We start from the raw sequence: 288,358 nt of genomic DNA, 5'->3' as shown, positions 1-288,358 counted from the left end.
ATTTTTCTGCCCTGTTTATTGTATCTTGTCGGTAAACTCGGTTAATGAAATATGGCATATTGCTGATAATGCAAAATCGTGTAAACTGCTTTTTTTTCAGTGTTTGAAGCTAGTCTATAGGTGCAAAATACTTCAGCAACTTTCATAAAAACACCTTTTACTGTTTTCTGTGTTTGTGCTTTCTTTCTCGGCTTCACAATATTGCGTGTATCATCTGCATACAGGACTAACTGTGCCTCCTGATGCAAATAAAATAGAAAATCATTAAAATAAAGAAAGAACAGTAGTGCTCACACAATGGAGCCCATGCAGACGATGTGGCTCCCTCTTGTATTACATGAACAGGCCAAGGTAACTTTCCGTATTCTGTTTCTTATACAAGAAATAAACCAGACATTTGCTGAACTAAGTATACCATTAAAACTTAACTTATTCAATGGAATGTAATGACTGACATCATAAATGCCTTTCATAAGTCATAGAAGTTCCCAACAGGTGATGTTTTATTATTTAAAGATTTTATTACATACTCAGTAAATATATAAGCTGCTGTCTTAATGGATGGATACAATGAAACAAATGAAAAGAAAATGTCTATTTCTCCTTTCGCACGTGTCTCAATCGTACACTTTGGCAATCAAATTACGAGTTCTTACACCGTTTTACCTAATATCAAAGGATATGTAGCGATGTTTACGTGTGTGTTTGGGTTTGTAAGTCTGTGAATCGTGTGTGTATGTGTATACACTTGTGCTACTAATAATACACAGTAAGATCACATGAGGCTACATACAACATATTCAATACAACTTCTTATCACAGACGACTGTTATTATTTTTGATATTAATAAGGGTTTCCGTATTTAGGTGCCCAATAGGTAAATCACTTTGGGATGTCGGTAAGGACGTAAAATAAATTAGGAACGGATCGGCGTGAAGCATATTAATTGTTTGCCTTTAGAAATACCTCAGGGATGTAATGGAATGGAATGAATAATAGTTTATACTTGAAGAAACTTCTTTGCATTGGTATACTTGTTACTGATTCAAAGCTGAGCTGGACTCGCATTCGGGAGGACGACGGTTCAATCCCGTCTCCGGCCATCCTGATCTAGGTTTTCCGTGATTTCCCTAAATCACTTCAGGCAAATGCCGGGACGGTCCCTTTGAAAGGGCACGGCCGATTTCCTTCTCCATCCTTCCCTCACCCGAGCTTGCGCTCCGTCTCTAATGACCTCGTTGTCGACGGGACGTTAAACACTAATCTCCTCCTCCTCCTCAAAGCTGAGCATCTTTGCATTGGTATATTTGTTACTGATTCAAAGCTGACGACTTTCTTAACTGTGAAAATATCATCTCATGAACAAAAAATAGCAGTGAAGCCGCAAGCCACAAGAACCCGCCTTGATATCTATACGGCTATTTGCAAAATGAATGAAATTAACTTGAGTCTGTTTCTTCAAGACATTAATTTTAACTCATCCAATTCTTGCTTTACGGCACATAATATCCGGATAATTTGAAAAAGTCTTTGCCGTCTAGCAGTCGGCGGCCTATAATAGTAATTGCAAAGCTCAGTACCACATGTTATTAATCTCTGAAAAAAAAACGCACAATTATATTTTAGTATATGTAGGGAAGCTACCGCTACAGAAATAAGTGGTTTTGTTATCAGCACCAACAAACATCTACCAGGAATACTCTAAAAAGTACATACATCTGCCTCCTCATCTTTCCCATAAAAACAGTTGAACCTGACTAAAATGTTTATTAAAATCTGTTCCTATTGTTTTCATTGTTCTCAGTCTCTTTACTACAAAACACAGATTTTCATGAACTATCGACCCTGCTTTTTATACACATTACAGTGAGATAATTAATATTTTTGTGTACTGTATCGCACACAGAATAACACTTCGTTTAAACATCTTATGACAACCATAAATAAATGTTTCTCGTTCCAAGAGAACACATTGACCTTCTTGAGCTGCAAATAACAATATAATGAGAGCATATACAACGACTTCGTAAGAAACGTGTATTTGCACTTGTATTTTAAGAACCTCAGGATGTGAATTTTTTTAAACATCGCTAACAACTCAAATAGCTTATTTGGTAACTAAATTGGTATTTATTGTGCGAATGCTCCGATGGGAACTGTCTGAAGACTCCTACATTTTTTTATATTCTTTGTCATTGTCGGTATTTCCGCACTGCCTGTTGTCCGAACGGGGCAGTTCACAAGTGTCTTACCGGGGAATATTGAACTTTGAGAGACTGCAGGGCACTCTCACTTCTGATACGATCTACGGCGAATTGACTTCATACATTTTGATGAAATGGTGGGCAGCAGTTCATGCTCTTGTTTGCGAGCTCTACGGAAAGAAATAAGGTAAGCTTTACCTGCGTTCAAAGGAACAGGGCGCCGACTGCCGTAAAAGAACAGCGTCGGTGGGCCGACAAACGCGTTTTTTCTGGAGAACGGTGAAGAGACATTTCCAGACGGCTGCATACCGCGGTCGTATTGTGCCAAAAACACATTATTTTAGTCTGGTTCGACTCTTCCTATGGGAAAGACGTGGATGGAGGCGTCTATATCATGTAGTGCACTTCTGGTAGATATTTGTTGTTATAGATATTCAAACCACTTATTTCAGTAGCGGTAACTTCCCTACATATGTGAAAATATAGTTGTGCGATTTTTTCACAGATTAATAATATACAGTACAGCACTTTGTCATTACTGTGGTAGGCCGCCATTTGCTAGAAGGTAGATTCTTTTTTAAATTACCCTAATATTAGGTGGCTAAAGCAAAAAGGACGTGGGCTGCTTCCCGGGTTCGATTCCCGGCGGGGTCAGGGATTTTCTCTGCCTCGTGATGACTGGGTGTTGTGTGCTGTCCTTAGGTTAGTTAGGTTTAAGTAGTTCTAAGTTCTTGGGGACTGATGACCATTGATGTTAAGTCCCATAGTGCTCAGAGCCATTTGAACCATTTTGAACGTGGGCTGCAAGTAACGTCTTGAATATACAGAATAAAGTCAATGTCATTCATTTTGGAAAGGGTTCTCCAGATATGAAGACTGAGTGCTGTGGTTGCCACTTCACTGTTATCTTTCGTTCAAGTGACGAGATTATCACAGTTAAGAAAATGCTCAGCTTTGAATCAGTTACAAGTGTAGCATACAAAAAGTGTTTATCCACGCAAACCTAATGAAGTATAAATTATTATTCATGTGAATAGATATTCCATAACATCTGAGATATTGCTGAAAGGAAACAATTAAGGTGCTTCAAGCCGATCTGTTCCTAATTTATTTTACCCCTATAGAGACATTCCAAAGTCATTTATTTATCGGACCCTTAAACACAGAAAATCTTAACAATATAAAAAATAATAATGGTCACCTGTGATAAGAAGTTGTAGTGAATATGCTGTATGTAGCCTCATTTGATCTTACTACGTATTGTTAGCAGCACAAGTATACATACTTACAAACATGATACACAGACCAACACACCCAAATACATACGAAGAAATCGCCACATTTGGTAAAATTAACATTGATGTCATTACGCTTGTATTTATAAGAAAGGTGAAGTGGTAACAGTAGCTTCTTATCTCTCACTTTAGTGCTTATTTGCAAGGCCAGAAGCCCAAGGGATGTTGATGGTGCAGTTTTATCAACAAGAGACCATCTTCCACTCATGAAAGTCATCATCATCATCGTAATAATCCTCTTTATCTCCTTCTTTATCATCATCGTCACCTTACTCATTGTAATCTTCCTCTTCTTCTTCTTCCTCGTAATCCTCCTTCTGCTCCCCCTCCTCCTACTCATCTTGTTCTTCTTCTTCTCTGCCTCCTCCAATATCTTCACCTTCTGCTTTGGTGAACACAGTATTTTCTATGAGTTCAGTTGGTTCGTCTACTTCGTCTTGATTTGTCTTCTAGATTCTTCGTCTCTGTTATAACATATGTAATTTGTTCCTTCGTCGAACTGTTTTCAGTACCACTGCATCTTGATGAAATCATTGTCTCTGGAATTCATTGTCTAATTCCCGGATGTCTTTGTAAAAATAATTCTGTCTACTTTACGCCAGGTTTCTCATTTTTGAATGTAATATTCAGCTTCATCTGCGCAACTAGATGTCAATTGACTGACTTCTACTAATAGGGAATGAATTATTTTGACACTCCAAGATCTGCTTACTTAACCACGCTTCAAATTTATACCGGGGGGTTCCATCTGTCTTAGAATTGGATAATTTCCACATTTTTTATACGTCAGAGTCATTCTAGGAACTTTACACTGTTTAGTTGCACTTGTTATAAGCGTTCCATCTTGTACAACATCCAAAATTTGATGCTTTTCGTACCTGAGAATTTTCTTTCCCTCTTCTTGCCCTATGTCACTTTTAGTAAGAAATCTGAAACAAAACAACGTACTAAGGAGGCAAGTAAATGAAAAAACTTGATAGATAGTGTCAGCTGCTGGATCTTAGCACTATAAGTTAACACGTGGGTCATTTTTGGCTCACGAAGGTTTTCTGAGACCCTAGTCGCCTTCATAACTGTCGCAGAACCAAAAGCTCCAATGACTTTTCATCACTATCACCAAACTTCCATCCTACTAGCCCACCAAGAAGTATGAAAAATTTACCTGTTATGCGAAGAACATCATGTATGCACACGTGGTCTACGGGTAGCGTCTTTGATTCATGATCAAAGCGTCATCGGTCCCGGGTTCGATCCCAGCCACTGCTTTAATTTTTGAAAAATAATCAGCATTGACGGACGAAGACTTCCGGCATAAGAAGTCAGCCTCATTCTGCCAACGGCCTTGTCAAAGAGGGCGGAGGAGCGGATAGAGGTTCAGGGCACTCGTCCTAGGGATGGGAAATTGCCCCTAAAGGCGGAAGAATCAGCAATGATCAACGACATGAGGATGCAGAAGGCAATGGAAACCACTGCATTAAAGACACGTAACGTGTATCCACAGGACATGTGTCCTGTATTTGAAGAAGTGTCATGATGATCTCTCCATGGGCAAAAGGTTTCGGAATAGTCCCGCATTCGGATCTCCGGGAGAGGACTGCCAAGGGGGAGGTTAGCATTAGAAAAAGATTGAATAATCAACGAAAGGATAACGTTCTACGAGTCGGGGCGTGGAATGTCAGAAGCTTGAACGTGGTAGGGAAACTAGAAAATCTGAAAAGGGAAATGCAAAGGCTCAATCTAGATATAGTAGGGGTCAGTGAAGTGAAGTGGAAGGAAGACAAGGATTTCTGGTCAGATGAGTATAGGGTAATATCAACAGCAGGAGAAAATGGTGCAACAGGTGTAGGATTTGTTATGAATAGGAAGGTAGGGCAGAGGGTGTGTTACTGTGAACAGTTCAGTGACCGGGTTGTTCGAATCAGAATCGACAGCAGACCAACACCGACAACGGTAGTTCAGGTATACATGCCGAAGTCGCAAGCTGAAGATGAACAGATAGAGAAAGTGTATGAGGATATAGAAAGGGTAATGCAGAATGTAAAGGGGGACCAAAATCTAATAGTCATGGGCGACTGGAATGCAGTTGTAGGGGAAGGAGTAGAAGAAAAGGTTACAGGAGAATATGGGCTTGGGACAAGGAATGAAAGAGGAGAAAGACTAATTGAGTTCTGTAACAAGTTTCAGCTAGTAATAGCGAATACCCTGCTCAAGAATCACAAGAGGAGGAGGTATACTTGGAAAACGCCGGGAGATACGGGAAGATTTCAATTAGATTACATCATGGTCAGACAGAGATTCCGAAATCAGATACTGGATTGTAAGGCGTACCCAGGAGCAGATATAGACTCAGATCACAATATAGTAGTGATGAAGAGTAGTCAGGAAGAATCAATACGCAAAGAAGTGGGATACGGAAGTACTAAGGAATGACGAGATAAGTTTGAAGTTCTCTAACGCTATAGATACAGCAATAAGGAATAGCGCAGTAGGCAGTACAGTTGAAGAGGAATGGACATCTCTAAAAAGGGCCATCACTGAAGTTGGGAACGAAAACATAGGTACAAAGAAGGTAGCTGCGAAGAAACCATGGGTAACAGAAGAAATACTTCAGTTGATTGATGAAAGGAGGAAGTACAAACATGTTCCGGGATAATCAGGAATACAGAAATACAAGTCGCTGCAGAATGAAATAAATAGGAAGTGCAGGGAAGCTAAGACGAAATGGCTGCAGGAAAAATGTGAAGACATCGAAAAAGATATGATTGTCGGAAGGACAGACTCAGCATACAGGAAAGTCAAAACAACCTTTGGTGACATTAAAAGCAACGGTGGTAACATTAAGAGTGTAACGGGAATTTCACTGTTAAATGCAGAGGAGAGAGCAGATAGGTGGAAAGAATACATTGAAAGCCTCTATGAGGGTGAAGATTTGTCTGATGTGATAGAAGAAGAAACAGGAGTCGATTTAGAAGAGATAGGGGATCCAGTATTAGAATCGGAATTTAAAAGAGCTTTGGAGAACTTACGGTCAAATAAGGCAGATGGGATAGATAACATTCCATCAGAATTTCTAAAATCATTTGGGGAAGTGGCAACAAAACGACTATTCACGTTGGTGTGTATAATGTATGAGTCTGGCGATATACCATCTGACTTTCGGAAAAGCATCATCCACATAATTCCGAAGACGGCAAGAGATGACAAGTGCGAGAATTATCGCACAATCAGCTTAACAGCTCATGCATCAAAGCTGCATACAAGAATAATATACAGAAGAAAGGAAAAGAAAATTGAGAATGCGCTAGGTGACGATCAGTTTGGCTTTAGGAAAAGTAAAGGCACGAGAGAGGCAATTCTGACGTTACGGCTAATAATGGAAGCAAGGCTAAAGAAAAATCAAGACACTTTCACAGGATTTGTCGACCTGGAAAAAGCGTTTGACAATATAATATTGTGCAACCTGTTCGAGATTCTGAAAAAAGTATGGGTAAGCTGTAGGGAGAGACGGGTCATATACAATATGTACAACAACCAAGAGGGAATAATAAGAATGGACGATCAAGAACGAAGTGATCGTATTAAGAAGGGTGTAAGACATGGCTGTAGCCTTTCGCCCCTACTCTTCAATCTGTAAATCGAGGAAGCAATGATGGAAATTAAAGAATGGTTCAGGAGTGGAATTAAAATACAAGGTGAAAGGATATCAATGATACGATTCGATGATGACATTGCTATCCTGAGTGAAAGTGAAGAAGTATTAAATGATCTGCTGAACGGAATGCACAGTCTAATGAGTACACAGTATGGTTTGAGAGTAAATCGGAGAAAGACGAAGGTAATGAGAAGTAGTAGAAATGAGAACAGCAAGAAACTTAACATCAGGATTGATGGTCACGAAGTCAATGAAGTTAAGGAATTCTGCTAGCTAGGCAGTAAAATAACCAATGACGGACGGAGCAAGGAGGACATCAAAAGCAGACTCGCTATGGCAAAAAAGGCATTTCTGGCCAAGAGAAGTCTACTAATATCAAATACTAGCCTTAATTTGAGGAAGAAATTTCTGAGGATGTACGTCTGGAGTACAGCATTGTATGGTAGTGAAACATGGACTGTAGGAAAACCGGAACAGAAGAGAATCGAAGCATTTGAGATATGGTGCTATAGACAAATGTTGAAAATTAGGTGGACTGATAAGGCAAGGAATGAGGAGGTTCTATGCAGAATCGGAAAGGAATATGTGGAAAACACTGATAAGGAGACGGGGCAGGACGATAGGTCATCTGCTAAGACATGAGGACATGACTTCCATGGTACTAGAGGGAGCTGTAGAGGGCAAAAACTGTAGAGGAAGACAGAGATTGGAATACGTCAAGCAAATAATTGAAGACGTAGGTTGCAAGTGCTACTCTGAGATGAAGAGGTTAGCACAGGAAAGGAATTCGTGGCGGGCCGCATCAAACCAGTCAGTAGACTGATGACCAAAAAAAAAAAAAAATGCATTTTAACAAAATTGGTATCAGTAACACCAGTTTTCAGACACTAAATACTTCTGGGCGAGCCTCATCCTTAATCACGCGATATTACGATGAAGATTCTGCAGGTCGAGCTATTCTTCACATCTTCATGGCTTACTGTTTTCTACAGACTGGTGACATGAAGACCTACGAAGTGACACTGGGAAGCCACAGACTAACATATTGTACAGTGGGGAAGCCTCCCGTCCCCCACACTGCAGCCGGGGAACTGCTAACAGTTCTTTTATATCACAGCAGAAGTCAGGTGCTTCGCCCTTAAAGAAGTTTCCTGTCAGAAGGTTTTTGTCTGTGGTCAAACCTAGCGGGATGAGGCACTTCTGACTGGAGCGACGTGGGCATGCAGTTTCTTTTCGCGAATTCCCGTCATTGAAGGTAAGACAACGTGTGCGTACTGAGGCCGAGGTTCTCTGCTATCTGGTCTTCTGCTGTCATTCCCTATCTCTCACCAGTTACAAAGAATTTTGAGATACGTTTCAATCTGCCGCTGACACGGGCAATGATCCTGGTGTTATGGACGACTCACAAGACGGCGACGGCTTGGCGGTCGGTGCAGTTGACGGAACAGCGAGAGGTGGACATGGTAGCGTTACATTGCTTGCCAGATGTGGTGCAGCAGCTCGTCGTGGATGAGGAAGAGAAAGTGCCACGTGGCATCCACTTCCTGGCGAGGAAGTGGAGAGTTCCACTGGCACCAAGTGGATACGGATTGAGCCTGTACACAGCTCCCGTGAGATACACAGGCCGACGGGACACGCTAAACGATATGTTGTAGACGACTCGCCGCTCACTGCGTGGCGGCTATACGTCAGTGATACGATCCTGAAACTGATAAAAAAGTACACTGAAGAAAAGACTCACACCATAGTTGATAATATTGAGTGGTCCCTAAGCCTGGAAGAACAAGGTGCTTTCATTGGATTACTCTGCCATTGTGTAGCATATGGTGCTCAGTGTATTTCATCAACGGCTTCTGGAGGACCACCTGTCTTTCAGAGCTCCGTGCCAAGGAACAGATTTTTAGATATGGGCAGTCACTTTAGATTTTATTCTATATTATTCCGAAGTCAACGTAGGGTAACTGATAAAGTTTGCCTTGCTTCAGAAATATGGAATCCGACAATCGCATTGCTTGCCACAAGCCAGGAGAGAACATGACTGTCGACGAGCAACTGTATCCTTGCAAGTACAGGTGCCCATTCATACATTAAATGCTGAGTGAACGTAGTACGTATGGGACAAAATACCGGCTTTTGTACGATGCTGACAAGTGCTACATCATGAATGGATGCCCTTACTAGGGCAAACAAGAATCTCGTGATCGAAGCAAGGGTCTTGGTCACCATGTCATTATGGTGACACATCCATTCCTCAACTGTGGTAGTAAAATCACGACTGACAACTCCTTCACCTCCGTGAAACTTGTGTACGAGCTGAAAAAAAAGGAACAAGTCAGGTGACAATCTTCTCACAGTATACCAAAGAAAAAAGAAAATCAAGGTCTTATTCTAACATGCATCGTGGATGTCAGGTGAATGAGAATACTGAGAAGAAACTTCCAGAAAGTATGAAATTTTATAATGAAACTAAGGATCGAGGATGTCAGGTGAATGTGAACGCGGAGAAGAAACTTCCAGAAAGTGTGAAATTTAATAATGAAACTAATGGTGGCGTCAATATAAATGACCATTTCGCTAGTCCCTACCGTGTCCGAGCTGGCAGGTGGTCTGTGCATGTCTTTTACAATGTTCTTGACCTTGCCATGACCATTGCTCACTCAGTTTATAAGTTACTCTGGGAAGATTTTTTTCCTCAGAATAGAGACTATTTCCTCAGAGTACCAGTTGAGCTTGCTGCACTTGCAAACTACGAAACAGCCAATCTCCTCTTGCACGTATTCGATAGCAGCACTGGCGAGTAGGGAAATAGGAGGGGTTGTCAAATTCCTACAAAGAACAAAAGACGAATAAAACATTAAACTTATGCTTCAAGTGCATCAAGTATGTGTGCAAAAGCTGCCAAGCAAAACTCTTGTCGAATTTCTGAATTGTTAAATGCATCCCAATATAGATAATTCTGTCAATTCTTTGTTCCTGTATGTTTTCAAATATTTATAATTATAGACTAATGTTGTTACTTATTACATTTTAGTTCCCTGATCACAATAAGCAATAAAATATGCAGAGCATTCCAGCCAAATGCAGTGTTTTATAGTCTTTCGCAAATACTGGGTACTTACCTAATTTGTCTAATAATAATAGTGTTAATATTCATATAAACAGTATGTTTTAGCTCCGTTTAAACGTTTTTATAAAGAAATATGTTGTAACATGCTTTTAATTCCTCGTTTTAACGATGATTGGTGAAAGACTGTGGAATTTCTTTTGTAAAATTAAAAGTAAACCAATGTTTATTAGTGAAAATGTATGTCTGACAATGTACTACTCATGTTAGAGACCAAATTATCTTTTACATACACTTTTGAGTCATCTTGAACGTACTGTCAACTTGGACACACTCAAAATACCACCCAAATACGAATAAAGCTGTGGTTTCCTACTGTGGGTAAAAAATGACCCATATGGTACTACTATGTTACAGTGAAGTCGGGTTCTTCTAGTTTTAAATAGTATTAGATTGCCAGAAGCTACAACGTGTATGTGCAGTCCATATTAGTTATTGGATGTTATGTAGTATTCTCTAACAGCTACGGGAGGACTGTGCTGCACTGTGCATGGACAGATGTGAGCTAGTCTAATCGTAATGCCGACTAAGCAAGCCGAGACTTGGTCCAACGAACAGAACTATAATTCATGAAGTTGAGACTTACGAAGTCAAGACTTTTTCCACAGTGTAGTGGGTGTCAGCTGCTGGGAGTCTTCAGCTACTGGAGGGTGTCAGCTACTAGAGCTTAACAGAGTACTGTATCACCTACGGTAAGATCCCTGAAATCTCGAGTAGCATTAGAGAGAGAGAAAGAGATGGATAGAAAGAGAGAGGGAGGGGGGGGAGAGGGAGGGGGGAGGAGGAAACACCTCATTATTGAAGATTTTAAACATGGCTGAAACAGCAACTGTTGAAAATCTTCACAGGCGAAGTACTGTTGCTATGCCGTGTTCGCATCGACCTTAGCTTCATAATTATGTTGTATAAATGGAGATGATCTCTTAACCACTGAGGACGCCTTTGGAACGATTGTTTTATGCATCTCCACTGCAGGATGTGATTTTAGAGTATTTTTTCTTCTGATGAAGGTATACTTATATATACCGAAACAGTAGTCAAGGATTTAAATAAATCTTTATCCCGCAACTGTTCGGCTGTCCCTCATTTATCAGTAATTTCTTTCACAGTAAGTTTCCTCTCTCTCTGTCTGTGAGCTTCGCTGTCTGTCATTTTATAACGCTTACATTAATGAGGCAACAACAATATGTTTTGCAGAGGGAATGAAAGGGAATACTGTTTCCCTGAATAGCTGACACTACCTCCAGTTGTAGACACCACCCCTAATAGCTTACACTTAGTTGCAGACATTATTTATGATATGCACTAAACCTGTTTGCTGTAAGTAGTGTAAAACTGTGTTCCACAGAAAGTCGTTAGTTAATTACCTTATTAAAACTTCAAATCTTTATGAGGGTATTAGAAGTCACCTGATACTTCAGGTTACCCTACAAACAACAAACGAAATATCCTGCTGGTGGCTAAAAACAGTTATAATTTATGAAAGATGAAATAAATGCTGAATCTGTTACCGAATTTATCGGTCTTTGGGCAAACATATGTGCACTCGAGACCAAGTCTTCATGCATATTGCTTAGATCGAAGTGAATGAAACGGTCTTAAGATAATGCATTAACCATCAATGATTACAGGCAATGCAAGCTGAATTCGAACTTAAAACAACTGTGCATTATATAATTTAATCAAAGCATCATTTACTTTCTACTGTTAAACAGCACAAATTAAGTTCATCTGTGCAGGGTGATAGAAGTTTTAAGGTTCTGGATGAGGTAAATACGTTGTCCTGTGGTCCCTACTGCATTCTCCGCATTTGACCTCATGTGGCTGAGTGGAGATCCCATTCCAGACGCAGGTAGTTAAGAAAAATCTGAGAAAGTATCAGGAATCGAGCCCAGTCCTTCCACACCGAAGACAGTGACAATTTTTTGGAACTGATTTTGTCGATATTACTGAGTATGTGTATAAATTTAATATCTTTCTCTCCATCTATCTGTCTGTAATGCTTACTTTAATGAGGCCATATCTTTATTATACAGGGTGTCTCAAAAAGAATGACCCCACTTTAAATAGAATTATTTATTAAGAAGAAGGACTTAATACCAACAAATTGCATACTAAATTACTCAGAAAAGACAGAAGTTTATAAAAATCCATCATAAATGTTCAATATGTCCTGAACTAGCTGCACTGACGACGTCTAGCCCAATAGCCGAATTCATCCCAAACTGAGCGTAAGGTGTCTTCTGTCACTGAAGCTACAGCAGCTTATATTCTGGTTTTTAGTTCATCAATGTCACGAGGTAAGAGAAAAACGTAAACACATTGTTTAAAATATCCCCACAGGAAAAAATCACATGGTGTTAAGTCAGGGGACCTAGGAGGCCAAGAGTATAAAGCCTGGTTCGCAGTCTTGTACGCCCTATCCAACATTAAGGTACACTGGCATTGAGGAAACTGCGCACGTTGTTGTGCCAGTGCGGTGGTGCTCCATCTAGCTGATAGATGAAACTGTCAGAGTCAAGTTGTGGGAGTAACCAGTTCTGTAGCATTGCAAGATATGATCGTTCTGTTACGGTTTCTTCCTCAAGAAAGTAGGGTCCGTAAACTTTGCTTTGCGAAACAGCACAAAAAAATTCACTTTTGGTGAATCACGTTCGTGTTCAACTGTTTCATATATGCACATCATGATGGTGAACCTTACCACTAACATGGAAAGTTGCCTCATTGCTGAATATTAACCGTGACATAAAAGTATCATCTTGCATGTCCTCTAGAATAGCATTGCTAAAGTCCACTCGCTTCACTTTGTCAGTATCTCGAAGAGCATGTACCAGTTGTAATCGGTATGGTTTGAGGACTAAACGACGCCGTAACACACGCCACACCGCCATGCGCGGAAACGCAAGCTTTTGGCTAACAGGACGCGTAGACTTGCGGGGGCTCCGCTTAAATGCTCGTCGGATTTGTTCCAATGTTTTTTCAGGAACGCTTGGCCGGCCAGGACTTTTGCCTTTACAGAGGCACCCTGTTTCTTCAAACTGTTTATACCACCATATGAAACGTCCACTGAACTGCGATCACTGATTGAGTACGACTAAATTCAATATCACAATACGCCTTCTGTTGCGCGGACGCCATACTGCGAGAGACTGGCTGCACGCTCCATGTCAGCGCTCGTAGCGACATGTAGCGATTTTTTTTTTCTGAAACACTGGACCATGCCGATTACATGTGTACCCAGGGACATCTGTCTCTCATTATTACAAGTTAAAATCGGGTCGTTCTTTTTGGGACACCCTGTGTTTTACAAAAGATATGAAAGGCTGTAATGCTTACTTTAATGAAGCAATATCCTTACAATATATTGCAGAGGCGATGAGAAGTACAGTTTTCCACAAGTTTCCAGAGAGCAACAGCAGAAGATGACATTTCTTACTGCAAGGCGAAGTTAATAACCCTAGCATAGTTTACTATAATTTTTGACCGAATTTGATAATGGATGAGTTTTTCATAAATTTAGACGTTCTAATAATATTGTTTACTTTGGTAATTCTCATCTACAAGTGCACTTTAGTTGTAAAAGAAGTTAGATCAGCAGTAGTACCCATATGAAATTTTGTAATGTTACAGAATCATGTATTATGTATATAGATGAATTTAATGCTTTAGGAAACGAAAAGGCTCCAGAGAGGCAGTGGTGCGGTTTACAATGGAAACAAGACTTAAGAAAAATCAAGACACGTTAATAGGGTTTGTTGACTTAGAAAAGGCGTCCAAGAGTGTCAATTGATGCAAGATGTTCAAAATACTGACAAAAATGTAGGTAACTTTCAGGAGAAGATGGGTAATCTAGAATGAGAACAAGAACAAAGAGGGAACAGTAAGACTGAAAGACTAAGAATGAAAATCTCGGTTTAAAAGGGATGTAAGACAAGGATGCAATCTTTCGCACGCGCTGTTCAATCTGTACATCGAAGAGGCAGTGGCGGGTATAAAAGAAAGGTTCAAGAGTGGAACTAAAATTCAAGGTAAAAGGATATCAGTGATAAGGTACGCTGATGACATGGCTATCCTGAGTGAAAGTGAAGAATAATTATGTGATATACTGAATGGAATGAACAAGCTAATGAGTACAGAATGTGAACTGAGAAAAAAATCGAAGAGGCAGTAGAATTGAAAACAGCGAGAAACTTAACTCTGGTCACGGAGTAGATGAAGTTACGGAATTCTACTACCTAGGCAGCAAAATAACCCAAAACTGATTAAGCAAGGAAGACATAAAAATCTGACTAGCATTGGAAAAGCGGGCATTCCTGATCAAGAGATGTCTAATACTATATAACATAGGCCTTTGTTTGAGGAAGAGACTTCTGAGAATGAACATTTGGCGCACAGAATTGTATGATAGTGTGACATTGACTGTGAGAAAACCGGAACAGAACAGAAGCATTTGAGATGAGGTGCTTTAAAGAATGTTGAAAATCAGGTAAGGAATAAGGAGGGTCTTCGCAAAATCGGCAAGGACAGGAATTTACCAGCCGGCCGCGGTGGTTTCGCGGTTCTAGGCGCGCAGTCCGGAACCGCGCGACTGCTACGGTCGCAGGTTCGAATCCTGCCTCGGGCATGGATGTGTGTGATGTCCTTAGGTTAGTTAGGTTTAAGTAGTTCTAAGTTCTAGGGGACTGATGACCTCAGATGTTAAGTCCCATAGTGCTCAGAGCCATTTGAACCATTTGAACCAGGAATTTACCTCAAAAGCACTGACAAGATGAGGGGACAGGATGATAGGACATCTTTCATGGCACCAGCGGGTGCTGTAGAGGGTGAAAATTATAGAGGGAGTCAAATATTGGAATATATCCAGCAAATAATTGAGGACGTAGTTTGAAAGTGCTACATTGAGATAAGAGTTTGGTACAGGAGGGTGATTCGTGGCGAACCGCATCAAACCATTTAGAAGACTGAAAAATTGAAGGCATCCACAGCAGCTGCTGGTCATGATGACTGAAAACAGCAGACCGCTGGTAAAACTTGGTTTTGATTGACCACAATTTCGGTTTCGTGGCATTATTTCAGTGGTACCAGTAAGTGATATGGATGTATTTTAATATGTTTGGCAAATAACTTCAATGTGGAAAACATAACGAGCAAAGTGTATTAAAACAGTCCAACGTCGGTTGTTAACAAGTGTCCCATATCCTACAACTTTTATCAGTATTTCCAATATGTAAGCCATGTGTATTTTTTAAAGGTTATTTATTAACTAAATTACAAAGTGGCACACTCAAGGACTTATATATTTTGAAGAAGAGTAGAGTTTTATTTTGGTGCCTAGTTAGAATTTTCTTTTGTGATCAGATCTGTACCTATAGTTCTGCATTATAATTGCACTAGTCTACATTTTAAACCTTTTTGTCAGATGATTTGATGAAAGTTGTTGTTCTGGAATCAGCGTTTTACACTGATTTAACCTCTGAGCCAAACATCATTTCACACAGGGTGAATTTTTAAACAAAATATATTTAAAAAATAAAATACGTTTAAAAATACAATTCATTACTTTAGTAATTTATTTCATTTCTGACGTGTATAGAAACAAGAAGTCAACAGTGTTGACGTCCTTGATTATCCTTCTATATGATGACTGTCCCTCTTCAACATCCATTGTGGTTGAACTTTGCTGTTGGTGGGGAGGCTTGCGTTCCTCAGAGATACACTTTAAATGTAACCACAACTGAAGGATACCTGTTGAGAGGCCAGACAAACGTTTGGTCCTTGAAAAGGGTCAGCAACATTTTCGGTAGTTGCAGGGGCAACAGTTTGGATACTTGACTGATCTGCCCATGTAACATGTACCAAAACGTCATTGCTGGGCTGGCACTTTGAACAGCTGCAGCGGTAATTTTTCTCTAGGGCACGCAGCACCACTGTATGGTTGAATGACGACGGTAGTGTCTTGTATAAAATATTCCGGAGGTAAAATTGTCCACCATTTGGCTCTCCTGGTGGGGACTGCACAGGAGAAAGCCTTTATCAGAAGAACAAAACTGGCGTTCTGCGGATGGGAACGTGGAATGTCAGATCCCTTAATCGGGCAGCTAGGTTAGGAAATTTAGAAAGGGAAATGCATAGATTAACGTAAAATGTAGTTAGAATTAATGAAGTTTGGTAGCAGGGGGAACAGGACTTCTGGTAAGGTGAATACAGGGTTATAAATCAAAATCAAACAGAGGTAATGCAGGAGCATATCTACTAATGAATAAAAAAATATAGGAACGCGGATAAGCTACTATAAACAGCATAGTGAACATGTTGCTGTAGCCAACATGAAGACGAAGGCCATAATCACCATAGTAGTACAAATTTATATGCGTAGCAGCTTCGCAGATGAGGAAGAAATTGAGAAAACGTACGATGAGATAAAAGAAGTTATTCAGATAGTTAAGGGAGAAAGTTTAATAGGCATGGGGAACTGGAATTCGATAGCAGGAAATGGAAGAGAAGGAAAAGTAGCTGGTGAATACGGATAAGGGAAAGGAATGGAAGAGGTAGCCGCCTGGTAGAATTTTGCACAGAGCACAATTAAATCATAGCTAACAATTACTTTAAGAATCATAAAAGAGGGTTGTATACGTGGATGAGAGCTGGATACAAGGGAAGGTTTCTGATTGATTATGTAATGGTAAGACAGCGATTTAGGAACCAGGTTTTAAGTGTAAGATATTTCCAGGGGCAGATGTGGACTACGTCCACAATTTATTTGTTATGAACAGCAAATTAAAACTGAAGAAACTGCAAAAAGACAGGAATTTAAGGAGATTGGACCTAGATAAACTGAAATAACCAGAGGGTGTACAGAATTTCAGAGGAAGAATTAGGGAACGATTGACAAGAACAGGTGAAAGGAGTATAGTAGAAGAAGAACGGGTAGCTTCGAGAGATGAAATAGTGAAGCAGCAGCGGACTTGGTAGGTGCAAATAGGAGGGCTCCTAGAAATCCTTTGGTAACAGGAGAGATATTCAGTTTAATCGAAGAAAGGAGAAAATATAAAATGCAATAAATGAAGCAGATGAAAGGAAAATGAAACGTCTAAAAAATGAGATCGACACGAAGTCCAAAATAGATAAGCAGGAATGGCTGGAGGACAGGTGTAAGGATGTGAAAACGTATATCACAAGGGGTAAGACAGATGCTGCCTACAGGAAAATCAAAGAGACCTTTGGAGAAAAGAGAACCACCTGTACGAATATCAAGAGCACAGACTGAAAACCAGTCCTTAGCGAAGAAAGGAAAGCAATAAGGTGGAAGGAGTATGTAGAGTGTCTATAGAAGATGTAATTGACTGCAACGTTATGGAAATGGAAGACGACGTAGAGGAAGATGACATGGGAGACATGATAGTGCGTGAAGAATTTGACCGAGCACTGAAAGACCTAAGTCGAAACTAGGTCCTAGGATTAGACAATCTCTCTCGGGCACGGGTGTGTGCGTTTGTCTTTAGGATAATTTTGGTTAAGTAGTGTGTGCGCTTAGGGACTGATGACCTTAGCAGTTAAGTCCCATATGATTGCACACACATTTGAACATTTGACTAGACAACATTCCATTAGAACTACTGATAGCCTTGGGAGAGCCAGCCCTGGAAAAACTTGACCATCTGGTGAGCAAGATGAGAAGTGAAGCTTTTGAAATGTAGAGCTACAGAGAAATGCTGAAGAGTAGGTGGGTAGATCGCGCAACTAATGAGGAGGTAGTGAATAGAATTGTGGAGAAGAGGAATTTGTGGTACAACATGACTAGAAGAAGGGATCGGCTGGTAGGACGCATTCTTAAACATCAAAGAATCACCAGTTTACTGTTGCAGGGATATTGGGAGGATAGAAATGGTAGAGGGAGACCAAAAGATGAATACAGTAAGCAGATTTAGAAAGCTGTAGGTTGTAGTTGTTAGTCGGAGATGAAGAGTGTTGCACAGGATAAAGTAGAATGGAGAGCTGCATCAAATCAGTCTTTGGAATGAAGGCCACAACAACAGCAACGTTCGACACGTGAGTGTCGACGGTGGAGTTTTACACTCATGTTGCAACTCATCAAATGGAAATTTTTCAACATTTTTCGAACAACGGCCTTGTAATTAAGATCATTGTTATCCCCTGAAAGGTTCGCAGTTACTGATCGAAAGGCGGCCCATATGTATTTTAGTTTCTTCTTCATTGTATTACCTAAATCTTCATCCTTCATCAATTTCCTTATTTTAGAATCAACTAAAATTCTAGTTTTCAAGTTGTCTTGCGTGATTAAGGGGAATTTCTTGGAAATATACTTGAAACAGGGCTCACTTTGTAGTAGAGTTTTTACAAATTGCTTCATCAAGGCCAATTTTATGTTTAGTGGTGAAAGCAACATTTTTTTGGTTCTACAAACAGTTCATGGGGGATGTTTTTAATTCCAGGCACCAAGTTTCTCGGCTCTGGACAAACATCTACCCTCCAATGTCTTTGCCTTACCCTACTGCCCCATTCATATAGATGGCAAGGTATTATTGTGAATCCATCTTGTTGGCCGAATAGTATTCCGAGAACATTGAAGGCACTGCAGATAAGCCATTTTTGTTCCTCAGAATGTATACTTGTTAAGAATATCTGCATGTTCTTGTACGTCTTTTTTGTTTCAACTAAATGGGCCACAAGAATAGACCCATAAATGTTCCTATTATGCAGTTACACGCCTTTCAGGTTCCTCTTGATGTCTAGACGAAGCTTCCACTGGAAAAGATCATAGTCAATGCCACAGAAATGCTTTAAATCGTTGTTATTGCAGCAGACCAAGGATTCGTTCCACAAGAATAAAGGAACTAGCACGTTCTCTCAGTCTATACCATGAGTAATGTGTTTCTGTTTCCAGAAGATTCTTACTTTTTAACCAGGAGCAATGTAATTCAGCAGGTTCCATAGACGAATTCAAATCTCGCAATATCGCCAAGTTCTCTCGAGAGAACAGTTGTCGAATAAGTTCGCATTCAGATGGTAGATATCACTATCGTCTTCGGTATTTGCAGCAGCTATATTTTCGTTATCATGTTCTGTCACCTTCTACAAAACAACTGGAGGAAAAGGAACAATCAAATCATCTCCATGTGCAACTGGTGTAATGGCGCTCGGATACACAATTTGTTTCTTTTTTTTCGAATTGCAGCCCTGAATATTAACTAAACTGATGTAACTGTCACTAGGGTGATTTTTAATCTCACGCCACACGACTGGAATCGCAAATAGAATGCATGTTTTCTTTCCTTTTGTCTGAGTCTGTAACGCCGGAAATGCATATCCTCCTATTTCCATCTATTGTACTATTATTTTTTTCCTTGTTTTGTTACCTCAAGATATGACATTTCTGTCTCTTTATATATTGTAATTGCTTTACTGTTTGTATATATATTTATGCATTTATGTCGATGTATAATTGGTTTGTTTCGTAAATATTATTTGTATTTTTACGCTGGGTCTTGCCTAGGGAAAACTGCTATCGAACGATTACATCGATAGGTCGTGTGAAGACTCAAAGTGTGTAGGATCTTTGGTAGTGTTAACTCTGCCGCGTGAAGCGCGGGCAGAACAGTCGGAGTCTGGCTGGAGTAGCGAGTGGAGCAGGTGGTGTGACGCTCCCGCGAGTTGCCGCGCTTTCGGGGTTTGGCAGCATGTAATTGCGCTCGACTCGCGATGATAGTTTCTGACATGGTGTCGCGGACGGGAAGCATTAGCTGGCGCACATCAAGAGCCCGTTTCGCCTGGTGACCGTGTCGAGAAGAAGGCGCGCCAACATCCAGCTTCTGCGACAGCGACGGCCGACAATGAGTGACTGTCGCCACCTCCTCGATCGACGGCTTCAAACCTTCAATCAACAAACAAGGAAGACTAAAAGCACGTAAAGTTTCAGAACTGTATGGCAGACCTCAGCTTTTCAAATTGTTCCATTTGCCTCGCAAAATTACAGGAACTTAGTATGAACCTTTGTTGCTCATTGTCCCAATTGCATTACCAAGCAAGGTCCCTTCCTTTTCCGGAATGATCCCGAGTATCGTTGAAATTCAGACGCCAGCATTAAAGTAACATCATTTCACTGCTTTAATCTCAAAGGTATTCATAGCTGGCTTCAATATTCAGATTACACAAGCACAAATTAAGAGTGCGAGTTTTGTTATCGTATTTTAGCTTACCTGTGACTGCAGCTCAGCTTGGTACGTACTAAATTTTACTATTGTTAATTGTTCAGAATCATTTAATTCAAGTTCAAAGTTAATTCTCTTATTTCTAAATTGCGTAGATTCAAGTAGCTTTTGAAATGATTGTTGAGGTAGTCCAAGACTAACCTTATTTTACTGAATGTCGGTGTGCTTCAGAAAGAAAGCTCACTATTAACTTCAGTCACTAAATTAACTTTCGATTTTCCAGTTTTATTAATCCTTTTGCTAAATTAAGTCAGAGTGTAGCGAAATTTATTACTTCTGACAAACTTTCAGTTTTCACACTACGCGTGTCAACCTTCAGTTGCCACGCTTCTAGTGCTAATTATATGTGTAATTACCTTTCTTTTTCAGTTACTATAGTAATTGTCCTTAGGACTGGCGACCGTGATTTCCCCAAATCTCAAATACCTAATTACCGCTAGTTAATTGTTAATGTAACGGCTGCACATTTATTTTCTTTATTAACTTTACCCCTTTTCAAAATTAATTTCCACCAGTTTCATTAGCACATTTCCTTTCATTTAGATGTAACCCTTTCCTCCCTCTTTACCGACGGGTTAACTTCGGTGACGATTGCTTTTCCAAAACTCCCATTAGGTACACGCGGTTTCATTTTTCACTGTCATTAAGGTCGGTAAGTGAGGGGGAGGTTACACGTGGCGACCTGGTGACAGGACAATCTTCAGATTTGAGGTTGTTCTGGACACGAATTTTCTTTGGTGCAAATGTCGTAACAAAGTACTGGTTACGTACAGGCCGTTACGTCAGCGAGAATAAGTAGTGGGAGTAATCCTAATTACATTTGAGATTTGTCATTTATATTGAAAATTATTAAAATGAGTGAAGGCAACAATTACCAAAATTTGGTAGACTTGGATACGGAACAATGGGTCGAACAGTGGGAAACGCGCACGGCGGTTCCCATTGTTCAGGGGCAGGCGGCTAGCATGAAAGACGCGACCGCCGAAACGCAGCAAAGAGCAGAAATGGAATCCCAAACTTTAGAAAATGTTTCGGAATCGGAAGCGAAAATCAAATCTGTACCCCTTGATGATGAATACGGGGGAACATGTATAGAGGAACCGGCTACGGAAGTAAAACCGGTAATCTCCGGGAATTTAGCTGATTTATTGAATGTTTTGATTAATGAAATCAAGAGTCAATCGGCAGAAATTATAGCTCTGTCTGCCAAGCAAGAAGCTCAGTCTGAAAAGATTGAACGAAAGCTAGACAATCAGAACAAAGCTATTAATGTTGTTAACAACAATGTTGGAGTTGTTAATACAAAAGTTGATAAAATCAAAGAAGATATTGTTGTAATTAATACCGAAATCGGTAATCTTAAACAGGAAATGATAGGCGTTCAGGCGGAAATTGCGAGCATAAATACTCGTTTTGATTCCGAAATTAGCAGAATCGAGAAAAGTGTAGGAGAAGCAGTTGCTCCGATCATCGAGAATAAGGTGACGGAACAAATTCAATTAGTGAAAAAAGAGGATCAACAGAAGGTGGAAACTTTAAAGGCTTTAGTGTCCGAAGTAGACACTAAAGTGAGGGAGCAGGCTAATACCTGCGAAGAGAAAAAGAGGGAAGTGGAAACGCTTGCGACAACCACTTGCCAAGTAATTACGAGAGTGTCGGAATTAGAAAAGAAACTTGACGAAAAACAGAGCTATGTGCCAATCTGTGCACATAGTTCGGAATTGTTGACGAAAGAGGAGCGGTTCGACCCCTTGAAAAAAGGCGGTATACACGCGACGGATTTCATTAAAAATTGTGAAAGAGTTTTACCCAGATCATGGACTAATGAGAGAAAAATTAATGCGGTTATTGATGTGCTGGCTGGTGATGCCAAGCGTTGGGGCTTAAACCTCGACATTACGAACCTGACTTTTGACGAGTTTAAAAATTTGTTTCTGGCTGAATACTGGTCAGAGCAAAAACAGCAAAGTGTCTGGCGCGAATTTGTCGTATCGAGGCCTTTCGATGCGAATTCGCGCGGTTCGATGAGGGAGTTTTGTGAGGGCTGGATCCGCAAGTTGGAATATTTGCGTGATCGCCGCACGGAATCCGAAATAGTCTGGGATCTCTACAAGAAGCTTCCAGATGATACAAAACGCTACGTAGGAAGCAATTACAGGACAATAAATGATTTCCTGGAAAGAGTGGAGGACGAGGACAATTGGCGCAATAATCGCGACGGTGGTAGAGGCCGTGGTAACAACAACGGGTACCACAGCAAGCACACCAACGATAACCATGGGAATAATGCATACCGCAGCAATGACAATAATGGTTCGGACCGTAATAACAATCGGTACAATGCAAATAATAACCGGAATGACGGAAACCAGTATCATACTAGCGTGATACGGGCTGCGCAGAATAGTAATAACGCCAGAGGGTGTGACCAGCCGCCTCAGCAGTATCCGGGGAGCGTATCTGCTGGGACGAGACAGGGAAACCATTAGCCGCGCCGGTGAGGGGCCGACCGGGCGTGGAGAAATTTTGGCGGCCCAATAACAGTAGAAAACCGAGGTGTCGTCGTTATGGAAATTCCGTATGGAATAATCAACGGCGGGAGAGTGTGCCAGTATTAGGAGAAAGGAGTGCGCCCACAAGTAGTAGATCAGCTGTAGACACGGCAGTAGAAAATACATTCACTGTCAGTGAGGACAGTTTAAGCAGTGTTCCGGAAATCGATTATAAAGTGGCAGCTGTAACACCCACAGTGGAACTGGAGATTGAGTTTAAGAATGATTCGCAATTGTTGAGAGAAGATCAGATGTCGGATAAAACGTCCGTCATCGAGCGAGGGGATGCAGAGAGGGATGAGGTCTGGTTAAGGCAGTTCGGTCGCTTATACGACGAACTAAGAGATTATAGGGGCCTGTACGGGAGGAGTGTTTATAGGGAGCGCGGGCAGGATTTGCCGCGTCTCGTCCCACAGGAAGATAGTATTTGTGAAGTGATGGAAAGTTCTGGCCCTAACCGGCAGACTTTACCAGAAATAGTTGATGTTAAGGGGGAGCACGAGCAAGATTCGTCGTGTTTCGTCCCGCAGGAGTTAGATGTTGAAGTAGTAACGGAAAGTTCTGGCCCTAACCGGCAGACTTTACCGAAAGTTATAGTGGTAGAAGTAGCCGACCCATCCGACGCAAACCTCCAGTTTAAACATTGCGAGAGTATTAAGGAGAAAGATTACGAAAATTTTAGTGATAGCCGGACACGATTGGTAGAAAAGCACATAGATTACAGCGTGTATGAGGTTAGAGCTGACGTTATACGGTCAGACGGTAGCGGTGTGGGTTGCGCAGATCCAGAGGAAGTAATTTCAGATGCTACTGGGCACATTCTTCCAGGTAGATTGGCAGATGAGATCAATCTGACCAAAGAGGTATCAACGAAGGTGACAATTAGTGAATTGATAGCAAAGCAACACTCACTAGTTGACGAGTTACAGGAAAAGGTTTCGGTATTGGAGGCGAAGCTACAGACTAAGCCTCAGGACAAACGTGTTAAAATTAAAACTGTATGTAAACAGAGGCTGAAAAAGCCGCCAGATAAATCGGATTTAGGATCAAAGCCGGATGGTTTTTTCTGGAATGACCTGGATATAGACGAGGATTTACTGTGGGAAAATAAAGAAACAGTCGAGGACAAGTGTAGACAGATAGTAGTGTCTGTTAATACGCACGACCTACAACTAAACGTGTTGATTGACACCGGTGCAGAATTGAGTGCTGTATCTGGGAAAATATTTGAGTTACTGAAGGACAGACCTGGCATCGTAGTTATGCCAGTAACAGGAGTGAAAATTATCGGTGCTACTGGGAAGGCCAGTAAACCGGTCACAAAACAGATTTTTGTCAACTTCGAGATATGTGGGGCACGATTTGAACAAGAGTTTGTCGTCGTGCCAGACTTAACTGCGGAACTAATTATCGGGTTAGATTGGCTATTAAAGTACCGTGCAGTGATTAATTGCGAAAGCAAAACTTTGACATGTACGTCCCAAGATAAAACAATAGTAGTTGGTTTTGACGAGGCAGGAGACGGTGTGCATAGGCAATACCAGCCTATACACATTGTTAACTGGCCGGATGACATTGACGTAGGAATGAGTTTGAACTGCCATAACATGAGGAATTTCGGCATTGACAAAAGTGTAGAAAGTGAATTGGAAGAGATAATCAAATTCCCTCCACGGATTAACATTAGTATTGGTGTGAAAAAAAGATCGTTTGCGAGAAGTAATGAAGCTAAAAGCCGATGCTCGCATACGTCGTCATGACGCTAAAGCGCGTTTTGCTAAGTTTGCAATCGGAGACTTAGTACTTGTAAAAGCTCATGAGAAATCGAGCGAGATAGACCATGAAAACTCTAAATTTAAGTTTGTCTATAATGGACCATATAAAGTCATTGGTATGCCTCACACAAATGCTTACGGAATATTGTAGACTTGAAATTGTACCAACCTAGGATCGATTAATACCACACAATGGGTAATTTATACAGTATGTAAATATAGAGTGTAAGATTTAAGGTTTGCTAGATTGCCATGCTTTTGACTGACCAAGGTCATTAAAGAAGTTGTAATTAATAAGTAATTAATTTTGATTAATCAATTTAATTTTAATCAATTTAATCATGATCTAATCAACTGAAAAATCCAAGCTGCTAGTTTAAGTTTTCAGCTGAGTCACAGTAGATTAAGCAATGTAAATATGATTTTGTAACTAGCTGTAAGATTTCATGAATATGTGTTTTACTAGTCATTGCCGATGTACTTAGACGCTGTTTTAAGTTTCAGGCTTGTACATGTGTGATGATGGACAGTGTTGAGTTATCCACTGTGATAGTGTTTATGGACTCCTTGAGATTACTCGGGAGTGAGTTTTTCCGAAAGAATTCAGTGGAACGGACGTTCTGGAAACGCCGTCACAAGGGCGAGTGAGATCAAGCGTGCCGCACACGCGGGCGCAACAATACTGGCGAGGCGAGCCGCTGTCGGCTCTTGTGCCGCTGTTGGCTCTTGGGCCGCTGTCGGCATTCTTTGTACTTGCGAGTACGGAAGGCGGAATTGTTTTTCTTCCTGGACAGCTGAAAGAATTCTACTGTCAATATTTATGTTTTTCTCGATCTGATGTGTATTATTTTCTTGTTTAGCGTTAAGTAGATTCTCGTGACGAGAATATTAATTATGAAAAGATTATATAAAATGTGTAGTCTATTTAATTATTTATTTGCGTATTTTGATCTACCTGGTTTTAAGACCATGCAATCTAATTAATTTTGCAAATAGTATTCCATTCCTCATAGTGTTACGAATTTTAATGATTTTGGAATAGCTAAACCATTTTCTATATTTTCTACGAATTTTAATATGTTGTCAACCTGTTTTATTTTGATCAAGATGACAGAGTGGAATAAGATTAGGAGTGTCTCCACTCAATTATTATGGTCTAAAAAATTGATTTATGGTTAATTAGACGAATGCTAAATTTTGTTGATGTTTTGAGCATATGCATTTCCGCTGTTTCTTTTTTGGGACATTTTCTGAGTCTGTTTACGTTACACGAACATCCTCAGACAATGTGGGGCACGTGTAACGCCGGAAATGCATATCCTCCTATTTCCATCTATTGTACTATTATTTTTTTCCTTGTTTTGTTACCTCAAGATATGACATTTCTGTCTCTTTATATATTGTAATTGCTTTACTGTTTGTATATATATTTATGCATTTATGTCGATGTATAATTGGTTTGTTTCGTAAATATTATTTGTATTTTTACGCTGGGTCTTGCCTAGGGAAAACTGCTATCGAACGATTACATCGATAGGTCGTGTGAAGACTCAAAGTGTGTAGGATCTTTGGTAGTGTTAACTCTGCCGCGTGAAGCGCGGGCAGAACAGTCGGAGTCTGGCTGGAGTAGCGAGTGGAGCAGGTGGTGTGACGCTCCCGCGAGTTGCCGCGCTTTCGGGGTTTGGCAGCATGTAATTGCGCTCGACTCGCGATGATAGTTTCTGACATGGTGTCGCGGACGGGAAGCATTAGCTGGCGCACATCAAGAGCCCGTTTCGCCTGGTGACCGTGTCGAGAAGAAGGCGCGCCAACATCCAGCTTCTGCGACAGCGACGGCCGACAATGAGTGACTGTCGCCACCTCCTCGATCGACGGCTTCAAACCTTCAATCAACAAACAAGGAAGACTAAAAGCACGTAAAGTTTCAGAACTGTATGGCAGACCTCAGCTTTTCAAATTGTTCCATTTGCCTCGCAAAATTACAGCAACTTAGCATGAACCTTTGTTGCTCATTGTCCCAATTGCATTACCAAGCAAGGTCCCTTCCTTTTCCGGAATGATCCCGAGTATCGTTGAAATTCAGACGCCAGCATTAAAGTAACATCATTTCACTGCTTTAATCTCAAAGGTATTCATAGCTGGCTTCAATATTCAGATTACACAAGCACAAATTAAGAGTGCGAGTTTTGTTATCGTATTTTAGCTTACCTGTGACTGCAGCTCAGCTTGGTACGTACTAAATTTTACTATTGTTAATTGTTCAGAATCATTTAATTCAAGTTCAAAGTTAATTCTCTTATTTCTAAATTGCGTAGATTCAAGTAGCTTTTGAAATGATTGTTGAGGTAGTCCAAGACTAACCTTATTTTACTGAATGTCGGTGTGCTTCAGAAAGAAAGCTCACTATTAACTTCAGTCACTAAATTAACTTTCGATTTTCCAGTTTTATTAATCCTTTTGCTAAATTAAGTCAGAGTGTAGCGAAATTTATTACTTCTGACAAACTTTCAGTTTTCACACTACGCGTGTCAACCTTCAGTTGCCACGCTTCTAGTGCTAATTATATGTGTAATTACCTTTCTTTTTCAGTTACTATAGTAATTGTCCTTAGGACTGGCGACCGTGATTTCCCCAAATCTCAAATACCTAATTACCGCTAGTTAATTGTTAATGTAACGGCTGCACATTTATTTTCTTTATTAACTTTACCCCTTTTCAAAATTAATTTCCACCAGTTTCATTAGCACATTTCCTTTCATTTAGATGTAACCCTTTCCTCCCTCTTTACCGACGGGTTAACTTCGGTGACGATTGCTTTTCCAAAACTCCCATTAGGTACACGCGGTTTCATTTTTCACTGTCATTAAGGTCGGTAAGTGAGGGGGAGGTTACAAGTCCCTCTCAGCATAAAAGCGGCGAACTGTCTTTTCTGCCCATACCTTGTCCTGGTCACTAAATTTCGCTTTAAAATAAGCGTGATAACCTTTTTCACAAAGACTGTTAAATCATTTTCTGCTTAGATACTGTATAATTTCCACAAAAGTAACAGAAAACATTTAAGTTGTTCCCACACTTGCTTGTTAACATTGTAGTAACTAAAACTGATTTATTAATCTGTTTTAAATATACAGAATAGTCACACACTGGTTATGTAACCCTGTGAGATAAACAACACTTTCAAACTCACACAATAACCATTGCGTTCAACAGGTGTCACAGCCTGAAGATATACAGGGCCGACGTATTGATAAATTTCCCTCCAACAATACGCACATCCTGCTGGCACAACACTATACCCTTCAAGTCATGTTGCAACAAAACTGCACGTGATAGGAAAAAAGTGAAAACAGCTTAGGAATCAGTAAAAAAATTGAGGTAGTTTCACACATTAGTTTTCAGTCATCTGAAAGCATGCAGGCTAGTGTAATCAACCTTAATGTGGTTTGTACTCGATAATAATGACACAACTTTATTTTGGTGACCACGATATTATTTTTTATATATCACATTACATCTCTGTCTTGTTGGACCATTATCATTGGGCAATGTTACGCCTATGTCTTCTCCCAGTACCAACTTTAGTAGTGTTTTGATATATGTAAACAAAGATGAAGTTCTCTTTCTGTGTTTTAGAAGTGCGGTATATTCTTGAAGTTACACATCGAAACAAAAAAAATCCTTTAAGAACACTTTCTTCTGTGCATCCTAAAATCGTTTTCTGCCGGTTTGTTTGGCTTTTGGATATGTTGTCTGATAATGCCTTTTTACCTCCTGTTTTTTGTTAGATTTTGATGTTATTCAGTAGTAAAATAAAGCAAATATAGCATGTATTCACTTTAGAGAACCTTGACACTATTTTAGGAGTCCCCAGCAGAACATCCGTAGACGCAAAGTGAAGGATAGCATTATTTTGTGGCGGCGCACACAAAGGACAGATTTTTTATTCTTTGATTATATATAATAGTTCTTTGTTATTGATTCAATGTCAATATGAGCTTTTCGTTGCAAATTTAAAAATATAATATTATAGCCTAACTACTTCGTGAGTATTTCTGAAGATTATAATAAGTAGTACGTGGCTAAAGTGGTGACCCCGTATAAAGAATTTCGTTGTAGACAAACAAATGCAGCCCAGTTCAATTTCGTCTACCAGGAGATCGGCGAGTCCGCGCGGTACGCAGTGTGTCACGGATCGGCGCGACGTTTTGCTAAAGAACACTGAGGAATTGCGACGCGACATTGAAGAACAAGAAAACGCTGTGTTGAATTTTTCTGCGCCATCAAGTAACGGCCCTTCGACAGAGAACAGTAGCAGGATGAAATTACGCCCGCCGAAGTTCATACCTGATAAACCTGAACTGTGGCTTGCAGTACTTAATCTGACTTTCCAGCATCATGGCATTGTAAACAAAGAGACAAAATTCATGATCGCCGATAGTGCGCTTGACAATAAAACAGCAACGATCAGCGCAGATATAATACTTCAGCCGCCCGCCACGCAAAAGTATACGCGTTTTAAGCAGTTACTCATTGAGCGACTACGTCGGCCGGTGGAACAACGTATCCAGCAAGTATTGCGCGGTGAAATCAGAGGAGATGAGTCACCTTCGGAATTTTGACGGCACCTGCGAAGTTTAGTCAACGACACCGAGTTGCCAGATAAGACACTGCAACATGTATGGCGTGTGCAGTTGGCAGAGGCAGTTAGAACGGCTGTTGCGCTCTCAGACGCACAAGATATCTCGTCGTTGATCTCAATAGGCGACGTCTACACCTCGTTAGACGCAGCGCATACGTCGACGGTGATTTTGGGACACAACAGTACAGACTCACAGGAAACGGCTGCGATACAACGACGCCAACAGCCGGACGTTTCTCAACAACTGGTTGACCTACGAAAACAAGTTGACGGATTGAAGCAGCAGATATCGACGTTGCTCGGAGGCAAGACAGGCACAAACAAGAAGAGCAAGGAAGATGACATCGTGTCTAAGGAGCGTATCTGCTGGTACCATCGACGTTTCGGAAGCGAGGCGACATGCTGCACATCACCCTGCAATCACCCAAATGACGACAGCGGCCGGCGTTAGGCACCACCCGTCGCTAGTTCGAGCACCAGCGCCTACTGTTACGAGGTGAGATCGACGAGGGGCAGCTACGGGTGAGTAACCTTACTTCTTTACCTTCACTGTTCCATCGGCTGATTGTTACAGACGTTAAGTCCGGCCGTGCTTATCTAGTCGACTCAGGTTCGGACGTTAGTGCATTGCCTGTTAGAAACTGTGATGTGAAGCTCCCTCCATCTCAGTCGAAACACAGCAGCAAACCAGACGTCGATAGCGACTTATGGAAAACGTGAGATAGAGGCAGACCTCGGGTTCCATGAAAGTTTACCATGGTCTTTCGTAATTGCCGATGTGTCAGACGCAATATTGGGTGCAGGTTTCTTGTTTCATTATGCACTTGAGGTATCTATTAGCTCAGTGAGCATTCGATGGGGGACACAGTGCATTAGAGGCACCCTAGGACGAAGCCCTATGTCCACGTCTGATTGCGGACAAGTAGCAAACTGCGAATCCATGTATGGTGGGCAGACAATAAAGCACAATACGGTAAATCCCATCAGGACTACACCCGGTTAACCAATGTCTCAACGCCCATGCCGGTTAGCTCCGGATCGTTTTGCTGCAGCGAAGGCAGCGTTCGAAGAATTATTACTCTCAGGAATCGTCCGTAGATCCGACAGTCCGTGGTCATCACCACTTCACCTCGTAAAGAAGAAAGATGGGACTTGGAGACCACGCGGATATTACAGGGCACTAAATAACTCGTACCATCCCCGATCGTTATCCGATACAACATATCAGGGATTTTACGCACGCACTTGCAGGCGCGACCATTTTTAGTGTCATTGATAGCAAAAAAGCGTATCACCAGATATCGGTCGCACCTATTGATATACCGAAGACGGCTGTCACGACACCATTCGGTTTATTCGAATACCTCCGTACGCCGCTCGGGTTAAAACACGCGGCATAAACTTGGCAGCGTTTCATTGACGAAGTCCTCAAAGGTTTACCATGTTGCTTCGCGTACCTCGACGACGTCCTGGTTTTTTCGTTGTCCGAGGAATTGCACGAACTACATCTAAGGACTGTTTACCAACATATTGAGGCACATGGCATTTCGGTCAATGAATCAAAGTGCTTACTTCGACGACATCAGGTGCCATTCTTGGACTCCTCAGTGACAGCAGTCGATATCAGCCCACTGCAAGACAACTCGACCTTATCTAAGAGATGACTCGCTACATAGACTATCGCCAACTACGCCGGTTTCTTGGAGCAGTTAACTTCTACAGACAACATCTGCCTAATGCGGCGGCCATTCATGTACCTTTGACTTCAGCACTAGTCGGCAAGGATGCAGTAGGCAAACGACCTTTACAGTGGATATCAGAGATGCAGATGGCATTCGACAAGATCAAAACCTGTCTACGTCAGGCAATAATGTTGGAACATCCGGGTCCTCAAGTTCGACTGGCAATTGTTGTGGATGCGAGCCAGCAGGCAATAGGTGCAGCTCTACACCAGAAGGTGGGAAACAATTGGCAGCCCCTAGGTTTCTTCTCCCGAAAGATTACATCATCACAAGTAAAATGGAGTGCCTATATAGGGAGCTACTGGCAATTTATGAAGCCATCAGACATTTCCCACCGCAAGTAGAAGGCAAGACATTCAGTGTTTTCACAGACCACAAGCCAGTTACCTTCGCCTTCAGTAAGAACAAGGATGGTTGCTCACCACGACAATTTAGACAACTCGAGTTTATCGCCCAGTTTACGACAGACCTGCAGCACATAAAAGGAGCTGAGAAAGTCGAGGCAGATTTCCTGTCTAGGATGGAAACAATCTCTCATACTATTGACTACAGGGAAATAGCTGCAGCACAGGAAACAGACCAGCAACTTACAAAATTCTCTAGTGATAGTAAGTCCGGGTTACGCTTGCAACAAATACAACCTACGGGTGAACACTTCCGGGATTGGTGTGACGTATCGCAAGGAAAACCGAGACCGTTCGTACCTGAGAGATTGCGACGACAATTATTTGATAGCATCCATGGACTGGCTCATCCGGGAATAAACGCCAGCGTCAAACTATTGACAGACAGATTCGTGTGGTCCGGTATAAATAGAGACTGCCGTAATTGGGCAAAAACGTGCCTGAACTGTCAGAGGGCCAATGTGGGACCACACGTGCTCAAAGTGGTAGGAAACTTCCCACTTACCACACAACGTTTCACACATGTGCACCTGGACATCGTGGAACCACTTTTGCCGTCGGAAGGATACCGTTATCTCCTCACTGCGATGTACCGCTTCACCAGATGGGCAGAGGCGATTACGTTATCGGATATTTAAGCAGAAACGGTGGCACGCGTACTTCTTTCATCTTGGATCACACGTTTCGGCTGTCCTTTACATGTCACCACAAACCAGGGGGTCAGTTTGAATCGACGTTGTTCTCAGAATTGGCCAACCTCTGCGGGTTCCAACATCATCGCACCACAGCGTACACCCAGCAAGCAATGGGATGGTGGAACGCTGGCATAGACCATTAAAAGCTGTATTATGTGCCATGCACAATCGTGGTCGTCAGCGTTACCACTAGTTTTGTTGGGCCTACGCACAGCATTGAAAACGGATTTAGGGGCATCCACCGCAGAATTGGTTTATGGTGAACCCTTACGACTGCCTGCAGAATTCTTCACCGATAAAGAAGGGGCACGACGGACCGAATTGCCGTTTACATTGCAAATGGTACGCGAGCATATGGACAGAGTTCGCCCATCTCCAGTCTCGAGCCATGGAGCGATAAATACGTTCGTGCACAAAGATCTACGCTCATGTACACATGTGATGATACGGACGGACGCTGTCAAGTTACCGCTGCAGCCTTCATATTCTGGACCTTACAGAGTGCTCTCACAGGATGAACATACCATGCAGATAGATCTAAATGGAAAGAGTTAAGTGGTATCATTGGAACGGCACAGACATGCACATGTGTTACCGACTGAAGAGGACACAGAGGTCAGGCACCAAGCGTCACACCGAGCGAGGTGGCGCAGTGGTTAGCACACTGGACTCGCATTCGCGAGGACGACGGTTCAATCCCGTCTCCGGCCATCCTGATTTAGGTTTTCCGTGATTTCCCTAAATCGCTACAGGTAAATGCCGGGATGGTTCCTTTGAAAGGGCACGGCCGAATTCCTTCCCCATCCTTCCCTCACCAGAGCTTGCGCTCCGTCTCTAATGACCTCGTTCAACACTAATCTCCTCCTCCACCAAGCGTCAGCTTCCACACCACTGCCGGCCGGTGCGGCCGTGCGGTTCTAAGCGCTTCAGTTTGGAATCGTGTGACCGCTACGGTCGCAGGTTCGAATCCTGCCTCGGGCATGGATGTGTGTGATGTCCTTAGATTAGTTAGGTTTAAGTAGTTCTAAGTTCTAGGGGACTGATGACCTCAGAAGTTAAGTCCCATAGTGCTCAGAGCCACTTGAACCGTTTGAACCACACCACTGAACCAGGATGACACCGCCTCACCACCACGAGAGGAAGCGGTACCTTCACTGCCAGCAACAGAAGCTGAAGAAATTCAACCAATACCTTCAGTACACACAAGAGCTGGGAGTCGGGTGAAATATAAATACCGCTACATTCCCAGAGCTCCGCTCTATCGGAGGGGGGCTGTGTGGGAGTCGCCAGCAGAACATCCGTAGACACACAGTGAAGGATAGCATTACTCTGTGGTGGCGCGCACAACGTACAGATTTGTTATTCTTTGATTATATGTAATACTTCTTTCTTATTGATTCAATGTTAATATGAGCTTTTCGTTGCAATAAAAAATAAAATATTATAGCCCAACTACTTCGTGAGTCTTTCTGTAGATTGTAATAAGTAGTACGTGGGTAAACTATATTTCCAATTGGTAACTATTGAAGCCTTCCTCGAAAGTTCATTTACTACTACCACACATAGTTCAAATGTAAATAAAAATCAATATCAGGCATCTGATAATATGATTACGTTTTTCGCGTACAGTGTGATGTTTTATCTCCCTGAACTAGTGCTTGCCAAACTGAAGTGCAACGTTCTACCAAACAACGATTACATATCCTCAGCCTGAAACGCACTGTTTATCTGTTTGTGATGAGGGGATACCACCGTGACACTTGACGAACATCACAGAACAACTTAGACTAAAAATATTTAATTTGTAGATACATTGTGCTTATTCCTAGAGTAGTCCTACAAAATGGAATTAATTACATTCTTTCAGTGGCCGACTGCCTATTTCTTTGTGTTTTTACCTGCTTAGGACAATATTTTGCTATAATGTGGTTTCTGCAATTATAACCTGGTGAAGTTAATTTTACTGTATCACTCCTTTAGTCCTAATTTGAGATGTCATCGATGTGTTTAGCGTGCTTTTTGTAACTACTTAGTCACGTTACTAGCACTGGGGCACTTACTTTCTGTCTCATTATAATGTTTTAGGCACCAATTTCACAGGTGTGTGTGTGTGTGTGTGTGTGTGTGTGTGTGTGTGTGTGTGTGTGTGTGTGTGTGAGTGTGTGTGTTTGTGTGTGTGCGTGTGTTAGTGTGTGTGCCTGTGCGCATGTGTGTGTACGTGCGTGTGAGTGCTGACTTATTTTACATGAGGAAACGCCACAAGTTAAAGTCTTTATCCAATTTTATGGATAAATACTTTCGAAGATGTTGCAAAAATTGCGAAAACAGTTTACAGCCGGCCGCTGTGGCCGAGCGGTTCTAGGCGCTTCAGTCTGGAACCGCGCGACGCTGCGGTCGTAGGTTCCAATTCTGCCTCGGGCATGGATGTGTGTGATGTCCTTAGGTTTGTTAGGCTTCAGTAGTTGTAAGATCTAGGGCACTGATGATCTCAGATGTTAAGTCCCATAGTGCTCAGAGCCATTTGAACAATTTTCAGCAGAGCAGATGCTTGCTCTGGGGCTGCTTAGCGATTTAATTTTAATGCCCTCTAAAATACAGCTCTTTGAGTGACTGTGTCGTTTTGATACTTCACTAATTTGGGAAGGAAGGTGGATGATGCGGATTGTCATGCGATGATGAACACCTCTGGACCTGCCTCTAGGGTTGCGACGTTATGGTTTCTGCATGTTTACAACTCTCGCCAGCCATTTCACTTGAAGTCAGTAATATCGCAAGATTCAGTACCCCTTGAAACGGCTAAGTGAGCTGAAATCAGCATAAATAATGGGTGATTCACGAAGACATGCAAATACTTTAATATGTGATTCTATAAGCAAAACTATAGAAGAAAGTTCATGTAAACATTGGTCCGCAAATGTTTGGTTACGGAGCTACGGCTAATAAAATATTTTTTACTGAAATTTAGCAACTTCGCTAACATGAAGCCATCGAAAAGCTGTACGAGATTAACGTAAAACAAGATCTCCATTTATTTTGTCTTTCTCGGTCTGGTGAATCTAATAAAACATGTCCCAGACGTGTATCTGCAGTAGTTTTCCAGAACATCCAGAGATGCAAGGATTATTATATAAGTAAATTTGTTTACTTTCCATTAAGAATGTAGAAACCACCCAGATCGCCCGATTTAACACCAATGGATTTTTGTGTATGGGGGTGGATGAAAGACATAGTCTATGAGGGCAACGTCAGTACAGGTGAGACATTACTTGCTCACATTATGAATGCAATAGATGAAATTAAGAACAGCCATATGAAACTGAAGTGAGCTAAAAAGTCTGTTCATACATTGCAGCTAAATGCATTGAACTCAGTGGAGACATTTATAACATTTATTGTGAATGTATCTTGAAATTCTATGTACACTGTACAGCTTCCTTAACGCTGAGCTTTGTTTTTTTTTCGCTTAAACATGAGTTCACGTGTGCTATGGAATTAATTAAAGCATATTATCTGACACATTCATAGAGTTCAGTTAACGTTATTACCATCATTTTTTCCAAATTAAATTCTCTAGAACCTCTGTTGATAACTTTGTGCAATTGTCAGGAATTTAAAAACAAATTGGGCCAACTAGTTAATAAATTAAAACTTTCACAAAAGTATTTCTTTGCTTCTCTGGACGTTCTGCAAAACTGCTGCAGATATGCGTCTGGGACATGTTTCATTAGACTCACCAGAACAACAACAACAAAATAAACGGAAACTGTGCTCTACTCTAACATCGTACAGTTTTGTGATGGCTTCATAATTGCGAAGTTGCTACATGTCAGTCAAAATCTTTTATTAGCCGCAACTAGATAATTAAACATTTGCGAACCTATTTTTATATGCAGTTTTTTCTATACTTTAATTGCTGAATAACATATTAAAAAGTTTGCATTTTCTCGTGTATAACCCTGTATATTTATAAATAATCTACATTGTGTCTTGCAGCTAATCAAATTTTAATAATCACTACACGATGAGAACGGAATTAAGCAGGCCCAGGAAATCTTATTGGTTATCTGGAGATGCTGTAGTGTTGACACATAAAGCGAACAGCTTTCGTTGGACCGAGATCAATCGTGCTGTTGCTTAATTGGGTGTCCAGTCAGCACGGCGTCGTGCAGAAAGCACCGCGTGCCACGCCATCCGTTTCCTTTAAACACTTTTTGCTTCATTTCCGCGGACGTTTGATTTGCGAGTTCCCCACCGTTTCGTTCCTTTTACCGAGGCCTCGTAGCCGGACATCGGAGCTACTGTTCCTGTCGCAGGCCGCTGTCTGTGATGTCCGTGGTCTTACAGACGATTCAGTGCCCCTGCTGCCGCTGCTGTTGTTGTTCCCCCTTGTCTTCTTTTTATCTTCCTTTGACTGTTGGGTCACTGCCAGTGTATTGTCAGGACCGAACACAGGGAGCAACGGCGAAAGGGCAGGGAGCGAAAGCAGAACGGAGGAAAAGAATAGGCTAAGTGTGACGACCGACACAAGAACTTTAAAACTATGTAACAAAACTTCGTCTTGTTGTTCATTCACTGAATAAAGAGCAACAGTTGCGGACTTAATGTGTCTCTTATCAAATACTTCTGAGTCACAAAATTTGCGAAAATCAGATCAAGTTACTAATTTATCGTAGAAGTATTTCACTATTAGAGGAAACAATATCCTGTTTCAACAATTCCATGGTCGTGCAGCAGAAAGACTCAAGTCTGCCGGCAGTGGATTCTCTACTGGCCACGTTGAAGAACGAGCAATGATCTGCACGTCACAACAGTTTGGTATGGAATCTTGTGTTGTTATATTACACAGCGATATGGGCATATCGATAGGCGAAACGAATGCTAATATTGTGTACTCCTTGAAGTCATGGTATTTCATTTGTATGTTGGTGACTACAGTCTTTTGCACTGATTTCCATATTCGGGGGATTAAAACCGTAATGGGTGTGAACTGAAGCCTGTGTCCTGTGTGCGTGTATTTTGTCATTATTGTGCAGCGTAACATGCTCCGAGTGATGAACTGAAACACTGACTTTCATACCTTGTGCTACATGATGGAATCATTACCCAGTAATTGTGAACAGTGTCTATCTTAAAAATAGTTCTATTCACATACTCAATTATTTTGTGGATCATTTTCATTTTATTGTGATCAAGTTCTAAGCGAAATACAAATTTTTTGGTGGGAGAGATCCTATTTTGTATGCTCCTCAGTTTTCCCGTTATCTTCTTGATATCTCATTATCTAGTTCATGTTGAAATTCTTGTTTTATTGCTTTAAAGAAAAGTAGTTACCACGTCACCTTATTTTCATTTAACTGCTTTCTTCATAACATTTTTGAATGTAAGAAGAGTACTGTTTTATAAAAAAGAGTAAAATTATGTAAATCTGCAACAAAAAAGGACAAATCAAAACCTAAATTACCAAAAAAAGGGGGTTCATTAAGAATCAAATTTGTAAAATTTAGCAGACTTAGATATTAAATCAGCAGGGAAGTAACTACGAAAGAAAAACGTTTGTGACCACCATTGTTTTGTGTGTAGAGATGATTCATCCATACTGAAAAATATGCCTTCAGTCACTTGACTGGTTTTGATACGAGACATCTCTGTTTCAGAGCTTACAGTATACATTTTTAGGTCAAAAGTTGGCTGTGTGTATGGTGTAATGAGTACTCCACATGCCAAGCTGAGAGTCCTTGGTAGAACCGTAAGTAAAAGTAATTCATTCACGAAAGAAGTGGCTCAGAAAACCCGATTTAGTCCAGTTCTTGAGTATTTGTTGTCATCGTGAGCCATTACTACGTTGGATTAATGAAGGAGATGGGGAAAATTAAAAGAAGAGCGGCACGTTCCGTCAGTGGTCCGTTTAATAGGTGGCGGTAGTTACGGAGATGTTCAACAAAACTCCAGCAGCGGACGATACAAGAGATACGTTGTGCATCACGTGGAGGTTGCTGTTTAAATTCACAGAGAGTACGTTAGAAGAAGAGCCGGGACCATATTACTTCCCCCCATATGCGTGTTGCGAATTGAGCACAAAGAGAAAGCCAGTGGAACCTGATGTCATAGATGCAGCCATTCCTGCCGCGCACATTTCGCTAATGGAATAGGAGAGTATACGCTCCAATACAATAATGTAGGCTGTCGACAATAGACGTACAGATACGGTTACGAGTAGCGAGCAGAAAGTTCACGGTTTCCATTTCGAAGAAAAGAATCCTTCGCATGTGGCAAAACCTCGTCTAGTGAATAGGATAATACAGGACAACACAAAGTGGGCTATTACACTTTGTTTTAAAAGCCCCAAACGCAATACACAAAACGTTCAGAGAATGTGCTCCAATACTACGAGTGCTGTTTTCAATCTCTCTGCTTATTCTGCCTTCGCAAAAACTCCATAATTTCCCCCTTAGGAAACCTGCAGATGTTTCAAAACAGGCTGTAGTGAACGGTTCTGAAAGATTTAATGCTTATATATATATGAAGATGGTATATGTTCTTTCAGACATGTCCGAAAGAACTGTTACCATCTTCATATACAGTATATATAGTTAAGGTTCACCGGCCATTTGACCATCTTCTGTGCAGATGCACAAACAGTGCCCGAACTCTTACGGGAATCGGCAGTAAAGCCGCGAGTAACGAGCATAATGGGCAGGGGCAGTATGAATATAGTGCGGGACAATAAGCTATGAATGGGGCTCTCACGGGAGGCGAGCCAGGGATACGTCACTGCAGTTGCAGTATCCTTTGTGTCCTCGATGGATCAGAGGGATAGAGCGTCTGCCACGTAAGCAGGAGATCTCGAGTTCGAGTCCCGGTCGGGGTACACATTTTCAACTGTCCCCACTGACGTATATCAACGCCTGTATGCAGCTAAGGGTATTCATTTCATTGAGGTTTAATGCTTTCCTATGGATTATTGCAGTGCAATGATAGGTCTTCACATTCGAACAAATGAAAAAATTGCAATGTAACATGAATACCAAATTATCGAGATTTGTCGCAGCAAAGATAAGTGGATGGCGTTTGTGTACAGATGGTTCGCATATGACTGGGGGCATACGGGATGGGGACAGAAAAACGGAAACGTCAAAAACACAGCACTTTACTATGTCTATAACGGTGTAGGAAACACGTTGACATTCGAAACAACTTCCAGTTGGATGAGTACAAGCCCTGTACGATTGTCAGGGGAATCCTGTACCATCTTTCCTGCACATCAGTGGTATGTTCAGATAACGATGCTGAAAATCTCAGTATTAATGAGATCTGGTGAGTGTGGTAACCAGGGAAGGTGTGACAATTCACCCTCGTACTCATAAAACGAGTAACGTACGACGTATGCTGTGTGAGAAGCGGCACCGTTATCCTATGGGATGGACCTAATCACAAAATCTTTGCAGTAATGCTGTTTGAAGAGCAAGCGTGGGTCCCTGGAATACCACGATATGGCTTCCCAAATCATCACTGAACCCCCACCATGTTTCACTCCTGGGATCTAAACTCTGCTAGAAGATTGAGACAGTGACAACCAAGATTCGTCCAAACCAAATTACTTTCTTCCATTGCTCAGTATTCCAAGTCATATCGCCACGGGACAACGTTTTCCTCTTACGGGCGTTTGCAACACTGATGAGGGGTTTTGGAATTGCAACTCGCACTGCAACCCCTTGCCTGTAGAGCACCGTTCGTGTTGTTTTATTGGTTACAGGGTTCGCAAGTACGACATTCAGTTCTGCAGTGACCTTAGCTGTCGTCGTCGCTGTACGTTTTGTCGCAATCTCTTCAGTAACCGTCTTACACGAGCGCTCAACGCACATTTTCGCCCGTTTTGTGACTTATCGGATGATGTTTTCCGCTTTCCCTGTGTACGGCGCCTCTAGAAACACCAAACACTTCGGCTTGCTTGGTTACGCGAGCACCGACCATACGAGCACCGACAATTTGTCCACTTTAGAATTCACTCAGACTCGACATAACGCACTAACAACTCCACAGAATACTGTTATGACCCAGCTGACACTTGCAACGCTTTGACGGCACTGCACAGTGTCGTTCGTGGTCAAATACAACAGGGCAACATGCAGGCTTGGTTAGAATCTGCAATTAAGTTCACGTGAGCGTTTCTCTTGGTGTTTCCATATTTTTGTCCAACCACTGTAGGTGACACATGTCGTTGTGGTCTTCAGTCCAGAGATTGGTTTGATGCAGCTCTCCATGCTACTCTACCCTGCGCAAGGTTCTTCAACTCCCAGTACTTACTGCAACATACATCCTTCTGAATCTGCTTAGTGTATTCATCTCTCGGTCTCCCTCTACGATTTTTACCCTCCACGCTGCCCTCCAATACAAAATTGGTGATCCCTTGATGCCTCAGAATATGCCCTACCAACAGATCCCTTCTTCTAGTCAAGATGGGCCAGAAGTTTCTCTTCACTCCAGTTATACCTCCTAATCTACCCATCTAATCTTCAGCATTCTTCTGTAGCACCACATTTCGAAAGCTTCTATTGTCTTCTTGACTAAACTATTGACCGTCCACGTTTCACTTCCATACATGGCTACACTCCATACAAATACTTTCAGGAACGACTTCCTGACTCTTAAATCTATTCTCGATGTTAACAAATTTCTCTTCTTCAGAAACACTTTCCTTGCCACTGTCAGTCTACATTCTATATCATCTCTACTTCGACCATCATCAGTTATTTTGCTCCACAAATAGCGAAACTGATTTACTACCTTAAGTGACTCATTTCCTAATCTGATTCCCGCAGCATCACCCCATTTTATTCGACTACAGTCCATTATCGTCTTTTTGCTTTTGTTGATGATTATCTTATATCCTCCTTTTAAGACACTGTCGATTCCGTTCAGCTGCTCTTCCAGGTCCTTTGCTGTCTCTGACAGAACTACAATGTCCTCGGTGAACCTCAAAGTTTTTATTTCTTCTCCATGGATTTTAATTCCTACTCCGAATTTTTCTTTTGTTTCCTTTACTGCTTGCTCAACATACAGATTGAATAACATCGGGGATAGACTGCAACCCTGTATCACTCTCTTCCCAACCACTGCTTCCCTTTCATGCCCCTCAACTCTTATAACTGCCATCTGGTTTCTATACAAACTGTAAATAGCCTTTCGCTCCCTGTATTTTACCCCTGCCACCGGCAAAATTTGGAAGGGAGTATTCCAGTCAACATTGTCAAAAGCTTTCTCTAAGTCTACAAATGCGAGAAACGTCGGTTTGCCTTTCCTTAATCTGTTTTCTAAGATAAGTCGTAGGGTCAGTATTGCCTCAGGTGTTCCAACATTTCTACGGAATCCAAACTGATCTTCCCCGAGGTTGGCTTCTACAAATTTTTCCATTCGTCTGTAAGGAATTCGTGTTAATATTTTGTAGCCGTGGCTTATTAAACTGGTAGTTCGGTAATTTTCACATCTGTCAACACCTGCTTTATTTGGAACTGGAATTATTATATCCTTCTTGAAGTCTGAGGGTATTTCGCTAGTTTCATACATCTTGCTCACCAGATGGTAGAGTTTTGTTAGGCCTGGCTCTCCCAAGGCTGTCAGTAGTTCTAATAGGTTGTCGTTTACTCCCGGTGCCTTGCTTCGACTTAGGTCTTTCAGTGATCTGTCAAACATTTCACGCAGTATCATATCTCCTATTTCATCTCCATCTACATTCTCTTCCATTTCTATAATACTGTCCTCGAGAGCATTGCCCTTGTATAGACCCTCTATATACTCCTTCCGCCTTTCTGCTTTCCCTTCTATGCTTCGAACTGGGTTTCCATCTGAGCTCTTGATATTAATGCAAGTGGTCCTCTTTTCTCCAACGGTCTCTTTAATTTTCCGGTTGGCACTATCTATCTTACCTCTAGTGATATACGCCTCTACATCCTTACATTTGTCCTCTAGCCATCCCTGCTTAGCCATTTTGCACTTCCCGTCAATCTCATTTTTGAGACGTTTGTATTCCTTTTTGCCCGCTTCATTTACTGCATTTTTATATTTTCTCCTTTCATCAATTACATTCAATATCTCTTCTGTTGCCCAAGGATTTCTATTCGCCCTCGTCTTTTTACCTACTTGATCTTCTTGTGGGGCGGCGGGTGGAATGAATGTAGTTACATAATGTTTGGTTTGTAACGTAGAAAAGATGCATTTCCCGGCCGTTTAACCGTATGTGGGGCGGCGGGTGGAATTAATTTTTATATAAATGTTCCTATTATTTATGCTGTCTTTTGCCGTTCTCAACACTGGCTCTTTAACTACAATTTTGGCAACCAGAAAGTGATTAGCAAAACGTGAAGCCTGTAATTAGAATTCCTAGTTCCCACTTCATCTGAGAAATACACTTATAGCTACAGCTTATAGCTCTGAGGGATTAGGAGATTGTCTGGGATTCATAATCAAAAACGATCTTGAAAAAACGTTCGCTATATTCTGAAAGTCACAGATAAAATAAAAAAAAATAGAATCCACACAATCCAAATACCAGAGCAGTTCAGAGTCTAATGCGCTGATGCAACTATAACTGTTCAAATTACAGGTTTAAGTGAATCCTCGCCATAATTTGATGATAATGTTCATCAAACGCCACGCTAAATAATGGTAGAATGTTTGTCCCGCAACGGCACGTGAAAATACGACATACGAAAACTGAAGATAGATCATTAAAGTCATCCCAGAATTAACACTTCACTTGAAAATGATTTCATGGTTACGCGTAACCCGAGTAACTTAATACGGCATCCGAGGCTGTTTATAGCAATGATACCGACGCGACGCGACTCCCGACACAGGTGGTGTGATATTCAGCGTCTGGAGAGAACTGCAGCCTATCTTCCTCGCGCAGCGCTCTTATATATAAAGCCGCGGTGTGGACAGCTAATGGAACGCCTGATCAAATCGGCTCTCCCGACTAGCCGCTGGGATAGTAATGCACCACTTTCAGTTATTGAATAAATCTTCGCTTCCTCTACTGATGGCCGATGAAGCTCTCAATTTAAATGTGCATTCAGCACACCGGTAAGTAATCATAATAAAAGTCTGACGTAGCTAAGTCAAATATTTTGGGCGAGAGAATTAATTTAATTACACTACACACAGTAGACGAGCTCTGAACCTGCCCTTTGGAGATACGTTATCGCTATAGTTTTATAGTTGTTTAATTGAAACTTCTCACATGTTTATGATTTTAGCGGATCTCTATTCTACTTAAATTTAAACATCCTAGCCTTATTTATTAGCCTACTTAATCTATCTTGCTTCCTTAATTTTTAAGACAAAAACCAGAAAATCATTAATTTCAACAAAAATTTTAATTTGTGGGATCCAGAATACTGTTTGTATTACATTATTATGAAAAAGGAATCTAAATAAAAATTTTTAAGTCTCTAGCTCTTTTCTGTTGCGTCCATGATTTTTACAGAAAAACATCCAAATTTCGAAAATGGTTAAAGTTATTGAACTGACATTTAACACATATTGATTTAGTATTACTCCTGACATGCTAGAAACGTTTCAGGTTATTTACTTGATTTTTAAAGTATTGCGCAACATTTATGACGTCAGAGCTAGTTACAGCAGACTGGCTGGCACACAATGGAAAGACGGATGTGAATTTATTACGGCGTGAGTAGGCTGATTCCCTACACACCCTCTACTTAAATTTTTTTTAATGTTAATGAACGAAAAAAAATTTTATTACAAAAAGGGAAGCAAGGGTACAGCTAAACTCCCTAGGAAAATAAAAATTTAAATGTAAACATATAAAAATATTAAAATAAAATTGATTACCTACTTCAATTATTTAAACTGCTAGCTTGTTCACAGCCTCTTAAGCAATATTATCCCTCAAAATTTAAGCAAAATCAATGAAACACTTTGGCATACATATTGCCTTAGACAAACAAACACATAAAATATGTAAAATTATGAAAATCTTAAATCAATTAAATACATTTTTACATACACAATTTCAAAGAAAATAACACAGTTATTCATGATATATAAACAGATGATTATGTCTAAGCAGTCTTTTGTAAACCTGAAGGACAATTTCACAATCATGACAGAAAATTTTTACACACGTGGTTGTAGCCGCTTTGGCTGGCGTTCTACACTTCCATTCACAAGGGTAGAAGAGGGGAAGTTGCTATGGTGTGCGTGCTTCACGTACACTCTAAATTACATGGGGAAAGGGGAGGGGTTACTGTGAGTTGTTTCCAAGTCACTCCACGCTTTCACGCAGCTACCAGGCTGCCATTATCTGGCTTGTCCTGTAGCACAAACACAAGAAGTGCCTCAGACTCTGGTCACTTAATATCTAAGGGTGGGTCACAATGAAATGGGGATATATACATTTTATCTTTCAATATGTTGCTGGAACAAAGTTAACAGAACTTTTTCAATTTTACTCTCACGGTTACTTAACTGTCATAAAATCGGTAAACAAATGGCTCAAAATGCCATTAGTCACGTACTAGAGAAAATTTATGCTGAAGGCATGCAATCATAAATCCTATTCAATTTCAATTTATTATTTCTGGACCGGAACACTGAACCAATGCTCGGTACATTCCTGACCAATCTGTATTTTATTTACTTAACTGACTCATCTTTGATTACCTTATTCTTAGAGATAGTATGAGTATATTTGATTAGTAGTTGTCTTCTCAGCGTCTTTGTACATGTGAGTAACTTGTGGTAACATTACAGTTCTGAGTGTTCAAAACACACTACACTTAGTTGATTACTAAATCCACTTATTGGTCCTCTGCTGTTGTGTCAGGTCCACATCTGCAATAATATACTTACTTCATCGAAGTGTATTTATGCCGAGCTATACATAATGTTTCACGTCTGTCATTATGTTACTCAATTATGTTGCTAGTGTATGTACTTATTTAACACTCACTCTATTAACATTTAACACATAGGATAGCACATTTATTTCATATCTATAGTGTATTGCAGCTGATCAGTTTGCTCACGTGGTAATCCTTTTCCACACGATTGGACGCTGAAACCACAGGTAGTCTCTCTCTACCTACCACTAAAGTGCATCAAGTAATTATGGACGAGCATAATGCTAAATTCCTTAAACCTATAGGACACCATGAGCTGCTCCGTCTCATCTAACATAAGGGTACCTATGGTCGCATTCACGCCTCCAACTTATAACCGCAATACGTGTAGGTGTGTCCTGTCACACACTACACCAAATATCGGCCGGCTCCAACCTTATAAACATTTCAAAGATGTGTCCTTCACGTCTCAACAACAAACACTGTTCAATTCTGTTACCGTGCCATTCCTTGCTACACAAAGTGAGCTTATTCTTACAATTTAGATGCATTTTTTTTCTTAACACTAAGCAATCTCTTAGCTCTACAGCATACAATACGTTTCACTGCCACTACAGCTCCTGCTTATAAACGAACTTGTATATCTTTTTTAAATATTATTGTTGGACCATTTCCAATAAAACAACACTTTATACTTACAATATTACCAGTGTTCTGTACATACTTGTTACTCAAATACATTTGTATCATAATTACATCATACTTCTCTATTGTTTATGTCACATTAGGTATTTTCTTCACTAATCGGTGGATAGAATGGTTATAGAACTCATCGCTTGATAGCCATGGCAGAAAGTTTTTTTGTATTGCAAAGAAGAAGCCGAAACTTAGGTGTAAGTAGGTAAAGATAAAGAATGAGTGAGACCTGAAATGGAAAGAACATCTCACACAGCTGGGACTGCACAGCTGCCACACTGTAGAGGTTACAGAAAAACCTCCTTCCTACAGCATTCATTAGTTTATTATTGGCTTGATAACCATAACGGAAAATTTAATGTGTTGGAAAGAAGAGGTCGAAATTTTAGGTGGATAGAAAAGATGAAGTGTGAGTGAGACCTGAAAAGGAAAGAAGATCTCACACAGCTGGGACTGCACAGCTGCCACACTGTGTAGAGGTTACAGAACAACCTCTTCCGTACAGAATTCATTCACTACCTATGAACTTCTTTAAGTCGATCACGTTCCTGGGACCTAATATCTTTTTACTCTTAGGGTACTCTAGCCTATATGCATTGTCATGTGCCTTGCCTATGATCCTGAAAAGTCCTTGGTATTTACTAAGATTAACATCTTCGTCCCAATATCTCCTATTTTTCAGAACTCGTATAGGCAGCTCCCAAGTTTCATCATTAGTTACTAGATGTTTATCAATAAAAGGCACTGTAATTACTCCGGTTATCGGCAAGACCATTTTTAACTGGCTTCTTTCAAAGTCAACAACACTCTGATATTTCGACAAGAAATCTATGCCAATTAAAACCTCAATACTGAGATTATTTACAATTAAGTGTGGATGATCAATTAAATCACCATTAATGTTAAAGGGCAGCAAAGCTTCTTGCTTTACCGTTTTTGACACCTTGCCAGTAGCAACAATTATTCTTAGGTCTGATACCCTCATTACTGTAAGCTTGTCTTTACCAGGTAACGCATCAAAGAAGGACTGAGATATTGCACTCACTTCACTTCCACTGTCTAAGAGACAACGTACATTGATACCCAACATATTCACTATTATTATAGGGTGGCTTATTCTAGGTTGTACAGGTGGTTCCTCAAACTCATCCAATAGTTCCTTTTGTATTAGTCTCCAACTAAAGTGATCGACATCTGTCTTCATTACATTTAGGTCAAAGTGTGTAGGGTTTTCCTGAATTACATTTTCAGCTGCCTTTTCCAGTCGGTCCATTAATTTCAAATCGAAACACAGCACGGCTTCATTACATTTAGTTTCCTGAACATGACCCAAATTACTGTAGTCTGAGCGATTCTGCGCCTCCAGACCGGGCATAACACTAGTTACAGCTAAACCACTTTCATTATTATTGTCGGGTTCCTTCTCAAGTGACAACTGGTCACAGCTACTGGGTTCATCGACCCCCAACAGGCTACCCTCTACATTCTCACTTACCTCCTGTCCTAAATCTATTAGTACAGTATCAACATCCTGCACAGGCACTTTAGATAAGAGCACATCATCCTCATCGTAAATATAAGCATGAATTTCTTCTGCTTCTTCACCTGACAATTCAGTATTTTGTAGCTCTTCCCTACCGTTACACTGCTGCGCCTTCTCTTTCTCTTCCCGCTTAGAAAGCGTCTCCAACACGGTATCTATCAAATACTGTGAGTGATCTAATATTTCTGCTGTATCCTTAGATGCTACTGACCCTTCATCCACATGTTCAGTTTGAGTATTTTGATCTGTCTTACCAATTACCATAACTACCGGCTTAGGAAAAGTAACCGCCTGGTAAGCGCCAGTGTCCTCATAGACGGAAACTAGTTTTCCTGCCTCGGCCTACTACTGTTTCCTTTATTTTCATTATAGTTAACTGGCACAGCATTGCTTTCTGCACTGTTGTTTACCTGCATAATTTTGTTTGGAACAAAATTATTATCATTTGGATGCCATTGTTGGTTCTGATAATTATTTCTCCAATTCCTACCTCTCTTAGGATGGCGAACACCTACTGTTCTGATGTTTACATTGCCATTCTGCTCGTTCTTAAAATTACTACTAGTGTTATTAGCATTTCTGTTATTACGTGCTTGCTCCTCATTGGCAGCAACACGGTCTACACGTTCCAAATACTCAATGAAACGATCAAGATTGTCTCTAGGGGCAGATATAATTCTAGTCTGCCAATACCATGGCAGTTTGGCTTCAAGACCTATCATTTCAGGTTTTAGCTTTTCTCCCAAATGTGACAAACGTGAGATCCATGACCTAGCAAACTCTTTTATACATTCCTTGCCTGCATTGAAGCGTTTTCCACTCCAAAATTCTCTCAACACTTCATTATGCTTATTGCTAGACCAATACTCATTAATGAAAGCTGTTTTAAATTCCATTAATGTTTTACACTTCAACATAACATCAGCCGACCAACACATGGCGTCACCTGCTAAATCGCTTCTAATAAATGAGATTTTCTCTCGTTCAGACCAAGTTGGTGGAATCACATCTTCAAAATCGTTCCAGAAATCTAGCGGGTGGATATTTTTATCTGAATCAAACCGCAAGAACTGCCGACACCCGATAAAAGCGGCGTTTGCAGCTACAACTTGTTGCATACTACCATTACCAGAAGTTACTGAAGCTACTTTACTCTCAATGTTAGCAATGTTAGTACTAATATTTTCTACTCTCATTTCAACATTATCTACTCTTTGCACAATATGAGTAGTATCAGTTTTGATTGCATCTACTTCTGCTTGACATATGTTTACTTTTATATTAACGTCTTTAAACCCATCTGAGCACAGTTCAGATTCCGCCTCGATCTTTTCTGTTAACTTGTGCTCCAGCTTCGCATCTTCCATTTGGAAGTCTTTGCGAACATCATCAACTTCGCATTTTACTGTTTTATACATTTCAGAAAATTGTTGAGCAACCTTTTTCTTAATATCCTCATGATTGTAATCAGTTTTATAATTCAAACTGTCCAGATTCTCTTTCAACTCATTGCAACCAGCCTTGAAGGTATTGTCCATTTCCTCCAATCGTTAATTAAAATTAGTTTGGCTGGCCACAACCCTGTTATTTACCTCAATTATATCAGATTTTAATTCAGCATTACTGGTAGCTATTGCTTGTAATATAACATTTAAATCAATAGCCCCAGTACCTTTGGGTTGCTCACTAGCTGGTTTCTTATCACACTGAGGTGACGAAAAACTAGCTCCAACACCAGAATCATCAAAACTAAACGAAACTTCTGTTTGATCAGTCATATCTAACTTCTCCTGTTTAAACTCTACCACCTCTGATGGCTGTTTCGTTTTTAACTCATCAGATAAACTATCATCCAATAAATTAACAATTTCTGATTTCTGCTTTACTACAGGGGTCTCTATTATTGAATCATTGCCCCTTCCCACACTACTGTCAGGAGACAATACTTCATGTTTCACTTTAACATTACTATTTTCATGCATATTTACACTTGAACCGTTGTCTGGATTTACAGTTCCCTCAACAGACATAGGTTCTGATTTAAGTTTAACCTCAGTTTCTTCTGGCGGTTCCATTTCTGACAGGCTTTTAGTGCAGGTTAGTAAAATTTTTAAAGGCTTTTCACTTAACTTAGTTCCTTCTGCACGACGTATGGCGTTGCTGGCACGGCGTACCAGGATTACTAATGCGACGCAGCGCATTGAACTGCAGACGGCACTCCGACGGCTGTTGTGTGTTTGCGTGGCACGCAACTGCAGGCGCGGCTCCGGTTGCTTCGGCGGACGACTGCGGTGAGGCGAAACTGGCTTCTTGCGATGCCGGCAGCGCTGCTAGACCAAGTGCCAGCTCCATCAATCCAGATGCATTGTTAATCCAATTACGTCGTCCACATGCACACGTAACAGTATCACTGTTCAGTCACTCAGTTGCGTGTCGCATTTCACTCCCGAACTCGAATTTTTAAAAATCACTTTCACTTTCATTCAGTTTCCTGTCCCAGCCGATGCACCAATTGTGGGGCGGCTGGTGGATATTATATGCTGTTAATATATATAGAATGTTATGTAGAAGAGATGCATTTCTCGGACGATGCAACAATTGTGGGGCGGCTGGTGGATTTTATATGCTGTAAATATATGTAGAATGTTATGTAGAAGAGATACATTTCCGGGCCGATTAACTATATGTGGCGTGGCAGGTGGAATTAATTGCTATATAAATGTTCCTATTATTTATGCTGTCTTTTGCTGTTCTCAATACTGGCTCTCTAACTACAATCTTGGCAACCAGAAAGTAATTAGCAAAACGTGAAGCCTGTAATTAGATTTCCTAGTTCCCACTTCATCTGAGAAATGCACTTATAGCTACAGCTTATAGCTCTGAGGAATTAGGAGATTGTCTGGGATTCATAACCAAAAACGATCGTGAAAAAACGTTCGCTATAGTCTGAAAGTCACAGATAAAAAAAAAAATAGAATCCACACAATCCAAATACCAGAGCAGTTCAGAGTCTAATGCGCTGATGCAACTATAACTGTTCAAATTAAAGGTTTAAGTGAATCCTCGCCATAATTTGATGATAATGTTCATCAAACGCCACGCTAAATAATGGTAGAACGTATGTCTTGCGACGGCACGTGAAAATACGACATACGAAAACTGAGGATAGAGCATTAAAGTCATCCCAGAATTAACACTTTACTTGAAAATGATTTCATGGTTACGCGTAACCCGAGTAACTTAATATGGCATCCAAGGCTGTTTATAGCAATGATACCGACGCGACGCGACTCCCGACACAGGTGGTGTGATATTCAGCGTCTGGAGAGAACTGCGGCCTTTCTTCCTCGTGCAGCGTTCTTATATATAAAGCTGCGGTGCGGACGGCTAAGGGAACGCCTGATCAAATCGGCTCTCCCGACTATCCGCTGGGCTAGTAATGCACCACTTTAAGTTATTGAATAAATCATCGCTTCCTTTGCTGATGGCTGATGAAGCTCTCAATTTAAATGTGCATTCAGCACACAGGTAATCATAATAAAAGTCTGACGTGGCTAAGTCAAATATTTTGGGCGAGAGAATTAATTTAATTACACTACACGCAGTAGACGAGCTCTGAACTTGCCCTTTGGAGATACGTTATCGCTATAGTTTTATAGTTGTTTAATTGAAACTTCTCACATGTTTATGATTTTAGCGGATCTCCATTCTACTTAAATTTAAACATCCTAGTCTTATTTATTAGCCTACTTAATCTATCTTGCTTCCTTAATTTTTAAGACAAAAACCAGAAAATCATTAATTTCAACAAAAATTTAATTTTTTTGGGATCCAGAATACTGTTTCTATTAAATTATTATGAAAAAGGAATCTAAATAAAATTTTTTAAGTCTCTAGCTCTTTTCTGTTGCGCCAATGATTTTTACAGAAAAACATCCAAATTTCGAAAATGGTTAAAGTTATTGAACTGACATTCAACACATGTTGATTTAGTATTACTCCTGACATGCTAGAAACGTTTCAGGTTATTTACTTTATTTGTAAAGTATTGCGCAACATTTATGACGTCAGAGCTAGTTACAGCAGACTGGCTGGCACACAATGGAAAGACGGATGTGAATTTATTACGGCGTGAGTAAGCTGCTTCCCTACACTCTGCTACCTTCATTATTTCATCTCTCAAAGCTACTCATTCTTCAGGTGATACATACTACGATGAAAAGATACAGGAAAAGTGGACGATTCACACGTTCTACAGACGCCCTTGTGTCAACTTCAGAACTTGAAGCCATGCAAGTTGGAATGAAATACACTGGTCAGAGCTGATACAGAACAATGTAATCAATAACACCAGCAATTATTTGTTGCATACTTATTACTGACCTAATTATTTTGTTTCTTTTATCATTATTACTGTTACTTTGCATGTGTGATGGAGTCGTTTCTTTATTTTTCTCCTCTGTTGTATATTCTGCGAAACTTCATACGCATCAAAGGTTTCATATGGCTCTGAGCACTATGGGACTTAACATCTGCGGTCATCAGTCCCCTAGAACTTAGAACTACTTAAGCCTAACTAACCTAAGGACATCACACATATCCATGCCCGAGGCAGGATTCGAACCTGCGACCGTAGCAGTCGCGCGGTTCCGGACTGAGCGCTTAGAACCGCGAGACCACCACGGCCGGCTTATACGTATCCTATAGGTTTACTACTTTCTGAGAAACGAAGAGAAAGCAAACTGCCAAGTCAAAACAGCCCTTTTGCGTGTCATAACGCATTGTCCCACATAACCAAAAAAATGTTCAAATGTGTGTGAAATCTTATGGGACTTAACTGCTAAGGTCGTCAGTCCCTAAGCTTACACACTACTTAACCTAAATTAGCCCAAGGACAAACACACACACCCGTGTCCGAGGGAGGACTCGAAACTCTGCCGGGACCAGTCCCCACAAACACTCTCACGCGTAATACAGTCCTCGGATCTCACGCCATACAAACTTCCCCACGGAAGCAACGTGTGTTAGCTACTCAGACCTATGCTGTTCATGGGCTTCATACTTCTGGTGTTACTTTTCGTTACCATTTACGCCAATTATAATGGACGACAGTACATACTCCGAAATAAATCGGAGTTTTGGTTGATAATCTATTGATATACAAAGTTTGGTACCGGTAAGAGTGTCTGACATTTGGAGGTGACTGTAAATGTTCTGTCAATAAAACCCAATCTTTGGTTCACTCTCCCCATAACATTTTATATGTTTTCTTTTCAGTTTAAGCTCTGTGTATTGGTAATCCCTAGGTATTTGGTTGAATTAATGGCCGTTATATTTGACTGATTTGTCCTGTAACCGAAGTTTACAGATTCCTTTCAGCACTCATGTGGACGAGCTCACACTTTTCATGATTTACGCTCAATTCTCAATTTTCGTGCTATACAAATATCTTATACAAGTCGCTTTGCATTTTGTTATGATCTCCTGATGACTCTACTAAACGATAAGCGACAGCATCATCTGAAGACAACCTAAGACGGCCGTTCAGATTGTCTCCTAAATCGTTTATATAGATAAGGAACAGCGGAGGACCTATAACCCTTCCTTGGGGAACTGCAGAAATCGCTTCTGTTTTACTCGATGACTGCCCAGCAGTTACTTCGAATTAAGTCGTCTCTGACAGGAAATCACGAATTCAGTCTCATAACGGAGACGATATTCCATAAGTACGCAATTTGATTACAGACCGCCTGTGAGGTAAGGTGTCAAAAGCATTCTAGAAACCCGAGGAATACGGAATCAATTTGAAATCCTTTGTCAATAGCACTCAACATTTCGTGTGTGTAAAGAGCTAGTTGTGTTTCACAAGAACGATGTTTTCTAAATCTGTGTTGACTGTCTACAGACCGTTCTCCTAGAGGTAATTTATAATGTTAGAACACAATACATGTTCCAAAACCCTCCTACATATCGACGTTAATGATACGGCCCTGTAATTTAGTGGATTATTTCTGCCTTTCATGAATATTGATGAGACCTGTGCAATTTTCCGGTCTTTGGAGACGGATCTTTCGTCGAGCGAGCGATTGTAAATCTTCCTTAAATATGCGGCTATTGCCTCAGCATACTCTGAAAGGAACCTAACTGGTATACAGTCCGGACCGGAAGACTTACTCTTATTAAGTGATTTAAGATAATTCGCTACACAGAGGATATCTACTTGTGACTTACTCATGTTGGCAGCTGTTAATTCGAGAGCGAGGACTCTGAAAGGAACCTAATTGGTATCTAATCCGGACCGGAAGACTTGCTTTTATTAAGTGATTTAAGATGATTCGCTACTCGTAGGATATCTACTTCTCAGTTACTCATGTTGGCAGCTGTTAATTCGAGAGCGAAGTCATGTGGCGGGCGGATGCTGTGTTGGCGGTCGCTGTTCGTGCGCGATACGCTTGCCGTAGCGAAGCAAAAGTTTTCGCGTGTGTTGTGTGTACACAGCGCAGCAGAGTTGTAGTGCCACGAAAGCTCATGCTGTGCGTGTGCGCGGCGAATTTGTCGTGGTAAGACCTAGAAGTGGTTCCTTTGTGGCGTAACTGCTGCCGGTCTACTGACAGCGCGGTCGGGCTATTTTCGTTGTTAGCCGTCTGATCTGCCACCAAAGCGTCCCGGTCAGAAACTACCGCAAGGCATTTTCCCTGCTCCCCAGAGAATAGGGAAATATATACCCCAAGGCCCGTGGTACTACCCAGCTACCCGCACGTAGACTGTGATAGGGCTAGCGCTGTTCAGCGAAAACTGACGGTGCCAAAGAATGAACAACCAGCGCCCCTTTTCAGTGTCGGTTTGACATCGACAACCGCTTCTCCATACACACGTTGGGTAAACCCAAAGCCCCCGTCCGCTGCGGAGTCTAGAAGACCACGTGAGATATAAATGACTAGAAAACAGAAGCTGCTGCTGGGAGGAGAAACTAAGACCCGCCGAAACAGACTTATCCAGACGCAAAATCTGGAAAATTACCCGGCAGCGGAAAGCTGCCACTAGAGAAAGCAGGCCATTCCACGGCGAGAACGGTCTTGCGTACGACGAGCAAGAAAAGGTGGAAATAATGGCAAAATCGTTGGAGTCACAATTCCGGACTCACGTCAGGGTAATCACAAGGCCACCTGCTCCGACCGAATCCCTACCCCACTCCTAAGGCACCTTCCGCCTTCCGCCATATTCTACCTAGCAAGGGTTTATGACGCCTTCCTGAATTTCACATACTTCTCCTCAGCGTGGAAAACCTAATAAAAATCTGCACCTTCCCGAAAGCTACAGGCCCATCTCTCTCCTAACTGGTCTCAGTAAAATCATAAATTTGATAATCCTTTCACCCCTCCGTCAACTCCTGACCGAAAACAATGCCATTATGCCTGAACAGTTTGGGTTCCGCCCTGAGCATTCCACAATCCAACAGTCCGCTCGCTTGGAAGAACATATTTGTCTATCCAGGGCAAGGAGAGACCCAATAGGAGCAATGTTCTTCTACATAGAAAAAGCATTTGACCGCGTCTGGCATGATGGACTAATCCATAAGTTAGACCAGGCAGGATGCCCACTTCACATAATCGGGATCACTGGGTCATTCCTCACAGGCCATCTGTTCTTCGTAAGGAAAGGCGACTAGTCCAGCCTGACATGGCAGATTGCGGAAGGGGTCCCGCAAGGTTCGGGATTAGGTCCCGTCCTCCATACCATATACATGAATGACATTCCGATGCAGGTGGGCAGAGAGATTGCTCTCTATGCGGATGACACCACCATATACACAAGCAGTTGCAGCCTCCTCCACATAAATCGTCACCTACAGCATCACCTAAGAAAACACAATGGTGTAACCCGTGCAAATAAAAGCCAACCTCACCAACAGCCAGGCAATCTATTTCACTCCTAAAGTCAAGCTTCCCGATCGTCAACTCATCATTGACGGCTGAGAACTTACATGGAGAAATTCAGTAACATACCTTGTCTTTGAAAATAGATCGACACCTGACGTGGAACAGAAATTTCACCACAGCAGCAAACAAAGGCTGCGCACTCTTCTGTAGGTTATATCCCCTGCTGAAAGGTGACGGATTAACCATTCAGTGCAACCGTCTCCTCTGGCGCCAGCCCATACCTTCGGTAGTCTCGTATGGCTCGCAGGTATGGTGTAGGGCGTCAAACGCATCACTAACCCGACTGCAACGTCTCTAGACCAAAGTTTTCCGTGTCATCTCAGGTGCTGGCAGATACGTCCGCAACACAAACATAAGAGACGTTTTAGGCCAACCCGCCATTTACACACTTATTCAGGACTGATCAACAAAATTTTACGGAACATCACAAACTTCACCCCATATCCTCATTCAAAATGTAGGTCACGGAACACCAGAAGCTTCACACAAACGCCCAAAGTTAACCCTTACATGCCACTTCAGGGGCCAATAACGCTCACAAAAAACACCAGACACAAGCTTACGCGCTAAAAACATGCACACAATCCCAATCCCTCATTTTCAAGAAACTCCCTAGCGTATTCTCAAGTCAGAGGTGCACAGCCCTGTGGTATGTCAGACGCAACAAAGATAACAATAGCCTCGTCGCATCTCTTCTTGTTTCGAATTCGAGTATTTATTTCGTCTTCATTACATATTTTACCTACGACCAGACTCTCTTTGAACTTTCTGCAGGTTTCGAGACGAAGTTTCATTGTGGAAACTATCGTAAGTATCTCGCACTGAAGTCCGCGCTAAATTTCGCTCTTCTGTTTTCTCGAAACTTGTGTGGGGTTTCGTTCGTTTAAATCTGGCATGTTTTTTTCGTTGTTTCTTCAACAGTGTTCTGAACACTTATGTTAACTTATTTGATGTAAACCCATCAACTGCTGTCGATAGTATTTCTTCCGAATTCAAGCCGGATCTGGTCTACACTGTTAATTCGGAAGGAGTGGAGATTGTCTTCAGGGAACGTGTGAAGCAAACTTTTATCTACTTTTTTGAATAGTTATATATTTTTCGTTTATTTTTGATGGCTTTGGGAATTACGGTATTCAGTCTCGCTAAGGCAACCCTGTGTTCACTCATCCTTTTATCCGTTTTGATGCTCGTTATTACATCCGGATTTTTTACTGAGAAGTAAAGTGCTTTTTCACAACCGTTTACTGTTCTATTGGGCTCATGAACTAACTGCTCGAAATAATTTTCATAGAACGCGTTTAGCATAATTTCGAACGATTTTTTATGCGTACTTCCAGATTTCAACATGTATTTTCGCCAACATATTGAGGGTAAACTGAAGTCACTACAACTATAATTCTATGAGTCGAGTACTTGTTTGAAATCAGATTCAAGTTTTCTTTGAATCTTTCAGCAGTTGAATCATTGGAATTGGGGCATCAGTAAAATGATCCAGTTATTATTTTTTTCTGGTTGCCAAGATTGACCTCTGCCTATACTAACTCATAGGAAATATCTACTTCACATTCGCTACGAGGTAAACTACTTCTAACAGCAACAAACACTACATTGCGAACTGTATTTAATCTATCGTTTCTTAACACAGTTAGGCCCTTTTCAAAAATTTCGGCTGAACTTACCTCCGGCTTTAGCAAGGTTTCACTGCCTATAAAGATTTGAGAATCAGTGCTTTCTATTAGCAGTTGGAGCTCCGGTACTTTCCTCACACAGCTGCTACAGTTTACATCTGTTATCAGAATGAGATTTTCACTCTGCAGCGGAGTGTGCGCTGATATGAAACTTCCTGGCAGATTCCTGTGTGCCGGACCGAGTCTCGAACTTGGGACCTTTGCCTTTCGAGGGCAAGTGCTGTACCATTTACTACTGGTGGAAGTAAAGATGTGAGGACGGAGCGTGAGTCGTGCTTGGGTAGCTCAGATGGTAGAGCACTTGCCCGCGAAAGACAAAGGTCCCTAGTTCGAGTCTCGGTCCGGCACACAGATTTAATCTGCCGGGAAGTTTCATCCAGCTGTTATACTGATAGCTCCTATATCTACGTTCTTCCTTTGTCCTACCTGCATCCTTTCTATGTTTCCCCGAAGCGCTCTGATTTAAAAAACTACCCAGTTCACGCCACACAGAACGTGATAACGGTGTAGCTGCTTCCAGCGTGTATTAGATTCCTGGCCTATTTAGCAAAACCTGAAACTCCACCACTCTATGAGTCAAGTGTAGCCTCTGACTCAGACCCCGCGCTCGGCTCTGTACTAGAGGTCCACAGTCGATGCCGGCCGGTGTGGCCGTGCGGTTCTAGGCGCTTCAGTCTGGAACCGCGTGACCGCTACGGTCGCAGGTTCGCATCCTGCCTCGGGCATGGGTGTGTGCGATGTCCTTAGGTTAGTTAGGTTTAAGTAGTTCTAAGTTCTAGGGGACTGATGACCACAGATGTTAAGTCCCATAGTGCTCAGAACCATTTGAATCACAGTCGATCCTGTCGACTATGCTGCAAATGGTGAGTTCTGCTTTCACGTCGCAAACAAGACTGGCAGTCCTTACCACTTGAGACAGCCGCCAGAAACCTGAGAGACTCTCTTCCGGTTCTAAAAGATACACGTCATTGATACCGACATGAGCCACCACCTGCAAACGGCTGCACTCTGCGCTCTTCATGACATCCGGAAGGACCCGTTCCACGTCTGAAATGACTTCATCTGGTATGTAGACGGCGTATGCAATAGATTTATTCCCCTCCTTGGCAGCCATGTCCCTAAGGCGCCAACATTGAATCTCCCAGCTACCAATAATCCCACCCTCAGTGACTGTCCGGATCTTGCTGACAGAGAGGTTTTCTCTGAAACCTGACAAGCCACTGCATCTGGCTGCGGGACATTGTCCGCCACAGACAGTACCTGGAACCTGTTTCTCAGACTAACTGGGAAGGCCTTATATCCGGCCCTGGGTGGTCTTCATGGCCTACGGTGCCCTCACGCTTCCTCCCACTCGAGCACGGGTGACGGATCAACCCAGCAGAAACTGGTCTTTAGTTCCCCCATTTTCTCTCCTTTGGAGTGGATCCTTTTGTTTGAAACAATACGACACTTATAATCTGAAAAGAAAATGAACTGTTACGAAAGGAACCACTTCAGTTCGCGACAGTTGACTATAGTATTTATTCCGTCTGGGCAACCAAAACGATAACGTTCGACAATCCTGTACACAGCGTCATATGGTGCGAGGTGGGATAAAGTAATGCACCCAGGAACATTGTCGAACATGTTCGTTTTTTGTAGTCCACATGTTACGCTACAAGGATGCTTAATGTTGCTTATGTGTACTAACTTGTAAATCTTTAAATTCGACACAGCTCCTCTCTTACATCAACATTTTTAAATTACTGATCTTTTCATATTCATTGCATGTAACTCATTTGATAACCTGTTGTGATTGCTCATGCAGAGCTTTGAAAACTTTCTGAGCTAAATTGCACCTGATTCGTCCTTCGTAGTTATGTGATAGCGCAACTGCTGGATTGGCGATCAAGTCCATTGGCTGATATATCATCCACGTGACCCTCAAAGACGGAAAAGTCTCACTGTCAGCCTCATTATTTGCTTGTACACACGTTGAGCTATTGTGCCATCACGTTTGCACTTCTCTGCAGAGTCGCATGAATCAGGACTACAGCTACAATTTACAATGATTATCGCTGTCTGTTGTATAGGGTGGGCAAACCAAAATGTTTCACGACCTTACTGTATGCAACTGAACCTACATCATCCACACCCGCGCAGATGATGAAAGTTTGATAACCTAATTTAAGGTTAAAGAAACACAATGGTGTGCGAAACATAAAGAAGAAAGTAATTTTCGCATGATATGGCAGTGATACGTGACATAGCTCGATGAAACTTGCACCAAGCGCGGAGAGGATTGCTGCAGTATTTTACAGAGTACAAAGGAAATAAATGTGCAGCCGGCCTTATGGCCGAGCGGTTCTAGGCGCTTCAGTCCGGAACGGCGCTGCTACTACGGTCGCATGTTCGAATCCTGCCTCGGCCATGGATGTGTGTGATGTCCTTAGGTTAGTTAGGTTTAAGTATTTCTAAGTTCTAGGGGACTAATGTCCTCAGATGTTAAATCCCATAGCGCTGAGAGCCATTTGAACCATTTTCGAAATAAATGTTTAATAATTACACTGAAGCAACGTTTTACAGTGGTCCCCTGGGCTTGCTGATGTATAGGATTTTGTTATGTAAAGGGTGGGTGATAATCATGGGATGCAATGCATGCTCTACATCGCATCCCCTTGCTGTCCACATGGTTCGTAAGACGTTCTTGTGTTGGGCTTTCCAGTCCTCCACCAACGCGGTTGACAACTGCTGGACGGTCGTTGGAGCATGGGGATGTACTGCAATGCGTCTCCCCAACGCATACCAAACATGCTCGATGGGATTTAAGTCGAGTGGAACGGGTAGGCTAGGCCAGTCACCGAACATCCTCTCGTCCCAAGAGCTTCTTCATCTGCTTTTTTCCATGCGGCTTCTCATTGTTACCCATAATAACGAAATGAGGGCCAAATGCACCCCTGAATTGGGAACGAGTAAAGCGCCACAATAACGTTGACCGATGGGTGTGCCGAGTTCAGAGATCTTGGAGTTACTACACCCATGCAATACACCATAGTATATGGACCACCAAAACGAAGATGTTCGACAGTTTCCTGGGTGCATTACGTGAACTTCTCACTATATTAGAGCACGTCCAGCATCCCACACGTGCACAATGGGACTTACGTCGGGAGAACAGGCAGGTCAGCAAGTCGCCGAATGTCCTCCTGCTCCAAGAGTACCTTCTTCCTTCACCTGCGCCGTTCGATGCAGCTCCCACCCCCCCCCCCCCTCCCACATCGTCACCTATGATAATGAAATCAGGGCCAAATGCACCTCTCAATACTCAATAGACACACATGGGGAACGAGTACAGTGTCACTATAGCGTTGCCTCGTGAGTGTGCCGAGTTTAAAGATTTCTATGTTGGTGCACTCATGCAACATCATGTATCCGTTCACAGTAACATCTGGATCACCAAAACGAACATGTTCGACATTGGGTGAATTACGTGTTTCCTACCTCACACCAGGATTTTCTACCACTACCGTTTTGATAGTCCACGTCGAAAGAGGTGAGGATGGATAATTTTACTTGGACTTACTGACCTCCAAACTTTCGGACACGGTCCTCTCATCGGTCAACGTAATGTTAACATTGTACTCCTTCCTGATGTGCAGTTATTCAGGGGTGAGTTCGGCCCTAACTTCATTTTTACGGATGACAAAGCGCGACCCCATCGAACAGCACGGTTGGAGGAGCTCTTCGAACGAGACACTGAATGGACTGGCCTGCCCTTTCCGCAACTTACATCCCATCGAGGAAGTATAGGATGCGATGAAGAGACGTGTTGCAGTACATCGTCATGCACTAACGACCATCCAGCAGCTGTGATTTCAACACACCCTATTTTGAACCACGTCTAGCCTTTTGTAGTGTCTACGGCAGTGGTTCCTAATCTTTCTTAGATCATTACCCCTGAGCGCAATTACACGTTCTCTAGTACCCACGGCGTCCACCCCTTCCCTAGCCAGCGTCTCTTGCTAACCCCCCCCCCCCCCCCCCACACACATTATCACCAACTTTAGCACCTAACTAAGCTGTAGAATGAAAGACCTTTCTTGGAACACTTTTATTTTTAAAATGATGAAAAATGAATGATATTTAAAATGTGTGTGTGTGTGTGTGTGTGTGTGTGTGTGTGTGTGTGTGTGTGTGCGTGTGAAGTGCTACTCACAACTCCTTCTCAGGTAAGAAAGCTGATAATCCACTTTGAGGGTAGACACTTGTTACAAAACAAGCTTTACCTGCATTACTCCTCGCCATTGCGGCACACACTCGCCCTGCACACTGCAATCCCATTGATAAATCAAGCAGATTAAAATGTTTGCACTATACTTACTGTTCGTAAATCACTCTACAGCTCAACTCCATACTTCTGCCCTGGCAGATAGTGCAAGACTTCAGGGTGTTAATGCTTTGTGTCGGAACACAGCCATTAATAGTAATTTGAAAGGTTTAGAGAGCAGAGGCAGATTACATTACAATTAATGAAAGTGTAAACACGACATATAATCCTTGTGTAATATGTAATACTAATCACTTTAGTGAATAAGAGTACAGTAATCATAAGAGTGTAGTGGAAAGAGCAAAATGACAAGGTTCTGATCGTGTAAATGTGAGTACATTGTACCTGCAGGTACACGAGGAAAGTTTTTCCTTAATTTCTGGAATGTAAGTAATAATGATATTCAAATTCTTATATATCTGTATGTGTAAATATGAATCCTATGAAGTGATCATTAGAGAGGAGTAGGCGGGAAACACAAACATCTATAAGGCTGAAGTAGACGTTCAGACTTTTAAGAAAGCTTGTCTAGCATTCGTCAATATAAACAATGGACTCTGCCTCGTGTGAAAGAAAAAAAGAAAACACGGACATTCGCAATGATAGATTTATATGCGACAAGACATTAATAACTAAACGTTTTATCTAAGATGGACAAACGAGGAAGACGTAACAGTCGCCCAAATAAATGTAACGAGGGGGACCAGGAATTTGAATTGGCACATATAAATAGTTTTCCAATGCACTCAAGTCACTACTACAGAAAAAAATTCCAACTTGATGTATTTGTGTACAGATCCAAACATTAGCAAGATGTACAGTCTTCATCAACGTGAGTGCAAAGACAGCAGCAAGGAACCTCTTAGCCTTGGCATGTACTGTAAAATATTTTACCAGTTTTTCAATACAGACTTTGCAAATCTATGTAGTGACACCTTAAGATGCAAATTACACCTGAGAAAAACGGACAGAAAAAGGAATAACTAGACGCAAAAGTGAATTTCCGTGTTTAACAGGCTAGTACTACCTACGAAAATATGAAAACGTACTCACAATATTCAAAAACTAGTAATTCTGTTATGGTCATTGCTTTCATCAATGGATGCATTGTTTTGCGACATCAGACTACGATAGTGGCCATTGGCTCGATCTACGTGAACCATAACCAATTTTCTCTTTTACAGAACTTTTTGCATTAAATGGTAATTTGTGGTTGTGGGTAGTTGATAACGTTTAAAAAAACCTTCACATATTGTTATTCTTCTTTATTAATTATTATTTTCCATGTTACGTTTCAATATTAAGGATACGACAGATCAGAAATATTAACTGGTCCATACTGTATGGATATCACTTAACAAAATGAGGATAAAATAATTTCGTATATTTTTTAGCTTATTTACAAAACACCGTTGTCTCCATGTCTTAATACTGTCGGTTAGCCCGTTTTTCCGAGCATTTCCTCAATTCTAATCAGGACTCTTCACTGAAGGCAACTCTGCTCAAGTCAATGAGATTGCAAGTCGAAGACATTTCTGGAGACGCCCCCGACAGTGGTGGGTACTAAGCTGAATGTCGTCCGCTGTACGACCCGACAACCATGAGTGTTCGCCTGGAGCGCTATTTCATTTCATAGTTGTTGTCTACCGTGATACCCCTACAGTACAGCGTTACGTCGATGATATCTTAGTCCGTGTTTCAGTGCCCTTCATGGCAAGCCAACCTGTGCTTACATTACAGCAATATAAGGCACGCCTACAAACGGCGAGAGCTTCTGTTGGCTGTCTTCGTGCTTCCAAAACTGTACATTTGTCAGCAAGGTCGGCGGATCTCTCCTCAACTGAGAACGTTTGGGGGTTATGGCTAGGGCCCTCCAATCAGCTCGGGATTCCAACGATCTAATGCGCCAGAATTTGGACAGAATTTGGCAGGAAACCTCTGAAGAATACATCCAACAACTCTTCCAGTGAATTCCAAGTCGAATAACTGTTTGCGTAAGGGACAGAGGTGAAGCAACGCTACCGCGCGGAGTGGCCGTGCGGTTTGTGGGTCCATGTCACGGATTGCGTGGCCCCTCCTGCCGGAGGTTCGAGTCCTCCCTCGGGCATGGGTGTGTGTGTTGTTCTTAGAATAAGTTTGTTTAAGTAATGTGTAATTCTAGGGACCGATGATCTTAGCAGTTTGAGCCTCGCGGTCTTAGGCGCTGCAGTCATGGATTGTGCGGCTGATCCAGGCGGATGTTCGAGTCCTCCCTGTGTGTTTGTCCTTAGGATACTTTAGGTTAAGTAGTGTGTAAGCTTAGAGACTGATGACCTTAGCAGTTAAGTACCATAAGATATCACACACATTTGAACATTTTCTTAGCAGTTTGGTCCCTTAGGAACTCACACATATTTTTTGAAGCAACGCTTTAGTGACTTGTTTATTTCGTGAAACTCCTTCTCTTGAATGTATCTTCCAATTATTCTGAATTGGTAATCATTTGTTTATCTGTAAATGTACATCACATCTATCGATTTCCGTCTCGTTCGGATAATTCTTTCATGGAAATTTGTTGTAATTGTCTTAGAGCTTATTTTGTGGATGTGTCTGCTTCCAGTGATCGTTGTATAATCGTGTAAACTAGCAGTAATGAGTCTTTCTGCCTAATTATGCACTGTTCTTTATATTTGTTTATGCTGAGAGTTAAGTGCTAATTCCTACGCCAAGCATAGGTCCTCTGCAGGACTTCGTTCATTTCACTACAATAATCCAGGATTTAGACTTCTCTGTGTATACCAGCATCATCCGCATAAGCTTCATGGAATTTCCGACGTTATCAGCTAAGTCATTTACACGCAGTGTGAAACCTAATGGTCCTATTACACTCGATTTTGGTACGGCAGAAGTTCCCATTGCCTCTGAAGAGGTCTCTCTGTTACGACACGCGATGTTCTTTTAACAATGAACACATAAATCTAGTCGTATTTTATCCGTTAGAAGACAGTACAGAGCTGCTTGGAATGCCTTCCCGTAGTCAAGAAGCATACCATTAACCTGAGCGCCGGTATCTACTAAATTCTGTGGCTCGTGGATCAAAAGATCTAGCAGGATTTTTGGTCCTCTGATACTTCATGACATCAGCGACACTGGCCAATTGATTTTCGCGTACTCTTGGAAACGAAAATCATCTACAGGTTTTTCCAATCATGAAAACACTCCTGTCCTCTAGCGACCTACGATACACTGCTTCTGGAAGAGGAGAAACTTCTATCGGTTGCTCTACGTAGAATCGAAATTGTATCCCACTCCTCAGCGTAATGATTTATGATAAGGAATTTGATTGGGTTTACCATAAACGAGCGTAAGTATCTCGAATTGCGTTATTGGCATCTACGGCTGCCTGATTTAACGTTATGTGATTTCTTTGCTGGAGTTTCTGAAAAACTCCATCTACGTGTCTCCCCTAACTGCAACTTTGGATTTATTACAGTAGCGCGTAGCAGCAGCAGCCAATGCTGTGACTCTACGCACAGCAGCAAATGTATGCGACGGGGCTGACAGTCATTCTGGTGGACTCGTGCGTCCGATACAAGGCAAACTGAACATTTGTGAGAAGTAATCGAAGTCGTTGTAAATTTAATTGTAAAACCTACCACAAGGTTTCACGTGTATGAATGTAAAATATACACTGATTCTTCTACCCCTACCGATATCGCTATTTGCAACCCATAGTGTTGACTCTCGCCCTCACTGACCACGTGCGTGATTTTCGTATTCTCTCACTCGCTACGCGCAGACTATTAGTCCCACAGAAAAAATGGACAGCATTTTCTTTGTAATGGCTCTGAGCACTATGGGACTCAACTGCTGTGGTCATAAGTCCCCTAGAACTTAGAACTACTTAAACCTAACTAACCTAAGGACAGCACACAACACCCAGCCATCACGAGGCAGAGAAAATCCCTGACCCCGCCGGGAATCGAACCCGGGAACCCGGGCGTGGGAAGCGAGAACGCTACCGCACGACCACGAGATGCGGGCACTTTCTTTGTAGAAAATTTAATGAAGTTAATGTTTTTTACTGGGATATGTTTTTGCTGTAGGCCATGGTTTTCGATTTATTCAAGAAATATCTACTAAAGTGACTTTCAAACGCTCATACACCCCCACACTCATTCCTGACCACTCAGTATTTTTATTACGCGGTTTGGGGTACTCTCTACTACCACTGTACAAAAACCTTCCGACAACACGAACTATTCCTGATACTCGATCTTTTTTGGTCGATAGTGATTGGGCTGTTATACCACCAGCATAGTCGTCTTAATTATTAACTTTATTAATTTAAAAGTATCCGTGAGGGCAATGAAAAAGCAACTTTTATAAACGTTACACTAATACTAATTGCGTTCGCATTTCGATCTAAATTTAACTCTTATATGCTCAGTAGTTTCGTAGTCAGAAGGCCTGAGGAACACTACGGTATAATTCTTTGTTTTATCCTGTTAAAATTCACAGAATTATTATGTAAAATTTACACAAGCGATAACTTTATAATTTTTGAGAGCTTGACTGAGTCAGTCAGTGAAGGCCAAAAATGGTCGAATGTGGGAAATAGTCCGTGGAGTGACAAATTTTTGTACGATAGTAGGAGGGAGCTTGTGAAAAACATACCAGAAATTCTGAACAGAGTGGGCTGCATGTGAGAGTGGGGGTGCACTTGGAGGACACTTTTGCATGTATTTCCCGAATAAGTCGAAAACTGCGGCCTAAGGCAGAAACATATTCCGATAAAAAATTGAACTGCATTAAATGCTCTACAAAAACGTTCATGTTTATTTTTTTTCTGGAGGAGTTATAACTGAGGTGACAAAAGCCACAGGAAACTGCAAGCCATCGCTAGATTGTTTCATAAATATATGTCTGGGTGAAGCTACTCATGTACTACCACAATAAAGTAAAATCAGTTATTAGTAGAGGGTATATGAATGAGAAAGTGATATATTTAATTTTACAAAATCATGAGAAGTTTTATTAAACCTTTAGTAACTACAATTAGCTGATAAATCTCGCACAAAAACGGCAGACATAAATCAGATAAGGAATGGTGTTTGACAGGGAAAGCATACATTGGGACGGAAGCTATACAAACTCTCCCCTGAATTAATCGCTTTTACAATGCAATTTGACTTTGTTTACATGACTTCTGCTGCGGTGTCTGTTTGGGGAGTTAGGGGGTCTGATTTCCACTACTTGATTCTGTGATCATTTCGAGGACTTTACCTACCAATCCCGTCATAATTCCTTCGTTGGACTGAGTTGGAGATCGGCTGCAAGAACGAGTTACAATTTTGCGTTTCCGTGTTGTTGCTATTTCTGTTTTCTTGAAAATTACAACCATAAATCTCGCGTTTGCTTCTATCATTCCACTCCGGCTCATTATTGAATCTATGGGCTTGATAATGATTTATTGACACTTCTTTCTATTTGTGATTTGCCTGTCATTTTTCCACCAGATGCACCTTGCGAATTTCGTTCATTTTATCTCTTTCGGTTGCTCGAGTTCTGTGCTTCCTTGAAAAAGTCTAACTCTCGTAGAGCGCTTTTGATGGTTCCTTGGTTGGTTGATTTGGGGAAAGGGACAAAACAGAGAGGTCATCGGTCCCGTCGGATTTGGGAAGGATGGGAAAAGAACTCGGTCGTGCCCTCTCAAAGGAACCATCCCAGTATTCGCCTGAAGCAGTTTAGGGAAATCACAGAAAACCTAAATCAGGATGGCTAGACGCGGGTTTGAACCGTCGTCCTCCCGAACGCGAGTCCAGTGTGCTAACTATTACGCCACTTCCCTTGGCGAGCGCTTTTGAATTACTGTATTGTGTCATTACATTTGCCAGTAAGTAGTTCCTGATACCTCAATGGCAGGTTCATGTATCAGTGTTGTATTATCTGCTGATCACTACACAGTTGGTCCAGGTAACAGTTCCTGTTGACAAACGTCTCGAAAACTTTCTGAGACTGCGGCACGCAGATGCTTCGCAATCCTTCTCTAACATAATCTCCTGTTTAAACCTTTCTTGGGTGTTCTGTGACCAGTAGGACTTTAGGGAAGCCTTTCTGAATCCCCGTAGCTGCGGCAATTGGCTCCAACGCTTCGCATGTGCTCTGCTATTGAAACTTCCAGGTATCCACAGCGAAACTACTGTTAGTGTACTAGTGACCATGACTCGGATAGTACCCTATTATATATAGAAATTCATGACTTGGGATGTACTGAAATGTGGTTCTCTTTGTAAACCTGAAAATTTTGAGTAGAGAGAAAATGTGCTAAGTTGAAGTACAAGGGTTGTCCAGAAAGTAAGTTCCTATCGGTCGCTAAATGGAAACCATAGTGAAAATCAGAAACATTTTATTAGCTACACTTTCCAGGTACTTCTCTACATAGTCGCCGCTCCAACTTAGACATTTGTCGGAGTGTAATACCAAATTTCCAACACTATCGTCATAGGAGGTAGCCACCCATGCTTTCTGATAATTCTCTATGCTGGTCTATAGCGCGTAGCCTGCGCCCAGGTGTTGTCTTGGCATCCAGCATTTCATATGAACAGAGATGATACTCAGGACGAGTCAATTAGGGCTGTGTTGTGGGTGATCGAACACTTCCCCTCTAAAAGTCTGCAGGAGCGTCTTCTCTGCCCCTGATGAGTGCAGCTGAGAATTGCCATCAAGAAGGACGTGCGTGGCAATTGTGTTAGGCGGGCTGCATTCATTAAGGCGAAGCCTCTCAGCGGGCTCTCCTACATGGCGGGAGATATAATTGTTCTAGGCACCTTTACTCGCTGACAGTGCACTCACAACTGAACAGAGTGTCTTGATGCGATCTACGGTCTTACTAGAGTCAGTACTCAACATATCTGTGCAATGCTTCATTGGGTTTTCACTGTGGTGTCCATTTCGCGACCGATCGGAGCTTACTTTCTGGACAACCCTCGTACTCATAATTTTGCGCCTCAGGACTTTCTCTAACTTGTGGGGTGAGTGCACCCAACATTTCATGGCCGACCCTGAATACTGTTGCAACCTTGTTTCTTGTCATCAGAGTCATGTGGGAATGTTTCCGTACTACTGGGTCGCGCGCAATTGTGGTCCAGCTCGGTACTTCTTGCGCTACGCGCCACGAACTGCGCACGTACCGCCGAGTGCAGCACCCCGTTAAGCTGGCGCTTCAGCCGTTTATAGGCCTGCGCCGAGGATGTGGCTACGGGCTGAGTTGCAAGAAGCTCACTAAAGGTTACGCATGCTGTTACAAGAACGTTCTGCTCACAATATCCTCGTGTAGATAAAGTCATTAACAACAATAGCAAATGTAGTGCCAGGGAAAACTGAGATTAAGTTCTAAAATATAAATCTGATTAACGATGTTGTTAAAGTGAGAGAGTGGCGTGCCACTTCTGAGGACCTACTAATATCGTGTCTGATCTCCTTTTGCCCAGCGTAGTGCAGTGACACGATGTAACATGGACTCAACAAGTTGTTGGAAGTCCCCAGCAGATATATTGAACCATGCTGCCTCTTAAGCCGTCTATAATTGGGAAAGTTCAGCCAATGCCAAAGTTTGTTCACGAACTGACCTCTCGATCAGGTCCCGTAAATGTTAAGTGGGATTCGTGTCGGTCGATCTGGGTGGCTAAAACATTCACCCCCGTTGTCCAGAATGTTCTACACACTAGTAGCTAACAGTTGTGGCCCGATGATATGGCGCTTTCTTATCCATAAAAATTCTTTCGTTGTTTCTGAACATCAAGGCCATGACTGGCAGGAAATGTTCTCCAAGTAAGCCAGCATAACCAATTCCATTCCATGATCGATTCAGTAGGACAGAAGAGCCCTGTCCTTTCCACACAGCCCTCTCCTTGATTAAGCCACCACCAGCATACACAGTCCCATGTTGACAAGTTTTGCCCATTCTCTGTATTTCTATCTTTTCATAGATGGCTGCAGGACTCAGTTGTTCGATACTGGTTGTCAAATCAAACACCTTTCGGCCGACTGTGTAGCAGTGAAGTGATCGCTTAAGCAAGCAGAAATCTATAGATAGCAGTATTTGAATGCTGGCTCCTGTCTTGACCAGAACCGTTGTGAAATCTTCCTACGCCTCGGTCAGGGCCTGAAGATGGCGTAGTAAATCACCAAAACTGGTAGCCAAATAAAATGAGTTTGAAAACTAGACGGATTAAATGAGTATAGAAACTACACGGCTGAAAGGTGGCGAAAGGTGGTTGATACAGACGCGAAATTTAACCGACAGGAAGAAGATGCTGTGATATGCAAATGATTAGCTTTTCAGAGCATTCACACAAGGTTGACGCCGGTGGCGACACCTACCGTGTGCAAACATGAGGAAAGTTTCCAACCGATTTCTCATACACAAACAGTAGTTGATCGGCGTTGCCTGGTAAAATGTTGTTGTGATGCCTCATGTAAGGAGGAGAAATGCGTACCATCTCGTTTCCGACTGTGATGAAGGTCGGATTGTAGCCTATCGCGATTGAGGTTTGTCGTATCGCGACATTGCTGCTCGCTTTGGTCGAGATCCATTGACTGTTAGCAGAATATAGAATCGTTGGGTTCAGGAGGGCAATACGTAACGAACCTGGGTGCACAAATGACAAAACGCCATCTTTTGGGATGAATCCAGGTTCTGTTTACAGCATCATGATGGTCGCATCCGTGTTTGGCGACATCGCGGCGAACGCACACTGAAAGTGTGTATTCGTCATCGTCGTACTGGCGTATCACCCGGCGTGATGATATGGGGTGCCATTGGTTACACGTCTGGGTCAGTTCTTGTTCGCATTGACGGCACTCTGAACAGTGGACGTTTCATTTCAGATGTGTTACGACCCCTGGCTCTACGCTTCACTCGATCCCTAAGAAACCCAACATTTCAGCAGAATAATGCACGATCGCATGTTGCAGGTCCTGTACGGGCCTTTCTGGATACATTAAATGTACGACTGCTGCACTGACCAGACATTCTCCAGATTTCTAACCAATTGAAACGTCTGGTCAATGGTGGATGAGCAGTTGGCTCGTCACAATATGCCAGTCGCTGCTCTTGATGAAATGTGGTATCGTGTTGAAACTGCATGGGCAGCTGTACCTGTACACGCCATCCAAGCTCTGTTTGAGTCAATGCCCAGGTGTATCAAGGCCGTTATTACGGTCAGAAGTGGTTGTTCTGAGTACTGATTTGTCAGTATCTATGCACCCAAATAGTATGAAAATGTAATTACACGTCTGTTCTGGTGTAATATATTTGTCCAATGAATACCCGTTTATCATCTTGCTTGGTGTAGCATTTTTAATGGCCATGTATATATATATATATATATATATATCCGGCACACAGTTTTAATCTCGCGGGAATTTTCATATCACCGCACACTCAGCTGCAGAGTGACAATCTTATTCTGGAAACATCCCCTAAGCCAGGTCTCAGCAATATCCTTTCTTCCAGCAGTGCTAGTTCTGCAAGGTACGCACAAGAGCTTCTGTGAAAATTTGAAGGTAAGATACGAGGTACTGGCAGAATTGAAGCTGTGGGGACGGGTCGTGAGTCGTGCTTGGGTAGCCCAGATGGTAGAGCACTTACCCGCGGAAGGCAACGGTCCCGAGTCAATCTGCCAGGACGTTTCAGGTCCTGGAAGGTTTCTTGGGGACTGGCAGCCCATTCTTCACGGGGTGCTGAGCTGAGGAGAGGTATCGATGTCGGTCGGTGAGGCTCCTTACGATGCCGGCGTTCCAAAACATCCCAAAGGTGTTCTGCTCGATTCAGTTTAGGACTCTGTGCAGGCCAGTCCATTACATGGATCTTATTGTCGCGTAACCACTCCGCCAGAGGCTGTGCATTATGAACAGGTGCTCGATGGTGTTGAAAGATGCAATCGTCATTCCCGAATTGTTCTTCAACATTGGGAAACAAGAAGGTGCTTAAAACATCATTATAGGCCTGTGCTGTGATAGTGCCACGCAAAGCAGCAAGGGGTGCAAGCCCCCTCCATGAAAAACATTACCACACCGCCTCCGAATTTTACTGTTGACACTAAACACGCTGGCAGAAGACGTTCACCGGGCATTCGCCACACTCACACCCTGCCATCAGATCGCCACATTGTGTACCGTGATTCATCACTCCATACAACGTTTTTACCCTCTTCAACAGTCCAATATTTACGCTCCTTACACCAAGCGAGGCGTGGTATGGGATTAACCGGCGTGGTGTGTGGCTTATAAGCAGCTGCTCGACCATGAAATCGAAGTTTTCACATCTCCCACCTAACTGTCATAGTACCTGGAATGGATCCTGATGCAGTTTGTAATTCCAGTTCAATGGGGTGGATAGATCTGCCTATTACATATTACGGCCCTCTTCCATAGTCGGCAGTCTCAGTCAACAGATGAGATCGGCCTGTACGCTTTTGTGCTGTACGTGTCCCTTCAAGTCTCCACTTCACTATCACTTCGGAAATAGTGGACCTACGGATGTTTAGGAGTGGGGAAATTTCGCGTGTGGACGTATGACCCAAGTGACACCCAATCACCTGGCAATGTTCGAAATCCGTGAGTTCCGCGGAGCGCCTCATTCTGCTCTCTCATGATGTGTAATGACTACCGGAGTCGTTGATATGGAGTATCTGGCTGTAGGTGGCAGCACACTGCACCTGATATGAAAAACGTACTTTTTTGTGGTGTCCACATACTTTTGATAACATAGTGTATGACGGTATGACATCTATGATGCCTGCTTTATTGACACATCTTATATCGTTTGCATGATGTTCAGTACGTATATAACTAGAGTTTACACATAATTACGAAATTGTTTGTGTATTGACTATCACATCTATAATAGCAATATTACGCTAAACCGATAATGTGAATATTTGTACTAATTAGACGATCCTGATGTGATAAATAATCATGAATGAAAAGACATAGAGGCTAGTGCAATATCTTACAATATTTATTATTTTACAAATTCTTTCTCGGCTTTTACACCATCTATCTCTACAAAGATAAAAACGTGTGGCTGTGAAATGTTTGTGGGATCAAATATTTCAAAATAGTGCCACTACAGTGTATCTTGTCCCTTTTTTGTCTTTTATTTGAGTTACTATAGTTTCACTTTATATAATTACTGCTGTTTTATTTACCTGTTTAGTCCCTCTTGTTGTAGTGTACATATTTGTAGTATTGGACATTGCGAGAAAAGGTAATATTGTTCAGTCATCCACTTTCAACATCTCATAAAAATTTTACTGTATATAGTGCATTTATTTTTCCTTAGGAGTCACTTGTTGTAATCTGTCATCTAGATCCCTATTTAAGAGTTACATATTCTATCTAACCTAAATATCTTACATCGCATTTTTACCACAATCATCTTAGAATCCAATTGAGATACTCTGTAGTTGCACTATTTTAAAATCTTTGAACCGACAAAAGTTTCACAACGCCAAGTATGTACTTTTGTACCTAACGATGGCGTAACAGCAAAAAACCGATTTGTAAAGAATAAACGTTATTAAATACTACACAAGTGTTGGATGTTTCTTCATTCAAAATATATAAAAAATTCTACCAACTCGATAAATTAATGTACGAGGTGTAATCTAATGATAAAGAGAATTTTAATTTTTTTTAAGAATCTTTGCAGATGAGGGACTAAACAGGTAAATAAAACAACAGTAATTACATAAAGTGAAAATATACTAACTGAATTAAAAGACAAAAAATTCCACTGCGCCAACTGTGCCGTGATTTCGACTTCATTCACATGTTTCTTCACCTGTTACAACCTTCTTTAGAAGTTCGGTTGCATCATTGTCGACTTCTTTCAGTAATTCCCCCCTCCCCCCTCCCCCTCAATATAATTCACATATGATAGTGCTTTTCCCATTCTTGGAAGCACTTCTGGAACTCACTTTTAGCTACGGTGTTCATCTTCTGCAGTGATTTTGTTTTTATCTTATCAATGATGGCAAAACGTTGTTCTTTCATGATTCTCCCCAGCCTCGGGAACTTAGAGGAGTTGTAGGGAATCAAGTCCGGCGAATGCGGTGGCTGAGGCCACACAACGATTTGTTTCTTGCCAAAAAGTCACGAACAAGCATTGAGGTGTGAGTGGGGGCATTATTGGGATGCAGTTTCCACCAGTGCGTTTGCCACAATTCTGACTGTTTTCTTAGATATTTTTTCATGTAAAAGCCGTATAACTTCCATGTATTATTCGTTACTGACCGTAAAATCATAAGGGAGGATTTCATGATGCACTATCCCATTTTAATCGAAAAAAAGAGTGAGAAGAACCTTCGCATGTGACGAAACTCCTTGAATTTTTTCAGTCATGGCTCTTAAGGCAGTTTCCTCTAGGACAATTGGACCTTGGTTTTGACTTCATATCCATGTTTCGTCACCTGTTACAACTGTCTTTAGAAGCTCGGGGGCTTCGTTGTCGACTTAATTCAGCAATTCCTGAGCGATGACCACGCGACGTAGTACTTGATAGAAACTCCACAGTTTCAGAACAAAGTTTGCTGCCGCACTTCTGTGCCCAAAATTTCAGAAAGAATTGCTTGATATGAGCCAGAGGATATGGCGACATCATCATCAAACTCTCTGATGATGATCCTGTGATTTTCCAGAACCATTTCTTTACTTCTTACACAATGTCGTCAGCAATCGATTTACCATGGCGTCCAGGCGGTCATCATCTGCTACGTCATTTCTGCCCTCTTTCAAATAGTTATACAGCTTGTTACTGTTGTCCTACTCACAGTTTCTCCAAAACCCACATTAAGCATTTAGACTGTTGTGCTGCAGTTTATTCCTTTTTTTTTTCAAGCAAAATTTAATGCGAACTGTTTGATCCACAATTTTCGAAAGTCAAAATTCTTCTGGCACTGGAAAACAGGTATAACTCTTTCGACTGTCAACAATAAACTAAATATTTCAAACAGCTGAAAAAGAAAAAAAACATTAGTATGAACAAAACAGTATGAAAAAGAATAAAAAAATGATATAGAAAAGCGGACGTATAAGGACGGGGAAAAATAAAAGAAACCGTTACTAATTGATCGCACCTCGTATGAACATGTGCAAGATCGCATGCTCAGATTTGACGACATTGACGTGTCCATAAATGTGTAAAATGATCCGTGGAAGAATTAAACGATTCGCCACAAGCTTCTTTAGTGAAGAAGTGAGTGTCACAGAACCACTGGACAAACAACAGGCGAAGGATTGAACCATATTCAAGAAATTTCTAGAGACTACAACACTAAGCGAGTCATTAAATATACCACGTCCTATAACCGGCTTTTAGATGCAACTGAAGGAATTCGTGCTATGACAGACAGTACCAACAACCTTTTCTTTCCTGCCTATCAACCACTGATTCAATAGGTAGTGCAGGAAGTGATACTGGCACACTATACAACCTCCGCCACACACAGTATGATGTTATCTTTGTCCGCAGCTCGTGGTCGTGCGGTAGCGTTCTCGTTTCCCGCGCCCGGGTGCCCGGGTTCGATTCCCGGCGGGGTCAGGGATTTTCTCTGCCTCGTGATGACTGGGTGTTGTGTGCTGTCCTTAGGTTAGTTAGGTTTAAGCAGTTCTAAGTTCTAGGGGACTGATGACCATAGATGTTAAGTCCCATAGTGCTCAGAGCCATTTAGTATGATGTTCTGCAGAGCACTGATGTTGATGTCTATGAAGTGCATTTACTTTTCATGTGTCATGAAAAATACGAACAAAAATTATAAGAACCCAAAGAAAGTGGTAATGGATGCGTACATACAGAAAAACATTTATTTTTTTCCTTCTTCTCTTAGCCATTCATCCAGCTTCCTCTTCTCAAACAGTAGTTCAAAACAGTCACGTGTGGCACCTTCTTAGTGACAGATATATGGAGCAGGTACTTGGACCAGTCCACCTGCATACAGGGTCGTCTGAGCCATTCAATCCCAGTCACCCAAGCGCGACTATTGCAAACGCTTTCTGGTAAACTGGAGCCCAATAACCGAGCGTCGTCCCATTGTGTGGCGAAACTCCCCATAAGCCATAGACATTTCAGTGTATTCTGGGACACTAAACACACGTCAACGATACTGGTGTACAACGCTTGAAGTCAGATCTTTTATCTTATTCATTTACAAGAGTATTCGATGAACTTTCACAATTTCTTTGAACTGCTGGATGTACGATTAAGACTTGATAAATATAAGCTAAAATCTCACCAAATCACACTGCATATCGTGGTGCTGAACACAAATTCAGATACAACTTGTCGGCTTACTAGTCTGAAACACTCTCAGTCGTTTCTTAACTCTATAGGGAACGTTCGCGGCTTTGAAGTGTCCTAAAATCGTGGTAGTGTAGTATGATCTCCCTACGCGAATGAATAAAAAGAGGAGTTACCCATTGTGATATAATTCGAGTTAAATGACGGCTTCCCTATGAAAAAATGTTGACTCGCTCTAGTGCTACGTTGCCACTGGTGATTGGGTTACCGTTAAAAATTATTTAAATTTTACGATGTCACTACGAGTTGGTTCACTCTCGAAAACGCCGCAGTTCTGGTAAAACTACACACATATGCGATAGTTATCTCGAAGTCTTACTTCCATTTTCGTCTGAAACCCATCTATTCCGTTTGAAGAGCAGCTCTAGCATGTACCAGAACAGTGTTAATATTTCTGGTTTGTCTAGTTCACATAATTTACAATCATTTTGTCATATAATTCGATTGTCAGACTTGTCTGGCAAATGGAATATTACCATGTTGAAATTTTTTAGTAGTTTCAAATTTATTGCCTCAGTACAAATATATAGAACTGTTCACTACTGCCTTATTACTTTTAACATTCCTATGTAACAAAACTACAGTCCATACAAAAAATGGTCGTACAGCCTACAGCACATTTCACAGTGCGTATATTACAGTAAAGCATATCTCATTTCATCCATATACGTTCATGATCTTTTCCCACAACGTGTAAAATAACTTATTTTCTTGCTATAAATTGTTAAAACTAATTGGCTACTTGTATAAAATTTCCGAAATTGGTTACTATTATTGTGATCAGTTATGTTTGATTAGCCGCGCGGTCCAGGGCGCTGCAGTCATGGACTGTGCGGCTGGTCCCGGCGGAGGTTCGAGTCCTCCCTCGGGCATGGGTGTGTGTGTTTGTCCTTAGGATAATTTAGGTTAAGTAGTGTGTAAGCTTAGGGACTGATGACCTTAGCAGTTAAGTCCCATAAGATTTCACACACATTTGACATTTGATCTTTGACTTATTATTTACCTCTCCTCCACGGACTATCAGTCACTTACAGAAACGTGTGATAGACCATTTTTCTTGATAGTTTATCGTTCTTAGTAATAACGAGCTGCTATTTACTTAGATTGTTCTTACAGGTTTAAAAGTTAGAAGTTTCTGAGAGGAACTGGATGGTGGAAATGAAAGAGTTCTTTAACACTGTATCCGTAAAAATTTTTGTAGCGTTTGTGTAATTTTTTTTTGTTTGTTAATGTATTCTCGAAGGCTTTTGCGGTTTGTGTGCTTCAATAAAATCTTCTCGGTTTACAAGCCGTGTCATTTCGAATAAAACAATCGATCTTTCGATAGCTTTCTCCACCATTGTGATCAGGAGCTGAAATCACTGACTGGCGGTGCTGCCATACAGCTGTAATGGCAGCGTCTGAGACCTTCGAGAGAGAGCCGGAGTGGAGCATGCATGGAAGACTAGTTTATCTGTCGATGTATACCGTAAATATGCATGATTAAAATAGCATTATGTCTTCCCTCTTTGTTTCCATCGAAGGTGCTTTGAGAAGGGGGTGGAAAAATCATATCATATCAGTGATGTGTATAATATTGTAAATAATAATTACTGTGAAAATGGTATGTTAAACAATTTCTATTTCTTAATGTTCCAAACCAGTAAATGGTTTACGTTGTGCAGTGGAAGAGTACCAGTGACACCAAATTCGTATTCAGAAGAAAAAAATAGAATTTAGAGATTCTAATGCTTATAAATCTGCTGCGGACCAAACGTTTGAAACGGTCTACTGATGCAGTAGCTCACTGTATGACCCGCTCATTCAGAAAGTGAAAAATTCCTCTGTGTTACAGTATTGCGTTGTATGGCCAGCTGTGAGGAACTACTGAGGTATGTGATGTTAAGATTCATAAGTGAACGTTGATTCTGAGCGGGTATATTATTCTGGGAAAGGAGAAATTTTTTTTTAAAAAAAAAGGCTTCAGTAATAATTGTAATCAATACAAAACAGATAGCATAAAGAGGTATATTATGAAATATGCAGTAATGAGAAGACAATAAGAGAGTATTGGTTGAAAATATCGTGATCAACGTAAGGATGTGGTATCATTCAGACAATGAATACACTCTCTCTTGGCTGGCACGCAAGCCATGAGCTACAGACAGAACGAACTAAGGCGGTGGCGGAAACGGATGCCGTGTTCACAACTTCATGAAGAGGACCGAAGAAGACTTTAAGGACAAGTAACGCAGTGCAAATGTTTAAGGGCAACGCTTCGGACTGTAAGGTACTGCAGTACAAATCAGCTGTGGTGCATTTGTATCGACAATGCGCGACAGTACGATCTCAGTGATATGTAATTGTACCTGGACGCATGCATAACTGACACTATGTGATTTTACTACAAAGAAGTTACTGATATGGTACGCCAAGTGAAAAAAACTGGACGTAGCAAGAGGAATTGAGTCTCACAGTCGAACTATTTAACTGACGCTGTAAGCTTCCAGTATTCCAAATTTGCCAGCTAAAAACTCTATACCGCATCAAGACTAATTTACTGAAATCCACCAAACTCACGTTGAGAGCAGTGGTAACCCTCAAAGTCTTATCAGTGATGTAAAAGGTTGTTTGGCCATTACTTACATGTTGGTGGTTGAAAAGTAAATAGAAGATTTGATTGCACAGACAAGACTATTTCCTATCATTATGTTATAATTAACTATGGGAATGTTCCCTGTCACTGCCAAAGTAAGACAATATTGCAAATAAAATTTCCATGATGAATCGCCTCGTGTGGAGCGGCATTGTTGATTTTCCTGCCTCCAGAGAGTCTTCTTGTGTGGAGTCTCATGCTGTGGCTGTGAAAGGGCAGACAGTTTGGAAACGTGATTGACGTCAGCGTCACTGTGGACCAAGCTGGTGGCACGGACGGTCGGCGGAGTGGCCAGCTGCTGCTCTTACACGAGCGAGCAAGTTCTGGGCAGAACTGATTAGATTAGATTAGATTAATACTAGTTCCATGGATCATGAATACGATATTTCGTAATGATGTGGAACGAGTCGAATTTTCCAATACATCACATAATTAGGTTCATTTAACAACATACTTAAGTTAATATAACTACTTTTTTGTGTTTTTTTATTTTTATTTTTTTATTTTTTTTATTTTTTTAAATATTTTTTTTCTTAATTTATGTCTAAAAATTCCTCTATGGAGTAGAAGGAGTTGTCATTCAGAAACTCTTTTAATTTCTTCTTAAATACTTGTTGGTTATGTGTCAGACTTTTGATACTATTTGGTAAGTGACCAAAGACTTTAGTGCCAGTATAATTCACCCCTTTCTGTGCCAAAGTTAGATTTAATCTTGAATAGTGAAGATCGTCCTTTCTCCTAGTATTGTAGTTATGCACACTGCTATTACTTTTGAATTGGGTTTGGTTGTTAATAACAAATTTCATAAGAGAGTATATATACTGAGAAGCTACTGTGAATATCCCTAGATCCTTAAATAAATGTCTGCAGGATGATCTTGGGTGGACTCCAGCTATTATTCTGATTACACGCTTCTGTGCAATAAATACTTTATTCCTCAGTGATGAATTACCCCAAAATATGATGCCATATGAAAGCAATGAGTGAAAATATGCGTAGTAAGCTAATTTACTGAGATGTTTATCACCAAAATCTGCAATGACCCTTATTGCATAAGTAGCTGAACTCAAACGTTTCAGCAGATCATCAATGTGTTTCTTCCAATTTAATCTCTCATCAATGGACATACCTAAAAATTTGGAATATTCTACCTTAGCTATATGCTTCTGATTAAGGTCTATATTTATTAATGGCGTCATACCATTCACTGTACAGAACTGTATGTACTGTGTCTTATCAAAATTCAGTGAGAGTCCGTTTACAAGGAACCACTTAGTAATTTCATGACAGACAGTATTGACAATTTCATCAGTTAATTCTTGTTTCTCAGGTGTGATTACTATACTTGTATCATCAGCAAAGAGAACTAACTTGCCTCTTCATGAATATAGAATGGCAAGTCATTAATATATAATAAGAACAACAGAGGAACCAAGACTGACCCTTGTGGAACCCCATTCTTGATAGTTCCCCAGTTTGAGGAATGTGCTGATCTTTGCATGTTACGAGAACTACTTATTTCAACTTTCTGCACTCTTCCAGTTAGGTACGAGTTAAACCATTTGTGCACTGTGCCACTCATGCCACAACACTTGAGCTTGTCTAGCAGAATTTCATGATTTACACAATCAAAAGCCTTTGAGAGATCACAAAAAATCCCAATGGGAGGTGTTCGGTTATTCAGATCATTCAAAATTTGACTGGTGAAAGCATATATGGCATTTTCTGTTGAAAAACCTTTCTGGAAACCAAACTGACATTTTGTTAGTATTTCATTTTTACTGATATGTGAAGCTACTCTTGAATACATTACTTTCTCAAAAATTTTGGATAAAGCTGTTAGAAGGGAGATTGGACGGTAATTGTTGACATCAGATCTATCCCCCTTTTTATGCAAAGGTATAACAATAGCATATTTCAGTCTATCAGGGAAAATGCCCTGTTCCAGAGAGCTATTACACAGGTGGCTGAGAATCTTACTTATCTGTTGAGAACAAGCTTTTCGTATTTTGCTGGAAATGCCATCAATTCCATGTGAGTTTTTGCTTTTAAGCAAGTATATTATTTTCCTAATTTCAGAGGGAGAAGTGGGTGAGATTTCAATTGTATCAAATTGCATAGGTATGGCCTCTTCCATTAACAGCCTAGCATCTTCTAATGAACACCTGGATCCTACTATATCCACAACATTTAGAAAATGATTATTAAAAATATTTTCAACTTCTGACTTTTTGTTCATAAAGTTTTCATTCAATTTGAAGGTAATACTGTCTTCCTCTGCTCTTGGTTGACCTGTTTCTCTTTTAATAATATTCCAAATTGTTTTAATTTTATTATCAGAGTTGCTGATTTCAGACATGATACACATACTCCTGGATTTTTTAATGACTTTTCTTAATATAACACAGTAGTTTTTATAATTTTTGATAGTTTCTGGGTCACTACTCTTTCTTGCTGTCAGATACATTTCCCTTTTCCGGTTACAAGATATTTTTATACCCTTAGTAAGCCATGGTTTGTTACAAGGTTTCTTACGAGTATATTTAACTATTTTCTTGGGGAAGCAGTTTTCAAATGCATTTACAAAAATGTCATGAAATAAATTATGTTTTAAATTGGCATCAGGTTCATGGTACACCTCATCCCAGTCTAACTGCTGTAGGCTTTCCCTGAAATTTGCAATTGTTAAATCGTTGACTGAACGTACTACTTTGGAGGACTGTTTAGTATTACTGAATGGAGCTATGTCATATATTGTAACCAGCTGTGCACCATGATCAGAAAGACCATTCTCAACCGGCTGAGCATTTATCTGGTTAAACTTATCTTGGTCTATAAAGAAGTTATCTATCAGTGAGCTGCTATCCTTTACCACCCGAGTAGGAAAATCAATAACGGGTGTCAAATTGAAAGAACCAAGTAATACTTCAAGGTCATTTTTCCTATTACCCTCTTTCAGAGAATCTACATTGAAGTCCCCACAAATAATAATTTGCATCCCCCTGTCTGACAGATAGCACAACAAGGAGTCCAAATTTTTCAGAAATAGATGAAAATTTCCTGATGGGGACCTATATACAGTTAAAATTATAAATGTGCCTTTATTTAATTTAAGCTCACAGGCACATGCTTCTATATGTTTCTCTACACAAAACTTTTTTGTTTCTATACTTTTTGCACAATGATAACTTTTGACATATATGGCAACTCCTCCTTTCTCCATATTTTCTCTCATTACATGTGCAGAGAGCTTATAACCACTTACATTTACCTTATCCATATCAGTAACAATGTGATGCTCAGACAGGCATAGTATATCTATTTCATTCTCAGCTTCTAAATCTTCTAAACAAACCAGAAGCTCATCTACTTTATTCTTTAAACTCCCAATATTTTGATGAAATATACTTACATTATTTTTAATTATACTTTTATGAGAACCTTTCCTGATTCTAACATTTGCAGTACTCTCCTGTCTGAGTTTCTCATTGTGCTTAGGCCTAGTTCCTATACCAGTGGTCACATGGTGTTCAGAGAGGCAGATTATGTCAACTGGGTTGGGTGACTTTAATTCATCAATGGAATTACCTAGGACTGAGATACAACTTGGTGGAGATAAAATTTCTGGTGATTGGTGAAAATTTATAATTGATAGCTGTGATTGGTGATCCAATGCGCTAGAATTGTGCTGTTTAATTTCTTTCCTAAACTGAAGATTTGTTTCAATCCTGACCTCTCGTAGAACTTGACATCTTTCTGTCTTACCTATCCTAAAAAAGGTGCTGCTCCAACACCTGTAACCACTGGTATTTTACCATTCATGGCAGTGCCTCCCCCCCTTAAATTTCCTGCTATTACCCCAGCCAGTTTCCCCTTCCCTTTCCTGTTGAGATGTAGGCCGTGCCTGGTATAGTCCCACCTACTGAGATAATCAACAGGAACCACACCAATATGAGCCCCCGCACCCGATCCAAGCAGCCGTTCCAACTCCAAATTAACTCTCCCAACAGAAGAGTTCAAATGAGGCCGGTCATGGCGTCTCAGGACAGATACAAATTCAACATTGGTGTGTCTCGATGCTGACGCAATCTTTACCAGGTCACACTCTATACTGTACCCAGGATCTCTGTCGATGCTGTTCCCTGGCCCTCCCACAATAACCACGGTGTCTTCCCTGGTAAATCCTTTACAGAGTGAACCTAAATCCTGAGAGCGAGGACCTCGAGAAACTGGTGTGCTATGGTACCGTCAGCCGGACGCCACTACAGTCTAGGCGCGTTGTGGCCACTGTGCACTCAAAAGCATGATGGAGCAGATAGAGTCTTCTTCCTAGTCGGACGGACACCAAACCCAGTGGTGGTGCTGGAGGGGGCTTCTGCAAGTCAAGACGAGCATTATGTGAGCGCTTTTGGCAGTTGAAGATTTCACGCTCATAGTTTTATACGATGTAATGTATGGTACACCAGCATTGCATTGAGTGTTTGTTAGCCAAAAATTCTGCACAGAAGTGTATGGTTTCGTGGGAAAGCTCATGGTTTGTTACTCATGTGGCGTGCATGCTATGATAAAGAGTAGATCCTGGCTATGAGCGTGTTTAATTATGTCAATACTGAAGCGTTTGGCTTAAACTACGCTGTGTGCAAGACTGCTCAGAATTCTTCTCGTTCTGTGTGAAAAATCGAATGTTGGGGCCATTGTATATGGTGTAACTGGTATAAGTGGAGATATTTTTATACGTGGTACATTAATATGTACAAACGTCAGTGTGTAGGTTGTTTTCTCTCTGTGTCGAATAGTCTTCCCACAAACACATCACAAACATTACAACCTGATGTTATCTCCAAGGTCGTAATTGCAACTCTGAGAAAACTATACCTGTCAGTGTAGACTAACCGTTTTGCATCCACGCATTCCACACATCCATATTTCTCTTCTTGCTATGTGTGCTTGGAAGTACTAATTCACCTAAAACAATGCTACTCTTATTACCTATAATTATTAGTCAACAAATGACATGAATACTAATGCAATGTTGCTCAGTACACCGTTCTGTCACGAACAAAATATCTGCACAGCGACATGAACATGAAAGGGAAGCAGTGGTTGTGAAGGGAATGAGACAGGGTTGTAGCCTATTCCCAATGTTATTCAATCTGTGTATTGAGCAACCTGTAAGGGGAAGAAAAGAAAAATTTGGAGTAGCAACTAAAATCACTGGACAAGAAATAATTACATTGAGGTTCGCTGAAGACATTGTGTAAGTAGGCTGTTTATGTTTTCTTATTGGCAACGTTATGTAGCGCTCTGTATGAAAATCACTGGCTGTGCTGTGTGCAGTCTGTGGCTAGTTTGCCTTGTTGTCTGCCATTCTAGTTTGGGCAGCTGGATGTGAACAGCGCGTAGCGTTGCGCAGTTGGAGGTGAGCCGCCAGCAGTGGTGGATGTGGGGAGAGAAATTACGGAGTTTTGAAACTTGTAAGACTGGATGTCATGAACCGCTATATATATTATGACTTTTGATGACTATTAAGGTAAATACATTGTTTGTTCTCTATTAAAATCTTTCATTTGATAACTATGCCTATCAGTAGTTAATGCCTTCCGTAGTTTGAATCTTTTATTTAGCTGGCAGTAGTGGCGCTCGCTGTATTGCAGTAGTTCGAGTAACGAAGATTTTTGTGAGGTAAGTGATTTGTGAAACGTATAGGTTAATGTTAGTCAGGGCCATTCTTTTGTAGGGATTTTAGGAAGTCAGATTGCGTTGCGCTAAATATATTGTGTGTCAGTTTAAGGACAGTCATGTATAATTGTTCTAAGGGGATGTTTCAATTGTAATTCTGTCAGAGACAGCAAAGGACCTGGAAGAGCTGTTGAAAGGAATGGACAGCGTCTTGAAAGAAAGAAGATGTACATCGACAAAATTGAAATGAGGATAATGGAATGTGGTCGAATTAAATCAGATGATGCTGAGGGAATTAGATTAGGAAATGAGACACTTAAAGTAGTAAATGAGTTTCGTTATTTAGGGAGAAAAATATCTGATGATGGTCGGAGTAGAGATGATGTAAAATGTAAACTGGCAATGGCAAAGAAAGCGTTTCTGAAAAAGAGAAATTTGTTAATATCGTGTGTAGATTTAAGTGTCAGGAAGTCTTTTCTGAAAGTATTCGTATGGTGTGTAGCCCTGTATCGAAGTGAAACATGAACGATAAATAGTTTAGATACGAAGAGAACCTTTCGAAATGTGGTGCTACAGATGAATGCTGAAGACTAGATGGGCGGATCATTTAACTAATGAGGAAGTACTAAACAGAATTGGGGAAAAGAGAAATATGTGGCACAACTTGACTAGAAGAATGGATCGGTTGGAAGGACATTTTCTGAGGCATCAAGGGTCACAAATTTGGTATTAGAGGGCAGCGTGGAGGGTAAGTGTCGTAGAGGGAGACCAAGAGATGAATACACTAAGCAGATTCAGAAGGATGTAGGTTGCAGTAGGTACTATGATATGAAAAGCTTGCATAGAATAGAACAGCATGGAGAGCTGCATAAAACCAGCCTCTGAATTGAAGACCACAACAACAACAACAACAACAACAGCAACAACCCGTTACACCCCACACAAGACTTTAGTAAGATATGTCCCTAAGAAGGTTGGTAAATAGGCGCTTGCAGCTTGTTAAGGTAGCTATCTGGTGAGGGTAGTATTAGTAGATGAATGCATAGTTGTTTGTGCTTCGAACTGAGCCCCTTTGACCAGTGAACATGTACGATAGATACCACTCAGTTACTATTATATACATCAATGAAAAAGAGGATGAGGGCTTTTCGACGTTTCTTTGCGTACCAATGCCGAAATATCGTCGGAACTCTTATGGGAATTATGATTTGCGAAAAGAAACTGTTATGGATGACGGATGCTGCATTGCACGGAGCAAAAAGTTGGAGATTTGAATCAGTCAGGGACTGTTACCGGATGACTGAAGATTGAGGGGTCCGAGTCCTGGTCCGACACAAATATTCAACTTTCGACATTGCATTACCGCAATACCCTGCGCACTTTGCCGCTACGATTCCCCACCCACTCCTTCCTTTCCGTCTATTTCCCCTTCCTACATTTCATATTTAAATCAATTCAACGTCGAGTAGAAAAAGCGTAATGCAAGAACTGATGAATATTACTGGAATTGGAAGTAGAGATATCTACCAAAGTCCAGCGTCTGAGTAGGCAATAGTCCGCCATGCCTCCATAAGGCCAATTCACCGTCATCGCTTGATGGGTGTCTCTTTGCTGTATCTACCTGCCTCAGTCTCCTCTTCCTCTCTCGCTGTCAGACCATCTGACTCTCTCTCTCTCCCTCTCTCTCCCTCTCTCGGAATCTTCCCTCCCCCCCCCCTCCCCAACCCCCGCCCCAGCCCCCCCCTCACATATCACACAGACTGTTCGAATTTTCTGTAGCACCGACAATGAAGGAAATAAAAGAAAGGTTCAGGAGTGGAATTAAAATTCAAGGTGAAGGGGTCTCAATGATACGATTCGATGATAACGTTGCTATACTGAATGAAAATGAGAAAGAATTACATCACCTGCTGAATGGAATGGACAGTCTAATGAGCACAGAATATGTATTGAGAGTAAATCGAAGAAAGACGAAAGTAATGAGAAGTAGCAGAGATGAGAACAGTGAGAAATTTTACGTCCGGATTAATGGTTACGAAGTAGATGCAGTTAAGGAATACTGCTACCTTGGGAGCAAAATAACCAATGACGGACGGAGCAAGGAGGATATCAAAAGCATACTAGCAAAGGCAAAAAGGGCACTCCTGGTCAACAGAAGTGTACCAGTATCAAGCATAGACCTTTATCCAAGGAAGAAATTTCTGGGAATATACGTTCGGAGCACAGAATTGTATGGTAGTGAAACATAGACTGTGGAAAAACCGGTACAGAGCAGAACAGAAGCATTCGAGACGTGGTGCTACAGATGAATGTTGAAAATTAGATGGACTGACAGGATGAGGAATGAAGAGGTTCTGTGCAGAGTCGGAGAGGAAAGGAATATGTGGAAAACACTGACAAGGTGATAGGACAGGGTGATAGGACGTCTATTAGGGCATCAGGGACTGGCTAGAGGGAGCTGTAGAGGGCAAAAACTGTAGAGGAAGACAGAGATTGGAATACATCCAGCAGATAATTGAGGACGTAGGTTGCAAGTGCTACTCTCAGATGAAGTGGGGGGCGCAAGAGAGAAATTAGAAACATGGGCTATGGGAGAACCGGAACAGAAGAGAATCCAAGCATTAGAGATGTGGAGCTACAGACGAATGTTGAAAATTTTGTGGACTGGTAAGGTAAGTAATTAGAAGGCTGTCTACAATGAGAAGGAGCAGGATAATAGGACATCTGTTAAGACATTGGGGACTGACTTCCCTTGTACTAGAGGGAGCTGTAGAGGGCAAAAACTGTAGAGGAACTGTAGAGGAAGACAGAAAATACATCCAACAGATAATTGAGGGCACAGGTTGCAAGTGCTCCTCTGAGGTGAAGAGGTTGGCACGGGAGGGAGATTATTGGGGGGCCGTATCAAACCACTCAGAAGACTGATGACTCAAAAAAAAAATTGCCTTGTGATTGGCAGGTCGAATTCACAATTGTACCCACTGCCTGACCACTGTTTCATGACCATGCCTCCCTGTCTTCAGGCAAGGTGAAAATTTCCAATCCTACAGTGGACGGCGGGTGCGACTCAGAAATTCCCGTCTTATTCCCACGTGATTCAACTTGTGGTAGTTTCCACCTTCTGTTTCAATCTCCCCAGCGAGTCGTTCAGGTGATTTTCTGCATTTCTGAGTTATCATGGAAGCTGCCACACTAAAACAAACCCACTAGTTTATTACGTAAACGCCACTGATTCATTCGAATGTCTGGGCTCCTGACTTATGTACCAGCATTGTTGCGAGGCTAAAACGTGAGACAAGAAATCACTGTATTTATCCTGTGGGTAAGTATGATTACCCTGAGCATCGTTGGTGACCCAAGCATCCCCAGGGCCGGTTAAACAATATTTTTTCCACACAAGCGCCTCAACATTTGGCGCCTCTCTCACCTCCCCCCCCCCCCCCCCTTTGTCCTGTACCCTCTCATACGCGTCAGTTTTCGCTACTAACTGTGATAGGTCCTATTTACAAATATTGCTGTTAGTATCCCGTGGCGCCCCTCTCAACTTGAAGCACCAAGCGACGGCTTTTGTCTCCCGCGCCTTAAACCGGCCCGTAGCATTTATCCTGTGAGCATTGACTGGTGGTTAAGTATTACATTACTCAGTTAAGAGATTCCACTATCATTAAGAAAAAGTTGACAGCTTCGTCTCGTTTCAAAATGGAACCATTGTATCAAGACCTCATTACAGCTGGTGAAGACGTTTGAAAACATAAAGAAACCATCATATGCCCCTACATTCATATCCTTTGGGCCACCACTGTTGCTCTCCTTTACAGAAATCACGTCTGTGTTAACCTGAGCGCCAGCCCTCAAAAGTTGAAAACTGCAACCCCACGTATGTCCTTAGTGTCAGATTCATACTCACGGAGAGGCTCGTTCATGACAGAATCAGCTCAACCATCAACAAACACGAGCCCACCGTGTAAACTGCGATGAGACCAGCTAGAGAATGTGAAGAACAAGTGGTCTCAAAAACCACTCACATCGCAAACGTCTTTGAGAAGCAGAACATAATCAGGAGAGTTTTCGTACAACTAACTGCAGCTTGTGATACCGTTTGACTTGAAAGCTCCTGCTGAAATTCATCACTGTCACTCCACATGAGAACATAATCGCTCCGATTGCCAACATTCTGAAAAATAGAGACCACCAGGAGTTCTCAGACACCTCTAAAAGTAGACTACACAAAATACATGATATTATCCCACAAGCATCCTACTCCTGTTTTATTTGCATGCGTACAAATCTCTCAGAAACAAAGTCTAGAAAATTTATATACACAAATATTATTGCTATGATTGCACATTATCAAATCATTACGATAGCTGAAGTGAGGCTAAACTGGATCTGAAAGTGATGAACGAATACTTCAGACACAGCTCTCACTGACTGTATTTTTCAAAGAGTCTTATGTATTGCAAAGTTTTAAACATGACTGATTGGTTCAGTGACCGTTTATAAATTAAAGTTGTTACCTGTGGCTTTACAGATTTGAGAATCCCATAGTGGCTCGACTTCACGCATTCTTTTCAAAAAAAATTTGTGACTGAAGCCCTTCTGGCCTGTTATTTATTTTATACGTGACATGTAAGTACTGTCTCTGTCTTGTATTGTTAGTGCTTACACTTTTACATAAAAAATTTTCTTTACCGAATAATTTGTAATTATGTTATACGCCACTTTAAACATTTAAATTCTGATGAAGGCACTCTTAGAAGTGTCAAAACCTTGTTAATAAGACTAAAAATTGTCACTGAGGACTCACTTGTTCCAACTTTGCTTTTGTGTTAGTTTCTACTTACGTAATAAACAAGTAAACTAACAACCTAACATCACATTTAGCGATCAACTCTCCAATACTGCAACATTCCTAACACCAAGGTGTTTGACGTGCAATATCCATCTTCCGTATGTGGCAGCTAAGACAAAAACTTCCGGGTGGAAAGCGAGTTCATAATATACTATTTTCCTTTGTTAAAATGTGGTTTGATTTGTTGTTACTGTGAATCATTATAGCATAAAAAACAGTTTCTGTCAATATTCTCACAAAATACTTGTCATTTTTATGCAATTAAGAGTTTAAAAGGCATTAAATTTCGAAAGGTCGTCTCTGTTTACGTATATTAGATGAGTGTTAGTTGAAATTACTAGTGACTTCATGTACTCAATTCCGCAAATGGTTTACTTTTTAACTATCAAACGCCTTTAAGTAACAATGCAAAGGAATTTTGTGAAGCGTTACAGAGGAAACCCTCCAAAATTTCATGTATTTACGGCTCACGCCCGCATCATTCGGCAACGAAGTCAGCCTGCGTCTTACTGGAGTGTGGAATAAAGGAACGAAGGCATGCGGGTTGTAATATTGAAGTTGGTATGGCAGCCAACTGCAGTCTCGAAGATCGTAGGTTCGTAGGCTGCGTGATACCAAATTTTTTTTTCTCTCTTCGTGTTTGTACCAAATTCTGAGACTTCTTTAAACATCAAAGTTACGCATTTCTCTAAAATATTCGTTCTTATTTTCATTTAAGAGCGCGCTTTCTCAGCAACAGATATCTTCGATTTCGTGACTTCCATATGTTTAAGAAATGAAAGATGAAATGCCTGTGCGTGAAACAACTGATAGTGACATTTATATTCTTTCTTGTCATAAATAATTCACCATTTTTTCAGAATACGTAGCTATTTCGGAGAGTGTGTTCAGTCAGGAATCTAAGAGCACCACTTAAATTACTACGAATGAAACTAGCAGCAAGCGTCTTTATACTCTAGCTTGTCAAAAGTATTTATCTGCAATCGAATCCTTAACAACAATAAACAGAGATTAAAGGTTTCCTCCACCATATTTTCAGACTATGGCACCAAAAATGAAACATTTTGATTCAAATGCATGTTATAAACTACGATGAACTTCTGTAGCTTCTCTCGCCACACGCTCTCGAAAAGGGAAGTAGGCTACTTCATCATCTGAATCTCTAGCAGCGAGTTACAGCCACATTTTACGCAACTTCTTATTCTTTGACACTTAAACAATTTTTCGGGTTAATGGAGATGTGTTCCGTCTATGCAAATAATTGATGGCAGTTTGTTTATTGCCATACGAATTTTATTTGTGAAGCATACTCCGAAACGTAAAATCCAAAACAAGACGTCGATGTGAATGAAATTAAAATGACATAATATGACATTTATGACAGTTTCCAGAACACAGTCAATATTCTATCGCTATCATGGATTTATGGAAGCACGTGGTCAGCGAAATTTGAACAGTATTATATATTCTAACCACACTTTTCGGTACTGTGAAGAATAGCGTGCTTGTGTCGGCTGCTAGGCAGTTCGGGTTCATGACGCCGTGGCGCTGCAGTGCGCATGTGCGATTCTGAGGGAGATTGCTTTTGATTGATTGGCGCGATAACTGACAACAGCGTTTCGGTTCTTTAAGACCGTTCGACATCGCTTCCGCAATGTTTACAGAATAATTTTGGGGCTGTCCTTCGCGTACCTTACCGATTGGCAAAATGGCGGAAAGACAAAGAATATGGCTCCTGGCTACCGGTTCGTAGTAACGTTCCACCATAACTTCTGAACATGTGAGCTAGGAAAAAAAAGAATGAATACGACCTCTTCATTCAGAATTTTCATTATCTGATGTCAAGTGGCTGAAGTCTATAATAATATTCTGATGCACAGCAGTCTGAAAAACAGTCATTTAAACGCGCTAGGAACGTGGAACAATTCGTAGCAGGAGCAAACTTCCTTGATGCATCATCACCTAACAAAAACTCCCTGTCAGCAGGCGTTAATCCACTCCAGCGACAGTGGCGCATGCTGAATCTGATATGACTTCCGCACTTGTTGACTATGGCTACACCTATTGGGAAGTAAGTCCTGTCCTCAGTGTGACAGTAACAAAGAGCAGGAACCTGTACATCATATAACATCTGGATGTTCCCTCAAAGTATTCAAAGGATAATCGAAGACTTTCTGAAAAACATCATCTACACAGTTCCGAATACTGCTAGAGTTGACATGTGCGAGAGGTAAGGTCAGGGCAGCAGAGAGACAGCTCTGACGTAGCGGTTGATAATGAAACAAGTCTGAAGAAAAATGAAGACATGTTCACAGGATTTGCCGACCTGGAAAAAGCGTTCGAAAAAGTAATTTAGTGCCAGATTTTCGAAATCCTGAGAGAAATAGAGGTAAGATGTAGGGAAAGACGGATAATATTCAGTATGTACAAGAAACAGGAAGGAACAATAAGAGTGAACAAGAACGAAGTATGCATCGAAAAGGACATAAGAAAGGGGTGTAGTCTTTCCCCCCTCCGGTTCAGTCTATAAATCGAAGAATCAATGACGGAATTAAAAATGTTCAAGCGCGGGACTAAAATTCAAGGTGAAAGGATACAAACGACAATATTCGCTGATGACTGTGCTATCTATCTTCAGTGAAAGTAAGAACGAAGTATAGTGTCTGGTGGACGTAATGAACAGTCTAAAGTCTACAGAGTATGGATCGAGAGTAGATCGAGGAAAGACGAAACTAATGTGGCGTAGTGGAGATGAGAACAACGGGAAACTTAACGTCAAAACTAGTGATCAACAAAGTAGATGAAGTTAAGGAATTCTGATACCTAGGCAGCAAAATAACCAATGATGGACGGAGCAAGAAGGATATCAAAAGCAGAGTATGAATGACAAAAAGGGCATTCCTGGCCAAGAGAAGTCTACTTGTATCAAAAATGGGCCTTAATTTCTGGGAGACATTTCTGAAAGTGCCCGTTTGCACCACAGCATTGTATGCTAGTGAAACATGAACTGTGGGACAACCGGAAGAGAACCGAAGCATTTGAGATGTGGTGTTACAGCCGAATGCTGAAAATTTGGTGGACTGGTAAGGTAAGAAATGAGGAGGTTCTGAGCAGAATCGGGGAGGAAAGGCTCAAATGACTCAATTGGCTCTCAGCACTATGAGGTCATCAGTCCCCTAGAACTTAGAACTACTTAAACCTAACTAACCTAACGACATCACACACATCCATGCCCGAGGCAGGATTCGAACCTGCGATCGTACCGGTCGTGCGGTTCCAGACTGTAACGCCTAGAACCGCTCGGCCACACTGGCCGTCCGGGGAGGAAAGGAAAACATGCGAAACACTGACAAGGAGAAGGGCACGATGGTAGGACATCTGTTTAGACATAATGGAAAAACTTCCATAGTACAGAGAGAGCTGTAGAGGGCAAAAACTTGTAAGTAGGCTGTTTAGGTCTTTTTATTGGTAACGCCACGTAGCGCTCTGTTTGAAAATCACTGGCTGTGCTGTGTGCGGTCTGTGGGTGGTTTGCATTGTTGTTTGCTATTGTAGTGTTGGGCAGCTGGATGCTAACAGCGCGTAGCGTTGCGCAGTTGGAGGTGAGCCGCCAGCAGTGGTGGATGTGGGGAGAGAGATGGTGGAATTTTGAGAGCGGACGATCTGGACGTGTGTCCATCAGAAAGAGTAAATTTGTAATATTGGATGTCATGGACTGATATATATACATATATTATATGACTTTTGAACACTATTAAGGTAAATAAATTGTTTGTTCTCTATCAGAATCTTTCATTTGCTAACTATGCCAATCAGTAGTTAGTGCCTTCAGTAGTTTGAATCTTTTATTTAGCTGCCAGTAGTGGCGCTCGCTGTATTGCAGTAGTTCGAGTAACGAAGATTTTTGTGAGGTAAGTGGTTTGTGAAACGTATAGGTTAATGTTAGTCAGGGCCATTCTCTTGTAGGGATTATTGAAAGTCAGACAGAATTGCGCTAAAAATATTGTGTGTCAGTTTAGTGTTGATCAGAATAGGTAAAGAGCGAAATGCGAAATCTCTGAGTACGTTCAGTTCTGCTCAGCTGTTTGAAAATCAAATAATGTAATAGGTTTATCAGCACAGTCATTCATTAATTTTTCTATGGGGACGTTTCAAACTGTAGGGGGAAACAGACTGTAATGCAACCACAAAATAAGTGAACACAAAGGCTGCAAGAGCTACTCTGAGATGAAGAGGACAGAAATTCACGGCGGGCTGCATCAGACCAGTCGGAAGGCTGATGACTTAAAGAAAAACCAATTTCAAAATATGTCTGCAGATGCTTCTGAATGGATTTCAAACCTGAATGTAGGTCTATGAACTCATTATGAACTAAACATTGTGTACAGCTTTCTAGAAGTGAATGAAAATTGATCCCCACCGGAGCCTTTGCTGCGTTACGTATATCACTGGGAGTCTTCGTAATATCGTCGAGTCCACGTTAATGCAAAATCTTCATGCTATGAGCTGTGGTTTAGTATGTCGCTCTCACTTAGCTTGAGTACTGAGCGCACAACGTACAGGGAGTAATTTATAAATAGCTATGAATGTGCTATTTATCCAGTTTTTCCGTTTCTATATCACTGAGACGAAAGTTTACTGTTCCGTGTTTTAAAAAGGCCGCCACCCGAGCCACCCTTCTGTGCGTTAAATTAAATCTCTCCGCAGCCAGTGGCCGGGATTTTTTAAGGACTATGCATTATCCTCTGTGAAGGACACGGAATTAACAAGTGCGCTCGCGCGGCGTTGGTGTGCTGAGATTATGCGGGGCAGCGCACACACAGTGACACGAGTTAAGGGCGAGGGAGCAGGGCGCGCGCTCGGCCCGGGGCAGGAATTTCCACTTTGCATAATTCAGGTTTGTGTTTGAAACAGAGCGATCCTCAGAAATGCTGAAGTACGCTCGTAATATGTGCGTGTAACGGGAGCGGAACCCGCACACCCGACCCATGCACCACTTTAAGGGGGATTTCTGTTCCCTTAATAACTCCGGACCAGAGTGGAACTGAAGAGTGGGAACGCGAGTGACGGCGGTAACGTGGCGCAAAGAGAGGTAAAAAAAGGAAGGAAGGGGGAAGGAGCTCTGTGACACGGTGCGGAGGTGTTGGAACTCCGATAGCTCACTCAGCCGACTACTCAAGGGACAAGAACAATCGGAGACTCACGGGTAGTTATTTCCGGAAATTCCAGGTTTTATGGAGTAGCACTGGTCCGTGTTTATCCCTGTCAGTGTGTTCATTTTTAATGTACCAATAAATTGATCGACTGAATATGAACCGACATTAAAATGCCGTAGAAGAACTCCTGACAACACAGAGACTTTGTACTGTTCTTGACATTGTTGTATACCCATATGTTATTGAAAATAATAGTTCAGAAGTTCGTGTAACTCTTTGGTGCACGAATGGCTGGATATGCATGAATGCATGAGAGTGCTGTGTAAGACACCAAAGCCGGCCGAAGTGGCCGTGCGGTTAAAGGCGCTGCAGTCTGGAACCGCAAGACCGCTACGGCGCAGGTTCGAATCCTGCCTCGGGCATGGATGTTTGTGATGTCTTTAGGTTAGTTAGGTTTAACTAGTTCTAAGTTCTAGGGGACTAATGACCTCAGCAGTTGAGTCCCATAGTGCTCAGAGCCATTTGAACCATAAGACACCAAACTTAAAACAAGTAATAAATGTTGGTTTTGAAAGGGTCAGTCATACAGAATGAATATGAAAGTACTTATTATGATATTGCGACTTTTATTTTAGTGTAATATGAAATACAATATTATAAATTATGTTATAATTTTTCGGAGTTCAGTAACTTATTTTCAGTTTTACTAATCCACAGCTGAATACTTTGTCATTAAATGTAATACTCTTCGCAAGAAATTTCACTGTGCCCATTACATTTTTCTTGCATGTCACAATAATTGACCGCTTTTTGTTTTGTACATGTGGGCACATGAAGCGCCTTCGAGTTGCCACAATATTTGTGCCTTGCCATCTAATTCCAAAATGTGCCGTGCGTTGTGTAATTTTGTTTAGGTGAGTGGCTTGTTGGTTCTGCTCTCCGTAGGAGAAAAATTTTGTTTTTAACAGATCTGGCTTCTATGTAGTTGGGATATTACTGTGAAAATAAGCACAAGATATTTAGGCTACTGCATCAAGTACATTTGTCGGTAAATCAAAATACCATCTTTTTGACGGTCGCTTCTAAGTGTGTATAACTGCCTTCTCCTCAACACAGACAGCTCCTGATGTACATTCACTGAAGAAAAATGTTGTTTTTACGTCTTTCATCTATAGTACTGCTGTTTTGCAGAGACTGAACGACATCATTCATTTGTTCTTTTTTGGCCACACAACTTACGTGTGTCAAATTGTCTTTCAGACGAAAATGATGACTATAAAAGTTCTCAAGTTATGAATGCAATTATTTCGATTGTATTTTCCTTTTTGTTTAATTCCACTACCTCTCAGCCGACAAGATGGAGGTTTCATAATGCTGTGTACTTGAATTCTGCTAATTGGTGGCAATTCTATCTTAACCGATAAGGAAATCCGAGAAATTTTGTAGTCTGTACCATCTGATTCCTCACTGCTTGTTTCACCTGGACTCCTAGAAGACTTGAGTTCATCATCCTGATGACCATCAGTGTGTGAACCTCTACTGTCTTCTTGATCAACGAGGGCTTCATCTTCAAGCCAATCAGGAATAATTGACTTAAAATTTTGATCACTTGTGCTGACTCGAAATGTTCTAGCTTCACCAGTAGTATGCAATATAATTATGTTCTAAGTAAGGAGTAATAGTATATAAAAAACTTATCGTTTATGATACAAAACTTATTTTCACCTGGAAGTGTTGTGGCATTGAGAAAATCACCCACCTTCAATTGAATACTGGGATGTAACTTGTACAGTACTCCTGATAGCATGAAGAGTACAATACGGCCAGACCGAAACTGTTGTCAGTAATCTAGTTAATTTAACACAATGTTCTGGTAAAATATAAATAAATAATGAAAAGACAACTTTTCACTATGGATTCTAAAAGACCTCTGGCATGCGTTGTACGAGCTGGACAACAAAAGTCACAAAATAAAATAACAATTTGACTAGCACAAACTATGTTACTTCTGAAGTAACCCAACTGTAATTTCAAGGATTACACAGGAATGATCAAAAGCAAATAAATTTTACACATTTTCTTGAGAGAATGAAAGTCTTCCAGGTTTAAGCGACACGTGTTATGCATACATGAGTTAAGAAAATTCTTATTTTACTGTGCACATAAGTTAAAATTAGAGTAACTGCTAGTTTTCAGTCATTCATTCTTCACACAAAACTTTACATTGGTTTTCATTTCGTACTGTTTTGTTACTTTACTGACTGGAATTTTGACGCAAATGTTATAAATATCGATATTTTAATATGAAACAATAGCTTTCAACACTGGGAATTATTTTTGAAAGCAGAATATTTGTTTTGTTACTTTTATTCTTACTCGCTGGAGTTGGTACACAAGTATGTGACGCGTGTTTAGCAAATATATTTATTACATTGCGCACACAATATGTTTGTTATATTCTCACACGCTTATAGCGTGCCCATTTAGTAGTTTTTCTTGTTGATACTGAATCTCACAACATTCCTGACGTTCAGCGCTTAAGATGCATTTGATCATTCTCAGAGGATCTGCTGTTCTTGGGAAATTCTCCCTGATGGAATGTGTCCTGCTACTACTTGCTTTCCAATTTCCTCTAAGGATATTCAGCTCTTCAATATTTGATGTCTCTGTTATTCCAATTTGAAGTACTCTACAAAACAACTTCATTTTAAGTTTTACCTAATTTATTCTGCTTGTTACGTATCATATAACTCCTGCGGTACTGTTGATGCACTCAAAGCGATAAGTGGCCCGGTGCTGTTGGTAGGTGTAATTGCCATTCCGTATTCCCACTTTTACAAAAAACGACTGTACACTATTTTGTATGGGCTGTGGGCTGTCGTCACTCTCATCCAAACTCTTGCTTTCAGATGCATTACTTCCGTGAACCTGGAAAGAGTTTCTTCATATGTTCAGGAATTTACTAATTTTACCAACTAAATGTCGGTCAATGGTCTGATTTCCATGGTGTAACAATTCAAACTGAACAGAAACAATAAAGATTCATTAACTGAGAAATGCTACACAATTTTATAGAAGAAGGCAGAAACAATCACATTGTTGGAGTTGCAGAGGCTTTATTGATTGTTCAGAGTATAAAAACTGTTATGTATTGCAGAAAGCTAAACGTGGTTGACATTAAAGTAACAAAATTAGTGTAATGTTATTTTGACCACGCTCGGTAAATGCATTTCTATACACGTATCGCTTAGAAATTTTCGGAAAATGCTACCAAGTATCATAAAATTATCTTGGTATCTTAATAATGAGAAACGAATACTGTAAACAGTTCGGATCACACAGATCTAAACAGAACACCGCGGTTTAAGAAACCGCCAAGAGCTTGGAATCCGACAGTTTAAATTTATCCTAACTGCTTTTCATCTTTCAGAGATGTGATTTGAAAAGGATGGAGGAATAGTGTTCATTGTTCCGTCATTGGAGACAAATATCCCGTACGGAGCAGGTGATGATTGAGGAAGGAAATTGGCTGAGCCATTTAAAATGAAACATCTCAGCATATATCTGAATCAGTTGAGGGAAACCGCACAAAATGTAAATTAGGGTAGCTGTACATAGATTTGAACCACTCTTCTCCTGAATAATATCCGACAGTCGTAAGCACTTAGGCACCATACTCGGTAGAGTTTATTGCACATGAAGGGTTATTACCATTAGCTGACTTCACTGGATTAACTCATCTGCCGTAAGCTGTGCGTAAGTCATGAGACTGCGGGCTGGCTCTTTGCTATTGTCTACACATTCGTCGGTTTTTAAGCTCTGTGACCGGAGATAAGATTCTGAAAACAGTACAACATAATCTTCTAAAACACTCGCCGAGGTCACTTTTGAAGATTACAAGATTTCCGAACACTTTTAAGGGCAACAGATTTCTAATGGACAGACGTGAGTTGGGATAAACCACAATGAACCTGCCCACAAGGAAAGATAATTAAACAGTGAAATCTTCAAGGTACGCAAAAACGAATTTCTTAAGCTCTAGAAAATAATTTGATAACACTACCTGGCTCCTAACTCCTAACGTTTACTGGAAATAATCATACACACACACACACACACACACACATGCAAACACTTTCATAATGCGGCGCTACTGCGAAAAATGTTCTTGCGTAAAATCCGGCTCAGTTCTCGCGGCCTACCGGCCTCGTCCGCCCAGTGGAGCCTGCTGTTTCACTTCAGCCCAAGTAATGTAGACTTATGTCTGGTTACCACGGTGCTACAGTTTTATACTTAACATGGCCAAACTTTGGCATGCAGTAGTTTCGTGTCTGCAACTTCTTGTACAAAGTAAGTCCAAATGATACAAATATGGTACACTCTTATTATTCCCTCTTGGCTGTTGTACATATTGTATATGACCCGTCTCTCCCTATAGCTTACCCCTACTTTTTTCTGAATCTCGAACAGCTTGCACCATTTTATATTGTCGAACGCTTTTTCCAGGTCGGCAAATCCTATGAAAGTGTCTTGATTTGTCTTTAGCCTTGCTTCCATTATTAGCCGTAACGTCAGAATTGCCTCTCGCGTCTCTTTACTTTTCCTAAAGCCAAACTGATCGTCACCTAGCGCATTCTCAAATTTCTTTTCCATTCTTCTGTATATTATTCTTGTAAGCAGCTTCGATGCATGAGCGGTTAAGCTGATTGTGCGATAATTCTCGCACTTGTCAGCTCTTGCCGTCTTCGGAATTGTGTGGATGATGCTTTTCCGAAAGTCAGATGGTATATCGCCAGACTCATACACTCCTGGAAATTGAAATAAGAACACCGTGAATTCATTGTCCCAGGAAGGGGAAACTTTATTGACACATTCCTGGGGTCAGATACATCACATGATCACGCTGACAGAACCACAGGCACATAGACACAGGCAACAGAGCATGCACAATGTCGGCACTAGTACAGTGTACATCCACATTTCGCAGCAATGCAGGCTGCTATTATCCCATGGAGACGATCGTAGAGATGCTGGATGTAGTCCTGTGGAACGGCTTGCCATGCCATTTCCACCTGGCGCCTCAGTTGGACCAGCGTTCGTGCTGGACGTGCAGACCGCGTGAGACGACGCTTCATCCAGTCCCAAACATGCTCAATGGGGGACAGATCCGGAGATCTTGCTGGCCAGGGTAGTTGACTTACACCTTCTAGAGCACGTTGGGTGGCACGGGATACATGCGGACGTGCATTGTCCTGTTGGAACAGCAAGTTCCCTTGCCGGTCTAGGAATGGTAGAACGATGGGTTCGATGACGGTTTGGATGTACCGTGCACTATTCAGTGTCCCCTCGACGATCACCAGTGGTGTATGGCCAGTGTAGGAGATCGCTCCCCACACCATGATGCCGGGTGTTGGCCCTGTGTGCCTAGGTCGTATGCAGTCCTGATTGTGGCGCTCACCTGCACGGCGCCAAACACGCATATGACCATCATTGGCACCAAGGCAGAAGCTACTCTCATCGCTGAAGACGACACGTCTCCATTCGTCCCTCCATTCACGCCTGTCGCGACACCACTGGAGGCGGGCTGCACGATGTTGGGGCGTGAGCGGAAGACGGCCTAACGGTGTGCGGGACCGTAGCCCAGCTTCATGGAGACGGTTGCGAATGGTCCTCGCCGATACCCCAGGAGCAACAGTGTCCCTAATTTGCTGGGAAGTGGCGGTGCGGTCCCCTACGGCACTGCGTAGGATACTACGGTCTTGGCGTGCATCCGTGCGTCACTGCGGTCCGGTCCCAGGTCGACGGGCACGTGCACCTTCCGCCGACCACTGGCGACAACATCGATGTACTGTGGAGACCTCACGCCCCACGTGTTGAGCAATTCGGCGGTACGTCCACCCGGCCTCCCGCATGCCCACTATACGCCCTCGCTCAAAGTCCGTCAACTGCACATACGGTTCACGTCCACGCTGTCGCGGCATGCTACCAGTGTTAAAGACTGCGATGGAGCTCCGTATGCCACGGCAGACTGGCTGACACTGACGGCGGCGGTGCACAAATGCTGCGCTGCTAGCGCCATTCGACGGCCAACACCGCGGTTCCTGGTGTGTCCGCTGTGCCGTGCGTGTTATCATTGCTTGTACAGCCCTCTCGCTGTGTCCGGAGCAAGTATGGTGGGTCTGAAACACCGGTGTCAAAGTGTTCTTTTTTCCATTTCCAGGAGTGTATATTCTACACACCAACGTGAACAGTCGTTTTTTTGCCGCTTCCCCCAATGATTTTAGAAATTCTGATGGAATGTTATCTATCCCTTCTGCCTTATTTGACCGTAAGTCCTCCAAAGCTCTTTTAAATTCCGATTCTAATACTGGATCCGTTATCTCTTCTAAATCGACTCCTGTTTCTTCTTCTTCTATCACATCAGACAAATCTTCACCCTCATAGAGGCTTTCAATGTATTCTTTCCACCTATCTGCTCTCTCCTCTGCATTTAACAGTGGAATTCCCGTTGCACTCTTAATGTTACCACCGGTGCTTTTAATGTCACCAAAGGTTGTTTTGACTTCCCTGTATGCAGAGTCTGTCCTTCCGACAATCATATCTTTTTCGATGTCTTCACATTTTTTCTGCAGCCATTTCGTCTTAGCTTCCCTGCACTTACTATTTATTTCATTCCTCAGCGACATGAATTTCTGTATTCCTGATTTTCCCGAAACATGTTTGTACTTGCTCCTTACATCAATCAGCTGAAGTATTTCTTCTGTTACAAATGGTTTCTTCGCAGCTACCTTCTTTGTACCTATGTTTTCCTTCCCAACTTATGTGATGGCCCTTTTTAGAGATGTCCATTCCTCTTCAACTGTACTGCCTACTGCGCTATTCCTTACTGCTGTATCTATAGCGTTAGAGAACTTCAAACGTATCTCGTCATTCCTTAGTACTTCCGCATCCCACTTCTTTGCGTATTGCTTCTTCCTGACTAATGTCTTGAACTTCAGCCTACTCTTCATCGCTGCTATATTGTGATCTGAGTCTATATCTGCTCCTGGGAACGCCTTACAGTCCAGTATCTGATTTCGGTATCTCTGTCTGACCATGATGTAATCTAATTGAAATATTCCCGTATCTCCCGGCCTTTTCCAAGTATACCTCCTCCTCTTGTGATTCTCGAACAGGGTATCCGCTATTACTAGCAGAAACTTGTTACAGAACTCAATTAGTCTTTCTCCTCTTTCATTCCTTGTCCCAAGCCCATATTCACCTGTAACCGTTTCTTCTACACCTTCCCCTACAATTACATTCCAGTCGCCCATGACTATTAGATTTTCGTCCCCCTTTACATACTGCATTACCCTTTCAATATCCTCATACACTTTCTCTATCTGTTCTTCTTCAGTTTGCGACGTCGGCATGTATACCTGAACTATCGTTGTCGGTGTTTGTCTGCTGTCGATTCTGATTAGAACAACCCGGTCACTGAACTGTTCACAGTAACACACCCTCTGCCCTACCTTCCTATTCATAACGAATCCTACACCTGTTATACCATTTTCTGCTGCTGTTGATATTACCCGATACTCATCTGACCAGAAATCCTTGTCTTCCTTCCACTTCACTTCACTGACCCCTACTGTATCTAGATTGAGCCTTTGCATTTCCCTTTTCAGATTTTCTAGTTTCCCTACCACGTTCAAGCTTCTGACATTCCACGCCCCGACTCGTAGAACGTTATCCTTTCGTTGATTATTCAATCTTTTTCTCATGGCATCATATCAATTGAATATAGGGCTTGCCAGCAAAGTTGTGGTGTTATTTCAACCACTACTTAAATGTATAAAAAGCTAACCATAAATTTGGTACGAAATGTCAGTGTTGAATATGCATCTCCAGTTTTAAGGTACCTAACGTAATTGAAAAACGGTATGTTAAGTTAATATACTTTTATCTGCCTGGAAAAAGTGGTAACTACCACGTATCTCATGTACTATAATAACACAATGAAGTATGGTGATCACCAAAATATCTAATTGGTATATACATTCTCCTAATACAGAAAACCTCATTAGAGTACTCTTAATATCAGCCATGTGTCGGTCAGTGTCTTATACTATTGCAGCAAAAAGTGTAGGTGCAACATCATTTAGCATCTGTTTCACTGTTATCATTATTACTAAAATACTATTGTCATTACTGGTGGTAAAATTGTAATATATTGATTATATTTTCATTAACATGCTGAAAGATTCTGAAAATCAAAGATCAGATGTCAATCGCAAAGTGGCTCTATTATCTGTTGAGTGAATTCCTCGTACAGAGATACAAACATAGCCAGTTCTGAACCAAAAGATGTTCATCTTAAATGTACTTTGGTTCTTGTTCCACCGCTACGGAATGTACCTGTAAAATTAATGTTGAACCACATAAAGTATCATTACTGGGACGAAAACCTTCCTTTACTCTTCACTGTTTACCTGAAATAATAATACATGAAAACATCCACATACATAAACAGTACTGAAATAACGCCAGCTTCAACTCCTCACTGACTTTCTGAAATGTTTATACTTCAAAACATCTCTTCATTTAGATGTTGTTGTTGTTGTCTTCAGTCCTGGAACTGGTTTGATGCAGCTCTCCATGCTACTCTATCCTGTGCAAGCTTCTTCATCTCCCAGTACCTACTGCATCCTACATCCTTCTGAATCTGCTTAGTGTATTCATCTCTTGGTCTCCCTCTACGATTTTTACCTTCCACACTGCCCTCCAATACTAAACTGCTGATCCCTTGATGCCTCAGAACATGTCCTGCCAACCGATCCCTTCTTCTAGTCAAGTTGTGCCACAAACTTCTCCCCAATTCTATTCAATACCTCCTCATTAGTTATGTGATCTACCCATCTAATCTTCAGCATTCTTCTGTAGCACCACATTTCGAAAGCGTCTATTCTCCTCTTGTCAAAACTATTTATCGTCCACGTTTCACTTCCATACATGGTTACACTCCATACAAATACTTTCAGAAACGACTTCCTAGCACTTAAACCTATACTCGATGTTAACAAAATTTCTCTTCTTCAGAAACGCTTTCCTTGCCATTGACAGTCTACATTTTATAACCTCGACCAACATCAGTTATTTTGCTCCCCAAATAGCAAAACTGATTTACTACCTTAAGTGACTCATTTCCTAATCTGATTCCCGCAGCATCACCCCATTTTATTCGACTACAGTCCATTTCGTCTTTTTGCTTTTGTTGATGTTCATCTTATATCCTCCTTTTAAGACACTGTCGATTTCGTTCAGCTGCTCTTCCAGGTGCTTTGCTGTCTCTGACAGAACTACAATGTCCTCGGCGAACCTCAAAGTTTTTATTTCTTCTCCATGGATTTTAATTCCTACTCCAAATTTTTCTTTTGTTTCCTTTACTGCTTGCTCAATGTACAGATTGAACAACATTGGGGAGAGGCTACAACCCTGTCTCACTCCCTTCCCAACCGCTGCTTCCCTTTCATGTCCCTCGTCTCTTATAACTGCCATATGGTTTCTGTACAAATTGTAAATATCTTTTCGCTCCCTGTATATTTCCCCTGTCACGTTCAGAATTCGAAAGAGAATATTCCAGTCAACATTGTCAAAAGCCTTCTCTAAGTCTACAATGCTAGGAAAGTAGGTTTGCCTTTCCTTAATCTAGCTTCTAAGATAAGTCGTAGGGTCAGTATTGCCTCACGTGTTCCAATATTTCTACGGAATCCGAACTGATCTTCCCCGATCGGCTTCTAATAGTTTTTCCATTCGTCTGTAAAGAATTCGTATTAGTATTTTGCAGCTGTGACTAATTAAACTGATAGTTCGGTAATTTTCACATCTGTCAACACCTGCTTTCTTTGGGATTGGAATTTTTATATTGTTCTTGAAATCTGAGGGTATTTCGCTTGTCTCATACATCTTTCTCACCAGATGGTAGAGTTTTGTCAGTACTGGCTCTCCCAAGGCTGTCAGTAGTTCTAATGGAATGTTGTCTACTCCCGGAGCTTTGTTGCGGCTCACGTCTTTCAGTGCTCTGTCAAACTCTTTACGGATTATCATATCTCCCATTTCATCTTCACCTACATCCTCTTCCACTTCCATAATATTGTCCTCAAGAACATCGCCCTTGTATAGACCCTCTATATACTCCTTCCACCTTTCTGCTTTACCTTCTTTGCTTAGAACTGGGTTCCCATCTGAGCTCTTGATATTCATACAAGTGGTTCTCTTTTCTCCAAAGGTCTCTTTAATTTTCCTGTAGGCAGTATCTATCTTACCCCTAGTGAGATAAGCCTCTACATTCCTACATTTGTCCTCTAGCCATGCCTGTTTAGCCATTTTGCACTTCCTGTCGATCTAATTTTTGAGGCGTTTGTATTCCTTTTTGTCTGCTTGATTTACTGCATTTTTATAGTTTCTCCTTTCATCAATTAAATTCAATATATCTTCTGTTACCCAAGGATTTCTACTAGTCCTCATCTTTTTACCTACTTGATCCTCAGCTGCCTGCACCACTTCATTCCTCAAAGCTACCCATTCTTCTTCTATTGTATTTCTTTCCCCCATTCTTGTCAATTGTTCCCTCATGCTCTCCTTGAAACTCTGTACAACCTCTGGTTTAGTCAGTTTATCCAGGTCCCATCTCCTTAAATACCCACCTTTTGCAGTTTCTTCAGTTTTAATCTACAGTCATAACCAATAGATTGTGGTCAGAGTCCACATCTGCCCCTGGAAATGTCTTACAATTTGAAACCTGGTTCCGAAATCTCTGTCTTACCATTATATAATCTATCTGAAACCTGTCAGTATCTCCAGGCTTCTTTCATGTATACAGTCTTCTTGTATGATTACTGAACCAAGTGTCAGCTACGATTAGGTTGTGCACTGTGCAAAATTCTACCAGGCAGCCTCCTCTTTCGTTCCTTACCCCCAATCCATATTCACCTACTACGTTTCCTTTTCTCCCTTTTCCTACTGAGGAATTCCAGTCACCCATGACTATTAAATTTTCATCTCCCTTCACTATCTGAATAATTTCTTTTATTTCATCATACATTTCTTCAATTTCTTCGTCATCTGCAGAGCTAGTTGATACACATCATAATTCAGTACATACTATTCCCTCATTACTACTCAGCATGAATACCATTTATGTCACTGCATTATATCAACATCTTATTTTATTACACAAACGTAGTTACATCATAAGTACATCATTTCTTACCTTTTCACCTCAGTATTTTTAAAATAAATGTGATACTACACCATTTCTCAGTCATTCTTTACACTTTGTCCTATTTTCTACTATATACATATTCACTTGAAGCTGAGACGCAATGTCTCTGTATTTCTAGTAGTCAATGGCTAGGATTGTTAGCTTCATATAACTATTTATAAGCATCTCAAAATGGCACCAATACAGCAGAGTTCTGTAACATCATTCACAAATTACCAAAGTTCATAGCAAATTAAATTTATTGCCAGTTACAAAAAAAGTTTCTGTAGTGGAAATTCAACCAGTCTCAAAACTTACTTCATTGTACCTACAATATGATTGTAGGAGACAGTTATTTGCACTTAGTACCTGTATAGGACGTTAGATGAAGTGAACAATGAACAATGAACAATGAAATAAGAGAAGAAATAGTAACATTCATCATGAGGAGGTACCAGTTGCCAGTTGATATACCCAAAAAATAGAGATGGATCATCTACCAGCTTTACTCATTAAATATCTTGACATTAGATACATGATGAATACCTCATGATTTATGTGTCCTCAATGTTACCAATTTCACAGAATTTTCCGGAACAATGCACTGTGTATGAAATGGTCCATTTTATAGAAGAAAGAACTTATGACTGAGCGATTTTTTCTTGTGAGAAAGGTAGTGACACTTCAGCAAAACCTTTTTGCCTACATAGAACTGTTTGATATTTATGCTTTGTTGCAACTTCTTCCTATTTTCAACATTTCTCTTAATGTTTGCTGAGACTAAATTAATCACTTCATGATGATATAAACTTTCTGTTTGTGCAATGATTCAATTCCTCTGAGTCAGGTGGCTGCTTATTCTTTAACACCAGAAGAGGGGACAGAGATGTAGAATCATTTGTTAACTCTTCAATACATTCTGTAACAAATGAAGATAACTGTCACAAGTGTTGTGATTGTGGTTGACAATACAATCTGCAGCATTTCCAAAGGTCTTTCATTAGGTGATCACAAGAGTTTGACGATGCATGATACAAGGAGATGAAGAGAATTTTTCTATAGGATAATGTACACAACTGAAACTTGGGTTGGTACTGAGGTCCGTTATCAGATACCACTTTGTGAATGTAATTAACTAGAAGTATTTCACAAATGCTGCAGGTATATATTTTGCCATTGCTCTACATAGTGGGGTAAGTAACACAAATTTCGAAGTAAGTTCTACTGCCATAGAAACAAAAGAGTAACCATTGTTTGTTCCAGGAAGGGTTTCAAATAAATCGACAGCTGATAGTTGTCTTAATTTAATATGGATTGTGGGAAACACCTGGAGCAGAGTTGCATGGTAGGAAGTTTGGTCTTTTGATATAGTTTGCACTTTGAAAGCACTTACAAACTCTTTTCTCCATATTTGGAAAATAGTATGTCTCACATAACTTGTAAGAATACAATGAGCCCAACTAAGGTATGTGTACCACGTATGTTTACTTGCTACATCATCAGGAATACATACAACTCACAATTCAATATCAGGACTCCTAAATTTGAAAAAAAAAAAAAATTGTTCCACATCAGCTACATTATCTCTGTCATTCCATTTATCCACGATTTCACTCCATAGAGTATCTATCCTTATCTTATTCCTTAGTGAGGACAGAAAGTGATAGTAAAATGTAATTCTCAAATGCCACATTCTGAAAGTGTAGGATACTAAAGTTATTTTCCCGACAGACTTCTCCAGTTGCTTTGACGAGACCGACAGGTGAATGAGGCAAAGTATCAGCTTTTGTGTTTTATGTTCCCAGAATGTAATCAATGGTAAAATGGAACTCCTACAGAGTTACAGCCCAACACTTAAGACGATCGTTATTTAACTCAGCAGTCATCAGAAACTGCAGGGCATGGTGATCAGTGTATATCGTTGTATGCTTGCCATACGAGAAGTAGCATAATTTATCAAAAGCAGAAACTTCAGCCAGGGCCTCCATTTCAGTTACAGAGTAATTATGTTCTAATTTAGATAAAATGCGACTGGCAAATGCAATAGCCCTTTTAGTAATGAACCATTTTCCTCAAATTCCTGAAGAAAATGCACACCAAGTCCAAATCTGGAGCTGTCAGTAGATGTATAAAAGTCACATGACAGATCTGAATGATATAGTATACGTGCAGTAACAAGTGCATCCTTCAGTCTTTGAAATTCATCCTAAGCTACCTTGTCCCTAGGGTACATTATATTCTTACAAGTCAATTCGTACAACCTCGAAACGTGCGCCAGTGACTGAGGACGAATTGTTTCAAGAAGAATACTGGTACTGATTTGTCTTAAATATAACATGAAGCTTATTGACCTATCTCTCTTTTCAGTTACATGATATGGACTGTTGTAAGAACTCACAATGGCTTCAGTGACATCTGAGCTAAAATAGACAGGATCCCATGCTTCACCCTTCCCTTGTAGACAAATAGATTAGTACAAGGTGGAACAAAAAACTTCATATGTTGCTTTACTTTAAATTCATACAGAAAGTTTTGTATGGTACTAAGTTTGTTGACAAAGACTTCAAAGTGTGACTCTAAAATATTGGATCAAACTGCCTATCTCCTTCAGAAGCACCCTCCACACTATTTTCTCGCATATAATTCCAGAGATATGAAAAGTTTCCTGAAAAGTAACTGATTGCAGATCAATAGCTTCAGTGGAAGGTTGTGATTTTGATGAAGATAAAAACTTCAAATAGTTTATGTCTTCTTCCTCCTTTGAAACATCAGTCCTCGAACTGCAAACAGACTAGCTTGCCAGAGACTTCAGATTTCGCCTTAAAGTCATTAACAATTACAACAGCCTTGTATCCAGTTAGGAAATCAACAGATACCATTATTTGTGTAGTACTAAGGGGCGCAATTAAGACGTTGGCAGGGAGCTAATGATCTTGGCAAATGAAATCCAAACGTATTTGGTTTCTGATCTCTACAGTTTTACTAGTAATAACTTCCTTAATTTTGATTTGTAGCAATGGAAATGTGGGAAAAACAGTTAACTCCTGACATTTACTGCAAGCTGTCTCATTGATAAATGAAGTAGGACCACCCAAGTCTACTAATACTGACAAAGGATCCTGTCCAACATTAACTGACACTACAGGATGGATTAAGATTTTCTGATTGTCTCATTATCTTGCAGCAAGATGTATCTAATGAGCAAACTAGACAAAATGTATTCATCGCTCCTCAGAATGCGTGTCACAAAATGTTTCTCTAAGAAAGTGTCATCAAAATCCACTACAGTATCATCAGTTATGTTCCCTACTGCTTGTGGATGCATGCCTGTTTCATTTTTATCCTCATCATCTGACCAATGCATGTTGTTGTTGTTGTGGCCTTCAGTCCTGAGAATGGTTTGACGCAGCTCTCCATGCTACTCTATCCTGTGCAAGCTTCTTCAGCTCCCAGTACCTACTGCAACCTACATCCTTCTGAATCTGTTTAGTGTATTCATCTCTTGGTCTCCCTCTACGACTTTTACTCTCCACGCTGCCCTCCAATACTAAATTGATGATCCCTCGATGTCTCAGAACATGTCCTACCAACCGATCCCTTCATCTAGTCAAGTTGTGCCACAGGCTCCTCTTCTCCCCAATTCTATTCAATACCTTCTCATTAGTTATGTGATCTACCCATCTAATCTTCAGCATTCTTCTGTAGCACCACATTTCTAAAGCTTCTATTCTCTTCTTGTCTAAACTATTTATCGTCCACGTTTCACTTCCATACATGGCTACACTCCATACAAATACTTTCAGAAACGACTTCCTGACATTTAAATCTATACTCGATGTTAACAAATTTTTCTTCTTCAGAAACGCTTTCCTTGCCATTGCGATCAATGCATTACCCAATCAAAAACACTTTGAAACTTGCTGGCAGATTAAAACTATGTGCACACACTTTTAATCTACCAGTAGGTTTCATATCAGCGCACACTCCGCTGCAGAGTGAAATTCTCAATCTAAAAACACTAATTATTTTCAAGTTTTGTACTTGGACTTCATCAGTCCCTATATTCGCATGATTATGCTGTGTTTTATCTGACATCTCTCTCTTTGTGATTACTGATAGTTTCACGCAGTACAAAATTTATTGTATGAATAGAAAGACTCCCTGTGTCGACAGACGAGTTGTTGGCCCGTACGCTGTCTGTCGTCTCTGTGACGGCCCATCACGCTTGGCATTGCCACGTAGATTAGGTTATCTGACCTCAGTTACTTCAGCGCATAGTTCCACACTAAGGTTTCTGTGTTCACGCCTCTCCTGATTATTCCGTTCATCATAATTTTACGATCACGTGAACCATCTCGTCCTTTATTGTGGTGATAGTCAGGTTTCCTGGAACCAGTGTCCTCCGTTTTGGGGTCTGAATTAACGTGTAGTCTTTCACGTCAGTTAATGTTATTCCTTTCATTATACTGGTGTCTACTGGAAGCACAATTATTGTCGTAACCTCTCTGTTTCTGTCCCAGAAATTTCCACGATTTTTCAGACTTGTCTCTTGAATGCCAATTTTATGAATAATTGTAATTACAGAAATTAGAAAACTGATTATTCTGTTCACTGCTCTTGATGCAATTTAAAGAATTTCCTTCATATAATCTGTTATGTTGAGACTGTAATTTCTGTCAGCTACTGTCTCTGTATATCTAGTTCGGTACCTCACGGTCAACTTCAGAATCTTGGAGTAAATTTTGAAAGGCCTCAACGTTTTTCTTGTAACCTCCGTTTAAAATAGTGTGTCACAAACGTGTCGACAGTTTAGCCAAATTATTATCAATACAGAGGAACTATGTACACTGGATACGAAGCGATTCTTGCGTGTCATGTGCTGAAAATAAACTGGTAGGCTGGAAGATTCTGAGTGTTTAAAATCCTTTAGCGTAATGACACTGTTTTTCACTCTGTCTGGCGTTGCTTCAGACCACTATGCCGACAAAAACGCGAGATATAGTTCCGCTTCAGTTTGGAATTCTGGTGCGATTGCTCTCATTCTTAGAGCTGCTTCAAATTCTAAACAGCCACACATAGGCCTGTATCTGTGCTTAAAATGTGTGAATTCCTAAGGGGCCAAACTGCTGAGGTCATCAGTCCCTAGGCTTACACACTACGTAAACTAACTTCAACTAACATATGCTGAGAACATCACACACACCCATGCCCGAGGGAGGACTCAAACCTCAGGTGGGAGCAGCCGCGCAATCCGTGACATGGCACCCGAAGTCGCACGGCCACTCCGCGCGACTATTCGTATTTATGACCAATTAGCGATGAAGGTCGGAAACAATACTGAAATCGTTGTAGCCACTCTCTGGAGTGAATGTCGCTTGGAGAATTTTGAACAGTGAGGTAATATTTGTAATGAAATGAATCATTCTGGCAGGAGGACAAATTATTTTTCACTCTGCGAGAAGAATGTGCACTAGCATGTCTCCGTAATGCACTACGTTGGCGTATCAGTTCACCTGCGTGGCACAAATCAAAAAGTTCGCCAGGAGTACTGAAACGCAGAGTATGACTTTGGGTATTATCAAGTTCGTGACTGATTTTCCGTTCATTGTGCGACAATCTATCGCCCAGCTTCCTCACATCAGACTTGTACTGTTTAAAACGATGGAGAGAAAGATATTCTTCCGAATTTGCAAAGGGAACAGGTGGGGTAACATCAGTTTTCGTGTGCTTTGCCAGTCATTTGGGTCACGGCTACAGAAGGTTATTCTGCCAGTTTGGTAAACGTATGTAAGTGTTCTAGGGTCGTTTCTTTACCCTTAAATGACGCATATTGCTCTTGAAGACCTTGTACCTGAGTTTCAAACTAACTATCCCTCTTTTATAACTGTGATATATTAGCCGTTTTGACGTATACGACTCCTGAATTTAGATTATTTATTACAGGGTTTAACTTCTCAAATATATCTCGTTGAACCAGTTTAGCTTGCTCACTTAAATCAGCCTAAATTTAGTCATCAAATTTTTTTATTATTCTGTTCTAGATCGCTCATAAAATCCCCTAACTTTTGTCCAGTCTTCTGTCATGTTCTTCAGATTTTCTACCCTGTTCTTTATTGTGATCTGATATATCTGCAGAATACTTTGCAACAAATAATTGGTCACATCTTTAGCATGACTAAAGGAAAGGGTAGAGACAGCTCATTTTGATCAACGTTTGCGGAAGAAAAACCTGAATCTTTAACTACGGAACCGGACTGTTTGACAAATTACGTACTACAGATTCATTTTCCATAGCACAATCCCCAACTGCACGTTCTTGTACCATGTTTGAAAGTGAAAAATTATCCTGATCATTCCTTTCAGGCATTGTCCTGTTTGTTTTGGTTAAATTAGTGTTATGGAAGGATCCCTAATGACTTGTCCCTTCTGTGTCCACAGAACCATCATAAGTTGCGTTAGCTACAGCTCTAATATTTGACTTTTGTGTGGTAGCTCTTGAGATTGTAATGCAACTATAGTGAAGCAGCAAATAAACAAAAAAATTTCTCACACACGGATCTACAGTACATAGATAACTACTAAAATACCTTCCTATATACGTCAATGAAAACAGAAATATGATGCAGTTATCACCGACAAAGTTCACTGAATAAACGCAAACCCAAGGTACTGATAAGATCACTGTGCAATCAAATATCTACACATCAGTAGAAGACACAAAGTAGCACATACCATAAAAATCATTGGATAATATAACACATTGACATTCAATATACAAGAATACCCTTAACTGGGAGTATATCATTAGCAAAAGCAAAGATCAAAAGCAAATTCACTTATTCTAAGAGCAATATAGCACTACAAATACACAAAATGAAAGAATCTCATTTGCACTCCACTCTGCAATATTTAAGAGGTTCACAACTGAAAATAAAATACTTGTCACAAAATTGCCGTTCAAATTTGCAGAGAATACATAATACTTCTATTGCTGCACAAGCGAACTTCAACTGTACTCCGGAAAATTTGTCTATATCGTTCCCTCGCAATAGATGTGGAAATAAATTATGTTGCAGTACTGGCAAGCAGTATCTAATTACCTTATTTTTACATCACAAATTCCGAAATTAATTACTAGATCAAAGTATGTATATGTGGCTACAGATTAAAGCTTCATGTGATTGGGGAGATTTGCAGACTACCATGGAATTATGCATCCTGGCATGGTCGCTTATCAGAACAGTATTCGTAATTACACAGAAAATGAACATAGAAATTAATCCATCGGACTTTCTGGCAAAACAGCTTGAAAATTCAGAAGGTAGAACTATACTAAAATCTTCAACTAGTATCAGTTCAGAGACATAGGGCATTATTTTCACAAATATACCCCGATAATCACCGTGCCTTACATTGGAAATGAACTTTGATGGTAATTAAATTTAATGGCCTACCTATTTGTATGGAATACTAGTCTGCTCTGCAACTTGTTGCTATTAGGAATAATAATGTGACAGCCAAATATACAATTTCATTTGATGTACATGTGAACTGTAATGGCATAAGGTATCTTGTCGACTTGCGTAAAATGCTTTTCTGTACACAACTCATGAGTTGCAATGCGAGTATGCAAACAGGGCCATGAAAGTAAAAATGAAAATAGGGAACTAATCTTAATTACTGATAAATGAGAACAAACACTCTAATTTTAACTATGATTCAATAAGTCATTACCGTAATACACCTTCTTATAAAGCTTTCACGTGCAGGTAAATTAGCTAATATATTTCTTAATAATTCTCATGCGAACAGTTGCCTACCTTAAGACTTGTTTTAGTGATAAGATATGGCCATGTGGTTCACTATAAAATATCAATAGCTGGCTTCAAACATTTGCAATGCTTTAACATTAATATGTTCCTCAGAACGCATTACAAAATTCTTTCTAAATAATGCTGCCTGCACTACATTTTGGGCTAGCTTCCATCCTTTTTAAACCAAGAACATAGCCAGACACTCCAACACACTCTGCTACTGCTACTCTCTGATCTACTCCGACCAGCATGTCAGCTCTCAAACACAGTCTTACAAAGGATACGATTGTATCGATATCACAGAGGTAGAGTACATTTATCATACTCACAACGTCATTAACATTTACGGCAAAAAATTCCTGAAAATCATCATGGCAAATAGGACAGCTGTCTTTCAAAATGCGGTACATACTTATGTAATGTTGGTCAATACACTGACCTCAGTTACTAAGAAAAGTATCTAAACTTACATCCCTAACACCATATATAACTACTTAGATAAACTATTTCTCTGGTCGCAAATAAGTCGTTGTCTGTAAATATATGTAGCACGTCTGTTACTGTATTAAACTATGATGATTAAATTAGATTTACTTTCATTCCATTTGATCCCTAGTGAGGAGGTCCTCCAGGATGTAGAACCAGTCAGAAATGCAATAATACATGACAAATATTTACAACTGAAACGAATAAGCTAATATACTTTCCACACGTCCCTAGTGGAATGATCGTCATTTTTTAAATGAACGCTATATGAAATAATCATTTTACAAACACCAATGCAGTGAATTTAAAATAAAAAAGTTTTATTTATTTATTAGGTAATAAACATGTAATAGAGCTACTATAATACTTATTTACAAGGAACACTTTACTGCACTGAAATGGTGCGGAAGTTAGATTGTACTTACACACGCACGCACGCACGCACGCACACACACACACACACACACACACACACACACACACACACACACACACACACACGCGCACACGTATTTACAATGAACACTTTACTGCTCTGAAATTGTGCAGAAGTTATATTGTTCTTATATATATACACACACAAATCAGTCTTTCTACTGAGAAATTCATCAATGAAGTAGAAGGAGTTGGCCACCAATAAATCCTTGAGGATTTTTTTAAACTGAATTTCATTGGTTGTTAAGCTTTAAAAGGCTGCCGGCAAGTTATTGAAAATGTATGTTCCTGAATAATGCACACATTTTTGTTCAAGAGTAAGTGACTTTAAGTACTTGTGAAGATTATTCTTATTTCTTGAATGTTTGAAATTGTTGTATTTATTGACAACAATTGTGCAATCTGTACAATATGTTAACTGGAATGATGCTACCAGTGTGATTTGCCTCATCATCGTCTCAGCCTTTTCCCACGTCATGTGGGGTCAGCGTTGCTTTGCTGGATTGTTCTCTTCCATAAATGTCTATTCAGTGCTTCTTCTCTGAGACATTCTTTCTCCTGTAGATCCCCTACTACCTCGTCCCTCCATCTCAGTTTCAGTCCTACTCTTCTCCTTGGTCCTTCAATTTTTCGGTCTTCAGTTCCTCTCCCCACGTAGTAATCCCCTCTTCTCTGCACACGTCCATACCATCTTAGCCTACTTTCTTGGATGTCCATCCCTATGGGCCCCACTTTCACTGTTCCCTGATGTACTCATTCCTTAGTCTATCCTTTCGTGTCACCCCACTCATCCACCTTAACATTCTCCTTTCTGCCACTTCCATCTTTCTCTCTTGGGCTTTTGTAATTTTCCAAGTTTCTGCGCTATACAGCATCGCAGTCCTCACCACAGACTTGTAAAGCTTTCCTTTCATTCTGTAGCTAACCTTCTTATCACACAGTACTCCGCTCAGTTTCCTCCAGGTCATCCATCCACAATTTATCTTGTACTGTCTTTCGGCCTCCAGTCCTCCATCTCTTTGCATGTAAGAAAAAAATGGTTCGAATGGCTCTGAGCACTATGGGACTTAACTTCTGAGGTCATCAGTCCCCTAGAACTTAGAAATACTTAAACCTAACTAACCTAAGGACAACACACACATCCATGCCCGAGGCAGGATTCGAACCTGCGTCCGTAGCGGTCTCGCAGTTCCAGACTGCAGCGCCTAGAACCGCTCGGCCACTACGGCCGGCTCTTTGCATGTAAGAGCCGAGGTATTTTAATTTCTTGACCAGCTTCAGTTGTTCTCCATGCAGGTTAGTATATAGATCTTTGGCATCCTTTGTACACATATACCTGTTTTCACCCGGCTAATTTTCATTCCCATTTCCTCTAGAGCTTTCCTTCACTGTTCAAGCTTGTCATGAAGTGCCTCCTGGGTGGGTTCATATATTACATCATAGGCAGGCATCATGCTCCAAGGAGCCTCTTTTCTTCACATCTCTGACTAGTACATCCATGAAAAGATCAAAGAGATATGGGCTGAAAGCAGATCCCTGATGTAGCCCTATTCTCACTGGAAATGCCTTTGTTGCACCTGCACTGCTCCTGAAATCTGTCATTGCACCTTCATACATGTCTTCTGCCACCATGATATATTTTCATGGCAGGCATTTATTTCTTAGAAATCTCCATACATTTTGCCTCGGCACTGTGTCATACGATTTCTCAGGATCGATAAAGGCCATATGCAGTTCGACTTGTACTTTTCTGTGTCTCGGCGTCAGTTGCCTTAGTACAAATATTGCGTTGGTTGTTCCTCTTCCTGGCATAAACCCAAACTGTCCTTCACATACTACAGTTTCTAGACGCAACCTCTTCTCAATTATCCTTCCCCACATCTCCATTGTGTCGGACATGAGTTTTATTCCTCTATAATTGCCACAGTTTTGGATATCCCCTTTCCCCTTATATACGGGAACCAGTATACTGCTCCTCCAAGCATGTGGCATCCTGTCTTCTTTCCAGTTCTTCATACGCCTCTTCCATTGCCTCATCCTTTGCTTTTGCCACTGCTCTTTTTGCCACCTGTTTTGTAGTATTGTAGGCTTCCCTATCCTCCTGTCTTCTTGTTAAGTCCCATTATTTTCTCTTCCTCTTTCTTTACTTTTATCGCTTTCTGAACCTCCTTATTCCACTACCATGCCTCTTTATCTTGTCCCTTTCCTGTTGTCACAGCCAACATATGTTTTCCAGCTTTTGTAGTTACATTGCTATTATAATTCCACCACTCCTGTACATCACTTCTCTTAACACCGTTTTCGTGAATTTTTCTCGCAGCACCTCTCATTTCGGTTTCCACCACTTTATTCTTTTTCTTCTCGCTTGACACGTTTACGTCTTTTCATAATCGGCCACTACGAGTTTGTGTTGCGCAACCATACTTTCGCTATACATAACCTTGGTATTCGTTATTTCCTTTATGTGTTTCCTTCTGGATAACAAGTAGTCTTACATCACTTTTATGGTCTCCACTCTTCTACGATTGAAGTAGGTATTGGCAATCATTAGGTCAAAAGATACAGGGTATTCTGCAATCTTGTGCCCTGCTGCACGTCTTTCTCCATAGCTCCATGCACCATGAATTCCGTCTTCTCCACACCTCCTCTCACCAACATGTCGACCTAAATCTCCCCCACTAATCAGCCTATCTTTCTCTGGTATTTCCATTTTAACTCCATCTAGGATTTTTCGAAATTAGTCCTGGTCTTCCTCCAAACACCCTGTCTGGGGTGCATACACACTTAGAACCGTGATGACGTGTCCTCCGATAGTAAGTTTTACGCTCATGATTCTGTCACTGATTCTGTCCACTCCACAGTCCTCCTCTTTTAGATCTTTATCCGAAAAAACCCTACTCCATTTCTGGACTCTTTGTCTGCACTGCTATAGAACAACTTGTATCATTCTACCAATAGTTTGGCTTTGTCACCCTTCCACCTTCTTTCTTTGCACCATGTCTAGAAGCTTTCGACTATTTCCCTTCAATGTCTCAATGTTTAAATTTCCGACTCTGATTTTGCACTTCATTTCCTCTTTCGCACCCTCTTGTTTTGTAAGATTCTTAACAAAACGTCTCCCCCAGAGATCCGAGTGGGATACTATTATTCCGGATCATTTACTTCGAGAAGTATCCATCATCGTTTTGGTTTTGGCATGGTTTCTTCTGGTCGGACGCCCTTCCTGTCGCCAATCCTCCTCCTTTATCCGGGCTTGGGACCGGCAACAACAGTTAATGAGCTACTCAATCCACTCGCTACCTGTTGCAGGGGGAGTTCAGTGTGATCTGCCCATTAACCACATAAACGTGCATAAATGTACGACGGTTTTCCTGAGTAAATTCAGAGGTGCATTACTGAATTTTCTGATAAACTTTCATACAAAATTACCGTTCGAAACGAAACGGTAACATGGAGTGTTTGCTGTACGATTTCTGTTGTGGGGTATGTGACACTTTCAGCCCTATTCTGTTTTCGTTAAAGGCGCGTGGACCTGATACCTTGCAAATGTATGCATTTACAAAACTGTTCACAAATTACAACACTGTCCGCTGCAAACAACGTATGAAATGACTTCCTGTTTAGCACTTCACAGTATGATACTTGGGTTTTCTCAGTCAGTGTTAATGAGGTGACAGAAATACGTATTGCGAGAGAAATCTGTGTCTGAGTGAAAACAACATATATTCTTTTGAGAATCTTCAGTGTATTCCACATTTGCCGAATTTTAGTTGGTGTCTACACACAGAGTTCGTTGCGAGGTAAATATTTAATGAGGTGGCCATCAACCAAAAATTTACTTTTTTGCCCACCTGAGATCTGCTGCTGAGGGCATTCGTAATCATTTTTCAGTATTACTCATATATAAGGTATTCATGTGAAGCTTAAATAATTTTTCTCTACAAATACTATACTATTGGCAATAATGTTACTGAACAGGATGACATTTTACGAAATTGACATGGAGGTACGTGGTTTGACAGCTACATTGCGACTGACTGCCTCGTTTTAATACCCAGTAAAATAAGAGTCTCTGACTGGCTTGAGAAGGGCAGGGGGGAGGCGGCAATGCTTGAAAGATCAACGTGACGATGTAATGCATTCAAAGAATTAATTACCTCATGAAGTCAAGGTTAAAGGTAACACACCTTTATTCTTGACGTGTAAGCAACATTAAGGTCAACTTGTATCGCGTTATCACGTTGCCATCTTATTGAAGTGTTTTATTTTTGTGGCGGTCCACGACCTCAGGGTGTTTTGAGAATGAACACATGGTCCAAGTAGGCTGTATTCCTTTCACTGTCATTCTAATTGGCCAGTTTGAACCGTTGGTCATTTTCCGGCACCTGCAATACGTTCAAAAGTGGTGACAGTTGCTTATACATCTATTGTCTACAAGCTCTTACATATAAATACATTCCATAACCGAAGTTACTTATGTATTTTAAGCTTGAATGCACATTCTAATATATTGCTGTTTAATGTGGCCAGGTATACAACGGATATCTATGCGTATGTGGCATAGCCATGTACATTATTGTATTGTTTTTGTGACGTATACGTACAGAAATGCGATGTATATCTGTACATACGCACCAGCGATGTACCAGAATGTGAAATGAAGCTGGAAGCTTAAAACAGGTAAGTAACTTAGGTTATACAGTATGTGTATATGCGAGAGCTTGTAGACAATTGATGTATAAACCAACGTCACCATTTCTGAACGCATTACAGGTGCTTGAAAATGATACAAGTTTGAAATTGGCCAACTGAACGGATAATAAATAGAATAACCTACTTGGATTATGTGTTCATTCTCACTGTTATAGTGTCTTGTTGTATTACATTACATTTGATTTCTTACCCTGATTTATTTTTGTACTTATATTGCACAGAAAACATCTGTTAAACAAATGAAAATATCAGCGCGATCTGTAGTATTATGAGCATTGCATAAATATTCAACTGCAAAGATCGCTAAAATCGTTTATTCTTGTAGATGAACAGATTCGGCAATTCTCTGTTCCCATCTTCGGATCTATTTTTACATCATTACATAATATTTTCGTTCAGTACAGTAAGTAGTGGTACACAACGCACGTCCATATCAGTATCGTGAGCAGTACTAGAAGCTATAGAAGAAGAATTCATCTAGATGAGTAAATGATCTTAGCGATTTTCGCAGTTGAAAATTTTCGCAATGTTCACGGTGAAGAAACTCTCCTGGGTGCAGTATTGCTGACAGCATATTCTGACTTTATAATGTATCATATGGGGATTTCAAAGTGTGGACTTACTGAGACGTAACTGAAAAATGGAAAGGTAACATTATTTCTTCGAGGTGGCAAAGCTTTCTGCTTACCCTTCATATAACGTAACATCGCCACGAATCTTACGTTACATGATACTGTCAACAGAACTCTAATTTTGTCACTGTGTCGACTATACTGTGCTCAAACTCGTTTTATGAATAAGTGTATCAAAACCAATACAGGTAGACTTGTGGCTGGGAGTGTTTTAAGCAGCTTCGGAACTGGATTATATTCGCTGCTAGAACGAGGCTGTCAGAGAGATAGGGAAGTTTCCAGTATCTTTATAATCAGTCAGGAGCTACGTCTGGAGTTTTCACCAAAACGCAGAGACCTCATGGCAGGACTCCGGGCGTGTACCGCGTTTCCGCTCCTCTGCGTTCGTACGGGAAGGCAAGCCAATAAGCCGACTTCCGACTGCGTCGCCATGAATATCGAATATCGGTGCTGCCTCAAACAAGGACGCCTGATAATGAATCGCACGCCCGTACGTGTTTTGCCTCTCCCACTTGTTTTCGGCTGCCTTTTCCTTCTGGTCGCTCCGCCTGCGTCCAGTCATTATTAAGCCCCGCGGCGTTCGGCACAGTGACGGTGACCGCTCGAACAGTCAGTTGCGGGTAGGCAGAGAGAGAGAGAGAGAGAGAGAGAGAGAGACATGAAGAGAACGACAGAATAACGGCAGGATGGGAGTGGGAAACAGGGAGGGATGACTAAAGCGACCCTGCGTTGCCATCGCTGACGTCGTTTATGCGCTTGTGAATTTATGTCCAACCATTCGTGTCTGTAAGCCGCGACCTTATTTCTGTTTACGTTGTGCAGGAATGCTTCATGTGTATTTGCTTCTTTTCCTGCCATACTTTGGACAAGTTTCATACTACGAGGGTCCACTCGTGTGTGTGTGTGTGTGTGTGTGTGTGTGTGTGTGTGTGTGTGTTTGTGTGTGTGTGCCTGTGAGTACTGGTTTCTTCGTCAATCAAGTGAAACAATGTGGCTTGGTGAGCTGATCTTTTCTAAATATTATCTAAGCCTTGTGAAGAAGCGGTCTGTTTCTGGCCTTTCCCCTCACTTTTTGTACTATTTACATATTGAGTGTGCGTGCGAGACTCTCTTGTTTCATTACTCTCGGTGTCAATTTTTACTTGTCAACATGTCACCGTCATTGAGCTCCGATTACATGAGTGGTTAGAGGTAGCTAGTAGAAACGTTGAGTACCCACATCTCTGTACGTAACATTACGCTTAATTCTTGTAGCAGTTATATGCCGTTAAATGCATCTGGTCTTGACCAGGGGAACAAATTCTCTCTCCGGTGAAAAGAAGAGGAGATTTCACAAGCTTTTGATGACCTTCTGGTCACTCAGAAGGCAACTCCTACGCTAGCCAACCGCACACGCGTCAGGCGGGCCTTTCAAGGATTATCCCCGTGGCTCATCCTCTGCAGACAGCGCCGGTATGGAAGACTGCTGCCCTCTATAACAGAACAGGACACCAATCGAGAGAGGTGTGTGAATTCCACTTGTCACTACCCTTAGAAGGGAGTCCTCAGCTGTCCACTTGCCATTACCCTGCTGTGTGTGATTTCTGGACGTATTTCTTCACGTAAAATAGATAGTAGCTCGTGCGTCTACGTACAGATTTCTAAAGTTTGTTCTTCCCGTATGAAGTCCAACAAAGGTTACAGAATTTCCAGATTTAGGAGTCTGTAAGTAGGAACAGGGTGACACTCGTTTGCCATATCCTGGTACTCCAATCTCATTGGCGGATACACCTGCAACTTTTCGGTGGGAGCTACAGAACAGACTTCGAGATCCCTGATTGGAGGAGCACGTAGGCTCTTTCTGGGATTGGTTAGAAAAGCCGGTACGGAGTACCTTTTAGACATCTGAATCAAAGGTATCTAAATTTGGAGGGGCATTCGTAATCGTATTGGTAAGGGTTTTCTGATTCGAACTTCTACTTGTTGATGCTACTCTGGACTCGGAGCTGTTACGTGTTTATCTTGACTTTGGCCTTCTGAGAAGCCTTAGAAATTTCCCTTTGACCTTTCGCAGATCCACGATTCGTAGGCAATTAACAACGGCACTACCCAGCAACAGTTAGCAGCGGACTCTTTTCGGCGTACCTCGACTTGTCGGTAACCACATCAGTGGCGATCAAGGTAAGATCGCTTTTTCAATGCACACTCACGACTTCAGAAATGGCGATACATTGAGGGAAGAGGATTTCATTTTTGACTTCCATTTCTTAATCTCCATACTTGATATACACGTTTCACACAACTGTATGCAAGTTTTCCTACAATTTGATTCTTGCCTCGAAAGGGATTCTTTTCGTAACCACTCTTGTTTCGTTTCGTAATCGATTTAACTCAATGGAGTTCACACGTCTCATGGCGATTCTTTCTGACTGTTGCTTTATTCATTAATCTGGCTCCGGTTTATGTTGCTATTCACATCTTTTTTGTGTAATCACATAATTTTGTGACCACTCTTGAAAACATAACTTGTGCCTCTATCTAATTGGGCACAATCTCAGTCGTATTAGTCGAGTATCATGCTTGTGACGATCCTAGAAACCATTTTCTTGTCATTTCTATATTTTAATCACATTCTGAAACTGTTTTATAACCTCGACGTTCGTGTGTCCTGAGTGATTTTTACGCAGTGTTTGAATAAATATTACTTCACCTAATCATACTCTATCATTCAGCAGCCATTGAAGTAAACTATTATACTGATATACCCATGTCCTCCAGCCACAACCAATAGCAGAGGACCCTGATGAGTTCAGGAACTTATCCAAAAACGTTTTCTCTTGTGCGCGGCAGTTAATTTTTTCAAATAACCCATTAGCTTCATGGGGATACGCTAACATTTTATACGATCTGAGTTAATCGATTCAGCACCAGTCTAATCTACAGACCTACGGAGCCCCTGATGACGAAGAGGTCATGTTCAAAGCACATCTGGCTTCTGCACCCTTTTCATCTATCACAATTCAGAACTTTCCCAACAGCAAAATATGCACCCAAAAATTTACTATCTCTACGACTCGTTTCAGAGATATTTAATCCATGTCTCCACATGGCAAATGCGAACACCATAGACCAAATTTTGGAGGCCGTGATATTTTCTGAGAACAGCTATTCTGGTTTTTGGTACGTAATTCAGAGTAATAATGTAATAATGAGTTACGGTTTTCCTCATCGCAATCACCTTTGCTTCTGGTACGGTGTATGCACGGGTATGTAGTTTCATCAAAATATACAGCATAAAGTACAGAATAATACAGCAACGCCCAGAAGAAGTACTATGTCGTGGTTGTCGTCACCGTGTGAACAACTAAGCAAAATGCCGTCCTGGCGCTCTGCTATCGCATTCAGTGAACCCATACACGGGGTGCACATTCGTCAACTTTTTATCAGCAAACCTGTTCATATTGATGTGTATCTCTGTTAATGTGCACAAACATTGACAGAAATTTTAACTACAGACCGAATCTAGCAGCACTGAATACACGCTTGAGGGCGAAGAACTGCAAGAAGTTGATTTCCAAACAAGAAATAGATCTCAGGCTATCGACATTTTCATTTGTTCAACAGATGTTTTCTGTGCACATAAGCTTCTACAACCTTAGTCATCGTTTGCATATTATCTACCACAGCTGATTTATTTACATTCCAAATGTAATTAATTTTTCTTCCATTTACTCCTTCTAGGGACAATATCCGTATACGATATTATAAAAATGGTTGTATGTGTATGTGTGTATGCGTGTATGTATGTTCCACATCTTCTCCTAAACCAGTCGACCGATTTCAACCAAACTCGTTACATATACACCTTACTGTCTGACAACAATACCCCAACTACGTATCAAAGTGGTGTGGGTGAGAAAGAAGCGTAGTACATGACACGTGATTTCCCAAACTTTATTTACCCAGTATTTAAGAATAAGAGCACGTAGCGACTCGCAACAAACATTACACATTGTTTCAAACCTGTAAGAAGCTTTTACTCGCTAACAGCCCTTGCGAAGTGACGAAAGAAAGAAAAAGTTTATCCCTTACTAATTTTCCGCTGTTTATACGTTAAAAGTACAACAAGAGGCCTGACGTTATAATTTATTACTTCTCTACAACTTGCTGTATTTGCCACATATTTTGAAGACTGCAAAGCACGGAATAAAACAGTAAAATTTTATTACTATACGAGAACAAGATCAGGAGATATGACGTCAGAAGACAAAGAGATGCACGAAAAACTGCCGCATCACGTATGAAATTAACATTTATTACTTCGTTGCTACTAAATCTATGCAAAACGCATTTCGCAGGCAGGATCCACATATGTCCCTGAATGTACGTACAAAGTGCTATCGTTGTATGAGGCATATTTCAGGAGATACATCATAAACATTAACACTTGAGCAGTCGTATGAAAGACATAGTCACCCAATCATTTTCTTTATGTGGTCACCGGTGCGGATTATCCTCAGAAGAAAATTTTTATAGATTCGAGGTCCACTTTAATTCTCACTGATTGAGCAATGTGTGAACGTGGCTATTGTTAGGAGGCATAAAAATCACGTTGTGTACTACGGTAACCAAATTGTCATCCGAGAGGCCAATGGTGTCACCATTTCAGTTTCAGTTTCAACAGTGAAGTTACTTATTTTTCAGAATTTAATTCAACGAAACTGAAGATGAACCACTGAAGAGAATAACTTTCCTTATAAATATTGCTTGGGAACTTTTAAAGGCCCAAATGGAAACGATATGTCAAGCACTACAGGTACCTAAGATGATCTGGAGGTGTGGAGTTCCAGCGCGTGGAATGGAGGTGTTTAAGACCGGAAGACGAAAGGAAGGGAAAAAGAGGAAGGTGTTTCGAGTGTGGTAGAGAAAGGGCCAAATCAGCCAGGAAGTGGTGTGTTAGGCGTGATAAGGGAATCCGCCCTGATCATTTGTTGGAAGTTTGTGTCAATTGCTTGGACATTGCGGACTGAGATGATATGTGCGGCGTCAAAAAGTAATTTAGGAAATATTGATTTAACTGTTGTATTAGTGAGGCTCATGTACACGTATTGCAGTGTTTACTTAAAAAAACTACGCTAATTATTCATTGTTGCTGCATTAAAGTTTACTTTCGCTTGTTTCCATTAAAATATACTGGCGGAAAGAAATTAGTAGGGGAAGGTGGGGGAATTACACGCATATGGGTAACCCCATGCAGGCTGATTTACGCAGTTTGAATAGCTCAAGCTGTTCCCAGAAGGTGCTACACCCTTCCGGCAGGAGTAACAACTACTACGCGGCTTACGCCAGCCATTTTGCAGTGGCATTGTTGGAGCCGTGAAGTATTGTTTGTTTTCGGAGTACCTCATGTAATTTTAGTCAGCTGTATTTTGCAAGGTAAGTGCTACTATAAGTTGCTTTAATGTAATTCTTGCGTATCAACTACTAACCCTAGATGAAACCTTAAATTTAATTGCAGATTTGTCTCGCTATTTCAATTAGGTACCGAGTTATGCTTAGGTTAGCCATCGAACTTACAGTGGGGTAATGCCACACAGCGGTTGAAGTGCGTGGTATTCCCCCTTGGAGGTTATATTTTCAATACTAATGAGGTTTTTTTAATTTCAGATGGGTAGATATTATCAAAGAAAAACCCAGAAAGCAAAATGGACGCAAGAGGAAGTTTGTAAGGCTCTTGATGCCAGCAAATCTGGAAGAAAAATAAGAGAAGTACCAAGAGCTTTCGGGATTCATGAAGCTACTCTGCGAACGAGATTGAACGTTAAAAATACCGAAGGTCCAAAACTTTCAAGAAACCCAACATTTTCGAGAGAGCAGGAAAATGAGATTAGGGATCATGTTATTACAATGGCCAAGCTGTTCTGTGGCATTTCATGCATCCAGCTGCGAAAGATTGCATTTCAGTATGCAGAGGCTAACAACATTGCAAACGATTTTGATAAGTCATCTAGGTTAGATGGAAAGGGTTGGCTAGCTCTATTTTTAAAAAGAAACCCAAGTATTAGCATGAGAAAACCTGAAGCAACTAGCATTAACTGAATACAGGCATTTAATGAAGAAGAGGTTAATGCATATTTTAAAAACTTAGAACATGTCTTTGAAAAATATAAATTTAAAGAGGGGCGAGTGTTCAACGTCGATGAAACAGACATAAATACTGTACAAAGGCCTGAGAGAATTTTGGCTCCTATTGGTGTTAAACAAATAGATTGGTCCTCGTCTTGGGAATGGGGGAAAAACGTGACTGTGATATGATGATTCAATGCTGCTGGTGCCGCCATCCCCCCTATGTTTATCTTCCCCAGGGGGAGGATGTCAAATCTCTTAAGTAAAGGTGGACCAGTTGGAGAAATATATGGTTTTTCCGTCAAAGGCTGGTCCAATGAATCATTATTTTTCGAATGGATCCCACATTTTCAGAACAATGTAAAATCAACTATTGATGACCCTGTACTGCTGATTTTAGATAATCACAGCAGTGGCATTTCACTTGATATTTTTTAATCTGGTAAAAAACATTCTATTGCCATGGTAACCATACATCCACACACTTCTCACAAGCTTCAACCACTAGATGTTACATTCTTTTCTTCTTTGAAATCAGCCTTCAATCGTGAACGTGACATGTATATGAAGTCACAAGTGTATCAAAAAATTACACCGTATGAGTTAGCAGAACTTTTTAATAAGGCATATATTAAGGTCGCTACCATGGACAAAGGGCAGTCAGGGTTTAAAGCATGTGGGATTTGCCCTTTCAATGCAAACAAATTTCAGCATGACGACTTACAACAATGTGAGATCTTCAGAGATGTTGCCCTTGAAGATGAAGAGGTTCCGAATGCTACAAATTGAAATGAAGTTGTTGCATCTACAAACGAGCCCCATATCCCCAAGATGATTCAAGAACAGATTCCTGGATCTTCAGCAGAAGATGTTCCACTTCTAGTAGGCCTAGAAGAGGTCACAACAACATCAACTAAAAGTACATGTGTCACGCATGTTAATGTATTTGACATATCTCATATTCCAAAACAAAAACATGTTCTTCCTAACACGAAACAAGCCAAGGGAAAGCCTAAGGGAAAGTCAGCGAATCCATACAGCAACTCCAGAGAAGAATAACTTGAAGTGTATAAATATGGAATAAGTTTGAGATCTGCTTCGATAGGACTCAATACCTAGTGTACATAAAGACTCTATTATGTTTCACAAGAACGATATTTTCTGAATCCGTGCTGACTATTTGTCCATAACTCGTCTTGTCAGGGGTCATTCATAATGTTCGAATACGATTTATATTCCAGAATCCTACGGCAAATCAACGGCAGTGACATAATTCAAAGGGTTACACCTATTTCGTTTCTTAAGTATTGCTGTGGCCTATGCAACTTTCCAGTCTTTAGGTACGGATCTTTCATCGAAGGTGCATTTGTATATGATTACTAAATATGGAGCTATTGTATCAGCATACGCTGAAAGGAACTTAAATGGTAGACCGAAGTCCTCGCACTTATTGCGTGGTTTAAGTTGCTCGCTACTCCGAGGATATTTGCTTCTGAGCAAGTCGTGTGGGAAGCCGCTCATGATTCGAATTCAGTTTCTATCAACGATTTGCTGTCCTGCCAGAGGAAGTACTGTTCGAACAACGGATGGAGGAGTGGTTCTTCCATTCTTGCGCGATGCATGATCAAGTACCGGCGAATTTTTTCCGAAATGTCGGAGAACATCTTTCGCAGACATATAATTGGCAATGGATTGGGCGCAGAGATTTGGTATTTTAGTTTGTTCGTCCTCTCAATCTTCAAAAAAATGTTCAAATGTGTGTGAAGCCTTATGGGACTTAACTGCTAAGGTCATCAGTCCCTAAACTTACACACTACTTAACCTAAATTACCCTATGGACAAACACACACACCCATGCCCGAGGGAGGACTGGAACCGCCGCCGGGACCAGCCGCACAGTTCATGACTGCAGTGCCCAAGACCGCTCGGCTAATCCCGCGCGCCTCTCTATCTTCATCCATTCGATTTTTGGCTTTGGGGATACGAAGTATTTGGTGTATGCAAGACCTATTAAGGAAGTAAAAATAATTACGATAAGGAATCGTCAGTGTCAACCAACGTATCCGTGACCAACATAGAGTTTTTCAGGGACTGCGTGATTACTTAAGAAATCGGACAAACCAATGTGTTAGCACTACCCAATGAGACGCTGTAGAGAAGTTTGGACTTTAATTGCAGGCAGTAAGCCCAAGGATGGTGCTGAGGAAATTTATTCCACAACCTCTTCTACTTTTCCGGCCAACCTTTATCGATGAAAATATGTTCCATCATGAAGATTCGAATTGGCTAATTCCAAAAGGGTGGCCACCGCACTTTGAAGTACGTCACTTATGGAGGCGGTTTTCAGAAACATCACTGTGGTGTCACCACCAGACACCACACTTGCTAGGTGGTAGCTTTAAATCGGCCGCGGTCCATTAGTACATGTCGGACCCGCGTGTCGCCACTGTCAGTGATCGCAGACCGAGCGCCACCACACGGCAGGTCTCGAGAGACTTACTAGCACTCGCCCCAGTTGTACGGACGACTTAGCTAGCGATGCAACACTGACGAAGCCTCGTTTATTTGTAGAGAAGATAGTTAGAATAGCCTTCAGCTAAGTCAATGGCTACGACCTAGCAAGGCGCCATAGCAATTGATAGTTATCGTATGAAGCATGTCTCATCAAGAACGATGTATACAAATGATGGATTAAAGTTAAGTATTCCAGAAGCTACGTACTTTTCTTTATAGCATTCATTACGTATCCTGTTTCAGACCTCACGCCATCCTGCGTGAGCTTATAGCGTGCATTTCGGCCTTCTCTAGCTATAGAATAATCACAGTACGTTCCAGTCACGTTAGTGAAATTATCATCCACAGAAGAACATTCGCAACGTGTTCGAATACTTCTATGTCACACGGAGGTCTGACGTGGAAGTAGTGCCACGATGTGTCCGGTTTGCATTATGGAATATCCGCTCTCAGTATGGATGACAGCTTATCAGAAGTCGTCTGATAAAGTAGCACGTTGCTGAATAGAGGCGGCAGCCGGTTGTTTCCTACGTCACTCTATATGTGCTCGATGGGATTGTTAGCGATACTGTCGTTTGGGTAAATGCAAACGTAGTTTATGAATAAGTTTAACACTACTGTGGGCTTCTCGTGTGTCAGGGGATAATATACCTTCTCGCTACTATACGAGAGCTGCAAGCAACCTACAGAAGCTTATTCGCGAGAGACCAGCGAAAAATGCTCATATCGAATCACAAAAATTGTGAATACGTTCCTGTTCATTTAAAATACTATGACTGAAAAGTGAGGCACCAACTGCCTGATTCTGCCTTCCTTAGTAACTTAGCTTTGAAAAGTTCTCAAAAACGTTGGCATGCGAACACATTCGCGTTGTTGTTTTTTTCACATGCAGCTCACCTCAGAATCTCACACACTCCCCTAACTGTTACTTACTCACGCCCCCATCCTCTCCCAACTGCCCCTTGTCACTCACCCATTCATCCCAACTCATTGTCATCATCTCTTTGTGGCTATCTGTCATCGTCTCCTGTATCACAGCCATCCTCCTCTTCGTTCTGTTCTACTACTACAATCTCTTCTCACTGTCACTGTCTCTGTGCTGCTCTCTCTTACTGCTAATATTTCATTCATTCCATCCTATTGCTGCTGTCTCTTCTCAGTGTCACTATCTCTCTCTTCCTCGTTGTCGCTCTTATAAACTCTCTCATTATGACCAGCTCTCTCCCACTTCCTCTTTCTCTTCATGTTTATTTCTCACCCCTCCCTGGCATAGTCTCATTCACTCTTTTCCTAGCACTGTTATGCCTCTGTCAACTATGTTCCAATAAACTCTGGCCCTCTCTTTCACTCACATTGCCACTGTCTCCTTCGCTCTTCCTATAACACAGCCACTGTCTGCTATTTCCAGTATTTATTACTTTCCCGTCTCCCCGCCAATACCACTGTCGTCTTCTATCTCAGTATAAAAGAGCGCGAATAAGTTTACATGCTAGAATTTTCGGGAAAATATTTAAAGGTGCTAAGGAAGGAAGAATAAGGTAGCAGGTACCCCGCTTTTCACTTAGTCATTTAATAAAACAGGAACATAGGAACACATCCGCATTTTTTTTTTCTTTTGCTCCGTTCGAAGCATTCTTCCGCTGTTTCCCTTCATTTCCCTGTTGGAGAAGGGAATGTAGCTCATACGAAAAGAAATGTATTGGTCAGCAAAATTTAGATAGTTTACTTATGTGAAATTGAAACATCGCAAAACTAATTTTACCCCTCAGGTCGGATTACACGTGGAAAAAAAGTGTATACATTTTTCCATGCTACGTAACTTTATAAACTACGCTTCCGCCTCACAACGGATCTTACGTGCGTATCTTACGAGCGGAAGTAGGGTAACTTCGAACCTCTGTATCTAGAAAACGTATAAGGAAATTCAGAAAATTTTCAAGACTATATGAGATCAGGATCTTAGAAACATATTGCACAAATTTTAGCCAATTTCTATGCATAGTAGTTTTGGAATCCTTGGCTGAGTTTTGGTCCGTTGGTGACGGAAAAAAAAGAAAGTCTATTTTTGGGATTTTCCGAAGTACTGCCCATGAAATGATGGTGCCTCCGTAAGTCCCATCACACCCACCAAAGACCGCATAAAATACAAAAAGAACCAACCGATTTGCTAAGTTCTCCTAGACAGGACAACTGTGTAATATTCATATTTTGACATTGTACTGAAGGATAGTTACACTCAGACGATCCTTCCGTTGGGCATTTAACGGGTCCGTCGCAAGTGATATCCAAAACACTTGATCCTACCTTTCCACGACCAATATAGCCCGAGGAATGAGCACCGGTAAATCTCGTTTTTTATTAGTGATGCTTTAGAACGTATGAGGCTGTCGCGTGCATACCGATTCATAGTGAGACGGCACTTATACGAAATACTTTGTACTTGAATGACGGTTCCCTGAGTGGTTAATAACGCAGGTGGCGTCCACAGCCAGTTTTACATTTGGTCGCTCTAGAATTAGAACGCCTGTTGCACCAAGCGAGTTTTTTTTTCTGCTTCTTTTTTGACACTGTCGCGTGAGAGGCGAGTGATGCTGCGGGATTTTGCTGGATTAGCCGATACGTGCTACTGAGCGCGACGTGGCTAACAGCGATATTTTGCCTGGGGCTGTCAGCTGTTACGCTGAACTGCGTGAGTTCACACTTTGTTGCCAAAACCGACGTTCCCCTACAACATAGGCCTACTATGTATCAGTGATGAAGTTAACAAAAGTTACATACATCTGTTGCGCCTTCCTAACATGCAACAAACTGCACCATTTTTGATGCCGACGTACCATGAAACTGGGATGTTGAATGTTGTTCTGTACCAAATATCTGAAACATTTCTCATTTCGCATACACCTTGACGTTCACGACCCTCTATCCGTCAAGTACTTGAATAATGATAACTACACCAGCGGCTGTATTTGAAACAAACGTTGTTTATTCTTTTTAAAACATGCATATAAGTTAGATTCTAAATTTTGTCTTCTATGGATAACAATACTATATTTTTCTTCTATAAGTTTATGATGTTATTTATTCCTTTTTAGTCATAAATTATGATTTAAGTCATGTGTGCTCTCTTACTCGTCTATCTTATTATGTGTTTCCATATGAAGATAACACCATCTTTGGTGTCGAAATTGTTAGCATTTTTTAAAGAAATAAACGACGTAGGATTCAAATACAGCCGTTGGTTTTGTTATCATTATTCAAGTACTTCGTGTCCGGCTACAGTTCCACTTTTCTTGATGGTGTTGTTCTTGGTGCTGTTTGCTTTTTTACAGGAGTAATCATTACTTAATAATCGATCAAAGTACTGGTTCACCATTTTTACACATCAGTTACACAAGATTAAAAGTTTCTTGCGATCCAGATTACACAGCTCCGATAAAGCTACGGAAATGTGAATGAAAATCATCGTGGACGAATGCTCCATTCTGAATAACATTTTAAAGACAGATGGGTGAAACTCATGCAAATTTTCCATGCTGGCAAATATCATAGGTATATGACTTCTGCAGGAATATGTCCAAAACGTCGGGTAGTAGGCCGGCCGGGGTGGCCGAGCGGTTCTAGGCGCTACAGTCTGGCACCGTGCGACCGCTACGGTCGCAGGATCGAATCCTGCGTCGGGCATGGATGTGTGTGATGGCTTTAGGTTAGTTAGCTTTAAGTAGTTCTAAGTTCTAGGGGACTGTTGACAATAGAAGTTGAGTCCGATAGCGCTCAGAGCCATTTCTTACGTCGAGTAGTAGGTCGTACAGCTAAGCCTTGTCTGAGGTTGAATGTTACTGGAATAATATGTGTTTACGCGTGAACTGTAGTGTTAACGTCAGTAATTTGAGACAGATGATCGAATGATATAAAGATGGGAAATAACACAAGAACGTCAAGGAATCAAGAGAAACTGAAGCACAATAGATGCTACTTTCGCTCAAAGATACATTGTGGAGAAATTCTTAGAGTTTAATAACCCAACCTACCTCTGTTTTGCTGATTTATTAAAAGCCTTTGACAGACTTAGAAAAAGAAATATAATTCGAACTTAGATCTACAACAGTCTGCCAATGGATATTGTAAAAATTATAAAAGGTATATACACAGGTAAATATATACACATATAACAGTACGAGAAATAAAACATACAAAGTATTGGCAGATAGAATTATAATAGATAAAGGAATTAGACGAGAAGACTCACTAAGTCCTCTCCTGTTCAGGTTAATAATGGATCACATCACTGATGCCGTAAGACAAAGCTGGGATACAAAATGAGAAATAAAGTGGTACATATTGTATTTTACGTTAATGACGCTTTACTGATTGATGCTGATGAGAACAGTTTACAAAGGTTACTTCTTCAATTCAATAAAGCAGCTAAGGATATAGTCTAGAAATCTCATCGAAAAGTAAATGAGTATGGTGATAACAAATACACCCCTCAGATGGAATTAAGACTGAACTCAGAAACTGCGATTATGGTTCCACGTCAGCTGCCCAGTATTTCAGAACATATTAGAAGTAGATGGTGTTTCAAGTGATGAACTTTAATTACCTATGGACAGTTATTAACAGCAACAAACATAGAAGTGAAAAACTGAGTTACAAAGGCAGTAAAGCTAGCTGGATGCCAGCAAAATACTATATGGAAAAACAAAAATATGACAACTACGGGGAAAATAAAAATATATAAAACAATTCTGCGTCCTGTTACAACAAGTGCAGCAAAAACTAGAGCGGAAAGGAAAAGCATGAAACATAATTCAAGGGCAATGGAAATGGAGATGCTAAGGCAGATCGAAGGAGTAATCATGTGGACAAAGACGGCAGATTTATTGATAAGGAATCGGTGCGAAATCCATACATATTGTAAATGTGGAGGGGTACGTAAGTTTGTACATGCGTAACAAAATAAAAGGATCACTTTTATTAAGCCCTGTAGTGTCTCCCGTTGCGACGCCTGAGTTTTATATTTGGCCTACAGGTGGCTACAGCCTTCCTCTGTGATGGTGCAAAAGCGTGGCGCCCTTCAGTGTCACCCGCAGGCTCGGTGACATTTCAAACAGCAAGGTGTCGTCACATGTGAAAACATAGATACAGCTCAGAAGTTCGTTTGAGTTTTAAGATTGGTTAATTATGTCACGTTGGCACCTAGTTTCACGACATTTCCACCCAAGGCCACCATGGACCTGTCGTGCGATGAGACGATTCTCACATCTCCTCTTGCCTACATTTCGGGCCTTCATCCGGCGCCTCTGCGATGGAGGTCACAATCACGACACCCAGATTTTATTCCCGCATATTTCGCGGTCAAAAAACGCCAGTTCGTAGCGCGAAGAGCAACAGGACGATGTTTTCGACAATGATCGACATTGCTGCCAATCATGGATGTCCCAAGCCTACTCTGAGGACATCAAGGGGTTGCAAGCCCCACAAACGGGATCCGACCCCATTGTAGTGTACTGCGACTGCTATTTTTGCTCTGGTATACACATTGGAATCACTAGGAACCGTTTAGAACCATTTGACGCCATTTTATCGTGACGCGAAAAAGCAAAGGTTGTTTATTCTTTTTCAGCCCACCTATTCCGCGTCCTCCTGAGGCGTAGTCACTGGAGGCAGGAGTGCAACTTTTACAACAGCATGAGTATAATGTCAAAGGGTTGCTCTAAGACCCCCACTTCGGCAACACACTCGGTACTTCCCAAGCACGTTTGCTGGGCACGTTAAAAATATTCCTGTCAGAAACTTTGAAAGCAATTCAGCGTCGCGGCTGCTTTTGCGTCTGAAGGAAGGCAAACCCAAATTAAATGGTATCGAAGGGGTTGCTAGAGCAGCTGCAAGGCTGAGTTGGTGTCAGAGTTTCTGATAGGGACCTTTTAACGTAGTCAGAAAAGATGCGCTTGTGACACCCAAGGCGTTGTCATGTTGCAAGGTATTAAAGCGATCCTTTGCTGTTTTATTCATGCAAAAGTGAAAGGTCAACGTCTCAGAGGTGTGGGTGTGAAAAAAAAAATCATAAGTTACGAGACGCAAACAGGCAGAAAATGTTCATCCAGCATTTGAAAATGAGAGCACTTAGTTAGTGACTTACAATCATCTTTACATGTAATTCCTAACCTTTACGAGAATTTTTGATACTGCTCCCTCCCCCCCCCCCCCCACCCCATCCCAACACACACACACAACTGTTATTGCTCTAGATCAAATGAAATATTCGTATACTTTATTACAAAATTAAATAAAAGATTTACATACGTTTGACATACTTCTTTGCCACAGAGTGCTTGTTGAAATTTACGACGGTCATGGACTAGCAAAATATCACTTGAGGTGTAATTAAAAAACTGCTCTTGAAGTACAGTGTTCAACATTGACAGTAGTATAAGCTCATTCTTTGTATAGCGTATGACAATTTTTAAATCATAATATTGAACTCTGAAATGTTTTGAACTAGTGAGTATTTTGTACATTTAGATTAAGAAATGGATTTAGTTTTTGCATATCCTTGACGACTATTTAGATTGGGGATTTTGCTGTCATCCTCGTAATGCGCTCAACGTAACTTTATGGTCGCTATAACCGCGAGTAGCACGCATCAGAACAACTAGAGAGAAACGATTACGACGCAAGACGGGAAGACCGTCAGCGTACGGGATTGAAACCCACGCCGGAGTCGAGCAACAGGGCTCACCGAACGGCGGACCTGACACAAAAAGACCAGTCAGTACTAGCCTATGCTATAACGAACTGCAACAAACGTTCGCCACAACGCTGTCTGCAGATCAAGTAGAGGCACAATCCAAATCGGGACCAAAGAGCAAACCCAATACGAAAGCAAAGTCGTCGGCAGGTAGTCAGTAGTACGGTGCAGATAGTAACGAACGCTGTCAGACGAACTACTAGACTGATTGAGTGGTCTTTCTTTTTCCTATAATTTCTTACCCCTGCCCCACGTGGGCATGAGTGGGCTGGCAGCAGCACAATTCGCTGTTCTTCTGCCAAGAGACTATACAAAGTATCACAGGAGAACGGTACACACATAAAACACCAGGATAAAAGTTGATGTTTACACATGGGAAGGGGAAACAATTGCAGTTAAAATACGCAAAAAAGGGATAGCTTCACGAGACAAATTTGCAAAAAATCTACATATAATGGAAATTGAAACATCCCCTTTGAAAAATTAATGAATTACTCTGCTGATAAACTTCTACGTTATTTGATTTTCAAACAGCTGAGCAAAACTGAACGTACTCAGACATTACTCTCTTTACTTATTCTGATCAACACTAAACTGACACACAGTATTTTTAGCGCAACGCAATCTGACTTTCAAAAATCCGTACAAAACAATGGCCCTGACTAACATTAACCTATACCTTTCATGAATCACTTACCTCACACAAATCTTCGTTACTCGAACTACTGCAATACAGCGAGCGCTACTAATGCCAGCTACTGAAGGCACTAACTACTGATAGGCATAGTCAGCAAATGAAAGATTTTGATACAGAACAAACAATGCATTTACATTAATAATGTTCAAAAGTCATAATATATATATCCGGTCTTACAAATTTACTCTTTCTGGCGGACACACGTCCAGATCGTCCGCTCTTAAAATTCTGCCATCTCTCTCGCCCCATCCACCACTGCTGGCGGCTCACCTCCAACTGCGCAACGCTACGCAATGTTCACATCCAACTGCCCAACACTACAATAGCGAATATTATAACAATCCAAACCACCCACAGACTGCACACAGCACAGTCAGTGATTTTCATACAGAGCGCTACGTGGCTTTACCAGCATAAAAACCTAAACAGCCTACTTACAAAATGACACTCGAAGAAGACGTAGCACATAAACACTAGTAGCACGAATAGCACAATGAAAACACGGTGGTCACAATATAGGACTACGACTCTGAGCACACATTGCTCTTATGTAACATACACGGCGAGCACCAAAACGCGTCAGAGAGTACCTGGAATGAAATTGGATCTGCCAAAGGAGGGGAGGTCAGATAGGAAAGAGAGAAGGGGTTCGGCGGAGGAAGGTTCAAATGGCTCTAAGCACTATGGGACTTGACATCTAAGGTCAACAGTGCTCTAGACTTAGAACTACTTAAACCTAACTAACCTAAGGACATCACACACATCCATGTCCGAGGCAAGATTTGAACCTGCGACCGTAGCAGCAGCGCGGTTTCGGACTGAGGCACCTAAAACCACTCGGTCACAGCGGCCGGCGCAGAGGAAGGGGGCTGGCAGCAAGGGGCGGAAGGGGCGGGACGGTAACACACCAAGAGGAAGAAGAGGGGGAGGATGGGTAGGGAGCAACCTAGGAAGGAATGAAGGACTGGGAAAGCAGAAGTGAGAGGGACAGGGAGAGAGGGGCCATTCAGAACTACTATGTGAGTACCATTTAGTTACATTTTGTCACTTGCCATTTCTATACCAATGAAGTTACCTTGTCACTTACTATACTACGACCAAACAGTCTGGAATTAAGTTAGCAAATTGCCAGGGATTTGAATGCTTTTCTTCCCCATTAGGCGAGGCCTAAGGGAAATCCTCGCGCAAAAGCAGAGCAGAAGCCTTCTGTCTAATTGTTTCTAACTCCTGCAACGTAATACTTAAAATCAATCATACAAATAAGGTAACATTAATTCCCAAAGATATAGAATGTACGTTGATGATCTGGCAGTAGTCGTCTGGCCATGTCAGTGGTTGAGTCCGCAGTCCGCCTGGACAACGAACGCGAACTGGGCAGCTGTTGGCGTTGAGCGCAAAGTCAGGAAAACAGCATCCGGACCGGCTGCAGAAGCTCATCATTGCTTCCTGCCGACCTTCGCAACAGCTCATCCGGGACCGCGAAAATGAAAGTATCCAAAACGGCATCAGAGTTTCTTTATGACCTTATGTCCGCTGCAAATATCTCAAAGAGGTTAGTACAATATTAATCACGCAAAAACGTTAATTACAGTTATTTGTGAAGTTTTTGTTTGTGAATATTCATTGTAGGAATATCGCACCAAGTGGCTCCAGTTCATGCAATGCACTAACATATTTAAAATTACTTATTGCTCTGAATGCACTGAACGTAAGTTTGATAGTTTTCACATTATCAGTACGCAATGGCGGCTTCAAATATTTACATTGTCTTATCTGCCTCGGAAACGTTATTTTGCACTCAAAAGTTTTCGCAGTTTAGTCTTAGCAAAGCCAGACGCCGTTACCCAGAAATTTGCGAAGTACCGTTGTTTTCTCGCTGTAGCTGTCCGTCCCGTAAATCTCGAAATTTTCACTGCACGGCACTTTTTATTGCATCACACACGACAGGGGAAATTTCAGTCACTTCTGAGTTCGTTTGGACGCCACTGAACTTAGATCTATTAGCTCTATACATATCGAACATACAGTTTTCCTTATGTCACTTACAAAATATTTTTACATACATTTCGCGATTACACGATGTACGAGTATTAGCCATCCGTACGTTATCGTCACATATTATAATTATACAGACGTGTCCGTAACTTTTTCTGGATACATAATATACTCACATGAGCTTACATATGTATCCCTCTGTTCCATGTTTTATGATCAATTGACCAGAAGGATTCTGCCACTCAACGCTATGTCTTGACTTTTACAAAGTCATGACCAGCGTACCATTTTTCATGTTCAAGAATACAGTTACATGTGTAGAGGACACCAGTGTAAATTCCTATCTATCCAGAAAAGCAAGTTACCGTTGCCTAATTGCGAATAATGTTGTCGCCAGGACAACATCAGAAACGCGAAAACTAATCGGCAACACTGCCATTACAACGGGTAAGAAAAACTTTATCTCAAAGCAGTTCATACTCTGATAATCCATGGTGCATCCTGTAATATTTGTCAAGGCACACAAGGACATTTAAGTAAATAATGAATCATTGTTAAATTGTGGGCCCAATACGGAACTTGTCCTAACATTCTTATATTTCAGATTCACAAAAAGTAAAGAAGAGACTACTATTCTCATGAAAATTTTTAAGGAAAATAATCTGAATTAAAAGATGAATTAACCATCAGCAACTTTCGTTTCAGGTAAATAGCATATAATGTTGTTCTGTCCCTGTTTGGAATATTGTGTAAAACATATAATGAAAATGTTAAAAAACTTTTCAAGTCGATTTTTAAATGCAGTAGACCTTATTTGTCTAGACTGATTTCTGCTTTAGTTGCCTCCTGGGCATCCTATTAACAGTTACATTGAAAACGTTACTTGAGATAAAATCTACTATCTTCTATTTACAAACTAGAAGTATTTACCTCACGAGAAAAAATACGTATACAAAGAAAACAAGTATTATTTATAGAAGTCTCACACTTCTTTTTGCAAGTTATTGTATAATTTTTTTCAAATCCTTATATGGATTCAAGTCTTTGACAGTCATACTCCCAGGTTGTGCCAGCCCGTAACTGCCCCCAAGGGTCTAACCTCTACAACGTTGTAGGGACCAGTGTACAAAAGTTGCCAATTTTTGTTCTATTTTTTAGGGCTCGGAGCGTTGTGATGTGTTCGTATGAACACTGAACCGTGACGAAATGCCACGGTTGGTTCTCTGCGTGTCCTCCTTGTCTTTAGCGCGTTCCTTTTGAAATACCCGCTTCGCGCTCTGTTGTTTCCTTACCTTAGCCAGAGGGAGCTGTGGCGCTGCTGCGGCCGGCTGTCTGCCGAGTTTGCGGGAGAACGTCGGTCTGGAGGAGGGACTCCAATTGTGGAGGTCTGGAAGTGTACAGGAGGCCACGCCGTTTTGTCAATGTTAGGCGTGACTCGTGTCAGGTGTGATGCATCGTTAGTGATAGCAGCCAATGTTACTGTCTTGGTCGCAGATGGATCAAAGGGGATGACGCCTGGTTGTCCATTGAAACTCCTATCCTACGGATGTTGTCGGACTTCAAGAGAGTCATTTTGACCATCATTTTACGTTATTTGCAACCAATTCGGCGAAGATTACTTGTTTCGTCGTTGTGTAAATGACTGAACAAGTAGCAGTTTATTTAATGACCATCTTATGGTCGTGTTCTGCGTGTGCTGTTTGCGAGTGTAAGCAAGACTCTCAGCTTTGTCTGTTGATTTTGAGCGCATCGTGAAATACTGGATCCAAGTAGAGACTTTCAATTAAGTAGCTGGTTTCTTCCTTTCCTCGTCACGATGCGTGTTAAATGGCAAAGTAAAACTTGCTACCTCATTTGCGTGGCTTCAATAATAGAGCCTAACCTGTTAACTACTTAAGGCTTGTGGTAAACAAATGTATTTAAGTATGTCGTTTTGAAATATTATCTGAAATACGTCAATGATTTATGTTGTGCTGGTTGATTGTGCGGTATGAACGGATGTGTCGGCATGTCTGCCGTGTAAGGGAATCATGCTAGTTTTGATTACCTTCTGACCAGGTTCATTGCCCGACGCTTGTCTTTAAATACGCTGCTAACCTAGTTCGCGTATGTTGCGGCTATTTTAAATTAATCACTGCTCAATACCCCACACAGTTTTTCTGCCGTCAGTATGTGTTATTTATTCCTTTATTCTAGTCACTCTGTAATCATGCTATTCTTAATTTGTTACTCTATGTAGCCATTAAGTTGCCATTTTTGGGTTGGTTAGACGGAGTGTGACTCCTTTGAGTATAGATTTGTCAATTTCCAATTTATTGTTTTTCCACCAGTTTTTAATTGTGCTTACGCGAGTCTAAATTTTTTATTACTATTGAGCTGTACTTATTGTCATATTGTAAAGAAAGGAATTTACTGCAGATTAACTGTCGCCTTAAGGTGTCGTGGACGGTGCACTTCCCTGTTATTCATCTGAATGTTCTAGTCAATGTGTGAACTTGCTAATCATTTTCTCCTTACATGGAGTGTGCCTGCTTTGATGTCGTAAGCAACTGTTTCATAACCACCTACGCGCATGTTTATATTTATGGGAGAACTTAATGTGTGTTCCCATGTTGAACTTTAACTATAGTGCAGAAAACTAAATCAGGGGTTTATTATTGCTCTAGTGTTGTTTTTTGTCAAGTGTAACACGCGACATTTTCTTGGTCTGTTGTCAAGTGTTACAATAAATGCAAATTGCAGTGAAGCGATGCCCTGTTTTAGTTGTTCCCGTCATTCCCAATCTCCACATTGGTTAATCTAAACTCATAACATTTAATTCTTTAAATATTGAAGGGAGGTGCGTGTGTCCCAAGCACTAACTCTCTAGTGTCACAGTCTCTTACTCTCTTTACATTTATGTGATATTTCCTTTAGCGTTTGTCTGCTTCTTGAGTTAATTTAATTAAAGTTCAACTGATCTTTGCTTCTCGAGATATTTCTGCTCCGATTAGGTTAGGTGTCAGAGTTGGCCACTCGGTCTATTCTTTAGCAGTTAACATAATCTCCACTGGGATACGCCCAGTGGAAAAAAAGGGGCGAATTATTGTATATTTGCTGAAACTCACCCACATAATCTACACAACGTGTATTTTGTCTATTGTTGTAGGTGCGTATTAAACTGTTAATTTTCTGTTAAGTACCCTGTTTGTATGTTGGCAGCGCTATAGACGGTGTAAATATCGCTGACAGCGCTCTGCGCATTCGGCAAGAGATTCTGTGGTTGGAGGGACTAGCAGGTTGCGAGTGGATAGGGAAGTGTATGGACATGATACTCTTAGTGAAGTGTCTGTGTTGGTAGGAGGTGCATTGTAAAGCGTGATGAAATAATGTGTTTATGAGAAAATACACAAGGAAGTTTATGAAGATGAATGTATGGTTGATAATGTTTGTGCAGTGGAATTATTGAAAACTATATAATTTTTGGAACTTTGTAAGACGTGTACATTTCTATTCTTTATTGTCAAATCACAATTTATGAAAGATGTTTATATTTTATTAATAGGATTAAGTAGGAATAATTAATATTTGTCATGCTGGAAATAATTGTGGTCGCAGGGAATGTCTGCACCAAAGTATTGTTGACAAGAGAGACCGCAAATTTTTAAAAGGGCGGAAGAGACCGCGTATGGATCCATTTTAAGAAAAGAGCGGGAAAGGCCGCGCATTGATACATTATGTAATGGTAGCAGGGATTGTCTGCACCAGAATGCATTGTTGGCAGGAGAAACGGCACTTTAGCGCTCGAAGTCAGTAGTAAGCGAGAAGTGAAGCGAGTCGGTAGCAGGTCTGAAGCGAGAGGTTGAGAGGTGCGGTGTGCCGGCCAGCCACTAGCTATGATTTACAAGAGATTATAAACGGATGTACAGAGACATCAGTTAACTATTATAATAAGAGGAACTAACATTATTGAATTAATTTTTTTGAGAAACTCAAGACTACTGAAGGTATGTTTGCGCATTGCTGGTTGTAAGATTATTGTAAAAGTAAGTCCCATTTGAACGTTTGTAATATCATTTCATTCAGGATATAATTAAGTTTTGCCAGCAATATTGCATTTCTAATTATAATCCACCCCAAAAACCGTCAACGTAAAACTTTGCAAAATTTTATTGTTGTCAAGAAAAAGTTTAACTATGAATCACGTAATTTCTGTCAAATTAATTAAAGAATAACGTCAGCTATGCTATTAAAAAATAACGTCAGCTTTGGTAATAAATACAGCCACTTATTATGAAAGCCCACCAGCAGCTAATAGAGTATAGTAAAACAGAGTAAGTATATTCATGTCGCAGTTTGATGCAGCAGTGAGATAGCGATCCAGTAACAGTAAAAAAGGTAAGGAACAGTTTTGGGTTATTGCAGATAACGACTGAGGGCCACGACGACGACACATTCTATGTTTCGTCGAAATAATCATAAAATCACTTTTAATAAGCAGCAATTAAATTTGTATGCGAAGATAGAGAAAGAGAATAACTTTCAAAGGGAATATTTCATTTGTTATTATTAAGCAAGATATAGAAATCCTAAGGGAAGGTTTTATAGTTTACTGTAAAAGGGAATATTATCATTAACAAAAGAGATATAGAGGAGACAACGGGAATGTTTCAACTTGATGTACATGAATGAGGTAAAATTTTCTAAATACATTGTTTGCTCTTCAATAAAATCTCTCTTTTCGCGGAAAATATGCCTCCTAATAGTAGAGTCTATAGGAGTTAGAAAATTTTTATGGAGATGAGTTTTTGCTACTTTCTGTAATTTCTTTAGTTCGTGTTATGAAGATTTTCTCTGAGGTAAGGAGAAAGAATGGGGTTTATACTATCGTGATTCGTGATTGAAATGACTTTAGGCCATTCACAGAGTTGGAGGTACTTTAATATTTGAAGGGGTCGGAGAGATATAGTCGTAAGCCACACTTTGTCGGAATTGATAAACTCTGTGACATTCTTAACGATGCCCTCCTCATCTTAGATTAAAGAAGATCCGTCGTTCTCCAACAAGTGGCAAGTGATGACGTAGTGTAGTTCTGTACTTTGCCACCTGGTGTCTTTTTCAGAAGATACAGAGCCAGAAGCCACATCAAAATGGCTGAATGCTCACGTACATCTGATCCTTTTGACAGTGACGGTGATGAGTCTTGGTGTCCATCAAGCAACAGTACTAGCTCATAAAATGTTTCGGTAAGTATACAAAAATATTTTTTACTAATGATCATTGTTCAGTGGCTTGTGACTTTGCGTCTCGTAGCATTTCTCTCACATTTGATAGTCGTCTTTTGTGTTAGTGAGGAACTTTAGAGCCTAATTTTAATGACCACGGATTGCGGTAATAATACAGTTTTCATGGCTACAAACTTGTGAGAATATTTTTATTAGCAGTTCCATTTCAGCGACATTTAATGATTTGTGTGGGTTGTGACTATATCTCACGGAAGTTCTGTGACTATTCTTCTATTCATATTACAGCTCGAAATAAGTAGAGCAAATGAAGTATCACCCCAGAAACCAGGCTCTTCAAGAAAAAGAAAGCGTAATATTGATCAGTGGAAACAAATTAAGGCCAAACGTCGACGCTAGAGCGGGTCAGCAGTATGTGTCTTCTAAAACTAACAAGACTGGTTAGGTAGCGTCTTTGGGAATTCCCTGTAGTTGTTCAAATAAGTGCTATACGAAACTACTCGGAGAAGAAGAAAATATTTTCCACTCGTTTTGGGACATAGGAAACTTTAATATCCAGAATACCTACATAATGGAAAATAGGACAAAAAACGCGAAGGTTCGTTTCACTTTTTTAAACAAAAATATACCAACTGTAAAAAATTCACTTTACCTCGTTCTGCTTCACATTTCTTTCTTTCACAGCTATCCAAAAAGACTACAAAGGAAATTCCATCTAGAGCTGTGACATTTTCATTCAGAGTGAAAGTAAATGGAATGGAAGTCTTGCCTTGCAAGCAAGCTGTCCTCAGGGTTCATGGCTTGCAGAACCACACAAGAAGAGTGAGGAATTTGCAACAGCAGATGAAGTTGGTTCGCGCAGTTCGAAAAGAAGATGGATGAGATATTTATATTACACTTTACTATAAGGTATCCACTTTAACCAAATAAAGCTGAAGTATAATAATAACAGCTCGCCCAGTTGGCCGTGCGGTCTAACGCACGGCTTTCCAGGCGATAAGGAGCGCCGGTCCCCGGCACGAATCCGCCCGGCGGATCTGTGTCGAGGTCCGATGAGCCGGCCAGCCTGTGGATGGTTTTTAGGTGGTTCTCCATCTGCCTCGGCAAATGCGGGCTGGTTCCCCTTATTATGCCTCAGCTACACTATGTCGGCGATTACTGCGCAAACAAGTTCTCCACGTACGCGTACACCACCATTACTCTACCACGCAAACATAGGGGTTACAATAGTCTGGTGTGAGACGTTTCCTGGGGGTTCCACCGGGGGCCGAACAGCGTGGGGTGGCGGAGGGGTAAAGTGGTCTGCGGTAGTCGAGGTGGTTTGCGGACCACTGCGGCTGCGGCGGGGACTGTGTCTCTCCGTCGTTTATAGGTCCCCGGATAACATAACACAACATAATAATAACATCAAGTAATGTATCAACTTCTGGGCTCTTTTCTTTCAGGTAAACATGGCAAACATCGACATAAATTTCAAGATGCAGCTGTGCAAGGTATCAGAGACTTTCTCAATGCTGTACCAAAACATAACAGTCACCATAGTAGGCAGCAGAACCGCAACAAAATATATTTTGGATATGATCTCACAATTGCATGCTTATTTCTGGACAAATACTCATCATACTGCAAGGGAAATGGTGTCCTTATTGTACCACAAATCGAATTCAGGGCAATTTTTGTGTCCGAATTTAACTACCGAAAAGCGACACCTGTTCAACATGTGATGCCTTCCTAACAGCAACGAGTAACCCAGAATTATGTGCAGGTGAAATTACACAAACGTAAAAACAAAATGAGCTACATCTAAGAAAGGCTGATAACCGGCTAAATATGACCGCGTCTTTAACTTCTCTGGCTAACAATAATGTGAACGAGCACCACGTAATAGCAATGGACATGCAACAAACGTTTCCCACATCAAAACTAACAGTTGGCCCAGCATTCTACAAGAGAAAAATACGGACTTACAACTACGCTATCCACGATTACGGGTCAAATAAGGGATACATGTTTCTGTGGGGTGAGAAGGACGGAGGAAGAGGTTCAGATGAAGTTGGGAGCTGTTGATCAAAATACTTGGAGATAACTAACACTCAAGCCAAAAATCTCCACATAATCACAGATAATGTAAGTGTCAGGCAACGAATTGGTCTCTTATTGCCCTGGAAAGGACTCTCGTTGCCACCAAACGATTTAAAACTGTGCAGTATTATTTTCCAATGGTAGGTCATACTAGACTTCCATGCGATCGTGATTTTGGTCACACTGAAATTTATGCGAGAAACTGACGTCCAATAGCATACACATCAGATGATTAGTCAGAAGTAATTAAATCTGCTAGCACAAAAGTTACATTGTGACGAAAAGGCACAGACAAGATCTGAGAAGCTTGGGCGATCTGATGTTATTCATCTCGATACCCACTGTGTTCAGATCTGGAGATCCCATTCGTTTTAGTGACGCGACTGAATTTAAGTTTGAGTATAAAAATCCCTTCACGCTAAGCGTGAAGCATTGCTACTCAGATATAGGAACCTTCACGTCAGTGGATCTACGTAGCAACAGGGAAGGAAGACTTACTGAACCAGATCGATTTCATCTGCCAATAAAATACAGAAAAGCCCTTTAAATTAATCAGAAAAAGATTGATGACATACCGTCTCTTATGGTATATATACCTGCAGCTTATCAAAGCATTTTACGGTCATGTGCTGGAAATAATGTGAACGATGACGACGTAGAAGAACTTCCTTGATTTCACATTTGTAGTGTAAAATAAAATATTACAGTGGTTTATCTGTTATCTATGTGTATATGTGAAAGTGCAAAAACAGTTAAAAATTACTAGGTGTTACATAATTTTCAAAATAAAACCTGAAAAACTTATTTTGCGTTCAAAATTATTTTCAGGGAGACACAGTCATAAGCCATTTTCGACCACATCATAATTAAAAATGATACTACATAACAGAAAGAAGATCGTGTATTTGACGGAAGGTTTGCTATGTATTAAAATACAATTAAAAGCAAAAATGAAATGTCTAATTTGTCATCAAAATGTGTATACTGCCATGAAACTTTAAAGTCGCTGTATCTCAAAACTGGTTGAATGTGGCTTGTGATTATATTTCTCCGGCCCCTTCAATTCTTTAATTTCAAATTTTTTGATGTGTGTTATTGTCAGGATTTCTTGCAATACGGGGCCATTCTTTTGTGATAATTATTGGAAGTCATGTTGTCATTGTATAGCCGTCAGATTGCATTTGGCTTATACATTGTGGGTAATAAATGAATAGGTTAAATTTGAGTTGTCTTTGCCAGTGAATATTCTGTAAGTCAGTGTCTTATAAAAATAAGAGGATGTTTCAATTCGTCACATCCAACAAAAGTCTTACAGTTACATCTGCCTTTGGTATAGCCAATAGTGGACTGCTAATCGTAGAATAGGAAGACTCTAGAATATTCCATTCTAACGTCTTTCTGATTTCTCTGGTTACCAATTCCTTTTTCGTCCAAGGGACGGAAAATGTAGCGCGGCAACATGTTTCATGGGAATACGCCGGAATGTTATAAACTTAACCTTTTATGGTTCCTGGTTTCTCACAAAGGAGTCCTGTATAGTTATTAAGTACGTCCATTAATTTTGAGTACTACTGCGTATCTAAGCAATCTGACACGGCATCCTTTTGCTGAATAACTGCTTTAGTGGCAATTATATCACTGCCCTGAGTAAGTCTTGGAGCTACAGTATCCCTGAGTGGGTACATTGCTGTTTCTGTCTAACAACTGAGATCGGGTGTACTTAATATAGACACTTGCCATGTGACTTTTCAGTGGAGATCAAGTCCAGTACTTTTCTCTTTCCTAAATTATCCACGGTACAGGTACCAGACGAGAGATCGATCGTTGCGTTCCTCTCTGTGACAAATTCCTAACACAGGATAAAGGCCGCTGATATTTTTTTTTTCACCGAAAACTTGCTCTTAAACGCACCATTTCCCATTAAAAGTTCGGCTTGCACCTGTGGTTTGATTACCTGTGATGTCTCGTTAATAGCTCCGACTACTGTACAGCCTTGTATTAGAAAATCCGGCATAACTCTTTATATAAACCGAAGTTCATCAGACTATTCGTTGACCCTGTATTTAAAAATCACAGTAATCGGTATACTGCCTGTTTTAGCGTGCAATGCAGCTTGCGTCACGAATTTACCCGTCTACCACCGACTTTAGGCTAAGCGCACAAGTTCATTGCGTATATCATGACCGTCGTTGTATCGCAACCTGTTTATAATATTCATACAGATGTCTTCACTTCGCTCCTTGACCGCTACTGGAGGGCATGGAGCGGTCGACTTTAGTTTCCACGACTCTTGTCCTCTGGCCTAGATGTTGTTGCATCATGTGACCGTCTTGTCCCTACACGTTGCTGTGCTCAGGATTACTCCGGTATTGATTGACCCCAGCAGACTGTCATCTATCGAAATTACATCTACCTGCATGTGACCACTTGAAGTAAGGATTATTTTCTCTATCACGTCTCCGCGTGTCTTCCTGTTACCACCTAGTTGACTGTTGCCGTATCCGTCCGCATTTGAATCATGATACGCAGCATTATTTTGTTGTTGCCCACCACTACCAATGTTACTCTTGTTGTTATGGTAATCGTTCCTCTTTCGATTTCCGCTACCGTTACCTTTGCTTTTGTTATTCCCCCTGTGTGGCGGAGAGTAGCTACCTTTATTTGTGTTTTTCTTCTTTCGATCTTCATGTATGGATCGAGAGAATCTGCAGTGGTTAGAAGTTTTTCTAAATTGTCTTCAGAGATGTTTACCAGCTAATTTCTCACAGTGATAGTTAGTTTCGGTTTAAGGGTACATAACACTTCTTTCGTGATCATGGATTCATCCCAATAACGAGTTTTATTGATGTAGTTTTCAATAAATTTGCGTATGCTACCAAGGTATGAGCTGTACATTGTGGGATTGTACACCTCCTGTCTCAATCGTTCCTGGATGCACGCTCTACTGCCCACAATGCAGCTTCATCGAAAATGTGGGAAGTTACAAACTGCATCTCTTGACATTATGTCCAGACTTTGGACATAACTTGTCTAAACCTCTTCATAAAAATAACGGGATGTATAGTCTTTTTCTCATGTGACAAAAACTGATTGCCCATGTTTTATACACTACTGGCCATTAAAATTACTACACCACGAAGATGAGATGCTATAGACGCGAAATATAGCCGACGGGACGAAGATGCTGTCATATGCAAATGATTATCTTTTCAGAGCATTCATACAAGGTTGGAGCCAGTGGCGACACCTACAACGTGTCAACATGAGGAAAGTTTCCAACCGATTTCTCATGCACATACAGCAGTTGACCGGCGTGGCCCGGTGAACCGTTGTTGTGATGCCTCGTGTAAGCAGGAGAAATGCGTATCATCACGTTTCCGACTTTGATAAAGGTCGGATTGTAGCCTATCGCGATTGCGGTTTATGGTATCGCGAGATTGCTGCTCGCGTTGGTCGAGATCCAATGACTGTTAGCAGAATATGGAATCGGTGGGTTCAGGAGGGTAATAAGGAACGCCGTGCTGGATCCCAACGGCCTCGTACCACTAGCAGTTGAGATGAGAGGCATCTTATCCGCATGGCTGTAACGGATCGTGCAGCCACGTCTCGATCCCTGAGTCAACAGATGGGGACGTTTGCAAGACAACAACCATCTGCACGAAGAGTTCGACGACGTTTCCAGCAGCATGGACTATCAGCTCGGATACCCTTGACGCTGCATCACAGACAGGAGCGCCTGCGATGGTGTACTCCCCGACGAAACTGGGTTCACGAATGGCAAAACGTAATTTTTTCGGATGAATCCAGGTTCTGGTTACAGCATCATGATGGTCGCATCCATGTTTGGCGACATCGCGGTGAACGCACATTGGAAGCATGTATTCGTTATCGCCATACTGGCGTATCACCCGGCGCGATGGTATGGGATGCCGTTGGTTACGCGTCTCGGTCACCTCTTTTTCGCATTGACGGCACTTTGAACAGTGGACGTTACATTTCAGATGTGTACGACCCGTGGCTCTACCCTTCATTCGATCCGTGCGAAACCCTTCATTTCAGCAGGATAATCCACGGCCGCATGTTGCGGGTCCTGTACGGGTACGGGCCTGTCTGGATACAGAAAATGTTCGACTGCTGCTCTGGCCAGCATATTCTCCAGATCTCTCACCATTTGAAGACGTCTGGTCAATGGTGACTGAGCAACTGGCTCGTCACAATACATCAGTCAATACTCTTGATGAACTGTGGTATCGTGTTTAGCCTGCATGGGCAGCTGTACCTGTACACGCCATCCAAGCTCTGTTTGACTCAATGCCCAGGCGTATCAAGGCCTTTATTACGGCCAGAGGTGGTTGTTCTGGGTACTGATTTCTCAGGATCTATGCACCCAAACTGCGTGAAAATGTAATCACATGTCAGTTCCAGTATAATATATTTATCCAATGAATACCCGTTTATCATCTGCATTTCTTCATGGTGTAGCAATTTTAGTGGCCAGTAGTGTAAGACTTTCCTGTAATTTGATGTCTGGGTAGGAGTTTTGTTCCTCAACTACAACTACTACCTTCTCTGATGTAGGACTGTAATTGTTCCGCTACGGGAAAGCAATCGGTCCATAGTAATTTTCGTTTCCGTACCTTTTACGATCTTGCTTGGTCCATAGTAATTTTCGTTTCCGTACCTTTTACGATCTTGCTCATTATTTTGATCACCGTCCTGCACACTAGAGGTGCAATACGTGCCGTAATTTCGTTTTTACATTGTGAAAGTTCCTCATCTAACGTTTGTTGAACCTGGTTTAATTCGATTCTTAATTCGATTGCAGATTCACCACTACTGAACGCTGGTTCAATTGTGGCTCTTTGTACTACCACTTGTACTTCAGCGATTACGTTTTCTCTGACCTCAGCAAGTTTCTTCGCTAATCACTGAGTTACTTCAATTCCTGTTTTCTCAGTTCTTCCATCATGTGCTTTTCTACCTGCTCCGTTTGTTATAGAGAAAGCTGGTTCAGCCTACCAGTGATCTCCTGTACTTTAGGTTCCAGGGTATTTTGTGCTTCTTAACACTATTTTATCTCATTCGTAACCCTGGTTACCGCATCAGGAAGCCCACGATAGGCTTCCTTCTTAGTGATCCTCAGTTCCTATCGTCCCTAGCTGTTCATCTAGATTTTGTAATAAATCTTCATCTGGCTTTATTAAAACTACATTTAATTGACGTGTGAGGCTATCATTCCGGCCAGCCGGAGTGACCGTGCGGTTCTAGGCGCTACAGTCTGGAGCCGAGCGACCGCTACGGTCGCAGGTTCGAATCCTGACACGAGCATGGATGTGTGTGATGTCCTTAGGTTAGTTAGGTTTAATTAGTTCTAAGTTCTAGGCGACTGATGAGCTCAGAAGTTCAGTCGCATAGTGATCAGAGCCATTTGAGCTATCATTCCGCAGTTTCCCTCTAGCCTCTGACCTCTCTTCTCGTTCCCTTTCTTTAAGTCCTAATGTTCCATTCATTTGCTTATCGCTAGCTTCTAGTTGTTGACTCAGCTTTGCTGAAAGAGCTTCGTTACATTTCTTTTCTCTAAGTCCTATTTTTTGACAAAATAGTGTGAAAAGTCATTGCCCGGCATTCCTGCCGGTGATGTTTTAACTACTATTGGATTTGACATCGCTTCGGAAGAAGTCAATGCTACTGATTTAGTGCCATCTTCTAACTTAATTGGTTCCAGACTGTCTGTGTAGCAGCTAATCAGATTCCGTTCCCAACATCTTTTCTAGGGAAAATGGTTCGGCTAATTCACTGCCTTCACCTTGTAATTCTTGGAAATTGCCTAGGGATTTGGAATCAGACATTAAATTCTCGCCTGTTGACATGTTCTAGCCCAGTTCATAGTGTGAATAAATACAAAATTTATTGTGCTTGCTGCAGCGTATAAATCCAGTCAGTTGTTGAGTCAGCTGTTATCTGGCTGCGAATGAGACTCCCTACTAGCCGCAGTAAAAATGTAACTCAAGCTTCACATAGTTACAGCCCATTTCAGTTATACACTGAAGATACATACAATACTAGGACTAACACACAATAAATGAAAATGTACCATGGACTATCACAGTAACTCCTGCCGTATCATGTAACGCCGGAAATGCATATCCTCCTATTTCCATCTATTGTACTATTATTTTTTTTCCTTGTTTTGTTACCTCAAGATATGACGTTTCTGTCTCTTTATATATTGTAATTGCTTTACTGTTTGTATATATATATTTATGCATTTATGTCGATGTATAATTAGTTTGTTGTGTAAAGAGTATTTGTATTTTACGCTGGGTCTTGCCTAGGGAAAACTGCCATCGAACGATTACATCGATAGGTCGTGTGAAGAATCAAAGTGTGTAGGATCTTTGGTAGTGTTAACTCTGCCGCGTGGAGCGCGGGCAGAACAGAGTGAGAGTCTAGCGGGAGTAGCGAGTGGAGCAGGTGTTGTGTGACGCTCCCGCGAGTTGCCGCGCTTTCGGGGTTTGGCAGCATGTAATTGCGCTCGACTCGCGATGATAGTTTCTGACATGGTGTCGCGGACGGGAAGCATTAGCTGGCGCACATCAAGAGCCCGTTTCGCCTGGTGACCGTGTCGAGAAGAAGGCGCGCCAACATCCAGCTTTTGCAACAGCGACGGCCGACAATGAGTGACTGTCGCCACCTCCTCGATCGACGGCTTCAAACCTTCAATCAACCAACAAGGAAGACTAAAAGCACGTAAAGTTTCAGAACTGTATGGCAGACCACAGCTTTTCAAATTGTTCCATTTGCCTCGCAAAATTACAGCAACTTAGCATGAACCTTTGTTGCTCATTGTCCCAATTGCATTGCCAAGCAGGGTCCCTTCCTTTTCCGAAATGAACCCGAGTGTCGTTGAAATTCAAACGCCAGCATTAAAATAATATAACTAGATTTCACTGCTTTAATTTCAAAGTTCAGTAGCTGGCTACAATATTTAGGTTACACGAGCACAAATTTAGAGTGCGAGTTTTGTTAGCATATTTTAGCTTACCTGTGACTGCAGCTCAGCTTGGTACGTACTAAATTTTACTATTGTTAATAGTTCAGAATCATTTAATTCAAGTTCAAAGTTAAATCTCTTGTTTCTAAATTGCGTAGAGTCAAGTTGCTTTTGAAATGATTGTTGAGGTAGTCCAAGACTAACCGTATTTTACTGGATTTCGATGTGCTTCAGAAAGAAAGCTCACTATTAACTTCAGTCACTAAATTAACTTTCAGTTTTCTGGTTTTATTAATTCTTCTGCTAAATTAAGTCAGAGTGTAGGGAAATTTATTACTTCTGACAAACTTTCAGTTTTCACACTACACGTGTCAACCTTCAGTTGCCACGCTTCTAGTGCTAATTATATGTGTAATAACCTTACTTTTTCAGTTACTATAGTAATTGTCCTTAGGACTGGCGACCGTGATTTCCTCCAAATCTCAAATATCTAATTACCGCTAGTTAATTGTTAACGTAACGGCCGCACATTTACTTTCTTTATTAACTTTATCCCTTTTCAAAATTAATTTCCACCAGTTTCATTTGCATTTTTCCTTTCATTTAGATGTAACCCTTTCCTCCCTCTTTACCGACAGGTTAACTTCGGTGACGATTGCTTTTCCAAAACTCCCATTAGGTACACGCGGTTTCATTTTTCGCTGTCATTAAGGTCGGTAAGTGAGGGGGAGGTCACACGTGGCGACCTGGTGACAGGACAATCTTTGGATTTGAGGTCGTTCTGGACACGAATTTGGCGTTGTGCAAATCTCGTAACAAAGTACTGGTTACGTACAGGCCGTTACGTCAGCGAGAATAAGTAGTGGGAGTAATCCTAATTACATTTGAGATTTGTCAGTTATATTGAAAATTATTAAAATGAGTGAAGGCAACAATTGCCAAAATTTGGTAGACTTGGATACGGAACAATCGGTCGAACAGTGGGAAACGCGCACCGCGGTACCCATTGTTCAGGGGCAGGCGGCTAGCATGAAAGACGCGACCGCCGAAACGCAACAAAGAGCAGAAATGGAATTCCAAACTTTAGAAAATGTTTCGGAATCGGAAGCGAAAATCAAATCTGTACCCCTTGATGATGAATACGGGGGAACATATATAGAGGAACCAGCTACGGAAGTAAAACCGGTAGTCTCCGGGAATTTAACTGATTTATTGAATGTTTTGATTAATGAAATCAAGAGTCAATCGGCAGAAATTATAGCTCTGTCTGCCAAGCAAGAAGCTCAGTCTGAAAAGATTGAACGAAAGCTAGACAATCAGAACAAAGCTATTAATGTTGTTAACAATAATGTTGGAGTTGTTAATACAAAAGTTGATAAAATCAAAGAAGATATTGTTGTAATTAATACCGAAATCGGTAACCTTAAACAGGAAATGATAGGCGTTCAGGCGGAAATTGCGAGCATAAATACTCGTTTTGATTCCGAAATTAGCAGAATCGAGAAAAGTGTAGGAGAAGCAGTTGCTCCGATCATCGAGAATAAGGTGACGGAACAAATTCAATTAGTGAAAAAAGAGGATCGACAGAAGGTGGAAACTTTAAAGGCTTTAGTGTCCGAAGTAGACACTGAAGTGAGGGAGCAGGCTAATACCTGCGAAGAGAAAAAGAGGGAAGTGGAAACGCTTGCGACAACCACTTGCCAAGTAATTACGAGAGTGTCGGAATTAGAAAAGAAACTTGATGAAAAACAGAGCTATGTGCCAATCTGTGCACATAGTTCGGAATTGTTGACGAAAGTGGAGCGGTTCGACCCCTTGAAAAAAGGCGGTATACACGCGACGGATTTCATTAAAAATTGTGAAAGAGTTTTACCCAGATCATGGACTAATGAGAGAAAAACTAATGCGGTTATTGATGTGCTGGCTGGTGATGCCAAGCGTTGGGGCTTAAACCTCGACATTACGAACCTGACTTTTGACGAGTTTAAAAATTTGTTTCTGGCTGAATACTGGTCAGAGCAAAAACAGCAAAGTGTCTGGCGCGAATTTGTCGTATCGAGGCCTTTCGATGCGAATTCGCGCGGTTCGATGAGGGAGTTTTGTGAGGGCTGGATCCGCAAGTTGGAATATTTGCGTGATCGCCGCACGGAATCCGAAATAGTCTGGGAACTCTACAAGAAGCTTCCAGATGATACAAAACGCTACGTAGGAAGCAATTACAGGACAATCAATGATTTCCTGGAAAGAGTTGAGGACGAGGACAATTGGCGCAATAATCGCGACAGTGGTAGAGGCCGTGGTAACAACAACGGGTACCACCCCAACCATAACAACGATAACCATGGGAATAATGCATACCGCAGCAATGACAATAATGGTTCGGACCGTAATAACAATCGGTACAATGCAAATAATAACCGGAATGACGGAAACCAGTATCATACTAGCGTGATACGGGCTGCGCAGAATAGTAATAACGCCAGAGGGTGTGACCAGCCGCCTCAGCAGTATCCGGGGAGCGTATCTGCTGGGACGAGACAGGGAAACCATTAGCCGCGCCGGTGAGGGGCCGACCGGGCGTGGAGAAATTTTGGCGGCCCAATAACAGGAGAAAACCCAGGTGTCGTCGTTACGAAAATTCCGTATGGAATAATCAACGGCGGGAGAGTGTGCCAGTGTTAGGAGAAAGGAGTGCGCCCACAAGTAGTAAATCAGCTGTATACATGGCAGCAGAAAATACATTCACTGTCAGTGAGAACAATTTAAGTAGTGTTCCGGAAATCGATTATAAAGTGGCAGCTGTAATACCCACAGCGGAACTGGAGATTGAGTTTAAGAATGATTCGCAATTGTTGAGAGAAGATCAGATGTCGGATAACACGTCCGTCATTGAGCGAGGGGATGCAGAGAGGGATGAGGTCTGGTTACGGCAGTTCGGTCGCTTATACGACGAACTAAGAGATTATAGGGGCCTGTACGGGAGAAGTGTTTATAGGGAGCGCGGCCAGGATTTGCCGCGTCTCGTCCCACAGGAGGATAGTAGTTGTGAAGTGATAGAAAGTTCTGGCCCTAACCGGCAGACTTTACTAGAAATAGTTGATGTTAATGGGGAGCACGAGCAAGATGCGTCGTGTTTCGTCCCGCAGGAATTGAATGTTGAAGTAGTAACGGAAAGTTCTGGCCCTAACCGGCAGACTTTACCGAAAGTTGTAGTGGTAGAAGTAGCCGACCCATCCGACGCAAACCTCCAGTTTAAATATTGCGAGAGTATTAAGGAGAAAGATTACGAAAATTTTAGTGATAGCCGGACACGATTGGTAGAAAAGCACGTAGATTACAGCGTGTACGAGGTTAGAGCTGACGTTATACGGTCAGACGGTAGCAGTGTGGGTTGCGCAGATCCAGAGGAAGTAATTGCAGATACTACTGGGCACATTTCTCCAGGTAGATTGGCGGATGAGATTAATCTGACCAAAGTGGAATCAACGAAGGTGACGATTAGTGAATTGATAGCAAAGCAACACTCACTAGTTGACGAGTTACAGGAAAAGGTTTCGGTATTGGAGGCGAAGCTACAGACTAAGCCTCAGGACAAACGTGTTAAAATTAAAACTGTATGTAAACAGAGGCTGAAAAAGCCGCCAGATAAATCGGATTTAGGATCAAAGCCGGATGGTTTTTTCTGGAATGACCTGGATATAGACGAGGATTTACTGTGGGAAAATAAAGAAACAGTCGAGGACAAGTGTAGACAGATAGTAGTGTCTGTTAATATGCACGACCTACAACTAAACGTGTTGATTGACACCGGTGCAGAATTGAGTGCTGTATCTGGGAAAATATTTGAGTTACTGAAAGACAGACCTGGCATCGTAGTTATGCCAGTAACAGGAGTGAAAATTATCGGTGCTACTGGGAAGGCCAGTAAACCGGTCACAAAACAGATTTTTGTCAACTTCGAGATATGTGGGGCACGATTTGAACAAGAGTTTGTCGTCGTGCCAGACTTAACTACGGAAGTAATTATCGGGCTAGATTGGCTATTACAGTACCGTGCAGTGATTAACTGCGAAAGCAAAACTTTGACATGTATGTCACTAGATAAAACAATGGTAGTTGGTTTTGACGAGGCAGGAGACGGTGTGCATAGGCAATACCAGCCTATACACATTGTTAACTGGCCGGATGACATTGACGTAGGAATGAGTTTGAACTGCCATAACATGAGGAATTTCGGCATTGACAAAAGTGTAGAAAGTGAATTGGAAGAGATAATCAAATTCCCTCCACGGATTAACATTAGTATTGGTGTGAAAAAAGATCGTTTGCGAGAAGTAATGAAGCTAAAAGCCGATGCTCGCATACGTCGTCATGACGCTAAAGCGCGTTTTGCTAAGTTTGCAATCGGAGACTTAGTACTTGTAAAAGCTCATGAGAAATCGAGCGAGATAGACCATGAAAACTCTAAATTTAAGTTTGTTTATAATGGACCATATAAAGTCATTGGTATGCCTCACACAAATGCTTACGGAATATTGTAGACTTGAAATTGTACCAACCTAGGATCGATTAATACCACACAATGGGTAATTTATACAGTATGTAAAATAGAGTGTAAGATTTAACGATTTGCTAGATTGCCATGCTTTTGACTGACCAAGGTCATTAAAGAAGTTGTAATTAATAAGTAATTAATTTTGATTAATCAATTTAATTTTAATCAATTTAATCATGATCTAATCAACTGAAAAATCCAAGCTGCTAGTTTAAGTTTTCAGCTGAGTCACAGTAGATTAAGGAATGTAAATATGATTTTGTAAATAGCTGTAAGATTTCATAAATATGTGATTTACTAGTCATTGCCGATGTACTTAGACGCTGTTTTAAGTTTCAGGCTAGTACATGCGTGTGATGATGGACAGTGTTGAGTTATCCACTGTGATAGTATTAAGGGACTCCTTGAGATTACTCGGGAGTGAGTTTTTCCTAAAGAATTCAGTGAAGCGGACGTTCTGGAAACGCCGTCACAAGGGCGAGTGAGATCAAGCGTGCCGCACACGCGGGCGCAACAATACTGGCGAGGCGAGCCGCTGTCGGCTCTTGTGCCGCTGTTGGCTCTTGGGCCGCTGTCGGCATTCTTTGTACTTGCGAGTACGGAAGGCGGAATTGTTTTTCTTCCTGGACAGCTGAAAGAATTCTACCGTCAATATTTATGTTTTTTTCGATCTGATGTGTGTTATTTTCTTGTTTAGCGTTTAATGGACTCCCATGACGAGAATATTAATTATGAAAGGGTTATGTAAAAATGTGTATTCTATGTAATTAATTATTAATTTGCGTATTTTGATCTACCTGTTTTTATGACCATGTACTCTGATTAATTTTGTAAATAGTATTCCATTTCTTGATACTGTTGGGAATTTTGACAATTTTAGAATAGCTAAACCATTTTCTAGGTTTTCTATGAATTTTAATATGTTGTCAACCTGTTTTATTTTGTGCAAGATGACAGAGTGGAATAAGATTAGGAGTGTCTCCACTCAATTATTATGGTCTAAAAATTGATTTATGCTTAATTAGACGAATGCTAAATTTTGTTGATGTTTTGAGCATATGCATTTCCGCTGTTTCTTTTTTGGGACATTTTATGAGTCTGTTTACGTTACACGAACATCCTCAGACAATGTGGGGCACGTGTAACGCCGGAAATGCATATCCTCCTATTTCCATCTATTGTACTATTATTTTTTTTCCTTGTTTTGTTACCTCAAGCTATGACGTTTCTGTCTCTTTATATATTGTAATTGCTTTACTGTTTGTATATATATATTTATGCATTTATGTCGATGTATAATTAGTTTGTTGTGTAAAGAGTATTTGTATTTTACGCTGGGTCTTGCCTAGGGAAAACTGCTATCGAACGATTACATCGATAGGTCGTGTGAAGAATCAAAGTGTGTAGGATCTTTGGTAGTGTTAACTCTGCCGCGTGGAGCGCGGGCAGAACAGAGTGAGAGTCTGGCGGGAGTAGCGAGTGGAGCAGGTGTTGTGTGACGCTCCCGCGAGTTGCCGCGCTTTCGGGGTTTGGCAGCATGTAATTGCGCTCGACTCGCGATGATAGTTTCTGACATGGTGTCGCGGACGGGAAGCATTAGCTGGCGCACATCAAGAGCCCGTTTCGCCTGGTGACCGTGTCGAGAAGAAGGCGCGCCAACATCCAGCTTCTGCAACAGCGACGGCCGACAATGAGTGACTGTCGCCACCTCCTCGATCGACGGCTTCAAACCTTCAATCAACCAACAAGGAAGACTAAAAGCACGTAAAGTTTCAGAACTGTATGGCAGACCACAGCTTTTCAAATTGTTCCATTTGCCTCGCAAAATTACAGCAACTTAGCATGAACCTTTGTTGCTCATTGTCCCAATTGCATTGCCAAGCAGGGTCCCTTCCTTTTCCGAAATGAACCCGAGTGTCGTTGAAATTCAAACGCCAGCATTAAAATAATATAATTAGATTTCACTGCTTTAATTTCAAAGTTCAGTAGCTGGCTACAATATTTAGGTTACACGAGCACAAATTTAGAGTGCGAGTTTTGTTAGCATATTTTAGCTTACCTGTGACTGCAGCTCAGCTTGGTACGTACTAAATTTTACTATTGTTAATAGTTCAGAATCATTTAATTCAAGTTCAAAGTTAAATCTCTTGTTTCTAAATTGCGTAGAGTCAAGTTGCTTTTGAAATGATTGTTGAGGTAGTCCAAGACTAACCGTATTTTACTGGATTTCGATGTGCTTCAGAAAGAAAGCTCACTATTAACTTCAGTCACTAAATTAACTTTCAGTTTTCTGGTTTTATTAATTCTTCTGCTAAATTAAGTCAGAGTGTAGGGAAATTTATTACTTCTGACAAACTTTCAGTTTTCACACTACACGTGTCAACCTTCAGTTGCCACGCTTCTAGTGCTAATTATATGTGTAATAACCTTACTTTTTCAGTTACTATAGTAATTGTCCTTAGGACTGGCGACCGTGATTTCCTCCAAATCTCAAATATCTAATTACCGCTAGTTAATTGTTAACGTAACGGCCGCACATTTACTTTCTTTATTAACTTTATCCCTTTTCAAAATTAATTTCCACCAGTTTCATTTGCATTTTTCCTTTCATTTAGATGTAACCCTTTCCTCCCTCTTTACCGACAGGTTAACTTCGGTGACGATTGCTTTTCCAAAACTCCCATTAGGTACACGCGGTTTCATTTTTCGCTGTCATTAAGGTCGGTAAGTGAGGGGGAGGTTACAATCACCACGAAAACCGTAGGAACACACATTGGTGTCTTACCTTATTTAAGTGCAGCGATGGATCCAGGTCGTCACGAATGTAGTCTTGCACAGTAATGGTTACATAGTTCCTTGCGGTACAGTTTCTCTCGTCAGTGCAAGGAAAATTTCTCAGCAGCATTCCATTCAGGTAGAAGTCGATGAACATGTGGAAAAAATATACAAAAATTAACTTCAAGTACAATACAACAAAACACAATGTAATAACGCAATGTATTTTTTTCTGTTTCTTCTATTCCCGTGGAAATGGGGCCCCACGTTGGTCGCCAATTACATTGATTCTCTCTTTTTTTCTCTTTGTACGAGGTATCGGTTTATTACTTCAGGAATGGTATAGGTGCATATATTTACAAGTCCAGACGTCGCTTATAGTTTGCACACTCGTAGTTGCGTCTAAAATATACACTAAGAGTCATGCATGTTGCTACGCAGGAAATTAATTCTGAGTAAAGGCACTACGTTGCGTTGTAAAAATTTGCTTATGTTTTCAACACACACGGCTACCTCAAAAATACGCGTGATTTGTTGGAAACTGTGTACTTAATGCCCGATAAATAAACATTGCTGCAGAGAGAGAAACGGTATAATCAACTACGTAACTGTACTACTATTCTAAAAGTTATGTAAGTTCATTGTTAAAAATTAACCTTTTATACTGTTGATTATTATCTGAATAATGTTTACGACAGTGAAAACAAGATTTTTATCAGTCAGCGATTGACTCATAAGCTAGCCTGAGTCTTGTGTTATTATTTATTACCTTTGGATTTGTCGCGTGTGTTTAATGAAAACCCTTCTGCAAATAAAAAAAAAATCCTTCTAGGAAAATATCAAAAATATTATTTCTTCGTATGCGCCATTATGACAAAAGAATGGCAGATAGCCAATGACAAAACTTGAATTCTAGCAATAATAATTTGACACTTAATTATACTCATATGGAGGGAGAGTTATGAAATGAGACTGAAAGGATAAATAGTTTTACACATATTGTGTAAGAAACTTATTTACAATTAACAGAATCGTGCGTTCAGAAGCAGCCTCTTACAAAAGCGTCTAATATATCCGACAGCTGACGCCTAAGCGACCATTCTATTCATTCAAATCATTTTCCCAAACTTATATAGAAAGTCTTTGTTACTCGTAGTATTTGTTACATAGAAATATATTTATTATTTAAATTTTTATGTTCAAAATACGTAAAGGTGTAAAGTTTTCTCGTTACAAAATTATATTTCATCATTGATAGCACATTTACTTACATAGACAAGCATACTTTTATTCGTTATTGACACAGTTCACTTGTGGTTATTGTAAAATTTTCCGACGGTATTTAGAAGGCTTTCCTGGAGACAGTATACTCCATTTGCTCCGGCCAGCATTCAACTTTTTAACTGTATATTATAGGACAATTTCTCATTTATTTGAGATGTCTTTTCTTGAATAAACATTTTTCAGCACAATTCTCTGTCGTCTACATCAACTACAGACGTTTGAATAGCACCCTTGGTATTAAATTATTCGTTTAACATTTGTTTTCAATTTATGTTTATTTTATTAACTCGCAATTCTAGTCAACGCACAGACTTTGACTGCAGGGTCACAGCTAAAGCTTATTATTGGCACTGAATTAGCTGTGTGTCATCAAAGCGGACGTGTGCATCTCTAACCTATGAGTTGAAAGAGCAATTTATTTTAAACGGAGACGAGAGTAGCCCCGTTGTAACAACAAGTAAAGACGCAACTGATTTGCTCCTATAGGATGCTGTTAGGAAGAGCAACAACACTAGCAGTAATCGTTGGGTACAGTCGCAGGCGTCTATTACAGAATTACCGTGTCACTGGGATATCTGTAAGTCTTTATTCCTTCTCGCTGAACATTAATCTCGTTTCGAAATTTTTTCTTTGTTTTTACTACTGCCTGCCAAATCTACAGATTAAATAGCATTAAGGAGAGTCTGCGACCCTGTCTCATTCCGTGCTCAATTGCCGCTGTCCCTTTCACGCCATCCAACTTTACATCTGCCTTGTGATTTCGGTACAAGTTGTGAATAACCTGCCACTGCCTGTACTTTACGGAAAGAGGTGGCGCAGTGGTTAGCACAATGGACTCACATTCTAGATGACGAGGGTTCAAATCCGCTTCCGGCCATCATGATTTAGATTTTCCGTAATTTCTCTATATCGCTTCAGGCAAACGCCGGGCTGGTTGCTTTGAAAGAGTATGGCCGACTTCCTTCCCCTTCTCTCCCTAATCCGATGTGACAGATGCCCTCGCTGTTCGGTCCCCTCCCTCAAATCAACAAACTAGACTGTACTTCATTACCCTTACCTTACGAATTTCAAAGAGTATATTCCAATAAACAGTGTTAAAAAGCATTGAACCGTAGTATTTACTTTCAAAATTTTTTTTAAGAGTTTACTTTATTTACTAGCGATTCATCAAGAACATTAACATTAACACATTTAATCACACTACGTGAGCGTGGAAGTAGTTGCCAGGAAGAAACTGATGGAAAATGAAGTTACTTTTAACACATTTGAATTTTATTCCTAAAAGCTTTTTCAAAAACAGAATTAAAATTATAAGCAGAAAAGCACCATCGAAGTATCAAGTTACAATTTTATTTAGAGGCAGAACGAACAATATTAACAGTATGAGCCTTCTGGCTGAGAAACTTGCCCGCTCCCTTTCCACATGGCCGTAGTCATGACCGCTCACAACAACCTCTGAAAGAGGACACTGGTGCAAATCTGCAAAACACCAGATTACCTTAAACTAAATTTTTTAATAACTCACACAAACACGTAAACTATGCATCCCGTAAGAGGGGTGGAAATGGTACAACATTCAAATTATTTTTTCTTTTCATTTTTTAAAGGACTCTTACGGTGGAAGGTCGGCAACCTTATAACCTAAAATGACTATTTAAATAAAACCCAGAAAATGCAGACTTACATAAAATGTACAACATGCCCTACATTCACATATACCACTTTGCAAGATGATGATGTTGTTATGGTCTTCAGTCCTGAGACTGGTTCGATGCAGCTCTCCGTGCTGCTCTAACCTGTGCAAGCCTCTTCATCTCCCAGTACCTACTGCAGCCTACATCCTTCTGAATCTGCTTAGTGTATTCATCTCTTGGTCTCCCTCTACGATTTTTACCCTCCACGCTGCCTCCAGTACTGAATTGGTGATCCCTTGATGCCTCAGAACATTTCCTACCAACCGATCCCTTCTTCTAGTCAAGTTGTGCCACTAACACCTCTTCTCCCCAGTTCTATTCAATACCTCCTCATAAGTTACGTGATCTACCAATTTATTCTTCAGTGTTCTTCTGTAGCACCATATTTCGAAAGCTTCTATTCTCTTCTTGTCAAAATTATTTATCGTCCATGTTTCACTTCCATACACGGCTACACTCCATACAAACACTTTCAGAAACGACTTCCTGACACTTCAATCTATACTCGATGTTAACAAATTTCTCTTCTTCAGAAACGCTTTCCATCCCATTGCCAGTCTACATTTTATATCCTCTCTACTTCGACCATCATCAGTTATCTTGCTCCCCAAACAGCAAAACTCCTTTACTACTTTAAGTGTCTCATTTCCTAATCTAATTCCCTCAGCATCACCAGACTTAATTTGACTACATTCCATTATCCTCGTTTTGCTTTTGTTGATGTTCATCTTATATCCTGTTTTCAAGACACTGTCCATTCCGTTCACCCGCTCTTCCAAGCCCGTTGCTGTCTCTGATAGGATTACAATGTCATCGGCGAACCTCAAACTTTTTATTTCTTCTCCGTGGATTTTAATACCTACTCCGAACTTTACTTTCGTTTCCTTTACTGCTTGCCCAATGTACAGATTGAATAACATCGGGTAGAGGTTACAACCCTGTCTCACTCCCTTCCAAACCACTGCTTCCCTTTCGTGTCCCTGGACTCTTATAACTGCTATTTGCTTTCAGTACAAATTGTAAATAGCCTTTCGCTCCCTGTATTTTACCCCTACCACCTTCCCCATTTAAAAAAAAAAAATATTCCAGTCAACGTTGTCAAAAGCTCTCTCTAAGTCTACACACGCTAGAAACGTAGGTTTGCTTTCCTTAATTTATCTTCAAAGGTAAGTCGTAAGGTCAGTTTTGCTTCACGTGTTCCCATGTATCTGCGGAATCCAAACTGATCTTCCCCGAGGTCGGGTTCTACCAGTTTTTTCCATTCGTCTGTAAAGAATTCGCGGTTTTATTTTGCAGTTGTGACTTATTAAACTGATAGTTCGGTAATTTTCACATCTGTCAACAACTGCTTTCTTTGGGACTGGAATTATTATATTCTTCTTAAAGTCTGAGGGAATTTCGCCTGTCTTATACATCTTGCTCACCAGATGGTAGAGTTTTGTCAGGACTGGCTCTCCCATCTATCTTACCCCTCATGAGATAAGCCTCCGCATCCTTACATTTGTCCTCTAGCCATCCCTGCTTAGCCATTTTGCACTTCTTGTCGATCTCATTTTTGAGACGTTTGTAATCCTTTTTGCCTGCTTCACTTACCGCATTTTTGTATTTTCTCCTTTCATCAATTAAATTCAGTATCTCTTCTGTTACCCAAGGATTTCTACTAGCCCTCGTCTCTTTACCTACTTGATCCTCTGCTGCCTTCAGTATTTCATTTCTCAAAGCTACCCATTCTTCCTCTGCTGTATTTCTTTCCCCCATTCCTGTCAATTGTTCCTTTATGCTCTCCCTGAAACTCTGTACATCCTCTGGTTCTTGCAGCTTATCCAGGTCTCATCTCCTTAAATTCTCACCTTTTTGCATTTTCTTCAGTTTTAATCTACAGTTCATAACCAATAGATTGTGGTCAGAGTCCACATCTGCCCCTGGAAATGTCTTACAATTTAAAATCTGGTTCCTAAATCTCTGTCTTACCATTATATAATCAATCTGAAACCTTTTAGTATCTCCAGGGTTCTTCCGTGTATACAACCTTCTTTCATAATTCTTAAATCAAGTGTTAGCTATGATTAAGTTATGCTCTGTGCAAAATTCTACCAGACGGCTTCCCCTTTCATTTCTTAGCCCCAATCCATATTCACCTACTACGTTTCCTTCTCTTCCTTTTCCTAGTCGAATCCAAGTCACCCATAACTATTAAATTTCCATCTCCCTTCAGTACCTGAATAATAAGATGATGGACAAGATAAAAACATATTTCAAGAATTTTTCATTTAAACAATAAATTCGTTAACACCGAATCCGACAAACATGACAAAGGCAGCAATTAACGTACGACAGACCGACAGACAGACACTAACTGTCTAACAAATGCGGACGAGAGACAGACGAGCAAGCTGGGGACGAGAGACTGACCAAGAAAACAAGTAGAATTTAACAACTAAATGATACAACACATCTCTAATAAGCTGCGATATCTGGCGATGATCTGGCGCAGCACCCCCAAAACGCTCTCCCGAACCGTCCGTTGCCAGCCGCTTCAACGGCCGCAGGAAGGCGCGCCGATCTCCCGTCTCACGGCGTCGCAGCTCGCCCCAGCCAGACCGACGTCGTGGGTTGACTCCTGTAGCTCACGTGTCGGCCGCGAAGCCACTATCCCTCGCTATACGGCGCGGCCACTGGACTCACGTGGCGACGTCACCTGTACCGACGCTACAGGCGGACAAGTCATCTGGTGTCTCAGTGCGCGACAGACCAACCAATCGACCCAACCGCCAATGGCATTACCTGACCAAACTCGACCAGACTGGCGGCCTAACACTTACTAGCACTCCGAGCGACAGACAGACAGACACTGACGGGCCCACACTGACCCGGCTGACCAACTGCCCAGACTCGCCCCCTCGTGCCGGCTTTAAAGTTTGATCCTAACGACAGACATACTAGAACTCCGAACTACGGACAGATACTAACTGCCGCACAATGACCCGTCTAACCAACTGACCAGACTCGCCGAGACTGACAGACTGCCCTGGCTGACCAACTGCCTCCGATTAACTAGTCTCGCCGAGACTGACAGACTCCCACTGCCGAGCTCATAGCGCCCCTTAATTGCACGTGAACAGGCAACGTTTCCCCTTTCCCACCAGAGGGAGACACCAAAGCTGCGATGCCACAGCGGCGCCACCGCCAGAAACGGAGGGCGACTGCTTCACGCTACGCAATGCGGCGCGCTCTTCAAAACAAATTTAACCACGGCTCAACCTCCTCCCCTCAAACTAGAACAGGCGACCGAACTTAGGGACTTCACCTGGCTCAAATGGACTCGATATTCCATACCGGTCTGATCATGTCTGACTAACAGATTAACCGGCCCCAACACATGGAGCACCGTGCATGGACCTATAAAGCGGCGTGTGAACTTCCCTACTCGCATCTCCGGCGGTACACCGCAAGGTTACCGCCCTTCGATAGTGCCATTTTCGCGCAGCAGCAGCAGCAGCCGCCGCCGCCGCCGCCCCGGCCCCGTCCGCGGCAGCAGCGTCCTTGCCTCTCGCCGTCGCCGTCGCCGTCGCCGTCGCCGTCGCCGTCGCCGTCGCCGTCCGTCGTCTCCCAGTGTGTGTCCTGTCCTTTTAGTGCTGTGTTTTTCTTTCTTCTTCTTGTCGTCATGTCCGCCCCCGCCACCACCGTCACTTCTACCACCACCGCCATCGTGTATACGTCCCCTTCCGCCGCCTCCACCACTATCACTTGGTGTGCCCAGTCCCACGCCCCTCCTTCCATCCCTCCCCTCCTCTCTATCCCTTCGCCCTCGCTCTTTGTCGCCCCCTCTCCCGCCTCTTCCTCTCGTTCTGATCCTTTCCCCCCACTCCCCCAGCCTGTCACTGCAGCTCCGGCTAGGGTGGTGGCCCGTCGGGCCACTGCCCACGCCCAGCTCTCCCCGTCGCCATCGCCATCGCCATCACCGCCGCCACCGCCACCGCCACCACCGTCATCATCGTCACCATCACCATCACTGCCACATTCGCCTGCACCGTCACAGTCACTATCTCCGGCGCCGACTGCTGCGTCCGTGCCGGGACCTGTCCCTTCCCGCCACCTCCCCATCGTTCCCGTCCCTCATGCCACCACCCGCCCATCTGCCGCTGTCAAACGCCCTAGTGGCGCCTCCACTTCCTCTGCTCCTAAAAAGGCTCCACCCCGCCCCCCATCCCCACCCCAAAATGCCATGGACGTCTCCCCACCAGGCCCCACTCCCTCCTCCTCCTCCTCCCCACCCGGTCTCTACAAATATCTCCTGTCCCGTCCCGATCCTTCCTTCCTCGAGGCCCGGAATCTCTCCCTCCTCCTCCGCCAACATTTCCCTGGCGCCCCCATCTCTCTCCTTACTCCCAGACGGGATTCTGTTCTTATCTCCTCCCCCAGCCCAACCCTCCATACTGACATCCTCTCCCGCCTCCCCATCACCCGTTTTCGTCCTCACGCCACCCTCACCCCTGCTCCCTCCCCATCTCCTACCCGCCAACCCCAACCCCCGCGTCGCCCGCCGACCCTCACCGCCGTGATCACTCGGCTTAGCCCGTCGATCGCGGAGGAGGAGGTGCTGGCGGAGCTGAAGGCCCATCCCACCCTGGAGGTGCGGGCAGTCCGCCGCATTTTCAACGCGACCGGCCCCACCCGCCTTATGCGGGTTTTCTCTGAGGACGCCCCCTCCATTGACCGTCTCCTGAAGGAGGGTGCCCTCCTCTTCAATCAACGGTACAAGGTCGACCCCTCCCGTTCCCCCCCTCAATCCCTGCGCTGCCAGAGATGTCTGCGCTACAATGCACATCCAACAGCAGAGTGCCGCGAGGCCCCCACCTGCCCGCATTGTCGGCAAGCGCACTTCCTCCGGCAGTGCCCCAACCTCCAATCCCCTCCCTCCTGTAATACCTGCAGCCTCCCCCACCCCACCTACTCCCAAAAGTGTAAAGCCCGACCCCCTCCCACCACTCCTGAACTCACCGTACCTGTCCGTCCCCTGGACGCCCCCACCCCTCCTGGCAATTCCCTTCGTCCCCCCCCCCCCACTGCTGAGGACCTCATCAGGTTCCTCACCATTGTCCTCCAAAACGTCCATCCCTTTCAGCGCCCCCACACCTTACAACAGATCTCCCTCGCCGCCCGTTCCATATTCCACCTTAAAATGTACGCCACCTTTTCCATTAACCAGGCCCATTTCACCTTCTCCCGCCTTCACACCCTCGTATAAGTCCTTATCATGGCGCGACAGCATCGTATCCTTTTCAACAATATCCGCTCCCTTCCCGCCAACAAGCACCTCTTCCTGCACACCCTTGCTACCCACCGCGTGGATGCCTTCCTCCTCAATGAAACCTTCCTCCAACCCCACCACTCCATCCACACCTCCCCCTATCTCCTCCACCGCTCCGATAATCCCCTCCCAGTTGCGCGTGGCGGAGTTGCCATTGGCCACCACCGCCAGATCCCCGTTCGGCTCCAGCCTCTCCTTCCCGACCCCACCGAACACCTGATCCTTAGTCTCTTCTTCCCCGGCCTTACCATTACCTGTGCCACCATCTATGTCCGCCCCAACGCCCCTCTTCCTTTCGACTTCCTCTCCCACATCGACCGTACCTTCTCCTCCTATGTGATCGCCGCCGACCTCAACATCCATAGTCGCTCCGCTGCCCAGTTATGGCGGTGGCATCGGTTCCTCTCCTCCCTTCAAGGCGACCTCATCCCCATCCCCCAGCACACCCGTACCGAATCCAACTCCACTCCCGATGTTATCCTCTCCTCCCCCAACCTCCTTGGTCGCATTACGGTGGATGTCCTGGAGCCTATTGGTAGTGACCATCTCCCTGTCCTCCTCACTGTTTCAGACGGCCGTCGCCCCCGCCCCGACCCTCGTCATGACCCTCCCCCTAAGTACATCCATGACTATTCCCGTGCCAACTGGAATGCCTACCGGGATACCCTCTCCACTCAGGTCGATAGCCACCCTCTCGCCTACCGCCGTCCCGATGATGTCACCCATGCCGCCTCCTTTCTCCAGCAGACCTTGTCTGAGGCCGTGGAGGCCCACGTCCCTACTGTTGCCATCCACCCCCACCGTCCTACCTTACCACCACAGGCCGTCCTCCTCCTCCGTGAATCCCGTCGTCTCTACCATGCCTTCCTCCGCACGCGTTACCCGGACACCCTACGATGCCACCGGCAACTACAGCGACACATTCGACATTTGCTCGCGGCCAAGAAACGCCAGGACTGGAGACAGACATGCACCCGTTTAAATGCTACCCTCCCTATAAACTCGTCCAAGTTCTGGACCGCCTTCCGTCGCCTTACCGGAACTAAACCCTCCCCCTACTATCCTCTTCTCCACGATGATCACCCCTTCCCTGACGCCCTTAGTAAGGCCAATCACTTTGCCTCCTACCTGTCCGCTGTGTTTTCCATCCCTGATGATCCCCAGTTCGATTACTCCCTCTTCCCAGATATCCGCGATCGAACTGACACCTCTGTCCCTCCCCTCGCTCCTGGTTTCCAGTACTTGGACAACATTCCACACACGGACCTTAATGCCCCCATCACCACACAGGATCTCATCAATACACTCCGCACCAAACGCAACACCGCTCCTGGTCACGATCGTGTCACCTACCGTCACTTTCGTGAAGCTCCTGTCTCTTTTCTCTCCACCCTGGCCAGGCTCTACAATGTAGTCCTGTCCACCGGTTACTACCCCGACCTGTGGAAAACCTCCCGTATCCTCATGTTCCTCAAACCTGGCAAACCGCCGTCCGCCGCCTCCTCCTACCGTCCCATCAGCCTTACCTCGGTCTTCAGCAAGGTCCTGGAATCTATCTTCACCCGCCGCATCCACCAGCATCTCCGCCAGCACCGCCTCCTCCCCGTTACCCAGTGAGGCTTTCGGCCGTCCTTCTCTTCCGACGATCTTCTCCTTCACCTCACTCATCTCCTTTCCGAACAGCTCAATTCCCGTCGCTCCGCAATCTTCCTCTCTCTTGACCTCGAACGCGCATATGACCGCGTATGGCATTCCGGTCTCCTCTTCAAGCTCCAAACCTTCGCCCTTCCCATTAACTACGTTCGTCTGATCGGTTCCTTTCTCTCCCGCCGTCCTTCCCATGTCACCATCCATAATACCGATTCCTACACCTTTTTCCCCTCCGCTGGTGTGCCCCAAGGCTCCGTCCTCTCCCCCCTTCTGTACTTGTTGTACACGGCGGATATGCCGCCGCCGTCACCCCCCGTCCACCTTCTCCAGTTTGCCGATGACACCGCCTTCCTTGCCCTTGCCCCCACCCTGCAACGCTCCCAACACCTTCTCCAATCCCATCTTGACCGGTTCACCGCTTGGTGCAACCAGTGGTTGCTCAAGGTCAATCCTTCCAAAACCCAGGCGATCATTGTAGGCAAAACCACTCCCTCCTTCCGCCTCCTTGATTTCTATCTCACCGTTTATGGCTGTCCCATCGCTCTCACCCCCACCCTTAAGTACCTTGGCGTCACCCTCGACCGTCGCCTCTCCTGGACTCCCCATCTCCAGACAATCCAAGCCAAGGCACGTTCCCGACTCCGTCTCCTCAAGCTCCTTTCCGGCCGGACGTGGGGTCTGGACCCCTCCACCATCCTCCACACCTATAAGTCCCTTATCCGCCCTATCCTCTGTTACGCCCATCCAGCCTGGATCTCTGCCCCCCCCTTCCTTTTATAAATCCCTCCAAATCCTTGAACGCCATGCTCTCCGCCTTGCCTATCGCATCCGTCTCCCTTCCCCCACGCGGATCCTGTATGACCTTATCCCCTTCCCCCACCTCCTCCTCTTACTCGAAAGGATACGAATCCTATACACCTCCCGTAAACTCGATCCACCTCACCCGCTCGTCTCCCCGGTCCTCTCCCACCCCCGCCCGCTGCCGCGCCTGTACTCCCATGTCCCACCCGGTCTCCATCTCTCCACCCTCCTTACCCTCTCCCAAGGTGGCTTCCGCCAGCTCCCCCTCCCTGATGATGTCCTCCTGCCCTGCATCTACCCCTCCTATCAACTTTGATCCTCCCCCACCCTCCTGTGTCCTTTCCTTCAGGCACCCTCCCTCCCCCCCCCTTTTCCCTTCCCTTCTCTTTCCTTTCCCCCCTCCCTCCTACCCTCTCCTCCGGGCTTCACTCCCCCTTCCTCCCTCCCCCTCTCTCCTTTGCCCATGGCATCTCTGCTCTCCCCTCTCCCATTTCCCCTTCCTCCTCCTCCACCTCCTCTCTTGGCAGGTCCCCGGACTCGTACACGCTGAGTGGACTTTCGCGCGCCGGAGATCATCGCCATCAGTGTCTCGTGAGTGCCGTCGTGTTTCGTGTTCAGTGTTCCCGTCATACTCCATCGTTCACCTGTGCCATCGCCATCTTCAGTGTTAGTGCGTCGTGACAACAGTTTGTAGTGAATTTTCGTCAAGTGTGAACGGCTCCGTGTTTGTCTTTATGTGTCTACTGTTTTATTACCCACCGTTATGTCACATTTGTGTCTTCTTTCTGTTCTATCTTTATCTCCTCTACGGCTGAAGAGCGGCGTACCATGCTGCTGACAGCCTGCCTGTTTGTACGGGTTTGAAAATAACGATAAAGAAAAAAAAAAAATTCCCTACTCGCCCCCCATCCCTCCTCGACCCTGAACATTCTTACTATAGACTTGATCCCCCGCTTTTCCCTGATAAGGGCGCCTACTGCAGTTGTACCGCACGGCTTGACGACCATGGGCAGCTGCTATATTGCAACGAACCCGATTCCAGTTCTTTTTAGTTACCCCCCGGGATACCCGCTCAGGAAGTAAGTTTTGCATGGGCCATAAGTTAGACAAAGGCGAATTGATAGGACAGGCCAATAAGAGAGAGGCCGGAATAGTCTTCAATGCCTCATGAGCCGCAGTGTTAAACGCAAAATTAATCCAGGGTTTCACTTGATGGTAAATTATTAAAGCTGATTTTAGGTTGCGATTCACACGTTCAGCAAAGGACTCCTGAGGGTAATACGGTGTTGTGTTTATATGCTTGATACCGTTCCCGAAACAAAAGGCCTTAAACTTATCTGACACAAAAGCAGGAGCATTATCACTAACCAGACTCTTAGGAGGCCCAAAGATCGAAAAGATGTTAGTAAGGTGAGAAATAGTTACGTTGGTAGTACTACTTCTACTGGGAATAAGCCTAGTAAAGCGAGAAATACATCAATTACCACCAAAATATACATATTTCCTCTAATGGAACGTGGCAATGGACCCACATTTGGTCATCAGTCTACTGACTGGTTTGATGCGGTCCCCCACGAATTCCTTTCCTGTACTAACCTCTTCAGCTCAGAGTAGCACTTGCAACCTACGTCCTCAATTATTTGCTTGACGTATTCCAATCTCTGTCTTCCTCTACAGTTTTTGCCCTCTACAGCTCCCTCTAGTACCATGGAAGTCATTCCCTCATGGCTTAGCAGATGTCCTATCATCCTGTCCCTTCTCCTTATCAGTGTTTTCCACATATTCCTTTCCTCCTCATTCCTTACCTTGTCAGTCCACCTAATTTTCAACATTCGTCTGTAGCACCACATCTCAAAAAATTCGATTCTCTTCTGTTACGGTTTTTCCACAGTCCATGTTTCACTACCATACAATGCTGTACTCCAGACGTACATCCTCAGAAATTTCTTCCTCAAATTAAGGCCGGTATTTGATATTAGTAGACTTCTCTTGGCCAAAAATGCCTTTTTTGCCATAGCGAGTCTGCTTTTGATGTCCTCCTTGCTCCGTCCGTCATTGGTTATTTTACTGCCTAGGTAGCAGACTTCCTTCACTTCGGTGACTTCGTGACCATCAATCCTGATGTTAAGTTTCTCGCTGTTCTCGTTTCTACTACTTCTCATTACCTTCGTCTTTCTCCGATTTACTCTCAAACCATACTGTGTACTCATTAGACTGTTCATTCCGTTCAGCAGATCATTTAATTCTTCTTCACTTTCACTCAGGATAGCAATGTCATCAGCGAATCGTATCATTGATATCCTTTCACCTTGTATTTTAATTCCACTCCTGAACATTTCTTTTATTTTCATCATTGCTTCCTCATTGTACAGATTGAAGAGTAGGGGCGAAAGGCTACAGCCATGTCTTACACTCTTCTTAATACGAGCACTTCGTTCTTGATCGTCCACTCTTATTATTCCCTCTTGGTTGTTGTACATATTGTATATGACCCGTCTCTCCCTATAGCTTACTCCAACTTTTTTCAGGATCTCGAACAGCTTGCACCATTTTATATTGTCGAACGCTTTTTCCAGGTCGACAAATCCTATGAAAGTGTCTTGATTTTTCTTTAGCCTTGCTTCCATTATTAGCCGTAACGTCAGAATTGCCTCTCTCGTCCCTTTACTTTTCCTAAAGCCAAACTGATCGTCACCTAGCGCATTCTCAATTTTGTTTTCCATTCTTCTGTATATTATTCTTGTAAGCAGCTTCGATGCATGAGCTGTTAAGCTGATTGTGCGATAATTCTCGCACTTGTCAGCTCTTGCCGTCTTCGGAATTGTGTGGATGATGCTTTTCCGAAAGTCAGATGGTATATCGCCAGACTCATAAATTCTACACACCAACGTGAATAGTCGTTTTGTTGCCACTTCCCCCAATGATTTTAGAAATTCTGATGGAATGTTATGTATCCCTTCCGCCTTATTTGGCCGTAAGTCCTCCAAAGCTGTTTTAAATGCCGATTCTAATACTGGATCCCCTATCTCTTCTAAATCGACTCCTGTTTCTTCTTCTATCACATCAGACAGATCACATAGAGGCTTTCAATGTATTCTTTCCACCTATCTGCTCTCTCCTCGGCATTTAACAGTGGAATTCCCGTTGCACTCTTAATGTTACCACCGTTGCTTTTAATGTCACCAAAGGTTGTTTTGATTTTCCTGTATGCAGAGTCTGTCCTTCCGACAACAATATCTTTTTCGATGTCTTCACATTTTTCCTGCAGCCATTTCGTCTTAGCTTCCCTGCACTTCCTATTTATTTCATTCCTCAGCGACTTGTATTTCTGTATTCCTGATTTTCCCGGAACATGTTTGCACTTCCTCCTTTCATCAATCAACTGAAGTGTTTCTTCTGTTACCCATGGTTTCTTCGCAGCTACCTACTTTGTTCCTATGTTTTCCTTCCCAACTTCTGTGATGACCCTTTTTAGAGATGTCCATTCCTCTTCAGTTGTACTGCCTACTGCGCTATTCCTTATTGCTGTATCTATAGCGTTAAAGAACTTCAAACGTATCTCGTCATTCCTTAGTTCTTCCGTATCCCACTTCTTTGCGTATTGATTCTTCCTGACTAATGTCTTGAACTTCAGCCTACTCTTCATCACTACTATATTGTGATCTGAGTCTATATCTGCTCCTGGGTACGCCTTACAATCCAGTATCTGCGGAATCTCTGTCTGACCATGATGTAATATAATTGAAATCTTCCCGTATCTCCCGGCCTTTTCCAAGTATACCTCCTCCTCTCGTGATTCTTGAACAGGGTATTCGCTATTACTAGCTGAAACTTGTTGCAGAACTCAATTAGTCTTTCTCCTCTTTCATTCCTTGTCCCAAGCCCATATTCTCCTGTAACCTTTTCTTCTACTTCTTCCCCTCAACTGCATTCCAGTCGCCCATGACTATTAGATTTTCGTCCCCCTTTACGTACTCAATTACCCTTTCAATATCCTCATACACTTTCTCTATCTGTTCATCTTCAGCTTGCGACGTCGGCATGTATACCTGAACTATCGTTGTCGGTGTTGGTCTGCTGTCGATTCTGATTAGAACAACCCGGTCACTGAACTGTTCACAGTAACACACCCTCTGCCGTGCCTTCCTATTCATAACGAATCCTACACCTGTTATGCCATTTTCTGCTGCTGTTGATATTACCCGATACGCATCTGACTAGAAATCCTTGTCTTCCTTCCATTTCACTGACTCCTACTACATCCAGATTGAGCCTTTGCATTTCCCTTTTCAGATTTTCTATTTTCCCTACCGCGTTCAAGCTTCTGAAATTCCACGCCCCGACTCGTAGAACGTTGTCCTTTCGTTGATTATTCAATCTTTTTCTCATGGTAACCTCTCCCTTGGCAGTCCCCTCCCGTAGATCCGAATGAGGAACTATTCCGGAATCTTTTGCCAAAGGAGAGATCATCATGACACTTCTTCAGTTACAGGCCACATGTCCTGTGGATACATGTTACGTGTCTTAAATGCAGTGGTTTCCATTGCGTTCTGCATCCTCATGTCGTTGATCATTGCTGATTCTCCCGCCTTTAGGGGCAATTTGCAACCCGTAGCACAAGAGAGTGCCCTCAACCTCTATCCGCTCCTCCACCCTCTTTGACAAGACCGTTTGCAGAGTGAGGCTGACTTCTTATGCCGGAAGTCTTCGTCCGCCAATGCTGATTATCTATCAAAATTTAGGCAGTGGTGGGGATCGAACCCGGGAACGAAGACTTTTGATTATGAATCACAGTCGCTACCCCTAGCCCACGGGTGTACCCACATAATAGGTATAAAGGCGATCCATCCGACAATTTCACGTTCCGAAGACAATAGACCTTGCTGTAGGGCATTGCTAGGTTTCGCGGCCCGGCACAAATGACAACCGGCTACTAATTTCTTAATGTCATTCTCACGATGAGGCCAGGTCACATACTGCTTAATTTTCTGAATCGTTTTATATATGCCTATGTGACCTCCCACCGAAGAGTACTTTTGAACATTCGCTGTCATTGTGAGTGGTAGGCCTTCCCACAGCCCATAGTTCCTGCACGCGTCCGACGTAAAATGAACAGAACTATGATATGCGTGCATCCCACTCCAGATTATGTACATGCCGTACACAGCATGGGATTACCAACCTCGCATGAAAGTGTGATATGGTAGCAAAGTTGCACTAATTTGCAACTATGCAAATTCAGATTTTAGAAATGTGATGTAGACTGATTTGATAGCTCTTAATAAGGCTATAAAGAGGCCACGGTGCCTGCCGTCATGCAGCAGCTGATAGTGTTGCGGGAATTCGGCAAACAAGGAGAATACTATATCGCAGGATTCAAAGGTTCGACTGTTGAGGACGTGACTGAACGAAAAAGCTGTTGACATGAAACTTACGTTGGAATTAATTGCGAGCGAAACTTCAACGCCATAAGCACAGAAATAGATGATTTAGAGAAAAACCCTTATAGTACTAAAAGTAGGATAAGCCATCTCTAGATATCACTCAGTTTGATATTGTGACCCCACTGAACACGAGGAAAGGAACCGCAAAGGATGCAATAGAAGAAATGAAATCAGAATTTAAGGGAAGTCAAAAGCAAACCGTGCATAAATTAAAGTCAGAATGAAAGGAAAATTAACTGAAGCCTGCGAAGTAATTAAAGTAACTAATTTAAAGCCTAAAGGAAATAGGGAAGGAAATAAAGGAGAAACTTCAATCAGAATTAAAGTCAGGAAAAAAACCGTGCTAGGATCCAGACTGTTTAATGATAGCCGAGAAAAGTTAATAGTGAACTCCCAGAAAGAACGACAGCCGGTAATCATAGAGTTCAGACAGTAACAGAAAACAAAAACGGTGCCAGATGGGAATCTTACGAAATTTTGATACAATTGCCAATACTGACTTCAGCTGTTTTTGGCATAGAAGTGGTAACTATTCCTGATGCATGAATATTTGTGCTAGACTGGGACTCTAAACCAGACATCCTGTTTATTGCAATCGGTTGCCTTAATCTTCTCGGCTACCCAAGCACGCTTCCAGGACCCGTCCAATCAGAATTTATTCACTATTGCGACAGATATTCGTAATATTACTGTCGTTTCAGATCGTCGCCAAGACCGTTCCTTCAGACAAGGATGCATTAACCTTGTTGCGAGAATGCAGATAATCTGTGAGTAATGGAACGTAGACTCTGCGGCACGTACTTGTTTGGATAGATCCTGGAAGTGTGCATGGATAGCTGAGATGGTTAAGGCAACTGCTCGTGATAAGCGGAAAATCATTGCACAAGAGATCTTCGTGTGCCACCAACAGATGTGAGTTTCATGCCTAACACAGCTGATGTCAAAAGTATTCGCAGTTGTGAAGAAATTTCGTATAATTACTACAGCTGTATATCGTCACCATTGCCTGTTCCTTCAGACATGCATGCCTGTCTGGAAGAACATTCATACAATACATATAGGAACAAGTTACGGAGACCGAAGGTACACATAGTATGAGTTTCGGCAAGGTAAAATAACATACGGAAAGGTATGGCAAAAAACAAATCGAGCTTGTAATTAGCACTCAAAAAGTGATGAAAGTACTTGTGAAATGGCAGGAAGAAGTAGTCCTACTTGTGAAAGACAAGACAAGAAAAATACATGCACTAAACACAGTAATACAACAGAATGTTGAAAGGCCGTGTTGAGTTAATGATGCTAGAGAACGAATAGAGATGCAAGCTATCCCGAAATCAGGGTGAATGGAGATGCATATGTGTAATTTGCAAATAGCCGTAAGTTCTGTAAGTAAGGTGCACCTGTTTGCTTTAATACGCAGTTTCCGTTGTTTACCACCAGAAGTGTGGAACGACGTGACAAAAGTAGATATACAACGAAGCTTAAATTTGGGAACACGGCTTGAAAAAAGAAATTTTCTTGCACAGAATTTGAGACGAAGTTGCTGTCTAAATACTGATCTAAAATCAAACGAGATCTTAAATTCGATTTGTAACTGTCCGTATACCCAAGTATATGACACAACTTACTCCGAACATTTGGAAAAACAGTTAGAGAGGAATTAGTATATGGAAGTGCCATATGAAGAACGCCACATAGTACGCTGTGTGGTGCTACGCCTGCTATGAAGTTCGTAGTCACTGATTGGCTTGATAATTATACATGCAATACAGGTGGGGCAAATATTAGCACAGACTGAGACAGAGGAGAAACAAAGACAGAAAAGAGAAAATGTCGATGAAGGAAGCGAGAGGAGGCAAGACCGTTGTCACGAACACGCGCGTGATAATTATGTCCCACGCCCCCCTTTTCCCTAAAAATATACAGGGACGCAGAACTATGTGAAGCGACAGGAGCGTTCGTATCAGATGGTGACCGTATGCTTACGGGCCGGGGAAACGTAACTAGCACAGCAGGTGGGATGCACTTCCATACGAACGGCTACAAAGAATGGAGGCGTCTCGTATTAGTTATGGATGACAACCTCTCTGCAACAAACAATAGAACGTCAATGGAGATGAACAGAATACGGAGGGTGTGTGGAATATAGATGGACGTACTGAAAGAAGAATTAATAGATGAAGAAAAAAAATACAGCGATGAACGTGAAAGTGTAATTTCAGTCTTTTTAAGTCATCAGTCTTCTGACTTATTTGATGTAACCCACCAAGGATTCCTCACCTGTGCCACTTGCAACCTAGGTCCTCAATTATTTTCTGGATGTACTCCAGTCTCAATCTTTCCCTACAGGTTTTGCCCTCTACAGCTCCACCAAGCACCTTGGAAGTCATTCCCTCATGTCTTAACAGATGTCCCGTTGTCCTGGCCCTTCTCCTGTCAGTATTTTCCACATATTCCTTTCCTCTACGATTCTACGCAGAGCCTCCTCATCCCTGACCTTATCAGTCCACCTAGTTCTCAACATTCGTCTGTAGCACCATATTTCGGATGCTTTGATTTTCTTCCGTTCCGGTTTTCTCACTGTCTGTGTTTCAATGTCATACAGTACTGTGCTCCAAATGTACATTCCCAGAAATTTCTTCCTGAATCTGAGGTCTACGCTTAACACAAGTAGGCTTCTCTTGGCCAGTGCTAGTCTACTTTTGATGTCCTCCTAGTTCTGTCATCGGTTATTTTGCTGTCTAGGTGGTAGAATTCCTTAACTTCGTCTGCTACGTGACCATAAATCCTGATGTTAAGTTTCTCGCTGTTCTCATTTCTGCTTCGCCGGCCGGAGTGGCCGAGCGGTTAAAGGCGCTACAGTCTGGAACCGCACGACCGGTACGGTCGCAGGTTCGAATCCTGCCTCGGGCATGGATGTGTGTGATGTCCATAGGTTAGTTAGGTTTAAGTAGTTCTAAGTTCTAGGGGACTTATGACCACAGCAGTTGAGTCCCGTAGTGCTCAGAGCGATTTGAACCATTTCATTTCTGCTTCTTCTCATTACTTTCGTCTTTCTTCGATTTACTCCCAATGCCTATTCTGTACTCATTCCTGTCCATTCCATTCAGGAGGTTATGTAAGTTTCTTCGCTTTCACTGAGGATAGCAATATCATCAGCAAATCATATCTTTAATTTCCTTATACATTCCATTTTAATTCAACTCCCAGCCGTTTTGTTACATCCATCATTGCGTCTTCGATGTACGGATTTAACAGTAGGGACGATAGACCACAACCCCGTATTACACCCTTTTCGATCCGAGCACTTCGTTATTGGTCGTCCGCTCTTACACTACAGGCCATTAAAACTGCTACACCAAGAAGAAATGCAGATGATAAACGGGTATTCATTAGACAAATATACTACAAATGAAATGTGATTACATTTTCACGCAGTTTGGGTGCATAGATCCTGAGAAATCAGTACCCAGAACAACGACCTCTGGCCGTAATAACGGCCTTGATACGTCTGGGCATTGAGTCAAACAGACCTTGGATAGCTTTTACAGGTACAGCTGCCCATGCAGCTTCAACACGAGGCTACAGTTCATCAAAAGTAGTGAATGCCGAATTGTGGCGAGCCAGTTGCTCGGCCATCTGTGACCAGACGTTTTCAGTTGGTGAGAGATCTGGGGAATGTGCTAGCCAGGGCGGCAGTCGACCATTTTCTGTATCCAGAAAGGCCCGTACAGGACCTGCAACATACAGTCGTACATTGTCCTGCTGAAATGTAGGGTTTCGTAGGGATCAAATGAAGGGTAGAGCCACGGGTCGCAACACATCTGAAATGTAACGTCCACTGTTCAAAGTGCCGTTAATGCGAACAAGAGGTGACCGAGACGTGTAACCAATGGCACCCCTTACCATCACGCCGGGTGATACGCCAGTATGGTGATGACGAATACACGCTTCCAATGTGCGTTCACCGCGATGTCGCCAAAAACGGATGCGAGGAGCAGAACCTGGATTCATCCGTAGAAATGTCGTTTTGCGATTCGTGCACCCAGGTTCGTTTGGGAGTACACCATCGCGGGCGCTCCTGTCCGTGATGCAGCGTCAAGGGTAACCGCAGCCATGGTCTCCGAGCTGTTAGTCCATGCTGCTGCAAACGTCGTCGAACTGTTCGTGCAGATGGTTGTTGTCTTGCAAACGTCCCCATCTGTTGACTCAGGGATCGAGTTGTGGCTCCACGATCCGTTACAGCCATGCGGATAAGATGCCTGTCATCTCGACTGCTAGTGATTCGAGGCCGTAGCACAGCGTTCCGTTTTACCCTCCTGAACCCACCGATTCCATATTCTGCAACAGTCACTGGATCTCGACCAACGCGAGCAGCAATGCAGCGATACGATAAACTGCAATAGCGATAAGCTACAATCCGACCTTTATCAAAGTCGGAACCGTGATGGTACGCATTTCTCCTCCTTACACGAGGCATCACAACAACGTTTCACCAGGCGACGCCGATCAGCTGCTGTTTGTGTATGAGAAATCGGTTGGAATCTTTCCTCATGTCAGTACGTTGTAGGTGTCGCTACCGGCGCCAACCTTGTGTGAATGCTCTGTGAAGCTAATCATTTGCATATCATAGCATCTTCTTCCTGTCGGTTAATTTTCGCGTCTGTAGCACGTCATCTTCGTGGTGTAGCAATTTTAATGGCCAGTAGTGTATTATTCGCTCTTGGCTCTTGTACATATTGTATAATACCCATCACTCCCTATAACGTAACCCTATATTTCTCAGAATTTCTAACGTCTTGCACCATTTTACATTGCAGAACGTTTTTTACAGTTGGACAAATCCTTTGAACCTGTCTTGATTCTTCTACAGTCAGAATTGCCTCTCTGATGCCTTTACCTTTACTAAAGCCAATCTGATTGTCATCTAATACATCCTCAATTTTATTTTCCATACTTCTGTATATTATTCTCTTAGTAACTTGGATGATATTTATCCGAAAGTCCGATGGTATGTCGCCAAACTCATACATTCTACACAACAACTTGAATAGTCGTTATGTTGCCACTTCCCGCGATGAGTTTAGAAGTTATGATGGAATGTTATCTACGCCTTTTGTCTCATTTGATCTAATGTCCTTCAAAGCTCTCTTAAATTCTGATTGTAACACTGGATCTCCCATGTGTTCTAAATCGACTCAGACAAATCTTCCCCATCAGAAATGCCTTCAACGTACTCTTTCCACCTTTCCGTCCTCTCCTCTGGTTTTAATAGTGTAACTTTGGTTGCACTCTTAATGTTACCACCCTTGATTTTAATTTCGCCGAAGGTAGTTTTGATTTTAGCATATGCTGAGTTTGTCCTTCCGACAATCATTTCTTTTTTTGGAATTCTTCACATTTTACAGTTATCAAAGCAGAAAAATGTGGAAGGGGGATAAAAATAGTCATGGATTCTGGGATTCAGATCTTTGGAATTTATAAAAATTTGTAAGAAGAGCTGTTGTAGTAGGACGTAAAGATACCTGTGACTCATGTTCGTGATTTTAAGATAAAAGAAGCTGTTGGAGAAAATGCGGAGTGCATTAAATGTCAAATCTTCTCAAATGTGAAGATTGACGTTGAAATAATAAGATCGATGGCGTCGAAGTACTTACTTTGCAACCGGAGTTGATCATGGAATCAAGCTGGGTGATAGAACATCAGGTAGAAATATATCACAGAATAAAAAAAGATGAGAGCTGTGGTGCTAAAGGCTGCTCAACCCTTTCCTCGTAACCAGAAGAAAGATCTTCTTGTAAAAACATTGTTTAGATACTTAGCATCTACTGAATTTTTACTGTGCACTCTTCCGACTTTGTTTTGTGCAGAGACGATGGGAGAAGACTGAGCACAGGACAGTGGCAGAGCGCGATATGATCTCGATTTCCCACCTGCAATAGAGGTAGCGTTGCGGATTGGTGGTGTTTTGAGAGGCACAGAATAAGCACTTCTGCTGACCATGTACACGCCAACAGAAAACAGTTGAAAGCAGCTGAGGAAAAATTTTATTCTCTTTCTTTCTGTTCTTTGATTCACTTCAGCTATGTTGCTCTCGGTAACAAGAGATTTGTCACCTAACGTTGTAAATGTTAACTACGAGAACAACCAAATACAGAGGAGGTCTCTAAAAAAGCAGTTACATTATTTCGTAGTGAGTCGGCGTAAATGGGAGCTCTTACAGAGCTCAACTCTCTGCAGACAGCGAAGAAGGCCCGCATCCCAATTACTTCAACTGCATCGCAGGTCGAGCGCATCAAGAAAATGCGAGATGGTGACTTCAAATCTTACGTTAGCTAGGAGTTTTCATGAACTGAAGCTGTTGTATCGGCTACAACAAATACTTTGAGCCTTTTTAACACTTCAGAAAGTGTCCTTAAGACAGAGAGACAACAGCACAGTTTCGTTGGAAGGCAGCTGGTGGATATCAGATTCACATGTACCTATTATACACCAGTTGAAGAAGAAAACGAAGAGACGAACGAAATAACCACTAACGAATGGGGAGTAACTTAAGTATTGCAGAAGGTAACAGCAACAAATCCGTCCTAAGTGGAAATAAAAGTAAAAGTACTATGGCAAGTTGAGAAACAGAGAGAGTAAGGAGGAGCAGGAGAATACTGTTTAACGTCCCGTCGACAACAAGGTCATTAGAGACGGAGCACAAGCTTGGATTAGGGAAGGAAGGGGAAGTAAATCGGCCGCACCCTTTCAAAGGAACTAGCCTGGCATTTTCCTGAAGCGATTTAGGGAAATTACGAAAAACTTAAGTCAGGATGGCTGGACCCGAGATTCAACCGTCGTCCTACGTCCTGTATATATATATATATATATATATATATATATATATATATATATATATATATCGGGGCGGTTAGTAGACCCGCAACCGAGCGCCTCCCCAGGTGGCGGATAGGGGAATGCCTCCTAGATATAGGCGGTACCGAAGAAATGAAATACTCGGGGAGGACCAAAACTACTAGTAGCGTCTGTTCCCACAGTGGGTGGCTACAAAAGGCGTCTGTTCCACATGTCAGTGGCGGCCTCAACCAACCTCCTGATCTGGAAAGTCCGGTTGTACTCGGCAGCATGCCGTGTATCCAACTACTAAACATCATGATGGTACAACGAGAAAAATCGCACTATCCCGGGCCTCAGTCAATAGACTGGGATCGTCGTGAGCATCGGATTCTGGGGGCTCACGGACATCATGAGAAGAATCGGAGCTTCTCAAACTCCCTCAAGTCCAAACGCAAACACTACATCGGCACAATCAACGTGAACACACTGATGAAGACAGAAAAGATGAAACAACTGACAGACACTCTCGAAAAATTTCAAATCAAAATACGTGCACTTCAAGAAACACGATTAGCATCTACTGAAATTTTACTGTGCACTCTTCCTACTTTGTTTTGTGCAGAGACGATGGGAGAAGACTGAGCACAGGACAGTGGCAGAGCGCGATATGATCTCGAGTTCCCACCTGCAATAGAGATAGCTCTGTGTTAACACGGATGACGTGTCACTGACCTCACTTTTACTAAGATTGCAGTCGCGCAAAGTTGCAGAAAAATGGTGACAAGACTGACCCGAACAACTACAGAGGAATATCCCTAATACCGGTCACATACAAGATCCTCTCTAAAGCTTTACTAAACAGACTAGAATGCCAGACCGACCACTTGACTGGGAAATAAAGGTATAAAAGAAACAAAAGACGCTATTGAAAACTACACGAAATCGCTTCCAAAACTGGACTACAGATCTCTTACGAAAAGACACAGTTTATGAGCACAAGGAAACTCTCATCTCTGAACACAAAGTACGGCATGATTTACAAAACGGCAAACTTCAAATACCTCGGTGAAACACTACAAATGAGCGGACATAACAGAGACTCAAACGAAGAAATAAAAACTAAACTGGACAAGGCATACAAAGGAGTGTGGAATCATTACAACAAGAAGTCCATCTCACAAAAAGCCAAATTACGCCACTACGACACGGTGGTGCTCCCCGAGGCACTATATGCAGCAGAGACCACACTAATCCTAGGGCATACACGTATCAGACAACTAGAAAAAGTAGAACGGAAAATACTTAGGAAAATATTTGGCGCAACTAATAACAGTGGAATATGGATCAAGAAACCAACAGAGGAACTATACAAACATACGGAGACAATCACAGAAATGATTAGAAAACGCAGACTACAATTCTATGGACACCTATACAGAATGCGATCACACAGACTGACCAAACAGATCTTTGACTGGGTAACCACTAGAAACAACAAATGGGCGGCAGAGGTGAAAAACGACCTGAACCAACTCAACATAACAGCAGACACAATAAACGACAGAATAAAATTCAGAAACATCATTAAGAAAAGTAAACTACATGAGATACAATGGGACAAACGAACAGTAGTAAAATGGACTGAAGAACGCAAGCAAGATCACAGCCCTAAGATGAAAGAAATATGGGCAACCAAAAGGGCATTTGGGGGATTGAGACTTCGAATTTCGCGATCGAGAAGTGTCTTCACCCTAAACACGTGACTGTGTGGTGTGCAGTGTTCAGCCACGAAATAATTGCTACGATATGATTCCATCCCCATTGCCGAAAGTGACCCTGATTTTTATAAGATGTGGTTCATACAAGACGGAGATCGACCCCAACGAAACAGGAGAATATTTTATGTTCTGGAGGAACACTCTGGGGACCGCAATCTGGCTCTGGGGTACACAGACGCCACTGTCAAAGGACCTCGATTGGCCGTCATATTCTCCGGATCTGAAAAAAGCGACTCCTTTTCACGGGGCTATGTTACAGACAAGGTGTATAGAAACAATCCCAAAATCATTACTGAGCTGAAAACAGCAATTCAGAGGCCAGAGGCAGCGTCGATGTCCAGACGTTTCAGCGGGTTATGAAGAATTTCGCTCTTCGTCTGCGCCACATCATCGTCAAGGATGGCAGACATATCGAACCTGTCATAACATAAATCCGAATATCTGTAGTGATGAAACTTCCTGGCAGATTAAAACTGTGTGCCCGACCGAGACTCGAACTCGGGACCCTTGCCTTTCGCGGGCAAGTGCTCGCAGGAGAGCTTCTGTAAAGTTTGGAAGGAGGAGACGAGGTACTGGCAGAAGTAAAGCTGTGAGTACCGAGCGTGAGTCGTGCTTTGGTAGCTCAGTTGGTAGAGCACTTGCCCGCGAAAGGCAAAGGTCCCGAGTTCGAGTCTCGGTCGGGCACACAGTTTTAATCTGCCAGGAAGTTTCATGTCAGCGCACACTCCGCTGCAGAGTGAAAATCTCACTCTGGAAATCTGTAGTGATGTTTACTTGTTGAACGAAGTGTGTGCATGCGGTAGATTGTAACGAACTGTCACACTGTACCACCTCTGTGTTAACACGGATGACGTGTTACTGACCTCACTTTTACTAAGATTGCAGTCGCGCGAAGTTGCCCCTCTACTTTCTTCCACCGACCTGTTTGGAATGCGTAAGTTCTAATTAATGTTCATCAACCCGCAATCTTCTGTAGTTTTTGTCCACTCCGCAGAAATCAGGCTCTGATCGTGAATCCGTTACCTTGAGGCTGTAACGAACTCATAGCGAGGAACCTGAGCCGTGCCTTCCTACGATGCTCTTTCCAGGATAGTTGCTCTGTCGAAGTTACGCTCTTTGCGGGGTCCTGGTTGGATAGCGTCTACTGTTCAGGACGGCCGCGATTCGCGAGAGAAGACTCGGTCGGCACAGTGACGGAGACTCGGTTGGCGGTAGTGGCAGAGGGAAGACAGCGCACGGATCATCGCGAGTAGTCAGGCAGCGCTTGGTGTACTGCGAGGACGCACTGTGTTGACATTCCGGAGCCTGGGTCTGGTGGCGAGCGGAAATGAAGTGTTGAACCAGCCATCGGTCAACTTCCTTTTTGTTGGCAACTATAATAGTGACTATTAGGCGCCTCAAACGGTGCTTTGGTATTTAAGGTTGTGTGCAGATTGTCTGGTCATTTTCACCTTGAACTAGTTGTGATTTATAAATTTATCAAGTGAAATTTCACGTCACTAGAGACTGTTTAATGAACTACTGCTTCAATACTAACAGCGATTGTCACTCTATTAGGTTTAACATCTCTTCCTGCGTTTGGCGCTACCCAGTGCTTGGCAGTTTATTTTAGTATTTTAGTGAACTGTGTATTAATACTGGGTCATTGGTGAGCGCAGGTCCTCCAGCCTGTTGTTGACTCTTGAACTCTCGAGCACGGAATTCATATACGCGGCCGATGCGAACGCCAAGCGTCGAGAATGTGCCAAATCATGTGAGGATCTTTCAGGCTATGATAACATCATGTTGCCAAATGTTTCCCATAATAGTTAATTCACATATTTTTGAGATCTTGCTATTTGAGCATTTTTTTGAAACTCAATAGCTTTTACAAATTATTATTTTTCGTATTCAGAATGCCTGATAATTGACTAGTGAGCTCAGATCTGCCGTTATTCTCTTTTCTTCTTTACTTGCAAAAATGGCTCTGAGCACTATGGGACTCAACTGCTGTGGTCATAAGTCCCCTAGAACTTAGAACTACTTAAACCTAACTAACCTAAGGACAGCACACAACACCCAGCCATCACGAGGCAGAGAAAATCCCTGACCCCGCCGGGAATCGAACCCGGGAACCCGGGCGTGGGAAGCGAGAACGCTACCGCACGACCACGAGATGCGGGCGTCTTTACTTGCATAAAGCAATTTTTTTTTTTATGAGTTTGAAGTTGGGGACATGAGGCCGTTTCTCTTTTAAAAGGTTTGAATTATTCTCATTGCTTTTATACAACTGGATAATTGGTATAGATCACCGCATTTCGCAAATACTAATTAATCATTGTGTTGTTACCAGAGCTCTGTTTTAATGAAGGTGGTGAAAACAAATTTTTGTTATCCTAATATGGCTTTAGCATTCCTCTCCAGCCACCCATGTACCCTGCTTACCACCCCAGACCTTACCAGAACTTACATTTTAGAAATAATTAAATTTCTAATTAGTTTGTTTGTGGGGGATGCCACTCACTTTTTATTAGCAAAACATGAGAAACTGCACAATTACATTCTACTTTAAGGTCACAATTTCCATTCTTCAAGAAAATATAGAACTGCATATTTCCGTAATTACTATCACGCTGTTCTCAACGACGTGTACAAATAACCAAAAATAGCTAGTAAAGTCATAACTTACACCGACCGCGGCAGACAAAATTTCTGTCCTCCGAGGCTGCCGAACCAGCTCTGTTCTTAGAGCCGAACCACTGCACCTCGCATACAAGTTAGATCACTGAAGTGCTTCGTATGCCTTTCCGTTTAGCAATTTTTTTATACCTGTGTTAATTAACGTTTTTGAAGAATTGGAATGATAGCCTGCTATTGAGAGATGCTTTTATATCAAATGCAGGTAAATACACTGTTTAGTTTTTCTAATAATAATACACTCATGCTCATAAATTAAGGATAATTGCAGAATGTGGTGCCACACAACGTGGCACTAGACAAAACTGGCGCTAATGGCATAGGCGCACAGGGAACACACACGACACAGATCTGTAAGTCCACGGTATTAGTGATAAGTTGAGAAAACTGTTCCGAAACACATTTGATACAGAGCGCCACTGTTTCCTGCGCATGTACCCCGACATCAATATGGGATATGATCACCATGCACACGTACACAGCCCGCACAACCGGTTGGCACACTCTGGATCAGGTGGTCGAACAGCTGCTGTGGTATAGCCTCCCATCCTTGCATCAGTGCCTGTCGGAGCTCCTGAAGTGTCTTGAGGGTTTGAAGACGTGCAGCGATACGTCGACCGACAGCATTCCGGAAGTGCTCGATGGGGTTTAGGTTTGTAGAACAGGCAGTCTACTGCATTCGCCTGATATCTTCTGTTTCAAGGTACTCCTCCACGGTGGGGGCTTCTGGAGCCGGGCGTTATCATCCATCAGGCGGAAGGTGCGACCTACTGCACACCTGAAAAGGTGGACACACTGGTGCAAAATGACGTCCCGATACACCTGACCTGTTACAGTTCCTCTGTTAAAGACATGCAGGGGTGTACGTGCACCAATCATAATCCCACCCTAAAATGGTTCAAATGGCTCTGAGCACTATAGGACTTAACATCTGAGGTCATCAGTCCCCTAGAACTTAGAACTAATTAAACCTAACTGACCAAAGGACATCACACACGTATATGCCCGAGGTAGGATTCGAACGTGCAACCGTAGCGGTCACGCGATTCCAGACTGAAGCGCCTAGAACCGCTCGGCCACAGCTGCTGGCAATCCCACCCAACACATCAAACCACGACCTCCATACAGTTCCCTTTCAAGGACATTAAGGGATTGGTATCTGGCTTCTGGTTGACGCAAGATGAAAACCTGGCGAGTCTATATCTGGACTCGTCCTTGAACATAACATGTGACCACTGTTCCAGTGACCATGTACTGTGTTCTTGTCACCAGGCTTTACGGGCTCTCCTGTGACCAGGGGTGAGTGGAATGCACCTTTCAAGTCTCCGGGCGAATAAACCATGCCTGTTCAGTCTCCTGTGGACTGTGTGTCTGGAGAGAACTGTTCCAGTGGCTGTCCCGAGCATGGCTACCTGCAGTATTCCGAGGCCATCTGCGGGTACTAATGGTTAGATATCGGTCTTCTTGTGGTGTTGTACACTCTGGACATCTCGTACTGTAGCGCCTGGAAACGTTTCTTGTCCGCTGGAATCGTTGCCATAACCTTGAGATCACACTTTGTGGCACACGGAGGGCCCGTGCTACGACCTGCTGGGTTTGACCAGCCTCCAGTCGCCTAAGAATTCTACCCCTCATAACGTCATCAATATGTGTTCCTTGAGCGCCGGCCGTTGTGGCCGAGCGGTTCTAGGCGCTAGAGTCTGGAACCGCGTGACCGCTACGGTCGCAGGTTCGAATCCTGCCTCGGGCATGGATGTGTGTGATGTCCTTAGGTTAGTTAGGTTTAAGTAGTTCTAAGTTATAGGGGACTGACGACCTCAGCAGTTAAGTCTCATAGTGCTCAGAGCCATTTGAACCATTTTTTTGTTCCTTGAGCCATTTTCAACACACAGTTACCATTAACACATCTGAAAACGTCTGCACACTTACTCGCTGCACCGTACTCTGACACGCACCAACACACCTCTGCGTATGTGGACCGCTGCCAGTGTCACCGTGCTACGACGGCAGGTCGAATGCACCGTGTGGTTATTCCCCGAGGTGATTTAAACCCGCAAACCGCCCACCAGATCGTTGTTTCATCATGTATCAGCATTATCCTTAACTAGTGAGCATGAATATAGAGTTTATCATTTTGGCTCGCAACTTCCGAACACAGCAGCCAATGACGGAGAAGGACCACAATGTAGGCGCTCTTTCCTACGATACCCGTATGGAACAAATCATCTGTCATCGGTACCTCTCATGAAATGACGATCTTCCTACTGCTGCCTTCTCAACTACTCTGAAAAGAGCATGGAGAAGTTGAATATCATGGCTGTAAAGAAAGAAGTATTGACGTCTTCCATCCCTCCCCTTCCCCCCCCCCCCCCCCCCCGTTCTGAGGTTTCCAAAAATTGGGATGTTATCGCGGACAACATTCAATTTTTGAAATAAACAATTTTTTATTCGAATTTTTATAAGTTTTTCAGCTATCATCCCTCAATAGCCTTATCATTCTAATAAACTTATAATTTCTAATTGTTTCTAAAAAGTTGAATGTAGCTTATAATTTTTCGTTCTCAGATTATTAATTTACTGATGCTATCACAGACGTAATAGTTTTGTGTTTAAAAAATAAATAATTGTTACCCTCAATAAATTCTTGCGTAACCTTATGTACCAAAATCATTCATCTTAATTACGTTTTCAATACTAATAACGTTTTTCTTATAACTGTAAAGGTTTCCATAGTACCATTATTCTACATGTTTATATTGTTGATAGACTTTTGTCAGCTTAGTCTACAATTTCTACTAGAATACTCTAAAGCAGTCTACTACCTCCAAACCAATTTTCAGTCATGTAATTTTATACTGCTGTTATACTATTATCCGCTTATTGCCGTCCTTTCAATTCGATGAAACATTCTTTACACTTTACACGTTTCCTCATTATGTCGAGACCGTGCCGTTCTACATTTATCTATATTTGAATGCGACATAAAGATGTCCACTTCGCATGGTTACAAATAAAAAAAACACAACACCTACACATTTTACTAATTTGTGGAGACGGAAGAACATTATACTCACATCTTTTACCAGAACGTACGCAAGCAGCTCACGACAGCGACATATTTTGATGATTCTGTTGTCCACTATGTGTTCTTGCATTCTGAAACTCCAGACTTTCCCAACTGATGTTGAGTTCAACAACTGTCAGTCCATTCCCTCTGCACAGAGCTCCATAACAATTCCATGAATCAATACAAAGTGCCTTGATTTAGTTTCCTAATAATTTCAAAGAAATTTTAAATAAACATGTTTTGATGCACTATTAAAATATAAATGCATAGTACCCAATGTATTGTTTTGAGGTTGGGTGTTTATAAGCAATGCCACTGTTTACTCGTACTACGACACTGGTTCATAACTTTTTTTTTTTTTTTTTTTTTTTATCAGAGCTTTGGCTACTTACAGCCGGGGCATTGCCCGTCGCACTCTAAAACAGCTCTGTGTTTGCTCGCATCACCTATTACTAGTGACTTGCTTCGGTAATGACTCACGTCACTACCTGGTGTCACCTGCTGTGCTCTTTAAATCTTACCAGCGGCGGCTAACAACTGCGATTCACTGGTACACTGAGAGGACCTTTTAGAATATTGCTTCGAACAAAATACACACACTCTTTAATCAAAATGTTGCTTCATTGCACAGTATGAGACATTATTCCGTCTACATCTGAGCTTCATTGTTGCAACTAAAAGTAAAGTGGCCCTCTGTTCGTAGAATGACTGTGTATTTTGTAATGATTTTCATATGCAAGCAGACTTTGTAATATGTAGGTGCTAACTACCTTATCCTTAGCCAGACCTTTATTCTACCTTCATTTCATATTTAAAATCAGTGTGTGGCATTACTCTCTAGCCTTCATGTTACATGGCCTCCTATTTGGACGAGTTTTTATTTCATTATTGTCTTTTATGAGGCTTCCATGTCAGTGTTGTGTCCTATGTCGAGAATATTTCGACAATATGTCTACTACTTGTATTTCATAAAATAGTTGGCGTAAAACACTTCGCCCATGAATACTACTGAATGGCCGATTAACACGTTGCTTTTTGCATTTCCTCTCTTACTGTTCATAACTAACTGTTCGACTTTTCTGTTGCGTGATACCAGTCTTCCCCTTTCTCTCTCTGAGTACACAATTGGCCAACTTTCCAGCCGCCTAATCTATAACTGCCAAATTAGCTCTTTTCTGTCTTCGTAAATAATTGGCAGACTTTTGTCGCCTGGTAACCATAACTCTACATTTACCATAAACCTCTTTATCATGACTGTACCTAGCCTATCAGTGTATCATAACTCATTGCACTTCGCCATTTCAATTCATACTAAACGGAAACAATATGACTGTTCTGACACAACTTTTACGTCATCTCAAGACAACATTTAGTGATTTACATTGATTTTGCCATCACTGTTTCTTCTAATGTACATTGTCATATTCCCTTACCTGATTTAGCGTTGTCCTCTTCTTCTGCATTTTCTGCTTATTTATATACGTTATTTCATCTGAATAGCCCTTGTCTTGCTTCCTATTGTAAGAATGTTTTCAGACATAAAAGTTGGTGTAGTGCCGTTAGAAATATTTAAAAATTATTCCACTACACACAGTATAAAATGTTTTTTTTAATATGTATTACTCTGGTATTGTTGTCTTGTTGTACTTGTATACTGTGTCCTCTTATTACTGTATCTGTAATCGTATAGGTAAACGTAAGATTCAGCGGCCGTTGTGACAGTCAACAAAATTCTTCTGGGTTTGTGACCGCATTGTCAACTATAAAATCCGAACGTTTCGGCGACTATTGAAAGACGCCTTCCTCAGGGTGTTTAATTATTTATAGACTACGGGGGAGTGCTGTCATTGGATATGACGGTCAGGAGGAAGGCTTTTCGGTGGTCTTTAATTGGTCTTTGCATTGCGTATTGTCGTTGGCGGACATAGGCGTGCTCAAATGGAGTTTCCTTTAATGCTTGCCATAGTTGGAAATCGACGAATAGGAAAATTGAGCGGCGACTGTCGCAGCAGACATTTTTATGCAAGCGTTAGAAGAAACAGCACTTCAGTCCGCACCATTACGCCCAGAATGCTGGCTACGATACGTTGACGACACCTTTGTAATCTGGCAACACGGAGAAGAAGAGCTTCATATCAATCAACCAACATCTCAGTCAGCAGCACTGCAAAATTCACTTCACCATAGAGGTAACAAAGAACGTTGTATAGTCTTTTCTCGACGTGGAAATTTACCGTAAGCCTGATGGGAATCTTGCACACAGAGTTTACAGAAATCCCACGAACACGGACAGGTATCTGTATGCATCCTCCCACCATCGTCCTACGCAAAAGAAATTGGCTTTGCAAACTTTAACTAAGAGGGTCCACAGGATCAGCGATGAACGAAAAAAAATGGTTCAAATGGCTCTGAGCACTATGGGACTCAACATCTTAGGTCATAAGTCCCCTAGAACTTAGAACTACTTAAAACTAACTAACCTAAGGACATCACACACACCCATGCCCGAGGCAGGATTCGAACCTGCGACCGTAGCAGTCCCGCGGTTCCGGACTGCAGCGCCACAACCGCAAGGCCACCGCGGCCGGCTCGGCGATGAACGCAGTCTCAAAGCTGATCTACGGAACCTCAGGTATGTTATGGAGGTTATGGCTACGACATGAAGATAATACATAAAACTATAGCGCCAGAGGAGGAGAGCAATTGGTAAATGCTGAACGAAGCACGGAACACCGTCCAGCTACCATATGTACAAGGAGTCACTGAACGTCTGGGCAAAATTCTCCGTCGGGCAAGTATTAAGTCGATGATTCGTAGCAACAACAAAATAAACGAGACCTTCGGCACGAAGAAACACACAATTGACAAGTTTATGAAAACGGGAGCGAATATGGACTAGTGTATGTAGGCGAGACTGGGCGTCCAATAAGCACAAGGTTATCTGAAGGCGAGAGATGCGTACGTCTCAAAAAATACACAAATCAGCGGCGGCAGAACACCAGGAACAGTGCAGGATGAAGATTGAATTTCGAGACACCCGCTAATGCCGAAGCAACCGTTTAGCTTGAGGAGGAAGGTCAGAGAGGCTATTGAAATAGCCAAGTGACCCGACAACATGAATAGAGAAGACGGGTACAGACTCCCAACGTCTCGGCTGCCAGCAGTGACAGCCTTGAGGAAGGACAGCTATCGCCAAGCATCAGGCGCGATACGCCACAGCAGCGGAGCGTACACAGAGTGCTGACGCGCCCTAGCCGACACTAGGCAGCAAACAGCGCTATTCCGCAGCCCCCGCTCAATTTTCCTATTCGCCTATTTCCAATGTCAAGCAACAAAGGAAACTCCAATGGATAACGCCAGTTTCCGCCAATAACAAGAAGCTATGCAAATATCAATAAAAGGACACCTAACGCTTCTCCCTCTCGCCCTCAAATCCAGCCACAGCACTCCCCTGTAGTACATATATAATGAAACTATTCAGTAGTTAGCAGTACACGCTGAGGAAGGAGTCTTGCAATAGTCGCCGAAACGTCGAAATTTTATAGTTGACGATACGGTGACAACAACACAGAATTTTATTGACTGTAATAATCCTATACTTCGTATATTCTAACCTGTCTACATAATTCCTGTAAGCGTCTGTTTTTCACCCTTACAGTGGAAATGTTTATTTTGCTGAGTTACTTTGTTTGTGTCATAGCTTGGCTCAAATGGCTCTGAGCACTATGGCACTTAACTTCTGAGGTCATCAGTCCCCTAGAACTTAGAACTACTTAAACCTAACTAACCTAAGGATGTCACACACACCCTGCCCGAGGCAGGATTCGAACCTGCGACCGTAGCGGTCGCGTGGTTGCAGACTATAGCGCCTATAATCGCTCGGCCACCCCGGCAAGCTATCATAGCTTGTTTCGTTGTTGTCGCGCTCAGCGTAAGGAAATTCTCTCATGTTAATGTTGATAGTGAAGAATGTTAAAGAAGACAGCTATAGTTCTGAATGAAAGAAGGAGAAGAACTAACAGCAGGAAAGAAAATGAAGCATTCCGTCAGTTAGCGCGGGCACAAGGTAATTGTCAGTTACCTAGCAATACAAAGAACATTATTGCAAATGGTTCAAATGGCTCTGAGCACTATGGGACTTAACATTTTAGGTCATCAGTCCCCTAGAACTTAGAACTACTTAAACCTAACTAACCTAAGGACATCACACAACACCCAGCCATCACGAGGCAGAGAAAATCCCTGACCCCGCCGGGAATCGAACCCGGGAACCCAGGCGTGGGAAGCGAGAACGCTACCGCGCGACCATGAGATGCTGGCGAACATTATTGCCACTGAGGTTTAGTAGTCATAATATTTTTTAATTTCACTGACTGACATTTCATCTAATAATTGTTGTGGCGGCATTTCCATGGTGGAATGAGGCAATTCGTTAAAAACTTTCTCAAATTTACCAGGTGATCTATCCTCTTATGATGCTTCTTCGACCTGAACTGATAGCTTTGTCTCCGATGGACGAATGCGGAACACTTTTGACCATTTTTTTGCTAGTGGCCTCCGATAGAAGCGACAGAAGCTGAGCCGGCCGCGGTGGTCTCGCGGTTCTAGGCGCGCAGTCCGGAACCGTGCGACTGCTACGGTCGCAGGTTCGAATCCTGCCTCGGGCATGGATGTGTGTGATGTCCTTAGGTTAGTTAGGTTTAAGTAGTTCTAAGTTCTAGGGGACTGATGACCACAGCTGTTAAGTCCCATAGTGCTCAGAGCCATTTGAACCATTTGACAGAAGCTGAAAGGTGGCTACACTGATTCACAGTGCTAAAGATTATTATTCCGCCGCCTCCACTGGTGCAGTAGTAGTTCAGAGGATGTCGAGGCAGTTGTTGTTCTGTTGGGCGAGACAGTAGACGCTTTTCGGTTGGTGTAACGTATAGATGGAAGAAGTTGCAATTCTCAGAATAAAGTTGAGAAAGCAGATGGGCTTTTGATTTTTGATGCTGGTGTAATGGAATATTTTCGTCAATATATAATAAGGTAAAAAGGTATTACAGTTTTCTTTAATAGCAATTCCTCTTGTTCACAGGTACAGTCAACAAATCATCTGGCTTGTGTTCATTTATTAGACTTGTAAATCTGGTTTCTATGTGCAGTTATAGTACTTCTGTCGTATTGAGAAAGAACCGAGCCAGATACATGTACGTTGAGTCACACCAACACACACAGAACAGTTAAATTTGTGCTTTTTGTTTCGTAGCTTTTATAGTTGCAGGGGACTTCATTAATCAGTTGTGTCAATGGAAATTCCTTGTCATTCTTTATTTTTATTTTATGCAGTCAGATTGCAAGCTAATACTAGTCAGGGCCAACTGGTTACGAGAATTCGTAACCGGTCACACAGCTACTAAAATTATTGCATTTATTCATTAATATTAGTCATTTTTCTTTTTAATTAAGCCCCCATGCTGTCAAATCCATATTTATTACTATCTTGACGCCACTGAACTTCGGTACAGGGCCTTCCAGTACCTTACTCCTATCCATTTCTTGACTAATGACTTTTGCACCATCAAATGTTTTCAAGTTCAAAAACAGTTCAAACTCATTTCAAAGCCTACTTATCAAAGTTCCCATGTAGTTCTCAGGCCATTCAGAGTTCACTCATATCACAGACCTTACACAGTTCACTTATCGGTTACAGTTCACCGTTCTCGCTATTAAAATGTAGTCTCATAATTCCAAAACACTTCGACATCAAAGATTATCCCTACAAGGGATGCCATGTATGGCAAGTTGTTTTATCACGTGTGCGTGTGGTAGAACCTAAAGAAGACTTGCCTAAAGGCACCGCTGTGGAGCTCACCAACATATAACTTCAAACAATTTTTGGTCGCTAAAGCCAAGAGCGGTACTAGGATTGCCCTACAAAATAAAAGTGAAATACGCTCTATTTCACACATCCATATCTGATTCTTCAAGCAATAAAACGCCAATAAAAAAGGAATTGCAAAAGTTTTCGCAGCGAGAGTTATAGAGTGTGGTCGCAGTCTATACAGCAGTTCGTATTTTGTTGTATGTAAGGAGGGAGGAGACGTCCATGTTGTAGTAAATGTGCGGAAGCTGTTTCAGATTTTCTAAGATGAAAGAGTTTGAGCGGAAAACCTCGAAGAGTTACTGCAGAAGTGTTGTGGCGCTGAAATGTTTACAAGTCTGACATGACTTCAGGGTGTCACTCGGTGATACTGGACCCCCACTGCAGACAATACGCGAACACTGCGGTCGCAGGTTCGAATCCTGCCTCGGGCATGGGTGTGTGTGATGTCCTTAGTTAGGTTTAGGTAGTTCTAAGTTCTAGGGGACTGATGACCTCAGAAGTTAAGTCCCATAGTGCTCAGAGCCATTTTGCAGACAATACACTGCGTTCCTAACGAAAAGCGATGCTGCCGATATCGAATGCTTCTCTTTGAGCTAAATGTGGCCACGTAAGTATTTATTTAGGCACTGGACAGAGTTCTCAGTGAGGATCTAATGCAACACATCACCTTGTATGTAGATAACAAACTGATCACGAGTAGTAGGTCGAGAGAACATTTGACAACGTTAGAGAAAATGTTACAGAAATTTGAAACAGCGGGAGCTAAATTGAACTTAAGAAATTCAAAATTTTGTAGTCAAGAAACAAAACTCTTAGGGTGTGTAATCACACTAGAAGGTAAAAAGGTACAAGAGTTCTGAATTTCTTGACGTCCAATGGCAAGAAGCAACTCAGGAGTCTCTATGGGCAATGCGTCTTCTATTTCTTTTTCGTTGACTAAACGCTAAACAACGAAGGCTTCCACATCCTGCTTCAGAAAAATAGTCTTTACTCACGGACAGAAAAATGCGAAGAAACATATCAATGGATTAAAATAGTGTTTATCAGCACGTCGTTATTGTCTCTCCCAGAACTTAACAAAACTTTTTATTTAGCCTGTTATGTCACCAATTACTGCGTGGGAGTGGATCAGCATGAGACGGATGAGGAACAGGAATATGATAATCTCAAGGTGTTCGCTTTCGGAAGCAGAATGTTGACGAGTTGTGAACAAACGTACTCGGTAACAGAGATGGAAGCACTGGAAATACTCTTTGGCTTCATGAAATGCCGTCATTATCTAGCTTACCGGAAACATGCAGTGGCAAAAGTGGACTGTTCGTTTTAACAAATAAACTAGTATGAAAAAGATTATCGACATGTACTTTAACTCAGCAATAATATGAAGTACAGTTGTGTACCAGGAGAACAGAATTTGGTGCCCGACGCACTCTTGCTATTACAAGTGTGCCTAAAAGGACGAGAAGCATGACTACTGGCATCGGGAAACTGGATACTACTCATTAAAGGTCTGGTTCCGAAAGAAACAATCCGCAAAATACTGAAAAATATGCCACTAGCAAAACACCGACGAATGTCAATGGTTGCTGAAAAGTTTGTACGGGTGGTCTCGGAAAGAGAAAATCCGAGCTTATTACGTAGCATATAGTCCCGAAGAACGAAGAAAAGCGGAATAGAAATCGTGCGTACAAGAACAAGCCATAGAACACCTCGTATGGGACACCATTTCTAGCTGTGGGCACTTTGATCCCAAGAAGTGTCTGAAAAAATTTTGGCAAAATTGTTTATTTTTCAACATGGCCAAGAGGATACAACCTTTATTGAGGACGTGAGAAATATTCCAGAAATCAAAAACTACCACCATTAAGCATGAGAGATTTATTCACCCATTGTTCACAAAAGCTCTTAAAGTGTCAATATCTCTCCGTCCGAACATCCCTTGGAAGGCCCAACGGTAGCGACATACCGCCGTGTTATCCTCCGCCGATTGGCGTCACTGGATGCTGATATACAGGGGCATGTGGCCAGCACGCCGCTCAGCCTCCCGTAGTCAGTTTTCATTACCACAGCCACTACTTCTCAGTCGAGCAGCTCCTCACCTGAGGCCGTTGGGGAAGTATCGATATCAGTCGATCTAATAGGTCAAGTACCTAGCTCGACAGGAGCAGTATGATAGGATGTTCTAGTTATTGAGCTTTTCTCAGAATACGTAAAATTTAATCCACTGAAAGAGAACACGAGCAATAAGATAGTTGGGAGTATGGAAAGAGACTACTTCATAAACGGTTGTACCTCGAAACGAATTGTTAGCGATAAGAAAAGGCAGTTTACATGCAAGAAATGGACTGATACTTTAAGAGGACGCAATGTAAGACCAATATATATTTCACGCTGCCTCAGACCCTACAAAACGGATTGGGAATGTGTAAAATAGCATGTGTCGGGTGTACTGCCATTATAGACATCTGACAGATGTCTTGAGGATCTAAGCAACAATGAGTCATGCATTCATGTATGATGATGTGTGGCAGCAAAAATTCTGTTTTACAGGAAGCCTGACTGTCTGACTGGAGAAAGCCTGAATTTCCTCACGAAGCAGAAACATGGGAGGAGAATATCACGAAGAGGTAACAAACGCTAGTGCGAAACACTCATGTCAAAGTAGCAGTATCTCATGTTGGGACATCCGATTATGTATAGGAAGAGATACATCGTTTCTCTCAGGACAAAAATTCACTACAAAAATGACCACGAAATGAAAAACTTCCATAATTTATGCGAAGGCCACATGATTGTAGAAAATAGACACTCGAGTACCCTAAAACCTGAAAAAATATACAAATTCTGAGCGATTGTGGAAACCTCGAAAACCTACAATTATCCTACGATGTCAGAAGATGGCGGGGATGTCGGCAACGATGTAGCTGAACATGATCTAGGCTAGCATGAACCACGAACGCTGAGTGCAACCAAAAAATAAAGAAACGGTCGATTTTTATTAACAGTGATTTGTATAGTGCTTCTTTTCTTTGTGACAATATATTGTATTTGTAGCACTAGTAGCGAAGTAGGCTGTCATTTCTGCGAAATGTGGACATTTCTATCCTTTCTTTTGGTGTTTGGCATCATGAAATGTAATGCAGTTTCCCTTTTATCTTGCCGTGTCCGTTGCTACATATCGAGGCAACGTACGAAGCTGAAGCTACAAATCGATCCGCTCATCCGTGGTAGATGCATGGAAAGGGGCAGCGCACAGGTACGCTATGCGATCGTCCTGATTCACTTTCCACATTCTTCTGGGCAATCTAAAGGTAATCGACGTCACCCGCACTCACAAAACAGTGCGAGCGACTACTTGGCATACCTTCTGGTTGGGCGACACCAACGCATGATCGTTGCACCCTAGCAAATCCGGTAGCAGACATCAAAATCAGGTGTTATGTACCGTGCCCACGGAGAATCTTTATGGTTTAACGCGTTGCATGGTACACAAAGAAGAGAATTTTGTGCAGAGCAGTGCCGCGTTTCCTGTATTACTTTAACAAGTTTAGCAGCTATAAATATATTATGTTTTACATTACACAAAAGTAAACTTTTTGCCTATTTCTTGATGTCACGCTAGTTAAGACTGGAACACTGATCACACCATACACATATATGATTTCTTACATTGACGAAAAAAATATCACAACACAAAAAAATTATTAATGTAATGTAATGAAATGTAGAGAATAAATTTGTCTAGGTAACTTATTTAAGTTAACGTTTACATATTAACGTGACCGCGAATAATCCATTGGAAATCTCAAACAATGGTGCATTAATAGCCAGTGTAACCGCCAGAGTGCTGAATGTAAGCCTACACACCGCTTATCTTATGTTAGTTTGTGGGATGACGTTCCATGCCTGTTGCACTTGGTCTGACAGTAGGGGGACAGTTAAAGCTGTTTGTGGATGACGCTGGAGTTGTCGTCCGTTGATGTTCCATATGCTCGACTGGTGATAGATCTGGTGATCGAGAAGGCCAGGGCGACATGTCAACACTCTGTAGAGCATGTTGGGTACGGGGGCGAGTGTAATCCTGTCGGAAAATATCTCCTGGAATTCTGTTCATCAATCGCAGGACAACAGGTCGAATCAACAGACTGACGTAAAATTGTAGTGTCAGGATACGTGGGATAAACACGAAATTGCCCCTGCAATCATACGAAATCGAACCTCAGACCCAACTCCAAACGTAGGCCCAGTGTGTCCAGCACGCAGACAGGTTGGCTGCAGGCTCTCAACTGGCCTCCTAATCAACATACGGCCTTCACTGGCACCGAGGCAGAACCAGCTTTTATCAGAAAACACAGACCTCCATCCTGCCCTCCAATATGCTCTCGTCCCATTGAGCCACTGAGGTCGAAAATGGTGGTGGTTTGAGGTCAGTGAAATACACAGTACAGAGCATCTGGCTCGGAACTCGCTTTGAGGTAACCGCTTTGTCCCTGTGGTCCCAACTACTGTTTAAATTTTTACTGCAGATGCAGTACGATGTGTCAGAGCCATACGCCGAACACAATGGTCTTCCCTCTCGGTAGTGTCACGTGGCCGCCCAGAGCACGGTCTTCTTGCGACCGTATATGCTCTATGCTCATGATCACCGCTGGAAGCAATCATGTACAGTGACTACATTCCTGCCAAATCCTTCTGCGGTATAGCAGAAGAAACATTCTGCATCTCGCAGCCCTAATACACGACCCCGTTCAAGTTCAATGAGGTGTTGATATTGGCGTCTTTATCGCCTTAAAGGCATTCTTGACCAGCATCAACTCACCACATACGGGGTTTTACAAAAAGGTACGGCCAAACTTTCAGGAAACATTCATCACACTCAAATAAAGAAAAGATGTTATGTGGACATGTGTCCGGAAACGCTTAATTTCCGTGTTAGAGCTCATTTTAGTTTCGTCCACCTACGCTCAATGGAGCACGTTATCATGATTTCATACGGGATACTCTACCTGCGCTGCTAGAACATGTGCCTTTACAAGTACGACACAACATGTGGTTCATGCATGATGGAGCTCCTGCACATTTGAGTCGAAGTATTCGTACGCTTCTCAATAACAGATTCGGTGACCGATGGATTGGTAGAGGCGGACCAATTCCAAGGCCTCCACGCTCTCCTGACCTCAACCCTCTTGACTTTCATTTATGGGGGCATTTGAAAGCTCTTGTCTACGCAACCCCGGTACCAAATGTAGAGGCTCTAAGTGCTCGTATTGTGGACGGCTGTGACAATACGCCATTCTCCAGGGCTGCATCAGCGCATCAGGGATTCCATGCGACGGAGGGTGGATGCATGTATCCTCGCTAACGGAGCATATTTTGAACATTTCCTGTAACGAAGTGTTTCAAGTCACGCTGGTACGTTCTGTTGTTGTGTGTTTCCATTCCATTATTAATGTGATTTGAAGAGAAGTAATAAAAGGAGCTCTAACATGGAAAGTAAGCGTTTCCGGACACATGTCCACATAACATATTATCTTTCTTTGTGTGTGACGAATGTTTCCTGGAAGTTTGGCCGTACCCTTTTTGTAACACCCTGTATAAACCCTAAGATTACTAATGCTCGCGACCTTTACAGCGTGTGTTTAAAGCAAACCTGATCTGCATCCTGGTAGTGGTGCTACTAGCGACTGCCGACCGCTGTGACCGAGCGGTTCTAGGCGCTTCAGTCTGGAACCGTGCGACCGCTACGGTCGCTGGTTCGAATCCTGCCTCGGGCATGGAAGTGTGTGATGTCCTTAGGTTAGTTAGATTTAAGTAGTTCTAAGTTCTAGGGGACTGATGACCTGAGATGTTAAGTCCCATAGTGCTCAGAGCCATTTGAACCATCTTATGCGCGAAATGTGAAAGGACACCATCTTTCAGACGTAGAAATGTGGGTACCAACTTTCTTTTTTCGGTCAGTGTGTTTATCCTCCAGTTATATATATATTATCACTCTTGTTTGTGTGTCATTAGATGTGGTAATAGAAAGTAAAAATAGTCCTCTCTTTGAATAGTAGCTGCAGTGACGCATAACAGCATATATTTTTTGTGCTTTGTTTTCATTTTATCCTATCCACATACTTCAATAAATTTATTTCCATTTCATTTGGAAAAGAATGACACATTTAAAGTATAGTCTTAAGATGATTTTGCTGTGTCTGCCATAGAAGGGACTAAACGTCATCGATATTCGTCAATCTCTTTCTGCTAGGACAAATCAATAAATAAGTACGTTGCTGTGAAAAGGTTCCCTCTACTACTTCAGTTTAACACTACGCACAACGGATTTATTTGCGGGACCTTTTCGTAAATACCCTAAGTTGAAAGCTATGTCGATTCTGCTTGGCCCAGTGATTGACATTCAACCATATAGTAAAACCATTAAATAAAATTTCTTTTCCTCAACAGACAATAAAAGGGTTGTCTACTGTTGTAGAAAGCACTTCTTTCTTCTTTCTTTCTTTCACTGGTGTCATGTCCCGCACTGACGCAGGGTCGGCATTTTTACGAACGGACTTGGCAAGGTTAGTATGACGGTGCGGCCAGATGCCCTTCCTGCCGCCACCCCGTACCCCCTGGGACGGAATTAGTGTAACCCTGCTGTCTGTGTCCAGTGTAAGTCATGGAATAGTGCGAACGTCTTCAGATGTCGGCGAGTCGTGTAAATGAGGCTGAACGTGGAGACCATCCCGGTATTTATCTAGCAGGATGTGGAAAACCGCCTAAAAACCACATCCAGGCTGGCCGGCACACCGGCCCTCGTCGTTAATCCGCTGGGCGGATACGATCCGGGGCCGGCGCGCCTACCCGAGTCCAGCAGGCAGTGCGCTAGCGCTCTCGGCTATCCTGCCGGGTTCTGTTATAGAAAGCACGTTACGACTCAAATCTGAATTTTATGTAACAAATAGTTTATTCATCAAACATTTCAGATAACTATAAGAACAAAGAAATTCACTTCTTTAAATAAATCTTAACGCATCTGATCTTTACACAGCATGAAGTATGCATCAGATTCCACAATGTAAAATAAACGTATCTTTCTTATTAACAATGTAAAATTTAGCGCGTCTGACCTTGTATTCAAATTTATCGTAAACGCAAAAAAATGGTTCAAATGGCTCTGAGCACTATGGGACTTAACATCTATGCTCATCAGTCCCCTAGAACGTAGAACTACTTAAACCTAACTAACCCAAGGACATCACACAACACCCAGTCTTCACGAGGCAGAGAAAATCCCTGACCCCGCCAGGAATCAAATCCGGGAACCCGGACGGGGGAAGCGAGAACGCTACCGAACGACCACGAGCTGCGGACTCGTAAACGCATCTGACGTTTTACTAAGACTATGTTCTCCTACAGAATGGTATCTCTTATTACCACAAATACCCACTTTTGGATCGGAAGAAAAGGATATTCCACAACTGTATCCATTAATCAACATGCTCACAGAACTACTGCATCAACATGTGTACAAGAGAAAAGCAAAGATCGACCCGTTAGCAGTTCCGATATTCACCATTCAGTAACTGTCACTACTCGAAATTATCCCACCGAAAACCAAAATTATCACTTACAAATTCCGAACTTATTTGATCATTCATTTTAATAGTCACATTTGTACTGCTACCTACTCCCGACACAACTTCACCCACTGAAATATGAAAACCCCTCCAAACATTTACACAAAAAAATGGTTCGAATATCTCTGAGCACTATGGGACTTAACACATGAGGTCATCAGTCCAATAGAATTTGAGCTACTTAAACCTAACTAACCCTAGGACAGCGCACACATCCATGCCCGAGGCAGAATTCGACCACGCGATCGTAGCAGCAGCGTGGTTCCGGTCTAAGTCGCATAGAATCGCTCATCCACAACGACCGGCTACAAAATACACACACTCAAGTTGAACTACTTACTTAGTTGTAGTCAAAGTTCATGGCTACGTTACCAGTTTGCTAATCTATTTCCCAGCTTTGCAATAATAATTATTCAGAAAATTTCCCCACGTGACTCTACATTCCAATAAACATGAAAAAGCAAACATTATCTTTACTTGGTTTGCTAAAATTCGACTCACGCTTTCACACGAGATGCCACGTGTCCTTAACAAAAGGAGCCACGTTACTAAATCTTTCAAGATTGCTGATATGTAGGAAAATCGGAAAATTGTGACAGTACTTAATTCCACACGCATATTTCATGTAAGAGCACACTTCCTATTTACACGCTACAGGTCCCTATCGTGCCTCCACTAGTTATAAGATTCTTGATCAGCCCCACGTGGTGAGTGCCAGGTGTAAAACTAAATAAATTGCCACATGCACATAAATAATTCATTTTTCCTAATGAACATGCTTGCTCAACAAATTAAGATTCACCTCGAAATTGTTATAAAACCTCAGAATTGCGAATTACTATCAGAAAGCAAAGCAACATTTCTACATCACATACTACTGCACATTACCTACCTAAATAAATTTCGTTCTCCCAAAATATTAATATTACTTTACGTCTAGCTGCAAAAAGAGGGTTGCTCACTTAATGTGAAACCGCTGAACATAAATATAGCACATTTCCCACACTCAAATGAGCATCGCCCCAAGTGTTCAGCAGCAGTACCCGACTCGGAACCAGGCTACTGCTTTCTGACCTTTCGGTCTCACCGTCTTAATGTAAGGGTAAATTTGTTCTGTCCTACAATGATGCCAATCCAGTGACATCATTTTAGTACACGTTCAAGATGTGGCGGTGGCACTTGAAGTCCCATACCAACCTCCGACGGCCGGCCGGTGTGGCCGTGCGGTTAAAGGCGCTTCATTCTGGAACCGCGTGACCGCTACGGTCGCAGGTTCGAATCCTGCCTCGGGCATGGATGTGTATGATGTCCTTAGGTTAGTTAGGTTTAATTAGTTCTAAGTTCTAGGCGACTGATGACCTCAGAAGTTAAGTCGCATAGTGCTCAGAGCCATTTGAACCGTTCTGAACCAACCTCCGACGGTGGAAGTTCATGGTAGCAGGTAATAGGTATCAGAACTATTTGGGTTCTAAGCGCGACAGTCTTGAACCGCGCAACCGCTACGGTCGCAGCTTCGAATCCTGCGTCGGGCATGGATGTGGGTGATGTCCTTAGGTTAGTTAGGTTTAAGTAGTTCTAGGAGACTGAGAACCTCAGAGGTTAAGTCCCATAGTGCTCAGAGCCATTTGAACCCATATAGGTACTGATATTGGTGGTCGACATATATAGAGTTGTCGTATCGACTGTGAGACTTCATTAGTAACCGTAACAGGGATATCGTTAGCCATGTTCTGAATCTGATCTCTGAAAAACGGTGAGAGGAACTGGCTGGGGGTGGCCTTCTGGCTTATAAGGCCGGTTGGCGGATGGATCTTCTAGGACTATTCTCGATCATGTCAGTGGTTTAAGAAAAACAGTCCGCTTGGTGATGGCAACTTCTGGCGCTGCTGTCGATCCACGATACTCGGACAGATGAGTCTGGTGGCCGTTGGCTGAGATGCAAGGCTTTTTTTTTTTTTTCTTTCTTCAGTGATACCGTAAACATCTGCTTTGGTTTCACTCAATGTGATGAAGGCTTTCCGCATCTCTGCCCTGTCATGCGGGTTGTGGATGTCGCAGGCGGACGGGACGGACTCTGCAGTTTTACTATGTTGGGCGTACCACATAAATTAATTAGCTCCCGACATGTGTTGCAGTATTTATAACGGCTTTATATTTAGTAATTGAAAGTAACATGAGAGCGGTTTCAGCTAATCCGTTTTTTTAGTCTTTAAGCTTAACTGACTTCCTTGTATGTCCTACATGTACTTAATGCCATTCATTTATAAACGTATTATAACATCAGGTCTAGGGATGGGAGAATTTGGAGCGTGTCCGATTTTTTTGTTGTGTTACTGTTAGAAGCAGGGTTCCATTGCTGACTTGTCGAAAGTGTGCTGCTACATATATTTTTATGCTTCCAACATCGTTATTGAGTCCAGATTTTCTACAGAGATTTGCCGTTTGCTTTTGGGCTCTGAAAACACTTTTTTCGAATTTTAATGGAAAGTCTGGTGGGGTAGTACGCAGCAGAACATCGCACATAATCCAGTCGCTAGTTCTCTAATATTACGGAAACAGGGAGCCTGCTGTCCGACAGGGGCGCTGTGAAACAAGGCCAAGCGATACGAGTCACACCAGTCACACTCCAGTATGAGAGGATGAAGTTGATGTACGGATTTTGTGTGGAACGGTCGCATGTTGTTATGTCAGACGTAAATCATTTGAAACCAGTGAACGAAACAGTATCACCATTCTTTGGCAGCAGCTTCTACTGGGAACCATACTATTATATGAGGGAGCTATAAAAAGGCTACCATGGACACTTATTCGGAAATACAGTCTAGCGAGAAAATAGAATAATTAACAATTATACAACAAAAGTTATTTCTGAAGATGACGACCACCTACTATCTGAACTGCAGCACTTGCGACACATGCTCAGAGAGAAAGGTTGTAGCAAGAGAGACATTGCTAACGGTTTCAGGTTCGACCGAAGAAGAAGAACCTTGTGAATCAGGAGAACAGCCGGCTCCTCTCCTGCCATGGTGTGGGGGGACGAGCAGCAATATAAGACGTGTGCTACAGAGACGTGGACTGAACCAGTGTTCCGGACCGGCTTGCAGTATACGGAATGTGCTGAGCCCTGTTAAGGACAACATAGCTCTTCGTGTGCCCGGTGTATATGTTGTACTTGCCAATGTGGCAGCATCTATATAGGTCAGACAGTTCGCAGGCTGCAGAGCGTTGTACCGAGCACAAAAGACACGTTAAACAAAGGGAGTTCGACATGTCGACCACGGCTGAGCTTGACCTCGTAAACGGATGCAAAATACTGCTTGAAAAGACAAGAGTCTTGACTCATGCGTCAACATATTATGATTCCGTTATAAAATAGATGGCTGAGAGTAGAACGAACCAAAACAATTTCCACAGAGATCTGGAGTAGACATTCAGTAGGGCGTGAGCGTGGGTGTGGGCGCGAGCTTTGGATATCGAAAGGAAGCGACGACGGATGCTTGACACTTGTAGGGAAACGGGAGCGACATGTTCAAACGTGGATCTGGCCCCTCACACCATCTGACGTCACTCGGTCCCGCTCGAAGTCCACGAGAAAGACGTGCTGCAGCTAGAACGTCACAAGGGTAGGAGTGAGCTCGCTCGCTCGCTTAACTCAGCTGGCAAAATGCGTTTCTTTACCTGTCAACTCGCAACTGGTTGTGCACGTATTAATTAGAACTGCACCCTCTATTGGAATTGATATTATGAAGTCTTACTGACTGCTAGTCCTACAGAAAAATTAAAAATCGATTCTCGACATAAATGGTATAGCGGATTGTCTATAGCATTTAGTCCCTTCTGCGTAGCAGTCTTCATTTCATAGAAGATGTGATACCTTATGCAACTGATAATCATTTTGGCATGATGTTAACTACACTCCTGGAAATGGAAAAAAGAACACATTGACACCGGTGTGTCAGACCCACCATACTTGCTCCGGACACTGCGAGAGGGCTGTACAAGCAATGATCACACGCACGGCACAGCGGACACACCAGATTACCGCGGTGTTGGCCGTCGAATGGCGCTAGCTGCGCAGCATTTGTGCACCGCCGCCGTCAGTGTCAGCCAGTTTGCCGTGGCATACGGAGCTCCATCGCAGTCTTTAACACTGGTAGCATGCCGCGACAGCGTGGACGTGAACCGTATGTGCAGTTGACGGACTTTGAGCGAGGGCGTATAGTGGGCATGCGGGAGGCCGGGTGGACGTACCGCCGAATTGCTCAACACGTGGGGCGTGAGGTCTCCACAGTACATCGATGTTGTCGCCAGTGGTCGGCGGAAGGTGCACGTGCTCGTCGACCTGGGACCGGACCGCAGCGACGCACGGATGCACACCAAGACCGTAGGATCCTACGCAGTGCCGTAGGGGACCGCACCGCCACTTCCCAGCAAATTAGGGACACCGTTGCTCCTGGGGTATCGGCGAGGACCATTCGCAACCGTCTCCATGAAGCTGGGCTACGGTCCCGCACACCGTTAGGCCGTCTGCCGCTCACGCCCCAACATCGTGCAGCCTGCCTCCAGTGGTGTCACGACAGGCGTGAATGGAGGGACGAATGGAGACGTGTCGTCTTCAGCGATGAGAGTCGCTTCTGCCTTGGTGCCAATGATGGTCGTATGCGTGTTTTGCGCCGTGCAGGTGAGCGCCACAATCAGGACTGCATACGACCGAGGCACACAGGGCCAACACCCGGCATCATGGTGTGGGGAGCGATCTCCTACACTGGCCGTACACCACTGGTGATCGTCGAGGGGACACTGAATAGTGCACGGTACATCCAAACCGTCATCGGACCCATAGTTCTACCATTCCTAGACCGGAAAGGGAACTTGCTGTTCCAACAGGACAATGCACGTCCGCATGTATCCCGTGCCACCCAACGTGCTCTAGAAGGTGTACGTCAACTACCCTGGCCAGCAAGATCTCCGGATCTGTCCCCTATTGAGCATGTTTGGGACTGGATGAAGCGTCGTCTCACGCGGTCTGCACCTCCAGCACGAACGCTGGTCCAACTGAGGCGCCAGGTGGAAATGGCATGGCAAGCCGTTCCACAGGACTACATCCAGCATCTCTACGATCTTCTCCATGGGAGAATAGCAGCCTGCATTGCTGCGAAAGGTGGATATACACTGTACTAGTGCCGACATTGTGCATGCTCTGTTGCCTGTGTCTATGTGCCTGTGGTTCCGTCAGTGTGATCATGTGTTGTATCTGACCCCAGGAATGTGTCAATAAAGTTTCCCCTTCCTGGGACAATGAATTCACGGTGTTCTTATTTCAATTTCCAGGAGTGTATATTGTACTTCAGTACATCCGTAGCAGATCATTAGTAGGCCTATGTAGGACTAATAGCAATAAGATTCCATAATAGTGGATTCCAGTAGAAGATGCAATTCTCGTTTGTACATACACTCCTAGTTACGAGTTAACAGGTGTGGAAACGCAGTTTGTCTGCCGAGTTGAGCGAGCTTGGCCTATCTTCGTGAAGCACGCGCCGCAGACTGTCTTTCTGGTAGGCCTCGCCTGGCCGGAATTGTTATGAGTTCCCCAAATCACCTTCTGCGCACACGTCGTTTCGGCCCTCTCTCATTGGCGCCAGAGGCAGCAATCTGGCCTAGATAACCGGAAAACCGTGATAGCCCCGTAACCGCCAGTATCAATAAGCCAATAAATCCCACAAGAACAAAGACTTATAAGATTATCGGTAAACTCTGACGCATCAGGACTATCACTGGAAACAAAAATTTTGGAGTTCTACACAAACTGCTGATCAGATTAAATATCCCAAGGTATAAGTACTCTTAGCCACCCACCGCCGTATCAAGAGTGATTTAAATAACATATCTTGATTCTTATACACTATATGATCAAAAGTATCAGGACACCTAGGCGAAAATGACCTACAAGTTTGTGGCGCCCTCCATCGGTAATGCTGCAATTCAATATGGTTTTGGCCCACCCTTAGGCCTGATGGCAGCATCCACTCTCGCAGGCATACTTTCAGGTGCTGGAAGGTTTTTTGGGGTTAGGCAGCCCATTCTTCACAGAATGCTGCAGTGAGGGTAGGTATCGATGTCGGTCAGTGAGCACTGGCATGAAGTCGGCAGGTCAGGACTCTGTGCAGGCCAGTCCATTACAGAGATGTTATTGTCGTGTAACCACTCCACCACAGTCAGTGCATTAGACACACGTGCTCGATCGTATTGAAAGATGCAAACCATAACACCACCGCCTCCGAATTTTACTGTTGGCACTACACACTCTGGCAGATGACATTCACGGGGCATTCGCCATATCCATATCCTGACATCGGATCGCCACATAGTGTACTGTGATTAGTCACTCCACACAACGTTTTTCCACTGTTCAGTCGCCCAATGTTTACGCTCCTTACACCAAACGAGGTATCGTATGGCAAATACCGGCATGATGTGTGTCGTATGAGCAGCCGCTCAAACATGAAATCCAAGTTTTCGCACCTCCCGCCTACCTTGCAGTGGATCCTGATGCAGTCTGGAATTCCTGTCTAATGGTCTGGATAGATATCTGCCTATCATACTGTACGATCCTCTTCAACTGTCGGCGGTGTCTGTCTGTCAACAGACGAGGTCGGCCTGTGCGCTTTTGTGCTGTACGTGTCCCTTCACGTTTCCACTTCACTATCATATAGGAAATAGTGGACTTCGGGATGTTTAGGAGTGTGGAAATCTCGCGTACAGACGTATGACTTAAGTGACACCCAATCACCGTACCACGTACGAAGTCCGTGAGTTCCGCCTCATTCTGCTCTTTCACGATGTGTAATGACTACTGAAGTCGTTGATATGGAATACCTGGCAGTAGGTGGCAGCAGAATGCACATAATATGAAAAACGTATCTTTTGGGGGTGTCCAGATACTTTTGTTTACATAGTGTACCTTCGTGGGAATCATAGATGGAAAGGATATAACGCGACATCTAAAAGAGCCTGAAGGTTTGTTGAAATCCATCCCGATTGCAGTTTTTAGGGGAGATTTTCCCTCAGTTGCAACGTGTGCCCCAATAAAAGTCAAACCAACAAATTAAATAATAACAGGAAATAGAAGATAGTAACCTATTCAAATTTGAATAAAATAAAGAGTGTCACCACAGTAGAACCTATAACATTTGGTCCGAACGAACCAAACGGTTGTTCGAAAATGGACACGCCATCCCTGTCAAGGATGGGGAATAAAGTAGTTTTGCCCCTGACGACGAGTGCTTGAAATTTTTTTCGAGTTCTCGTGACTTAAAAATCGAGAGGAATTTTTTCAGGACATGTGTTACTTGCAAAAAGTCTATAAACGAAAAGAAATCAAACCTATTATCCCTTATAAGCAACATTTTTCCACCTAAATTTCATGAACTTTAATAATCACAGATTAGAGAACACAGTCAAATTTATTTTGCAACAACTCTGTCCCTGTTAACCATTGTGCAACGAAGTTCGATCACTGCAAAATTAATAGTAATGGAGGTATGGGAGGAGATAACATAGCACTAATAGATAGGAACTAGTTATTTTGTGGTTTTTTGTTGGTGACTTGGACCTATGGTAGGAAATAAATTGTTATTAAACAAAACAAACGATTGCTGGATTTATTTCTCTTTCGGTCAGGATTTCAGCAGGTGCGACGTTTCAAGTGATTTCTCGCAGTGAGGTATATTAGCATATTTTATTTATTATTAACAGGCAGTCTATGTCCTGTCCACGAATATTTTCATACATCACTTTTCACTTCACCTGTAGAATGCATTTTACTGAACACCCTGGACAGTATTGGCCCCTAAATTATCACAACGAAAACTCGTCGTTGATTTACATGCCTGTATCGTTCTCTTGTCTAATTCTTTAAAATGATAGTATCACCGAAATCGGCGAGCACGGTATACATACATGCACAACTCATCTTCACCTACAGTAACGAAGGGCCATCCTGTGTTAATGCGGTCATTCACTCTACTTATATATATTTTTTTTTTTTTGTCCTCAGTCTTCTGACTGGTTTGACGCGGCCCGCCACGAATTCCTCTCTTGTGCCAATCTCTTCATGTCAGGGCAACACTTGCAACCTACGTCAATTACAGCTTTTGTCCTCAAAGCTCCCTCTAGCACCGTGGAAGTCATTCCCTGATGTTTTGACAGATGTCCTATCATCCTGTCCCTTCACCTTGTCAGTGTTTTCAAGATAGGAGTTGGAGCTAGACGCATGGAACATTCCATTTCGGATATCGTTAGGGAATTAAATATTCCGAGATGGACAGTGTCAAAAGTGTTCCGAGAATACAAAGTTTCAGACATTACTTCTCACCACAGACAACGCAGTGGCCGACGGCTTTCGCTTAACTACAGAGAGCAGCGGCATTTGCATAGAGTGTTCCTTTCCTATCCGATTTTCCGGAGAACCTCCGCATTCCTTATCTTGCCATCCATCAAATTTTCAACATCCTTCTGTAACACCACATTCTCTCCTGTTCCGGTTTTCAAGACTGTATTTCGCTGGATCTTAAAGTCATCAGTGAATCTTACCATGATATTCTTTCACTTTGAAATTTAGTTCCAATCTTGAACTTTTAATTTATTTTCCTCATTCCTTCTCCGATGGATAGATCAAGCATTAGCGGTGAATGCTTACGTCCCTTTCTTTTAATCGTAGTACTTCGTTCTTGGCCTTCCTCTCTTATTGTTCTCTCTTGGGTCTTGTCCATATTGTACATAGCAGTCTTTCCCTAAAGCTTACCCCTATTCCTCTCAGAATTTCGAACATGTTACACCATTTTATATTATCGAAGGCTTTTTCTAGGTCGACAAAACTTATGAACGTGTCTTGATTTTTCTTTAGTCTTACTTCCATTATCAGCCACAATGTCAGAACTACCGCTCCGATGCTTTTACCTTTCCTAAACACAAACACGTACTCAGTTTCCTTTTCCGTTATTCTGTATGGGAACTCTTTGTCAGCTACTTGGATGCATGAGTTGTTAAGCGGATTGAGCGATAGTTCCCGCACTTGTTGGCTCCTGCAATCTTTGGAATAGTGTGGATGATATTTCGCCAGACTCACACATGCTACACACCAACGCCGGTAGTTGTTTTGTTGCCTTTCCCCCAATTATTTGAGAAGTACTGGTAGAATATTGTCCATCCCTTCTGCCCTATTGTGTCATAATCTTTCCAAGGATCTTTTAAATTCTGATTCTAATACTGCCTTCCGAATCTCTTCTATATCAACTCCTGTTTCTTCTTCTCAGACAAGGCTTATCCTTCATAGAAACCTTGAATATACTCTTCCCACCTATCCGCTGCCTCCACTGCATTTAACCGTGGACTTCCGATTGCACTCTCTTTTAATTTCATCGAAAGTTGTTTTGACGTTCCTGTATGCTGAGTCAGTCGTTCCGACAATCATTCCTTTTTCGATTTCTTCATATTTTACGTGTTAAAGCTTCGCCTTAGCTTCCCTGCATTTGATATTTGTTTCATTCTTAAATGACTCGTATTTCTGAACTTCGCTGAACCCTTATACACTTACATCTAAACGCTATCGGCTTCTGCTAAATTGGTCAGGCCGGATAATGTTACTCCTGCGCAGAAATACTTATTTGATCGTTATCGTGCGTAATGGAAAGGTGTCGGACTATTTTTGTTTCTCTAAAGATATGTGTAGAGAAGAGTCAACAGCAGAACAAATGGAAATCGAGCCACAGCTCTATCTAAACTGCAATTTAGTAAAAGCAAACGGTCACCAATCTAATTAGGCAGTGTTGTACCAAATAGTAGCAAAGCCCATTTGGGACTGACTTTATACTAATATTCTGTTTTCGTGCTAAGATACGAGGCAGTAGTGCAACGTAGCAAGTAACGTATTATTGGTCTGATATGAACTACATGGAAGAAGGCCGCCAATGCCTATTGATAAACAATAGTGTAGTATTTCGTGGGCTATGGGCTGTGCAGCTGCTTGTTCGTACCACATGTCGCTCCTGGTCTGCAGGGAAACGTCTTCTAGCAGCCGTGGAAGACGATCTGTTAGGAAACTGCAATACTTGGTGCGTTCAGTATTCCGTCTACGAAAAACAGGTCTATTCGCTGATGGTTCACTACACCACACGTTTATACTCCATTGACGCTGACGTTCCACCTGATGAAGTGAACGGGGATTGTGAACAGACCAGTTGCGCTTGTTTCGGCGATTTATCTGGCCATCATTGGTAAATATGGCTGTATCACTAAACCAGATACAAGAGACGTCTGGAGTATCCTGTCTTAATGTCCATACACAGATGTGAACATGATGCCTTAATCGTTTTCATGCAGCTTTTGATGGAGAGAGATGTGATAGGGATGGAATCTATGTCGATGGAGAATGCGTAGGTCACTTTCCTGACTCAAGTCACTTCTTCGTGCGATAGCGCGGGAGCTAATGTGCAGATCAACTGCAACAGCAGCTAGAACATTAATTCCCCTCCACCCTTTCTATCGCCAGTTTTTTCTTTCTGTTACGTTTTCTAGGTGTGCCGCTACTCCTTCCGCTTAACTAGTTGAAGAGGTTGGTAAGTAATTGCCTAGATGGTTGACGTGTGTTGCGATATCATGCCGTTTAAACCGTACAAAAACGAACTGCGTTCTTCCTACACTCTTCACACACCATTTCCCCCCGGCGGGACCGTGGGGTTAGAATAAGCCAAGGTATTCCTGCCTGTCGTAAGAAGCGACTAAAAGGAGTCTCCTACTTTTCGGCATGGAGGAAGATCGTGAAGTTCTTCATCCAGCAGCATTTGGCTCCTCTAGCCACTGGCAAGTGTCCGCTGTGGCACTGGAAGAACATTGGAAGAGAGTCCCAAGGGACCCCTTCCACACGAGAGGAGCCGGAGGAGGCTGTTGCAGGTGTAGCCACGATGAGAAGAGGTTCAGGAGATTGAATCTAGTGGCACTATTGATAACTGGTGCACCACGTAAGGCGTTCTTCTCCATATGGCCGCACTTCGGTCGAATTTGGGCAGCAGACCTCTGGTCTCCGCAGCTATAGTGGATAGTACAAGAAATGTAGCGAATGTAATTGTGTCAGGTGGAGTTTGCGTATGTGTCCTGAACTCGGTATGAATTGAACCTGTGCCCTTCAAACATCTCTTGAAGCTGTGGCTGTCAGGATAAGGACAACACAGGAAATAACCAACTGCCACGTATATCTTTCTTCAGATGGTGCAGCACCCCTGAACGTATTGGGTGCACTGATTCATCAGCTCCCTAAACCTATCTTACTTTTGGGAGATTTTAACCCACGTAACCCCTAGTGAGGTGGCACCACGCTTACTGGCCGAGGTAGAGACGTCGAAAATTTACTGCATCGACTCGACCTCTGCCTCTTAAATACTGGGGCCCCCACACATTTCAGTATGGCTCATGGTACTTAATCAGCCATTGATTTATCACTCTTCAGCCCAGGACTTCTCCCATCTGTCCACTGGAGACCCGGCCGAGGTTGCCGAGCGGTTCTAGGCGCTACAGTTTGGAACCGCGCGACCGCTACGGTCGCACGTCGAATCCTGCCTCGGGCATGGATGTGTGTGATGTCCTTACGTTAGTTAGGTTTAAGTAGTTCTGAGTTCTAGGGGACTGATGACCTCAGAAGTTAAGTCCCATAGTGCTCAGAGCCATTGGAACCGTTTTTCCACTGGAGAGCCCACGATGACTTGTGTGTTGGTTGAGAGATTCCCCATCTTCCTGTCACTCCCCCCAGATGGGCTTTAAATAAGGCAGACTGGGAAGCTTTCACCTCTGCTGTCACCGTTGAATTTCCCCCACACGGTAACACCGATGTTGGGGTAGAGCGAGTCACCAGGAAGATCGTTTCTGCAGCGGAAAACGCGATCCCTTGTTCCTTAGAATGCCCCCGGTGAAAGACAGTTCCTTGGTTGTCGCCGGAAATTGCTGAGTCAATTAAAGAGCGTAGGTGGGATCTACAGCGAGATAAGTAGCACCCTTCCCTGGAGCACCTAATAGCTTTTAAACAGCTCCGTGCCCGCGTTCACCAGCTCATAAAAAGATGGAAACAGAAGTGTTGGGAGAGGTACGTCTCGACCATCGGGTGCCATACGTCACCTTCCAAAGTCTGGACGATGTTCACACGTGTTTTTAGGGACCAGACCCAAACAAGTGTCCCAGTCATTCGTATCAATGAAGTGTTAACTACCGACGCAAATTCACTTGCCGAGCACTTTGCTGCGCACTATGCTCTGGCCTCTGCGTCGGAGAATTATCTCCCAGCCTTCTGGACCCTCAAACGGCGGATGGAAGGGAATCTCCTATCGTTCATTACACGCTACAATGAGCCCTATAACCATTTACTGAATGGGAGTTTCTCATCGCCCTTGCTCATTGCCCCGATACAGCTCCTGGCTCAGATTGGATCCACAGTCAAATGCTTAAACATCTCCCATCGGACTACCAGCGACAAATCCTCGCAATCTTCAATTCCATCTGGAGCGATGGCGTTTTCCAGTCGCAATGGCTGGAAAGCACCATCATTACGGTGCTTAAACCGGTTAAAACCCCTCAATCGGCCCATCAGCCTCACCAACGTTTTTTGTAAGCTGCTAGAACGTATGGTAAGTCGGCGGTTTAGGCTTCTGGACTCACATGGCCCATTGACTCGATGACAGGGTGGTTTCCGCCAGAGTTGCTCGACCTCTGATAATCTAGTGTCCCTCGAGTCTGCCACCCGAACAGCCTTTTCCAACCGCCAGCACTTGTTTGCTGTCTTTTTTGGTTTACGGAAAGCTTACGACACGACATCATATCCTTGCCACATTGTATGAATGAGATCTCCAAGGCCCGCTCCCTATTTTTATCCAAAATTTCCTGTCACTCCGTACTTTCCGTGTCCAAGTTGGTGCGTCCCATAGTAGCCCCCATATCGAGGAGAATGGGGTCTCGCAGGGCTCTGTATTGAGTGTATATTTTTAGTGGCCTTTAATGCTCTAGCAGCAGCTGTAGGGCCGTCTGTCTGACCTTTTTCAGTATGCAGACAACATTTGCATTTCCTACTGCTCCTCTAGTACTGGTGTTACTGAGCAGCGCCTACAGGGAGCCATGCACAAGTCGCAGTCATGGGCTCTAGTCCCAAGGTTTCCATATTTCGGCTGTGATATCTTGTGTCATGCACTGGAACCCGAACTTTACCTTAAAGACGAACCACGTACTGTAGTGAGGACATATTGATTCTTAGGACTGGTTTTATACGCCTAATTGACTTGGCTTCCTCAGCTTCATGAGCTTAAGCAGAAGCACTGGCTGCACCTCAGTGTCCTCCATTGCCTGAGCAACACCAGCTGGGGTGCAGATTGCTCTACAGCCCTTGTTCAATCCGGCCTTCATAGTGGAAGCCTGGTTTATGGTTCAGCCACGTCCTTGGCGTTGCGGTTGCTTGACCCAGTGCACCACTGTGGTGTTCGACCAGCGACGGGAGCTTTCATTACGAGTCCGGTGACCAGCCTACTTCAGATTCTGGAGACCCTCCAGCGCAGATCAGACGTGCACAACTGCTCGCCAGTTACGTTTCTTACATTCGAAGTTCTCCTGCGCATCCAAATTACCGTCTCCTTTTCCCAAGCATGGCGGGTCATTTCCCACATCGGCGTCCCAGGTCCGGGACTACGATTGAAGTTCGCATCCGATCCCTTCTGTACGAACTGGAGTCCTTCCCTTTACCACCTCTACTCCAGGACCATTCACACACAGCTCCATGATGTTACCCTAGTTCTCAGATTCGTCTGGACCTTCCGCATGGCCCTAAGGACTCAGTTAATCCTGTGGCTCTCCGCCGCCACTTCCTCTCGATTCTTGACGAGTCCAGTGGGTCTGAAGTGGTTTACACCGACGGCTCGATGGCTGATGGTCACGTTGGCTTTGCCTATGTTCACGGAGGACATATTGAGCAGCACTCCTTGCCAGAGGGCTTCACTGTTTTCACTGAGGAAGTATAACCATACCTCGTGCTGTTGAGCACATCCGTTGTGCTCTGGCGAGTCATTTCTTATCGGTAGTGACTCCTTGAGCAGCCTGCAAGCTATCGACAGTGCTAACTTCGTCATTCTTTGGTAGCGACAATCCAGGATCCCATCTATGCGCTGGAACGGCCCAGTCGTTCAGTGCTGTTTGTATGGACCCCAGGACACATCAGAATTCCAGGCAATGAGCCTACTGACAGACCGGCCAAATAATCTACGCATAATTCGCTGCTGGAGATGGGCATCTCTGAAAGTGACCGACGTATATAACTATGCGGCAAGGTTCTTCGGCTTTGGGAGACGGAATGGCACAAATTTGGTATGCACAACAATCTACCTGCCATTAAGGAGACTATGAATGTGTGGAAGTCTTCCATGTAGGCTTCTCGCAGGGACTCTGCGGTTCTCTGCCTTCTCCGCATTGGCCACGTTTGGCTGACCCACAGCTATCTCCTGTTCCATGGAGACCCACTTCTCTGTCAGTGCGGCGCCCGGTTGACAGTGGCCCATATTATGTTGCGCTGTCCTACTTTGGCTGCCCTACGACGAAATTTCCAGTTACCGGTTTCGTTGCCGTTAATTTTAGCAGACAAAGCCTCATCGGCTGATTTAGTTTTACGTTTAATAGCCTTCTATCTAAGTTTTAGCGCTTGTAGTTTGCTCCTCTGTGCCCTCCACCCTAGTTCTTTTAGGCTGGATGTTTTAATGTGTTGCAGAGAGGCTGGCTTATCCTTATTATTCTCGTAGTCAGTCATCCACTGTCATCTGCTCTTTTGTTTTAATCCCTTCTACCTGCTTCTTGCGACTCTCTCTCTCTTTCTCTGGTTTTCTTGTCCTATTTTGTTCATTGTAGTGTTTGTCACCCTTCTTGAGGTCTTTTTTCCTTTCTCCCTGTTTTGTGCTGTGAGTGTCGCTTGTTTTATTCTTTCTCTTGTAGAATTAATTTAATAGGAACAACGGAACGATGACCTAGCAGTTTTGTCCCTTCCTCCCTCTTTAAACGAAGCAACCAACCAGCGCCATGAGTATGCCGGCTTCTTCTGAACTGACAAGTCCGACCATCCACTCAGGACGTACTGCTTGGTCTGTCACACACTAACTGACTAGTAAGTCAAGGAACACATGAGGACGTAACAAACAACATCGTATATGGCAACTACGCAGGTTGAATGGAACAAACAACTTTCGGTGTGGAAACTTCTTAAAATACTACATCTAGTAAACGACTCGCGCTAGAATTCTGCAACGAACGTCTCTGACGTTCAGATTTAGGGGCCTACCCTTCTTTTAGTCTGGTAATGTCAGAAGGCATTGTTCCATTCATAAAGTGCATGTTCGCACTAAAATATAATTTCCAGATCTTTTCTGTTTATCCGCTAACAATACGAACCCCTGATTACCAATCCATTTTGTGAAAACTGCAGATCAACAGCACTTTCCATTTCCGGAATATTTGCGGGTCAAGTATCAGGTGATTCAACCTGAAAAACGGCCTTTGTTTTAACGGTTGACACCGTAATTCGAGTAGCATATCCGTGGCCCTTTTTCCCTATTTCGCGATAAAATAAAACGTGATGCGAATCTTTAGACTTTCTGGACGTCCTCCGTCAACCTATCTGACGTGGATCCTGTATCGCACAGCAATACTCCAGAAGAGAGATAACAAGCGCCGTGCAAACAACCTCTTTAGAAAACTTGTTGCATTTTCTTTCTTCCAATAAATCGCAGTTTTTGATTTTCTTACTCCACGACATCGTTCCAACTTACGTTATTCGTAATTGTAGGCCTAATGAATAATTACTGTATTTATATTTTTGTGACTTGTCTGTAACCGAAATTTAGTGGATTCGTTTTAGCACTCATGTGGATGACTTCACACTTTTCATTATTTAGAGGCAACTTCTACTTCTCGCATCATGTAGATATCTTGTCTTAATCATTTTGCAATTGGTTTTGATCATCTGATGACTTCACGAGACGGTAAATGATGGCATCATCTGCAAACAATGAAAGCGGCCTGCTCAGATTGTCTCCTAAATATTTTATGTCTATCGGGAACAGTAGAGGGCCTATAAAACTTCCTGGCGGAACGCCAAATTTGTTCGATGACTTTCCATCATTTAATACAAACTGTGACCTTTCTGACAAGAAATCATGAACCCAGTCGCTTTCAGAGACGGTACTCCGTGGGTTAGCTTTTGAAGAACGTTTTCAAAACCCTTCAGGAAAACTAAAAATTTTGAATCAAACTGACATCCATGAAAAACACGTAAATCGAAAATGTTTTATACAATGAGAAATTCATAGCTGACAGAAATCAACCCTTATTCGGCTTGCACAGATGAGAGCTAGATATGTGTCATCTCGTAAGGATGTAACTGAACATACGTTTCAGTGCTTGATAGTGTAATTCCATTTTTTATGAACTGTAATATATAATAATTTGACTTAGACCAGTGTTATATCATCGCCTTAATGTGCAGTCCACCATATGAAAGCAGTATATTAATCTCTTTACACTGTGATAACTTCGTGTACGTTTGTTGAAAAGAGGTTATTAGAAAAGTGATCAATCAGCAACAGACACAAAACATCAGGTAGGTGTTTAATAAACAGCTCTCAAATGAATTTTACGAACATGACACGTATTACTGCGAAGCTTGTCACTTTTTATCTCACGGCAAGCATCTAACAGTCGACCCTAAGTGAAATGTAAGTTTTCTTTTATCTTTTCTCGGCAGCCGCAAGAACTGAGGAAATTGGATCTCTGATTCTCTAAGAAATACAGGCACCTCTGATTCCTTCCTACAAGCGACCTCATTTCAGTGTTCTTTGCTCTTTCGCTCCCATCTGCGCTCCCCCCACCCTCCCCCACCCTCCCCCCTTCCGTCACTCTCTCTCTCTCTCTCTCTCTCCTCTCTCCTGTCTGTCTTCTCCCGGCTGAATCGAGGGATAAAAATCTCTTTTCAAATTAATGAACATACGTTCCTGCGAGGGTTAAATTTCCCCAGAGATAGCGGCCGACGCATCCCTAAGTCGCCCTGCCACTCAGCTTACGTAAAAGGCGCTTAATGCTTGTGCACAGTAGAAGATTTTTTCAAGTTTGCTTCTGAGAAGACCGATTTCCATTAAGGAAGGGGTGGAAGGTCTGGCTATCGAAATTTTCCATTGCGAGGGACGTTCAAAGCAGATGCGCGAATCGATCGCTAGTGCGGGACAATTTTGAGAAACTTGCATAGCTGCCTCCTAGGTTCTGCATTGTTGCATTATTCATGAAGTGTCCTACTCACTGAGAGCGCATATCCCTGCTGATAGTGAGGGAAGTTTTACTGGAGTACAGAACTGGACAACTCCACGAACATTGTATATGCTAACCATCATGTTGTAACCTCCCAACAGTTTATTTACCGTAACCTCGGAATAATAATATGACTAACTTCTAAATAAAATTGTGGTTCACATATAACCTTTCAATAATTAACTGACTGCGAATTTAAACTGGTAAATTTTGGACGTCAGTAGTGCTGCGTCATGGCCCTGAAAGATCATTCTGAAGAAATTGAAAATTCTTACCTCAGTGAAGTCGCCGGATAACGCGTATACAGGATGAGTCACCTAACGTTACCGCTGGATATATTTTGTTAACCGCATCAAATACTGACGAACCGAATCCACAGATCGAACGTGAGGAGAGGGGCTAGTGTAACTGTTTAATACAAACCATTAAAAAATGCACGGAAGTATGTTTTTTAACACAAACATACGTTTTTTTAAATGGAACCACGTTAGTTTTGTTAGCACATATGAACATATAAACAAATACGTAATCAGTGCCGTTTGTTGCATTGTAAAATGGTGATTACATCCGGAGATATTGTAACCTAAAGTTGACGCTTGAAACCTCCGACGTTTAGTTGCGTGTTGTAACAAACAGCTGCAACATCGCGTTTCTACAGAATGATCAGCCAACGTTGCTCGGAAATGTCCCACTGGAAACGCGTCGACGTATGTGGTATCAGCATGATGGTGCACCTGCACATTCCGCAATTACCACTAGGCTGACCCTTGACAGGGTGTTCGACGGGCGTTTCATAGGACGTGGAGGAAGCATAAATTGGCCAGCCCGTTCTCCTGATCTTACACCTCTGGACTTCTTTCTGTGGGGTACGTTAAAGGAGAATGTGTACCGTGATATGCCTACAACCCCAGAGGATATGAAACAACGTATTGTGGCAGCCTGTGGCGACATTACACAAGACGTAGTGCGGCATGTACGACATTCATTACGCCAGAGATTGCAATTATGTGCAGCAAATGATGGCCATGGCCACCACATTGAACATCTATTGGCCTGACATGTCGGGACCCACTCTATTCCACTCCGTAATTGAAAACGGAAACCACGTGTGTACGTGTACCTCACCCCTCATGGTAATGAACATGTGCGTCAGTGAAAAAGACCAATAAAAAGGTGTTAGCATGTGGACGTAATGTGCTGTTCCAGTCTCTTCTGTACCTAAGGTCCATTACCGTTCCGTTTGGATCCCTACGTAATTCGGTGCTCTCCGATACACACGATCGAACAGCAGTGGAGTGGTACTCAAGCGTCAACTTTAGGTTACAATATGTCCGGATGTAATTAACATTTTACAACGCACCAAACGGCACTGATTACGTATTTGTTTATATGTTCAGATGTGCTGACAAAACTAACGGGGTTCCATTTAATAAAACGTAGGTTTGTGTTAAAAAACGTACTTCCGTGCATTTTTTTATGGTTTGTATTAACCAATTACACTAGACCCTCTCCTCACGTTCGGTCTGTGGAATCAATTCGTCAGTATTTGATGTGGTTTACGAAATATATCTAGCGGTAATGTTAGATGACTCACCCTGTATATCTCCTCCTATAAGAAATTTTTCTGGCAGAGCCCAGTGCAATGCTGGCCACTAGATTTGTTATGTATAAAAAGAAACAACTGATTTGTCTTTACGATAATAGGGATGACCATGGATAGGAGAAATTAGTAAAATAAATTCAGATGAATGATTATCAAAAATTATCTTTATAAGAAAGATTATTATTAAAAGATTAAAAAAAAACATTTACATGGTACTTGATATAACAAGAGTACAAAATCAGTTGTTACAAATTACACATGATCGCGGCTGCTTTTACCTTATACTACATCGTTCATGCACGGCCATCGCTCTCCACGCCCGACCCAACCGCCCGACTGTGAGCTACGCCCACTACAGCAGTCGACACTGCTCTCTGGTCTGCGATTCTATTGCAGCTTACATATCGCAGGCAACGCGTGAGCAATCCATCGAGCGCTAGCAATAAATTCCTTTGTCATTGACCTCTTACTGTGTACCTATGTAATTGAAATACCGTTATAATCAACCTGCAAATCAAGAACATGCCAGTACTGAATTCCAGCCATAATAATACAATCATTCTCAGCTGTGCATACGCTTGATATTAACTTATGCTTCATACACGACATGAACTGAAATTAATAGAATAATTGCCAACAGAGACCATAAATAAATTTCTTAAGATTAAACAAACCAAAAATAATTGAAAACCGCATATTTCATCTAAGAAGAAATACTACACCAATTTTTCAGAGGTGTGCTACTTGCTATATCATTATTACTGACAACATCGTTCTTCGCGTATATGTCATCGTGTTCTTTAAAATCAAGTTTGTATTCAGTACCTATGAACGCTTCGAATCCTTTATTGTGAGAGCGCTGTTGCGGCATTGTCTCATTATGTTGCAACTAAAATATTTATATGTGACGGGGAATAATTGCGTGTTCACCATTATCAATGGAAGTAATTGTCACGTGCGTTTTTGTAAATAGATGATGCTACATTTCGCAGCTCTAACAAACAATACTCTGTGTATATGGAATTGTTCACAGTAGACTACATAGTACTTTTTCCGAACTGCTTTTGCACCAATATGTGATTGACTCACAGTTTGATCGTCGCATAAATTGACTATAAATCAGTGGACTCCGGGAGGATGACTGTTCGAATTCGTGTTCGGTCACAAGATTTTAGGTTTCTCCTCAACAGCTTAAGGAAAATGAGATTTCCTTCTCCATCATATCAGAGCCCGATATCTTATTGCAATGACACCGATATCGATAGGACGTTGACCAATATGTGATTGACTCACAGTTTTATTGTCGCATAAAGTGACTATAAATCAGTGGACTCCGGGAGGATGACTGTTCGAATTCGTGTTCGGTCACAAGATTTTTAGTTTCTCGTCAACAGCTTAAGGAGAATGAGATTTCCTTCTCCATCATATCAGAGCCCGATATCCTATTGCAATGACACCGATATCGATAGGACGTTGATGCTCAATCATAATCATAACAGCAAAATTTTCCTGTATTGTACTTCTTATGGCAACGGTCATTTTTCAATAGAAATCCGCGCTTTTAACAATATGTTCCGTTGTCGTCGTGAGAAAAGAAACAGACTGACATGGACGAAAGTCATTACCTTACATCTTCGACATTTCTCTGGTGATGACAGTGGTGGCTAATGACGAAATCTCTCATTTTCACAGAGTAATAATGCGACGCGTGCACCGAATACTTGATATTGAAAAGTGTCGCCTCTCCGTTCCAACTTCTGTCATGACTGCCAGTATTCTGTTAAGTTCCAAAGAATGGTTGGTCTAATAGTCTATGATAATCTACAAGCCTGGCTGGGTGCGATATTTACACTGCTTGACAGTTTATGAGGAACAGACCAATTGTGGGAGAGGAACAGTTACAGGTAATGATGGACGACATGAAACACAGTATATACGTAATAGAGGTGAGTGGTTTATTTACACAGAGTTGAAGAAAGGCACGAGACAGCATGTGCACTTATACGGAAGGCGGTAGTGTCGTGTACGCGAGGTATAAAAGGGCAATTCATTGGCGGAGCTGTGATTTGTACTCAAGTTACCCATCTGGAAAGGTGTCCGACGTGATTATGGCCGCACGACGGGAACTGACAAAATTTGAAAGCGGGATGGTAGTCGGAACAACCCCGCATGCCGCACTTCACTTCGGAAATCGTCAGGATATTCTATATTTCGAGATCAACAGTGTCAAGAGTTTGCCGAGAATACGAAATTTCAGGCTTTACATCTCATCAAGGACAACGCAGTGACCGACGGCTTTCACGTAACGAGTGAGAGCAGCTGCGTTTGCGTGGAATTGTCACTGCTGACAGAAAAATAACACGCTGTGAAATAACGGTAGAAATCAGTGTAAGACGTATGATGAACGTATTCGTTAGTGCAGAGCAGCTTCATTTGGCGTTAATGGGCTATGGCAGCTGGCGACCGACGTGAGTGCTTTTGCTAACAGCATGACATCGCCCGCAGCGCCTCTCCTGAGATCTTGATCATATCCGTTGCACCCTAGACGACTGAGAAACCGTGGCCTTGTCAATTGAGTCCCCATTTCAGATGGTGAGAGCTGTTGGTAAGGTTCGGGTGTGGAGCAGGCCCCACGAAGCCAAGGACCCAGTTGAAAAAAAGGCAGTGTGCAAGCTTTTGGTAACTCCATAATGGTGTGGGCTGTGTATATATGGAATGGACTGGGTCCTCAGGTTCAACTGAACCAATCGTTGACTGGAAATGATTGTCTTAGACTACGTGGAGGACATTTGCACCCATTCAGTGATGGAATGGTTATAGATTACGCTAAGCCATGTTACTAGGCGATGATTGTTCGCGATTGGTTTGAGCAACAATCTGGACAATTCCAGAGAATGATTTTGCCACCCAGATCGCCTGACAAAAATCACATAGAACACATGTGGGAGATAACTGAGCTGTCATTTTGTAAACAAAACCCTGCACCGGCAGCACTTTCGCATATACCAGGTGATCAAAAAGTCAGTATAAATTTGAAAACTTAATAAACCACAGAATAATGTAGATTTTGTTGTGGTCTCCAGTCCTGAGACTGGTTTGATGCAGCTCTCCATGCTACCCTATCCTGTGCAAGCTTCTTCATCTCCCAGTACTTACTGCAACCTACAGCCTTCTGAATCTGCTTAGCGTATTCATCTCTTGGTCTCCCTCTACGATTTTTACCCTCCACACTGCCCTCCAATGCTCAATTTGTGATCCCTTGATGCCTCAGAACATGTCCTACTAACCGGTCCCTTCTTTTTGTCAAATTGTGCCACAAACTCCTCTTCTACCCAATTCTATTCAATACTTCATCATTAGTTATGTGATCTACCCACCTAATCATCAGCATTCTTCTGTAGCACCACATTTCGAAAGCTTCTATTCTCTTCTTGTCCGAACTATTTATCGTCCATGTTTCACTTCCATACATGGCTACACTCCATACAAATACTTTCAGAAACGACTTCCTGACACTTAAATCTTCAGAAACGCTTTCCTTGCCTTTGCCAGTCTACATTTTATATCCTCTCTACTTCGACCATCATCAGTTATTTTACTCCCCAAATGGCAAAACACCTTTACTAATTTAAGTGTCTCATTTCCTAATCTAATCCCCTCAGCATCTCTCGACTTAATTCGACTACATTCCATTATCCTCACCCTCCTTTCATGACACAGTTCATTCTGTTCAACTGCTCTTCCAAGTCCTTTGCTGTCTCTGACAGAATTACAGTGCCATCGGCGAACCTCAAAGTTTTTATTTCTTCTCCATGGATTTTTATACCTACTCCGAATTTTTCATTTGTTTCCTTTACTGCTTGCTCAATATACAGATTGAATGACATCGGGGAGAGGCTACAACCCTGTCTCACTCCCTTCCCAACCACCGCTTACCTTTCATGTCCCTCGACTCTTATAACTGCCATCTGGTTTCTGTACAAATTGTAAATAGCCTTTCGCTCCCTGTATTCTACCCCTGCTACCTTTAGAATTGAAAGAGAGTATTCCAGTCAACATTGTCAAAAGCTTTCTCTAAGTCTGCAAATGCTACAAACGTAGGTTTGCCTTTCCTTAATCTTCCTTCTAAGATAAGTCGTAAGGTCAGTATTACCTAACGTGTTCTAATATTTCTACGGAATCCAAACTGATCTTCCCCGAGGTCGGCTTCTACCAGTTTTTCCATTCGCCTGTGAAGAATTTGTGTTACTATTTTGCAGCTGTGACTTATTAAACTGATAGTTCGGTAATTTTCACTTCTGTCGAAACCTGCTTTCTTTGGGATTGGAATTAATATATTCTTCTTGAAGTCTGAGGGAATTTCGCCTGTCTCATGCATCTTGCTCACCAGATGGTAGAGTTTTGTCAGGACTGGCTCTCCCAAGGCCGTCAGTAGTTTTAATGTAATGTTGTCTACTCCCAGCGCCTTGTTTCGACTCTGGTCTTTCAGGGCTCTGTCAAACTCTTCACGCAGTATCATATCTCCCATTTCATTTTCATCTACATCCTCTTCCATTTCCATAATATTGTCCTCAAGTACATCGCCCTTGTATAGACCCTCTATATACTCGTTCCACCTTTCTGCTTTCCCTTCTTTGCTTAGAACTGAGTTTCCATCTGAGCTCTTGATATTCATACAAGTGGTTCTCTTTTCTCCAAAGGTCTCTTTAATTTTCCTATAAGAAGTATCTATCTTACCCCTAGTGAGAGAAGCCTCTACATCCTTACATTGGTCTTCTAGCCATCCCTTCTTAGCCATTTTGCACTTCCTGTCGATCTCATTTTTGAGACATTTGTATTCGTTTTTGCCTGCTTCATTTACAGCATTTTTATATTTTCTCCTTTCATCAATTAAATTCAATATTTTTTCTGTTACCCAAAGATTTCTACTAGCCCTCGTCTTTTTACCTACTTGATCCTCTGCTGCCTTCACTACTTCATCCCTCAGAGCTACCCGTTCTTCTTCTACTGTACTTCTTTCCCCCATTCCTGTCAATTGTTCCCTTATGCTCTTCCTGAAACTCTGTACAACCTCTGGTTCTTTCAGTTTATCCAGGTCCCATCTCCTTAAAATCCCACCTTTTTGGAGTTTCTTAGATACAGAGGTAAAAATTGACACACATGCTTGGAATGGCATGGGGTTTTATTAGAAGCACTCCATATTGCTAGACGCGTGAAAGATCTCTTGCGCGCGTCGTTTGGTGATGATCGTGTGCTCAGCCGCCACTTTCGTCATGCTTGGCTTCCCAGGTCCCCGGACCTCAGTCCGTGCGATTATTGGCTTTCGGGTTACCTGAAGTCGCAAGTGTATCGTGATCGACCGACATCTCTAGCGATGCTGAAAGACAACATCCGACGCCAATGCCTCACCATAACTCCCAACATGCCTTACAGTGCTGTTCACAACATTATTGCGACTGCTACGGTCGCAGGTTCGAATCCTGCCTCGGGCATGGATGTGTGTGATGTCCTTAGGTTAGTTAGGTTTAAGTAGTTCTAAGTTCTAGGGGACTGATGACCACAGCTGTTAAGTCCCATAGTGCTCAGAGCCATTTGAACCATTTGAACCACAACATTGTTCCTCGACTACAGCTATTGTTGAGGAATGATGGAGGACATGTTGAGCATTTCCTGTAAAGAACATCATCTTTGCTTTGTCTTACTTTGTTATGCTAATTATTGCTATTCTGATCAGATGAAGCGCCATCTGAACTTCAGTATTTTTTTGGTTATAATAAATCCCTATGCCATTCCAAGCATGTGTGTCAATTTGTAACTCTTTATCTACATTATTCCGTGATATATTAAGTTTTCAAATTTATATTGACTTTTTGATCACCCAGTACAGATGGCTATAAAGGCATCTCGGGTCAATATTTCTGCAAGACACATGCAACAACTTGTTGAGCCTATGTTACGTCAGGTAGCTGCACAACAGTGTACAAAAGAAGGTCCAGCACGATATTATTAGGTATCCCATGGTTTTTGTCATTTCGTACAAAACGAAAAATGGTACAGATTTCGCCACATGAGGAAAAGGATAACAGACATAGGTAACGTCCACGTTTCACACGTCAGACTCTCAATAATGGGTATGCCTTCCTCGGGCACTAATGCTCGTTTTGCATCTGTTATTCATCCTGGCTACCAGTCTGTTGAGGACTCCTTGTCCTTGAGTGGCATTCTCCCACACCTCTCTCAAGGCGGTGTTCAGTTCCTGCACGGTTCGAGGAAGGGCTGTTCGTTGAGTAACACGTCTGCCAAAAGCATCCCAGCGTGCTCTATACAGGGTTCAAGTTTGGGGAGTATGTAGGCCATTCTATACGTTTCATATTTTCAATGTATCCTTCACCTCATCGGCCCTGTCGTAAATAAATTGGAAGTCGAGACCCACTGCACCCCTAAACAGTCGGACATGATTGAGAATAATATCCCGGAAATGCTGCTATGCTGTATTAGTACGCTTGCAAAAATATGCAGCGGTGTTCGGCCATTCTGCATAATGCGTGCCCACACAATACTGCCTACGCCATACCAATGACGTTCGTGAACATTCTGTGGCGTTTAACTTGTTCCCCTCCCTCTTCACACAAAGTAGTGACCAGAATCACTTGCCACAATGTAGCGGGATTCATCGGAGAAGAACACTCTTCACCACTATTCCTTACCCCAACATGTTCACCACACGAACGAAATTTATCTCGACCATGGCGTGGCTGTTTTCTATGCACAAACCCAGTGTGATTAATTTTCTGTGAAATGGATCTGGCAGAGATACTTACACTACTGGCGGTTACAAGATCTGCACAATCTGCCTCTTGCGATGTGGTGGTCGGTCTACGCAGCCACTATCGTAAGCACTCGAATAATGTCTTGCAATCATGTTGCCGTACCACACAGAATGTTGCACTGATCGATTTCACAACAACCATCGTCAAACACAGTACTGCATGGACTGTCGAATGCATACAGTACGTCCGAGCACAGGCTTCACTGAAGTTAAGACATCCTATCCTCTTCATTTATTTTTACTGTCATTGGATGAGTGATCCGTAACAATTTTCGGTTGTTCCGTGAAACAGGCAGTTGTTTCTTAACAAGTGTCAGTTCCACACGTGGAATGTGTGCCCGTCTTCAAGGAACTTAGCCTGTGGGAGCCAATCATGTGTTCGGCGCTCAGATTTAACGTGGTCGCAATAGGAAGGCCTTTTGGGCCCGGCTTTGGTGCCGTTGCGACACTCAGGTGCCAGTTTTGGGACGATTTCTGCGGTTACAACACGCTGTTTTACGCACTTGCATGATGTCGCTGCATGCTTCAAACTTACACTGTAAATTTCACGCGTATCAGTTACGTTTCTAGCGCATCATATTGCTTTTCACTCAGTTTATACAGAATAAATTCTCGCATCACATTTTTGTTTATGTTACAACGAGAAACATTTCTTTGCGATCAGTTCGGAACCGTGTGTTTAAGTAGACGACGATATCAAATTGCGAATAATGCAAATGTGAGCGGTAGTGGCATTTAAACTCTCTTTCTCCCTGATAACAGTAGAAAGGACGATTTCACTGTATGACTATTTTTATGATGAATTAGTTAGTGAGGAAATCAACAGCGTGGTTATCAGCGCCAGTTCAGAGTCCCAATCTGCCCAGTCTCGCCATTTTGATGAAGTAATGAGGACAACTCGAACACTCCAGTCGCCGGGAGGAGAAAATACCCGATCCGGCCGGAAATCGAACGTGGGACCTGTGATCCAGACGCAACAACGCTGATCACTAGACCACGACCTGCAGACAAAACTTCTGCCAATGTCGGGACTTTAACCCAGGTTTCCTGTTATCTGGGTAAGTGTGTTTTTCACTACATTTTGATTTTTTGGTCCTGTTATGTACAGACGCTACTGACGGTTAATGAGCTGTATCCGAGAATGCGTACTGCATAAAGAATCTTCTGAAAAATTAACATATGTTTACAGTGCAATTTGTCTCCCGTCTTTAATTGTATTAAGACGTTTCCTTTGCTTTAAATGACATACACGTGGTTTTCTATATTTGCTCCAGTGCTGTGTTTCCTCACAGGGTCTAGTCCCTTTCAACTCTTTTATGTCGCCATCTACCCTCCCAGCATCTTTTGTAAGATTTACAGCTATTGGGTAAACTGACGTGATGCAATTTGCTGATGTACGCAGCTCAGATCAGCGAAATCACCAGAATAGTCTCTTAAACATAAATTTTGTTATTTTTTGTTAGCATTTGAAAGGTCTACTACCGATAGCTTAGTTGCAGTACGTAGAAGTCCAAGCTGAAGGATGAGAGATGGTGCGCGTAAAAAAGCAGGAAGATGTGTGCAGCGCCTAACATCGTTGACGGGGCTCTCCTGCACGGCCCCTCTTATCCACGGGGATGGACATCAGACGACTGAGCGGCTCGCGGCACAACACCGAAATAGCAGGAACCACGGAATCAGACCATGGAGGAAAACTAGTCCACACCAGCGCCATGGGTATAGAAATCGCCCTTTGTTTTCGATCGCACAAAAATGATAATTTTATTGTGTATTTTAATTTTGAAGAGTGCAGATTTTAACCTTGACAACTACAGATTTTAACTAAGTATTTCTAAAGATAAAAGTAAATTGTAAAAATCTACTTAATACAGTATGTGCATATGCAATGTAACAAATGTACCAGACGCCACCTGTCGGTAGTTTTATAATTCATATAAATGAGGGCATTCTGCCAACCAATTTAATGTGAAGCAGCATGTGAAGGTTGCTGTGTGTGGACGGGTTACTCCTGTAACCGATATTGCAGGTACGTTCTGGTACATTTGATGTTGATCGGATAGGAGGAAGAAGGTTTGCATTTGTGAAATAGCAAATTAGTGTCATTGTCTTTTCAGATCTGACGATGGTTCTAGAGGAACCGAAACCGGTCATGTGAATAAACATTTTTGCAATAAAGACGGATTATAGGTAACATTGTATAACCAGTGACTGCGGTATCCCATCAGACATTATGTCTGTTTTTGCAAAATTTAAGTTTTGTGAACATGATGAAACACTTCCATCAACGAGACTTAAAATAAAATTACAGAATAAGTGGGACAGTTAAAGAATAAATACCATGGATCCAACAAGTTAAAGGAATGCGTCGAAAAATTTAAGAATATACTATAAATCAAACAAGTCAAAAATGATCTGGAGAAAGCCAAAATAAAAGCAGTGGAAGTGGTAGATGGGGATCTCTTCAGTCCAAAGAAAATTTGTTGGTTAGAATGAGACCAAAAAATACGAAAGAGAAATAGCATACGGAGAGAGAGTGAGAGATATATGGAAGATGAGAAAAATGAATCTAAAAGCACTGCGTGATACAACAGGGTCGTAATAACAATAATAATAAAGAAGCAATTTTCTTTGTGCGTACATTACTGATTAGAAGTAGAAGAAAATATCTATAATTAACAGATGAAAAATTGCCCTTTCGACAGTTATGTTTGTATTGTAATTTCACTTTGGATTTCTTTGTTTTGAGCGAAGAAAGCTCAATGATTATGACATCAAAGGGGATTGTAACAACTGTGTCGCCCCTACGGACAAGATGTTAACAGTATGCTTTCCCCTACTACACTGCAGTCCCTGGCAAAGCTGTTTAGACAGCTACATTCAAAAGTCTTCAAAATATTCAACGTGGACCCCTTTCCTAAGCTTTTGCTCTGCTCCTTCATTTAGAATTTGAAATCAGCAGCTTCTATAATTAACTATGTTGTAACAATGAATCTGATGTATTTGGCACCAGTATCAGTTGCAAGTTTTTATAAATAAATTGCAGAGCTCTCATTTGGGGTGTTTCTTGACAGGAGAAGTCAGATGAAAAGTTGTGATGTATGTGAGTTCTGTTCTCCATTACAGTTATTATTGAGTTAAATACCTTGGAGCACTGTAGAAAGCTAAAACTTTTTAATTCCAGTCCTCATTCGGCTAATGGATGCCTTCAGTCAAATAGAATAATAATTAGAGGTCCGACAATGTCATAGCGCAGTAGCCGCAAGATGATGATGATTATGAGGTCTCATACTCCGAGGAGCGTAGCGAACGATGCGGGAGACCCCCACCGCCGACGAGGCAAGGTCCTAGCGAAGGTGGTTTGCCATTGCCTGCCGCAAGAGCTCCAGTATTTAACACGAGCGAATCATATAACCGGCACATATTTGAACCAAGCACACGGTTGCCACGTGAAACATCTTAGTGACATGCGTCTTTTCGGTAGTAGTCGTTATTTCTTGGATGAAATGACATTGTAGAAATGAGAGTGTAACAACCGTGTAGGAGACTCCAGTCAATTCTTCTAATTTCGTTTCTGTTTCATTTTAATCCCGCAATCTAGGCGCGTGCGCGCTTGTGTGTGTGTGTGTGTGTGTGTGTGTGTGTGTGTGTGTGTGTGTGAGTGTAGTCTCAAATTGTATTCCATGCTCAGCAGGCTGTTCATTTAATCAGTTCTATCATTCTTCCTCGCATTCACAGAGGACAGTAATGTGAACATCGAAGTCCGCAGTTCGTGGTATAGTGGCTAGCGTTACTACCTCAAAATCACGGGGTCCCGGGTTCGATTACCGACCCAGTTAGAGATTTTTCTCACCTCGGGGACTGGATGTTTGTGTTGTCCTCATCTTACCATCAGCATCATTTGTGACTGGCTAGATTGGACTGTGTAAAGAAAGTTGGACCGTGTAAATATTGGGACTTTTTACGGGCGCTGATGACGCCGCAGTTGAGCGCCCCACAAACCAAACATTATAGACATCGAATATTGCCACTGACATTTTTTCACCCTGAAATACAATCACGTTACTAAAACCTTCTGCTTCTTACGGCGTTACTTTTTCCATACAAATTTTGAAGTTGTACTACCAGCTCTCTTCACTAGTATTATCTATATTCAAATGATATCTGAACGTAAACTAGGTAAAATTTACAATAATCTGTGGCATAAAAAGAGTTTTTTCTGTCTGAATCATAAACCTCGGCCAAAGGACAGGGAAATGTGCACCACAGTATTTTATTTCAACAAGCATTCCTATGTGTCACACTATTTCGTCCTATCTATACCTTTTCTAATGTGTATGAGGGTATGATATGAGAGTTTAATGGGATGTAGGCAGATGAAGGACTAACCCAACGATAAGAGAAAGCAGTAGGCTTGTCAAAGCGCAGGATGAGAAGTATAGAGTTTGTCTCAAGGGGCTTAAAGACCGATTCGGAAGAGAGTGGAGGGCGTAGATTGGCCTTCAGCCGATGAGAAACCTGCAGTTTGAAAAATCGACCATGGCCTCCTGAAAGCAACTGTGTTCCTGCAGTTCTGCTAGCACGGTCGAGCTGAAGAGACGTGTTTTTAGCTGAGCTGAATCTGGTATGTGGTAGGCAGTTTAAAAAATCAGTTACATAAATGGCGATAGGACTTGCGATGTGCTATCTAGGACTGATTTGATTACTGAAAAGTCAAATATTGATATAATGATTATCATTTTTTCAGAATAAAATGCTGAGTGAATGATAGTTGCAACCACCTTTGTACCAGTGCTGACAATCTGTCTTGCACCTTGTACGAAAAGCTTCATAGTATTACATGGTGTTATTTATGTAAGAGGGTGAAGATATTTCCTTTGTAAGAAAACTTTGTGGAATGGAGGTAAATTTCAAAGCAGTTTTCTTTGAAGTGGGACCTAGGCCACCGGTTAGCACCGTTCCTGGAATGTCACAGTAACTGCAGAAAATACATACGTTTGATATGGGCCCATAGCAGCAACATTCGGGAAAGACAGTAGAAAGCGGAATGGAATGCCTTCAGTTAATTTTCGGACGAATTCGTGGCTATTTCGTTGTAGCTTGTGTCCGCGTAACTTCCGAAAGACAGCAATAATGGTCAGAAATCATGATCGGTGAGTGTTTAACTGTGGTAAGGAATTATTAGAGGTAACATGAATTGCAGGATAGATTATTTTACTCCATTAACTTCAGTGTTGAGTCGACTCTTTGTGGTTCGCGCTAGATGCATTGTACTCGCCGCGTGTATGTAAGTGGTAGGCAGTGTCTCGAACAATGCAGCTAGGTAATAACACAGTCTCAAAAAGCGGGTTTAATGTGGAACACTCTGATGTTGGTTTCGCGTGAATTTAATGTAATTTTGAATTTGTTTCTTTGTGAAGGAGAGATAGCAATGTGCTTAGCAGGGTTCCATGTGGTGCTTGTTCTTTCAATTTCAAAATCAGAATTATAACGCCTTCAGCCAAGTATATGGCAACATTCATGAGGATTTTGCGTGAATGATAGCAGTTCTGAGTGTTCCCACCAAAACGCGTAGTACCTTCATGTCTGTTCACGTCATTACGTCAAGTTGTAAAATATTTTCTGTATTATTAATGGCCATCAAAGCCTCCCTTTGAACGTGGTTTTGCTCATTAACTCAATTTTTCTCACTCACTTCACCAGCTTACTTAAATAAGGCACTTTGACGCAGAGGTTTCGCGCGATGTATGCTAACGCAATTAGTCCTATCACTAGCGTACTGCTGCTTTCGGTGTGCGTATCTACAAGAGTCATTACATGAAAAGGTATGTTATTCTTAGAGCGTTTCCCCTTCTTGCCTTCATGATATGCGACCAAGATGAAGTTTATGGTTAAGAGACTGGTTAACACCCTTTCATTTACTAGTAATGCCATATAACTAAAGTGTACATTATTCCAATTCAGAAATAATGTTGATTAAAGTCCATGTCTTACCGGCTGACAAAGGCAATGCCACAGTTGTTGTCTCCCATGAGGACTACACTGATAAGATGCAGAGCCTGCTAAATGACGATTCCTACCGGAAGATCAGCGTTGACCCTACAAAGAAGGTGGAGAACAAGACGAGGGCGCTTCTCAAGGACGCAGATTTACCGGAGGGTGACGCTAAGAAATTGTTACCCCAAGGTCCGGTACCGCCTAGACTATATGGACTCCCGAAGGTTCACAAAGAGGGGGTACCATTACGCCCCATTGTCAGCAACATCAGGGCACCTACATATTTGTTGGCCAAATACCTGACGGGAATATTAAGTCCTTATGTGGGTAAATGCCCTCATCACATCCGTAATTCCGTGGATTTTGTTAAACGCCTTGATAGCTTCAGGTTGGATGAGTCAGATATCATGGTGAGTTTTGACGTCGTTTCCTTGTTTACGACGGTACCCCTGCGAGAGTCACTAGAATTGATTAGTCAGAAGTTTGACGAGAAGACCACTGAACTTTCTAGGCATGTCTTGACTTCCACGTATTTTCTTTTTAATGAAGAATACTACGAACAAACGGAGGGAGTCGCCATGGGTAGCCCACTCTCACCGGTGGTAGCGAATTTGTACGTGGAGAATTTCGAGGAGGAAGCCCTGCCGTCATCCGTATGGAAACCTACTTGCTTTTTCCGTTACGCGGACGACACGTTCGTCATCTGGCCACATGGTATGGATAAACTCCTTCACTTCCTTACACATCTAAACTCCATACACCCCAACATCAAATTCACTATGGAGACTGAAACGGAGGGTAAATTACCTTTCCTTGACGTCTTGGTCAAGAGAAGGGCTGACGGCACCCTAGGTCATGGGGTGTATCGGAAGACTACTCACACTGATCTGTATTTGCACGCAGACAGCTGCCACCACCCATCACAGAGGAATGGGGTACTTAAAACTCTAGTACATAGGGCGCGCACTATCTCTGACGCAGAGAGTCTACCCCAGGAATTGGAACATCTGAGAACTGTATTTCGAAAAAATGGGTACTCAGAGTGGCAGATTCAGCGTGCTCTCCGCCCAACCACTGCAGCACAACCTGTTGAGATGGATGAAATCACGAGGGAGGTGGTAGGCACTGCATTTATTCCATACACAGGCGCACTCTCGGGGAAAATCGCCCGCATTCTGAAGTAACACCGGGTCGGAACTGTGTTTTGTCCTCCAAATAAAACTCGTGCATTGGTGGGGAGCGCCAAAGATGACCTCGGTTTGAGGAAGGCCGGCGTGTACCAGATTCCGTGACAATGTGGCAAGTCGTATATTGGTCAGACGATGCGTACCGTCGGGTATCGATGCCGTGAACACCAGAGGCACACTCGACTGATGTATCCGAGCAAGTCGGCGGTCGCTGAACATTGTTTGTCGGAAAATCACGCCATGGAGTATGACCGCACGAGGATTCTGGTACAGACGTCGAGATACTGGGGCAGCGTTGTTAGAGAGGCCATCGAAATTCGCACCAATGACGACCTCATAAACCGTGACTGTGGCTATAATCTTAGGAAGGCTTGGGAACCAGCGATCGGGTTAATCAAGAGTAAATCGAGCAAACGTATAGTTGTGACGACCACGGCGGACAGAGCCATCACACCGACGTCATCTCAGACGCCGTCGCAATCTGTTCCACCGCGCGACCGTGGCGCGGGGCGCGGACGGCGGACGGAGCGCGCCGCGGGCGGAGGGTGTTTAAATCTGCCGGCGTCGCGACCGAACCCAGTTCCCTCCGAGCAGCCATAGCGTACGGATCTCCGTGCCGGCACGTTCACAGGAGCTCAGTCCGTCAGTTCACCTGATGATGGCGACAAGTATGATCGCCGAAATATTGTGCCCGTTGGACACTATAGACCGGCAGCATACCCGTGGATATTTTGAAAGTCCATGTAGTTCAGATTAGGAGAGAATGTTGTGTGATACAATAAAAGAAGTTAGTTCGTTCTTATTATGTGTTGCTCATTGAAATTCCTGAACCCATCTTTATTAATTGAATAATGCAAATCAAATATAACTTCCATAAGAGGAAAAGTAGCAAGAATATTAAATGAAACTAAATCACATATTTAATAAAATTCTGATTTTTCAGTTTAGTGTCAGCTTGATTAGGGGCATGTTTCAAGCAAGCGGTTACGTACCTCTAAGTTTAAAGTCGGGCCATTGAGAATAAAGAGAGTCTTAGCAGCACAACCTCATCAAAATTTCTCTTAATAACGTGCCGTACGATAGCAAAGAGGCAGTACCGATAGTAAAGAGGCAATAACGGCCGCACAAACTTATTGCTTCATGTACTCGGAGGAACGCCAAAAGGAAACTAGAACACACCACTCGGATAACCGTGCAACGTTTTGCAGTTTGGAAGAAAGGTTCCATTCCAGTAAAACGCCTTTTGAATCGATCAGTTCAACTTATTCCTCCCTTTTCATTACTTCCTCTTCATTCTTGCACCAACTGTGTATTATTCGCCATTCCCTATATCCAATATTAATTTTTCTGCACGATTTTTTTTAAGTCGACAAATTCCAAGCAAGGGTCTTGATTTCTCTTGCACCTCCCCTGTATTAGCAGATGTAACGTCAGATTTACCGCCCTGGAGCATGTTACCTTACTGATGCGTTTACCTTCCTTCACACCAACCTCATTGTCATCAAACAATCCCCACTTTTCTTTTATGTTGATCATACTCTCATAAATTCTACGCACTAACTTGAATGGTCGTTTATTTTCAACTATGCCAGGAATATTAGAATTTCCGAAGGATAAATATATTTTGCTTTTATCTTATTTGATCGCAAATCTCTCAAGAACTGCCAGAGTGTGATTCTACAACTGCATCCCCTATGTCTTCCAAATTAACACTCATGTTTTCTTCTGTTAAACTACAGCGTACTTTCTTTTATGTGGATTATACTCTCATAAATTTTACTAATGTTAATAGTTGTTTGTTTTCCACTGCCGGCAAGGGTTTTAGAATTTACAGTATAAAGGAATAGTATATTTCGTCTCTGTCTAATTTGAACGGAGATCTCCCAAAGAACTGCCAGACTGCGATTCTAAAACTGCATCCTCTGTGTCTGCCTAATCAACACTCATTTTCTCTTCTGTTACGCTACCAGCTAGTCTCTCTCTAGGAGTCCTCAGTAACCTATTTCCAACTATCTGCTACTTTTAAAAATGGAATTATTCGTAATTCTGCGTTTTGGCGTTATTGTTTTAAAATTGTCCGAAAATTATTTTAACACCTCTGTTCCCCCAATCTGTGGTTCCGACTTCCATGTTTTGCAGTTACATAGACTTCCTATTGATTTATTTTATAACTGACTTATTTCTGTATTGCTTTCCTATCCCGAAAATTTTGATATCAATTATTTATTTCTACCCGATTTTCTTTGGTTACCCTAACTATTCCTGTGCATGTCTGCACCAATTCAATGTTTACCCATTCTTGATATTTCCAATCGTCCCCAAGTGGATTATTCACTGAGTTACCCAGTCTCAGACAATGACGAATAATGTTTCATCAGTAATTTAAAGAATACGTTTATTCATCCTGACAGTCTTACACAGTACATAAATACATAGAAATATAATTAAATAGAATTAGACATGTACAGTAATCTAATTAAAAAAATGTTGTAGGTCAAAGACAAAGTAGTGGAAAGGTTATGTTAGCAACACTACAAAACACAAACCACAACACATACTTGAAGTACAAAAACAGTGGTGTGCATAAAAATGTGTTGTAAAAAACGTAAGACGTAAGAAATGCGTAGTGCTTCGGAACATCTAAACATTAGACTAAAATTATCAGTGTCTAATGCAGAAAAACAACGATGTGCTAGCAGACGACATTTCCCGATGCAAGCGAGAAATCCACCGAAATTCACAGTAAGTACAAATCAAATTTATTCTTAACGAACTGTTTTTCGATCTAAAAAACGGTTCAAATGGCTCTGAGCACTATGCGACTCAACTGCTGAGGTCATCAGTCGCCTAGAACTTAGAACTAATTAAACCTAACTAACCTAAGGACAGCACACAACACCCAGCCATCACGTGGCAGAGAAAATCCCTGACCCCGCCGGAAATCGAACCCGGGAACTCGGGCGTGGGAAGCGAGAACGCTACCGCACGACCACGAGATGCGGGCTTTCGATCTAAAAGCAAATAAATAGTAAATAACGTAATTAACAGACCACTGACGACGCTTTACTTCAATCAAGTGAAACGCGTCTGGTGAAAAAAAATCACGCATTTTTGTAGTTCCAACGATAGAACAAAAATACCCTCAAGAATAATAAAGTAAGTACGGACACAAATGAAGAATTATGAGGAGGAGGTCATTGGAGCAGAAGCTAGGATTAGGGAAGGATGGGAAAGGAAACCGGCCTTGCCCTTACAAAGGAACCATCCCGGCATTTCTCTGAAACAATTTAAGGAAATCACGGAAAACCTAAGTCAGGATGGCCGGAGATGGGTCTGAACCGTCGTCCTCCCGAATGCGAGTCCAGTGTGCTAACCACTGCGCCACCTCGCTCGGTGAAGAATTATGATTCACCCCTGTAAACAGTACTGTCAAAGAAATATCTGAGAGTAAATAAGATCTGAGCATAAAATGGTAAACCAAGTGGCAGGCTTACCTTAATTGATAATAACCATCTACGAGTGGGAGTGCTTATAAAATACATACGATGACAGTAAGTACACTAGTCTGCTGTTTGTAGTCTTTATCAAACACAACTAAATTGCATTGTGGGTACAAAAAAACGATTTTTAAGTTGCAATAAAAGCCCATGTTCTAATGAACAGCGTCGATGGTTCTACATCATAGGGTCCTGGGTTGCAGTTGCGGCCAGGTCGGAGATTTTCTTTGCTCGGGGAGTGGATGCTCATATTGCCATCCTTTCGTCACATCTTCATCCACAAGTAAATAGCCAAAGTAGAATGACTTGCACCTGGCGACCGAACTACGCCAGATGGTGTCTCACGGCGAATAATGTCTTACAGTTATTTACTTTTGGTTCAATTAAAATTATGAAAAAAGAGTTACGCTGTTTTTCTACCAGTCTTCAGGCTTGGTTCCCTAACTAGTCATTTTGACACTGAAATTCCAATAACAACGAGAATTTGATTTCAGATTTTCGAAAATAAGCTTGCGTTAAAGGACAGCTGAGTAATAATCTTTGTATTACAGACGAAACTCACGCAAGACAGTGTCTCTTAGGTGAAAAAAGTCATCCGATTCCTCCAAAGATCGTGTCAAATCTTCTTTTGCCTGGCTTAGTGTAGCAACTCGAAGTGGCATAGGCTCTATCCGTCCATAATAGTGAAAATGTCACCGGTGTTGGATTTTGTGCAGGAACTCACCTCTCAGTTAAATACCATAGATGTAGATGGGATTCATGTCGGGTGATATGAGTGGCCAAATGATTTGCCTGAATTGCCCAAAATGCTCTCCAGACCACTCGCGAACAACTGTGTCTCGGTGGCGTGACACATTGTCATCCATAAAAATTTCGTCTTTGTTTGGGAACTTGAAGTCCGTGAATGGCTGCAAATGGTCTCCAAGTAGCCGATCATAGTCAATGTTCTGTTCAGTTGGATCGGCCAGTCTGTTCCATGTCAACACAGCCCACACCCTCATGGAGCCCCCACCGACTGAATTAGTGCCTTGTTGACATATTGGGTGTAAGGCTTAATGGAGTTTGCGACACACTGGAACGCTACCATCAGCTCTTACCAAATAAAATCGGGACTCATCTGACAAGTCGATGGTCTACACTGTGGACGTGCAGATCAGCGAGAAACATAGGAGGGCAGGCCACCGCCAGTATCTATGGCGATGGACGAGGATGAAACCCGCGAAATCTAGGCGCAGCCGCATTTAGGCGGCAGAACTTCTGGCCAAGGAAAAAATATGACTAGCTTCCTATGGCAGGTGGGTGAGGAGGTAAACATGAGGTCGATCGCCGCATCCGAGCACCACCAGTAGACGCATTGTAGGATTGACACTTGCTGAGAAACACGAACCAATGCGCTACCTGCAAGGGAGAAAAAACGCACCTTGCTAAGTACTCCACGAAACACTTGGCCCATGGCAGTGTGGAGCGTGACAAGCTTGACATACAGCGTAAGGTTGGCCATGTGTACCTCTGTAGCGGTTTCCAGGTGAGAGAAGAATTCGGGTTCCAAGCCGAAGGCAGGCTCGTGGCTTGCCCAGGAGCATATATGATTACCAAGTCAGGTTGTTGAACTGTACTAAATGTTTCAAACGTAACTTGAAAAACGCAGAGCCAACCACTGAGGGCTGCATGGCATTTCGGTGAGAAATTTTGACGACACCGTGGAAAGAGGGAGATTCATTGGAAGAATCCTAAGGTAATGCAATCCCAAAACAAAGGAATTAGGTTACAGTACGCTTGTTCGCCCACTGCTTGAATACTGCTCAGCAGTGTGGGATCCGTACCAGATAGGGTTGATCAGTTAGTAATCGCGAAAGCGTTACGGAGATGATTGATAAACTCCCGTGGAAGACTCTGCGGGAGAGACGCTCAGTTGCTGGGTACCAGCTTTTGTTGAAGTTTCGAGAACATACCTTCACCGAGGAGTCAAGCAGTGTATTGATCCCTCCTACGTATATCTCGTGGAGAGACCATGAGGATAAAATCAGAGAAATTAGAGCCCACACAGAGGCACACCGACAATCCTTCTTTTCACGAACAATACGAGACTGGAATAGAAGGGAGAACCGATAGAGGTACTCAAGGTACCCTCCGCCACACACCGTCAGGTGGCTTGGGGAGTATGGATCTAGATATAGATAGACGTAAAGGCTTGTGGTCTGTGAACAGTGTGAAATGGCGGCCGTAGACATAGTCATGAAACGTGGACAAAGCCTCTTTTACTATCTCAATGTAGTCACATTGTGCAGCAGAGAGAGTCTGACACAAATGCAGTTGGTTGCTCCACCCTGTCGATAACATGTGATATGACTGCCCTCAGCCCATAGTGCGATGGATCAGCTGCCAAGATTAGGGGTTCGACAGGGTTGTACGCTATGAGATTCGTGGAGCGGATGAGGTCTATTTCCATTCCCAGAAAGTTCCATCACATACTAGGATCCACAGTCAGTGAACGTTTTTGCGTAAGAGTTGGCGAAAGGGTTTTGCAATGGCTTCTGCATGCAGAATAAATGCACGGTAATAAATGAGCTTCTCCAACACTGATTTCAGCTGACTGGTATTGGTGGAGGCCAGAAATTTTTGCAACGCCTCCTTATCTTGAGGAGTAGGGCAGATGTCGGACACTGAACCTGTGACCTACCAAGAAAATTTATTGCATTTTAAGTTGGACTGTTGAAGGAATGTGAAAAATGCTTGAAGGTTATTAGGGAAGTCCTGTATGTCCTTGCCTGCAATAAAAACTTTGACTAAATAGTTCGCCATCCCTGGGGCACTGCGGGTGAAGTGCTCGATGTAGTTCTGAAAAATAGTAAGAGCACTGACAATGCCAAATGGAATTCTGCTATACTGAGACAGGTGCGATGCCATGGGCTAAGAAGTATTGTCCATGAGCGCAATTTATTTCGCCCGTGGCTCGACCTTAATAACGAACTACTGCGACGGTGGGGCCGCCGTCAGGAAGCCCATGGCACTGGCGATGACACTGGAGTCAAGGCGGGAGCGAAGTTTGAAGAGCTCCAGAGGCCACATGGAGATGACTGCCAGCCGCTTAATCATGAGTTCATGGGCGTGCTCCATCTGCTGAAGCAGTAACAACATCTACGTCGAGATGTCTTATCACTTACGTCATGCTAGAAGCAATATCACAGTAAGTGGCCTTGAAAGTGTGACTGATAATCATTTAAAAATGGAGATCTATTCAATAGGCGTCTCATGAAACAAAATTCTAGTCCCTAAATTTCTTGCTGAAGTTATACTGGTAACAGAAAACTGTGTGGATACAATCGCCTTTGATGTGCATGGTTCAGTGTTCTTGTATAAAAATGTTATTTCGAAGCATGTCAGTGTTTTTACTCTATCACTACAATGGCCCAGATGATCCTAACAGTTCTCAAGCACTAAAGTAGTGCATTTTTCAAAGACGTTAGCGGCTTTGCTTACAGTAGTAGAAGTCATGTGCACGAAATTAATTGCAGTTATGCTTTGTTAATAGTTTGAGCCTCATTTTCACGTAAACAATTGTATATGTTTCCTCTGTTAATTAACCCCATTTAACTATCAACTCCAGAATAGCTAATTTCAGGAGTCGCATAATTGTTTTGGTGTTGGCCGCTGTGAATTACGACCGTCGCTTATGTATGACGTCACGATACGTTTGTTTGGGCTTTCATACTCATAATACAACCTCTGGTAGCCACACCGTACGGATCATTCAGGTGTGCAGGCATCAAAAGATGCTCATAGGGGCAAACATTCCAAACAAACTGCCATTTCACATGATTCATGTGTCTTCCTGTGTAGGTGAGAGTCCACAATATTTTGACATTCGAAGGAGAATGTGATGTGATTTTGTGACCAAATCGAAAATCATATCCTGGTCACTCTCTCCCCTGTTATGCCATGATACTAAACAAGGTTCTGTTCTTTCATGTTTTTGATATCTTCGTCAGTCCTATCCAGAAAGGATCCCACATGGAGCACACGTACTCCATAGGATGACGGACAGTTGTATCATAGGTAGCCACGTCAGCACATTTGTTGCACCAAAGAGTTTTGCAAACAAATCTCAGTCTTTGTTTCGCTTTCGATAAATCTGTTTTCTGTTTGGAGGTTCCAGCTTATCTCTTTGGTAATTGTAAATATTTAGTTGAAAGGACAAGCTTCAAATGTGAGACGTTACCGTGTAACCGAAATGTAACGATGTTCTTAGCATTCGTATGAAGGAAATCAGAATTTTTTACTGCGATTCTTCAGCTTCTCCCGGCGTATTTCTTGCTCGAACAGTCCACGGGTGTACTGCCGGTCCATAGTGTCCTCCGAGTACAATATCAGGTGCGCTGACAAACTGAGCTCCTACGCTACGCAAATTCACGGGGCTTTGTACTCCGGTGTGTTGTAGGGTGAGCGGATCACGCCTTCCCTACTTCTGAGTGTGTTGGAAGTTGTCCTCTCGTCAGAATCTTCCTCACGGTTGCGTTGCTTCTTTTAGTTCATCTGGCTCATGGTGCGGCGTGCCTTTACTGCAGCAACAGGTCTGGCCACCTTGTGGTCGGGCGCCAGTGCACTTGGTTTCCCAAGTTGCGTATGAGGTCGTTCTCCGACATCTGGGCGGCCGCGTAAAAACGATGTGCCGCCTGCCGGAATCGGTATTTGAGTAGCGGGACTCCTGCTACTCTGTGTAGTTCTCCGATGCTGAATTCTCGTGGCAGGTGAAGCGCTAATCTAAGCGCCTTGTTCTGGACCGTCTGGAGCTTTGTGATGGACGAGCCGGCCGCGTTGCCCCACACCAGAGCAGCGTACTTTAACACTGGCCTGATTTGTGTCAGATACAGAGTTATGCCACAGTGTGAGGGCAGAGTCGTCGCTGGGTTGAGTAAGGGGTACAACAAGGGCAATCTGCGAAGCGCTTTACCCCTTACTTCCCCGATGTGCGCCTTCCACGTCAGGCGCCGGTCCAGAGTGACGCCTAGGTAGCGTCCGGTGTTCTACCATGGGATTGGGGAACTGAGCTCCTGACGGCGAGCGGCCGTCTTAAATCCCTTCCTCCTGCGATGCATTCTCTCCGCAGTCCGCGCCCGCTGCCGCTCGTCGGCGGTCGCTGAGACGCTGGTGTCGGCGTCTGTTGTGGCATCGGTGTAATACCCCCGTCCGGCGTGGTCGCTCGTTCGTTTTGTTTGCTGAGCGTCTTTTTAATTAGAATCGATGCTGGTTCCCATGTCTTGCTGAGGTTATAGCAGCAATCTCGGTTTATGAGTCCGTCCCTGGCAGGAATTTCGATAGCCTTTCTAACGACGCTGTCCCAGTATTTAGATCTCTGTGCAAAGACCATTGTATGTTGGTAGTCCATTTCATGATTTTCGGACAAACAGTGCCCTGCGACCGTAGAGTTGTTAGGGTACCTAAGTCGTGTGCCTCTGATGTTCTCGGCAACGATCTTCGATGGCACGCACCGTCTGTCCAATGTAAGTCTTCCTACACTGGCACGGAATTTGGTATATGCCGGCATTCCGCAAACTAAGATCGTCTTTGACACCTCCCAATAATGTTCGTGTTCTATTGGTTGGGCGGAATACAGTTCTCAGTCGGTGTTTCCTCAATATTCGTCCTGTTTTCCCCGATAGTGCGCCAGTTTACGGTATATAGGCTGTGGCTATCTCTTCCTTTGTGACTTATTCCATCTCCACACACTGTACTGTAGAGGTGGGGCGGAGAGCGCGTCTGATCTGTCATTCCGAGTATCCATTTTTCCGAAATACAGTTTCGAGGTGTTCCAGCTCATGAGGGAGACTCTCTGCGTCAGAGATGGTGTGCGCCCTGTCCACCAATGTGTTTAGCACCCCATTCCGCTGCGAAGGGTGATGGCAGCTATCCTCATGCAAATACAGATCGGTGTGGCATATACAGATCGGTGTGCGTTTTCTTCCTGTATACCCCGTGGCCCAGTGTGCCATCCGCCTCTTTTTTTCACCAGGAGGAATGGTCACCTGGCGATGGCGACATGTCTGATCGCCGAAATAGTGTGCCCGTTGGACACTATGGATCGGCTGTACACCCTTGGACTGTTCGAGCACAATTTTTGCTGTTTATTGTCAATTGACACTTTTCACACCGAGCAGCTATCTAAACCATTTATTTCGATCTTTAGTTGAGTTTACTAGGAGGCAAACGGCAGCACCATCTGCAAACGATCTAAGAAGACTGCTTAGATTTTCTCCTAACTGGTTTCTGTAGTGAAACGTCTGTGTTAAGAGTAGCGGAGGGCTTGTAACACATTCTTTTCTTATACTGATTCAATTTCGCCAGGTAACTTACTGTCACCTACCACGAACCGAAACCTCTCATATAGTACATCACGAATCTAGCTTTGCAACTGAGATGACACTCCATAGAAACGCAATTTGATTAAATGTGGCGAATGGTGTGGAAAGCCTTCCATAAATATAAAAATATGGAATTAACTTGCAATCCCCTGTCTATAGCACTCATTACTTCCTGCGAATAAGGAGCCACTTCCATTTCACAAGAACGATAATTGCGTTGATTGCTTGATTACGCATGCTGCTGTACTATGTTGCATTAGAGCAAGAGTCGAAAGAAAGCCTTTCAGTAAGCAATAGGCTACACTGATCCTCCCATGACAGTGCAGACGAGCCGAAAGCTTACGTGCAGACGGCAGGCGAAGCAATTAGCGAGGTGCGGACGACGTATCCGGGACGGCAACATTTTTCAGACCAAGAAAACGAGAGAAAAATCCTTTCCCGTCTGTATGAATACTTACAGAATAATCTGTCTACTTAGCAATGTAAAGAGAGCCATTTATATTCGGCCGCTTCGTGCAGATTTTTTTTTCCTCCACCCCTGTCCGCGCGGGGCGTGACGCCTAGCAGCTTTACATTAGGGGCTCTGGACTATCTCCCGCGGGGGCGGCCACAGGGCCCTGGGCCCGCTGTTGTTATAAATGACCCTGGAGGCGCCAGAGGGAGGCGGCGAGAAGGAAAGCGGCCGCGACCTGGTCGATCGGCCCCCCGCGGAGATAATGGTTCCCGCCCACCTCTTCGTGCGACTGCCGCGTAGGGCCCACGTGGCGTCCACCTGCCAGTCCGGCGCTTCCCAGAACCACTCCACCGGACCACTGTTGTCGGCGCCATCTGCGTCGCATTCATGCACGACAAAAAAGTAACATTATTCCTACACCCAGCCACACCGCCCTCTGTAGGTTACTCAGGGACACGACATTTGATGGATGTGCTCCACTCCTAACAGACAACTTGTCGCGTTACAGGGATCGCTACGTAATTACCCCGTTATAACTCGAAATTTCATAAATTGCATATTTTGAATTTGTTGTATTCCATTATTAAAAATTCATTGGGATTAAACAATGTGGAAAACAAGTCTTACATACGAGGGTCTTTCCGAAAGTAATGCCTTCTATTTTTTTGTGATGACTTTGGATATCTGCGCCAGATGTGGTGTAGTACCAATGCTTGACTCTTCCTCTTTCATTTTCAGGTGGTTTCGTTGATCTGCGGTTGTTGGTGCCAGCAGAGGTGTGTCCCAAATTGGAGTCTGATACGGATGACCGTGCAGAACAGCGATGTGTGATGGAATTCCTCGCTGTTGAAGAAATGCACCAATTGAAATCCAACGACGCTTGCTAAAGGTGTATGGAAACGATATAATAGAAAACAGCAATGTGAGGTGAAAGGCACGGAATTTTCAAGATGGTAAACAGGGTTAGCACAACAATCCACGGCCAGTTCGACCCTGCACCCTCGCAATGAAGAGCGTCTTCATCAACTCATCCATGCTGATCGGCGGATAGCAACCAGAGAATTTTGTGCAATGCTGAATGTCAGCTTTAATGCCTAGGAAGCAATGTTGGAACATCTTGGTTATCGCAAAGTCTGTGCGAGACGGGTCCCGTGGATGCTCAGAAGAACAAAGAACTCGTCGAATGGAAGTTAGTCGGGACCTGCTGCACCGATGTGAATCTGAAGGTGACAGTTTCCTGTACAGAATCGTCAGCGGAGATGACGTGGTGTCACCACGTCGAGCCGGAATCCAAGAGAGAATTTATGGAATGATGACATGCGAATTCTCCGTCAATGAAGACATTTAAGACACAGCTGGCTGCGGGAAATGTGATGTGCCCAGTCTTGTGGGATAGCGAGGATGTGGTTCTTTTGGATCTCCTGGAGCCTGGCGAAACTGTCAATCCAGCTCGCTACAAGACGACACTGACTAAGCTGAAAGCCCGAATTTCCATGGAAGAAGACCAACTTCCACCTGCAGCACAACACGGTCAGGCCAGATATCAGTATTTCAACCTTGTAACTCATTCCAAAATTTGGCTGACCTGTCTTACCACATCCACTGTACAATGCCGATTCAGCGCCTTCAGACGTCCATCTCTTTGGGCATCTGAAAGTTGTAGTACGTGGCGAACATTTTCAAGACTTAGATGCTGTTGCCAGAGTTGTAAGGAAATGGTTAGACTCAGCTGGTCCCAATTTTTACAAGTGCGATTTGCAGGCTCTGGTTCATCGTTGGCAAAAGTGCATAACGAATGGTGGTGAATATGTGAAGAAATGACAGTCTGTTGCTGAAATATTGCTCTACGTAGCTGGCCTGTTGTGATTTATGTACCTGTATCTCTTGTCGGATAGACCATCAGTGACAGAGCGCCTCGTGTTCCTGCTGATAAGAAGGTGAGTACACAGTTTGTTTGTTGTACACTTTTACGAGCTCCCAGAAGGAGCGACTAATTTATTAATTTACAGATGCCTGTTTAGTTACAAGATTATTTTTGTAATTTCTTGCATGTTTGAGTGCCTACTAGGCACAAGCTTTTATTTCGATAACAATGTAGCGTACCGTACCGCCGTTGCTATCGACCCTTATATCGACCCTCGTATCGTACAGGCTTGTGTTTGTTTTGGTTAGTATAGTTCAGTGTCGTTTAGACCGTTAGTAACAGAGCACTTCGAATTCCTACTACTAATAAGCCGAATACATCGTTCGTTTGTTGTATATTTTTATCAGCTTCAAATGGGAGCGACTGCAGTAATGGGTAGGAACGGTGATTGCTGTGTACAGATGCGAGCTGAGTTGGCTAACCTTCGCTCACAGGTCCAGCCTGCGTTGGCTTCCGTCACACAGCTTAAGGCTGCTGCCAAGGGGCATCACTGTGGGGGGTCAAATGTAGGGCTGCGAGAGACGTCGAGCACGTCCCACGTGTCCGCCGTTCGGTCTGCTGCTGTGGCCGCCCCAGGAACTTGCTGCACTGAGGTTGACCCCTCACCCACGGTCGCGTGGGAGATCATTCCAAAGTCTGTCAGGCAATGAAAAACTTTCCGAGGGGTCGATCGTAGGGTCTCCCCAGTTCGTTTGACGAACGGGTTTTGGGCGTTATATGTGGCTGAAAATCTCTCTGAGCCGCATTCAGTCGCCCACCCTGTTCCAGTGGAAGCTTCTCAGCCCACAAGGTCTGGGCGTTCACAGAGGGTGGGTTTGCTGGTAGTAGGGAACTCCAACGTTAGGCGCGTAATGGGCCCCCTTAGGAACATGTTTGCCAAGAAGAGAAAGGATGCCAGTGTGCACTCAGTCATTCCGAGTGTGGAGAGGCTGCTTCCGGATGCCATGAAGAGTACAGGGTACAGCTAACTGCAGGTCGTGGCTCATGTCGGTACCAATGACGTATGTCGCTTTGGATCGGAGGAGATTTTCTCAGGTTTTGGGCTGCTAGCGGAAATGATAAAGACTGCCCGTCTTTCTTGCGAGATTAAGGCGGAGTTCACCATCTGCAGCAACGTCGATAGAACCGATTGTGGTCCTTTGGTGCAGAGCCGAGTGGAGGGTCTGAATCAGAGGGTCGGGAGGTTCTGTGACCGTGTAGGCTGCAGATTCCTTGACTTGCGCCATCGGATGGTGGGTTTCCGGGTTCCGCTTAATAGCTCAGAAGTCCACTACACACAGGAAGCGGCTACACGGGTAGCGGGGGCTATGTAGAAGGGACTGGGCGGTTTCTCAGGTTAGAGGGCCTCAGGGAACCACAGAAACGGCGCCCGTCTAAAAGCGCGCAGGTAAAACACAGTAAGGTAGTTGTAGATACGATCGGTATTGTAGCAGTGTTGGAAAAGAACGAGAGCTCCAAGCCCTAATAGAAAGCACAGAAGCTCAAATAGTTATGGGTACAGAAAACTGGATAAAGCCGGAAGTAGGTTCAGCAGAAATTTTTTCAAACGGTCTGACAGTGTTCAGAAAGGCTAGATGAAATACAATTGGTGGTATTTATTGATATCAGAAATAGTTTGTCTTGTAGTGAAACTGAAGTAGAAAGGTCTTGTGAAATAGTGTGGGTAGTTATACTTGGCAAAAGGACTAAACTATTGATTGGGTCGTTTTACCGACCACCCGACTCAGGAGATGTACTCGTAGTTGCTGAACAGTTCAAAGAAAACTTGAGTCTCATTTCAAGTAGATACCCTACTCATATAATTATAGTCGGTGACTTTAATCAACACCACACACGCTGGAAAAATTATACGTTCAAAACCAGCGGCAGGCATAAAACGTCATCCGAAATTATACTGAATGCTATCTTAGAAAATTATTTTAAACAATTATTTCATGAGCCCACTCGAAGCGTAAACGGTTGCGAAAGCATACTTGACCTCTTAGCAACAAATGACCCTGGACAAATTGTGAGTATCGTGATAATTACAGATATTAGTGACCACAAGGCAGTACCAGCTAGGTTGAATACCGTGACTGCTACAACCATCAAAAAGAAACGCAAAGTATATGTATTTTTTAAAAAGCTGATAAAAATGCTCTTAACACCGTTTTAAGAGACAGTCTGCACTCCTTCCGGTCTGATCATGTAACCGTAGAAGGATGGAGTAATGATTCCAAAGAGATACTATCGACTACAATAGAGACACATATTTATGAATTAATAAATGATGGTACTGATCCCCCATGGTACACAAAGCGGGTCAGATCGCTGTTGCAGGAGCAGCGATAAAAGCATGCCAAATTTAAAAGAGCGCAAAATCCCCAAGACTGGCAACGTTTTGCACAAGTTCCAAATATAGCGTGTACTTCATTGCCAGATGCTTTCAATAATTTCCACAACGAAACTCTGTCTCGAAATCTGGCAGAAAACCCAAAGAGATTCTGGTCATACATAAACCAGTGGCAAGACGCAATCAGTACCTTCACTACGCGATAAAAACGGTGAAGTTACTGATGACAGTGCAACTAAAGCAGAGTAATTAAACACGACTCTCCGAAACTCCTTCACCAAAGAAGACGAAGTAAATATTCCTGAATTCCAATCAAGGACAACAGTCAAGATGATAAATATAGAAACAGATATCCTCGGTGTAGCAAAGCAGCTTAAATCACTTAATAAAAGCAAGGCTTCCGGTCCAGATTGTATACCAGTCAGGTTCCTCTAAGAGTATGCTGATACAATAGCTCCATATTTGGCAATTATATACAACCGCTAGCTCACAGAAAGATCCGTACCTAAAGACTGGAAAATTGCTCAGTTCACAACAATACCCAAGAAGTTCAGTAGGAGTAATCCGTTGAGTTACAGGCCCATATCACTGACGTCGATTTGCAGTAGGGTTTTGGAGCATATACTGTATTCGAACATTATGAAGTACCTCGAAGAAAACGATTTATTGATACGTAGCCAGCGCGGATTCAGAAAATATCGTTCTTGCGAATCACAACTAACTATCGACAGGGGCTGTCAAATTGATTCCATATTTTAAGATTTCCAGAATGCTTTCAACACTGTGCCTCACAAGAGTCTTCTAACCAAACTTCGTATCTATGGACTATCGCCTCAGTTGTGCGACTGGATTTGTCATTTCCTGTCAGAAAGGTCACAGTTCGCAGTACTAGACGGAAAGCCATCAAGTAAAACAGAAATATTCCCCGGCGTTCCCCAAGGAAGTGTCATAGGCCCTCTATTGTTCCTGATCTATATTAACGACTTGGGAGACAATCTCAGTAGTCGTCTTAGATTTTTTGCCGATGATGCTGTCATTCACAGTCATCAGATGACCAAAACGAATTGCAAAATGATTTAGATAAGATATCTGTATGGTGCTGAAAGTGGCAATTGACCATGAATAAAGACACATGATTACTAAAAGAAATCCGCAAAATTTTGATTACGCGGTAAGTCACGCAAATCTGAAGGCAGTAAATTCAACTAAATACTTAGGGCTTACAAATAAAAATACACTTAATTCTAATGATCACATAGATAATGTTGTGGATGTTTGCGATTCATTGGCAGAACACTTAGAAAGTGCAACAGGTCTACTAAAGAGACTGCTTACACCACGCTTGCCCGCCATATTCTGGAGTATTGCTGTGCGGTGTGGTATCCGCATCAGGTGGGACTGACGGATTACATCGGAAATGTACAAAGAAGGGCAGCTCGTTTTGTATAGGGGAGACAGTGCCACAGGCATATTACGTGACTTGGAGTGGCTATCATTAAAACAAAGGCATTTTTCGTTGCGACGGCATCTTCTCACGAAATTTTAATCACCAGTTTTCTCCTCTGATTGCGAAAACATTCTCTTGGTACCCACCTACATAGGGAGAAATGACCATCACAATGACATAAGAGAAATCAGGGCTCGCGCAGAAAAAATTTAAGTGCTCGTTTTTCACGCGCGCCGTTTGGGAGTGGAACAGTAGCGGGATTGCTTGATGGTGGTTCATTGAACCGTCTGCCAGGCACTTTATTGTGAATAGCACAGTAATTACGTAGATGTAGATGGAGATGTAGTTTCCTTGAATGAAGCTGTATCACAGACACAGGCCCTTTCACTGTTCAGATATGTCACTAAACCCGCCCAAACATATAAGCAACCTTGCATGAGAAGCGCCTTTTAAACAGAGTGGTCCGACAGCCGATCAGTACCAGTCATTCCAGCAGGAACAAGGTACACGGATCGTGTTGTCTCTAGTTCAACAAGGCCTAGACAGTCAATACCACGGCTCGATCGCATCCGCATTGTTGCTTGCTGCCAGGAAGGGCTCTAACAAAATGGCTCTGAGCACTATGGGACTTATTTTCTGAGGTCATCAGTCGCCTAGAACTTAGAACTAATTAAACCTAACTAACCTAAGGAAATCACACACATCCATGCCCGAGGCAGGATTCGAACCTGCGAGCGTAGCCGTCGCTCGGCTCCAGATTGTAGCGCCTAGAACCGCACGGCCACTCCGGCCGGCGGCTCTCAACAAGGGAAGTGTCCAGGCGACGGGGAGTGAACCAAAGTGATGTTGTTCGGACATGGAGGAGATACAGAGAGAGACAGGAACTGTCGACGACATGCCTCGTTCAGGCCGCCTAAGGGCTACTACTGCAGTGAATGACCGCTACCTACGCAGGGCACATCGCCGACATTTTCACCCTTGTGAAAATATTTTCTTTGAAATAAAATTACAAAGATGAGTTGGGTAAAGGAAAGATGCGCATTGCGATTACTGTGAAAGGAGCTAACGAATACTTCGAGCACCTGAAAGAAACGTACTCTGTACTTACGAGACGCTCGTGCACTGACTTAGTTTGAAATTACAGTCTAAATGTTCTGTTAAGAGTGTGAGTAACTTTTATTTAACATATTTAAATGTATCTGATGACATATTCTGTTGGTGTGTTCATACTCCCGGCGCTCTGCTCATAATATCTCAACGTTAATCTCGTAGTTACCGACAGCTCTGTCTGTTTGTGTTCTTAGGCCAACCTAGATATACGCTTTCTCAGGCTGTAGACTTTCCTCACCAATTCCAAGAACACTTAAAGCGTACACGCCATTCTAATGAACCCCAGGTGTTGGTAATAAAAGATTGATATCCTATTGCCGGACGTGTTTCGTTGTCAAGCCGAGTAAAACAGAAAGATTCCTAACATCTTCGTTGTTGGGATGTGAGCACTACCTCGGTGCCCCAGCTGTTACTTAAATTGGATTGAATAACTAATCATACCCTAATATTCAGTAACGTACTGAGATATTAATTTTGTTTTGAGATTTACACAAAATACCACTTTTTATGAAATCTTCATTTATTAAGTTTTAAAAGCGCAAAACATATTTGCCTATAATTTACGTCTCGACATGTAGGATTCGAAAAATCCTTGACAGTCACTTTAGTTTTAATATGAATACCGTGTTAGATGCATTCAAAGATAAAATGGTTCGACAAGTAAGACAGTTATGCTTAGATCTTTAAAAGATTTTTTCGTTGTACGTCATGTTCCATCGTGCGTTCATTACTCATGCCTCGTTAACAGTTTAGTGGGGAATACATTGCAAATTCCACAAAAGTTCGTAAAAAACAAAATTGCAAACTCAAGTAAAAATGCACACAGCTGAAAAACATTTTCTGGAAGTTGGCGTCTCTACATATGTAGCACTCTTTCATTTTTGTCAGTGTTTAATACCCACAATATATATTTAAAATGTGTACATTTATGCCAATATTTATATTTACATGGCGAATGAAGCACATCTCGGCACTCCTCACTCGAAATATGTAGTGAAACTGCATGGCACTGATACAAAGATACGGCATTCGAAAATGTGCTTCACTCGTCATGTAAATGTATACATTGGCATACATGTGCACTTTTACTATATATTGTGGATTCTAACAAATGACAAGCATAAAACGCGTGCTACGTATATAGACATGCGGAGTTCTACAAGGAGAACTTCAGATGTGCACACTTTTACCTGTAACAAAGCGGATTGAATGGCTCTGAGCACTATGGAGCTTAACTGCTGAGGTCATCACTCCTCTAGAATTTAGAACTGCTTAAACCTAACTAACCTAAGGAAATCACACACATCCATGCACGAGACAAGATTCGAACCTGCGACTGTAGCGGTCGCGCGGTTCCAGACTGTAGCGCCTAGAACCGCTCGGCCACTCCGGCCGGCAAAGCGGATTGAAATTTTGTTTTGTGCAAACCTGTATGGAATGTGCAATGCACCCTCCACTAAAACATTAACAAGACATGAGTAATTAACAAACGATGGAACTTGACGTTCAGCCAAAAACATTTTTAAAAACTTGAAGACAGTCTTACCTGTCTAAGGCTGCCAGTAGTAAAAAGTTTTGATAGTGGTCTCGGTTATAAAAAATTACTTAGTCTGCTTTGTGCCATCGTTGAACTGAGAAAATTCTGTATTTCTCGGCATCAGTTTCGGCTAGCCTGCCACAAATGATATTTCTTCCCCTGTCCGTTCTCAACTAGAAGCTAAAACCACTAGGGGAAAAGGTGAGTTCGTGTATCAGAATTACTGATTGGGAACCATTTAACATTTCAGTCACAAGTGTTCCAAATACCCTGTCACTCTATCACATGTGAAACGAAGTTAATGATACAGTAGGTTTTAGCACACAATAATAATTCACTTCGTTACGAATTCCGAGCATGCTTGAGTAGTTGCTGGGCAGCAGCTTATGTTATTGAGTAAAACCGCAAAAACAGTCAAAGTTGCAAAATTCACTTTTATTTACTTGATAACGAATTTCGGTTTGAGACCTTTTTTCAAATTATCCTGCATGACAGAAAACCAAAGCTGCAACCTTGTACAACACAGATGTTTAAAAATTATTAAGCAATCTTAGCAAATACAGAACGTATTGTTTCAAGATGTACGTAGCAGATTGGCTAAATAGTATTTTCCAGAATATAAGAACCATGTCAAGATAACATACATACACGTATACTAAAGTGTAAAGAAACAGCATACAGATATCAGGCAATCTACTACTTCCACTGCCATAAAGAAACCTCGGGAAGTGGCGCCCTATCAGGATATAGGAAACATTTTTGTGTTTTTTACAATTTTCTCCACTCATAAAAAGACAATTAATGCAATAAAATTATAAGTCTACAATGAAACTAATATTTTTAAAATTTCTCCAAACACAGGAAAATACTTAAAATTACCGAAGTCTGAAGCATGTTAGCACCACTTACGGCACTTATGACAAAGTTGTGCGACATTGTTTCATCTTCATATAATTCTGTAAAGTTTGTTATGGTTAAGTTCTTACGCTTTAAAAGGATTGGAACTGATGAAGTATTTTTTAATGTCCTGTTATTATTATTTCTTTAATATGGTTCAAATGGCTTTGAGGTCATCAGTCCCCTAGAACTTAGAACTACTTAAACCTAACTAACCTAAGGACATCACACACATCCATGCCCGAGGCAGGATTCGAACCTGCGACCGTAGCGGTCGCGCGGTTCCAGACTGAAGCGCCTAGAACCGCTTTAATACTAATGTTGTGAATCACATTAAATGATATTTACTTACCGTCATGGCATACACATTTTTGCGGTGCTTGACTGTTCGATGATTTTAAGTATTTTACAGCTTTAGGTAAACGTATTAAAAGTATTAATTTTATTGTTGACTTGTACTGGTATTGTGCATTTTCAACTTCTCGCGGCGTAATGAATAGTCCATTACATTTCTGGCATGCAGCAGCGCAAGGAACCTACCAACAAGGTGACAATAAGGACTGCTGCCTTGCTGAACGCTTCATCACTACCAAAGGAAGTCTTAAGAAATTCCGAAGTGCAAGGTGCAATATCAGGCTTCCTAAAGTTCACAAGATGGATAAAGATGAGGGTCTAGAGGATTTGTCTATGAAGCCTATAACAACAGCTATTGGTTCACCAACGTATTTTTCTGTGAAATATTGTCGCAGCAGAAGCTGAGTAGTGCCGTGCTTATGATACTAACCTGTTGCATGGACGGTCGTGAGTTCAAAATTCACCTTGGACTGTACTATTTTAATTTCTATATTCGGTTCGGGTACATTCTAGAAGTATTCACAAATGTTGAGAATCGTTGTACTGGAATGTTTCGTAACTGTATATATACTGTAAGTGTAAAGGACGGAGGCACTTCGCTTCGCGCTCTTGTATGTGCAAGTGCTGAATATACGGTCGTTAAGTGAAGTTAGTGTTCGTTATTCATCTAATTACTACTTCTTCTACGTGACATCATTCTGGTTGAGGCGCTGGGTATTGGAACCTGTGATACCGCACATCATCAACGACACAGTGGCTCCCATCAGGCCACAACGAAGCCACCATTTACGTGGCGAGAAACCCGAGTTCGAGCCATATTGAACAGATCGCAATCCATCGGAGATAGGAGAAGAAGAGGACGTTACGATGACAGCAACTGTGTGTCACTATATCCTTCCTGGTTCTCTGGTGACGATGGCCAGGATGCAAACAAGTGGCTGAAGGTATATGAGCATATAGCGTAATTTAACAAATGGGATGACACCGTGTGTTTGGCTAACGTATTTTTAAACTTCGAGGGCACTGCCAAGCAATGGTATGAGAACAACGAGGAGAAGTTCACAAGCTGGGAAGTATTCCAGGCCGAACTGCGCAAGTATTTCGGCGACACACAACGACAGACGTGCAAGGCTGAAGGTAAATTAAAGAGCAGGGCACCGCATCCAGGAGAAACTACAGCATCCTACATTCAAGACGTCTTGGAGCTGTGTAAAATAGTGGATCTTAGAATGGAAATGAGCGTTTGGCGTCAGTGGCCGGGAGGCCCCTCGCGGGGCAGGTCCGGCCGCCATATCGCAGGTCTTATTACATTCGGCGCCACATTGGGCGACCTGCACGCCAGATGGGGATGAAATGATGATGAACACAACACAACACCCAGTCCCTGAGCGGAGAAAATCTCCGACCCAGCCGGGAATCGAACCCGGGCCCAGAGGACGGCAATCCGTCACGCTGACCACTCAGCTACTGGGGCGGACATCTTAGAATGATGGAGGAAGATAAGGTTGCACATCTCATGAAGGGTGTTGCTGAGGACATTTCTCAAGCCCTACTCCTGAAGGAGATTTCGACAGCAGACGACTTATAAAATGGTGCCAGTATATCGAGACAATGCATCAAAAAAGAATTACACGCAATAAGTTTGAACGAGTTCCAAACTTCGTATCGATGTCTGTGATGGAGGAAGAAACTGATTTCAGAAGTGTTCTTCGTCCGATAGTGGGAGAGGAAGTTCAGAAGGCACTTGGATTGCACGGCGAGCAAAAAACCGAGACGTTTCTAGAGGTCATAAGGGAGGAAGTGGAACAGACATTGAACCCAATCTCTCGTCCTTCATTTCCCTTTAAAGCGGTGAAAAAGTGAAGACCCAGTCGGAGTTATGTTCCTACAAAGTCGCATGAGGAACCTGTTTGGGCACTAAAGAAGACTGACGTCTGGAGGACCCAGGATAACCAACCTGTATGATTCCACTGCGGATGACCGGGATATGTGGTGCGCTGTTGTTGAGAAAGTGAGCGGATATTTGATGACGTCCGCGGCAGAAGACAGCAGACTGTTCTTAGCCGACGCCAAATCCGGGACGACGAAGATGAACAAGAAGATGTTGGACAAGGAAGGTGACCATCGCCGCAAGCTAGCCGCTGGAGGGGATGCTCCCCAACACGCAGATCAAGGTCTCCAGCGCCACTTAGAAGCTCCAGCTGATCACCTAGTCGCCTCAACCTGGAAAACTAAAGGGTGCGACCTTCCTTGGAGGTGAGGCCGCTGAAGAGAAAAATTCTCCTCCGTCGATCATTATAAAAATGATAGGAAACTACATTGATACCCTCATGGATGGCCGACCAGCCGAAGCTCTCGTGGACTATGGAGAATCATATTCTGCCATTTTGGAGAAGTACCGTCGCCAGTTGCAGAAAACCGGATTCTTCGACAACAAAACATCTCTGCTGAAGGTGGCTAATGGGAAATATGTAAAACCTACAGGAAGAAGTACCATTCGTGTGGGTATAAGTGGCCATACACAGCCCTTACAATTCATCGTCTTACAAGAGTATTGTCATGACGTCATTCTCGGATTGGACTTTTTGAAAGCTTCTCAAGCAATTATAGATTGTGATCGCTGGAAGATTATGCTAGACGAGATGCGATACTGTGGACAGCAAGATACGCATCCGAATGTGTGGAGACTGTGTGGTGGATGAAGTGAACATTCCTGCAGTCAGTTCTAGAAAGGTAACTGTTGATGCAATGCATCAACCCATGGATCTTTTAGTGGAATGTAAGAGAAGCGTAGCACTGAAGAATGACTTCGTAATCCCAGCCTTTGTTGTCTCATTTAAGAACGGATTCGGCGAATTGTGGATAGTTAACTGTCGCCGAGAACCGCAGATCCTTCCAAGACGCATGTGCGTAGCAAACGCTGAGCCGTTAATTGAAGAACAGCTGAGGGTCATAGAAACCTCCCATGCCAAGTCTGTGGGTGAAATTAACGCTACCACTACAAGACTAGATCTTCTATCTCGGCTATCACCAGATCTCACTATGGAACAACAGAGGAAGCTACTTGCCATTCTTCAAAAGTTCTCTGAATGTTTCAGTCCATAGGTGGAGGGCATATTAGACAAATCGACGGCGTAGTACCGGATTAGCACTGGAGACCATCAACCAATAAGCCAGAGAACATACCGCGTATCAGCAACCTAACATCGAATAATTCGCGACGAGGTAGAGGAAATGATGAAGAATGACATCATTCAGCCTTCGCAGGGGCCATGGTAGTCGCCAGTGGTCCTCGTCTGTAAGGGGGGTGGCAATTGACACTTTCGTGTTGATTACAGGAAGCTTAATAACTAAAAAGGACATTTACCCTCTTCCACGAATTGACGATAAACTAGATTTTCTAAACCATGGACATGTACTCGGGATACTGGCAAATCGAAGTAGATGAGGCTCATCGTGAGAAAACTGCATTCATCACCCATGAGGGCCTGTATGAGTTTAAGGTAATGCCGTTTGGTTTGTGTAATGCACCAGAAACTTTTGAACGGATGATGGATAATCTTCTAAGTCACCTGAAGTGGACGACGTGTCTTTGTTATTTAGATGACATTACAGTGTTCTCAGAGACGTTTGATTAACATGTAAAAAGACTGAGGGCTGTTCTAAAGTGTCTCTTACAAGGCGGACTGAAACTTTATCCAAGAAAGTGTCTCTTTGGAGCAAACGAAATCAAAATACGTGGATACCTTGTGTCAAACGCAGGTGTACGGACAGACCCAGAAAAGGTGAGATCTATAACGGAATTTCCTATTCCTAAAAGTATTACAGATGTGAGAAGCTTCCTTGGACTTTGTTCTTATTATCGTCGATTAATGAAAGACTTTTATATCAAAGCCAGGCCACTCCAAGAGTTGTTAAAAGCTGATGCTAATTCTATCTGGGGTGGTGCTCAACAAGATTCTTTCGATATGCTGCGAAAAGCTTTGACGACTAATCCTGTACTTGGTCCGTATGATGAGAGAGCACCTACAGAACTACACACAGATGCCAGCAGGTATGGTATCGGTACTGTTCGGGTGCAAATTTCGGATGGAAAACACAAGGTTATAGCCTATGTGTCTAGGACACTTACAAAAGCCGAGAGAAACTTCTCAACTACAGAAAGAGAATGTCCTGCTGTGATCTGGGCCATGTGCCAATTTCGACAGTATCTCTATGGAAGGCCATTCACCATAGTTAAACTTTGTTGGTTGACAGGTCTTAAGGTTCCAACAGGACGACTCGCCAGGTGGGCACTAGGTCTTGAAGAGTATGACATTACCATAGTGTACAAAAGTGAATGAAAACACCAAGATGGCGACTGTCTCTCAAGAAACCCTTTGCAAGACCATCAAGACGTTGATGAAGATAGAGAATGTGTCGCTGCACTCCAGGATCTCTCTGCTGAGCAGAAGAAGGACGCCAAGATATCTCAAATTATGCTTGCCTTAAATCGGTCAGAGAATGTGACACGACAATTTAGGGTTGTTACTGGATTACTTTGCAAGAAAAATCCGTTTGGAAAGAGGTGGCTACCAGTGATTCCTAAACACATACGCTTAGATGTTCCACAGAAATTCCATGAGACACATGAGGCCGGACATTTGGGATTTATTAAGACATACGATAAAACCCGCAAGAGATTTTTCTGACCAGGTTTATTTAGGAGTGTCCGTCACTATGTGTCGCACTGTCGAGAGTGCCAGAGGAGAAAGGCATTTCCTCAGAAACCACCTGGCCGACTCATACCTATTCCACCAGGCGAAACGCCTTTCCAGCGTGTTGGGATTGACCTCCTCGGACGATTTCCAACGTCTGCTAGTGGCAATAGATGGATTATTGTTTGCACTGATTATCTGACATGCTATGCCATTATAAAAACCGTGAAAACAGCCGAAGCATTCGAAGTAGCCCGATTCATCGTGGAAGATATTGTATTAAAACACGGTGCCCCAGGGTCGTTAATTACGGATCGAGGGAAAGTTTTTCAATCGAATCTTGTGACAGAGATAAACCGTCGTGGAACGTGACTCATCACATGACGACTGCCTAACACCCGCAAACTACCGGGCTTACTGAACGCCTTAACAAGACCTTGACCGACATGATATCAATTTTCGTCAATGTTAAGCAGAACAACTGGGATGAGGTGCTACCTTTCGTGATGTTTGCCTACGACACCGCCAAACAAGACACCACCGGGCTTACGCCATTTTTCCTGTTGCATGGGCGTGAGGTGACTAAGACGATGGACACAGTGTTTTCGTTACATGCGGATGACGTGGACGACGACTGCATCGTCCAGCTGTTAACCAGAGCTGAGGAAGCTCGGCAGTTAGCTCGACTCCGTACGCTGCAGGCTCAAGGAAACGATCGCCGAAGGTATGACGCGAGTCAAAGCCCTGTTGTCTGGCAGCCTGGTGACCTCGTCTGGATCTTCACTCCTGTTCGGAAGGTTGGTCTCTCTGAGAAGCTCCTCAGGCGCTACTTTGGACCTTATAAGGTAGTAAGACACTTGTCTGATATTACTTACGAAGCTGAAGATTTCGACCCTGACACAAGGCGACGAAAGATCAGAGATGCAGCCTACGTCCTTAGAATGAAGGATCCTGCACCCAGCGTAAATTCGAAGCTCCAGCGACAAGCAACAAGGGAAAGGTGACGAAGAACGTAGCGGCAAAAGAAGTTCCAAGAAGATTACTGCCAGGACGAGAATCAGTCATCGGGAGTCGGACTATGCAGGACCGATGACTCGTTCGCGGACTAGGACGGCGTAACACCGAGACGATGTTCTCTTAAGGAGGGAGCAATGACGCAGAAGAAGCCGAGTAGCACCGTGATGTAGCGGTTATGATACTAAACTGTTGCGTGGACGGTCGTGAGTTCAAAATTCACAAGGACTGTACTATTTTAATTTCTGTATTCGGTTCGAATACATTCTGGAAGTATCCACAAATGTCAAGAATCATTGTACTGGAATGTGGCGTAGCCGTGTATATACTGTACGTGTTCTGGCCGGAGGCAGTTCGCTCCGCGCTCTTGTATGTGCAAGTGCTGAATAAACCTTCGTTAAGTGAAGTTAGTGTCCGTCATTCATCTAATTACACCTTCTTCTTCGTGACAATATTTAACTTCCTTATTAAATCCATTGGTTGGAAAATGTAGTCACCGCACTCGTAATTCGATGGATTTCATTCAGAAAATTAGCAAAGCCAGGCTAAATAGTACGGATGTGCTCGTTAGTTTCGACGTGGGTAACTTTAAAGGATTGTTTATCTCTCTTTGCCCAACATTTTGATAAGAACATCACGGCCTTATTTGAACATGCGCTTTTGTCATCTTATTTTCAGTCTTATCGTGAATTTTATGAGTAGAATGATGGAGTTGCTACGGGAAGCCCCCTCTCCTCTCTGGTAGCTAATTTATTCATGGAAGAGGTCGAGGGCATGGCACATGTTTCAAACCAACGGTCTCCTGGAGGTACGTGGACGACACATTTGTAGTACGGCACCCAGGGATGCATAAATTATATCGATTTCCTGAGCTTTTGAATTCTATCCATGCTAGTATCAGATTTACTATGGAAATAGAAAAAGACGGTCGGCTCCGCTTTTTGAATGTTGTCGTTGACCGTAAAGTTAATGGCATATTAGGACATGCCATATATCGTGAACCAACACATACAAATCAATATCTACATGACAGTACCTGCCATCGCCCTTCACAGACCACAGCTGCCCTTGCGACCTCAGTGCATAGGGCGCACTGTATATCCGATAAAGATAATTTGCAAAAAGAGCTCACATACCTCAAGAGCATTTTTAAAGCGAATGGGTTTCCTGCGCAACAAATTCTTAGAGAATTCAATGTAAAACCTAGAATGCAGGTATGTGGTGGGGAAGAGGATAGTAACTCCTTCGGATCAAGAGCGTTTTTGACCTAAGTGTCTGCTCCTTCCTCGAAGATAGGTCGTATTCTCGAGAACCACTGTGTTAAGGGGATCTTCCGGCCTCCCATGAAAATTGCAGCTTTATTCGGCTCTGTAGAGGACGCTTTATTGGTTCGTAAGGCACGTGTGTATCAGATTCCTTGCGGGAAATGTGAGAAGTCATACACAGATCGAATAACACGCGCCGTTCATTAGAGACGTGTGGAACATCGAAGATACATACGCCTTTCACAATCAGACAAGTACAATGGGGCCAAACATTACATCGATACAGGGTATTCCATGAACTACAGTGATGTGAATATTTTGAACATCCGCCTTTTCGTTTTGGGAAGCTGTCTTCAGGGAAGCTACAGAGATTAGATTAGCTAATAATTTAATAAATGGAGATAATGGTTTTAATGGGCTCTTTGGGAAATTAAACTGCAGAGAAGTCGTCATGATGTCACCGCCGCCGAAGGTACATCGATAAGCGAATCGAGCGTCTGTACGCCTTCGCCACAGGTGGCGCGTGTGTAAGCATATATCTTTGCCGCCGACCAGCGAGCGTTTGTGAGCCGCATGCGCAATACCGACGCGGTGGAGCATGTAAGACAGTACTTGGCACCTTGTCGTCAGTCTTGCGACTCACTCTGAGGACGGCCGGACGATACGCAGACGAAATATCAGTGGAAGAAATTTTATTTGCGCCGCTACATACCCGAAATTTATTGGATTATATTGATACTATATTAAGTGTTGAGATTTTAATGATTGGAGAATATTGTAATAAATACTAAAGACGTTTCCTGTATCGTGAAAGGGCGCCAACTTCGCGGGAAAGTGGAGACTACCAGTTGTCTGTACGCTCAGTAACTGTCCATTTGCGGTTTCTTATAGGTATATGTATGTTATCATGACGTGGTTGTCATTTTTGGGGAAATACCATTTTGACAACCGGAAACATACACTACTGGCCATTAAAATTGCTACACCACGAACATGACGTGGTACAGACGTGACATTTAAGCGACAGGTATAAGATGCTGTGTCATGCAAATGATTAGATTTTCAGAGCAGTCACAGAAGGTTGGCTCCGGTGGCGACACCCACAACATGCTGACATGAGGAAAGATTCCAATCGATTTCTCATATACGAATACAGCAGTTGATCGGCGTTACCTTGTGAAACGTTGTTGGGAAGCCTCGTGTACGGAGGAGAAATGCGTACCAACACGTTTCCCACTTTGATAAAGGTCGGATTGTAGCCTATCGCGATTGCAGTTTATCCTATCACGACATTGCTGCTTGCGTTGGTCGAGATCCAATGACTGTTAGCAGAATATGGAATCGGTGGGTTCAGGAGGGTAATACGGAACGCCGTGCTGGATCCCAACGGCCTCGTATCACTAGCAGTCGAGATGACAGGCATCTTACCCGAATGGCTGTAATGGATCGTGCAGCCACGTCTCGATACTTGAGTCAACACATGGGGACGTTTGCAAGACAACAACCATCTGCACGAACATTTCGACGACATTTGCAGCAGCATGGACTATCAGCTCGGATACCATGGCTGCGGTTACCCTTGACGCTCCATCAGAGACAGGAGCGCCTGCGACGGTGTAGTCAACGACGAACCTGGGTGCATGAATGGGAAAACGTCATTTTTTCGGATGAATCTAGGTTCTGTTTACAGCATCATGTTGGTCGCATCCGTGATTGGTGACATCGTGGTGAACGCACATTGGAAGTGTGTATTCGTCATCGCCATGCTGGCTTATCAACCAACGTGATGGTATGGGCTGCCATTGGTTACACGTCTCGGTCACCTCTTGTTCGCATTGACGGGACTTTGAACAGTGGACGTTACATTTCAGATGTGCTATGACCCGTAGGTATACCCTTCATTCGATTCCTGCGAAACCCCATATTTCAGCAGGATAATGCACGACCGCATGTTGCAGGTCCTGTAAGGGCCTTTCTGGATACAGAAAATGTTCGACTGCTGCCCTGGCCAACACATTCTCCAGATCTCTCACCAATTGAAAACGTCTGGTCAATGGTGGCCGAGCAACTGGCTCGTCACAATACGCCAGTCACTACTATTGATGAACTGTGATATCGTGTTGAAGCTGCATGGGCAGCTGTAACTGTACACGTCATCCAAGCTCTGTTTGACTCAATGCCCAGGCGTGTCAAGGCCGTTATTACGGCCAGAGGTGATTGTTCTGGGTACTGATTTCTCAGGATCTATGTACCCAAATTGCGTGGGAATGTAATAACATGTTAGTCCTAGTATAATATACTTGTCCAATGGATACCCGTTTATCAACTGCATTTCTTCTTGGTGTAGCAATTTTAATGGCCAGTAGTGTACATCTTGAAACGAGAGGTTCTGTATTTTTTACGTGCATCTAACAATATGGTGACACCTGTATTGTTCATGATTGTAGTTTTGGGTTAGTGTCCTGTAAGACGATTTGAAAATGTGTCCCGAACAGAAACATCAAGTAAATAAAAGCGAAATTGGCAACATTGACTGCTTCTCCATTGTATTAATTCGCCTAGTGCTGAATTATTTACTTTACCTAGGTACCCCCTGGGAGTGGCATTTGGATACAGAGCACCCTTTGCATGCCTGAGCAGGGCCGCCTCTGTAAACAGATGATGAATTTACTGCGCCAAACGGTCGCGTCAAAAATCATGATAGCTGCCCCCTGCTGCCGACGGCGTTCCGCAAATGACGGAGAAAACAGTGAGATAGTAACGGTAATTAGGCGAGCACACACGCAAACAAAGGTGGGGATATCGCGCTGGCCTTAAACGCCGCCTGCGGTCCCCCCCCCCCCCCCCCCCCCCCTGGATGGGTTCTGGAGCGGCGAAGCGCCGCTGTCGGCGCTGAAAAGCACGCTAATAACTGCACGGCAGATAAGGGCGGCATTATGATGCAAATTCGGCGGCGCGCTGGCCGGCGCCGGCAGATTGGGGCAGAAGTTCACCGGAAGGCCTTTCAAGAGCAGCGCCGTCCTAATGGAGTTTGCGTGTCTGCGCTGGCCGCGACCGCGTGATTTAATGAACCCGGTCTCGGCGCGGGGCCCGGGGGGGCGCAGCCGCGGAGGCGCCCTCGCAGACGTCCCGCGACAGACAGCCGAGGAATCTGCCGGCAGAAAACTGATCTCGCCCGTGTCTGCCAACTTGGGAGGTTGTCGCAGCTGGCGGGGTGCTGCAGGTTCCGCACGGCGTCTAAATTAAGGTCTGGAGATGCGGCTGTCAGGAGGTATTTGCTTCCGTTCAACGTACAGTACCAGCACCACACCACAGATTCACTGTCAAACTCACTTCGCTGCAGATGAGTCTCCCAGATTGTATGGCTGTGGTCTGCAAAACCAGAGCAGCGCCGGACATCTTCAGGGCGGCTCGTGGTTCCGCTGAACCTTGCTGACGGACAGGTTAGACGTTGGAAAATGTCAAGCTCAGCTGTGGACGTCGCGTTAGGAACGGAAAAGTTTCGTGGACTGCGGCCGAACAACTAGGAATACTCACGAGCAGGGGCGACAACGAGCCATGAGAACCTTTATTGCACACAGAGCTGACAGAATTCGTGAGATACCAAATAATGCCCGAGGTAGTGCATCAGCTCGGCATGAACCCAGCAAATCCCCTGCAAAAATATTGAGCCGTCAATAATTGCAGCATTTTGTGTATGAAGTGACCTCTCGATTACATTCAATAAATGTTCATTGGGATTCATACTGGGTGATTTTGTGATTTTGGTGCCTATATCGTTCACTTGTCCTGTCCTGAATCTTCCTCAAACCAGTCAAGAACAATTGTCGCCTGGTGACGTGACCCATTGTCATCGATAAAAACTCCATCATTGTTTGGGAACATGAAGTCCATGAATGGCTGCAGATGGTATCAAAGTAGCAGAACATAGACAAACTGCCTATTGGCTTCTGTCTCGGGTTTTTCGGCCGACGTTCATCTAATTATTTTACTGACGTTTCACCAGAAGGAGTGGCTGGCATTGTCAAATCTTGACCCTCCACTGCCGGTGGTGAACTGGAGCCGAGCTCGCGGTCGCAGACTATATGTACCTGGCGCGCCAACGTCCGAGGGCTTCTCTGCGGTCATTTCCGGAGCGGTTCTCCTTTTGCTACCTGCTACGGTCGTTCGCTTCAGTACGGGAAGCCAGGATCCGTTCACCTTATGGTTTTTCTCTTTCTTGTTGAAACTGTTCGCGTGTTTTTGTAATTCTACAGCTTCTCTGAACAAGCGCGTGTGATAATGGTTCTCTACAGCCGGAACTTCCGTGTCGACGAATTTTATTACGTGGTCGGTCTCACTCAGTGCGTGCTCTGCCACGGCCGATTTCTCCAACTGCTCCAACCTGTAATGTCGCTTATGTTCTTTGATCCTGGTGTTGATCGATCGTCCAGTCACTCCGACATAAACTTTTCCGCATATGCATGGTATGCGGTATATTGCAGACATTGCATGTGGGTCCCTTTTTTCCTTTGCCGACCTCAGACACTCTTTGATCGTCCTTGTCGGTTTGAAAATCGTCTTTACGCCATGTTTGCGCAACATACGGCCGATTCTGTCCGTCACTCCGGCATTTTAAGGTAGAAAGGCCGTACCCGACATTTCTTTTTCTGATTCCTTACTTCTCCGAGTGTTTGGCTCTGTTACACTTCTAATATAATTTGTGGAGTACCCATTGCTGCTCAGAACACTTACAGGTGCTGCATTTCGCGACGTACATTCTCAGACAATTCTTCCTCAAACTAAGGCCGGTATTTAATATTATAGACGTCTCATGGCCAGGAATGCCGTTTTTGCCATTGCTAGTCTGCTTTTGATGTCATCCTTGCTCCGTCCGTCATTGGTTATTTTACTGCCTGGGTAGCAGAATTCCTTCACTTCATCTGCTTCGTGACCGCAGATCTTAATGTTAAGTTTCTCTCTGTCCTAATTTATATTACTTCTCATTACCTTCGTCTTTATTCGATTTACTCTCAATCCTTACTCTGTACTCATTAGACTGTTCATTCCGTTCAGCAGATCATGTAATTCTTCTTTACTTTCACTCAAGATAACAATGCCATCAGCGAATCGTATCATTGATATCCTTTCACCTTGAATTTTAATTCCACTCCTGAACCTGTCTTTTATTTCCATCACTGATTCCTCAATGTTCACATTGAACAGCAGGGCCATAAGGCTACATCCTTGTCTTACACCCTTTTTAATACGAGCACTTCGTTCTTGGTCGTCCGCTTTTATCATTCCCTCTTGGCTGTTGTACATATTGTATATGACCCGTCATTCACTACAGCTTACCCCTACTTTTTTCAAAATTTTGAACATCTTGCTCCATTTTACATTGTCGACGGCTTTTTCCAGGTCGAGAAGTCCTATAAATGGGTCTTCATTTTTTAAGCCTTGCTTCCATTATTAACCGCAACGTCAGAATTGCCTCTCTCTTGGCTTTAGCTTTCCTGAAGCCAAACTGATCGTCATCTAGCGCATCCTCAACTTTTTCCGTTCTTCTGTGTATTATTCTTGTAAGCAACTTGAATGCATGAGCTGTTAACCTGTTTGTGCGATAGTTCTTGCACTTCTTAGCTCTTTCCATCTTCGGAATTGTGTGGATGATGCTTTTCCGAAAGTTAGGTGGTATGTTGCCAGACTCAAATATTCTACACACTTACGTGAATAGTCGTTTTGTTGCCACTTCACCCAATGATTTTAGAAATACTGATGAAATGTTATCTACTCCTTCTGCCTTATTTAATGTTTTAAATCCTCCAAACCTCTTTTAAATTCTCATTCTAATACTGGATCCCCTATATATTCTAAACCGACTCATGTTTCTTCTTCTACCACATCAGACAAATCTTCCCCCTCATAGAGGCTTTAAATGTATTCTCTCCATCTAACCGCTCACTCTTCTGCATTTAGCAATGGAATTTCCGTTGCAGGCTAATGTTATCACCCTAACTCTTAGTGTCACCGAAGGTTGTTTTTACTTTCCTATGTGCTGAGTCTGTCCTTCCGGCAATCGTTTCCTTTTCGAGGTCTTCACATTTTTCTTGCAGTCATTTCGTCTTAGCTTCCGAGCACTTCGTATTTATTTCATTGCTCAGCGACTTCTATTTCTGTACTCCTGAGTTTCACGGAACATTTTTGTACTTTCTTCTTTCATCGATCAATTTAAGTATTTCTTCTTTTATCCATGGCTTCCCTGCAGTTACCTTCTTTGTACCTATGTCTTCCTTTGATGGCCCTTTTTAGAGATGTCCATTCCTCTACAACTGTACTACCTACAGAGCTATTCCTTATTGCTGTATATATAGCCTAGAGAACTTCAATCGTATCTCGTCATTCCTGAATACATCCGCATCCCACTTCTTTGCGTATTGATTCTTCTTGGCTAATGTCTTAAGTTCCAGCCTACTCTTCATCACAACTTTATTGTGATCTGAGTCTATATCTGCTCCTGGGTACACCTTAAAATCCATTATCGGTTTTCGGAATCTTAGTCTGACCATGATGTTGTCTAACTGAAATCTTCCCGTATCACGCGATCTTTTCCAAGGATACTTCCGCTACTTGTGATTCTTGAACAGAGTATTCGTTATTACTAGCTGAAACGTGTTACAGAATTCAATTAGTCTTTCTCCTCTCTAATTCCTTGTGCCAGGTCCATATTATCCTGTAACCTTTTGTTTTACTGCCCGCATCTCGTGGTCGTGCGGTAGCGTTCTCGCTTCCCACGCCCGGGTTCCCGGGTTCGATTCCCGGCGGGGTCAGGGATTTTCTCTGCCTCGTGATGGCTGTGTGTTGTGTGCTGTCCTTAGGTTAGTTAGGTTTAAGTAGTTCTAAGTTCTAGGGGACTGATGACCATAGCTGTTAAGTCCCATAGTGCTCAGAGCCATTTTTTTCTTTTACTCCTTCCACTACTACTGCATTCCAGTCCTCCATGACAATTAGATTTTGATCCCCCTTTACATAATCCATTACCCTTTCAATATCCTCATTTACCTTCTCCATCTCTTCATCTTCAGCTTGCGACTTCGGCCATGTATACCTGAACTATCGTTGTCGGTGTTGGTTTGCTGTCCGTTCCAATAAGAACAATCCTGTCACTAAACTGTTCACAGTAACACTCTATCTACCCTACCTTCCTTTTCATAACGGATCCTACTCCCGTTATACCATTTTCTGCTGCTGTTGATATTACCCTATACTCATCTGACCAGAAATCCTTGTCTTCGTTGCACTTCACTTCACTGACCCTACTGTACCTAAATTGAGCCTTTTCATTTCCTTTATCAGAGTTCCCCACCACGTTCAAGATTTTGACATTCGGCGCACAGACTCGTAGAACTTTATCTTTGTGTTGATTATTGAATCTTTTTTTCATAATAATCTCCCCCTTGACAGTCTCCTGCCGGAGATCCGAATAGGGGACTATTCCGGAATCTTTTGCCAATGGAGAGGCCATCATGACACTTCTTCTATTACAAGCCACATCTCCTGTGAATACACGTTACCTTTCTTTAATGCACTCGTTTCCATTGCCTTCTGCATTCTCATGCTGTTGACCATTGCCGGTGCTTCCACCTTCAGGGGGCATTTTCCCACCGCTAGGGCAAGAGAGTGCTCTGAACCTCTGCCCACTCCCCCGGCCTCTTTGACAAAGTGGTTGGCAGAATAAGGATGACTTCTTATGCCGGAAGTTTTCGGCCGCCAATGCTGACTATTAACCTAAATGCAAGCAGCTTCAATTTTCGAACCCGGGCCCAAAGAATTTTTGATTACGAATCAACGACGCTACCGCTACACCAGTCTATGCAAACTCCGCTGCTGTCGGTTGTTACATGTGGGCTGTGGGCCACAGCGTGGTGAGAAGTAATGCCTGAAATCAGGTATTCTCGATACACTCTTACCACCGTTTATCTCGGAATGTTGAATTCCCTAACGATTTCCTATATGGAATACCCCCGCGTCCAACTCCATCACCATCAGCGTTCAAAGTCTATTAATTCCCGTTGTGCGGACATAATCACGTCGGAAATCTTTTCTAATGAACCACCTTATTGCAAATATCAGTTCCGTCATTGGACTGCCCTTTTATACGTCACGTCCGCGATACTATCGCCATCTACGTATGTGCACATCGCTATGTCATGACTTGTCACCCCGAGTACAGTCACACCTACACTCCTGGAAATTGAAATAAGAACACCGTGAATTCATTGTCCCAGGAAGGGGAAACTTTATTGACACATTCCTGGGGTCAGATACATCACATGATCACACTGACAGAACCACAGGCACATAGACACAGGCAACAGAGCATGCACAATGTCGGCACTAGTACAGTGTATATCCACCTTTCGCAGCAATGCAGGCTGCTATTCTCCCATGGAGACGATCGTAGAGATGCTGGATGTAGTCCTGTGGAACGGCTTGCCATGCCATTTCCACCTGGCGCCTCAGTTGGACCAGCGTTCGTGCTGGACGTGCAGACCGCGTGAGACGACGCTTCATCCAGTCACAAACATGCTCAATGGGGGACAGATCCGGAGATCTTGCTGGCCAGGGTAGTTGACTTACACCTTCTAGAGCACGTTGGGTGGCACGGGACACATGCGGACGTGCATTGTCCTGTTGGAACAGCAAGTTCCCTTGCCGGTCTAGGAATGGTAGAACGATGGGTTCGATGATGGTTTGGATGTACCGTGCACTATTCAGTGTCCCCTCGACGATCACCAGTGGTGTACGGCCAGTGTAGGAGATCGCTCCCCACACCATGATGCCGGGTGTTGGCCCTGTGTGCCTCGGTCGTATGCAGTCCTGATTGTGGCGCTCACCTGCACGGCGCCAAACACGCATACGACCATCATTGGCACCAAGGCAGAAGCGACTCTCATCGCTGAAGACGACACGTCTCCATTCGTCCCTCCATTCACGCCTGTCGCGACACCACTGGAGGCGGGCTGCACGATGTTGGGGCGTGAGCGGAAGACGGCCTAACGGTGTGCGGGACCGTAGCCCAGCTTCATGGAGACGGTTGCGAATGGTCCTCGCCGATACCCCAGGAGCAACAGCGTCCCTAATTTGCTGGGAAGTGGCGGTGCGGTCCCCTACGGCACTGCGTAGGATCCTACGGTCTTGGCGCGCATCCGTGCGTCGCTGCGGTCCGGTCCCAGGTCGACGGGCACGTGCACCTTCCGCCGACCACTGGCGACAACATCGATGTACTGTGGAGACCTCACGCCCCACGTGTTGAGCAATTCGGCTGTACGTCCACCCGGCCTCCCGCATGCCCACTATACGCCCTCGCTCAAAGTCCGTCAACTGCACATACGGTTCACGTCCACGCTGTCGCGGCATGCTACCAGTGTTAAAGACTGCGATGGAGCTCCGTATGCCACGGCAAACTGGCTGACACTGACGGCGGCGGTGCACAAATGTTGCGCAGCTAGCGCCATTCGACGGCCAACACCGCGGTTCCTGGTGTGTCCGCTGTGCCGTGCGTGTGATCATTGCTTGTACAGCCCTCTCGCAGTGTCCGGAGCAAGTATGGTGGGTCTGACACACCGGTGTCAATGTGTTCTTTTTTCCATTTCCAGGAGTGTATATACGCTGTATATCGGATGTCAGAGGTGGGGAGAGCAGTACTGCTAAAAATGTTTGAAATTGTCATGTGAACCAAACTTTGTCTGCATCTGTTCCATCGATTATTTATTTCTTTTTCCTTACTGTTTTTTCATCTCTCTTGACACACAGAAGCGGCGATTGGGTTGTCAGCATTACAATATGCCGCTCTTCAGCCATACGATTTCAAAATTTTAATATAACGTTAAAAGGCATTAAATATTGTACGTTTTCACCAAAATGAAACACAAATGTTCAGTTGTTAATTGTGGAAAACCCCCTGTGGGTGGAAACCTATCCGGTGCCAGAAAATGTACTGTGAGCCAGGTACGCCTTTAAGACCTAAGTTAAAAATTTTAATGTGTGCAGTTTTAATGGATAACGCCATTTCTAAGGCCCTAAATATAAATCCAAAAGTGGAGATCTACACTAAAATTTTTAGCATGCGTGAAAGTTTGAGAGGTGGCATGAGCCCCGTCTCATATTTCTATCTTACTCTGAGTAATTCGATTTTCCTCTCTGATTGCATGAAGTGAAAAGTTGCTATTCCTTCACACGTGGACTTCCCAAGCAGCATCTCTCGTCACCCAGGTGGTCCGGTGACAGGCGAGTCCTCCTGAGCTTGAAAGGGTTAGGCCGACGGATGTAAGGGAGTCGAGTGGATGCTTTCCAGACGCCGAGATTGTCATAAGAGCGGGAGCGACACGCCCAGATGGGCCGGAAGGGGCGGCTGGGCTAGAGATTCCGTTACTTCGCAGAAACTTAGTGAAAACCGTTTCTGGCGGGCTACCGGCGAGGTGTGGGAGTGACTTGTGTTCCCAGGCAGTCTTGGTGGGCAAATTCCCGCGTTTTATGCAAAATCGTAACTGTGATTGGCTTGTTCAGGGCACAGCTCCGTGACGTAGCAAAATCGGCGCAGAAATTGGAGCCAAGAATCTCCATTGGTGGAATAGTAGTGCGTTGGCAATAGAGTGGAATTTTCCGCCGGTTTTCGAGTTGCTGATTGGAACGTTTAACCACGGCCACTGTCGTGGGGGCGGGAATGTTCTGTGTTCGGCTTGTACAGGTGCTCCTGAGGGAATCGGCTCTCGCCTTTAGGTCGGAGTAGGTTACAAGACTGAGCTCTCGCTGCTCTGGACAGGCTGACTTCCGTTGGCTGTCTGATATACTTTTATTTGATTGTAACTGTTTGACGAAGTTGCTGAAGTTTCGACTTCAACGTAACTTTCCGAATACAGTTGGCAATTGAGCGTTCTGCGTAGAAGCGGCCTATGTTGTCTGTCTTGGGCAGGTTTGGCTAAAGTTGACTGTATCGGAGTTACTGTGTGACTTCGCTTGTTGAAATCGGTCACTGTACCGTCAGTGATTGTGTGGCCAGCCTTCTTTGTCTCCCTCAGAGGCGCATTTGTATTGATAGGAAGACTTTAGTCTGAAACAACCAGACCAGGATAATTTGTTTTGGGCTATACTCGCGACATTATCATCACCACGACGGGACGTCGAAGCAACCAGCCATCGCTTCCGGTACGCCAGATTGTGTCCTTGCAATTAAGAAGACAGCTTGGTAATGTATGTCCGCAGCATCGTCAGATTAGGGAATTTGCACTGTGATAATCAGAGCTCAGCAGAGCGCGCCTGTTCCCGTCTTTTCTTACGTGGTTCTGTCCTGGATGTTCATTGTCTGAGTTCTCACTACTGTAGCAGCAATTAATGTTGGGTTGGCTGGGTGTTTCTCTTAAGATTTGAGTTGTAAGGGATTGGCTCCACATACCACTTCATCATAAATGTCACAATCTAATTTATGGACAACTTCACCTTCACAGCATTTATTTGAGTATCCAATTTGATGTATTGTAAATGTTTCATGTGTTTTGTTTATGATTTTGAGTTTAGTCATAATAAATCAAACTGGACAGAATTTTCATTCTGTTAATTGGTAGAGCAACCCTTTCATTTCTCACTACGTTACTGAAACTTTCCTTTATTTAATTAATGTCTCTCAAATTAAATTATTGCGGGTGCCAAGCTCTTTTCTACTCCACTGCAGGGTCGATTACAGTCAGTTAGCGTTTCTCTTAATCCATGTGCAACAGCAAAAGTAGGAGTTAGCAAAGGTGGGGCTTAGAGCATCATTTCCATATGAAGATTCGAGAAGAATTTAGTGTTAAATACACTGCTAACCCCGGAACCTCGCAAGGTGTGTAATAGAGGTATTCTATCAGTAATCACAATAACTTATTCTATAAAATACAGTAAAAATAAGGAAGTATTCAAGACTGCTGAATAGCTTATAAACGAAATGCTTATAACTACTGGATTTTGAATGGTTTAAGGAGTTAGTTTCCCCACAGAGATAACTAAGCCCTTCTAATGCAAAATATCATACAGGAAATTTATCTGAAACGAACACAGCAGCTGGACACCTGTTGTTGAAGCTAGAGGCTCATGTACTCTATACAGCAGCTATGAATCTGAGACAAGTTATCCTAGAAAATTCTCCAAGTGACGACCAAGAATGCCCTGACACATAGGTGCTGCAGCTTAGACTCACCATAACTGTTGTCGGACAGCTGTGGTGGACGCCGGTGACATGCACAGGGCAACTCCGAACCCCGGTCGCCTGCCACTTCAAAGTCCCGGCTGCATGTTCTGAACTCCATGCACTGCGGACATTAACGACGCTGTTCCTATGCGGAGCAATATTTTCCCAGCAATCTCTACACATCCACCAAAACCAAAACGTGCATAGAAGGTGCCCAATTGAACGTATTCCCTCTGGCACACATTATCCCACCAAGAGGATCCGTCACAATACTAGTACAAATAGTATCGAAAATCGCCTTGTCACACCTAGAAAACAGTCGATTCACATCCGGCTCCATAATGTCGATAATTAATTAGCCAATGGCATGTTTTCACACCCTGCATTAGCATCGCATCAGTTGTTGAAAGTAGAGTGTCCTGGCTCGTCACTTCAGCATTCCGTGTTTGTTTGGGAAAGCGAGCAATGGCTTTATTCGAAACAATAGGAATGCAGCGCTCCTCTGCTGTCTGCAGTGCGACTCGGTCACAATTCTGCTACTGTTCAAGTCCCGGTTGCAAACTACACAATAGCGGCTGGGACCCTCTTTGCGAGCTGGCGACCCGACTTCTGTGAACACAAGATGCAGTCTATGCTCATGGCAAAGGCTTCCTCGTTTCTAATAGCCATCTGTCCATCTTGTGCCAGATCTGAGACTCTGCGCCCTGCCACACTTAACAAAAGTCATCCAGAAAACAAGTTGTTCCAACGCGAAATTAAATTGAAGAGAAATGAGACTTAACTATGTCCAGTTCTTGGAATTCGATATACACACATCAAAAAAAGTTTTGCATCACCTCGGTTCAGATAGTTCCGGAACCAGTACAGAAAACTGGAATAGAGATCAATATAAACATCATTTCCGCCCTTTGTATTGCTCATAAAAACCACATGTTGCATGTTGTACTACCACGCAGCGAGACATTCAGAGGTGGTGGTCCAGATTGCTGTACACACCGGTACCTGTAATACCCAGTAGCACGTTCTCTGTTGTTGATGCATGCCCGTATTCGTCGCGCCATACTACTCAAAAGTTCATGAAGGAGTTGTTGATCGAGATTGTCCCACTCCTCTACAGCGATTCGGCGTAGATCCCTCAGAGAATTTGGTGTGTCACGTCGTCGATAAACATCCCTTTTCAGTCTACCCCAGGCGTGACCGATAGGGTTCATGTCTGGAAAGCATGCTGGACACTCTAGTCGAGCGATGTCGTTATCCTGAAGGAAGTCATCCACAAGATGTGCACAGTGGGGGCGTGAATTGTCGTCCACGAAAACGAATGCCTCACCAATATGCTGGCGATATGGTTGCACATCGGACGGAGGATGGCATTCACGTACCATACAGCCGCGCACGGCGCCATCCATGACCACCAGCGGCGTACGTCAGCCCCACATAATGCCACTCCAAAACAGCAGGGAACCTTCACCTCGCTGCACTCGCTGGACATTGTGTCTAAGGCGTCCAGCCTGACAGAGTTACCTCTAACCGACGATTGTCTGGTTGAAGGCATGTGCGACACTCATCGGTGAAGAGAACTTGGTGCCAGTCCTCAGCGGTCCATTCGCACGTTGTTGAGCCCAACTGTACCGCTCTGAATGGACGTCAAAAGTGAAGTTGCGAGTCATGCAGGCTATTGCGCACGGTTTGAGTCGTAACACGACCTCCTGTGGCGGCACGGAAAGCATTATTCAACATGGTGGCATTGCTGTCAGGGTTCCTCCGAGCCATAATCCGTAGGTAGCGGTCATCCACTGCAGTAGCAGCCCTTGGATGGCCTGAGCGAGGCATGTCATCGACAGTTCCTCTCTCTGTATCTCCCCCATGTCCGAACAACATCGCTTTGGTCCACTCCGACACTCCGAAACGCCTGGACACTTCCCTTGTTGAGAACCCTTCCTGGCACAGAGTAACAGTGCGGACACAGTCGAAACACGATATTGGCCGTCTAGGCATGGTTGAACTACAGACAGCAAAAGTCGTGTACATCTACATCTACATCCATACTCCGAAAGCCACCTGACGGTGTGTGGTGGAGGGTACCTTGAGTACCTCTATCGGTTCTACCTTCTATTCCAGTCTCGTGTTTTTCGTGGAAAGAAGGATTGTCGGTATGCTTCTGTGTGGGCTCTAAGCTCTCAGATTTTATCCTCATGGTCTCTTCGCGAGATATACGTAGGAGGGAGCAATATACTGCTTGACTCTTCGGTGAAGGTATGTTCTCTAAACTTTAACAAAAGCCCGTACCGAGCTACTGAGCGTCTCTCCTACAGAGTCTTCCACTGGAGTTCATCTATCATCTCCGTAACGCTTTCGCAATTACTAAATGTTCCTGTAACGAAGCGCGCTGCTCTCCGTTGCATCTTCTCTATGTCTTCTATCAACCCTATCTGGTACGGATCCCACACTGCTGATCAGTATTCAAGCAGTGGGCTAACAAGCGTACTGTAACCTACTTCCTTTCCTTCCGGTTTGAATTTCCTTCGGATTCTTCCAATGATTCTCAGTCTGGCATCTGCTTTACCGACGATCAACTTATATGATCATTCCATTTTAAATCACTCCTAATGCGTACTCCCAGATAATTTATGGAATTATCTGCTTCCAGTTGCTGACCTGCTATTTTGTTAGCTAAATGATAAGGGATCGATCTTTCTATGTATTCGCAGCACATTACACTTGTCTACATTGAGATTCAATTGCCATTCCCTGCAGCATGGGTCAATTCGCTGCAGATCCTCCTGCATTTACCTGCATGTACCTGCTTCCTGGTCGAATGACTGGAACTGATCGACTGTAGGGCCCCCTCCGTCTAATAGGCGCTGCTCATGCATGGATGTTTACATCTTTGGGCGGGTTTAGTGACACCTCTGAACAGTCAAAGGGACTGTGTCTGTGACAGAATATCCACAGCCAACGTCTATCTTCAGGAGTTCTGGGAACCAGGGTGATGCAAAACTTTTTTTCATGTGTGTACAGTAATAGACATCAGCGATGTAATCCTTCCTTGAGGGAAGTTTGGAGCCCTATCCCGACAATGTTAAATTTACTGACTTGGCTTCCCCGTATTTCAGGAACCACTGTAGCCATTTACATTAAACTTTTACAGGACATTAAACTGTATGTTCTGAATCTATTGAACTACAATAACTGTATTTCAGCCACTGCTTTCTGGAAATACAATTGCCGGACTGAGACTAAAACCTGTGCCCCGAGTTCGAGTCTCTGTCCGGCACACAGTTTTAATCTGCCAAGAAGTTTCATATCAGCGCACACTCCGCTGCAGAGTGAAAATCTCATTCTGGAAACATCCCCCAGGCTGCGGCAAAGCCATATCGCCGCAATATCCTTTATTTCAGGAGTGCTAGTTCTGGAGATTCGCAGGAGAGCTTCTGTAAAGTTTGGAAGGTAGGAGACGAGATACTGGCAGAAGTAAAGCTGTGAGGACGGGCGTGAGTCGTGCTTGGGTAGCTCAGTTGGTAGAGCACTTGCCCGCGAAAGGAAAAGGTCCCGATTTCGAGTCTCGGTCCAGCACACAGTTTTAATTTGCCAGGAAGTTTCATATCAGTGCACACTCCGCTGCAGACTGAAAATCTCATTCTGCATACAATTTTTTAATTACACGTTAAGATTTTCTGTACTTTTATGTACGTTATCCTCAATAATTTTAATAATACGTAACATTATGTTGTTCTTTTGGTTCAGTTGGCTCAGGATACGTATGTGATTACTCCCTGAAAATTTGAATACTCTACTCAAGGTGGTTTCTGAGATTTAGGGAAAAATGCAACAGAAAATGTAAATTTTAAGGAATGGCTTCTAAAGTTTCAAAAGACTGTAACTGAATATATGGTTAATTTTTTATTTTTAGTCACTCAGAAGCACCCTGCACCATGCTGTATATCATCCTCTTGATCTTTTTCCAAGTGTTTTCTTTTTTCTCGACTCCTTAGTGGTCAAATGTGCTGCATACTCTGCATTATAAGTGCAAACCTTGTCCATCCGTTCAAATTCACTGACGCAGTTTGCTCCAGGGTTAATTCCCATATTTCGTAGCGCTTTTACCCTACCAATGTTGTCATCATTAAAAACAATAACAGTATCACTGACCTCCCTCTTTAGTGTCTTCATTCCAACAAAAATGTTTTTTGGTAAGCGAGTACATAAAAGACTATTGAATGACTCATTGGGATTTTGAGTCTGACCATACAGACACTTCTTCAGTAATTCAGGATTTGTTAGGTCTCTGTAAATATGTTTTATGATAACCATGACTGCTGACGGGATGGAATGCTAATGGCTATGTGAAATGTTTCAGTACTGGGCATTGTGATAGTTGCACCATAAATCTGGTCCAGGAGGGCAAAGGTGGTGTACTGGTTTTTCATCAGTTGACAGTCTCTGGAAGAAGGTAGCTCATACTGCCTTCTGCATTTTCAACAAATCGTCAGTATTATTTCTAATGGTCATCCCATAATACAGCTGTAGTTAATCAATCATTTGGTCTGCCAGGCTGTCTTTCATGGTTTTTAATATCAGAAAGTTTCTTGTCTCTCAAACTTTGTTTCAACTTCCTCAACCAGGTGCCCATCCTCTTCAGGAATAACCAACATATTCCAGTTTTGTAATTATCTTCTCATCGTAAGGCTGAGCGGCTACAACACTGTTATGTGCTTTTGAGTCTCCATCATCTAAGAATTTACTGTAACATACTCCTCTTTCTTTCACAGATCGACTATAAATTTCAGTAACTGCAGAGGCCTCCATACCACCACTTGTTACTTCATGATTTCTATCATAAATATGTTCTTCTGCATTCCTTGATTTACACTTATAACAATGTTTGATTAAAATCTGCAAATGTACTACCTTTCTAGTATCGACACTGATCTCTGTAGCAACAGAATTCTTAGAACTGTAGCCGTGCTTCTGACAAGTGCCGTCAAAAGCTACTGGTATATCAGTCATACCATCATTCATTTCAACAGCTTCGTTTGCAGCACTGTTCATTGACTCCCATGCAACAGATTCCAAGCAGCACCAATAAATCCTGCATAGTTATCGATTTTACAGGGTGGGCGCGACATTTTCATCACAGCACAGATTGTTTCTGCTGCAGTGTGTCATTTGCCAATAGCTCTCAATCCATAAAGCCCCCTAACATTTACTTCAAAATAATTATCTTTACACTTATCAGAATTCCAAAATGAATCAGTATATTTACAACTGGCACAATTAATGATGAGTTTCCTGGCTAGTCCATTTGATACCTCTCTGTATTCATGTAAACTAAAGGGTCTTCCTAATATTTTACAACACACACGTTCACCTAACGCCATTGTTAGGATGTGTAAATATATCAGAATATAACGTAACCTACCATTTACAACACTTGTGTTTTGAGAGAACTGTGCATCACAAAGTTTTATTTTAATCTTAGTAGCACTAACGGGTGTTTCTCTAGATACTGAAAGTTTGCTTGTATTTCATTGTCTGTAACTTGAGACACCACATGTTGAACACAATGTTTCCCTTTATTCAAAAATCTGATGCCATGAAACCCACGTTTCTTAAAAACACTTCGTTTTGGCGTCATGCTTTACTTTGTGAGAGATTTATGAATCTATTCGCCACTTTTCCTCGGAAAAACGTTAGCACTTCGACATACAGCGCTTGTTTATACTATGAAATGATACGATACTGTTTCTGACAGTGCTACCGATACAAACACGTAATTTAACCTTTAAAACACAGCAATACACAGCCTTCTGTATACAAATTACCAATTTTTTTAGATCTTGAAGTATTGCACGTAAAAATTTTACCATTTTCAACCAGTTTAGATTATATTTAAAAAAATTAAATTAAATACTTCGGGTGTGAGTTTATAAGTGGCATATATAACATTTTATTCGGAAAATTGCAAATTTTATAATGAGGTTAAAATCCCTAAATGTGAAAAAGAAAAAATTATTTCCATTCTATCTCCCTTTACCGACTTCATACTCAATGACAAAGTCATGTGATATAGTATGTGAAATAATATGTTTTAAATGTTTAAAATACTGACAAGTAAAAGAATGGTGTGATGAGCTTATGTGGATTAGCAGGGTTAATGGTACTATGGGGACTGTAAGATTTTGGGTGTTGTGCAGATGGATTTTATACACGTGGGTGCTTAGTTGAGCAATTTGGGATGATGATGAGGGAGAAGTTCTGAAACAAGTCTGAGAATGTTGATTGAAGTGAATAGTGAGGGTAGGAGCAATGGTAAGGTAAGGAGAGATGGGTTATGGTAGACCTGTTACGATCTGGGCAGATTTCATGATTATGTAAGGGGAAATGTAAAAGTTTCATTGGAAGAAGGTGTGGAAAATATGTAGGCGTAGTATTGGAGGAATGTGTTGGTAGAGGTGCAGCAGAATACTAGGATCAAAGAGCGCCGCGCGCGATTAGCCGAGCGGTCTTAGGCACTGCAGTCATGGACTGTGCGGCTGGTCCCGGCGGAGGTTCGAGTCCTAAGGATAATTTAGCTTATGTAGTGTGTAAGCTTAGGGACTGATGACCTTAGCAGTTACGTCCCATAAGATCTCTCACACATTTGATCAAAGAGCAGTGACACGGGAAACTATATGGTGGTTAGATTCACCGTCGTCAGTGTTCATAACGGAAAAGAAGGGAAGTTAATTTTATAGGTCGAGGGAAGCTTTCTGTAGGGGAGAGTAAGCGAATCTGAAAGGCTTGGCAGACTGCTTTGGAGATTTGGATCGGTAGGGACTGACAGAAGTTTAGAGAAGTGGAAACACGTGCTATCTTTGCATAGTAGGGGCGGATAAGATGAGGGATTTATAGATATGTAGGATTGAGGAACGATGTAGTGTCCATGAATGACTGTTATTAGTTTTAATAGTTCAGTCTGTTGTGTGATTTCAGTTGAATGGTTAGTTAGGGGGGGAGGGGAATAAATGCAAGCTGATGGTCATGTGTAAAGTTGAGGTATTTTAATGTAAGATTTAACTGGATAAGACAGTCGCAAATGGTAAGGCACGAGTTTTGGGGTCGGAAGCAGCAGATAGTTCATCCTATAATTAATTAATGGTTCAAATGGTTCAAATGGCTCTGAGCACTATGGGACTTAACATCTATGGTCATCAGTCCCCTAGAACTTAGAACTACTTAAACCTAACTAACCTAAGGACATCACACAACACTCAGTCATCACGAGGCAGAGAAAATCCCTGTACCCGCCGGGAATCGAACCCAAGAACGCTACCGCACGACCACGAGCTGCGGACAATTAATTAATGGGTTTTGGATTATTTTATATTGAGTTGTCACTGGTAACAACAGGAGCTGAAATGTTTGAGATTGATCAGGAGTGACCCTTCGGTTATTGGTAGGGCAGAAGGCTATCTGGATACTGGAGGGGATGTACTGAGGACACGGCTGACACTTATCGTCTGTCTGCAGGACATTCCGGAGTGGAGAGAGCATGAAGGCTTGTGGCACACTTGCAGTGGGATAGATGGTAAGCAAACTGATGTTGACGATGCTGTTATAAAAAGAGTATTTGGATAGTAACCCTCGTGGAATTCACAGCTGGTTTTCAAAGCGACTTGAAAGCGAGTGGAGTGCATTCGAGTACTCCAGTGGACAAGTAGCTACCGCTTTAATATTCCACAATGATAATGTACATTCGGGGGCGTAGACCTTAGCGATATCTGAGTCAACACCTCCAGATCACGTCCTCGCGAGTCGCCAGAAGTGGTTCAATGAGGACCAGACCTCTAGTGTGTGTGACCTCTGTCGAGCCTTTCTACGGCAACAAGCGTATTGTCACAACGCCAATTTCTCTCCGTATGAAGCCTCCGATCATACACCATTACAGTGCCAAAACAACGACCCAGCACTATTCTATTAGGTTCAGCACACTGTTTTAATCTGCCAGGAAGTTTCAGTGTAGTTTCTAGTTTTCAGTTAATCTACTCATCTTCATCGGCATCTTACATGCTGGCGGGATTGTCTGTAGCTCCGATATATCTCGTTACCACTTCAAATAGAAGGTTACTTACCTTCGCTGCTCTGTGCTCTTCACCATATACAACTATCGTGGACGACAGAGGACGTACTATAGGCAAACTTTTTCATTAGTTGAAATGGCTCTGAGCACTACGGGACTTAACATCGGTGGTCATCAGTCCCCTAGAACTTAGAACTACTTAAACCTAACTAACCTAAGGACATCACACACATCCATGCCCGAGGCAGGATTCGAACCTGCGATCGTAGCAGTCGCGCGGTTCCGGACTGAGCGCCTGAACCGCAAGACCACCGCGGCCTGCTTTTTCATTAGTGCATAATATGATGATGCGGTATGCATTAGTGTTCCACCTAACACAGAAGAATACAGTAAACTACTTCTAGGATATCCAGTTCCTTACCGTAGCGATTGTATTGCTGTGTTGTTTTACTCGAATGACGACTTCAACAAAATACGCAAAATACATTTTTGTGTTTCAAAATCACACACAGATGATAACTGTCTCCGTTTCATGATTTTCTGAAGACGTGTATGGATAATACTCCATACAAACAGCTTATACACCTGCCAAAAATAATGTGTCAGTACATTTACGTTCAAAACATTACCGTTCGCCTCTAATTTTGTTCCTGGCTCAGTACCTATCGTGATGCTGATTTTGTTAATAATGTTTACAGAGGAAGTCACATTTAAACAAGGTAGAATCAATAACTCAAGAAATAGCCATCAATGGTCACGTTATCATAATTCACCAATGTTGCATTAATGTAGCCGTGCTTATCTATTTCTCCACATCTGGCAACAATTGAGGCGTTCTCCGGAATAACATCTTTAAGTATATAAAGTCGTTTTTCCGTTTCCTGCAGATACTGAATCTCTAGTGAAAAGTTTTCCTGTTGACAAAATACCATCACTCTCCGGCAGACGCAACGCGCCCTAGAAACACTTGACAGCCGTGCTGCACAAAGTTGTTGTTTCACAGACCATTGAAGACGTGGAATGTCCGCCAGCTTATTACAGTGCTGCCGAATCCAGCACTCTTCGAACTGGTAGAAGGAGTGCACGTTGTTCAGAACTGAGTATTGTCATTATTACTATTCATGAAAAAAATCATGAATTCTAAACATGAACGTAGAAGACTGCTTCCGCAAGAGAAAAGTAACGCTCAGAATCGCAAATAGAAAAAATGATCGTCAATACGCGTTCGAAGACTACTGAAGATCGTTTGAGAGGAAGTCATTTTGTGCTTTTTACTTGTTTATTTATTTTAAACTTGTTTATTTACTTCACATTGTTACTTATAGGTTTTTAAAGACAAATGTTCTGTGTTACATTCAATGACTGAAGAAACAACTTTAAAATATCCGGTTACTTTGAAAATTAAGATTATTTGTTTCATAGAAGTACGTCTTTTATCGGATTAAGGTCCGAGGATGTTACTTTTAACTTCAACAACTGTTGAATAGTAATATAAGAAAAGTTTTTATTTTTTATATTATACAATAATCTATGAAAGAACAACTTAAGTTGGTACTATGCCATCACATCATATCAGTAAGTCTTCCATGCTGTATTAAAGTACGTCATGTATTCTGAAACCAGAACATTTCCTTTATGTTTGAACGTAGTTTATCCCACGTGTGAAAGAATGAATTGATTACAAATATTCTATGTTTAATGCTCTTTACCTTACATTCAGTATATTTCAGTTAAGTCGTTGTTCCATAGAAGGCCTTAGTTTTTCCCGTGGGAGTCCAATTCCTGTTCACACAATGTGTTATAGAAGATCCTCGCATAAAGATTCCGTCAAAGATTTCTTAAGTTTCTAGTGGCCAACTGGGCACCTAGAGAAATTCAGCTTTTTGTTTCTGTAAGATGCGATTCCTTATCTGCTTCACGAGTTGTTCTTGTAAACCTGGCTCCTGTAGTTTTCTCCTATTTGTGACGTTTTTGTAACTTTCCCGTATCCACCCCTCTGTATTGCTATCACCTCTCATCCAAATGCCGTCATATTTTAGCATTTATAGCCAGAGCCTGTGCCACTCCAAACAAATTTCTACCATACTTCTTGATTAATACGGTTGCTGATTGTTAAATTACTTTTTTCTCTTAACGTCTTATTTGGTCATTGGTGTCCTTCTTTTAATTTCTATCAAACTTCAATTTATCTTAGTTACTGTACTACATAACTCCAGAATACATTTAGCTGCTTTAATGTTTGCTTTGTAATATAGCTATCCGGTTAAGATTATGTAACTCAATCATTTTTGTTCTATTTGAGTTTATCTCAGCTTACGGTTGATTAAGACATCAGTCGAAAATCTTAATAAACATTCCATGTCCTTTCCTGTATATACATAGATGAGAACTATGTTCCGAGATAAAGAATTTAATTGTAAGACTCCTCAGGAGTAGAGAGCACCGAGCTAGAAGTAATCTTTCTAGAAATGTGTGGAATAACCAAGCTTCGGAAGCTTCGATGTGCCGTACGTGACGCGGTTTTTGTGAGAAGAGGAAAGCGTTCTGAAATTCCGAAAGTAGTGGTCACAGCCTAGCTCCAGATGGTACACTTGCTAAATACGTGCTTGTATTCCACCAAAGTTATGGATGGTCCAATCTAATCCCTCAGTACTGTGGGCGTCTTTGCACTCCTTAGAGCATGAGTTTCTCTCCCGGGACACTATACCTCAAGAGACAACAACGGACATATGACAGATATTCACAGGACCTATACTGGAATACCTAACTCAAACTCATACACTTGATAGATGAATTATTTAATTTAAAAGTGGTTTCCTAGGAAAGCTGAACACCTTATCCTTAAATATAAAAGAAACCGCAAAGAAAAATAAAAACTCAGCAAATACACATATATTTAGTCTTCCTCGCCTTAGTGTGTCGACCAATATTGCAATCTTGGGTCTTTATCTTGAAACTATTGATGCAATCAAATCTCTCTGTTTGGCTCAGACGCAAAATAAAACTGAACCCTTATCAACTTTCCTATACAGTGTGGTCCATTATATAAATGACTGAACTTAGCTAACTTCCTCTCCAGGACATCTCACTTTTCGTGTCTTCTAAATGGGATCAAATCTCCGTGTGCAGCTGGGTGTACTTTCGCAGTTGTTCACGAAGTTCTTTGCATTTTCTTTCCTTTTACTTACCACTTCTACAGCTAACGCAATCTGTTTTCCCCATGCTGGCTCTGGAACAGAAAATACGTGTATCATATCTTCTAGTGCTACCTTACCGGGTCATCCAAACATTAACTCATTCTGCTGGAACATCGTAGAGGATTGCACTAGTGCGTTTATGACATCTAACTATGGCTTCGCTTAGGCTACGTTTCACAGGATTTCCTACGGTGTGGTAATAGCTCGTTCTCCCTCTCCTTACCAAGTTTCTGAAACGAGCATCGGGCAGTTGCCCAAGGAGACCACATGTGTTTTCAGAAATATTTTACTTACCACCCACAGCACACAGTGAACACTATATCGGTCGTGACTCTCACTGGATAACACTTGATGTGTTTAGTGAATAAATCGAGTGCTGCAAGCATACAATTAATATGAGAAGCATTTGTGAGGACAGTGGTAAGGAATGCGAATGCTCGATTCCAATTTATTGGGAGAATTTTTGGAAAGTTTTGTTCCGCTTTGAAGGAGACCGCATATAGAACGTTAGTGTTCTTGAGTATTGATAGAGTATTTGGGATCCGCATCAGGTCGGGTTAAAGGAAGACGTCGAGGCAATTTAGAAACGGGCTAATAGATCTGTTACTGGTAAGCTCGAACAAAACGCAAGTAGTACGGAGATGTTTGGGGGACTCAGATGGGAATTCCTGGAGGGAAGGCGACGTTCGTTTCGAGGAACACTACAGAGTTAATTTAGAGAACGATTTTGTTCTCGCCAACACACATTTCACGTAAGGGCAGCGAAAATAAGGTACGAGAAATTAGGACCCAAAAGAAGGCACACAGGCAGTCGCTCTATCTGCGAGTTGAACAGGAAAGGAAACAATTAGTAGTGATACAGAGCACCTCCGCCACACATCATACGGTGGCTTCTGGTGTATAAGTGTTTACGTAGAAGTACACCCTATTCGTAATTTACCCATGACGTCGACGAATACTGGCTCTTCCATTGGGTTCGTGGTGCAACCTGCCATACAGCGTTTCCTCTGTCGGCTTCGCCCTCTGGCACTAAACACAACCGTGCAAGCTGCTTTGCCGTCTTTCACGACATACCGTTAAAGTATGTGTTCCTGCCGGCCGGAGTGGCCGTGCGGTTCTAGGCGCTACAGTCTGGAGCCGAGCGACCGCTACGGTCGCAGGTTCGAATCCTGCCTTGGGCATGGATGTCTGTGATGTCCTTTGGTTAGTTAGGTTTAATTAGTTCTAAGTTCTAGGCGACTGATGACCTCAGAAGTTAAGTCGTATAGTGCTCATAGCCATATTTGTTCCTTTTCAACGCCTCCAGATACTTGGCTGCGACCTAATAACCGAACAGTAAACGTGTCCAGTGAAATATCTCTACTTTCATGGATTCAGGAATACACACTCCTCAATTTTTGAGTGGCACTAGAGCACCTATGATCTTATAATGCACCGAGATCAGGTCGTCTGCATAATCTCCGAGAAGATTCACCTAACTAAAGGCTAATTTCTGTCCTCAGAGTGGCGTCTAGCTATCTCTTTCAGGCTCTTTTCACTGCTAGAGCCCAATTGGACCTCGCGGATCGTTTACACATCTGCCTATTGTCTCTTAAATAGTAACAACAACTGTGCAAAATGTAGGATACTTTCGTTTGCTTTAAATAAGTACTAGACATAAAAATTTAGATTGTTGGTTCAAATTGATTTAAATACTGGTTAAACAGATTGCCAACAACACATCTTACATCGTTAAGTGATCTAAAGAATTAAATATCCTCGTACTTGGGACACGACATGTTAAAATTTTACTGGCTGTTATTAAGAGAAATAAACCTTATAATTTTTAAGGAACCTAACTAGGAAGCAGAGTTCTGCTGCGAGGTACAACAGATACAACTTAAAGAAATCACTGAATATTTGTTTCTTAACTATAAACATACGAGGATATTAAATAAAACACAATTGCTTCCGATGGTGGCGCTCAAAATT

This window comes from Schistocerca americana, chromosome 8 (genome assembly GCF_021461395.2).
Source record: "Schistocerca americana isolate TAMUIC-IGC-003095 chromosome 8, iqSchAmer2.1, whole genome shotgun sequence".
NCBI classification, from domain to species: Eukaryota; Metazoa; Arthropoda; class Insecta; order Orthoptera; family Acrididae; genus Schistocerca; species Schistocerca americana.
The sequence above is the reverse complement of the archived record's forward strand: the minus strand, read 5'-3'. Positions refer to the sequence as shown.